Here is a 288,358-nt window from a genome sequence, read left to right on the forward strand (position 1 = left end):
GAAGAGAGAATGACTGGGATGTGTGGGGTCTCTGATTATATTAGCTGCTTTACTGATGCAGCAAGAAGTGTAGACAGAGTCCTTGGTTTCCATGATGTACTGAGCCCATTCACAACTCTCTACAGTCTCTTGCAGTCACGTACAGAGCTGTTGCCATAGCTGGGTTATCACAGACTTAAAATAAAAGGGACAAAGAATGAGAAAGAAATGGGAGCTTGGGAGTTGTGGATCTTTGGAAATGTCCACTCATGAAGGCTCAGTTACTGAACATACTCAAGACTGCAATCCATTCATCTTTATATTTTAAAACAATCATGAGATATGGGCTTACTCCATAGTGGTGTTGAGGTAAAAGGTTAGCTATTGATCTTTTAAGTGATGGGCCAGGCCCAAAAGCTTAATGGCCTATTGCTTTTATTTGTTGTGTTCTTGCGAAAGCAAGGTGGAACATAATCAATAGAACATTTCAAAAGGTAATTGAATACAAGCTCGGGAAAAACAACACATTTACAAGGGACGGAAGAAAAAGAACAGGAGAGAGGGATCAACTCTTTCAAAGTTTCCACCATTGATTCTGCCCTCCCCTGCATCTGCTCCATTTCCCCAACCCATCTTCCTACTGCCTTAATGATGATCGAGTTCCTCTTGTCCCTACCTAGCACTTTGTCAGCCCCCCCAAATGCAACACATCATTTTCTGCAACTTCAGCCATCTTCAGCAGGATCCTACCACTAAACACATCCTCTTTCCACAGGGATCGCTCACTCCATGATTCCTCCCCTCTAATCTCCCTCATAGCACATGCACCTGAAGGCTCCGAAATGCTACACCTACTTACCTCCATTCAGGGCCCCCAAACAGTGTTTCCAAGTGAGGCAGCACTTCACCTGCAAATCTGTTGGGGACATCTACCGTATTCGGTGCTCCCAATGCTCCCGATTGGTGAAACCTGAGATAATTTAGGGATCGCTTTGTCGGGCACAGATCAGCTCAGAGCAGAATTTCCTGGTGGCCAAACATTTTAATTCTGATCTCAGCTCCCACTCCATCATGTCAGTCCATGGCTGCTCTTATGCTACAATAAGGCCACTCTCAGGTTGGAGGAGCAACACCTTATATTCTGTCTGGGTAGTCTCCAATCTGATGGCATGAACATCGATTTCTCCTTTCAGTAAAAATGTCCCTGCCCCTTTCATCTTTTTCTATTCCCCACTCTGGCCACTTTCCTCTTCTCCTCACCTGCCTATCATCTCTCCCTGGTGTCTCTTCTTCCCTTTCTCCCATGGTCCACTCTCCTCTCCTATCAGACTCCTTCCTCTCCCACCCACCTAGCTTCATCTATCACCTTCTAGCTATTCTTCTTCCCCTCATCCCCCACCTTTTTATTCTGGCATCTTCAAATTCAAAGTAAAATTATTACCAAAGTTTGTGTGTATATATCTGAGATTCATTTTCTTGTGGGCATAGAATAATAATCATAACAGAATCAATGAAAGACTGCACCAACTAGGACATTTAACCAGAGTGCAAAAGACAACAAACTGTGCAAATACAAGAAGAAAATAATAATAAATAAGTAAGCAATAAATATTGAGATCATAAGATGAAGAGTCCTTGAGAAAGAGCCCATCAGTTATGGGAACATTTCACTGATGGAGTAAGCTAAGTTGGGTGAAGTTATCCCCTTTGGTTCATGAGCAATAATAATTGTGGCTGAACTTGATGTTGTGAGTCCTGAGGCTCCTGTGCCTTCTTCCTGTTGGCAGTAATGAGAAGAGAGCATGTCCTGGGTGGTGGGGGTCTTCAACGAGTAATACTGCTTTCCTGCAACAGCATTTCATGTGAGATGTGCTCAGTGGTGGGGCGGGCTTTAACAGTGATGGACTGGACCATATCCATTACATTTTGTTGGATTTTCTATTCAAGGGCACTGGTGCTTCCATACCAAGCCGTGATGCAGCCAGTCAATATACTTCCCAGTACATATCTATAGAAGTTTGTCAGAGTTTTTAGGTGTCTTGCCGAATCTCTGCAAACTTGAAGTCAATCTCCTGAAGTCAGTAATCAGCTCCTTGGTCTTGCTGATACTGAGTGAGAGGTTGTTGTTATGACACCACTCAGCCAGATTTTCCATCTCCCTTCTATTTGCTGATTTGCCACCACAACAGCAAAATTGAATATGGTATTGGAGATGTGCTTAGCCACACAATCATAAGTGTAAATGGAGTAGAGCTGAGGGCTAATCCTACCGCCTTGTGGTGGACCTGTGCTAATGGAGATCGTGGAGGAGATGTTGTTGCCAATCTGAACTGACTGGGGTCTACGAGTGAGGAAATCCAGGATCCAATTGCACAAGCGGGTATTGAGGCCACAAACAACTTATTGATTAGTTTTGAGGGGATGATGGTATTGAATGCTGAACTATAGTCAATAAAGAGCATCCTGATGTATGCATATTTGCTATCCAGATGTTCCAGGATTGAGTGAAGAGACACTGAGATGGCATCTGTTGTGGACCTGTTGCTCCAGGAGGCAAATCGGAGCAGATTTAAGTCCCTTCTCAAGCAGGAGTTTTGATATGTTCATCACAACCTCTGGAAATACTTCATCACTCTGATTATAAGTGCAACTGGATGATAGTCATTGAGACAGGTCACCACACTCTTCTTGGACACTGATACAACTGAAACCTGCTTGAAGCAGGTGGGTCCCTCAGACAGCTGAAGTGAGAAGTTGCAGATCTCAGCGAACACTCCAGCCAGTAGATCAGCACAGGTCCTTAGGACTTGGCCAGGCACCCTATCTGCACTGGATGCTTTTTGTCGGTTCACCCCCCGAAGGATGTTCATATGTCAGCCTCAGAGACTGAAATCATAGACCCGTTGGGGGATGTGGGAGTTTGTGATAGTTCCTCCATGTTTTGATGGTCAAGCATAGAAGTCTTATGCCAAAGAAGGGTCTCAGCACAAAACATTGACTGTTTATTCATTTCGATGGCCTGCTGAGTTCCTCCAGCATTTTGTGTAATCTTTCCAACTGTTAGGCCGAACAACTTGTTATGGTTTGCTGCTCTCAAAACGTTTGTTATTTATGGGATCTTCCTATGTAACCAACATTCCTCTGAGGACAGTGTAAAAGTAGTGGATTAGCTATGAAGTGATACAAGCCTTTAAATTACAGCAGCCTTTGAGATCGTAATGCCGAAGGGACACTTTCATTTACATGTAATAACCACTCCCACAAAAGAACAGACTGTGCAAACCGTTGAGACTGTGTGTGAGTGTGTGTGTGTGTGTGTGTGAGAGTGAGTGAGTGTGTGTATGAGTGAGTGTGTGTGTGTGTGAGAGTGAGTGTGTGTATGAGTGAGTGTGTGTGTGTATGAGTGAGTGTGAGAGAATGTGTGGGTATGAGTGTGTGTGTGTGAGTGTGTGTGTGTGTGTGAGTGTGTGTATGAGTGAGTGTGAGAGAATGTGTGGGTATGAGTGTATGTGTGAGAGAGAGAGTGTGCATATGTGAGTGTGTGTGTGTGAGAGAGTGAGTGTGTGCGTATGTGAGTGTGTGTGTGTGTGAGTGAGTGTGTGTGTGTGTGTGAGAGAGAGTGTGTGCATATGTGAGAGTGAGTGTGTGTATGAGTGAGTGTGTGTGTGTGAGAGTGTGTGTGTGAGAGAATGTGTGGGTATGAGTGTGTGTGTGTGAGTGTGTGTGTGTATGTATGTATGTATGTATGTGAGAGAGTGTGTGTGTGAGTGTGTGTGTGTGTGTGTGAGAGAGAGTGTGTGTATGAGTGTGTGTGTGAGAGAGTGTGTGTGTGTGAGAGAATGTGTGGGTATGAGTGTGTGTGTGTATGAGTGAGTGTGTGTGTGTGTGTGTGTGAGAGAGAGAATGTGTGGGTATGAGTGTGTGTGTGTGAGTGTGTGTGTGTATGTATGTATGTATGTATGTGAGAGAGTGTGTGTGTGTGTGTGTGTGAGAGAGAGTGAGTGAGTGAGTGAGTGAGTGAGTGAGTGAGTGAGTGAGTGAGTGAGTGAGTGTGTGTGTGTGTGTGTGTGTGTGTGTGTGGTATTCTCAATCCACGCTGTAAATTGTAATTGTAACATTGAAGGGAGGGGTGGATGATGGTAAGAGGGAGGGGGAAACCATAACTAAGAAAAAAAAGTGCCGGGTTACGATGCCGACCATTACTCGAACGTCACAGACTCTCTAAGCATTAATCGATCAGACTGGAGAGAGGGGAAGCTGCCGAAGGATAAGGAACAAAGCTGACATCACCGGCGACCGTCTTTACGGACAGGGTAAGGCAGCGAGTGTCGTAGCGAGAGAGCGGAGCTGGGGGAAACGGTGCCCTGTCATGTTCTCGCCGTCAGGCCCCCCCGGTGGGGGCAGATGTGGGTTTTCGCTCTTGCAATTTTAGTGAAGGTCGAAAGGGCAGGGGCATCATCCTGTTCTTCCGTGTTCTTCCCAGCGTGGGTCTGCTCTCTTTGCCTTTAATTTCTTTATTATGGGGCGTACGCTTTGTTAACTGTGGCGAGGATCCCGACTGCGTGATACAGAGTCCTTGAAAACACCTCGACAGGTTAATATTAATTATTCAGTCATCTGTGAGAACTGTGGACGTTGGGTTTCATAGATGCCAGTGTGTAGAATAACCCTTTGATATTAAAAACATGCTAAGGAGTGAGTGAGTGTGAGTGTGTGTGTGTGTGTGTGTGTGTGTGTGTGTGTGTGTGTGTGTGTGTGTGTGTGTGTGTGTGTGTGTGTGTGTGTGTGTGTGTGTGTGTGTGTGTGTGTGTGTGTGTATTCCTGTTAGAATGAATGGAAGGCGGAGTTTATAGTACTAACGTCCCATTTTTTTCTGCGATGACTTCCCGAAGCGTCAGAGTGGGCAGGTCTGAGGTTTGAGATTTGGTTTGTGGAACCTGGATAGGATCATGTGGTTCTATCCCACCCCCGCCCTCCTCTTCGGCACAGAAGCTAACTTGTTCAACAACTTGGCTGTTTTTCAGTCATTACAAATTATGGCCAGAACTATTTTTAAAACACATGCTTTGAATGGAGGAGTTTTGTTCCTGTATAATATGGAACTTCTCCTTTAGTGGCGGAAATCTTTCACCCTACCTTGGCAATGCAAGTCCAGACACATCCTTTCAGATAACCCAGTAGACAACTTAGTTAAGGAGACACAAGGTACTGCAGATATTGGAATGTCTGCTACACTTAGTAAAAGGGACAGTTAAAGAGGACCAATAAATACTGTACTTATGGTTCCTTAGGCTTGGTATAGCTGGGAGAGGCAGTGGGGATAAACTCCCATGACCTATTAAATATTACCAATGCTATGTGTCTCAAATACCTTCTGACAATCAAGTCTAGTTCCTGACCTTTAAGTGTGTGGTTTGGCTACTAAGCCCGGTGAAACCGTTACTACTGACAGGAGAAAGGGCAAAGGTGGGTTACTGGTGCCTTAAAACCAGTTGCTTTGGGCAGATGGAGCTTGTCAGCCGTAGTTGGCAGCTCCTCCAGGAGAAGGAAATCTCTGATCTCAAACCTCCACTGCCTTGCAGCTATGCCCACTCACGGGGAAGGCTTTGGGAGTAAATCCTGAGAGAAAATCTGGAACTGAAGTCCCCGAGGCAGTCTTACACTGACTGACAACTCCTGCGACGCTGCTGGTCCCAAACTGTATCAGTCTCTGCAGTTCCTTTGAACTTATCAGCTGCATGGAGAGGCGGAGCTTGCTACATGAGCAACAGCTTGCTCTCAATGTCATACTGCCCTGGCTATGGACAGCTGGGACACAAATACATAGCTATTTAAGTTACTGTTGCCTTCCTATCAGCTTGAACCAGTCTGGCCATTCTTCTCTGACCTCTCTCATTAACAGAAATGCCGCTCATTGGATATTTTTTTTCGCACCATTCTCTGTAAACTCTAGAGATTGTTGTGCATGAAAATCCCAGGAGATCAGCAGTTTCTGAAATACTCAAGCCATCCCATCTGACACCAACAATCATTCCATGGTCAGAGTCACTTAGATCACATTTCATCCCCAATCTGATGTTTGGTCTGAACCTCTTGACCATGTCTGCATGCTTTTATGCATTGAGTTGTTGACGCACAATTGGCTGATTAGATATTTGCATCAACGAGCAGGTGTTCAGGTGTACTGAGTGTATTTGGCAATAAATTAATCTGAATGTATGAAGAGATAAATTTCATTCATTTATAAATTTAATCCGTTTACTTCCATGCCGGTATTGTTTGTGAATTTCACCCTTCATTTGCAGTATTTTGTATTATTAACTGTCTTGACATTGCAGGGTGAATTTTGTTTCTTCAGCTTTGCTTATAATAAAACACATTAGTTAGCAACTAAAAACAGAAAATGCTGGAAAGGCACCTGTGACATCTTCTCTATTTTTAATTTCCAACATCTGAAAGTGGCCTCTTCACCAATCTAATTCAACAGCAAAGATGGGGCCAATTACCTTGCTGAATGCAGGAGTCATTATGAGTTTGAATTACTTTGGTAAATGTGAGTTGTTTTATCATGGAGTGTTTCTGTTCAGGTATCCTCACCTAAAATTCATTAAAAACATTAGACAGAAACTTGTGACAGTTCTCAGCATGTTACATAGGATCAGTGGAGAGAAGTTTCAAGTTGATGACTTTTCATTAGATCAGTAAGTTTTAATAATACTGGACTAGACATTACCTGATCCATGTAAAATATCTTTTAGCAAATCTCTGCAACGTATGATCGTCACTGAATAGCAAGTGGGAACTTTGTGCTTGAATTCTGAGTAATTTTTCATAGACGGGAACTTAACTGATGGAAGTGTTTTAGATGATTGGATGTTGCTTCATGCTATGGTTAATGTTCAGTAGCCTGCGGGTAGAAGTTGGGTTATGGGATACAAGGATGTAATGTTGAGTCTTGATATGGCATTGGTCAGGCCGTACTTGGAGTATTGTGAGGAGTTTTCAGCCCCTTATCTAAGAAAAGATGTACTGGCATTGGAGAGGATCCAGAATAGATTCACAAGAAAGATCCCAGGAATGACAGGGGTAATGCATGGGGAACATTTTGGTGTCTCTGGGCCTGCACTTGCTGAAGTTTAGAAGAGTGTGGGGGGATCTTATTGAATCCTATTGAATATTGAAAGATCTAGATAGAATGGATGTGAAGAGGATGTTTCCTATAGTTGTAGAGTCTAGGACCAGAGGGCACGGACTCAGAACAATATATCCTTTAGAACAAAATACCTTTTTCACTGAACCACAAGGCCAAGACAGTGGTCTAATTTGGCCCAGTACCTGTTCGAGTACTGAAGATCCATGTTAACCAATAACACAAAATGCTGGAGGAACTCAGGCCAGGAATGCAGGCCAGGCAGCATCCGTGGAAAGGAGTAAACAGATGGCATTTCGGGCCAGGACTCTTCATCAGGACTGGAAAAGGCTGTTCCGCCAGCGTTTTGTGTTGTTGCTTTGGATTTCCATTATCTGCAGATTTTCTTGTACCTGTCCTATCAATTGGCTGGAGTGTTTAGTCATATTTTACTTTTCACGTTGTCTACCTGAGGAACCCACTTACGTCAAAGAGGCTTCAATCATACCAGTGCCCTAGAAGAACATGGTAACCTGTCACAATGACCATCATCCACTGTGATGAAGAGCTTATCATCTCCTGCCTGAGGAGTAACTTAGATCTGCTCCAATTTACCTGTTGTCACAACAGGTAAACAGCACGTGCCATTTCATTTGCTCTTCACTCAGTCAGCTCTGAAACATCTGGACAGTGAAGATGCATACATCAGGATTTTCTTCATTGACTACAGCTTAACATTCACCATTATCATCCCTTCAAAACTAATCAAAAAGCTCCAAGACGCAGGCCTCAATACCTCATTTTGCAATTGGATCTTTGATTTTATCATAGCAGACTCCAGTCAGTTCGGATTGGCAACACCATCTCCATCAGCACTGGTGCACCAAAAGGCTGTGTGCTTAGCCCCTGCTCTACTCACTTCCTGCTTATGACTGTGAGGCTCTTGAACCAGTGTAGTAACTCAACTCTCCTCAATACTGATTCCACAGCCTATTTATTCATTTTCAAAGATTCAGCAACTCATGTTCTCAGTTTTATATTTAATTATTATTATTTGATATTTTGTATTTGCATGGTTTGGCTTTTGTGCATTGACTGTTTATGTCAGTCTCTGTTTATGAATAGTTTATCATTGATTCTATTATATTTAAATCAGTAAATCATTCTAAGTCTTCCCCAATCAGAATCCCTGGATGACCCATGAGATCTGAAATCTGCTGGGGGCCAGATCAGAGACATTCACGTCTGGAGACCAAGAAAGCTGCAAGAGGTACAGGGATGGTCTCTGGAAGGCCACCTCATGGGTAAAGTGGAGATTTCAGGCCAAACTTGAATCAATGAGGGATGCCCGACAGCTGCGGCAGGGCTTGACTGCTATGACCTCCTACAAAGTTGAATCAGCTGACACGGGAGACAGCAGAGCTTTGTTCTCAGATGAGCTCAATGACCACCAGAACATGGATAAACCATCTTGAACCCCACATCTCCCGATGATCCTTTCATCTAAGTATCCGAAGCTGAAAGCATTTCACTTAAATGTGCTCAATGGTTGGAAAGGCTTTACTTGTGACGTACTGGACCGAAACCACTACCTTTTGTTGTATTTTCCATTCAAGGACATTGGTGTTTTTTACCAATTAAAAGAAATGCAAGGCAGGTTGCCTCCAGGAGGGTGAATGCATGGAAAACACCTGGACCAGATAGGGTACCTGGCCACCTGCTAAAGACCTGTGCTGACTAACTGGCTGGTGTGGCCACTAAGATCTTTAACCTCTCACCTTGGTGGTATGTGGTACCCATCTGCTTCAAGCAGGCCTCAATTATACCTGTGCCTAAGAAGAACGTGGTGACCTGCCTCAGTGACTATCACCCAGTTACACTTCCCATCCACAATAATGAAGTGTTTTGAGAGGTTGGCGATGAAACTTATCAACTCCTGCCTGAGATATGACTTGGATCCACTCCAGTTTTCTATTGGAGCAACAGGTCCACAGCAGAGGCCATCTTGTTGGCTCTTCACTCAATCCTGGGACATCTGGACACCAAAGATGCATACATCACAATGCTCTTTATCAACTACAGCTCAGCATTCAATATCATCATCCTCTCAAAACTAATGAGTAAACTCCAAGACCTTGGCCTCAGTATTTTCTTGTGCAATTAGATGCTCAATTTCCTCACTTGCAGACCCCAGTCAGTTTGATTGGTAACAGCATCTCCTTCACAACTTCCATCAGCACAGGTGCACCGCAAGGCTGTGTGCCTAGCTCCTTGCTCTACTCAATTTACACTTTGTCATAGTCCGAATTGGGTTCCCTTTAAATTTACCTTGTTTGTGTTACGATACGGACTGTTAACTCCTTGTTTCCCATTAATTCCCTGTTTTCCCATGTCCCTCGGGCTTGGTGATTAAAGGCAATTTACTCTCAACTGAACCGACAATTTAAATCTCCGGCTTCAGCCGTTCGGGGCAAGAGCGTTATGGAGTGTTAACGAAGTCACCAAAGCTAGTGCGAGCCAAAGTCATCTAGCCAGAGCCAACTAAGTTTCTTACCGGAGCAAGCCAAGTCTCCTCCCGAAGCAAGTGCCAGCAAGCTGCCTTCCCTTGCCAGAGCAGGTTAACCCACCAGGATGAGTCAGGAGCTCACCGCTGCTTGAAGCAAACTTGTGCCCAGTTATAGTACCGTCTATTGTTGTGTGGTCTCCGTATTTGTGTCCTGTGTTTAAAAGGGGTCCTGGCCATGTACCCTAGAAGGGTCCTGACCCTGCTTCAAGAAGAGTCCCAACTCCGTCCTGTGTCTAAGGAGGATTCCCGGCTCAGTGTTTTATGTTCTGTGTCTGAGTCTGTCCCGTGAATAAGAAGAGTTCCGACTCTGTCCTGTGTCTAAGGAGGAGTCCCAGCTCAGTGTTCTATGTCCTGTGTTTGAATATCAAGTCCTGGCTCCGAGGTTCCAGTATCAAGTTCTGGCTCTGGTGTTCAAGTATCGAGTCCAGGCTCTGAGGTTCAAGTATCGAATCCTGGCTCCGAGGTCCGTGTTTCGAGCCCTGGCTCTGATCCTCGAGCTCTGAATCCTGGCTCCGATCCCTGAGCTCCAAGTCCTAGTCCAGACCCTGAGTCCTTGTCCATTACACCTATTCCCATTTCCTCTTTGCTCTCCTTGATTTCTCTCAGTTCTATCCTTGTGTCACAGCTCTCCTTGTAACTAGTAATAAACTATTTAGTTAACCCCACAAAAGTGTTTTGTGTCCTGCATTTGGGTCCTCCCCCAGCACCCTTGCCCCCACATTGTGACACACTTATGAATTGATCATGACATCATTTGATGATGACATCATTGCTGTGGGCCATCAAAATTGGTGATGAATCAGCAGACAGGAGAGATATTGAAAACTTGGCTGAGTGGTGTCATACCAACAAACTCTCACTCAGTGTCAGCAAGACCAAGGAACTGATTGTGGACTTCAGGAGAGGTAAACCAGAGGTCCATGAACAAAGGATTAGCGGTGAAGAGGGTTAAACAATCCCTGGGTGTTACTATTTTGGAAGATCTGTCCTGGACCCAATACATAAGTTCAATTGCAAAGAAAGCATGGTTGTGCCTCTACTTTCTTAGGAGTTTGCAGAGATTTGTTATGATACATAAAACTGACAATTTTCTATAGATGTGTAGTGGAGAGTGTATTTACTGGCTGCATCACAGCCTGGTATGGAAACAGTAATGTCCTTGAATGGAGAATCCTACAAAAGGAAGTGAATTTGGCCCGGTCCACCATGGGTAATACTCTCCTAACAATTGAGCATATCTACATGAAATGCTGTCATAGAAAACCAGTGTCCATCATCAGAGATTCCCACCACTCAGGACAGGCTCTTTTCTCAATGCTACCATCCGACAGAAGGTACAGATACCTTAGGATTCCTACCAGCAGGTTCAACAACAGTTACTACCTCTCAGCTATCAGGCGGTTGGACCAAAGGAGTCCAACAATAACTGCACTCACTTGCCCATCCATTCAGATGTTCTCACTTCCAATGAGCTTACTTTAAAGACTCTTTATCTCATTAGCTCATTATTTATTGCTATTTATTTATATTTGCATTTGCGCAGTTTGCTGTATTCAGCACTCTGGATGACCTTTCACTGATGTTATGGCTACTATTCTATAGATTTGCTGAGTATGCCCACAGGAAAATACACCTCGGGGTTGTGTATGGTGACATGTATATACTCTGATAATAACATTTACTTTACTTTGAAACAGACAGACAGACATACTTTATTGATCCCGAGGGAAATTGGGTTTCGTTACAGCCGCACCAACCAAGAATAGTGAAGAAATATAGCAAAATAAAACCATAAATGATTAAATAATGTTAATCATGCCAAGTGGAAATAAGTTCAGGACCAACCTATTGGCTCAGGGTGTCTGACACTCCAAGGGAGGAGTTGTAAAGTTTGATGACCACAGGCAGGAATGACTTCCTATGACGCTCAGTTTTATATCTCGGTGGAATGAGTCTCTGGCTGATTGTACTCCTGTGCCTAACCAGTACATTATGCAGTGGATGGGAGTCATTGTCCAAGATGGCATGTAACTTGGACAGCATCCTCTTTTCAGACACCACCGTCAGAGAGTCCAGTTCCACCCCCACAACATCACTGGCCTTTCAAATAAGTTTGTTGATTCTGTTGGTGTCTGCTACCCTCAGCCTGCTGCCCCAGAACACAACAGCAAACATGATAGCACTGGCCACCACAGACTCATAGAACATCCTCAGCATCGTCTGGCAGATGTTAAAGGACCTCAATCTCCTCAGGAAATAGAGACGGCTCTGACCCTTCTTGTAGACAGCCTCAGTGTTCTTTGACCACTGACACTGAAACGTTGACACTTACTTTGTTCTGCTGTGAATTCCCACAAGAAAATGAATCTCAGGGTAGAATATGGTGACATGTATATACTTTGATAATAAATTTGCTTGAAATTTGAAGTGTGAATGCACAGTAGAGCAGAGAAATGCACCCAGGAAGTCATAGGAGGAAATGCACCTGTATGTTCAAGACTTTTGGGTGTCCTGAAACCTCCAGTCAATAACGCTGAGGAATGCCAACGGCTTTGTGTCAAACCTTTGTCAAAACTAGGGCAGTTTGTTCGCTTGTTGCTGTATAGACACAGAAGTTAACTCCCTTTCACCTCTTTCATGTAACGCTGTGGGGTATGAGAGGACATACGGGACTCTTTTGACAGACTGAAGAGGTTGAATGTTCTAATTTTATCACTGATGCATTTTAACAAAGATATACTTTGTCAATAATATCCTAAACACGTGGCTTGCACTAAGTGGAACAAAATTGAATTAGAAATGGCTAAAATATTTACATTGCAATCAGTAAGTGATTTGGTGGTTATTTGAAAAAGCTTGCTATCAACTGTTGTGTGCATCAAACAACCAGATTGTTCACAGGTAAGTGGAACAGGAAGGTTGCAGAACAAAGCTCCTCTACCAATCTGCCCCTTTCATACACCACTATCCTCTACCAATGAAAATTCAGGTTCAGAAAAGCATTCTAACTGCCTGGTATGGGCTGGCTGCTGGTGTAGTGGCATCAGCACAGGATTTCAAGGCGGATGGTGGTGAGTTCAAACCCAGCCGGGTCCCAACCTGGGCAGCAGCAGTGTCTACGCGGAAGAAAGGCCTGGTAATCTACTTCCGTATCTTGTCATGAGGTCCACAGAGTCGGACTGAATTTAACGACTGAACATGAAGCATCCAATCCATATGATTGCTAGAGGCTGCAGAAGGTTGTAAATTTATAAAGGATGCATGGCTCTATTTCATTAAGAGTTTGCGGAGATTTGGCATGACATCTAAAAATCTGACAAACTTCTATGGATGTGTGGTGGAGAGTGTATTGACTGGCTGCATAGTAAACTGAAACACTAATGTCCTTGACCAGAAAATGCAAGTGGATACGGCCCAGTATATAATGGGTAAAGCCCTCCCCACCATTGAGCACTTAGGCTTGATGTGTTGCCGCAGGAAAGCAGCATCAGTCATCAGGAACTCACCCCACCCCAGGACATGCTCCCTTCTTGCTTTTGGCATCAGGAAGAGGGGACAGGAGCCTTAGGACTCGCACCACCAGGCCCAAGAGTAGTTATTACTCCAACCATCAAGCACTTGAACCAAGGGGGAGAACCTCGATCAACTTCACTTGCTCCACCACTGAAATGTTTCCACAACCAATGGACACACTTTCAAGGACTCTTCGTCCCATGTTCTTAATACTTATTGCTCATTTATTTATTTATTTATTTATTTGTTCGTTTATTTATTTATTTATTTATTTGTTTGTTTGTTTGTTTGTTTGTTTGTTTGTTTGTTTATTTATTTTCACAGTTTGTTGTCTTTTGCTCATTGGTTCAACACTCAAGTAGGTGCGGTCTTTCATTAATTCTGTAATGGTTATTATTCTAATATGTTTGTGCTGAGTATGCCCACCAGAAAATGAATCTCAGGTTGTATATGGTGACATATATGTACTCTGATAACAAACTTACATTGAACTTTAAGCTGAGCCAGCTCAATCATGGGCACAACCTTCCCCACCATTAGAGAGGACATCTTCAAGAGATAGTGACTTCCATCACTAAAGACCCACACCATCCAGAGTGTGCTCTCCTATCATGACCACCACTATGTTACACGCTGACCTTGGTTCTTTGCGGGAATGGGACCCGCTCTCAGTGCCTCACAACTGGCCATTTTTTGATATGCCAAGGACGTGGCCTGGAAGGTGAACAGAGTGCTGGATTTTCGTGGCTCTGGAAATGGGCTGATCCAAGGCCAGTGCCCCTGACGGAGGCATCATGGGAGAACACAGAACATCGGGAGCAGTTGTTCCAGAGACCCAAGCTGTCTGAGCACAGAGCTCAGAAAAAGCGACAAAACAGATTTTTAACATTATAAATTAGCGAGTTGTTTGTTATGTCTCCCCCTCACTGTGAAACGGGGACACCTCTTTTTCCCTTATTAGGGAGAGAGAGAGTCTGTGGCATGTTGAACTACCAGGTGAACGAGTAGTCTTTGGGATACTGCAAGTCTATGTCTTTATTGATGCTTTGCTGCACGCTTGCGTGCCCGGTGGAGGGTGCTGAAGCTTTTTTGCTGATGGGGGTGGGGGGGGGGGTGTTGCCTTGCTGTCGATTATGTATGGGAGGGGAGCTGGGGTTTGGGGAGCTGGAGCTTTGGGGTTCTAACATTTAACAGTCATTCATTCTTTGGGGCACTGCTCTGTTTTTGTGGATATTTGCGAAGAAAAAGAATTTCAGAATGTATATTATATACATTTCTCTGACATTAAATATACCTATTGATACCTATACACTACCACCAAGGGCAAAGGACAGGAGCCTGAAGACCCATACTCAACACTACAGGGACAGCTTCTTCCACTGCGCCATCAGATTTCTGTACAGTCCACAAACACATGAACACTATTGCATTATTCCTTTGTCTGCACTATTTATTTTTGTAGTTCATAATAGTTTTATGTTTTTTCACTGTATTCCTTCAAAGCAACAAAACTTACATCATATGTCAGTCATAATAAATCTGAATCTAATTCTGAGACCATGAAAAATATGGAACATTTCTTCTGCACGCAGTGGAACCCAGTGTGGTGTTCTGCTGCTGTAGCCCATCCACACTGAGGATTGACATATTGTGCTTTCTTCTGCATACCACTGTCGTAATCTGTGGTCATCTCAGTTACTGTCACCTTCCTGTCAGCTTGAACCAGTCTGGCCATTCTCCTCTGATCTCTTTCATTAACGAGGCATTTTCGCCCATGGAACTGCTGCTCATTGGATTTTTTTTTCTGTTTTTCACACTATTCTCTGTAAACACTAGAGACTGCTGTACATGAAAGCAGATTCTGAGATACTCTACCCACCCAGTCTGGCACCAATAATCATTCCATGGTCAAAGTCACTTAGCTCTCATTTCATCTGCAATCTGATGTTTGGTTTAAACAACAACTGAACCGCGACCATTGTCTGCATGCTTTTATGCATTGAGTTGCTGCCACATGATCGGCGAATTAGATATTTGCTTTAGTCAATATGAAGTGGCCATTGAGTATAGAATAGGCATTGGAGTTGTGTTTAGCCACACAGTCACATGTATATAGAGAGTAGAGCTTTGCATGCTGCCTTGTCTGATGATGAGTGAGGAGGGGGAGATGGTGTTACCTATCCTCACAGTCTGAGGTCTGGTCTGGTAATCAAGAAGTCAACCACGCAGTTTTAGAGGGAGGTATAGTGGTCCAGGTCTTCAAGCTTGTTGATGAGTTTGGATGAGATGGTGTTGTTGAATACCAAGTTGTATTTGACGAACAGCTTGACATATAAGTTTCTGTCGTCCGAGTGGTCCAGAACAAATGGACGAGCCATAAAAATCGCGTCTTGGTGTTTTATCTCAGAGTTGGAGATGCATAGAAATGTGTTCTGAAGTCAACACAGGAATCTGCAGGTAGTTGTGCGGTTGCCTTCTCTTTTTAACCTTCTTGCTGGGGCAGCTTTATGAAATACTGTTGAACTACCCTTGACCATTTACTGCAGGGTATCTTCCCAACCGTCCATACTGTAGTCAAGGTGTTCTCTGTAGGAAGAAGTGAATACATTGAGTGTTAGAGACTCTATACTGAATGAAGCTGAATTTCTTGACTGTTGGATGGGGTGGAGTCATTCAGTCAAACTGAGATTATTCCATAATATCCTTGCCATACCTTGCAGATTGAGGAAACAATATGGAGAGGAAGGAGGGAAGGAACTTGGCAAAATATGTCAACAGATTGAAACATATGACATGTACCTGGGCAAGGTGATTGTTACTGTAATGAGTTTGGTGAATAACAGATTTCACCCATCTCCCACACTGTGCTTAAAGGGAGTAGAGACGAGCTAGTCTGTGTTACAGTATTGTAGCTGTCTCTGATTTGCACATCTATGAAATCAACATAGTGCTCAGAATAGACAATAGGTGAGTGTACCCTTTATATTTACCATGATGGAAGATTTATAATCCAACTGCACAAGAAGATTAGGGGCAAACCAGCTAACATTGATGCAGAGTATTAAGCAGACTATGGCTATGTATATCTCATTGAACTGATTTTAACTTTCCTTTTAACATCAGTGCCATTGACTTGGAGAACTTTAAAGATTAAAAGATTATTTGTCACATGCACATCAAAATGTAAGTGAAATGTGTCATTTGCATCAAAGTAAATCAGCAAGGATCGTGCTGGGCAGCCCACAACTGTCACCACGCTCCAGCCCCAGCACAACATGCTCGTAACTCACTAACCCTGACTGTATGTCTCAGGAGGAAACCAGTGCACCCAGCGGAAATTCATGCAGTCGTGGGCAGAATCTACAGACTCCTCAGAGACAGTGGGAGGAATCAAATTCCGGTCTTATAGCTGGTACTAAAACATAGTGCTAACCCCTACACTATCGTGCCTCCACAATACCACCAGTCTATCTCAAATCCAATTTCATCAGTTCTGTTTTGTTAAGACATTCATGCATAAAAAATAACAAGACCAGTATACAGTAAATAGATAGAAATTTACAGCACATTATGTGCCCTTTGACCCACAATGTTGTGCCGACCATGTACTCTACAAACTGCCTAGAATTTTCCTACCACATAGCCTTCTATTTTCCTAATCTCCGTGTACCTACCTAAGAGTCTTTTAAAGGACCCTATTGTATCCACCTGTACCACCTTCATTGGCAGTGCATTCCATGCACCCACCACTGTCTGTGTGAAAAAATTACCTCTGACATCCCCCTTGTACCTACTTCCAAGCACTTTAAAACTATGACCCTTGTATTAGCCATTTCAGCCCTGGGAAAAAGCCTCTGGCTATCCACGTGATCATAGAAATATAGAAACATAGAAAACCTACAGCAAAATACAGGCCCTTCGGCCCACAATGCTGTGCCAAACATGTCCTTACTTTAGAAATTACCTAGGGTTACCCATAATCCTCTATTTTTCTGAACTCCATGTACCGATCCAGGAGCCTCTTAAAAGACCCTATCATATCTGTCTCCACCACCGTTGCTGGCAGCCTATTCCATGCACTCACTACTCTCTGCGTAAAAAACTTACCCCTGACATCTCCTCTGTACCTTCTTCCAAGCACCTTAAAACTGTGCCCTCTCATGCTAGCCATTTCAGCCCTGGGAAAATGCCTCTGACTATCCACATGGTCAATGCCTCTCATCATCTTATACACCTCTATCAGGTCACCCCTCATCCTCCATCGCTCCAAGGAGAAAAGGCCAAGTACACTCAATTTATTCTCATAAGGTACACCATCTGATCCAGGCAACAACCTTGTAAATCTCCTCTGCAGTTTCTCTATAGTCTTCATATCCTTCCTGTAGTGAGGTGACCAGACTGAACACTGTACTCCAAGCGGGGTCTGACCACTTAGTACTGTGCAAAAGCCTTTGTCATATATATAATTAGAGTGCCTAAGACTTTTACACAATACTGTATCTGTCAATGTGGAGTGGAGTGGAGAGCGAGTTTGTAAATCTGGTGGGAGCAAAGGATGTTGGGAATGGTTAGAGTGGAGCGCCACATGAGGGATGTGGGACGGGTGGCAGAGAAGGAGGACCATGGTTGTAGGGTAGTGGAGATGCAGACAGACCCAGCCCTGAGACGCCAGGCAAGGTCAAAGGTCCAATTTGTCAGAGCAATGTAGAGAATATGCATCCTGAAATGCTTTTTCTTTGCAAACGTCCACAAAAATAGAGAAGTGTCCCAAAGAATGAACAACAGTTAAATGTAAGAACCCCAAAGTCCCCCCCCCCCAGCTCCCCTCCCTTCCACGCATAAGCAGCAGCGAGCAACAATCCCCCCTCTCCCCCACTGGGAAAAAAACAAGCATCGGCACCCGCTACTGAGCACTCAAGCGTGAGCAAAGCAATAGCAAAGACACAGACTTGCAGTTACCCCAAAGACTTTGCGTTTGACCTGGCATTCGACATACCACAGGCTCTCTCTCTCCCAGCGAGCGGGAAGACATAACAAACAACTTGTTGGTTTATGATGTCTGAGCTCTGCGTCTGAAGATCGCAAAGATCCCAGGTCTTCAGACCCACAGCAGTAGATTTTCTGACTCCCCTGTTGACACACGTGTCTCCTGGCTTGACACTAACCCTCGATCCATCCGTCTACACAGCTCCAAGATCTTAAGCTTCCAAATCTGAGCTGGTTTCTCAGGACGGACCCTTGGCATGCCAAACAGCGAGCAGTCCTGAAATCCCCAGAATGGGTCCCATTCCCGCAAAGAGCCAAAGTTAGTATCTAACCCCAGGACAGGGTCTTCAAAAGAACCCTGAAAGGGAACAGTAGAGATATTAAAGATGGAAATACAGCTGTTTCCAAAGATGCAAATAAAGGAGTCGCTGTTTAGCGCCATCTTAACTTTGCTCCGCCTCCCCCAATGTCAGTTGAATCTAAGCAATGGGTGTATTGATCATTACAGAATGTCTCTCTGGTGCTTCTCGCTCGCTCCTCTCTCCCTTCCCCTTTTCCCAACCGTGATCCCCCTCTCCCTGTCCCCTTCCCACTCTCAGTCCACAATAGAGACCCATCTTAGGATCAGGTTTATTATCACTCACACATGTCAGGACTCTTGTTTTTTTGACGTAGCGGCAGCAGTGCAATACATAAAGTTTCTACAGTACTGTGCAACTGTCTTAGGCATCCTCGCTACAGATGTGCCTAAGCGATTTGCACAGTACTGTATATGTTGCAGGAACCACATGTTCTGATACTGAAGTTCCTATTCTTGTTTTAAACTTCTGGCCTTAATTAATTACTGTAGTCAGAACTCTCTGTTGCCTCCAGTATCACCCTCAAGCCCATAACAAATAATGAAAAACAGTCATCTTAGTTTACAGTGCAGATTGGCATGCTGGGAAAAGTTGTCAAAAAGGAATCATTGTTGCCTCTCCAAAGAAGTGCATCTCTTTGCAGGGATTTCAGGACCTTGAGAAAAGACTCCATGGCAACGAGAAAGAACAGACAAAGATGGTCCCAGTCAGACTTCCTCAGACATTGAATTTGCCTGGGACTGGCGTAGTGAGCAAGAGTGCGGACAGAAGAGCGGCTCTTAAAAAATGTTAATGTTGGTCTGCGACAAGGTGAGAAATATTGGGTTTAAATACTAACACACAGAAGGCTTGAGCAACTTGGCAGGATAAAGATGCAGAGAGGCTTCTTATACAGCCGAAGACTCACATGCAGCTTTCTGAATCATTCATAGCATATTGAGAGCATAGAACGGTCTTTCCTAAACAATGGCATGTTTTTAGGTGGAATACGCTGTCAACCATCCAAAGGCAATAATTCCTGCAGGCAGGATAACAATTTCATTCACAGAATTTGGCTCACATACAATTATGTAGTTGAAAATACATTTATTATCGAAGTATGTATACACTATACAACCTGAAGATTCATCTTCTTGCAGGCAGCCATGAAACAAAGAAACCCCATAGGACCTATTTAAAGAAAATTCCCTCACAACAAGACCATCAAACACTCAACATGAGGAAAAAAGAACAGATTGTGTGAACAACAAAAAGCAAATTAATAATACAGAGAACATTAAATATCAAATCACAGAGTCCCTGAGATGAGTGAGGCTGGTCCAGCAGCCATGGCTGTGACCACAGGCACTGAGTCAGTCAGTTCAGTGCTGTTTCAGTGGTTTCACACCAAAGCGCTTCGATCAGATTGCACAAATAGCAATGTGCATTCCGCTCTGAGGATGTTAAACGTCGAACTGCAGAATCCACAGTCACAACCCACCGAGGTGATTGACCCTTGCAGTGTAGGACCCAAGGCTTCTGCCGGCAGTGGTGTGATGGAGAATGGTCAAACGCAGACAGATGTGAGGGAGAACGGTGTGATGGAGAATGGTCAAACGCAGACAGATGTGAGGGAGAATGGTGTGATGGAGAATGGTCAAACGCAGACAGATGTGAGGGAGAATGGTGTGATGGAGAATGGTCAAACACAGACAGATGTGAGGGAGAATGGTGTGATGGAGAATGGTCAAACGCAGACAGATGTGAGGGAGAACGGTGTGATGGAGAATGGTCAAACGCAGACAGATGTGAGGGAGAACGGTGTGATGGAGAATGGTCAAACGCAGACAGATGTGAGGGAGAACAGTGTGGTGGAGAATGGTCAAACGCAGACAGATGTGATGGAGAATGGTGTGATGGAGAATGGTCAAACGCAGACAGATGTGAGGGAGAACGGTGTGATGGAGAATGGTCAAACGCAGACAGATGTGAGGGAGAACGGTGTGATGGAGAATGGTCAAACACAGACAGATGTGAGGGAGAACGGTGTGGTGGAGAATGGTCAAATGCAGACAGATGTGAGGGAGAACGGTGTGCTGGAGAATGGTCAAACGCAGACAGATGTGAGGGAGAACGGTGTGGTGGAGAATGGTCAAACGCAGACAGATGTGAGGGAGAACGGTGTGATGGAGAATGGTCAAACGCAGACAGATGTGAGGGAGAATGGTGTGATGGAGAATGGTCAAACGCAGACAGATGTGAGGGAGAACGGTGTGATGGAGAATGGTCAAACGCAGACAGATGTGAGGGAGAATGGTGTGATGGAGAATGGTCAAACGCAGACAGATGTGATGGAGAATGGTGTGATGGAGAATGGTCAAAAGCAGACAGATGTGAGGGAGAATGGTGTGATGGAGAATGGTCAAACGCAGACAGATGTGAGGGAGAACGGTGTGATGGAGAATGGTCAAACGCAGACAGATGTGATGGAGAATGGTGTGATGGAGAATGGTCAAACGCAGACAGATGTGATGGAGAATGGTGTGATGGAGAATGGTCAAACGCAGACAGATGTGAGGGAGAATGGTGTGATGGAGAATGGTCAAACGCAGACAGATGTGAGGGAGAACGGTGTGATGGAGAATGGTCAAACGCAGACAGATGTGAGGGAGAATGGTGTGATGGAGAATGGTCAAACGCAGACAGATGTGAGGGAGAACGGTGTGATGGAGAATGGTCAAACGCAGACAGATGTGAGGGAGAACGGTGTGATGGAGAATGGTCAAACGCAGACAGATGTGAGGGAGAATGGTGTGATGGAGAATGGTCAAACGCAGACAGATGTGAGGGAGAACGGTGTGATGGAGAATGGTCAAACGCAGACAGATGTGAGGGAGAACGGTGTGATGGAGAATGGTCAAACGCAGACAGATGTGAGGGAGAACGGTGTGATGGAGAATGGTCAAACGCAGACAGATGTGATGGAGAATGGTGTGATGGAGAATGGTCAAACGCAGACAGATGTGAGGGAGAACGGTGTGATGGAGAATGGTCAAACGCAGACAGATGTGAGGGAGAACGGTGTGATGGAGAATGGTCAAACACAGACAGATGTGAGGGAGAACGGTGTGGTGGAGAATGGTCAAATGCAGACAGATGTGAGGGAGAACGGTGTGCTGGAGAATGGTCAAACGCAGACAGATGTGAGGGAGAACGGTGTGGTGGAGAATGGTCAAACGCAGACAGATGTGAGGGAGAACGGTGTGATGGAGAATGGTCAAACGCAGACAGATGTGAGGGAGAATGGTGTGATGGAGAATGGTCAAACGCAGACAGATGTGAGGGAGAACGGTGTGATGGAGAATGGTCAAACGCAGACAGATGTGAGGGAGAATGGTGTGATGGAGAATGGTCAAACGCAGACAGATGTGATGGAGAATGGTGTGATGGAGAATGGTCAAAAGCAGACAGATGTGAGGGAGAATGGTGTGATGGAGAATGGTCAAACGCAGACAGATGTGAGGGAGAACGGTGTGATGGAGAATGGTCAAACGCAGACAGATGTGATGGAGAATGGTGTGATGGAGAATGGTCAAACGCAGACAGATGTGATGGAGAATGGTGTGATGGAGAATGGTCAAACGCAGACAGATGTGAGGGAGAATGGTGTGATGGAGAATGGTCAAACGCAGACAGATGTGAGGGAGAACGGTGTGATGGAGAATGGTCAAACGCAGACAGATGTGAGGGAGAATGGTGTGATGGAGAATGGTCAAACGCAGACAGATGTGAGGGAGAACGGTGTGATGGAGAATGGTCAAACGCAGACAGATGTGAGGGAGAACGGTGTGATGGAGAATGGTCAAACGCAGACAGATGTGAGGGAGAACGGTGTGATGGAGAATGGTCAAACGCAGACAGATGTGATGGAGAATGGTGTGATGGAGAATGGTCAAACGCAGACAGATGTGAGGGAGAACGGTGTGATGGAGAATGGTCAAACGCAGACAGATGTGAGGGAGAACGGTGTGATGGAGAATGGTCAAACACAGACAGATGTGAGGGAGAACGGTGTGGTGGAGAATGGTCAAATGCAGACAGATGTGAGGGAGAACGGTGTGCTGGAGAATGGTCAAACGCAGACAGATGTGAGGGAGAACGGTGTGGTGGAGAATGGTCAAACGCAGACAGATGTGAGGGAGAACGGTGTGATGGAGAATGGTCAAACGCAGACAGATGTGAGGGAGAATGGTGTGATGGAGAATGGTCAAACGCAGACAGATGTGAGGGAGAACGGTGTGATGGAGAATGGTCAAACGCAGACAGATGTGAGGGAGAATGGTGTGATGGAGAATGGTCAAACGCAGACAGATGTGATGGAGAATGGTGTGATGGAGAATGGTCAAAAGCAGACAGATGTGAGGGAGAATGGTGTGATGGAGAATGGTCAAACGCAGACAGATGTGAGGGAGAACGGTGTGATGGAGAATGGTCAAACGCAGACAGATGTGATGGAGAATGGTGTGATGGAGAATGGTCAAACGCAGACAGATGTGATGGAGAATGGTGTGATGGAGAATGGTCAAACGCAGACAGATGTGAGGGAGAATGGTGTGATGGAGAATGGTCAAACGCAGACAGATGTGAGGGAGAACGGTGTGATGGAGAATGGTCAAACGCAGACAGATGTGAGGGAGAATGGTGTGATGGAGAATGGTCAAACGCAGACAGATGTGAGGGAGAACGGTGTGATGGAGAATGGTCAAACGCAGACAGATGTGAGGGAGAACGGTGTGATGGAGAATGGTCAAACGCAGACAGATGTGAGGGAGAACGGTGTGATGGAGAATGGTCAAACGCAGACAGATGTGAGGGAGAATGGTGTGATGGAGAATGGTCAAACGCAGACAGATGTGAGGGAGAATGGTGTGATGGAGAATGGTCAAACGCAGACAGATGTGAGGGAGAATGGTGTGATGGAGAATGGTCAAACGCAGACAGATGTGAGGGAGAATGGTGTGATGGAGAATGGTCAAACGCAGACAGATGTGAGGGAGAACGGTGTGATGGAGAATGGTCAAACGCAGACAGATGTGAGGGAGAACGGTGTGATGGAGAATGGTCAAACGCAGACAGATGTGAGGGAGAACGGTGTGATGGAGAATGGTCAAACGCAGACAGATGTGAGGGAGAATGGTGTGATGGAGAATGGTCAAACGCAGACAGATGTGAGGGAGAATGGTGTGATGGAGAATGGTCAAACGCAGACAGATGTGAGGGAGAATGGTGTGATGGAGAATGGTCAAACGCAGACAGATGTGAGGGAGAATGGTGTGATGGAGAATGGTCAAACGCAGACAGATGTGAGGGAGAATGGTGTGATGGAGAATGGTCAAACGCAGACAGATGTGAGGGAGAACGGTGTGATGGAGAATGGTCAAACGCAGACAGATGTGAGGGAGAACAGTGTGGTGGAGAATGGTCAAACGCAGACAGATGTGATGGAGAATGGTGTGATGGAGAATGGTCAAACGCAGACAGATGTGAGGGAGAACGGTGTGATGGAGAATGGTCAAACGCAGACAGATGTGAGGGAGAACGGTATGATGGAGAATGGTCAAACGCAGACAGATGTGTGGGAGAACGGTGTGATGGAGAATGGTCAAACGCAGACAGATGTGAGGGAGAATGGTGTGATGGAGAATGGTCAAACGCAGACAGATGTGAGGGAGAACGGTGTGATGGAGAATGGTCAAACGCAGACAGATGTGAGGGAGAACAGTGTGGTGGAGAATGGTCAAACGCAGACAGATGTGATGGAGAATGGTGTGATGGAGAATGGTCAAACGCAGACAGATGTGAGGGAGAACGGTGTGATGGAGAATGGTCAAACGCAGACAGATGTGAGGGAGAACGGTATGATGGAGAATGGTCAAACGCAGACAGATGTGAGGGAGAACAGTGTGGTGGAGAATGGTCAAACGCAGACAGATGTGATGGAGAATGGTGTGATGGAGAATGGTCAAACGCAGACAGATGTGAGGGAGAACGGTGTGATGGAGAATGGTCAAACGCAGACAGATGTGAGGGAGAACGGTGTGATGGAGAATGGTCAAACGCAGACAGATGTGAGGGAGAATGGTGTGATGGAGAATGGTCAACCGCAGACAGATGTGAGGGAGAACGGTGTGATGGAGAATGGTCAAACGCAGACAGATGTGAGGGAGAATGGTGTGATGGAGAATGGTCAAACACAGACAGATGTGATGGAGAATGGTGTGATGGAGAATGGTCAAACGCAGACAGATGTGAGGGAGAACGGTGTGATGGAGAATGGTCAAACGCAGACAGATGTGAGGGAGAACGGTGTGATGGAGAATGGTCAAACGCAGACAGATGTGAGGGAGAACGGTGTGATGGAGAATGGTCAAACACAGACAGATGTGAGGGAGAACGGTGTGGTGGAGAATGGTCAAACGCAGACAGATGTGAGGGAGAATGGTGTGATGGAGAATGGTCAAACGCAGACAGATGTGAGGGAGAATGGTGTGATGGAGAATGGTCAAACGCAGACAGATGTGAGGGAGAACGGTGTGATGGAGAATGGTCAAACGCAGACAGATGTGATGGAGAATGGTGTGATGGAGAATGGTCAAACACAGACAGATGTGATGGAGAATGGTGTGATGGAGAATGGTCAAACGCAGACAGATGTGAGGGAGAATGGTGTGATGGAGAATGGTCAAACGCAGACAGATGTGAGGGAGAACGGTGTGATGGAGAATGGTCAAACGCAGACAGATGTGAGGGAGAACGGTGTGATGGAGAATGGTCAAACGCAGACAGATGTGAGGGAGAACGGTATGATGGAGAATGGTCAAACGCAGACAGATGTGAGGGAGAACAGTGTGGTGGAGAATGGTCAAACGCAGACAGATGTGATGGAGAACGGTGTGATGGAGAATGGTCAAACGCAGACAGATGTGAGGGAGAACGGTGTGATGGAGAATGGTCAAACGCAGACAGATGTGAGGGAGAACGGTGTGATGGAGAATGGTCAAACGCAGACAGATGTGAGGGAGAATGGTGTGATGGAGAATGGTCAAACGCAGACAGATGTGAGGGAGAACGGTGTGATGGAGAATGGTCAAACGCAGACAGATGTGAGGGAGAATGGTGTGATGGAGAATGGTCAAACACAGACAGATGTGATGGAGAATGGTGTGATGGAGAATGGTCAAACGCAGACAGATGTGAGGGAGAACGGTGTGATGGAGAATGGTCAAACGCAGACAGATGTGAGGGAGAATGGTGTGATGGAGAATGGTCAAACGCAGACAGATGTGAGGGAGAACGGTGTGATGGAGAATGGTCAAACGCAGACAGATGTGAGGGAGAACGGTGTGGTGGAGAATGGTCAAACGCAGACAGATGTGATGGAGAATGGTGTGATGGAGAATGGTCAAACGCAGACAGATGTGAGGGAGAACGGTGTGATGGAGAATGGTCAAACGCAGACAGATGTGAGGGAGAACGGTGTGATGGAGAATGGTCAAACGCAGACAGATGTGAGGGAGAATGGTGTGATGGAGAATGGTCAACCGCAGACAGATGTGAGGGAGAACGGTGTGATGGAGAATGGTCAAACGCAGACAGATGTGAGGGAGAATGGTGTGATGGAGAATGGTCAAACACAGACAGATGTGATGGAGAATGGTGTGATGGAGAATGGTCAAACGCAGACAGATGTGAGGGAGAACGGTGTGATGGAGAATGGTCAAACGCAGACAGATGTGAGGGAGAACGGTGTGATGGAGAATGGTCAAACGCAGACAGATGTGAGGGAGAACGGTGTGATGGAGAATGGTCAAACACAGACAGATGTGAGGGAGAACGGTGTGGTGGAGAATGGTCAAACGCAGACAGATGTGAGGGAGAATGGTGTGATGGAGAATGGTCAAACGCAGACAGATGTGAGGGAGAATGGTGTGATGGAGAATGGTCAAACGCAGACAGATGTGAGGGAGAACGGTGTGATGGAGAATGGTCAAACGCAGACAGATGTGATGGAGAATGGTGTGATGGAGAATGGTCAAACACAGACAGATGTGATGGAGAATGGTGTGATGGAGAATGGTCAAACGCAGACAGATGTGAGGGAGAATGGTGTGATGGAGAATGGTCAAACGCAGACAGATGTGAGGGAGAACGGTGTGATGGAGAATGGTCAAACGCAGACAGATGTGAGGGAGAACGGTGTGATGGAGAATGGTCAAACGCAGACAGATGTGAGGGAGAACGGTATGATGGAGAATGGTCAAACGCAGACAGATGTGAGGGAGAACAGTGTGGTGGAGAATGGTCAAACGCAGACAGATGTGATGGAGAACGGTGTGATGGAGAATGGTCAAACGCAGACAGATGTGAGGGAGAACGGTGTGATGGAGAATGGTCAAACGCAGACAGATGTGAGGGAGAACGGTGTGATGGAGAATGGTCAAACGCAGACAGATGTGAGGGAGAATGGTGTGATGGAGAATGGTCAAACGCAGACAGATGTGAGGGAGAACGGTGTGATGGAGAATGGTCAAACGCAGACAGATGTGAGGGAGAATGGTGTGATGGAGAATGGTCAAACACAGACAGATGTGATGGAGAATGGTGTGATGGAGAATGGTCAAACGCAGACAGATGTGAGGGAGAACGGTGTGATGGAGAATGGTCAAACGCAGACAGATGTGAGGGAGAATGGTGTGATGGAGAATGGTCAAACGCAGACAGATGTGAGGGAGAACGGTGTGATGGAGAATGGTCAAACGCAGACAGATGTGAGGGAGAACGGTGTGGTGGAGAATGGTCAAACGCAGACAGATGTGATGGAGAATGGTGTGATGGAGAATGGTCAAACGCAGACAGATGTGAGGGAGAATGGTGTGATGGAGAATGGTCAAACGCAGACAGATGTGAGGGAGAACGGTGTGATGGAGAATGGTCAAACGCAGACAGATGTGATGGAGAATGGTGTGATGGAGAATGGTCAAACGCAGACAGATGTGATGGAGAATGGTGTGATGGAGAATGGTCAAACGCAGACAGATGTGAGGGAGAATGGTGTGATGGAGAATGGTCAAACGCAGACAGATGTGAGGGAGAACGGTGTGATGGAGAATGGTCAAACGCAGACAGATGTGAGGGAGAACGGTGTGATGGAGAATGGTCAAACGCAGACAGATGTGAGGGAGAACGGTGTGATGGAGAATGGTCAAACGCAGACAGATGTGAGGGAGAACGGTGTGATGGAGAATGGTCAAACGCAGACAGATGTGAGGGAGAACGGTGTGATGGAGAATGGTCAAACGCAGACAGATGTGAGGGAGAATGGTGTGATGGAGAATGGTCAAACGCAGACAGATGTGAGGGAGAATGGTGTGATGGAGAATGGTCAAACGCAGACAGATGTGAGGGAGAATGGTGTGATGGAGAATGGTCAAACGCAGACAGATGTGAGGGAGAATGGTGTGATGGAGAATGGTCAAACGCAGACAGATGTGAGGGAGAAAGGTGTGATGGAGAATGGTCAAACGCAGACAGATGTGAGGGAGAACGGTGTGATGGAGAATGGTCAAACGCAGACAGATGTGAGGGAGAACGGTGTGATGGAGAATGGTCAAACGCAGACAGATGTGAGGGAGAACGGTGTGATGGAGAATGGTCAAACGCAGACAGATGTGAGGGAGAATGGTGTGATGGAGAATGGTCAAACGCAGACAGATGTGAGGGAGAACGGTGTGTTGGAGAATGGTCAAACGCAGACAGATGTGAGGGAGAATTGTGTGATGGAGAATGGTCAAACGCAGACAGATGTGAGGGAGAACGGTGTGATGGAGAATGGTCAAACGCAGACAGATGTGAGGGAGAACGGTGTGATGGAGAATGGTCAAACGCAGACAGATGTGATGGAGAATGGTGTGGTGGAGAATGGTCAAACGCAGACAGATGTGAGGGAGAACGGTGTGATGGAGAATGGTCAAACGCAGACAGATGTGAGGGAGAACGGTGTGATGGAGAATGGTCAAACGCAGACAGATGTGAGGGAGAACGGTGTGATGGAGAATGGTCAAACGCAGACAGATGTGATGGAGAATGGTGTGATGGAGAATGGTCAAACGCAGACAGATGTGAGGGAGAACGGTGTGATGGAGAATGGTCAAACGCAGACAGATGTGAGGGAGAATGGTGTGATGGAGAATGGTCAAACGCAGACAGATGTGAGGGAGAACGGTGTGATGGAGAATGGTCAAACGCAGACAGATGTGAGGGAGAACAGTGTGGTGGAGAATGGTCAAACGCAGACAGATGTGATGGAGAATGGTGTGATGGAGAATGGTCAAACGCAGACAGATGTGAGGGAGAACGGTGTGATGGAGAATGGTCAAACGCAGACAGATGTGAGGGAGAACGGTGTGATGGAGAATGGTCAAACGCAGACAGATGTGATGGAGAATGGTGTGATGGAGAATGGTCAAACGCAGACAGATGTGAGGGAGAACGGTGTGATGGAGAATGGTCAAACGCAGACAGATGTGAGGGAGAACGGTGTGATGGAGAATGGTCAAACGCAGACAGATGTGAGGGAGAACGGTGTGATGGAGAATGGTCAAATGCAGACAGATGTGAGGGAGAATGGTGTGATGGAGAATGGTCAAACACAGACAGATGTGATGGAGAATGGTGTGATGGAGAATGGTCAAACGCAGACAGATGTGAGGGAGAACGGTGTGATGGAGAATGGTCAAACGCAGACAGATGTGAGGGAGAACGGTGTGATGGAGAATGGTCAAACGCAGACAGATGTGAGGGAGAACGGTGTGATGGAGAATGGTCAAACGCAGACAGATGTGAGGGAGAACGGTGTGATGGAGAATGGTCAAACGCAGACAGATGTGAGGGAGAACAGTGTGATGGAGAATGGTCAAACGCAGACAGATGTGAGGGAGAACGGTGTGATGGAGAATGGTCAAACGCAGACAGATGTGAGGGAGAACGGTGTGGTGGAGAATGGTCAAACGCAGACAGATGTGAGGGAGAACAGTGTGGTGGAGAATGGTCAAACGCAGACAGATGTGAGGGAGAACGGTGTGATGGAGAATGGTCAAACGCAGACAGATGTGAGGGAGAACGGTGTGGTGGAGAATGGTCAAACGCAGACAGATGTGAGGGAGAACAGTGTGGTGGAGAATGGTCAAACGCAGACAGATAGCGCTGAACACCCATTTGTTTTCCGCTCTCGTCCTTGATGATTTTAACGTTGCTCAACACTTTAGTTGACACAGAGTAATGAAGCCGACCATGGGTTCGTGGCCACCATTAGGAATCAATGCAGCATACGCCACCAGCAATTGCTGTAGCAGCACCCCATGGTGAATCCCCCAGGAGATCACAGAAGTCTCAGATCATTCAGTCACCAAGAAATACACTATTAAATGAGAAATTACAGGCTGCAAAAAATCACACTTCTGCAGAAGATGTAGAAGTATATTTAAAGAAGAAGAGTTATCAGTAATTTTGTAAGATGTCACCATTGGTAACAATGCCATCTTGCTGAAGAAGATATATCATTTGAAGAGGTAATACAGAGGTTGGAAGTGTTCGCTTAACATTCAGTTCTCTGCTATCTTAAACCATTGAGCCATAGACTTGTACAACATGGAAATGGGGCCTTCAGCCAAACTGGTCTGCCCTGACCAAGATGGCAATTCACATGTCACGCTTATTATATTTTTTAATATATTGTGGCGAGCATTTGGTCCATAATGAAGCTCTTTAACTCAACAACCATTTTATTGTGATAAACACAAAACAGATCGGGCACCATGACCCAGAGAGTGAACCCAACCAGTTTCACACCGACAGGGTAGGTGACCATCACACACCCCAATTACGGCCCAGGTGACCCACAAATACACAAGCTGTATAACCCAAGCTAAAATGCACCAATAAACAAACTGAAACTTTCCACCATAACCCCATTTTAACACAAGTATAGTAAACAGTTCTGGTCATTAGAAATGCAGGGGCAGGCTGTAGACCACACCCCACCCAGAACGTCACACTGCTCCTACCCGAGGGGTCAGTGTCCCAGTAACTCCAGAGTCAATAGCAAGGGTCGAAATGTTCCGGTGGATACTGCCACCTGTTTGTGTGAGGCAAGAGACAGGGCACTTGAAGTGTCACTTCTTTCCTTCAGCCTCACTGGGTTAGTGTTGGTCAAGGGCTGATACGGTCGGTGTCAGTTGAGCATGGTGCCTTCCTCCGCTCAGGCAACTGCACCCAATATACCACATCAGAGATGCGGTCAAGCACCTCTCCCAGACCCTTCCTGTGACTTCCAAACCTGGGGGATAGTCCCTCCTTCTAGGCGGGGCAGTAGACTCATACTGGGCCCCCCCCCATGTACTGCTGCGTTGGCACCGTAGACTGGCAGCCCAGCCCTTTCTGGATTGTGCAAGCATTGCAGCAGTGCACAAACAGCTCCACGTCCTGCCTGTACCCAGGCCAGCAGAGTGTTCACGCAGCCTGCCCAAAGTCTTTGCAGCACCGAAATGGTCAGCCCCCACCAGCCACAGCATCATGGCGCGAAGCCCCCGGGAGGACCACCAGCTGCAAGAGACTGTCACCACAGGACAACGGCCACCGCCGGATCAGCAACCTGTCGCACATCTGGGTGTAGTTGGGCAGTGTGGGGCTGTTGGCCAAAAGGGCTTGTTACTGTGGTGTATCGCTAAATAAGATATTAGCTGGTCCCATTTGTCAAAGTTTGGCCCATATCTATTGAAATCTTTCCTATCCATGAACCTGTCCAGCTTTAAAAAAAATTGTTATTGTATCAGTTCAAACATTTCCTGTGTCAGCTCACTCTTCAGAAATCCCATTCTCTGTGTGTAAAATCAAATTTCTATTGAATTCTTGCCTTTTCACTGTAAACATGTGCCCTTGAGTTCTTCCTGAATTGTGCAATATGACTGATGTATTCGTTTTTATCTATGTCCCACATGACTTTATATGCCTTTAAAGGTTACCTCTTGCTTTCCTACACTGTAAAGTAAAAAGATCCTAGCCTGTCCAATCTCTTCCACTAATTCAGTGCCTCAAGTCCTAGCAAAATCTTCTGCACTCACTCCAGTTTAAAAGCATTTCTCCTGTAGCAATGAAAACTGAACACAATCCTCCAAGTGGTCTCTCCAGTGCCTTATACAACACACACCATCATCAACCAAGGCCAATACCTTGCCCAAAGCCTTCACTTGGTCAATCTGTGACTTCACTTCAAAAGTTCTAAGTAAACTTAGTATCAAAGTATATACAGATTACTATATACTATATACTGAGATTCATTTTCTTGTAGGCATTCTCAGTAAATTCATATAATAATAACAACCATAATACACAATGAAAGACTGCATCAACTTGGGCGTTCAACCAGTGTGCAAAAGATCTTTAAACTGTGAAATTACAAAAAGAAAGAAGTAATAATTTAAGTAAATAAACAATAAATACCAACAACATGAGATGAAGAGTCCTTGAAAGTGGGTCCATAGACTGTGGGTACATTTCAGTCAGGGAGCAAATGAAGTTACCCCTTTGGTTCAAGAGCCTGATAGTTGAGGGGTAATAATTGATCCTGAACTTGGTGGTGTGAGTCCTGAGGCTCCTGTACCTTCTTCCTGATAGCAGCAGAGAGAAGAGAGCATGTCCTGGGTGGTAGGGTCTCTGATGATGGATGCTGCTTTCCTGCGACAGCGTTTCATTTAGATGTGCTCAATGGTGGGGAGGGCTTTACCTGTGATGGATTGGGCCGAATCCACTACTTTTTGTTGGATTTTTCACTCAAAGGCATTGGTGTTTCCATACCAAGCTGTGATGCAGCCAGTCAATGGACTCTCCACAACACATCTATAGAGTAGGAGTTAGTCAAAGTTTTAGACATCATGCTAAATCTTTGCAAACTTCAAAGGAATTAGAGTTGTTGCTGTGCTTTCTTCGTAAATGCACTTACAGTATGTGCTGGGCCCAGGACAGGTCCTCTGAAATAGAAACATTAAGAAATTTAACACTGCAGGAACTATGTACCAGAATTCTGTTCCAGTAAATATGGCACCTGCAGTCAGAAATCACGAGAGATTATCAAGAGTATTTTTCATGAATACACTAGGAATTGCAGATACTGTATTATGGAGGAAGAAACAATCTACTGGAAATAGTCTGTGGATTGATTTGGGGGGAGGGAGGGGATGATGAATTGCCGAAAATTACCTGAAACATCAACAATTCCTTTCTTCCCACAAACAGCAATGACACTCAATCCATTTAATTCCTCCAACAGATTGTTGGTCAGTATCATTCAATTGATCATTTGTGGTGTATTCATCAAAATAACCATTTATCAATTCAGGCACAAGTGGCAAATGGAATTGCTTTGGATTGTAGGATGTAGGATTTCAGTGGAGACGTTGCCCTATAAATAAAGTGCCTACGAATTTCTTAAATCCATTTCATTTCGGCCAGCCATAGATGTAGTCGTGGATGACAGTCAAAAATCCCATGCTGCAACTCTCTCAATTCTGATGAAGAGTCTATAATCCAAAACATAGCTCATTGCTTTTTCCACCAGTACCGCTTGGCTGGCTGAGTTCTTACAGCATTTCTGATTTTGTTTTCACTTTTTATTTGTTTTCCACCTAAGAATCTATCTTAGGCTTTGTCTAAGCTGATTTGTCAACGCATTGCTGCCCTTACATGAAATAGAACCAAGTCCAACCAATTTCGCATAGAGATTACACAATTTCAGTAAACATATTCACATAGTAAAAGAGTCGCAAGTATAATCATCTGTGAGCAAAATCAAGGCACAGAACTGAGACATTGAAGGAATATTCCAAGTCCAAAATGATATTGTCAGAGGTGATTTGAGATGCATGCTGTTGGGAGCATTTAATAGGTGGTGGAAACTTACCTTCACTACCATCCCTGGCCATGACAACTTTAAGGAACCTATCAAGATATGGTTTGTAAATATGTCATGTGGGTTGAAAGTCATCAAGTGTATGTCTATTTGATTTAAGCATCATATATCCTGCAGTTGAGGGGAGATTTGATAGAGGTATACAAAATTATGAGGGTAAATGCAGGTAGGCTTTTTTCAGTGAAGTTGGGTTAGACTACAACTAGAGGCCATGGGTTAATGATGAAAGGTGAATTGTTTAAGGAGTACTTCTTCACTCAGAGGCTGGTGGGAATATGGAACGAGCTGCCAGCCCAAGTGGTGGGTGCAGGGTTGATTTTAATATTGGAAAGAAATTTGGATGGGAACATGGATGGGAGGGTATAGAGGACTATGATCCTTGTACACGTCAAGTGACTAGGCAGATTACTGGTTCGGCACGGACCAAATGTTTCTCTACTGTAGTACTCTATAGCTTGAGTTCTGTTTAGTTGATTTTAGTTAACAAAGCAAACATCCTTATTCTACGTTCATGGTGTCCTTAAGCTGTTGCAGTTGGAGCTTCCATGTATTTCTGGTATTGACTAAGGTCTACCCAGGAATTTGTCCTTCAAGGCTCCCGGGAGTCCTGTCATTGGGTCCTGAGTAAGTTTCATTTTGAACAGTTTCTGTTACTCTTCAAGCTGACAAGACCAGGGTACCAGGTTGAGAAGTGCATCTTGATATCAAGGTGAGTGCACTTACACCATGAAAAATTATGACACTCCTTATTGATCTCCTATTAATTTTGTTTCCTATTAATTAAAGGTGGATTGTCGAAGCACACTTGGCCTATAATTTCAAGCAAAATGTGTGGATTTAACTTTCACTGTTTATGGCAGCAGAAGTGGCGTTGAAGAGGTGTTTGCGCTGATCTGCAGCCTTGAATGAGCTAAGGCAAACCTGAAATCGTATAGAGCAAGGTGATTCTTGAGTAGCCTCCGACCTGAGCACCAATGTCTCTAACTTCCAGTACTTTCTCTCCTCTCCCCCTTCTCTCTCCCACTCCCTATTCCGGCACTTCTCTTAACTCTTGCCCTCACCTGCCCCTCTAGTGCCCCTCTCCGTTTTTTCCAGTGGCCCACTCTCCTCTCCTACTATATTAATTCTTTACAGCTTTTTACCTTTTCCAGCTATCAACTCCGAGCTACTCACTTCATCCCCACCCCCCACCCACCTCCCTTCCAACTCACCTAGCTCACCTATCACCTGCCAGAATGTACTTCTTCCTCTTGCTTCTTCCCCCTTCCTTTCCAGTCCTGACGAAGGTTCTCAGCCTGAAGCATCAATTGTTTTTCTTTCCATAGACGCTGCCTGACTCACTGAGTTCCATAAGATTTCTGAGCAAAAGTAGGCCATTCGGCCCATAGCTCTGCTCTGCCATTCAGTCATGGGCTGATTCAATTCTTCCAGTCATCCCCACTCCCCTGCTTTCACTCCATGCCCTGGCTAATCAAGAACCTGTCTATCTCTACCTTAAATACACCCAATGACTTGGCCTCCACAGCCTCTCATGGCAACAAATTCCACAGATTTACCACCCTCTGACTAAAGTAATTTCTCTGTATCACTGTTCTAAATGGACACCCTTCAATCCTGAAGTCATGCCCTCTTGTCCTAGACTCACCTACCATGGGAAATAACTGTCCCATATCTAATCTGTTCAGGCCTTTTAACATTTGGAATGTTTCTATAAGATCCCCCTTCATTCTCCTGAACTCCAGGGAATACAGCCCAAGCGCTGCCAGATGTTCCTCATACGGTAACCCTTTCATTCCTGATATCATTCTCGTTAATCTTCTCTGAACCCTCTCCAATGTCAGTATATCCTTTCTAAAACAAGGAGCCGAAAATTGCACAGAATTCTCCAAGTGTGGTCTCACAAGTGCCTAATAGAGCTTCAACATCACATCCCTGCTCTTATATTCTGTACCTCTAGGAATGAATTTCACTCTTTATGTGAAGAAACACATCTGAAATGATAGACAGCCATGCTCCAATTTAAGGTTGTGAATGCACTTTTTGGGCATAGTTCCAGAAGAATGTTGTGCTTACTGTTAATCAGAATCAAGTTTAACATCAGCGGCATATGTCATGCAACATCAGCAGTAGATTACAATACGTAATAATGAAAACTAAGTTACAAAAAGTTGTGTGTGTGTGTGTGTGTGTGTGTGTGTGTGTGTGTGTGTGTGTGTGTGTGTGTGTGTGTGTGTGTGTGTGTGTGTGTGTGTGTGTGTGTGTGTGTGTGTGTGTGTGTGTGTATTACACTTATTGTAACTAGGAGTTTACAATCAGCTTGCATCAGCAAGGGAGATGAGGCTGATTACAGGGCTATGGTGGGAAACTTTGTCACATGGTGTGAGCAGAATCATCTGCAGCTTAATGTGAAAAAGACTAAGGAGCTGGTGGTGGACCTGAGGAGGGCTAAGGCACCGGTGACCCCTGTTTCCATCCAAGGGGTCAGTGTGCACATGGTGGAGGATTACAAATACCTGGGGATATAAATGGACAATAAACTGGACTGGTCAAAGAACACTGAGGCTGTCTACAAGAAGGGTCAGAGCAGTCTCTATTTCCTGAGGAGACTGAAGTCCTTTAACATCTGCCAGACGATGCTGAGGATGTTCTACGAGGCTGTGGTGGCCAGTGTTATCATGTTTGCTGTTGTGTGCTGGGGCACCAGGCTGAGGGTAGCAGACACCAACAGAATCAACAAACTCATTCGTAAGGCCAGTGACATTGTGGGGGTGGAACTGGACTCTCTGACGGTGGTGTCTGAAAAGAGGATGCTGTCCAAGTTACATGCCATCTTGGACAATGTCTCCCATCCACTCCATAATGTACTGGTTAGGCACAGGAGTACATTCAGCCAGAGACTCATTCCACCGAGATGTAACACTGAGCGTCATAGGAAGTCATTCCTGCCTGTGGCCATCAAACTTTACAACTCCTCGCGGAGTGTCAGACACCCTGAGCCAATAGGCTGGTCCTGGACTTATTTCCACTTGGCATGATTAACTTATTATTATTTATGGTTTTATATTGCTATATTTTTTCACTATTCTTGGTGGTGCAGCTGTAACGAAACCCAATTTCCCTCGGGATCAATAAAGTATGTCTGTCTGTCAATATATAAAATTAAATTAAATTAAATAAGTAGTGCAAAAAGAGAGGGGAAAATACTGAGGAAGTGTTCATGGGTTCAATGTCCATTCAGAAACCTGATGGCTGTGGGGAAGAAGCTGTTCCTCTAAAGTTGAGTGTGTGTATTCGGTCTCCTGTACCTCCTTCCTGATGGTAGCAATGAAAAGAGAGCATGTCCTTGGGTGATGGGGTTATTAATGATGGATGCCACCTTTTGGAGGCATCACTCCTTGAAGGTATCCTGGCACTGGGGAGGCTGGTGTCTATGATGTTTACAACTCTCTGCAGCTTATTTTGATCCTCTGCAGTAGCCCCTTCAAACCACACGGTGATGCAACCAGTTAGCATGCTCTCGGTGGTAAACCTGTAGAAATTTGCAAGTGTCTTTGGTGAAGTCTCATCAAACTCCTAATGAAATACAGCTGCTGCTGTGCTTTCTTTCTAACTGCATCAATATGCTGGGCCAGGATAGATTCACAGAGATGTTGACACCCTCAGCAACTTGAAACTGCTCACCCTTCCCACTTCTGATCCCTTGATGAGGACTGATGTGTGTTCCTTCAATTTCACCTTCCTGAAGTCCACAATCAATTCCTCTGTCTTACTAATGGTATGTGTGAGTTTGTTGCTGTAACACCACTCACTCCTGTATGCTTCCTCATTATGATCTGAAATTCTTCCAACAATAGTTGTGTCATCACCAAATTCATAGATGGTGTTTGAGCTGTGTCCAGCTATATAATCCTGGGAATAGAGAGTAGAGCAGTGGGCTGAACACACATCCTTGTGATGTGCCAGTGTTGACCGTCAGTATTTCATTACAGAAACTGAGAGGCCCCATGTGCCACCTAGGCACTAGGGGTTCAGAGAAAGAGAGAGGTGAGTGGCCCTGGGCAATAGTCATTGAAGCAGCTCATCCTGCTCTTCATGGGCACTGGTATGACTGTCGACATTTTGAAGCAGATGCCTACCTTTCCAAATTCTTCAATCATAGAAATATAGAAACATAGAAAACCTACAGCAAAATACAGGTCCTTCAGCCCACAATGCTGAGCCGAATATGTCCTTACTTTAGAAATTACCTAGGGTTACCCATAGTTCTTTATTTTTTTGAGCTCCGTGTACCTGTCCAGGAGCCTCTTTAAAGACCCTATCATATCTGTCTCCACCACCATCACTGGCAGTCCATTCCATGCACTCACTACTCTCTGCGTAAAAAAAACTTACCCCTGACATCTCCTCTGTACCCATTTCCAAGCACCTTAAAATTGTCCCCTCTCATACTAGCCATTTCAGCTCTGGGAAAAAGCCTCTGACTATCCACACGATCAATGTCTCTCATCATCTTACACACCTTTATCAGGTCACCTCTCATCATCTGTCGTTTCAAGCAGAAAAGGCTGAGTTCGCTCAACGTATTCTCATAAGGCATGCTCCCCATTCCTGGCAACATCCTTGTAAATAATCTCTGCACCCTTCCTATGGTTTCCACATCCTTCCTGTAGTGAGGCGACCAGAACGGAGCACAGTACTCCAAGTGGGCTCTTGACTAAGGTCCTATATAGCTGCAACATTACATCTCGGCTCCTAAATTCAGTTCCGTGATTGATGAAGGCCAATACACCGTATGCTTTCTTACCACAGAGTCAACCTGTGCATCAGTTTTGAGTGTCCTATGGACTCAGGCCCCAAGATCCCTCTGATCCTCCACACTGTCAGGAATCTTACCATTAATACTATATTCTGCTATCATATTTGATCTATTAAAATGAACCACCTCACACTTATCTGGGTTGAACTCCATCTACCACTTCTCATCCCAGTTTTGCATCCTATCAATGTCCCAGTGTAATGTCTGACAGCGCTCTACACTATCCACAACACCTCCAACCTTTGTGTCATCAGCAAATTTACTAACCCATCCCCCCACTTCCTCAGCCAGGTCATTAATAAAAATCAATCATGTTGTCTCACACCAGGCATAGATAGCAAGTGGAATATATTTCAGCATTCTGTAGGATTACATATGAACAGAGGAGATAGACAACTTTACTGTAGTAAACTGAATTCATGGCAGAGTTTCCTGTTAATTATAAAACATAACGATTGGTCAGTTACAAATGATCGAAGTGAAATTATTTGCAATGTCTTACTACTAGCAAGGATCCATGCATGTGAATATCTGATGAAGGGCCTTTGACCTGAAACATTTCCTTTTCCACAGGTGCAGAGTGAGTGATAACTATTTCAAGCATTTTCTGTCTTTATTTTAGCCTCGTTGTTCAAGTCCGTTTAATTATCATTCAACCATCCATGATTACCTATGAATACAGGTAAACAAAACAGTGTTACTCTGGGGTAAAGGTGTATAACGCATTACCAACAGTCATACGCAGCACCTGGCACCTTTAGTACAGGTAGTCCCCGAGTTACGAACGTCCGACTTACGGACAACTCGTACTTACGAACTGAGAAAGGAAAATGCCGTCTGCCATTTTAAGTCAGATCCCGATGCCGTCCGCCATTTTAAGACGTTGCCGTTGACACTGTGTTGAGTTATTAACTTTGTATTTGACTTAATTTTCTTAGTAAGATTCACCCTGATCCAGCACCCCTGTTCCAGTCGGCTGGTGGCGCAGTGAGATCAGCGCCGGACTCGAGAACGGAGGTTTCTGAGTTCGATCCAGTGATAGACCGCTCCAGTGCCAGGTTGATGTCGATCCAGTGACTCCCGTACCATCCGTGCTGGGTTGACGTCGAGCTCGCAACTTGACCTCGTAAAAAAAACACTGCCACCTGCAGTTTAAATTCCCACGCGGAATATTGTGGAGGATCAAATACCCAAACCCAGCACAGCCCCCACTTGTCCTATTTAACCTGTCTCAGTGCGGTGGAGTTTAAGACCCGGGGAATTCGGGGGAATTACAGAGGTCCTTAGGGCCCAGTGGACCCGCCGCCCGCAGTGTTTCTGTTCCATTGACGGGAAGCGATTGCGATTGAAAATTAAGTGGAAATAATAAAGTGTTTGGAAAGAGGTGAAACGCCATCGGTCACTGGAAAAGCATTAGGCTACATTCCGTCAACGATCGGAACAATTTTAAAGGATGAAGTGAGAATAATGGAGCACGTGAAAGGCCCTGCCCCGATGAAAGCTACAATTATTACTAAGCAATGCAGTGGTTTAATTATTGAAATACATACATTTCTTAAGTGTTTTTTACACATAGAAAGGTTAAATATATACTATATGCTAAGTCAAATGGTTGACTGATGCTAAATAATACCGGATGTACTTGTTCCGACTTAAGTACAAATCCAACTTAAAGACAGACTCAGGAACGGAACTCGTACGTAACCCGGGGGCTGCCTGTTCATATAAGATAGCATAAAAGATGGCAGTAAAATAATCACACAATAAACAAAATATAGTCTATGTCCCCGAGTACATGACTGTTGTAGCAGTCTGCAATTGAACACAATGCAGCTTGTCTTCTGCCGAGCGAACACTGGGGGCCAGTACGGACGTGGAGCCACAACGCCTCCAGCACTCCAGTGGAGCGCCTGACTTCACCACTCCGATTGCATGATTGACAGCAGATGCATCCAGTCTGTCTGCATCCGCAATTACTTACACAGCTTTGAGGTTTAATAAAAACATTTTAGGGGAGGGAGAGACAGAACTCTGATTGTTTCTCATGTCAAACCAATGTGAAAAAGGTTTTTGAAGTGTGCGTGTTCACAGATGAAAGCAAAATGGAAGCTCGAACAGTTTATAACTTGCTGTTTTCTAATTTTGTGCATTTTAGTGATGAAAGTTATCGTTAATATAAATTCCAAAGTGTTAATCAATGGCTTAATGAATTGTTGGTAACATTGAAAGTGTGAGCCCAGCATAAGCTCCCTGTGGCCACCTGAGAAAGGACAATTAGAACATTGTTAGAGAGGTGTCGTTTGGTTTTGCTCAACAGGCTTGGAGAATGAGGCGGGGGTTCTGTATGTAAGTAAGAAAGTTTCTAGTTTGTTTTTCTCTGTTAGTTCATTGCCAGTGCACTGAGAATCAATATGGAAGTAGTGCTACGTGCTGTGTGTGAAATGTGGGAAATTTGGGAGCTCTCCAGTCCTCCAGATTACTACTTCTGCATGAAGTGCATTGAGCCGCAGCTCCTGAGAGACCGTGTTAAGAAACTGGAGCTGCAGGTCAGTGACCTTTGGCTCATAGGGGAGAACCAGGAGGTGATGGACAGGAGCTACGGGGAGGTAGTTTACCCAGGTGTAGGACACAGGTTATGGGTGACGGTCAGGAGAGGGAAAGGGAGAAGGCAGCCAGTGTAGAGTACCCCTGTGGCCTCTCTCCTCAGTAATAAGTATACCGCTTTGGATACTGTGCATGACGCAACCTACCAGAGGGAGCCCCAGCAAGCAGGCTGTGGCACTGAGTCTGGTGTTGTGGCTCAGGAAGGAAGGGAGAAGGTGAGGAGTGCAGTAGAGATAAGGATTCTGTAATTAGAGCAACAGAAAGCAGATTCTGTGGATGTGAGAGAGACATCTGGATGGGATGTTGCCTTCCAGTTGCCAGGGTCAGGGATGTCTCAGATTGGGTCCACAGCGTTCTAAAGGGTAGGGGTGAACAGCAAGAAGTTGTAGTACTTATCGGTTACCAACGACATAGGTAGGAAAGAGAGAGGAGGTCATGAAGTGAGGATATGGGAAGTAAGGCAGAAAGCTGAAAGGCAGGACCTTCAGGGTAGCAATCTCTGGATTGCTGCCTGTGTTGTGTGCCATTGAGGGTAAGAATGGGATGATTTGGTGGATGAATGTTTGGCTGAAGAATTGGGACAAGGTTTCAGATCATTGGGATGTCTTCTGGGGAAGGTATGACCTGTACCTGAACTTGAGGGGAACCAATATCCTTGGGGACATTTGCTACAGCTGTTGGGGAGAGCTTAAACTAATTTGGCAGGGGGATGGGAACTGGAGTGATAGGGCTGTGGTATACAAGTAGATGCAGTGTGTAGTGAGACTGTGAGGAAGGACAGGCAGATGACAGGGCAAAATTGCAGTCAGTGGGATGACTTAAAATGTAACAGGGGTCCAAAATCAAAAAGGGTGATGAGTACAGGACCAAAGGTGTTGTATTTGATGCATGCAAATATATGCAATAAGGTAGATGATCTAATAGCACAATTAGAGATCGGCAAGAACAACGCTGTGGGCATCACTCAGTTGTAGCTGAAAGAAGATCAGAGGTGGGAACTTGTATTGAAAGGACAGGCAGGTAGGCAGTGAGGTTGGGGTGGCTCTATTGGAAAAACTGTAATCAAATCCTTAGAAAGGGACGGCATAGGATCGGAAGATGTAGAATCCTTCTGTATAGAGTTAAGTAACTGAAAGGATAAAAAGATTCTTTAGGTAGTTATATAAAGGCCACTGAATGGGAGCCAGGATGTGGGCTACAAATTACAATGGGAGTCAGAAAATGTAGGCAAAAGGGGCTAAGTTATGATAAACATATGGGATTTAAATATACAGGTAGATTGGGAAATCAGGTTGGTGCCTGATCCCAAGACAGGGAATTTGTAGAATGCCTATGGGATGGCTTTTTTGAGCAACTCATAGTTGAGCCCACCAGGGTAATGACAATTCTGGATTGGGTGTTATGTAATAACCCAGACATGATTAGGAAGCTTAAGGTAAAGGAACCCTTAGGAGCCAGAGATTATAATATGATAGATTTCACCCTGCAGTTTGAGAGTGAGAAGCTAAAATCAGATATATCAGTATTACAGTGGAGTAAAGGCAATTATTAAGGCATGAGAAAGGAGCTGGCCAAAGCTGATTAGAGGGGGACATTAGTAGGGGTGATGGCAGAACAGCAATAGCTGGTGTTTCTAGGGGCAATTTGGAAGGTGCAGGAAAGATAGATCACAAAGATGAAGAAGTATTCTAAAGGGAGGATGAGGCAACCGTGGCTGACAAGGGAAGTCAAATGCAGCCTAAAAGCAAAAGAGAAGACATATATTAGTGAAAAGGTAGAGAATTGGGAAGCTGTTAAAAACCAACAGAAGGCAACTAAAAATGTTATGAGGCAGGATTAATGAAGGAGAATTGGTTGATGTTGTGTACTTGGTTTTTCAGAAGGTCTTTGTCAAGGTGCCACACATGAGGCTGCTTAACAAGATAAGGGCCCCTGGTATTTCAGGAAAGGTACTAGCATGGACAGAAGACGGGCTGACTGGCGGGAGGCAAAGAGAGGAAATAAAGAGAGCCTTTTCTGGTTGGCTGCTGGTGACTGGTGGTGCACTGTAGGGGTTGGTGTTGGGATTTCTTTTCAAGTTGTATGTCAATGATTTGGATAGAGGAAGTGATGGCTTTGTGTCAAGATTGTGGATGATACGAAGATAGGTGGAAGAGCAGGTAGTGTTGAAGAAGCAGGGTGTCTGCAGAAGGTCAGATTGGGGGAATGGTCAAAGATGGGGCAAATAGAATGTAGTGTGAGGAAGAGCATGGTCGTGCACTTTGGCAGAAGGAATACAGGCATGAACTATTTCATAAATAGGGAGAACATTCAATAATCTGAGGTACAAAGGGACTTGGGAATCCTCATGCAGGATTCCCTAATCTTTAACTTACAGGTTGAGTCGGTGGTGAGAAAGCCAAATGCAATGTTAGCATTCATTTTGCAAGGACTAGAATATAAAAGCAAGGTTTTAATGCTGAAGCTTTATAAGGCATTGGTCAGACTGCATTGGAGTATTGTGAGCAGTTTTGGACACTTACCTAAGAAAGGATGTGCTCGCATTGTAGAGAGTTCAGATGAAGTTCATGAGAATTATCTCAGAAGTGAAAGGGTTAAAGCTTGAGGTTTATTTATGGCTCTGGGCCTGTACTTGCTGGCGTTTAGAAGAATGGGGCCCCATTCCAATGAGGAATCTCATTGACATCGATCGAATATTGAAAGGCTTGGATAGAACGGATGTTTTCTATGGTAGGGGAGTCTAGAAGCAGAGGGCACAGCCTCAGAACTGAGGGATGTCCATTTAGAACAGAGATGAGAAAAAATTTAGCCGGTGGGTGTTGAATCTGTGGAATTCATTGCCACAAATGTCTATGCAGGCCAAGTCATTGAGTGTATTTAAGGTGGAGATTGATAGGTTCTTGATCAATCATGACATTAAAGGTTGTGGGGAGAAGGTGGGAAAATGGGGTTGAGAGAGATAATGATTTATTTATTATTATTTGTGATGGAATGGCTCAGAAGACTTGATGGGCCAAATGGCTTAACACTGCTCCTAGGCTTTACTGTCTTATTGAACAGAAGACTTCATCGTTCATTGCGATTTTCAAATAAGCTTTAGATTCATGGGCTACGAGGTCTGAATGCAAGGGGGTACATTCCATCAGCATACTCACTGTTACATGCTCAGGATCCACAGTGCAGTGACATAGAGCAGATGCTTCAGTCATAAGTTTGAGGGAGTGGTTGACAGTTCTTTAGTAAACAAGCTTTACTGACAGTAATATTTAATTCCATTGTAGCGATGTGCTACACACAGCGCTGAAATAACGACACGCAGTCGGTAAGTCGTTTCGAGGCTAGTTTATTAAATTTCGCGGCGCTGGCATTTAATCCCTAGCGCCCGCCCTCTCCGGGCGGAAATGACATCAGAGGTGCATTACCAAAGTCTCCCCCCGTGCGCTGGCTATTTGTGAGTCGGTTCACCTGCGCAGAAAGTGGGTTGCCACATAACCCCCCCCCCCCCGAGAACTGGCGATACACCCCCCAATGTCCACAGTCTGGATCAGCCTCTGTTTGGGAGGTCTGCCTCTGCGCCGCGGTGCCTGAACCTCAACCGGCTGCGCCAAGTCCACATGGGCTGGTTTGAGTCGGTCCACCGTGAAAACCTCCTCTCTCCCCCCAATGTCCAGACCATATGTCAACCCTTTGTTGTTGATCACCTTGAACGGCCCCTCGTACGGTCGCTGTAACGGTGCCCGGTGTCCGCCCCTTCGTACAAACACAAACTTACAGTTCTGCAGGTCTTTGGGTACATGGGTCGGGGTCCGTCCGTGCTGTGAAGAGGGTACGGGGGCCAGGTTGCCGAGCCTTTCGCGTAGCCTGTCCAGGACTGCTGCGGGTTCTTCCTCTTGCCCCCTTGGGGCTGGTATGAACTCTCCTGGGATGGCCAGGGGTGCACCATACACCAACGCAGCTGATAAGGCGTGCAGATCCTCTTTGGGCGCTGTGCGAATTCCAAGCAGGACCCAGGGAAGCTCGTCCACCCAGTTAGGTCCCCTCAGGCGGGCCATGAGAGCCGACTTCAAGTGATGGTGGAAGCGTTCCACTAGTCCGTTCGACTGTGGGTGGTAGGCAGTAGTGTGGTGTAGCTGCGTTCCGAACAGGCTGGCCTCAACCGACCACAGGCTGGAGATGAACTGGGCGCCTCTGTCAGAGGTAATGTGGGCCAGTACCCCAAAGCGTGCTACCCAGGTTGCAATCAGTGCTCGGGCGCAGGAATCGGCAGATGTGTCGGTGAGCGGGACCGCCTCTGGCCACCTCGTGAACCGGTCTACCATAGTTGGGAGGTACCGCACTCCTCGGGACACTGGTAGGGGGCCCACGATATCCACATGAATGTGGTCGAACCTCCAGTGGGTGGGTTCGAACTGCTGCGGTGGGGCTTTAGTGTGCCGCTGCACCTTGGCTGTTTGGCACTGCACGCACGTTCTGGCCCATTCACTGACCTGCTTGCGAAGTCCGTGCCACGCGAACTTGCTGGAGAACAGCCGGACGGTTGTCCTGATAGATGGGTGTGCCAAACCGTGTATGGAGTCGAAAACTCGCCGCCTCCAGGCTGCCGTGACGATGGTGCGAGGTTGGCCGGTAGCCACGTCGCACAGGAGGGTCCTCTCACCTGGGCCTACGAGAAAGTCCTGCAGCTGCAAACCCGAGACTGCGGTCCTGTAGCTGGGCATCTCGTCGTCTGCCTGCTGTGCCTCCGCCAGTGCTGCATAGTCCACCCCAGGGACAGGGCCTAGACAGCTGTTCTGGAGAGTGCGTCCGCCACGACGTTGTCCTTTCCCGAGACATGCTGGATGTCCGTCGTGTACTCAGAGATGTAGGACAGATGTCGCTGCTGGTGAGCCGACCAGGGATCGGACACCTTCGTGAACGCGAAGGTCAACGGTTTGTGGTCAGTGAACGCGGTGAACCTTCTAAGAAGTACCTGAAATGCCGGATTGCCAGATACAGTGCCAACAGCTCCCAGTCAAAAGCACTACTTGAGTTCGGGTGGTCGTAGGTGCTTGCTGAAGAACGCCAAGGGTTGCCAGCGCCCCTCGATGAGCTGCTCCAGCACCCCACCGACTGTTGTGTCAGATGCGTCCACCGTGAGTGCGGTCGGAACGTCCATTCTGGGGTGCACCAGCATCGCGGCATCTGCCAAGGCTTCCTTGGCTTTAAAGAAAGTGGCCGCGGCCTCCTCGTCCCACGTAATGTCCTTACCTTTACCCGACATCAGGGTGTACAAAGGGCGCATGATACGGGCTGCTGAGGGGAGGAAACGGTGGTCGAAGTTCACCATACCAACGAACTCCTGCAGGCCTTTGACCGTGTTGGGCCAGGCAAAGTGGCGGATCGCGTCCACCTTGGCGGGCAGAGGTGTTGCCCCGTCTTTGGTAATCCTGTGGCCCAGGAAGTCGATGGTATTGAGACCAAACTGGCATTTGGCCGGGTTGATCGTGAGGCCGAAATCACTCAGGCGGGAGTAGAGCTGGCGGAGGTGGGACAGATGCTCCTGGCAACTACTGCTGGCTATAAGGATGTCGTCCAAATAGATGAACGCAAAGTCCAGGTCGCGTCCCACCGCGTCCGTTAGCCACTGGAATGTCTGTGCGGCATTCTTCAGGCCGAACAGCATTCGGAGGAACTCGAACAGGCTGAACAGTGTGATGAGTGCTGTTTTGAGGATGTCTTCAGGGTGCACCGAGATTTGATGGTATCCCCAGACGAGGTCTACTTTGGAAAAGATTCTTGCCCCATGCAGGTTTGCTGCAAAGTCCTGTATGTGCGGCACGGGGTAGCGGTCTGGAGTTGTAGCCTCGTACAGTCTGCGGTAGTCGTTGCATGGTCTCCAGCCCTCAGCTGCTTTGGGCACCATGTGCAAGGGGGAGGCCCATGGGCTGTCAGACCTCCATACGATCCCCAATTCCTCCATCCTCTTGAACTCCTCCTTCGCCAGGCGGAGCTTTTCCAGGGGGAGCTTTAGTGCGCAGGTGTGGAGGGGTGGTCCCTTGGTCGGAATATGTCCGTGTCTGGGCATGGCTGCCGTGAACTGCGGTGCCAGAATCCATGGAAAGTCCACCAGGATTCTGGTGAATTTGTTGTCCGACAGTGTGATGGAGTCCAGGTGTGGGGCCGGCAACTTAGCTTCACCCAGGGAGAACGTCTGGAAAGTCTCGGCATGTACCAGTCTTTTCCCTTGCAAGTCGACCAGCAGGCTGTGAGCTCGCAAGAAGTCCTCCCCCAGGAGTGGTTGGGCCACGGCGGCCAGTGTGAAGTCCCACGTGAATCGGCTGGCGCCGAACTGCAGCTGCACTGTGCGGTTGCCGTAAGTCCGTATCGTGCTGCCGTTTGCGGCCCTCAGGGTGGGTCCTGGCTTCCTGTTGCAGGTGTCGTACCCCATCGGGGGCAAGACGCTGATTTCTGCTCTGGTGTCGACCAAGAAGCGACGTCCCGACTGTTTGTCCCAGACGTACAAGAGGCTGTCCTGGTGGCCAGCCGCCATAGTCATTAGCAGGGCGGGCGACAACGGCGGGCTTTTGTGCCCCACCGCTGGTGGTAGAAACACCACTGTTCACTGGCCTCCTCACTCCTGCCTCTGTGTTGTGTGCGCCCCCCCTGCCAGGCCTGGTCTGGTCCGCTGTTGGGCGCATGGCCTGGTAATCTGACCGACGGATGCCACGCTCTCCCTCTTGGCTTTCCACAGCACGTCTGCCCAGGCCGCCACCTTCCAGGGGTCGCTGAAATCTGCGTCGGCCAGCAGCAGATGTATGTCCTCGGGCAGTTGCTCTAGGAACGCCTGCTCAAACATGAGGCAGGGCTTGTGTCCGTCAGCCAGGGCCAGCATCTCATTCATCAATGCTGACAGCAGTCTGTCTCCCAAACCATCCAGGTGAAGCAGGCGGGCACCCCGCTCACGCCCCAATGAGCAGCGCTTTGAATACTTGATATTCGCCTTCTTCCGGGGTCGACTGTATGAAATCCGCAACCTGGGCGGCCGTCTCCTGGTCAAGGGCGCTCACCACGTGACAGTAACGCGTGGAATCAGAAGATATCTGCCGAATCTGGAACTGGGCTTCTGCTTGGCTAAACCACACGCATGGTCGCAGCGTCCAGAAAGTCAGCAGTTTTAGCGAAACTGCGTGAAGAGATGAAGAGTCAGTCATCTTTGGTTCAAATCCCATTTGGACCGTCGGGGTCACCAATGTAGTGATGTGCTACACACAGCGCTGAAATAACGACACGCAGTCGGTAAGTCGTTTCGAGACTAGTTTATTCAAACTTCACGGCGCTGGCCTTTAATCCCTAGCGCCCGCCCTCTCCGGGCGGAAATGATGTCAGAGGTGCATTACCAAAGTCTCCCCCTGCGCGCTGGCTATTTGTGAGCCGGTTCACCTGTGGAGAAAGTGGGTCGCCACACCATAACCACAAGTTATTTTGGGTAAAGTTGCGCCAATAAATTTGATGTTGTAGCAGAGTGCTACACGCAGTGCTGAAATAACGACACGGAGTCGGTAAACTGCAGTTAAAAAAGATTTTATTCGAACTTCACAGCCTCGCTTTAAAGCCTCCCTGATCCCGCCCTCCCCGGGCGCGGATGCTGTAGGGGGCACGTATTCACAGTCCTGTCCTGTCTGGGCTGGACTCTGTTTGGGAGGTCTGCCTCTGCGCCGGGTGCCAGAAACTCGACCGGTTGCGCCACGTCCACATGGGCCGGTTTGAGTCGGTCCACCGTGAAAATCTCCTCTCTCCCCCCAAAGTCCAGCACGAACGTGGACCCGTTGTTCCTGAGCACCGTCAACGGCCCCTCGTAGGGCCGTTGCAGCGGTGGCCGATGCCCACCCCTTCGTACAAACACAAACTTACAGTTCTGCAGGTCTTTGGGTACGCAGGTCGGGTGCTGCCCATGCTGCGAAGTGGGTATGGTGGCCAGGTCACCGAGCCTCTCGCGTAGTCTGCCCAGGACTGCTTCGGGTTCTTCCTCTTGCCCCCTTGGGGCTGGTATGAACTCCCCGGGGACGACCAGGGGTGTGCCGTACACCAACTCGGCCGATGAGGTGTGCAGATCGTCTTTGGGCGCCGTGCGGATGCCGAGTAGGACCCAGGGAAGCTCGTCCACCCAGTTAGCTCCTCGCAGGCGGGCCATGAGAGCCGACTTTAGGTGACGGTGGAAACGCTCCAGTAGTCCGTTCGACTGTGGGTGGTAGGCAGTTGTGTGGTGCAGCTGTGTTCCCAAAAGGCAGGCCACAGCCGACCACAGACTGGAGGTGAACTGGGCGCCTCTGTCGGAGGTAATGTGGGCCGGTACACCAAAGCGGGATACCCAGGTGGCGATCAGTGCCCGGGCGCAAGATTCGGAGGTGGTGTCGGTGAGCGGGATCGCCTCTGGCCATCTGGTGAACCGGTCTACGATAGTTAGGAGGGGCCGCGCTCCTCGTGACACTGACCGGGGGCCCACGATATCCACATGAATGTGGTCGAAACGCCGGTGGGTGGGGTGGAACTGCTGCGGCAGAGCTTTGGTGTGCCGCTGCACCTTGGCCGTCTGGCAGTGCATGCACGTTTTGGCCCATTCACTGACCTGCTTGCAGAGTCCGTGCCCAACGAACCTGCTGGAGACCATCCGGACGGTTGTCCTGATGGAGGGGTGTGCTAAGTTGTGAATGGAGTCGAAAACACGCCGCCGCCAGTTTGCCGGGACGACGGGACGGGGCTGGCCGGTGGTGACATCACAGAGTAGGGTCCTCTCACCTGGGCCTACGGGGAGGTCCTGGAGCTGCAAACCGGAGACTGCAGTTCTGTAACTAGGGATCTCCTCGTCTGCCTGCTGCGCCTCCGCCAGTGCTTCATAGTCTACCCCCGGGACAGGGCTTGAATGTTAGGGCGAGAGAGAGCGTCCGCCACGACATTGTCCTTTCCCGAGACATGCCGGACATCCGTCGTGTATTCAGAGATGTAGGACAGATGTCGCTGCTGGCAGGACAACCAGGGATCGGACGCCTTCGTGAACGCAAAGTTAAGCGGTTTGTGGTCCGTGAACGCGGTGAAGGGCCTACCTTCTAAGAAGTACCTGAAATGCCGGATTGCCAGGTATAGCGTCAACAGTTCCCGGTCGAATGCACTGTATTTGAGCTCGGGTGGTCGCAGGTGTTTGCTGAAAAACGCCAGGGGTTGCCAGCGACCCTCGATGAGTTGTTCCAGCACTCCACCAACTGCCGTGTTAGATGCGTCCACTGTGAGGGCGGTAGGGACGTCCATTCTGGGGTGCACTAGCATCGCGGCATTTGCCAAGGATTTAATGAAAGCGGCGGCGGACTCCTCGTCCCAGGTAATGTCCTTGCCCGGACCCGACATCAGGGCGAACAGGGGGTGCATGATTCGGGCAGCCGAAGGGAGGAAGCGGTGGTAGAAATTTACGATACCTGCGAATTCCTGAAGGCCTTTGATCGTGGTGGGTCGGGGGAAATGGCGGACTGCGTCTACCTTAGCGGGCAGAGGGGTTGCCCCGTCTGTAGTGATCCTGTGGCCCAGGAAGTCGATGGAGTCGAGCTTGAACTGGCATTTGGCCAGGTTGATTGTCAGGCCGTATTCACTCAGTCGGGCGTACAGTTGACGGAGGTGGGACAGATGCTCCTGACGACTGCTGCTGGCTATGAGGATGTCGTCTATATAGATGAAAGCGAAGTCCAGGTCACGTCCCACCACGTCCATTAACTGCTGAAACGTCTGTGCGGCATTCTTCAGGCCGAACGGCATGCGGAGGAACTCGAAAAGGCCGAACGGGGTGATGAGTGCCGTTTTGGGGACGTCGTCCGGATGCATCGGAATTTGATGGTATCCCCGGACGAGGTCTACCTTGGAGAAGATCCGTGCGCCATGCAGGTTTGCTGCAAAGTCCTAAATGTGCGGCACAGGGTAGTGGTCTGGTGTTGTAGCCTCGTTCAGCCTGCGGTAGTCGCCGCATGGTCTCCAGCCCCCTGTCGCTTTGGGCACCATGTGCAGGGGGTAGGCCCATGGGTTGTCGGACCACCGTATGATCCCCAATTCCTCCATCCTCTTGAACTCCTCCTGAGCCAGTCGGAGCTTGTCCGGGGGAAGCCTTCGAGCACGGGCGTGGAGGGGTGGTCCTTGTGTCAGGATGTGGTGCTATACACCGTGTCTGGGCGTGGCTGCCGTGAACTGCGGTGCCAGAACCGATGGGAGATCCGCCAGGACTCTGGTGAAGTCGTTGTCGGACAGGGTGATGGAGTCTAGGTGTGGGGCCGGCAACTAGGCTTCACCCAGGGAGAACGTCTGAAAGGTCTCGGCGTGGACCTGTCTCTGCCTCGGCAGGTCGACCAGTAGGCTGTGAGCTTGCAAAAAATCCGCACCCAGAAGCGGTTGGGCTACGGCGGCCAGTGTGAAGTCCCACGTGAACCGGCTGGAGCCGAACTGTAGCCGCACCATACGGGTGCCGTAGGTCCTTACTGTGCTGCTGTTCGCAGCCCTCAGGGTGGGACCCGGTGACCTGTTGCGGGTGTCGTAACTTGTCGGAGGTAAGACACTGATCTCGGCACCGGTGTCGACCAAAAAGCGGCGTCCCGACTGCTTGTCCCAGACATATAGGAGGCAATCCCGATGTCTAGCCGCCATAGCCATCAGCGGCGGCTGGCCCTGGCGTTTCCCGGAAACTTGCAGGGCGCGTGACAACGGCAGGTTTCTGCGCCCCACCGCTGGTGGTAGATGTGCCATTGTTCATTGGTCTCCTCACCCCTGCCTCTGGGGTTAGGGGGCTCTGCGGCCAGGCCTGGTCTGGTTTGCTGCTGGGAGCGTGGCCTGGTGATCTGTGCGACAGACGCCCCACTCTCCTTCTTAGCTTTCCATAGCACGTCTGCCTGGGCTGCCACCTTCCGGGGGTCACTGAAATTCTCGTCGGACAGCAGCAGGCGTATGTCCTCGGGCAGCTGCTCCAGGAATGCCTGCTCAAACATGAGGCAGGGTGTGTGTCCTCCGGCCAGAGACAACATCTCATTCATTAAAGCTGATGGGGGCCTGTCTCCCAAACCATCCATGTGCAGTAAGCGGGCAGCTCGCTCGCGCCGTGGGAGTCCGAAAGTCCTTATGAGCAGGGCTTTGAATTCTGTGTACTTGCCGTCCGCTGGGGGCGACTGTATGAACTCCTCGACCTGGGCCGCTGTGTCCTGGTCGAGGGAGCTCAGCACATAGTAGTAACGTGTGTCCTCCGAGGTTATCTGCCAAACGTGGAATTGGGCTTCTGCTTGCTGGAACCATAGGTGAGGTCGCAGCGTCCAGAAGCTTGGCAGTTTTAACGAAACTGCATGAACAGATGCGGCATCGTTCATCTTCGGCCCAAATATCGTTTGGGCCGTCGGGGTCACCAATTGTAGCAGTGTGCTACACGCAGCGCTGAAATAACGACACGGAGTCGGTAAACTGCAGTTAAAAAAGATTTTATTTGAACTTTGCGGCCTCGCTTTAAAGCCTTCCTGATCCCGCCCTCCCCGGGCGCAGATGCTGTAGGGGGCGCGTATTCACAGTCCTGTCCCGCGCGCGGATGCTGTAGGGGGCACATATTCACAGTCCCGTGCGGGCTTTTCCCCTTGTTGGTGAAGCAGACTTGGCGCCCTTTTGGGACTGGCCTTTGTGCCGGCGCGCTGGCTATTTGTGAGCCGGTTCGAGTGCGCTAGGAAGTGGGTCGCCACAATGTCATCCTTTTGCATGACCAGTTTATCCATTTTCTCTTTTTGCCATTTCTGATGGCATAACTCCAACATTAAAAAGAGCAATTGCAGGAACTGTTTATGCTAACTATATCAACAGACTGAAAACAAATTGTTTCAGAATAGTCCAATTACAAACAAGAGAAAATCTGCAGATGCTGGAAAGTCTTGATCGATGCAAAGTCTTGCATTATGGAAGTCCTGATGGGGGGTCTCTGCCTGAAACATCGAGTGTACTCTTTTCCATAGATGCTGCCTGGCCTGCTGAGTTCCTCCAGCATTTTGTGTGTGTTGCTTGGTAGAGTGAAGTAAGGTTGCTAACTAGGATTCACAATGGCAAGAGGACACATGCTGACTGTGATTCGTGTTTCTTGTAAAAGATGTGTCTTGTTTAAACTTGAGCTGTATTCCTGACACCATTAGCTAATACCCACCTACCCCTCAAAGGGCATTGGATCCCATCCTCCTTTCCTGCTGATTTGAGATTGTTGTCATGTGACTGAAAGGCATGACTACTGAGACATTTGGCATTTGAAGAAGTTTCCTTTGACACGATCATGTTTGAGTCAGTGAATATATTACAGCAGTGACCTTGAGCTTACCTCTAAAACTCTGAGTGATTTCCTTCTCCTCCCCCTCATTTGCTGGGGGTTTGAACTGAGTTCTATCTTCTTCAGAGGTTAAGGACCCATGTCATCTTCGCTGATCAAAGTCTCCATTGCTACATTGGAAAATGTCTGTTACCATTCTCAATTGCCTTCTCTTTCAGGAAGAGACAAGTTCTGGCCACATTGTATCTTCCCTCCAAGGGGTGGAGTAGGACTTCACTGAGTGTAATCTAACTTAACCCAATACTTGCCAATAGAGATGTTCGAGCACTGTGTTAATCCTCATGACAAACAGAGGACACCGCTGAGTCCAGTCAGGGAACAGCAAGGATGAATTCTCTGTGTGACAAGTACTGATGAGGGCCAGTTGGCCCATACACCCAGAGTTGGAACCTGGAGTTCGGGGTCCTGTCATTCGTCAAAAATACTGAGGATTGGAGTGCAAAGATCAATCGTAAGTCCGAAAGTGGAAGCCTGATGTTTGAAGACAGCCTGCGTGGAGTTGGAGGGCTGTCCATGCCAGTGTGGGGGAAGGAGGAGATAAAATGGTTTGTTTTCCTGTGTTTGTTTCATTGCTTGTCCTGCCAAGCATCGCGGGCATTCAGTGTTGAAGATGGAATGTGCGACAACACTTGCAGACTGCCCAAGCGTATCCCTAAATACGTTATTTAGGGATACCTAAATAACCTAAATGATGTTTGCGTTAACGCAAACATCATTTTGCACTGTAATTTTCAATGTACACAAGATAAACAAACATGAAACAGAAGTGCCCAGAACAATGGGTATGAGATAATCAAACATCCGAACTCCAGTGTATTTCCCAATTATGGCCCAATCCAGGATTTGTGACCTTGCTGACTGTGTAGGGTAGCTGTCAAATATAAATTGTTACATTGTTGTTTAATGCACTGTGTTTTTATTTTGCAAAGTGCAGCAGTTGGGGGTCAAATTACCTCATAACAGATTTATTGCCTCACACCTTCCTTTAAAAAGGATCATTGAAGGTGAGTCCAGCATTACAGTGCTGGTCAGCAGCAGGTTTTACAAGTGTTGTCCAGTGCCAGAGAAAAATGTCATTGAAAATGAAAGCCAATGTCAGCCAGGAGATTCACACCGACATCAGGTGGGAGGGTCACTCCGACGTCGGAGAGGAGGGTCACACCGACGTCGGCCGGGAGGGTCACACCGACGTCGGAGAGGAGGGTCACTCCGACATCAGGTGGGAGGGTCACTCCGACGTCGGAGAGGAGGGTCACACCGACGTCGGAGAGGAGGGTCACACTGACATCAGGTGGGAGGGTCACTCCGACGTCGAGGAGGAGGGACACTCCGACGTCGGAGAGGAGGGACACTCCGACGTCAGCCGGGAGGGTCACTCCGACGTCGGAGAGGAGGGTCACACCGACGTCGGAGAGGAGGGTCACACCGACGTCGGCCGGGAGGGTCACTCCGACGTCGGAGAGGAGGGACACTCCGACGTCAGCCGGGAGGGTCACTCCGACGTCGGAGAGGAGGGTCACACCGACGTCGGAGAGGAGGGTCACACCGACGTCGGCCGGGAGGGTCACTCCGACGTCGGAGAGGAGGGTCACTCCGACGTCGGAGAGGAGGGTCACACCGACGTCGGCCGGGAGGGTCACTCCGACGTCGGAGAGGAGGGTCACACCGACGTTGGCCGGGAGGGTCACTCCGACGTCGGAGAGGAGGGTCACACCGACGTCGGAGAGGAGGGTCACACCGACGTCGGCCGGGAGGGTCACTCCGACGTCGGAGAGGAGGGTCACACCGACGTTGGCCGGGAGGGTCACTCCGACGTCGGAGAGGAGGGTCACACAGACGTCGGAGAGGAGGGTCACTCCGACGTCGGAGAGGAGGGTCACGCCGACGTCGGAGAGGAGGGTCACTCCGACGTCGGCCGGGAGGGTCACTCCGACGTCGGAGAGGAGGGTCACTCCGACCTCGGCCGGGAGGGTCACTCCGACGTCGGCCGGGAGGGTCACTCCGACGTCGGAGAGGAGGGTCACACCGACGTCGGCCGGGAGGGTCACTCCGACGTCGGAGAGGAGGGTCACACCGACGTCGGCCGGGAGGGTCACTCCAATGTCGGAGAGGAGGGTCACACCGACGTTGGCCGGGAGGGTCACTCCGACGTCGGAGAGGAGGGTCACACCGACGTCGGAGAGGAGGGTCACACCGACGTCGGAGAGGAGGGTCACACCGACGTCGGCCGGGAGGGTCACTCCGACGTCGGAAAGGAGGGTCACTCCGACGTCGGAGAGGAGGGTCACACCGACGTCGGCCGGGAGGGTCACTCCGACGTCGGAGAGGAGGGTCACACCGACGTTGGCCGGGAGGGTCACTCCGACGTCAGAGAGGAGGGTCACACCGACGTCGGAGAGGAGGGTCACACCGACGTCGGCCGGGAGGGTCACTCCGACGTCGGAGAGGAGGGTCACACCAACGTTGGCCGGGAGGGTCACTCCGACGTCGGAGAGGAGGGTCACACAGACGTCGGAGAGGAGGGTCACTCCGACGTCGGAGAGGAGGGTCACGCCGACGTCGGAGAGGAGGGTCACTCCGACGTCGGCCGGGAGGGTCACTCCGACGTCGGAGAGGAGGGTCACTCCGACCTCGGCCGGGAGGGTCACTCCGACGTCGGCCGGGAGGGTCACTCCGACGTCGGAGAGGAGGGTCACACCGACGTCGGCCGGGAGGGTCACTCCGACGTCGGAGAGGAGGGTCACACCGACGTCGGCCGGGAGGGTCACTCCGACGTCGGAGAGGAGGGTCACTCCGACCTCGGCCGGGAGGGTCACTCCGACGTCGGCCGGGAGGGTCACTCCGACGTCGGAGAGGAGGGTCACACCGACGTCGGCCGGGAGGGTCACTCCGACGTCGGAGAGGAGGGTCACACCGACGTCGGCCGGGAGGGTCACTCCAATGTCGGAGAGGAGGGTCACACCGACGCCGGAGAGGAGGGTCACACCGACGTCGGAGAGGAGGGTCACTCCGACCTCGGCCGGGAGGGTCACAACGACGTCGGCCGGGAGGGTCACACTGACGTCGGCCGGGAGGGTCACTCCGACGTCGGAGAGGAGGGTCACTCCGACCTCGGCCGGGAGGGTCACTCCGACGTCGGCCGGGAGGGTCACTCCGACGTCGGAGAGGAGGGTCACACCGACGTCGGCCGGGAGGGTCACTCCGACGTCGGCCGGGAGGGTCACTCCGACGTCGGCCGGGAGGGTCACACCGATACCTGAGAGGAGGGTCACACCGACGCCGGAGAGGAGGGTCACACCGACGTCGGAGAGGAGGGTCACTCCGACCTCGGCCGGGAGGGTCACAACGACGTCGGCCGGGAGGGTCACACTGACGTCGGCCTGGAGGGTCACTCTGACGTCGGAGAGGAAGGTCACACAGACATCGGAGAGGAGGGTCACTCCAACCTCGGCCGGGAGGGTCACTCCGACGTCGGCCGGGAGGGTCACTCCGACGTCGGCCGGGAGGGTCACTCCGACGTCGGAGAGGAGGGTCACACCGACGTCGGAGAGGAGGGTCACTCCGACCTCGGCCGGGAGGGTCACTCCGACGTCGGCCGGGAGGGTCACTCCGACGTCGGCCGGGAGGGTCACACCGACGCCTGAGAGGAGGGTCACACCGACGCCGGAGAGGAGGGTCACACCGACGTCGGAGAGGAGGGTCACTCCGACCTCGGCCGGGAGGGTCACAACGACGTCGGCCGGGAGGGTCACACTGACGTCGGCCTGGAGGGTCACTCTGACGTCGGAGAGGAAGGTCACACAGACATCGGAGAGGAGGGTCACTCCAACCTCGGCCGGGAGGGTCACTCCAACCTCGGCCGGGAGGGTCACACCGACGTCGGCCGGGAGGGTCACACCGACGTCGGAGAGGAGGGTCACTCCGACGTCGGAGAGGAGGGTCACACCGACGTCGGAGAGGAGGGTCACACCGACGTCGGCCGGGAGGGTCACTCCGACGCCTGAGAGGAGGGTCACACCGACGCCGGAGAGGAGGGTCACACCGACGTCGGAGAGGAGGGTCACTCCGACCTCGGCCGGGAGGGTCACAACGACGTCGGCCGGGAGGGTCACACTGACGTCGGCCTGGAGGGTCACTCTGACGTCGGAGAGGAAGGTCACACAGACATCGGAGAGGAGGGTCACTCCAACCTCGGCCGGGAGGGTCACTCCAACCTCGGCCGGGAGGGTCACACCGACGTCGGCCGGGAGGGTCACACCGACGTCGGAGAGGAGGGTCACTCCGACGTCGGAGAGGAGGGTCACACCGACGTCGGAGAGGAGGGTCACACCGACGTCGGCCGGGAGGGTCACTCCGACGTCGGAGAGGAGGGTCACTCCCACGTCGGAGAGGAGAGTCACACCGACTTCGGCCGGGAGGGTCACACCGACGTCGGCCGGGAGGGTCACTCCGACGTCGGAGAGGAGGGTCACACCGACGCCGTAGAGGAGGGTCACTCCGACGCCGGAGAGGAGGGTCACACCGACGCCGTAGAGGAGGGTCACTCCGACGTCGGAGAGGAGGGTCACTCCGACGCCGGAGAGGAGGGTCACACCGACGCCGTAGAGGAGGGTCACACCGACGCCGGAGAGGAGGGTCACTCCGACGCCGGAGAGGAGGGTCACTCCGACGTCGGAGAGGAGGGTCACACCGACGTCGGCCGGGAGGGTCACTCCGACGTCGGAGAGGAGGGTCACACCGACGTCGGCCGGGAGGGTCACTCCGACGTCGGCCGGGAGGGTCACACCGACGTCGGAGAGGAGGGTCACACCGACGTCGGAGAGGAGGGTCACACCGACGTCGGAGAGGAGGGTCACACCGACGTCGGCCGGGAGGGACACTCCCACGTCGGAGAGGAGAGTCACACCGACTTCGGCCGGGAGGGTCACACCGACGTCGGCCGGGAGGGTCACTCCGACGTCGGAGAGGAGGGTCACACAGACGTCGGAGATGAGGGTCACACCAACGTCGGAGAGGAGGGTCACTCCGACGTCGGAGAGGAGGGTCACACCGACGTCGGCCGGGAGGGTCACACCGACGTCGGCCGGGATGGTCACTCCGACGTCGGAGAGGAGGGTCACACCGACGTCGGAGAGGAGGGTCACACCGACGTCGGCCGGGAGGGTCACACCGACGTCGGCCGGGAGGGTCACTCCGACGTCGGAGAGGAGGGTCACACCGACGTCGGCCGGGAGGGTCACACCGACGTCGGAGAGGAGGGTCACACCGACGTCGGCCGGGAGGGTCACTCCGACGTCGGAGAAGAGGGTCACTGCGAAGTCGGAGAGGAGGGTCACTGCGACGTCGGAGAGGAGGGTCACACCGACGTCGGAGAGGAGGGTCACACCGACTTCGGCCGGGAGGGTCACTCCGACTTCGGCCGGGAGGGTCACTCCGATGTCGGAGAGGAGGGTCACTCCGACGTCGGAGAGGTGGGTCACTCCGACCTCGGCCAGGAGGGTCACACCGACGTCGGAGAGGAGGGTCACACCGACGTCGGCCGGGAGGGTCACACCGACGTCGGAGAGGAGGGTCACACAGACGTCGGAGAGGAGGGTCACACCGACGTCGGCCCGGAGGGTCACTCCGATGTCGGAGAGGAGGGTCACACAGACGTCGGAGAGGAGGGTCACACCGATGTCAGCCAGGAGAGTCACTTCGACGTCGGAGAGGAGGGTCACACCGACGTCGGCCGGGAGGGTCACACCGACGTCGGCCGGGAGGGTCACTCCGACGTCGGAGAGGAGGGTCACACCGACGTCGGCCGGGAGGGTCACACCGACGTCGGAGAGGAGGGTCACACCGACGTCGGCCGGGAGGGTCACTCCGACGTCGGAGAAGAGAGTCACTGCGAAGTCGGAGAGGAGGGTCACTGCGACGTCGGAGAGGAGGGTCACACCGACGTCGGAGAGGAGGGTCACACCGACTTCGGCCGGGAGGGTCACTCCGACTTCGGCCGGGAGGGTCACTCCGATGTCGGAGAGGAGGGTCACTCCGACGTCGGAGAGGTGGGTCACTCCTACCTCGGCCAGGAGGGTCACACCGACGTCGGAGAGGAGGGTCACACCGACGTCGGCCGGGAGGGTCACACCGACGTCGGAGAGGAGGGTCACACAGACGTCGGAGAGGAGGGTCACACAGACGTCGGCCCGGAGGGTCACTCCGATGTCGGAGAGGAGGGTCACACCGACGTCGGAGAGGAGGGTCACACCGATGTCAGCCAGGAGAGTCACTCCGACGTCGGAGAGGAGGGTCACACCGACGTCGGCCGGGAGAGTCACTCCGACGTCAGAGAGGAGGGTCACACCGACGTCGGCCGGGAGAGTCACTCCGACGTCAGAGAGGAGGGTCACACCGACGTCGGCCGGGAGAGTCACTCCGACGTCAGAGAGGAGTGTCACACCAACGTCGGCCGGGAGGGTCACACCGACGTCGGAGAGGAGGGTCACACCGACGTCGGAGAGGAGGGTCACTCCGATGTCAGCCAGGAGAGTCACTCCGACGTCGGAGAGGAGGGTCACACAGACGTCGGCCGGGAGGGTCACACCGACGTCGGCCGGGAGGGTCACACCGACGTCGGAGAGGAGGGTCACACAGACGTCGGAGAGGAGGGTCACACCGACGTCGGCCCGGAGGGTCACTCCGATGTCGGAGAGGAGGGTCACACCGACGTCGGAGAGGAGGGTCACACCGACGTCGGAGAGGAGGGTCACACCGATGTCAGCCAGGAGAGTCACTCCGACGTCGGAGAGGAGGGTCACACCGACGTCGGCCGGGAGAGTCACTCCGACGTCAGAGAGGAGGGTCACACCGACGTCGGCCGGGAGGGTCACACCGACGTCGCAGAGGAGGGTCACACCGACGTCGGAGAGGAGGGTCACTCCGATGTCAGCCAGGAGAGTCACTCCGACGTCGGAGAGGAGGGTCACACCGACGTCGGCCGGGAGGGTCACTCCGACGTCGGAGAAGAGGGTCACTGCGAAGTCGGAGAGGAGGGTCACTGCGACGTCGGAGAGGAGGGTCACACCGACGTCGGAGAGGAGGGTCACACCGACTTCGGCCGGGAGGGTCACTCCGACTTCGGCCGGGAGGGTCACTCCGATGTCGGAGAGGAGGGTCACTCCGACGTCGGAGAGGTGGGTCACTCCTACCTCGGCCAGGAGGGTCACACCGACGTCGGAGAGGAGGGTCACACCGACGTCGGCCGGGAGGGTCACACCGACGTCGGAGAGGAGGGTCACACAGACGTCGGAGAGGAGGGTCACACCGACGTCGGCCGGGAGGGTCACACCGACGTCGGAGAGGAGGGTCACACAGACGTCGGAGAGGAGGGTCACACCGACGTCGGAGAGGAGGGTCACACCGATGTCAGCCAGGAGAGTCACTCCGACGTCGGAGAGGAGGGTCACACCGACGTCGGCCGGGAGAGTCACTCCGACGTCAGAGAGGAGGGTCACACCGACGTCGGCCGGGAGGGTCACACCGACGTCGCAGAGGAGGGTCACACCGACGTCGGAGAGGAGGGTCACTCCGATGTCAGCCAGGAGAGTCACTCCGACGTCGGAGAGGAGGGTCACACCGACGTCGGAGAGGAGGGTCACTCCGACATCGGAGAGGAGGGTCACTCCGACGTCGGAGAGGAGGGTCACACCGACGTCGGCCGGGAGGGTCACACCGACGTCGGAGAGGAGGGTCAGTCCGACGTCGGAGAGGAGGGTCACACCAACGTCGGCCGGGAGGGTCACACCGACGTCAGCCGGGAGGGTCACTCCGACGTCGGAGAGGAGGGTCACACCGATGTCAGCCTGGAGAGTCACTCCGACGTCGGAGAGGAGGGTCACACCGACGTCGGCCGGGAGAGTCACTCCGACGTCGGAGAGGAGGGTCACACCGACGTCGGAGAGGAGGGTCACTCCGATGTCAGCCAGGAGAGTCAATCCGACGTCGGAGAGGAGGGTCACTCCGATGTCAGCCAGGAGAGTCAATCCGACGTCGGAGAGGAGGGTCACTCCGACGTCGGGGAGGAGGGTCACACCGACGTCAGTCGGGAGGGTCACTCCGACGTCGGAGAGGAGGGTCACACCGATGTCAGCCAGGAGAGACACTCCGACGTCGTAGGGGAGGGTCCCTCCGACGTCGGAGAGGAGGGTCACACCGACGTCGGCCGGGAGGGTCACTCCGACGTCGGAGAGGAGGGTCACTGTGACGTCGGAGAGGAGGGTCACACCGACATCGGAGAGGAGGGTCACACCGACGTCGGAGAGGAGGGTCACTCCGACGTCGGAGAGGAGGGTCACATCGATGTCGGGCAGGAGAGAGAATTGATGTCAACCGGGAGAGTCATACTGTAGTGTTGAAGGGTTTTTGATGTAATGGTCATTGTGTAGAAGCAGTGTTTGGGTTACTGTTGGAGGTAAGGGATGCTCTGCAATGTGGACCATCCAATCATTAGGCTGTAATGAGGATGATTCTAGTGAAGTTTGAGGGAAGGTTTTTGTGACTGATACTGGTGTTGGGTCTTTGTCTTTGTTCGGTGGAAGAGGAGGAGAGCAGACACTGGGGAGAGGTGGTTGTCGGTTTCGATCCAGTGGGGATCGCGATTCGATGGAGCCAGGCATGGGGGTCTGCCGAGGATCGGGGAATATGGCTTTGGAAGATTTGAGCTCCAACCTGTACACATTTGACTGCTTAATTATAATGGCCCTTTTGTTTTTTTTCTCTCTTTATTAACTCTTTGGCTAAGTTAACATTCACAATTGTACTTTATAACTGTGTGCAGTGAGCGATCTGTTATTGTCTGTCGACAGGCAGTAAGTCACACACACTGGATCCTGGGTGGGTGAGACATTCCAACACTGCCATTTGGCGGAGTCTTAGACATACGAAGCTGGAAACAGGTGGGTTCATCGCTGCAGAATCTGGCGGCTGCTAGTGAGGGACTAACGAGCCACATTTCCAGAGATGCCCAGCAAAAGGAGGTTTCATCTGTAAACACTAGAGATTGTTGTGTGAAAATCCCAGGAGATCACATTTTCTGACTTAATTAAAACATCCCATTTGGAACCGGCAATAATTCCATGGTCGATCACACTTATTCCCCATTCGGATGCTTGGTCCGAACAACAAATGAACCTCTTGTCTATGTCCATCTGTTTTTATACATTGAGTTGCTGCTATACAATTGGCTGATTAGATATTTGCATTTGCATGTAGGTGTACAGGTCAAAGAATGGCCACAGAGTTTATTTCTGGGTGTTGCAACATTGTCTGTTGAAGCATCAAGTTGCTACAACATCAACAAATTTTTAAAAGGTTTTGCACATTACATGGATACTCCCCAATAGCATCTGAGGAACAAGAAGGAAGGTCCATGTTTTGGAGAGTTCATTCAACAACTGAAATGTTTTACAGGCTTTGTGCCCTCTTTCTGAATGCCACAAACTTGCTGTGCAATTTCAATCCATTCAGCATCGTATTTCCAAATCTGCGGTCATCTCATTTGATCTGGAATTTAAGCTGTTTTTATTGGAAGCTGGCCAGTTAAATCTGAATGTGTCTATCATGTTTGTTGCAACTGTTATCATTCCAATGACTAATATTTTAGAAATATACAGCAAAAATTTACCAAGTAGTAGTTACCACATTTGACATTCAGCTGAAGGATCTTTTAACTTTTGTTCAGTGCCTATAACAAGTATTCACTCCCCTGGAGGTTTTCATGTTGTATTGTTTTACAACATTGAATCATTGTGCATTTAATTTGGCTTTTTTGGCACTGATCAACAGAAAAAGACTTCCGTGTCAAAGTAAAAGTAGATCTCTACAAAGTGATCTAAATTAATTACAAATATAAAACACAAAATAATTGATTGCATAATTATTCACCCCCTTCACGTCAGTATTTAGTAGATGCACCTCTGGCAGCAATTCCAGCCTTGAGTCTGTGTGGATAGATCTCTATCAGCTTTGCACATCTGGCCACTGCAATTTTCCCCCATTCTTCTTTACAAAACAGCTCAAGCTCTGTCAGATTGCTTTGGAGATTGTGAGTGAACAATTCTTTTCAAGTCCAGCCACAAATTCTCAATTGGATTGAGGTCTAGACTCTGACTTGACCACTCCAGGACATCGACTTTATTGCTTTTAAGCCATTCCTGTGTAAATTTAGCTTTATGCTTGGGGTCATTATCTTGCTAGAAAACAAATCTCCCAAGTCACAGTTCTCTTGCAGACTGCATCAGGTTTTCCTCCAGGATTTCCCTGAATTTTGCTGCATTCATTTTATCCTCTACCTTCACAAGCCTTCCAGGGTCTGTTGCAGTGAAGCATCCCCACAACATGATGCAGCCACCACCATGCTTCACGTAGGTGTGTGTTTTTTATGAGGTGTGAAGTTTGGCTTACGCCAAACATAACGTTTAGTCTTATGGCCAAAAAGCTCAATTTTGGATTTATCAGACCATGAAACCTTCCAGCTGATGTCATAGTCTCCCACATGTTTTCTCACAAACTCTAGCCAAGATTTCATGTGATTTTTTTTTAACAGTGGCTTTCTCTTTGCCACTTTCTGATAAAGCTGCGTCTGTTGAAGCACCCGGGCAACAGTTGTTGTATATGCACAGTCTGTTCCATTTGAGCCACTGAAGCTTCTAACTCCTCCAGTTTTCATAGGTCTCTTGGTAGCCTCTCTCACTAGTCCCCTTCTTGCACAGTCATGCAGTTTTTGAGGACAGCCTGCTGTAAGCAGATTTACAGCTGTGCCATATTTTTGATTATGGTATTCCTGATTTCTTGATTGTACTTAATTGTACTCCAAGTGACTTGGAAATTTTCGTGTATCCGTCTCCCAACTTGTGCTTTTCAATAAGCTTTTCATGGAGTTGCTTGGAGTGGGTGTCTTCATGGTGTAGTTTTGCCAGGATACTGACTCACCAGCAGTTGGACCTTCCAGATACAGGTGTATTTTACTACAATCAGTTGAAACACCTTGACTGCACATGGTGATCCCCATTTAACTAATTATGTGACTTCTAAAACCAGTTGGCTGCATCAGTGATGATTTGGTGTGTCGCATTAAAGGAAGTGCATACTTATGAAAATCAATTATTTTGTGTTTTATATTTATAACTAATTTAGATTTGTAAAGAACTGTTTCCACTTTGACACAAAAGAGTCTTTTTCTGTTGATCAGTGTCAAAAAAGCCAAATTAAATCCACTGTGATTCAATGTTGTCAAACAATAAAACATGAAAACCTCCAAAGAAGGTGAATACTTTTTATAGCCATCTGTCAGCTTAATTACTGTGCTTACGATCTTTCAATTTCCACGTAAAGAGCTGCTCAGGTCTGACTCAGCATCACTCCCTTTCTGAGGTACAGCCCATTGGAGGCGCACCTCAGGCAGCAGGAGTTGAGAAATCTGAGAATTTAGCTTTATTCACTGGGTACGTGAATCTTCAAGAAAACTGCAGTGCAAGTAATCAGAAGTTTTCCTTTTCCTGAGTAAGTTATTCTTTGTGATTCTGACTTGGAATTAGAGATAAAACTGTTAATATGTTGTTTCTTTCAGCTTTCTGTTTTCAGGGCAGATTTGTGATTCATTATACCCCTAATTTATAATTAATGCCAATATTATGTCAAACTATTGCGGGATTGTACTTGGACTGGTGAGCTACACTGCACCTGCCCAGCAATTGGCAAATGAGCAAGATCCCTTGTCTGCCCTGAAAGGAGGTGAAGACAAACTGAGAGGCAGTCCACAACACTGGTGCACTCTCCCTCTCTTCCCCTCTCTGCATATTGTTGGATCCTAGAATGTTCCTGCACAGAAAGAGGCCAGCTGTGCCTGGTGTCTGTGCAATACAGAGTGAATAGTGAGGGAATTGAGGGACAAGAGGATAGTGAGAGGAAAAGGTGGACTCAGGCAGCCACTTGGCACTAGATACAGGTTCAAATGTGCCAGTCTGGCCAGACTGGAAACACCAGTGCTCAGCTCGATGCTGAAGTTAGAAAGTGCTGTGAAGGGAAGCCTTCCCTATACATACGCGCTTGTGGTGCTGGGCAAGTCTATTGTTTTGGATGTTTCTTTTGCGATCACAAGACCCTGTTGGACATTGATTATGTAGGCCAGTTTCCCTTGTTTGGTGGTGATACAGGAGGCAAGGCAGCAGCGTCACCTCTGTTGTAGTGAAGAATAGGCATCAAGCCACAGCCTTGCCTGTTGCTGCAGTCCAATCGAGGAGGAGATGCCGGAGACAGTATAGCGTGGCATCTGTGCTTGGTTGATAGGAGATTTCTCCTCTCTGTGCTGCCTTCCAGTGTTGGATAGATGGAATTACAGGTTGGATTGCCAGGAAACATCAATTTGAGGGACTTGTCTCTCAGGATCTTGGACTAAAAATGTGTTTTTGCATGACTAAGTTCTTTTTTTCTCTCTCATTATTTTGAAAGTGCATGTATGTTTTTGCACCTTGGTCCCAGAGGAATGCTGTCTCATTTGGCTGTGTCCATGTATGGTATGAATGATAATTAAATTTGATTTGATTTGATCTATGGAAGTGAATAAATAGTGAATGTTTTGGGCTGAGACCCTTCCTCAGTCCTGACTTGCTGAGTTCCTCCAGCATCTGTGTGTGTGACTGAGTGGTAGGGAGACGTTAGACAGGCTGGGAGTGTAGCAGACTGAAATGTCATTTCTACGAGGTTCAGTATATAAAATGATGAGCGAATAAATAGGATGAGCAGTCTCTTTTCCCCAAATTTGGCAAATCAGAAGCTGGAGGGCATAGTTTTTAAGGTTAGAGGTGAAAAACTTAATAAGGTCCTAAGGGCAAGTATTTTTAGTCAGCATGTTTAGATGAAATGGGGCCACCTACTAGAGCAAGTGGTTGAGGAAGGTACGTGAGATGCATTTAAAAGATGTGGACAGGCAGATGGATGAAAAAGAATTTAGAATGGGGTTCCCAACACTTTTTTATACCATGGACCCCTACGATTAATCGAGGGGTCTGTGGACCCCAGGTTGGGGACCCCTAGTTTAGAGAGATATGGGCCAAGTGCTAGGAAATGGATTAGCTTGAATATACAGGACATTTTGGTCAGCATGGGCATGTACAGTCTAAAAGGAAAGGCTTTTTTCTGTACAGTTCTCCCCGTTTCATTCACGTGGTAAATGGTCAAAGGTAATTCAAATAAAATTTAACATGAATTATGAGGTATTGGCACTGAAAACTGGAGGTTTGGTTACAGTTATAGTTTTCAAAGAGCACTTTAAGAGAAAAAGTAGAGTGACGATTCTGTTTAAGGAAGGAATTAGGGGCTGTTGGCATCCCAGCATTTGAAAGCAAAGTTACCAATGGTGGAGTGTTAAATTCCAGTCACAGGACAGCATTTCAGAGGTAGGCCATGGGAAGCAATGGAAGGATTTGAAAGTGACATTGACAGTGTATGCAATGTTGCATTTTGGTAAGTTAAACCAGAGCAGGACCAACATAGTGAATGACAGGGCCCTGCCAGAGCAGGACCAACATAGTGAATGACAGGGCCCTGCCAGAGCAGGACCAACATAGTGAATGACAGGGCCCTACCAGAGCAGGACCAACATAGTGAATGACAGGGCCCTGCCAGAGCAGGAGCAACATAGTGAATGACAGGGCCCTGCCAGAGCAGGACCAACATAGTGAATGACAGGGCCCTACCAGAGCAGGACCAACATAGTGAATGACAGGGCCCTGCCAGAGCAGGAGCAACATTGTGAATGACAGGGCCCTGCCAGAGCAGGAGCAACATTGTGAATGACAGGGCCCTGCCAGAGCAGGAGCAACATTGTGAATGACAGGGCCCTGCCAGAGCAGGAGCAACATTGTGAATGACAGGGCCCTACCAGAGCAGGACCAACATAGTGAATGACAGGGCCCTGCCAGAGCAGGACCAACATAGTGAATGACAGGGCCCTGCCAGAGCAGGAGCAACATAGTGAATGACAGGGCCCTGCCAGAGCAGGAGCAACATTGTGAATGACAGGGCCCTACCAGAGCAGGACCAACATAGTGAATGACAGGGCCCTGCCAGAGCAGGAGCAACATAGTGAATGACAGGGCCCTGGAGTGTGCTGTGAAACAGAAAGACCAAGGAGCGTAAGTATATTGTTTCCTGAAAACAGCAACACGGGCACACAGGGTGACAAATAAGCATTTGGCATGCTTGCCTTCATCAGTAAAAGCGTTTGTCATGAGATTTGGGAAGCCATGTTACAAGACGTTGATAAGACCACACTGTGTGTAGTTCTAGTCAGCAGGCGGTAGGAAGGATGTGATTACGGTAAAAAGGGGTGCAGAAATGAATCACGAGAACGATGCTTGAACTGAAAGGTTTAAATTATAACAAGAGGCTGTGTTTCTTTTTCTATATAAGGTATAAGGGTGTGGACAGCAGAATATTGCATGACTTTTAGATAGTACATGGAGCTTAGAAAAATAGAGGGCTATGGGTAACCCTAGTAATTTTTAAAGTAGGGACATGTTTGCCATAACTTTGTGGGCCGAAGGGCCTGTATTGTGCTGTAGGTTTTCTATGTTTCTATGTTCTATGACCTCAGGTTTGTGAAGAGTATAAAGAACAAGCAATTCTGTAAAGTTATTTTAACAGTTCCTGTGACTTTTGTCTGGAGGCAGGTGATCACCATATCTCAACTGAAAAGGAATTGTCGTTCATTCAATGTTATAAGTTTAACTCCATCTGACAGCACCATGGAAATGCCTCACATCAGTTCAAGTTCAACTTTATTGTCAACTGACTGTCCATACAGTATATGTAACCAAATGAAACACGTTCCTCTGGACCATGTGCAACTAGAAAACATACCTCACATTAAACAAAACATTACCACAATTACACTGATAAAAATAATACAAAATACTTGTAGTAGGCAGCAGAAGTAAACAAAAAACAGTAAACACTCAATAGTACAGTAAACATCTTACTGTTCTGGTGAGACCTCAGTGGTGGCAGGGTATTCATTAGTCTCATACCTTGATGGAAGAAGCTGTTACCCAGTCCAGCAGTCCTGGTCCTGATGCTCCTGTCCCTCCTTCTCGACGGTAGTGGGTCAAAAGGATTGTGGGATGGCTGGTGGGAGTCCTCAACAATGTTTCGGGCCCTTGGAATAGCCATGTGGTTCAGGACATTCTACGCACTGGGATTGAATTCTAATGAGATATTATTGTCCATTAATGACAGCATGGATTTGTAACAAGTAATACTTAACCCCAATTAATGAACCCATCAAGCTCCAGTTATTTATATGTCTCTGTGATATTTTTAAACCCGACTGCACTGTATTTGGGAGAACTCACATCTTGCAATAGTTTCACTACTGTCGTGTTGCTGTAGCTTTGTGTCGTTCTTTTGCCATGTTATAGGTGATACTTTCTGCCTCAGTTTTCAATTTTGCAAGAGTTTTCTTTTTGCGGATTGTGTTGAATTCCTGCCTCTGTCTGAAACAATCTTTCAATTAGGGTAGTCTTGCCATACATAAACATTTCTCTCTGGTGTTGTGCTGCGTTCATTGTAAACATGCAGGTATATTGCTAGTCCTAAGTAAGGTATGAGGGTTCTTTCCCACAGAACGCTGGCTGTCCTTGTTAGTCCTTCAGATAATAATCTGGCATTGATATCTTTTATATGATCAGCAAACATGACTCGTCGCTTTGCAACCTGGTTACAATATCCAATAAAATGTAGACATTGTAAAAGATTTACTACATAAAGCTATGAAAATCTAGTCTTAAAGAATACCATAACTTAGTTTCATGAAACAACCTCTTGGCCTGATTAATTTTTTGAACAGTGATGTGAACTGTATAATATTTGCCCCATTATACCTGCAGACCGGCTGAAAGCAGTTCAAAGGAGGCTGACCAGGAACAAGGGCTGCAGATGTATTACAGGAGATGGAACTGTCATGTCTGCTGTTCCAGTCCTGCATCTCGTTTGAGAAAAAGAGTTTAACATGGGATGAAAAGTCGACATTGCCAGAACTGTTCTTGGTCAGCCATTAAGCAACTGCCTGCCCCACTTTTAGGGCTTGCCATAAACGGTTTCACAAGTGAGTCAAATGGGGTGCCATGATAGAGCTGTGGTTTCACTGAGAGCAGTGAAATTCTGACAAATGTTACAGTTGTTTTCAAAACTTCTATTGAATCTCTGTAGAATTGAATAGGTAATTTGATTGCTGTTCGATTGCCCCGATAATTGTGAAAAAAGATTTACTATAAGATAAGATATTTTAGGATAAGATTTATTGAATTAATATAAAAGATGTACATCAGAGGTTATTTTATGACACCAGTCCGCTAATATTGCTTATCAAGAAACTGGAAATTTAATATTTTAAATGAGAAAAGATTAGCTTTATTTGTCACAGGTACATCGAAACACACAGTGACAGACAGACAGACATACTTTATTGATCCCGAGGGAAATTGGGTTTTGTTACAGTCGCACCAACCAAGAATAGTGTAGAAATATATCAATATAAAACTATAAATAATTAAATAATAATAAGTTAATTATGCCAAGTGGAAATAAGTCCAGGACCAGCCTATTGGCTCAGGGTGTCTGACACTCCGAGGGAGGAGTTGTAAAGTTTGATGGCCACAGGCAGGAATGACTTCCTATGACGCTCAGTGTTACATCTCAGTGGAATGAGTCTCTGGCTGAATGTACTCCTGTGCCTAACCAGTACATAATGGAGTGGATGGGAGACATTGTCCAAGATGGCATGCAACTTGGACAGCATCTCTTTTCAGACACCACCGTCAGAGAGTCCAGTTCCACCGCTACAACATCACTGGCCTTATGAATGAGTTTGTTGATTCTGTTGGTGTATGTGAAATACATTGTTTGCGTCAAATCAAATCAAATCAGCGAGGATTCTGCTGGGCAACCCGCAAATGTCTCCATGTTTCATATATGCCCAACATAACATGCCCACAATTTACCCTCACTTTATACTTAAGACCACACAACCATAAGATATAGGAGCAGAATTAGGTCATTTGGTCCATCAAATCTGCTCTGAAATTTCATTCTGGCTGAACCAATTTTCCTCTTAACCCCAATCTCCTACCTTCTCCCCGTATCCCTTCATACCCTGACAAATCAAGAATCTATCAACCTCTGCCTCCAAATATACATAAAGACTTGGCCTCCGCAGCTACCTATGGCAAAGAATTCCCCAGATTCACCACTCTCTGGCTAATGAATTTCCTCATCTATGTCCTAAGGAATGCCCCTCTATGAGGTTGTGTCCTCTGATCTTAGACTCTCCCGCCATAGGAAACATCCTCTTCACATTCACTCTATTGAGGCTTTTCACCATTCAATAGATTTCAATGATGTCACATGGCATTCTGAATTCTAGTGAATACAGGCCCAGAGCTATCAGATGCTCTTCATATGACAAACCATTCAATGCTGGAATGATTTTTGTGCACCTCCTTTGAACCCTGTCCAGTTTCAGCACATCCTTTCTAAGACAAGGAGCCTGAAACTACTCACAATAGTCCAAGTGAGATTCACCATTGCTTTATAAAGTCTCAACATTACATCCTTGCTTTTATATCTAGTCCTCTTGGAACGAATACTAACATTGCATTTGCCTTCTTCACTACAGACTCAACTGGCAAATTAACCTTTTGCGAATCCTGCACAAGGACACCCAAGATCCTTTGCACCTCAGTTTTTTTTGTATCTTTTCTCATTCAGAAAATAATCAACCTTCCATTTCTTCTACCAACATGCACATTATATTCCATCTGACAAATCAGCTGGAATTCTTTGAAGAAATAACAAGCAGGAGAGACAAAGGAGAATTGGATGAAGTTGTGTATTTGGATTTTCAGAAGGCCTTTAACAAGGTGCCACACATGAGGCTGCTTAACAAGCTCTAAGTCCATGGGAGTACAGGAGAAATTCTAGCATGGATAAAGCAGTGGCTGATTGGCAGGAGGCAAAGAGTGGGAATAAGGGGAGCCTTTTCTGGTTGACTACCAGTGACTACTGGTGTTTTACAGGGGTCTGTGTTGGGATCGATCCTTTAGGATGACAGAATAATTTGGATGACAGAATTGATGGCTTTGTTGTAAAGTTTGCAGACGATATGAAGATAGGTGGAGGGACAGGTAGTTTAGATGAAGTAACTTCTTTGCTCATTTTCCTAATCTGCCTAAGTCCTTCTAAAGCCTCTCTACTTCCTCAAAACTACCTGCTCCAAACCAATTGTTTGAAATCAAATGATCTTACCTGCTATCTCAAAGCTGGGTGTGTTTGCAGACATGCCAGCCCCCTGCCCTGGCACTCCTTCTCTGCCACCTGTCCCACACCACTCCAGCGACACTCTGCCCTTACCATTCCCAACATCCTTTGCTCCTGCCAGGATTACAAACTAAGCCTAAGACTTTTGTACAGTACTGTAGATGGACTCACAAATGTCATCAATTCAGTCATTTTGGAAAAATGCAATTTATGCAGTGACCCTACCATATATCTTTATCTCCTTCCCCTTGCCACTTTCTGTAGAGATCCTCTCCCATTCCCTCGTCCATTCATCAATCCCCACTAACCTCCTTCTGGCACTTATCCCTGCAAGTGGCCAAAGTGCTACACTTGCCTATTCATCTCCTCCTGCATGTCCATTCAGGGCCCCAAACAGTCCTTCCAGGTGAGGCAACACATCACCTACAAGCCTACTAAGGTCAACTGTTGTATCCGGTGCTCCAGATGTGGCCTCCTCTACACTGGTGAGGCCCACCGTAAATTGCGGAACCATATTGTTGGGCACCTCCACACCATCTGTCATAAGTGGGACGTTCCTCTGACCAAAAAGTTTTAATTCTGATTTCCATGTCTGGTGTGACATGTCGATCCATGGCCGCCTCTTGTGCCAGGAAGAGGCCACCCTGAGAGGTGAGGAACAACACCTTATATTTCATCTGGGTACACTCCAACGTGATGGCATGAACACTGATTTCTCCTTCCAGTGTACAAATCCCCCCCTCTTTTCCCCACTCTGATCTTTTACTTCTTCTCACCTGCCTATTACTTCCCCTGTATCCCTTTCTCCTTCCCCTTCTATGGTCCACTCTACTCTCCTCTCAGATTCCTACTCCAGTCCTTGACCTTTCCCACCCACTTGGCTTCACCTATCACCTTCTAGTTGGCCACTTTCCCCACCCCCCACCTTTTTTTTCTGGCATCTTCCCCGCTCCTTCTCAATCCTGAAGAAGGGTCTGAAACATTGACTACTCTTTTCCGTAGATGTTGCCAGACCTGCTGAGTTTCGCTAACATTTTGTGTGTGTTGCTTTGGATTTTCAGCATCTGCAGATGATCTTGTATTCATGCAGGTGGGTGTGGTACAGCAGCATGCGTAAGTTTGGGCACCCCCGGTCAAAATTTCTGTTAGTGTGAATAGCTAAGTGAGTAAAAGATGACCTGATTTCCAAAAGGCATAAAGTTAGTAACACTCCCTTTGGCAAGTATCACAGCTTGTAAACGCTTTCTGCAGCCAGCTAAGAGTCTTTCAGTTCCTGTTTGGGGGATTTTCACCTATTCTTCCTTGCCAAAGGCTTCGAGTTCTGTGAGATTCTTGGGCCGTCTTGCATGCACTGCTCTTTTGAGGACTATCCACAGATTTTCAATGATGTTTAGGTCGGGGGACTGTGAGGGCCATGGCAAAACCTTCAGCTTGAGGTAGTCCATTGTGGATTTTGAGGTGTGTTTAGGATTATTATCCTGTTGTAGAAGCCATCCTCTTTTTATCTTCAGCGTTTTTATAGACAGTGAGTTTGTTTCTAGAATTTGCTGGTATTTAATTGAATTCATTCTTCCCTCTACCAGTGAAATGTTCCCCATGCCACTGGCTGCAACACAAGCCCAAATCATGATCGATCCACCCCCGTGCTTAACAGTTGGAGAGGTGTTCTTTTCATGAAATTCTGCTCCCTTTTTTCTCCAAATATACCTTTGCTCATTGCGGCCAAACAGTTCTATTTTAACTTCATCAGTCCACAGGACTTGTATCCAAAGTGCATCAGGCTTGTTTAGATGTTCCTTTGCAAACTTCTGATGCTGAATTTTGTGGTCAGGACACAGGAAAGGTTTTCGTCTGATGACTCTTCCATGAAGATCATATTTGTGCAGGTGTTGCTGCACAGTAGAACAGTGCACCACCACTCCAGAGTCTGATAAATCTTCCTGAAGGTCTTTTACAGTCAAACACGGGTTTTGATTTGCCTTTCTAGCAATTCTATGAATTGCTCTCTCAGAAAGTTTTCTTGGTCTTCCAGACCTCAACTTGACCTCCACCGTTCCTGTTCACTGCCATTTCTTAATTGCATTATGAACTGAGGAAACGGCTACCTGAAAATGCTTTGCTATCTTCTTATAGCCTTCTCCTGCTTTGTGGACATCATTTATTTCAATTTTCAGAGTGCTAGGCAGCTGCTCAGAGGAGCCCATGGCTGCTGATTGTTGGGACAAGGTTTGAGGAGTCAGGGTATTTATGAAGCTTTGAAATTTGCATAACCTGCCCTTTCCTAATGATGACTGTGAACAAGCCATAGCCCTAATAAGCTAAGATCTGAGACCTTGGTAAAAGTTATCTGAGAGCTTAAATCTCTTGGGGTGCCCAAACTTTTACATGGTGCTCCTTTCATTTTTTTCACTCTAAAATTGTACGAAACAAAAATAATACACTAATCTTGCTTAAAATGTTGAAAAGAATGTTTGCACTGCTGAGGGGGATGATGGAGGCACCAGCTTAGAGATATTTAAGAGAATCTCAGTTAGGCACATGGGCAATAGAGAAACAGAGGGTTATGGGCTGTGTAGGAGGGAAGGATCAGGTGGATCTTGGAGTAGGTTTAAGGGACAGCATATCATGGGCCGAAGGGTCTGAATCTGATGTTTGTTCTGTTGTAAACCAGAGCACCCAGAGAAAACCCACGTTGTCACGGGAGAACGTGCAAACTGGCAGGTTTGAACCTTGATCGGAAATCGCTGGCTCTGTAAAGCATTGTGCTAACCGCTATGGTGTTCTAACTGAAATATCAGGCCAGATTGCAAATCCACCAGATGTAATGGTGAACAATCTTTCCCTGTAACTTGGGTGCTGAAACCCAGGTAACATTCTAGTAAATCTTCTCTGTACTCTCTCTATTTTGTTGACATCTTTCCTATAATTCGGTGACCGGAACTGTACACAATGCTCCAAATTCAGTCTTACCAATGCCTTGTACAATTTTAACAATACATCCCAACTCCTATACTCAATGCTCTGATTTATAAAGGCCAGCATACCAAAGCTTTCTTCACCACCCTATCCACATGCGATTACACCTTCAGGGAACTATGCGCCATTATTCCTAGATCACTCTGTTCTACTGTATTCTTCAATGCCCTACCATTTACCATGTATGTCCTATTTGGATTATTCCTACCAAAATGTAACACCTCACACTTATTAGCATTAAACTCCATCTGCCATCCCTCAGCCCACTCTTCTAACTGGCCTAAATCTCTCCGCAAACTTTGAAAACCTACTTCATTATCCACAACGCCACCTACCTTAGTATCATCTGCATACTTACTAATCCAATTTACCACCCCATCATCCAGATCATTAATGTATACGACAAACAACATTGGACCCAGTACAGATCCCTGAGGCACACCACTAGTCACCTGCCTCCAACCTGACAAACAGTTATCCACCACTACTCTCTGGCATCTCCCATCCAGCCACTGTTGAATCCATTTTACTACTTCAATATTAATACCTAATGATTGAACCTTCTTAACTAACCTTCCGTGCGGAACCTTGTCAAAGGCCTTACTGAAGTCTATATGGAAAACATCCACTGCTTTACCCTCGTCAACATTCCTCGTAACCTCTTCAAAAAATTAAATAAGTTTTGTCAAACATGACCTTCCACGCACAAATCCATGTTGACTGTTCCTAATCAGTCCCTACCTATCCAGATAATTATATATACCATCTCTAAGAATACTTTCCATTAATTTACCCACCACTGACGTCAAACTGACAGGCCTATAATTGCTAGGTTTATTGTTAGAACCCTTTTTAAACAACGGAACCACATGAGCAATATGCCAATCCTCCGGCACCATCCCCGTTTCTAATGACGTTTGAAATATTTCTGTCAGAGCCCCTGCTATTTCTACACTAACCTCCCCCAAGGTCCTAGGGATTATCCTGTCAGGACCCGGAGATTTATCCACTTTTATATTCCTTAAAAGTGCCAGTACTTCCTCCTCTTTAATCATCATAGTTTCCATAACTTCCCTACTTGTTTCCCTTACCTTACACAATTCAATATCCTTCTCCTTTGTGAACACCAAAGAAAAAGAATTGCTCAAAATCTCCCCCATCTCTTTTGGCTCCACACATAGCTGTCCACTCTGATTCTCTAAGGGACCAATTTTATCCCTCATTATCCTTTTGCTATTAATATAACTGTAGAAACCCTTCGGATTTACTTTCACCTTATTTGCCAAAGCAACCTCCTATCTTCTTTTAGCTTTTCTAACTTAATTCTTAGGATTCTTCTTACATTCTTTATATTCCTTAAAGTGTTATTACACCTTTCCCATTCCTCAATTCCACCCAAATAGCCTCCCCAGACAAGCTCTCTGATCTATCCTGCCAGAGCACCGCTGTAATATTTTCTCTGACAAGCAATGCAACACCTCCCCCTCTTGTCCCTCCGATTCTATCACACCTGAAGCAACGAAATCCAGGAATATTTAGTTGCCAATCACACCCCTCCTGCAACCATGTTTCACTAATAGCTACAACATCATATTTCCAGGTATCAATCCATGCTCTAAGCTCATCCACCTTTCTTACAATGCTCCTAGCATTAAAATAAATGCATTTAAGAAATTCTCCACCTCTTCCTCTCTGTTTATCTCTAACAGTACAAAGAACTTTACTGTCTTCTTTTTCTTCCTTCTCCCATACATCTGTTCCTACACTCTGGTTCCCCACCCCCCTCATATCTAGTTTAAATCCACTGGAGCCTCTCCAGCAAACCTACCTGCAAAAATACTTGTCCCCCTCCAGTTCAGATGTAAACAGTCCCACCGGAACAGGTCCCACCTTCCCTGGAAAACTGCCCAATTATCTATAAATCTGAAGCCCTCCCTCCTGCACCATATCTTCAGCCACGTGTTGATCTGCACTATCTTACTATTTCTAAACCCACCTGCATGTGGCACTGGTAGCAATCCTGAGATTGCTATCCTGGAGGTCCTGTCCTTTAACTTGGCACCTAACTCCCTAAACTCACCTTTCAGGACCTCCTCACTCTTCCTACCCACATCATTGATCCCTACATGGACCACAACATCTGGCTGCTCACTCTCTCTCTTGAGAATAGTGAGAACTCGATCTGAGATATCACGGACCCTGGCACCAGGGAGGCAACAGACCATCCAGGATTCTCGATCTCTTCCACAGAACCTTCTGTCTGTTTCCCTAACTATCAATCCCCTATCACTACTGCTCTCCTCTTTTCCCTCCTTCCCTTCTGAGCTGAGGGTCCAGTCTCGGTGCCAGAGATGCAAACACTACAACTTGTCCCTGGTAGGTCGTCCCCACCAACAGTATCCAAAATAGTATACTTATTGTTGATTGGAATGGCCACAGGGGTGCTCTGCTCTTCCTGTCTATTCCCCTTCCCTCTCCTGGCAGTCACTCAACTACCTGTCTCCTGACTCCTAGGGGTGACTATCTCCCTGAAACTCCTGTCTATTTCTGCCTCTGCCTCCTGAATGACCCGAAGTTCATCCAGCTCCAGCTCCAGTTCCCTAACACGGTTTGTCAGGAGCTGCAGCTGGATGCACCTTTCGCAGGTGTAGTCATCAGGGACAGCTGTGCTCGCCCTGACTTCCCACATACTGCAAACGGAGCACTCGACTGCCCTAACTGCTGCCTCCATTACCCACTCCTAAGCTAATTAGATTAATTAAAGGAGCTTACCCGGCCTTACCTCACCTGGAGTGAAGCTCATACTCAGCCTCTGCTGGCTATTTAAATTCTCCCGTTGCCTCACGGGCCGACTTTCACGCACTCGTGCAGTTGTGCCCCGTTCAAACCTCGCCTCTGCCTGTTCTCGCCGAAGCCTGATTGAGCCAAAGCCGACCCACTCTGCCTCAGTCCACTCCGATGATGGCTGCTGTATACGGCGGTCTTCCTTTTTAAACCTTTGGCGCGCTATGTCACCCCTGCGCAGTCTAGCCTCTTTGCCGCGATCAGTTAAAATAAGCTTCTCTCCGAGCTTCTTTTACCTCTTCACTCTCCGCCTGATGCACCATCAATAACTCTCGGAGACGTGAGGCGAGGTATAGGCTTTTATTCGCTGGAAGAGAGCAGTCAGCAGCAAGAGATCCCCACACAACATCCTGGAGACTGAGGGAGGAGCCGTGCCTCCAATCGCCTTTATACAGGGGTCTGTGGGAGGAGCCACAGGAGCAGTCAGCAGAGGGGGTCGTGTCCAGACAGGTGTACATAGTTTACCACATTCACCCCTCCTTTGTTTTAAAAGAGAGTCCCCATGGGGCGAAGTTTCTGATAAGTATATTTACAGGTCAAGTCTATCAGGTGGTCGAGTCTGTCGCTGCGATCTACGTAGCACCGGTGGTGATTGCACCGGAGACGGTGGTTGTGCTGGCTCCGGCCTGACTTGAGGTGTCAGCCCGTTAGGCGTCAGTGATCCCTCATGCATGTGCGAGGCGCCCGGTATGGGAGTGTCGTGAGGAGTCTGTGTAGGGCTTGGTGTGCGCGGTGTCAGGTGGGTATACACCTCGGTGGGTACGGGGTTCATAGTGTTCGGGATAGTGGTCTGCTGCTCCTGTGGGTGCCAGGTCGCGGACGGAGACCGTGTCCTCCCGCCCATCAGGTAAGACCACGTATGCATACTGTGGGTTCACATGAAGAAGGTGAACCCTCTCGACCAGCGGGGAGTATTTATTGCTCCATACATGTTTCCGGAGCAGCACTGGCCCTGGGGACATCAGCCAAGCCGGGAGGGTGGTCCCAGTGGCAGACTTCCTGGGAAAAGAAAAGAGGCGTTCATGAGGGGTGGCATTGGTGGACGTACATAACAGGGAGCGGATGGAGTGGAGTGCCTCGGGGAGGACCTCCTGCCATCGAGAGACCGACAACCCCTTTGACTTAAGGGCTAAAAGTGTGGCCTTCCACACTGTGGCACTCTCCCTCTCCACCTGTCCATTTCCCTGGGGATTATAGCTTGTGGTCCTACTAGTAGCAATGCCCCTAGCCAGCAGGTACTGGCACAGCTCGTCACTCATAAAGGAGGACCCTCTATCACTGTGGATATAGCAGGGATATCTGAACAGAGTGAAGAGCTGGCGCAGGGCTTTTATGACGGACGTGGCAGTGGTGTCGGGGCAGGGGATGGCAAAGGGGAACCGTGAGTACTCGTCGATAATGTTGAGAAAGTAGACATTGCGGTCGGTGGAGGGAAGGGGGCCCTTAAAGTCAACACTCAGTCGCTCAAAGGGGTGGGCGGCCTTGATAAGTTGTGCCTTGTCAGGACGGTAGAAATGCGGTTTGCACTCAGCGCAGACTTGGCAGTCCCTGGTCAAGAACCTCGTGGTTCAGACTTACAGACCTTGGAGAAATGGCCCTTCTTTCCGCAACTGGAGCAGGTAGCTTCTCGAGCCGGGCAGCGCTTTTGGGGGTGCTTTTCGAGTGCGCAGAAGTAACACTGTGTGGACTTGCGACTTGCAGCAGCTGAGGTCGATTCGCTCGCGGGTGGCGGGGTCTGCAGTGTCCATGGAACCGGCGGGGGATCGTGCGGGTGGACAGCGTCAGCGTTGTGCAGAGCAGCCTCCAGCGTGTCGGCCAGCTCGATCGCCGAGCGTAAGGTAAGGTCGGTGTTTTCCAGCAGCCGCTGGCGCACGTACACTGACCTGATCCCCGTAACGAAGGCGTCTCGTACCAGGAGCTCCGCATGCTGTTCCGCCATCAGTCCCCTGCAGTCGCAGGCCCGCACGAGTGTCAGTAGGGCCCGGACAAACTCCCCGCTTGACTCTGCGGTCCGCTGCTGCCGCGTTGCTAAGCAATGTCTTGCGTAGACGGTGTTCACCGGCCGCAGGTACTGTCTTTTGAGGGCGTCCAGTGCCCCTTGGTAGGTCGGCAGGTCCCTGATAAGGGAGAATACTTTCGGACTGACTCTGGAAAGGAGGATTTTGTGCATTGTGGCAGGCTCAGTCACGGGAATCACTTCAAAGTATGATTGGAAGCATGCAAGCCAGAGTTCAAAGGCAAGAGCTGCTTCTGGAGCTTGAGGGTCCAAGTCTAATTTTTCCGGACGTAAAATACTCTCCATGTTTTAAAACTTCCAGCGAATAAAATTGATGCACCATCAATAACTCTCGGAGACGTGAGGCGAGGTATAGGCTTTTATTCACTGGAAGAGAGCAGTCAGCAGCAAGAGATCCCCACACGACATCCTGGAGACTGAGGGAGGAGCCGTGCCTCCAATCGCCTTTATACAGGGGTCTGTGGGAGGAGCCACAGGAGCAGTCAGCGGGGGGGGGGGGGGGTCGTGTCCAGACAGGTATATGTAGTTCACCACACCGCCTCTTGCTGCGATTTAAATAACCGTTGAAAACTTCCTCTCCTTTTTAAACCTTTGGCGAGCTACGTCACGCGCCTGCACTGTCTAGCCTCTTTGCCGCGATCAGTTAAAAAAAACAGCTTCTCTCTGAGCTTCTTTTACCTCTTCGCTCTCCGCCTCTTGCTGCGATTGTATGATAAGATCTTGTATGATAAGATAGACTGTTGGCCTCACAATCTACTGTACCTTGATTAGACACTCAACAGATGTACCGTGGAGAGCATTCTAACTGGTTGCATCACCATCTGCTATATAGGGGCCACTGCAAAGGATCGGAAAAAGCTGCAGCAAGTTGCAAACTCAGTCAGCTCCATCATGGGCAATAGCTTCCCCAGCATCGAGGACATCTTCAAAAGATGATGCCTCAAAAAGGCGGCATCCATCACAATGGACCCTCATCACCCAGGAATGCCCTCTTCTCATTGCTACCATCAAGGAGGAGGTACAGGAGTCTGAAGACACACACTCAATGTTTCATGAGCAGCTCCTTCCCCTCTGCCATCAGATTTCTGAATGGACACTGAACCCATGGACACTTCCTCAATATTGTTTTGCTTTCTTTTTGCACTGTATACTTAATTTAAAAAATTCTTGTAATTTAGTGCTTTTATTATTATATATTGCGAAGTACTGTTGCTGAAAAACAGCAAATTTCATGACATATGCCAGTGATATTAAACCTGATTCTGATTCTGTGGACCCACATTCAAAGCTTTAATACAGCTTCTTTCCCTCCGCCATCAGATTTCTGAACAGTCCATGAACACTACCTCAACAGTTGTCTCTTCCACCATTTATTTATTTTGTAACTTACAGTAATGTTTTGTCTTCATTTGTACTGCTGGCACAAAGCAACAAACTTCACGACAAATACACACAAAATGCTGGAAGAACTCAGCAGGCCAGGCAGCAACTGTGGAAAAGAGTACAGTCGACGTTTTGGGCCGAAAACCTTGGGCAGGCCTGGAGAAAAAAAGCTAGGGAGTAGATTTAAAAGGTGGGGGGAAGGGAGAGAGAAACACCAGGCGATGGGTGAAACCTAGAGGGGGAGGGATGAAGTAAAGAGCTGGGAAGTTGATTGGTCCGATGAAGTGAGAGAGGGAAAAGGGATGGGAAGTGGCGGGGGTGGTGGGCATTACCGGACGTTTGAGAAATCAATGTTCATGCCATCAGGTTGGAGACTACCCAGACAGAATTTAATGTGTTGTTCCTCCAACCTAAGTGTGGCCTCATCACGACAGTGCAGGAGGCCATGGATGGACATATCGGAATGAGAGTGGGAAGTGGAATTAAAATGGGTGCTCACTGGGATATTCTGCTTTTTCTGGTGGATGGAGCATAGATGCTTAGTGAAGCAGTCTCCCAATCAACATCATGTCTCGCTGATATACAGGGGGCCACACCGGGAGCACCGGGCACAGTGTATGACTCCAAAAGACTCACAGGTGAAGTGTTGCCTCACCTGGACAGACAGTTTGGGTCTCTGAATGGTAGTGAGGGAGGAGGTGTAGGGGCAAGTTAGCACTTGTTCTGCTTGCAAGGATAAGTGCCAGGAGGGAGATCAGTGTGGGGGGGGGGGGGAAACGAATGGACAAGGGAGTCATGTAGGGAGCGATTCCTGCGGGAAACAGAAAGTGGCAGTAAGGGAAAGATGTGCTTGGTGGTGGGATCCAGTTGGAGGTGGCAGAGGTTTCGGAGAATTATATGCTGGATGCAGAGGCTGGTAAAAATTCACGACATATGTCAATGATAATGAGCCTCATCCTGGTCATTTAGGAGGATTTAATTCAGCAAGAGTCACTACCCCTCAGGAAAAGTAGAGAGAAATGAAAAGCACCTCCAAAGTGTACAATATTTTAAGATTTGAGTGAAGTGCTAACATGAGCCAAATAAATAATTTTGTCAACTCTGCCCAGTGGCACGTTTGACTCTAAGGTGAATTCTGACTGTTGTCAAATTACCAGCCAACGAATTACGTTGAGTCCTTGAATGTTACTGAGGAAGGTCACCTTGAGCAGGCTTGATTCATTTGGTGAGATGCAATTTTGTTAATAAGAATGTGCACAACAGCTGTTGACTGCAGAATATTCATAAGTGTGTGCGGGTAATGAGATGAGCCAGAATGGTATTGATTGGAATCTTGTGGAAATGAATATGCTGTTGAATTAAAAGTATGTGTTGGCCTTTTGTGCTTTGTGCTGCCTCATCGCTGACCTTCGGACAAAGTTACTGTTCTTCTGAGTCTTGAATGACCATTTATAGAGAAACTCCAGTCCTTGTGATCCAATCGTATTTTTTATTTAACTTCCAAGCAAAAGTCACATGCATCTAAGGGTCTTATTTCCAGGCTTGTCCTAATTTAGCAATTTAGTCCTAAATTAGAAAGAGAGTCTAACTAGTATGCTCAGACCACTGATAAGCTGTAAGGAGCTGGTTTAAATTGACCTGTAGTTTATCTTGCTTTTTCATCTCCTCAGGCTGTGGTCATTTGAATTTTATTTTTTTTTAGCAATAATTTTGTGAATGGGCTGATATGTTGAGAATGCAATAACTTAAATGAATTAAATAACAGTGTGTGCAGTGATACAATCTCTTGTGTGACGTGGTACAACTCCTCCTACAGTGTGTGTGTTTATATTGATCAATGCAGAGCAGAAAAGATCAGTCTACTTTTCCTGATGTTATGATACAGTCTCTCTATTAAAGAAACATTATATCAGGTATAGTCTTAACATCTAACATGCTTCTTTTTAACTTGTAGAATGCATTTGACCTAAAGACAACAGGTTATTGTCTTCTCTAACAAAAAAAGACTTTTGCTTCTTCCAGTTAAGAAAGAAGAAGTGGAAGTGGAAGATGGCATCCCAGGAAATTGTCCCTCCAGATGGTGGCTGGGGATGGGCTGTGGTCATTGGAGCTTTCATCGCTATTGGATTTTCATACGCATTTCCTAAAGCCATCACTGTGTACTTCAAAGAAATCCAGACGATCTTTAATGCCTCCTACAGTGAAATTGCGTGGATCTCTTCACTGACACTTGCAGTCATGTACGCTGGAGGTAGGATAACAAACTTTTATTTGATGGAATTTTGCAGCTGGCTCTCACCAACCCTTTCCAGTGCCAACTTGACACAAAAACATCTGTGCATATATGGAGATTATGTGAAGGATGTTTGGTATATCCATTGGTACTCTTGCAAAATATTTAGTAGAATATTCATTGAAAACTACACCAAGAAATCTGGAGTGTACTGAAAAAATTAGAATGATACAACACTCTTAGTTGCGAGTTACTGAGAGCATTTGTAGTTATGTCGAGTATAATTTTAGATTTTGAACATATTTGGAGTTAATGATTACTGAATTTTACTCCTGTGAGGTTAGTCCTTCCTGTATTATCGATATTGGTTTTAAGCTGCGCCCAGTGCTGTAAAGAATGAGGATAACTATAATAAATTTACAATGTCTTGCTTCAAGTCGATACTTAATGATTCACACATTTCTATGACTTCTCAAATTGCACAGCTCTTTTTTTTTGTTGGACAATTTTTGTTTTGGTGCTGTACTAGTAATGAATAATATTGTTTAATCTCAATCAGCTGATATAATTCTGGTTTCAATTTACTGTGTTGTCAGCAACCAGGCATTGGATGCTGAGTAATATTGGGTGAATAAGTGTGGAATACAATGCCAAGAGATGAAATATTATCTTAGCCAGTAACAGCTGTAAGGTGAGTGTGTAGTACCCTCACCCATAGCTCGTCACATTATGTTAACAATTGCTCAGGTGATAAATTCCTCCCTTTGAGTTCAGACATTGCGTGTTCAAATCCCACAGGTGAATTAAACACAAAAATGTCTTCTAACTTTTCAGTGAGAGGAAATGGTGCACCCTGGGAGGTTAAAATCCTGCCTGTACTGTCTAATAAATAAACCATAATCTCCTGGCATTGTTTCAAAGAAGAATAAAGAAGTTATGGATGGTGTCACATTATCAAAGCATACAGTACAATCCAGACATTATCATGTTGCTTTTTGTGGGAGCATATGTATGCCTTCATTTTAAGTTTCTGGTATCTGCAGATTTTTTTTTTGTAATTTTTGTTTACTGAGACATTCTGTCTGGTTGTCTCCAGTATTACATGAGTGACAATGTGTTAGAACATTTCTTAATTGCCTGTGAAGGTTATGATGTTTTTTGTTTTAAGGTGTAAGGTTCTAAGACTTTAATTTTAGAACCACTAAGTCTGTTCTACCATCCGATCATGGTTAATTTATAATTCCTTCTCATCCCCATTCTCCTGCCACTCCCTGTAACCTTTGATACCCTTACCAATCAGGAGCCTAATAACTTCTCCTTCAAGTATACCCAATGACTTGCCCTCGAGAGCCATATGAACAATGAGTGTCACCACCCTCTGGCTAAAGGAACTTCTTCTCATCTCTATTCTAAAGGGATGTCCTTTTATTCTGAGCTGTACCCTCTGGTCCCAGATTCACCAGCTACTGGAAACAGCCTCTCCACATCTACTCTGTCTGTGCCCATCAGTATTTTGGAGGTTTCAATGACATCCCCTGTCCTTCTAAACTCCTGCCAGTACAGGCCCAGAGCCATCCAATGCTTTCTCATACGTTAATCCTGTAGCGGTGTGCTACATGCAGCGCTAAAATAACGACACGGAGTCGGTAAACTGCAATCAAAGAATGTTTTATTTGAACTTCACAGCCTTGCTTTAAAGTCTCCCTCATCCCGCCCTCCCCAGGCGCGGATGGTCCAAGAGACACGTACTCACAAACCCCCGCAGGCTTTTTCCCTTTGTTGCGGACCTGGCCTTTGTGCCTGCACGCTGGCTAATTGTGAGCCGGTTCGAGTGTGCTAGTAAGTGGGTCGCCACTTAACTCCCCCCCAGAACCGGCGATACACCCCCCAATGTCCACAGTCTGGGCCGGACCCTGTTTGGGAGGTTGGCCTCTGCGCCGCGGTGCCGGAAACTCGACCAATTGCACCAGGTCCACGTGGGCCAGTTTGAGTCGGTCCACCGTGAAAACCTCCTCTCTCCCCCCAACGTCCAGCACGAACGTGGACCCGTTGTTCCTAATCACCGTAAACGGCCCCTCGTAGGGCCGTTGTAGTGGTGGCCGATGCCCGCCCCTTCGTACAAACACAAACTTACAGTTCTGCAGGTCTTTGGGTACGCAGGTTGGGTTCTGCCCATGCTGCGACGTGAGTATGGGGGCCAGGTCACCGAGCCTCTCGCGTAGTCTGCCCAGGACTGCTGCGGGTTCTTCCTCTTGCCCCCTTGGGGTTGGTATGAACTCCCCGGGGACGACCAGGGGTGCACCGTACACCAACTCGGCCGACGAGGCGTGCAGATCGTCTTTGGGTGCCGTGCGGATGCCAAGTAGGACCCAGGGAAGCTCGTCCGCCCAGTTAGCTCCTCGCAGGCGGGCCATGAGAGCCGACTTTAGGTGACGGTGGAAACACTCCACCAGGCCGTTCGACTGTGGGTGGTAGGCAGTGGTGTGGTGCAGCTGTGTCCCCAAAAGGCTGGCCATAGCTGACCACAGGCTGGACAGTCCGCTCGCGGCGTGAGAGTCCGAAAGTCCTTAGGAGCAGGGCTTTGAATTCCGTGTACTTGCCGTCCGCCGGGGGAGACTGTACGAACTCCACAACCTGGGCCGCTGTGTCCTGGTCGAGGGAGCTCACCACGTAGTAGTAACGGGTGTCCTCTGAGGTTATCTGCCGAACGTGGAATTGGGCTTCTGCTTGCTGGAACCAGAGGTGAGGTCGTAGCGTCCAGAAGCTTGGCAGTTTCAACGAAACCACATGAACAAATGCGGCGTCGGTCATCTCCGGTCCAAAAATCGTTTGGACTGTCGGGGTCACCAATTGTAGCGGTGTGCTACACGCAGCGCTAAAATAACGACACAGAGTCGGTAAACTGCAATCAAAGAATGTTTTATTCGAACTCCACAGCCTTGCTTTAAAGTCTCCCTCATCCCGCCCTCCCCGGGCGCGGATGGTCCAAGAGACACGTACTGACAAACCCCCGCAGGCTTTTTCCCTTTGTTGCGGACCTGGTCTTTGTGCCTGCACGCTGGCTATTTGTGAGCCGGTTCGAGTGTGCTAGTAAGTGGGTCGCCACAATCCTTTCATTTCCAGAATCATTCTCATAAGCATCTTTTGAACCCTCTCCAATGCTTCCTCAGATATGGGGCCCAACACTGTTCATGATGTTTATTTATTTATTGATTGATTGAGATACAATGTGGCCTTTCTGGCTCTTCAAGCTGCACTGTCCAGCAACTCCCAATTTAACCCCAGTCTAATCACAGGACGTTTTACAATCATCAATTAACCTACAAACCGTACATCTTTGGAACGTGGGAGAAAACTGGAGCACTTGAAGGAACCTATGTGGTTATGGGAAGAACATACAAATTACTTACAGGCGGCAGGAAGGAATTGAACCCTGGGTTGCTGGTTCTGTAAAGTTTTGTGCTTATCACTACACAACTATGTGATGGGAATTGAACCCGGGTCACAGGTACTGTAAAATGTTGTGCTAACCACTGCACATCTGTGTGATGGGAATTGAACCCGGGTCGCTGGTACTGTAAAATGTTGTGCTAACCACTGCACATCTGTGTGATGGGAATTGAACCCGGGTCGCTGGTACTGTAAAGCGTTGTACTAACCACTACACTACCATGCGATGGGAATTGAACCTGGGTCACAGTTACTGTAAAATGTTGTGCTAACCACTGCACGTCTGTGTGATGGGAATTGAACCCGGGTCGCTGGTACTGTAAAGCGTTGTACTAACCACTACACTACCGTGCGATGGGAATTGAACCTGGGTCACAGGTACTGTAAAATGTTGTGCTAACCACTGCACGTCTGTGTGATGGGAATTGAACCCGGGTTGCTGGTACTGTAAAGCGTTGTGCTAACCACATCACTATTATGCCGTCCAATATTCCACATGTTTTCTGACCAATACCTTAGCATTACAATCTTGGTTTTACATTTTTGGTCCTCAAAATGAATGTATTTACATTCCTTATTACCAACTCAACTGGCTAGTTAACCATTAGAGAATTCTAGCCTTGGAGCTGCAAGTCTCTTTGCATCTGCAGTTTCGGCATTCTCTCCCATTTAGAAAGTAGTCTTCACATTTATTCCTTCAGGCAAAGTGAATGACCATACATTTCCCACTGCTGGATTCCATCTGCCACTTTTTTGCCCATCCTCCTAATCTGTCCAAGACCATCTGCCGACTCTCTGATTCCTCATCTCTTCCTGCCCTTCCACCTATCTTTGTAGCTACCATGATCTTGGCCACAAAGTCATCAATTCTGTCATCCAGAGCATTTACATTTTACGTGAACAGAAGCAGTCCTGAACACGAATCCCTGGGGACACCACTAGTAACTAAAAGCCAACCGGAAAAGGACCTCTTCATTCCGAATTTTCAGGACAACCAATCTTCTATCTTTGCTCGTACCTTTCCTATGATACCAGGGTTCCTATATCATTCAGCAACTTTGTCTGTGGCGTCTTGTCAAAGGCCTTCTGAAAATCCAAGGAAACAACATCACTGACTCTCGTTGGCTTTTCCAGCTTGTTATTTCCTCTAGGAATTCCAACAAATTTCTCAGGCAACAGCTCCTTTTAAGGCATCTCCCAACTTTTTTAATGCTATGGACTCCTACCATTAGCTGAGGGAACTGTGGAGGCCAGGTTGGGAGCCCCTGCTGTAAGGAAACCATGCTGACTTTGGCCTATAGTATGATGTGCTTTCACATACCTTTAAGTCTCATAGAAACATAGAAAACCTACAGCACAATACAGGCCCTTCAGCCCACAAAGCTGTGGCGAACATGGCCTTACCTTAGAAATTACTGAGGGTGATCCATAGCCCTCTATTTTTCTGAGCTCCATGTGCCTATCCAGGAGTCTCTTAAAAGACCCTATTGCATCCTCCTCCACCACCATTGCTGGCAGCCCATTCCACACACCACTCTCTGCGTAAAAAACTTACCCCTGATATCTCCTCTGTACCTTCTTCCAAGCACCTTAAAACTGTGCCCTCTCATGCTAGCCATTTCAGCCCTGGGAAAAAGCTTCTGACTATCCACTCGACCAATGCCCCACGTCATCTTATATACCTCTATCAGGTCACCCCTCATCCTCCATTGCTCCAAGGAAAAAAGGCCAAATATGTTCAACCTATTCTCATAAGGTACACCCTCCAAGCCAGGCAACATCCTTGTAAATCTCCTCTGCAGTTTCTCTATAGTCTTCACATCCTTCCTGTAGTGAGGTGACCAGACTGAACACTGTACTCCAAGTGGGATCTGACCACTTAGTACTGTGCAAAAGCCTTTGTCATATATATAATTAGAGTGCCTAAGACTTTTACACAATACTGTATCTGTCAATGTGGAGTGGAGTGGAGAGCGAGTTTGTAAATCTGGTGGGAGCAAAGGATGTTGGGAATGGTGAGGATGGAGTGCCGCAGGAGGGATGTGGGACAGGTGGCAGAGAAGGAGGACCATGGGCCTACTTCCATGGTACTTCCTACTCTGTACTTACTTCCAAGCACCTTAAAGCTATGCCCTCTTGTGTTAGCCATTTCAGCCCTGGGAAAAAGACCTTGTCTATCCACACGATCAATGCCTCTCACCATCTTATACACCTATATCGAGTCATCTATCATCCTCCGTTGCTCCAAGGAGAAAAGGCCAAGTTCACTCAACCTGTTCTCATAAGGCATGCCCCCAATCCAGGCAACATCCTTGTAAATCTCCTCTGCACCTTTTCTAGCATTTCCACATCCTATCTATAGTGAGGTGACCAGAGCACAGTACTCTAAGTGGGGTCTGACCAGGGTCCTATATAGCTGCAACATTACATCTCGGCTCCTAAACTCAATCCCACAATTAATAAAGGCTATTGGTTAAGAAACCGTATGCTTTCTTAACCACAGAGTCAACCTGCACAGCAGCTTTGAGTGTCCTGTGGACTTGGACCCCAAGATCCCTCTGATCCTTCACACGACAAGAGTTTTACCATTAATACTATATTCTGTCATCATATTTCACCTACCAAAATGAACCACCTCACACCTATCCTGGTTGAACACCATCTGCCACTTCTCAGCCCAGTTTTGCATCCTATGAATGTCCCAGTGTAACCTCTGACAGCCCTCCACACTATCCACAACACCTCCAACCTTTGTGTCATCAGCAAATTTATCAATCCATCCAGGTCATTTATAAAAATCATGAAGAGTAGAGGTCCCAGAACAGATCCCTGAGGCACACTACTGGTGACTGACTTCCATGCAGAATATGACTCGTCTACAACCACTCTTTGCCTTCTGTGGGCAAGCCAGGTCTGGATCCACAAAGTGATTTCCCCTTGGATCCCATGCCTCCTTACTTTTTGAATAAGCCTTGGATTGGGTACCTTGTCAAATGCCTTGCCAAAATCCACATACACTACATCCACTGCTCTTCCTTCACCAATGTGTTTAGTCACATCCTGAAAAACTTCATTCAGGCTGGTAAGGCACAACCTGTCTTTGACAAAGCCATACTGAGTATTGCTAATCATATTATGCCTCTCCAAATGTACATAAATCCTGCCTCTCAAGATCTTATCCATCAATATACCAACCACTGAAGTAAGACTCACTGGTCTATAATTTCCTGGGCTATCTCTACTCCCTTTCTTGAATAAGGGAACAACATCCACAACCCTCCAATCCTCCAGAACCTTTCCCGTCACTATTGATGATGCAATGTTCATCACCAGAGGCTTAGCAATCTCCTCCCTCACCTCCCACAGTAGCCTGGGATACATCTCAATTGCTCCCGGTGACTTACCCAACTTGATGTTTTCCAAAAGCTCCAGCCCAGCCTCTCTCTTAATATCTACATGCTCAAGCTTTTCAGTCCGCTGCAAGTCAAACCTACAATTGCCAAGATCCTTTTCCATAGTGAATACTGAAGCAACGTACTCATTAATTACCTCTGCTATCTCCTCCGGTTCCATACACACTTTTAAACTGTCACACTTAATTGGTCCTATTCTCTTACATCTTATCCTCTTGCTCTTCACATACTTGTAGAATGCCTTGGTGTTTTCCTTATTCTTGTCCACCAAGGCCTTCTCATGGCTCCTCTGGCTCTATTAATTTCATTCTTAAGTTCCTTCCTGCTGGCCTTATCATCTTCTAGATCTCTATCATTACCTAGTTTTTTGATTCTTTCATAAGCTCTTCTTTCTTGATTAGATTTACAACAGCCTTTGTACACCACAGTTCCTGTACCCTACTACCCTTTTCCTGTCTCATTGGAACGTACCAATGCAGAACTCCACGCAAATATCTCCTGAACATTTGCCACATTTCTTCCGTACATTTCCCTGAGAACATCTGTTTCCAACTTATGCCTCCAAGTTCTGCCTGATAGCCTCATCTTTCCCCTTACTTCAATTAAGCGCTAAAAATGAACTCTGAAATCTTACCAAGTCAGGCTCACTGGCTGAAATTTCCTGTATTTTCCCTCCTTCCCTTCTTAAAGAGTAGAGTGACATTTGCAACTTCCCTGTCCTCTAGACTCCTGACTTGAATGAAAATTTAGACAGGATTCAGTTGGATATATGGCAAAGGAACATGCCATTCAGTCTGTTAAGTTTTGTAATTCCGAAACATTAAAACTGATTGAAAACAAAACAAGGAGCCATGAGACAAATGTGTGTACTTGATTTTTACTTTAAGCGAGATGCCCACCTATGATGAGGTATCACTGTGATGTATGGAATTCACGTATTTTTACATATAACCCATAAGGAAATATTTAAATGAACAAAAATGTTTAATCAACTAATATCTTTGTAATATTACTGAAATATTAAATACACAATGCTCCTCCCTGTGTAGCGATAAACTCCTACTCAATAGAGAATGCATCTCAACTATATACATATAATAAACAGGTCTGTGCAAAAGTCTTAGAGACACACAGACAAATATATATATATATATAGTTCCTAAGATTTTACTATTTTCTAAGTTGTGCATTTAATATTTCTGCAATAGTAATTTTATTTATTGCACTGCTAAAAAAGAAACACATTTCATGACATATATGAATGATGATAAACCTGATTCTGATATCGGTCTCTATTGTGGAGTGAGAGTGGGAAGGGGCAAGGAGAGGGGAATCACAGTTGGGAAAAGGATAAGGGAGAGGAGAGGGAGCAGGAAGCACCAGAGAGACATTTTGTAATAAACCAGTTGTCTGGAATCAAATGACTTTGCTTGATGTCTCAGGGCTGGGTGTGACTCTACCTGTGCCACCCAAACTCCTGGCTCTCCTCTCTGTCACCTGTCCTACACCCCTCCCGCGGCACTCCACTCTCACCATTCCCAACATCTTTTGCTCCCACCAGATTTACAAACTCATAGATCATAATCTGTGAATGTTATAGTGTCTGGTGTCACCATTTCCTTTACTTTTTAGAAAGCCACCTCACTCTGCTTTGTCCATTGCCATTTCTTTCTGATCTGTAGTAATGAGCTCAAGGGGTGGAGCACAGAAGCAGGTTTGACAGGAACCTGTTATAGTAATTGACAGATCCTAAAAAGGCCACAATGGTGACACATCCTTTGGCCTTGGGGCATCCATCACTGCTTTTCTCAGCACACTTGTGTAACGCTTGTCCATCAATAATGTTACAACATTCAGTAATGCTTGGTTTAAAGAATTCACAATTGGTGTATTTGTACTCTGAGCCCATAATCTTCTCTTTTTAACACAATCTTGAGATTTTGGAGATGTTCCTTGTTGTCCTTATCGGTAACAATGATGTCATCCAGGTATCACTGAGTGCCTGGGCAGCCTTGCAGCACCCGGTCCATAGCTTTCTGCCAGAGTGCAGGAGCAGATGCTACACAAAAATAAGCCTATTATAGTGATAAAGTGTTTATGGTGAGAAACACTTTGGACTCTTCTTCAATCTCCATCTGTAGGTAGGCCTAAGCTAAGTCCACTCTGCTGAAGTGTTTTCCTCCAGAAAGATTTGAAAAGATATCCTGTATCCTGGGCTGAGGGTATTGATCTACTTTCAGTACTGGGATGATGGTGACCTTAAAATTACCACCGATGCTGACACACCCATTCTTTTTGGCTACTGAGACAACTGGCATTAACCATGGCTTCCACTCAAACATGGAAGTAGCTTCTTCAGTTTCTATGTGACCTAGCTCACTGGCTACTTTATCGCTGATGGTCTAGGGAAGCAGATAGTCTTTGTTAAACTTGAGTGTGGTATTTTCATTTAACATTTTTTACCCTTAATATGTTTGAATTTTCCAATACCATCACTGAACGCCACAGTGGCATCATCCAGTTTGCTTTCAGATGATGTTATTACATGGCATGTGGCATGCAAACGGTGGATAGATCTCCAATCAAGTTGTAGTTGTCTCAGGCAATCATGTCCCCACAATTCTGGCCCTCCTATATTTGCCACGTACAAACCCAATCTGGCTAATTGATTGGTGTATTTCATTGTTAAAAATGTAATTCCCACAGCAGTTACGTTTTTTCTAGTACAATTTCTTTGCTAAATATCTGCAGACTCCAGAATAGCATCTTTGAAATGCCGTTCAGACTCATTTTGTGGAATGGCTAATGCAACTGAACCCGTGTCCAATTCAATTTTAATTAATTTTCCATTCACCTCAGATGCAAGCCATATTGCTTGTTTCTTGTTAGTTTTTACATTGTAATCTCGAAGTTACTCAGTCCTGTGTCACTCTCATCATTATCAGATATTTTATCAACAACATGCAAATTAGTGTTCTTTTTGAAACTACAACTTGACTTATCTTTTTCTCTTCCCTGTGCAATTCATTTATTTTTGTCTACCTGACATGTTCTTTGTATGTGTCCTACTTTATTGCATTTTCTGCAATGATGTTGCAATTTTGTTCACACTCACTTTTGTTCCTGACTGCAACTCATTTGTGTCTCTCTCCGCTGTTTGAATTGAAAGAGCTATTTCAAATACACTTTTAAATGTGAGCTGTGCTTCAGTTAGGAGTGAGTTTGAATGCTTTCTTGTAAGATTCCACAAACTAAGCAACCTCTCAGTGCATCAAGTCCATCACCAAACTGATAATGCTCAGACAACTTCTTAAATTCAGTCATGAAAGTTGAAATGGATTCTCCGTCTTTTTGATTTCACTTGTAAAACCTAAAGCATTCTACAATTAACAATGGTTTCAGTTTTAAATGTTCTTGCATTACTCTCAAGATAAAGTTATAAAGATATATGATAAAGATAAAGGTAAAGATAATTTTGGCTGGATTGGTTAGAACAGTCAAACCTCTTTAAGCAAACTGTATGCATTTCCACCCAATAACTCAGCAAAACTGGCACTCGCATCTTATTGACTATTCCACTTTCTTCAAAATACTGCTCAATTTGCTCAGTATACATGAGCCAGTTATCCATTGTGCAATGTAACATGTCTACCTTTCCGATGTAGCCAGCCATTTCTACTCTTTTTTTAAACTTGTGATGAAACTAGACAACAATTTTTTTCGGAAGTGTTGCTTCCTCAGAATTTTTTTTGTTTACGATAGACCACTTCAAGCTGAACACAAATATAATTTCAGACTCCTTGTATAGAGAGGAATTTGGAGAAACTAGAAAATTAATTCTTATTGAATGTCCAAAATGCTGGTGGAACACAGCAGGCCAGGCAGCATCTATAGGGAGAAGCGCTGTTGACGTTTTGGGCCGAGAATCTCAGCCCGAAACGTTGACAGTGCTTCTCCCTATAGATGCTGCCTGGCCTGCTGTGTTCCACCAGCATTTTGTGTGTATTGCTTGAATTTCCAGCATCTGCAGATTTCCTGGTGTTTGTCTTATTGAATGTAATGTGTTTAATCATATAATTGTGCTGACACCTTGCAATAGTTCGACCGAGCTAAAAACGTTTAGTTGATGATTTTCACTTGTATTCACTGCCTGAGGCTTCCTCGCTTAATCATCCAACAATAATCAGCCAGTATTGATGGGTTACAGATGCCCTGATATCATTTCTCCATGAGCAAAATGTCCTGGTGAACCCTTTCACCATGCTCGTCATTGACAGCGCCAAGATTTGCAGGGAAGAAGTCTAAATGGGAATGCAGAAAATGAATCTTTAGTGACACATTGTACTTGAAGCATGTTGTCAATCAGCTGCCTGTAGTTTGGTGCTCTGTAGTTGCCAAAGAAATTTTCAACAACATCCTTGAATATCTTCCATGTGATTTTCTCCAATTGCACTTGAAGTTCTTTGAATTGCCTGTCATTGGTGACCTATTTGATTTACAGACCAAAAAATGCCTTCCTTAATCTTGGCATCCCAGTTGTTCTGGGAAGCATTTATCTCAAATATTGAAATCATTCACCTTCTTTGTTCATCGCTTTCACAAAAGTTTTCATAAGCCCCAATTTTATATGAAGAGGAGGCAAAAATATCTCATCTGGGTCCGCAAGTGGCTTGTGTGCCACAGTTTTCTGCCCTGGAACCAAATCTTACGGAGTGACAAATCCCTTTTTAATGTACTGAGATTCTTTAGCACAGTTGTCCCATTTACAGATGAAACAACAGTGCTTGCTGCATTCCGAGTAGCAGCATAACTACTTTCAGATCACCACAGATGTTCCAGCTGTAGTTGCTCTACTGCATGTATTTCAACAGGTCATCCAAATTTCAGTAGTTTTCTTTCATGTGTACTGAATAACTGATCAGTATTGAAGAGTGGACATTGCTGATCAGTATTGAAGAGTGGACATTGCTGATCAGTATTGAAGAGTGGATATTGCTGATTGGTGTTGGAAATGAATATTGTTGTTCTGTAATAGCACAGTTTTCAGGTTTAACACTGAAGAATCAATAAAAAGACAGCATTGTTGTGGGTCATTCCGGCAACCCAAAGCAGTAAAAAAACCCATTAATGTTAGTGCACAAACAAAAATTATCAACCTGACCAAAGAATTGCATCAAATCTTCTTGATAGCTGTGAAAGACGGAAATTTTTGAGCCCAGTGTGTGATAGGGAATCTTCATGATCAGCAGCCCAAAATCCATAATATACATCTAAAAGTACTCAGGAAGCAGAATCTTTGTTTTCCAGTGTTATGACCCAGTACTCACTATATATGAACCCGTGAATCCTTCCATTTTCTACCGTTTTAAAAAATTCGATCATCTTTCCTTTTGTGAAAACACAAGCTGCTCTAAAGGTAAAAAATGTGCTGTGATTTTTTGTAACTTGACCGTTTCTCACTGCGCTCTTTAAAAAACTCGAACATCTTGCTGCACTGCAACGTGTAGCTAGTCATTTCAGGTTCATTTCAAACTTTGTTGCCACCACTGTTATGTTTTGTAACTCCAAAACATTAAAATTAATTGAAAACAAAACAAGGAGATGGGAGGTAAACGTGTGTACTTCGGATTTACTTTAGTGAGTTGCATACGAATGACTTGGTTGCATCATGACATATGAAACTCAAGTGTTTTTACAAATTAATTATCTAAACAAACAATGTTTATAAAATCACTAAAACTTTATTGAAAGTGCAATCCAGTCAGAAATTAATTCTTGATCCTTTTCCTCAGGCTCCCTCAAATTGGTGTTCCCTTACATCTTTGATAGCATCTTTGTAAATCTCTGCACTTTTTTAGTGTGTCTATTTTCTGGAGACACAAGAGACCAGGAATGTTGGAATCTGGAGCAACAAGCTGTCTGCTGCAGGAACTCAGCAAGTTGGAGCAAAATCCCCTGTGTGAGGAAAGGAATTATTTATGTTTCAAGTCAAAATCTTGCATCAGGATAGAGAATGGAGACATGAGGTGGCCAGTATATATTCCACTCTCAGTCTTGATGCAGGGTTTCAAACATCGGCAATTCAAAGTTCAAAATAAACTTATTATACGTAAACGTAATTCTATGTTAGCATATACTACCTCGAGCTTCCTTTTCTTGCGGGCGTTCACACTAGAACAAAAAATACAATAGAGTCAATGTAAAACTATGCACAAACAATAAACAATTCCTTTTTCCTCACCATGCCCCACCCCCACACCAACAGATGAATCTTGACCTGCTACGTTCCTCCAGCAGACCGTTGCTCCTGTTTACCTGTGGTAGGCTATGGTAACCTGAACTGTATGCTACGCCCCCAAGTTGTGACTAACCAAGCTTCCCTGAGAAGATCAATAAAACCTTCTCATTTTCATTTAGAATAAACATTTGTCCATTCTATCCCTTCAGAAAAAACACATAACTTGCCTTCCTAATGGTCTTGTCCATCTGTGGTGCAGCTTTATATGAAGAGTGACACTAAGTTGTACCTTTCTATGCAACACTTGCCTTATTGACCATTACCTCCCAAACTGACCTTCTGGCTGTGTAGACTTATGGATTGAGTTTCACATTTTGGCTCATGGGATTGGAAGTCCCTGGGCAATCTGCAGAAAATGGAAACACTGTGCCATGCATACTCCCCTTTTCAGAATATACCTGCTGATAAGAAGTATGTTTTAATATCTTTTTCTCAGACATAGTGTACTTCTTGGGCATTGGTTCCAATCTATATAAATATTGAACTATGTTGATTGAATTTGCTGGAAATGTAAAGCCCTTTCCCCATTACTATTAGCTATTTTGTACAAAGGAGCTCATTGCATTTTAATATCTTGTAAAATGAACACTGAGAAACAGTGGGGAAGCTTTCTGTCAGCTACTGGCCAGAACCAGAAAGGTTTAATTGGTTAGTGATAGGCCTGGCTTTATTGCTCATTTATGGGATGCGTGTTGGCAGTTTATGTGAGGAATGCATTAACTGTTAAATGTCTAATGTCCACTCCTACACTTCCAACTCTGTCCGTTTTTTCCCTGTCAGCTTTAAGTCTATGAAAAGTTCGAGTGCAATTGGTTACTTTCTGAGAATTAGGCTCTAAGGTAATCCATCAAGGTCAAATATTGGCCAGGTATATAAGTAAATTTTTTTTTAGTTGGAGCAGATATGGTTTGAGGGGATATATGAAGACCAGGCCATATTTAAATTCATTTGGGATCACTAGCTGGGACTGGAATTGACTTTAGAAAGTTAAAACATAAATTGGAAATGAGCTACTGTTAATGTCCATTTTGAGTAATGAATTTCCCAAAATAACCCATGGGCTAAATTCATTGCTATTTGTACTTTGCAGTCAGAGTGAAAATGGAGACAACTGGGGGACTGAAAACCAGAAAGACCATTGTATCTGCAGGTTTGATTCAATCTTGGAATCAAACATACTTTAGATAAGTGGTGAAATTCCCACCGTTTGGTGAAAACAGCCCTTTTTTTTGCCCTGAGATGCTGCATAGTGAATGTGCAGGTCAGGCAGCAACTATTGAGAGAGAAAGTTTCAGGAGAATGAAAGAATTTTTCAGTTGCAATATCTGTATTTTTTGCTCATCTGTCAACAAAATCTTTTGCCAGTTTTCTAACAGATTCAAGTCAAGGGCCAAGAAAAATGGCTTGTAGAACTTCAGAAACTAAATGCTTGATATTTAGTGATATAAATGTACAAACTGGTTGCCCGAGGGCTTTCCATACATAGTTTGGTCTTTGCGGAGTGTCACAGCATGTTGACTGCTTTGCAAAGCAGGCAATATATATCTTAGCATATCCCTTTGAGCCAAGTTTAGTGAAGGACCGAGGACGTGTTGGATGTCAGTTACAGACTGTCCTACTGTTCAGAGCCTGTTGTGACTTGTTGATGTGTGACAGGAATTGTGACGGTGGGAAAATTCATTCTCAGTGGCTTCACAGATGCAATAAAGTGGCAGCTGCACACTTCTCCCATGGTCCACTCTCCTCTCTAGCCCTTTACCTTTCCCACCCACCTGGCTTCACCAATCTTGTTCTCCTTCCCCTCCCCCCACTTTTTATTCTGGTATCTTCCCCCTTCCTTTCCAGTCCTGAAGGGGTCTTGGTCTGAAATGTTGACTATTTATTCATTTCCCTAGATGCTGCTTGACCTGCTGAGTACCTCCAGCATTTTGTGTGTGTTGTTCTGGATTTCCAGCATAGAAACATGGAAAAGCTGCAGCACAGTACAGGCCCTTCGGCCCACGATGCTATGCTGAACATGTACTTACTTTAGAAGTTACCTAGGATTACCCATAGCCCTCTATTTTTCTGATCTCCATTTACCTATTCTGAAGCCTCTTAAAAGACCCTATTGTATCCACATCTCCACCACCATGACTGGCAGCCCATTCCACGCTCTCACCACTCTCTGCGTAAAAAAACGTACCCCTGATCTCTCCTCTGTACCTACTTACAAGCACCTTCAAACTGTGCCCTCTCATGGCAGCCATTTCAGCCCTGGGGAAAAGCCTCTGACTATCCACACAATCAGTTCCTCTCATCATCTTATACACCTCTATCAGGTCACCTCTCATCCTTCATCACTTCAAGGAGAAAAGGCAGAGTTCACTCAACCTATTCTCATAGGGCATGCTCTCCAATCCAGGCAACATCCTTGTAAATCTCTGCACTCTTTTTATAGTTTCCACATCCTTCCTGTAGTGAGGCGACCAGAACTGAGCACAGTACTGCAAGTGGGGTCTGACCAGGGTCCTATATAGCTGCAACATTACCTCTCGGCTGCTAAACTAAATCCTACTGTTAATGAAGGCCAATGCACCGTATGTCTTCTTAACCACAGAGTCAACCTGCACAGCTTCTTTGAGCGCCCTATGGACTCGAACCCCAAGATCCCTCTGATCCTCCACACTGCCAAGAGTCTTACCATGAATACTATATTCTACCATCATATTTGACCTACCAAAATTAACCACTTCACACTTATCTGTGTTGAACTCCATCTTCCACTTCTCAGCCCAGTTTTGCATCCTATCAATGTCCCACTGTAACCTTGGACAGTCCTCCACATTATCCACAACACCTCCAACCTTTGTGTCATCAGCAGATTTACTAACCCATCCCTCCACTTCTCAGCCCAGTTTTGCAACCTGTCGATGTCCTATCAGTGAAGATGGGATTAGATTAGCTTCAACTTGCTTGGCCAGCATGGACTAAATGGGCTGAAGGTTCTCTTTCTATGCTGTATGCCTTTGTGGCTTTAATCTTGAAAACACAATCTCTGATGTATTCAATATAATGGTTGCCTGTACTAGAACAAGAAATCAACTAATAAGACATATTGTTTGTGAAATGGAAGTAAATGGTTTTATGATAATTGTGTTGTAGTCAAGCTTTTGTTCTATGCATGTATGATATATCTTAGCACCTTTTCTACACTTGTCGAAAACGGTGCGGCCACTGGAATGGATGGTGGCAGCTCCCAAAGCAAAATGGTAATCTGTTGTTCCTTTTACACTGAGAACGCCAATTGTTGCCCGAAGTATATTTCCCACAGTAGGTTTGAAAACTGTCGACAGAAAAGTATTGTGCAATGTAGATTGTAGTTTTCCAGCTTTATTTTTTTACCTCTTTTCACGAGTGCTATAACAAACAACATGTTTTCTTCCACAGAACAGTTTCATCTAAAGATATTACTTTGATTCTTTTTTAAATTGTACATGAATCACATCTGTGACACTTTAGAAGGGATTTCAGTGCAGATGTTTCTCATGCAATTTTCTCGTTACTTTCTCCTGGAATGATCAGATGGGAAGACCATTTCCTTCACTAAGCGTGACAGAATACAAACACTCTTTGATGTTTCCATCCAGCTCTGCAGGTTGCTTTTCCCTCAACATATATTTTCCAGTGAACCATTGGGAAGTAGAAGTTACCTAAAGTTCTGCAAGAATCAAACATTGGAGGGAACTGCAGAATTCAATCTATCAAGCACAGATGAGTCTCAAGACCTGTATAGTGGCTGGGTAGGGCTGCACAGTTCTCTGATTTTTTTACCAAGCATCGCTGCCGATGGGCAAAATAACATATTCACTAATATTTGAATGGTCCCCTCCAAAGCTCAGATTCTGCCAAAATCAAGTGTAATCCCAGATGTAAACCTTGTTTCCCAAATAACAATCTGATAATTACGATATAACCTGTTTAAATTATAATGTTGCCCTGGACTAGAGGATTATTTTTTCCCATAAACCCAGCTGGGGTAGGAGTTGGTTGATGATTGGTGTTAGCAGCTTCTCTGGAAGCTCTGTCACTGAAGCATCTATATGCACTCTGTGGCCACTTTATTAGGTACACCTGTACCTGCTCGTTAATGCAAATATCTAATCAGCCTATCACATGGCAGCAACTCGATGCATAAAAACATGCAGACATGGTCAATAGGTTCAGTTGTTGTTCAGACCGAACACCAGAATAGTGGAAAAATGTGATCCAAGCAATTTTAACCATGGATGAGTGTTGGTGCCAACAGGGTGGTTTGAGCATGTCAAAAAGTGCTGATCTCCTGGGATTTTCACGTATAACAGTCTCTAGAGTTTACAGAGAATGGTGTTGTTCTGTATGTGGCCGTTTACACAACAATATCATTAATAAAAACGCTAGAAACTGGAGCTAATTTAACAGGGCTTTTTACTTATGGAACCCAAACTGAGCACATATATACAGATCAATACACACCCAATAGCAGATGCTCAATAATGTGTTACTACGACATAAAATAGTCCCATATTATACAGTAGGCTATATGGTTCACTCCTCCCCTTTCATTTAAAAAATGTATGAGCTTTATTTTTTATGCTAAGTGCTGTATGTGTACCCTTAATATACAAACACCCATCCACTGTTTAATTAGTAACTTAATAATATGAAATTATAACAAAGTAATGCAATAATAATAATTATTATTATAATTCAAGTCTTTTGGGGGTTCTTCTCTGTCCCTCTGAGTAACATCTGTCAGTAAACTTGTTTGTTTTAATATAGATTTCCATATAAAAGTCATGAAAAGTTGACCTCTGAGCATAGGGAGTTTCCATGGTCTGTTTCAAAGATGACTTGCCACCAACAAAAGAAATGGTTGGTGATCTGCTGTCTCTACTAGTTATTCAAAATTTGGGGTAATCCAATGACTCACAGAAAGATCAGTACTTTACCAGTAATCTTTCACCATTTAGTGTAGCAGTTGATCGAAATCCTGTTGTTCGTTCCATTGTTCTTAAGCTGCTGTTGAAGTACAGTTTTGCTGATATTAAGGATTACCTGCAGTGCTATGTCTGGCTCAAGATGGAGAATTCATTCAGATGCACATTCAGCACAAGTGTGAAAATACAACAATAGAATCATTACAGTTTGCTGCCAGAATTCACCTCTGTTTTGATGCTGTTTCCCAACTTCTTTGTAAAAAAACAAGGCACATTGGTTGAGGATTCAAAATATGTACGTGCAAAAGAAACTTTCCCACAAAGGATTAAGTGTATGATCCTCATTGGAGGAAAAATTGGTTCAAGATTTACCTTGTGCGAAAGCTGTTCTGTTTGAATGGAATTGATTTTGTCCCCCTGTTAGGTTTACCTTCTTCCCCAGCAACCTGGTTTTCATTTATTTCACCACCCTCAGTAATTTCTCCCTGAGGCTGGTTGCTATATTGTGGGCGGCGACCATAGCGACGATGAACAAAGTAAGGTGGGTAACACTGTCTTCTGTAAGGAGGGCGATGATGCTGATTTTGATGATCTTGGTTTCCCCCATCTGATGCTGACTCTGCTCCATCTCCTTTCTCTCCACCTTCAATCTTCTGTTGGTAATTACGTGGTGGACCTCAGTGGTGAGGGTTGCAGTGATGATAACAATTTCTGTCCGCGGCATATCGATTCCTTGGACTGGATCTCCTCCAGGACCAGTTACGTTTGCTGTTTCTGCACCCTGTTCACCTTCCACTATGTCGAATTCCACTATACTTTCACCTTCCACTGTTGTGTGCTGGGGCAGCAAGCAGGCTGAGGGTAGCGGACACCAACAGAATCAACAAACTCATTTGTAAGGCCAGTGACGTTGTGGGGGTGGAACTGGACTCTCTGACGGTGGTGTCTGAAAAGAGGATGCTGTCCAAGTTGCATGCCATCTTGGACAATGTCTCCCATCCACTCCATAATGTACTGGTTAGGCACAGGAGTACATTCAGCCAGAGACTCATTCCACCGAGATGCAACACTGAGCGTCATAGAAGTCATTCTTGCCTGTGGCCATCAAACTTTACAGCTCCTCTCTTGAAGTGTCAGACACCCTGAGCCAATAGGCTGGTCCTGGACTTATTTCTACTTGGCATAATTTACTTATTATTATTTAATTATTTCTGGTTTTTATTTTTCTGTATTTCTCCTCTATTCTTGGTTGGTGTGACTGTAACAAAACTCAATTTTCCTCGGGATCAATAAAGTATGTCTGTCTGTCTGAACTCCACAGTTTCACCGTCTCCAACACTGCGGAGGTATTTCCGTGGGTTATTCGTTTTTATAGCAGTCTGATGTACAAACACATCTTCCTTTGTATCGTTCCTGTTGATTAATCCATATCCATTTCGTACGTTGAACCACTTTACTGTTCCAAGAACCTTTGTAGCGATGACTTTCTTCTCCCCGGGAGATTTGGGTTTGTCTGGCTGCTTCTGCTGCTGTTCAGATTGCTGCTCCGTCTCGGCCTCGTTCACAGTGTTGACAGGCTGCGTGAGGTGGTTGCTGCTCCGTCTCGGCCTCACTCACGGTGTTGACAGGCTGTGTGAGGTGGTTGCTGCTCCGTCTCGGCCTCACTCACGGTGTGGACAGGCTGTGTGAGGTGGTTGCTGCTCCGTCTCGGCCTCGTTCACAGTGTGGACAGGCTGCGTGAGGTGGTTGCTGCTCCGTCTCGGCCTCGTTCACAGTGTGGACAGGCTGCATGAGGTGGTTGCTGCTCCGTCTCGGCCTCACTCACGGTGTTGACAGGCTGTGTGAGGTGGTTGCTGCTCCGTCTTGGCCTCACTCACAGTGTTGACAGGCTGTGTGTGGTGGTTGCTGCTCCGTCTCGGCCTCGCTCACGGTGTGGACAGGCTGCATGAGGTGGTTGCTGCTCCATCTCGGCCTCGTTCACAGTGTGGACAGGCTGCGTGAGGTGGTTGCTGCTCCGTCTCGGCCTCGTTCACAGTGTGGACAGGCTGTGTGAGGTGGTTGCTGCTCCGTCTCGGCCTCGTTCACAGTGTTGACAGGCTGTGTGAGGTGTTTGCTGCTCCGTCTCGGCCTCACTCACAGTGTGGACAGGCTGCGTGAGGTGGTTACTGCTCCGTCTCGATCTCGTTCACGGTGTGGACAGGCTGCGTGAGGTGGTTACTGCTCCGTCTCGGCCTCGCTCACGGTGTGGACAGGCTGCGTGAGGTGGTTGCTGCTCCGTCTCGGCCTCGTTCACGGTGTGGACAGGTTGTGTGAGGTGGTTGCTGCTCCGTCTCGGCCTCGTTCACAGTGTGGACAGGCTGTGTGAGATGGTTGCTGCTCCGTCTCGGCCTCGTTCACGGTGTGGACAGGCTGTGTGAGATGGTTGCTGCTCCGTCTTGGCCTCACTCACGGTGTTGACAGGCTGTGTGAGGTGGTTGCTGCTCCGTCTCGGCCTCGCTCACGGTGTGGACAGGTTGTGTGGTGGTTGCGGCTCCGACTCGGCCTCACTCACGGTGTTGACAGGCTGCGTGAGGTGTTTACTGCTCCGTCTCGGCCTCGCTCACGGTGTGGACAGGTTGTGTGGTGGTTGCGGCTCCGACTCGGCCTCGCTCACAGTGTGGACAGGTTGTGTGAGGTGGTTGCGGCTCCGACTCGGCCTCACTCACGGTGTTGATAGGCTGTGTGAGGTGGTTACTGCTCCGCCTCGGCCTCGCTCACGGTGTTGACAGGTTGTGTGAGGTGGTTGCTGCTCCGTCTCGGCCTCGTTCATGGTGTGGACAGGCTGTGTGAGGTGGTTGCTGCTCCGTCTCGGCCTCGTTCACAGTGTGGACAGGCTGTGTGAGGTGGTTGCTGCTCCGTCTCGGCCTCGTTCACAGTGTTGACAGGCTGTGTGAGGTGTTTGCTGCTCCGTCTCGGCCTCACTCACAGTGTGGACAGGCTGCGTGAGGTGGTTGCTGCTCCATCTCAGCCTCACTCACGGTGTTGACAGGCTGTGTGAGGTGGTTGCTGCTCCGTCTCGGCCTCACTCACAGTGTTAACAGGCTGTGTGAGGTGGTTGCTGCTCCGTCTCGATCTCGTTCACGGTGTGGACAGGCTGCGTGAGGTGGTTACTGCTCCGTCTCGGCCTCGCTCACGGTGTGGACAGGCTGCGTGAGGTGGTTGCTGCTCCGTCTCGGCCTCGTTCACGGTGTGGACAGGTTGTGTGAGGTGGTTGCTGCTCCGTCTCGGCCTCGTTCAAGGTGTGGACAGGCTGTGTGAGGTGGTTGTGGCTCCGACTCGGCCTCGCTCACGGTGTGGACAGGCTGCGTGAGGTGGTTGTGGCTCGGGCCTGTCTGAGGTGGGGGCTCCTGTGCTCTCTCCGTTTCTTTCTTCTCTCTAATATAATTCCTTTCCACTTTTTCTGTCTCCAGTTGCAGGAAAAGCTCTGCATTTCGCATTCCTTCCCTGTATTGTTGATCTAGATTCTTCATCCTTTTCTGCTACTCCTGCAATGTGCCTTCCTGTAACTGCTGTAACTGGGTTTTCAGAGATGTCAATTTCTCCTGGTACATCTACTCTTTTACTTCCAGGTAGTCTTCACCATCCTGCTTGTTGGCAAATTCTGTCTCCCTGTTGACGCTGTCTAGCTCCTCCTCGTCATTGTAATAGTTGACAATGGGTGGGAGGAGAGCTGCAGACATCTTCCCCGCTGAGCTGCCCTCCTGTGCTTTGATGGTGTGTCAATCCAACTGGATTTTCCTGACCCATTCATGTCCCAGCAATGGTGGTCCTCCAGTTTTCAGTACATAGAGTTTCGGTTGCTGTGTTTTATCTCCATGGGTCACTGTCACTTTAATTTTGCCTTTGGGACGCACTTTCTGTCCTGTGTAAGTCTTTAGCAGTACTTTAGCTCATTTCAGAGCTATGTGCGAAAACAGTCATTCATAGTCGTATACAGAGATCACTGTTAAAGCTGAGCCTGTGTCCAATAACATTTTCAGTCTCACGCCAGCCACTTGTGGAGTGATCCATAGTACTCTTCGATCATCTGTTTCTTCCACGCTGTGAAGTGGCAGACAAGACAATTCACTTTTGTCTGAGTCATTTTCGTCAGAATTGCTTTTTTCATTTTGTACACATTGTTGTATTTTCCTTTCTGGGGTTTCTTGTTTCTCTGTATTTTGTCCTTTTCCTGCTTTTTACTAGCTTTGCATACTCTGCCAGTGTGGCCCTGTTTACCACAGTTTCAGCATTCCTTATCTTTAAACCAACAACCATCAGGATCATGTGGCTAGATGCGTGTGTCACTCCTTTTATTTCCTTCTGGGGCAGGCAGATCCTCAGCCCCTGGGGTCAGCGCCGGCTGTGGTCTCTTGATCTTCCGATGTGCTGCCGCTCCGACTGTCTCTGACTGTCTCTGATCCCTTTTGGACTGCTGCGGCCTCGCCTGCTTCTTGGCTCGTACCTTTCGCTCTTGTTCTGAGTGCCGTTATCAAATAAACGCGGCGTTCTGATACAATGTAGGTTCATTAACCTCGTCGCCAATTTGTTGTTTATGTGGCTGTTTACACAACAATATCATTAATAAAAATGCTAGAGACTGGAGCTAAGTTAACAGGGCTTTTTAACTTATGGAACCTGAACTGAACACACACATATGAATACACACCCAAAAACACATGCTGAATAACGTGTTACTACAACAGAAAATAGTCCCATATTATACAGTAGGCTGTATGGTTCAGGTGTGAAAAACAAACAAAAATCCAGCCAGTGGCATTTCCGTGGGTGAAAAAGCCTTGTTAATGAGAGAGGTCAGAGGGGAATGGTAAGTCTGGTTCAAGCTGACAGAAAGGTGACGGTAACTCTGATAACCACATGTCACAACAGTGGTGCGCAGAAGAGCATCTCTGAACTCACAACATGTTGACCCTTGAAGTGGACGGGCTACAGCAGCAGAAGACCATGAACATACACTCAGTGGCTACTTTATTAGGTAAAGTACCTCAAAAGAAGAACTGCCAAGTTAGATGAAGTGAGAATTATCTTCTCCAGTGCAGGTAAATCCAGACCACCCCTAGCAAAGAAAGGTCACCAGACTCGAATAGTATCAGTCTGCTTCATTGACTGGACATATTTAGCCACAGTTGCTCACCCTGTCGCATCTTTTCCATCAAAAAATCAGATTAGCTTTATTTCTTACATGTACTTTGCAACAAATTGAAATGGCCTCAAATCAGATCAGTGAGTATTGTGCTGGGCAGCCCAAAGAGACTCCACTCTTCCAGCAGCAACATCACATGATCACAACTCTCTAAACCTTTGGAATGTGGGAGGAAATGTAAGCAACTGGAGCAAACCACACCGTCATGGGGAGCACATGCCCTTTCAGACAGGAGCAATCTTACAGCCGGTACTCTGAAGTGTTATACTAACCACTGCACTACCGTGTCACCCAGATCGATAAAAACAGAAGATTCCTTCAATTCCACAGTCTATTTCTGAAGTCACATCCGTAATTCCTCAATGGCAATAAAGCACGTTCTAGGGATGTCAATTGTAGCTTTCCGATGCTACATCAAACATTATGCTAATAAGCCTAACCTCACATTCTTGAGTGTACAATCTACCAGCAGCCTCTTCACTGAGTACTTCCTGTACCTAATAAAGTGGCCACTCTGTGTATGTTTTCTTCTGCTGAGGTAGCTCATTCACTTCAACATTTCACGTGTTGTACGTTCAGAGATGCTCTTCTGCACACCAATGTTGAAACATGCGGTTATTTGAGTTACTGTCACCTTCCTGTCAGCTTGAACCAGACTGGTCATTCTCCTCTGACCTCCCTCAAGTCAAGTCAACTTTTATTGTCATTTCGACCATAACTGCTGGTACAGTGCATAGTAAAAATGAGACAACGTTTTTCAGGACCATGGTGTTACATGACAGTACAAAAAAACTGGACTGAACTATGTGATAAAAAAAAACAACACAGAGAAAGCTACACTAGACTACAGACCTACACTGGACTGCATAAAGTACACAAAAACAGTGCAGGCATTACAATAAATAATAAACAGGACAGTAGGGCAAGGTGTCAGTCCAGGTTCTGGGTATTGTCTCACTGCTACTTACTGGATTTTTTTTTCTGTTTTTCACATCATCTCTGTAGACTCTAGAGACTGTTGTGCTGAAATTCCCGGGAGATCAGCAGCTTCTGAAATACACAAATCACCCAGTCTGGCACCAATAATGATTCCATGGTCAAAGTCACTTAGATCACATTTCTTCCCCATTCTGATGTTTGGCCTGAAAAAGAGCTGAATCTCTTGACCATCTCTGCATTGAGTTGCTGCCACATAATTGGCTGATTAGGTATTTACATTAACAGGTGTACTGTTGTATCTAATAAAGTAGCCACTGTGTGTATATAAAATAAAGTCATTGTATGCATTTGTTGCTGACTTGTTTTTTTCAAAAAGGAATTGGTTAACATGCTTTGCTTATTATTAGTGTTTGCTCCTTATGAATGCCATTGATTCAGTCAATGCAGGCAAAGCAATTCCACTTGGGAAGAGCAGAGTACTGACTAAACTTTGAGCAGAATCCTTGCCCCTCTCTAATAGAGGGTCTGGCTTCAGCTCCAAGGGGGTGATCTCTATGTCAACTAGTTTATATCTTGTGAGGTTAATTTCACCTGCTAACCTTCAGCTCCTGTTCATTCGAATGTGGCCTGTATCTTAGGCAATTTATGTTTAATAAGATCCTGTTAATATTCTGAATATATTTTACTTTTAAAGATTTACGATATTATTGGATGATGTTTTTATTCGGACATATTGTATTGTAGATTAAGAGCCCCCCAACTCCGAGGTCCCCACATCAAATATTTTTATCTTGGTAAATGATATATTTAATTAATTAGATGGAGCACTATTGTTAAATGATTTATTGTTACATGTGCTGAGGTACAGAGAAAAGCTTTGCTTTGCATACCTTCCATCCACACCATTCCATTCCATCAGTGTGCTGGGGTAGTGTGAGCAAAGCACGAAGAAATGGTTGCATTTAGAAAGGGAAGAATAAAGGGTTGCATTTAGAGAGAAACTGCAGTGTTGGTAGACAATAAGGTGAAAGGTAAGGTGAACTGGGAAGTTTAGAGTCCATCTCATCATCCAAAAGATCCACTCACATCAATAGCTCATTGATACCTATTGAATATTGAAAGGTCTTGATAGAATGAATGTTGAGAGCATGTTTCCTGTAGCGAGGGAGTCTAGGACCAGAGGTCACAGCCTTAGAATATAAGGATATCCCTTGAGAATGAAGATGAGGAGGAATCTCTTTAGCCAGAGGGTGGTGAATCTGTGGAATTCATTGCCACAGACAGCTGTGGAAGCCTAGTTATTGGGTATATTTAAAGCAGTTAGAATGTGAATCAAAGGTTATGGAAAAAGGGCAGGAGAATGGGGTTGACGGATCGAATGGTGGAGTGGTCTCGATGGGCTGAATGGCTTAATTCTGCTCCTGTGTCATATGATCTTATATGTTCAGGAATATGAATGGTAATAATGGTCTTTTTATTTGTTCCTCGGATGTGGACACCATTGATTTATGTCCATCCCCATGGTATTTGAAGGAGGGTTAAAGGTAAGGCACATTGATAGGTGTGCAGTCGCATATAGGCCAGAATGGGTAACTGAATCAGATAATGTTCCCCAGAGGACATGAGCAAACTAGGTCAGCTTTTACAACAAACCAGTTGCTCCATGGTTACTGTGAATGGAATGTTATTTTTTAAATAAATGCTTTGCTTAATAAGTTGAATTTAAATTTACATTAAAATCCTCACAGCTCTATGTTCTTTGAAGTTAATGCTCAACTGTTGAGGAATGAGACTACTGATTAAAGAACGTGCCGTTCACTTTGAGAGTGGAAAAACAAACATTATTAACTTACACTGCTTGGGTTTTCAAGAGTGATAGTGACATGTGATCAAGTGTTTAACAAGAAAGCAGTGGCTTATCGATGGAGTTAGCTCCTTAGCCAACACAATCACACTGAATGGACAAATTACTCTATTGAATATTCCACTGTATGTTGTTTTCTTGCTGTACGATTGGGCAATTTGTTCATTTTGCCTGTACATTCCTTTATTTGCCACAGACCATGAGTCTGCTCCACTTTCTGAAAGAAAAAGTAATCTCTGTGATTGAAATTAAATCTATATTTTTGGAGTTTAGATGAATGAGGGACGATGATCCTATTGAAAAAGTTAAGATTATGAGGGACATAGTTGATTTTAAAAAATTACTTTTTATTTATTTACAACAGGCCCTTCAGCCAATGAGCCCCTGCTGCCCGAACACACCCATGTGACCAATTACCCTAGTAACCTGCATGTCTTTGAACTGGAGCGCCCGGAGGAAACCACTGGGAGGATGTACAGACAGCGGCGGGAATTGAACCCGGGTTGCTGATGTAACACATTGCACTCACCATACGCCATCGTGCTACCCCAATGTTTCTACTGGTAGGAGAATTCCAAATGGGGAGACATAATACAAGACTGGGGGCCAGTTATTTAAATTTGCAATGCATAACTTCTAGCAGAGGGTGCTGAATCCTTGGAATTGTTTAGCACCCCTCCCCCTGTGGAGGCAAGAATATTGGGGGTATTTAAAGGGGAGGTTGATGAAGAAATTAAAGGGAATGTGGCAGAAGGCGAAGCCTGGGACAGATCAGCCACAACCATTTTTAATGATGGGCTAGGCTTGAGGGGCCAAGTGGCCTACTTCCACTCATATTCTTTTACATTTTTATATTCCAAGTTGTGGGTTTGTGTGGCAAGACTTCTAAAGTGCTTTTAATAGGAATTCTCTTGTAAACTTAAGCATTTTCAATTTGTGCAAGAGAGACTGGTGACAAAAGGCCTGGTTCGGTAGCACAGTAGCATACTGGTTAGCGCAATAGTTGCAGCGCCTCAGCGAGTGGTATTGAGTTCTGCCACTGTCTATAGGGAGTTTGTGTATTCTCCCTGTGGACCATGTGAATTTCCTCTGGGAGCTCCAGTTTTCTCCCACATTCCAACAATGTGCTGATTGCACTTAGGGTTAGTAACATGCTAACATTGGACATGCTGCATTGACTTCAGAAACATGGTAAAACTTGTGGGTTGTCCCTAGAACAATCCTCAGACTGAACAATACAGCTAATTAGTCGTACTTCCCTGATCTTCAAATCTTTTCAATCATTCTCTTTCTCAAAGGTCATAGAAAAAAGAATTCTACTAACTTCCCCAAGTCTTACCTGGACTTTGGCAAATTTAGGACTGCTTTTCAGCTTTAAAACCAGAGGGCCTTCATCAATCAGGGCATTTATAATAAAAGTCATGTTGGTGCTGTATAAATTTTGAGTAAGCCATTTCTGGATTAGAAGTGGAGTATAATTCTTTGTGAAGAGCAGGAATTTTAGGTTGTATACTCTATATATTCTCTAATACTAAATTGATCCAATTGAACCATTTGAAAGGGTGAGGAGTTTCTAGTTTCTGGGTGTCAACATTTCTGAGGATATATCCTGGGCCCAATGTATTGATGCAGTTACAAGGACAGTGGTTATATTTCATTAGGAATTTGAGGAGATTTGGTATGTCCCCATGGAAGTATCATGGAGAGCATTCTAACTGGCTACATCGCCGTTTGGTATGGGGGAGGTGAGGTGCTACTGTACAGGATTGAAATAAGCTGCAAAAGTTTGTAAACTTAGTCAGCTCCATCCTGGGCACGAGCTTCCCCAGAATCCAGGACATCTTCAAAGAGCGATGACTCAAAAAGTCAGCATCCATCACTACCCAGGACATACCCTTTTCTGATTGCTACCATCAGAAAGGAGGTACAGAAACCTGAAGGCACACACTCAACGATCCAGGACAGCTTCTTCCCCTCTGCCAACCATTTTCTGCATGGACATTGAACCCATGAACTCTACATCAATACTTTATTTTCTATTTTTGCACTACTATTTAATTTTACTTTTTAAATATATATATGCACACACACTTCTTCCTGTAATTTACAGTTTTTATTACTATGAATTGCAATGTATTGCTGCTGCATAACAACAAATTTCACGACATGTGCTGGTGATATTAAACCTGATTCTGATTCTCATTCTGATACCTGGCATCACCTCCCTCTGGTGCTCCTCTCCTTTTTCTTTCTTCCATGGCCTTCTAACCTCTCCTGTCAGATTCTCCCTTCTCCAGCCTTGTATCTCTTTCACCAATCAACTTCCCAGCTCTTTACTTCACCCCTCCCCCTCTCCCAGTCTCACCTCTCACCTTGTGTTTCTCCCAACTTCTTACTCTTACTTCTCACGTTCTTATCCGGTCCGGATGAAGGGTCTTGGCCCAAAACGTCAACTGTACTCTTTTTCAGAGATGCTGCCTGGCCTGCTGAGTTCCTCCAGCATTTTGCATGTGTTGCTTGGATTTCCAGCATCTGCAGAATTTGTCTTGTTTCTGATTCTGATTTGGATCTGTTTGCAGTTCTGATTACCACATTAAAGGAAGGATGTGGAAGCTTTCAAGAGGGCACTGAAGAGTTTCACCAAGATCTTGTTTGCATTAGAGAGTGTTGGCTATAAGGATAGGTTATACAAACGTGGATTATTTTCTCTGGAGTGGTGGAGCCTGATACAAGTACATTAAATTATGTGAGGAATTCAGAGGGTAGAGGTCGAAATGTTAAACCTAGAGGACATTGCTTTAAGGCAAGAGATGGAAATTTTAAAGGCTATTTGTAAGGGCTTTTTAGGCAGAGTGGCAGTCGTCTGAAACAGGTTGCCAGGGAAGTTGGTGGATGCAGACACAATGGTAATATTTAAGAGGCATTTGGAGAGACACATGATCAGGCAAGGAATGGAAGGAAATAGAAAATGTGCAGACTAATGGAATTACTTTAAGAGGCAATTTCCATGGGCCAATAAAGCAACAAATCCACGTATAACTGGGATGCGGTTAATAAAGTAGAGGCCCTCAGTCGGTCAGGGTCAACCATGGGTGTTGTGACCCAGTTGTCTACATAATACACAAACCAGTGTGCAAGCCAGGGCAGTACAATATGGAGAGCAAGCTGTTGCTCATGTAGCAGGCCCCCCTCTCCATGGAGCTGATGAATCCAAAGGAATGGCAGAGACGAATACAGTTTGGTACCAGCAGGAGTTGTCAGTCAGCGTTAAACTCAATGTAGGACTGCCTTAGGGTCTCCAGCTCCAGATATTTCCTCAGCTTTACTCCCAAAGCCTTCTCCATGATTGGGTATGGCCAAAAGGCAGTGGAGGTTTAAGATCAGAGATTTCCTTCTTTTAGATGATCTACCAACCATGGCTGATGAACCCCAACTGCCCAAAATGACTGGCTTTCAGGCACCAGTAACCTACCTTTGCCCCTTCTCCTGTCAGAAATGGTTCAGGTGGGCTTCGTATCTAAACCTCATGTGAAGGCCAGAAGCTGAACTTGGTTTTCAGAGGCTATTTGAGACGCACATTATTGGGAGCATTTAATGGGTAGTGGGAGTTTATCCCCACTACCACCACTGGCAATGACAACTTTAAGAAACCTAGGAATCTAGGAATTCCAGGGAAACCTGTAAGTTAACAAGGAAAACATGGAAAATGCTTTCAGTGAACACCTGAGAGTGTGAACACCTGTTCACAGTGGGAAAGATAATCACAGTTTAAAAAAAATTCAGAGCATCTGGATAAGACACATCTAGGAGATATCGCACACTGACCAATGGGATTAAATGAAACCGCCAGGAGATATCTCACCACGACCAATGAAATGACATGAAACCTGTAGGAGATATCTCATCATGACCAATGAAATGAAACCTCCAGGAGATATCAGATCTTCACCAATGAAATGCAATGAAACAAAACCTCCAGGAGATATCAGATCTTGGCCGATGAAATGAAATGAAACAAAACATCTGGGAGATATCAGATCTTGACCAATGAAAAGAAATGAAACAAGACCTGCAGGATATATCTCACCGTGACCAATGAAATGAAACAGAACTGTTGATTAAAGGACATAAATTCAGAATGTTGTAGTTAATGCTGCTCCTGCATTGCACATTTTCTGTGACATGCAAACAATCCCAATCCTTTGCACTGTCTGTATCAAGTTTGCACATTGTTCTTGAGATTATGCTAATTTCTTATGGGAGCTTCATCTCCCTCCCACATCCAAAGGATGTGCTGATAGGTCACGGATACATGATCCCTAATGGCAGGAGATTCAGCAGGCTGTTGAGAAAGGATAAATTACAAAGAAATAAATGAAGGGATGGATGGGATTTCTTTCAGGTAGCTTCTTCTCCTCTGGCATCTGATTCCTGAACCACCTATGAACCCAGGGACACTACTTCAATATTTCTGTTTTGCATAATGTATTTTTGTAATTTGCAGTAATTTTTTTTACTGAACTGTTGCCACAAAGCAACAATTTCCATAACCTACATCAGTGACAATAAATATGATTCTGATTCTAAGATCAAACATACATAGATCAAATGCTCTGATAAAACCCATTCAAGTCCTACAAAAATATAATATAAAACTAGTCTCTGCAGGCAGGATGAATGGTCATGTCTTGGCCAGATTCTCAAATGGAAATCGTATTGATTTATCTAAAAGCAAACCTCAGAAGAATAGCTTTAAAAAATTGATTGAAGGGATTTGTAGTGAGAGCCATTCCTAATTACTCTTGAGATGGTATGCTGCCTTCTTGAACCCCTGCAAAATATAGTCAGTGGCCACTATATTAGGTACACTTGTACTGCTGCTCATTAATGCAAATATTTAACCAAACAATCATGTGGCAGAAACTCAATGAATGAAATCATGCAGACATGGTCAAGAAGCTGGTCATTCAGCACAACCTTTTGCACTGCTGGGACCTCACCCACATGGGGTATAGAGACGCTGAACAGAAATGTATCATCTATGGACAATGGACTAAATTTAAAAGTTGAGTCCTTTAGTTCATGCTCAAAACAACTAAAATCAGAATCAGAATCACTTTATTGCCAGTATGTGAAACATACCAGAACTGATTGTGGTTCAGTGTCAGGCATAGGACTATACCAGAACAGGCAACAGCACAGCAATTAGCAATTTACAAGACAATAATAAAAACAGCCATAAGCAATCAACAATTAATGCAAACATCAATAACCAAACTTAAATAAATGTGACAAATGAACAGACTTGATAATTATCAACAGACAAGGAGAGCAGGAGAGACCATTTAATAGATGCTGTGCAGGAGCCGTCAGGGTCTTACTCCTGAGTGAATTTTGTTGAGAAGCTGGATAGCTACAGGAAAGAAGCTTTGGAGATGACGTGTGATCCTGGTGGAGATGGACTGGTAGCGTCTCCCTGATGGCAATTTAGTGACTAGATGACTGCTGGGGTGGGTGGAGTCAGCAGTAATTTTTTCATCTCTGTTCTTCGCTCTGCTACTGATCTTCTCTGCTGAGTGGGCCACTCATTGCAGCCTGAGCTTGGAGAGGGAGGAGTACTTTTAAATTGTGCCATCCATGAGCAATATATTTCTCTGTCTTATGCTTCCCTAATGTTTTTATGTCTCAAAGCAATTTAATTCGTGCCGTGGGTGGATGCCAAAACTGCTCAAATGGCCACTCACTGTCACATTTCCATTTCATTGTCTCATGTAACCTGACCTCCTCCCACTACTGAAGGTTGTAACAGAGGTCACGGTAACTAATTGAGGTTACTAATGAAGTTTCATAATTGGTACATGTCTGTAACTACTGGGAGCTACAATAAAATCTCAATTTGTGAAGTACTTAAATGACTGGCCCACTTTTAGTTGGATCCTCTAGGTCATAAAATCTCTTGTGGAGTGGCAAAGATTTGAAATGTTACAAGCTCTGTTCATCGCTCTTAGTGCGAGTTGGGATCCTAGGATAGATTTTCTGTGCACAATTTAAATGCACCACATGCCTGTATGAGAAATTTGATTTTATCTGCCTCATGCCCACAGCCAAGATTATGCCTTCAGTAAATTTACACTTTGTATTCTTTTGTTTGGCTGAGTCTGCATCTTAAACTATTTGTTAAAGGGGCAATGTCTCCTTGAGCATAAAGAGTGAATTTTCATTGTTGGGTGAATGAAAGAAGGCAGACAAACAGAGAAACGTTTATGTTGCTGCAGCAGGTTTGCTTTTGTGGGTAGCATAGCACTCTTGCCTCTCAATGAGAGCCATGGGGTCAATTCCAACTCCAGAGATTGGAATATAATTTCAGATTGACACTCCAGTCAGTTAAAAAGTTAAAATAATATCACTTTGGCTTTCTCTAATTGATCTAAAAGAGCCCATAATACTTTTAAAAAGAAAAATAGAGTTATCCTCATTGTTTGGGACAAATTCCAACCCAGACTGAACATTCTTAAAACAAATCACTTTAGTGTTTGTCTGAGTGTGCTCTGTGCATATTCTTTTCCACATTAGGATATTTTCCAAACTTTAATTTGCTTCATTGGCTGTATTGACCTGTGTGTTGGAAACACAGTGCTTTTATATGTCAATGGATGGTATAGAGAATGACATGGTACTGGGAACATGCAAAAGCCCTGCGTGAGGGAGATGGGAGGAGCAGATCACCTACCATCAGCTGCCTCCTGGAAGAGTGGTTGCTTCTCACATTGACCTTAGAACGCACAAAGACTGATGGGAAGTCATCCTCGATTCCAAGGTGACAGTCTAAAACTAGAGGCGGTTTGTGGGGCTTGTCTTATTCCTGTTTTACAACAGTGACTTCACTGCAAATATAGGCCACAACATGGCATAAATGTCACTAAAAACTGCACATTGGGATGCCCTGAATTTATGATACATGCCTATATAAATACCTATATAATGATGCATGCCTATATAAATACCTATATAATGATACATGCCTATATAAATACCTATATAATGATGCATGCCTATATAAATACCTATATAATGATGCATGCTTATATAAATGCATGCACTTACTTCTTTAATTGGAGTAGGTGCAGTTTAAAAGGCAACTAGTAAATGTTTTCTTGTGTATGTATCATTTGGTCCGATAATCCAACATCTTTATGCTTCAGATGTAATTAAAGTCACATCTTTTCATAATAACCATGATATAGTTAACCTCCTCGTATTTAAATTCTAAATTGTAATAATCAAAACTACAGTGTCTTAAACAAATAAAATGTAACCTAATTGTCTCAAATAATGCACCATGTTTGGAAATGTTTGTAAAATTAGAGAAAACACTCATTTTTACAATTGTTCTGCATTACTCTTAAAATGAGATGTTCTATAATATTACTCTTTTATAATTACATAAACATGCATCAATATTTACTACTTTCAAATTTATAGTGCAGAGAGCAATAATTGCTTGCAATGTTCTCAAGGCAATTTATTTTTAATGGCCTAACATTTAAACCTATTCATTTGTTTTCAATATCACTTGACAGAAGTAGCTTCATAATCTGAGAGTGAAACCAGGGTAATCATGGAGATAAGATGTAAACAAGGCTGTCTGGTCCACTAGTAAATGGGAGCAGTTGAAGAGTGAGAACTGTAAGAATGTAGGAGTTGTGAAATACAGAGCAGGAACATATTCCTAACTTTCAGATTTCCAATATTTGTAACTTTTTTAGGGATTTCCACATAGGTAAACCTTTTTGTTTTCAGCTCATTTTAATTGGTCACTAGTTAAAAATAAATATCCTTATTTCTGACACTGTAATCTGGCAAGTACATGGAAATCCCACTATATGAGGAAATACAAAAACCCACTTAATTAGCATTCTTTTGTCAATTAAACTTTATTTAACAAACAGTGTGGATTGATGCTATCAATGTGAACTACAACCCATTCAAAAGATCACTTTTCTAAACTCTGGTGTACCAAGGCTTTGTTGTTCAATGTGCCCTTACAATTTACAGCTATTCCAAAGGTTTGGCTGGCAGGATGGAAAAACTATCAGACTTAAATATAGCTTGCCAGTACTTGTTCAGCTATATTCTATGTACTGACAAACACATCCAATGAAACTCCCATTATCATGCCAATTTAAAGTAATTTCACCAGGTACTGTTACATATATTTTGCAGGTTAAATCTATTTGTAAAAAAATGCCTAAATTCTATGGTGTTTTTACATAAGCAAAAAAAAACAGAAGCTGCAGATATTGGATGTCTGAAACAATAACAGGAAAAGCTGAAACTACTCAGGACAGTCAACATTTTAAGAGAAAGAAGCAATAATTAAATTAGATCTAAAGGTTCATTAACTCTTATTCTCCCTCCACAGATGCTGCCTGACCTGAAGAACATTTCTAACGTTGTCTGTTTTTAATGTGGGGGGAGAAAATCTTGTTTTGTCACCAGAAGGCTCTCCAAAATGTGCATATCACCAAGGCAACCCTTGTGAAAAACACCCAGAGCCATAGAATAATCATCAGGTTCTTCATAGCCCTTGAAGAACTCCTTGAGTAAATGCCTGAAGTCCCCAGTGATATACAAATGTACTTTCTGATTACTAGATACCTTTGACTGAAACTTAATCAGGTGATATTGATTCACAGCTGTGTCATGCAGTTCCAGGTAGAAGAATTTCAATGATCAGTAGGAAGTGCTCAAGGCAACTTGTCATAACCCAGCAAAAAATGTGGCAAGAAATGTTGACATGTTGTTCCTGGTGGTTTCTGATAGACATTTGCCTAAAGTCATCATCAGATTTTCATGGCTCTTTGAACATTGTTGGAAGAAATCTATCCTAATTGGGAACTTTGAAGAGTTGCTCTCGCAAATGCAGCTGAAACCTTAACAGTTTTCCAGCTTTTGCTTTGAGGCCTGAGACACTTAGAAGTTGAGTTTAATGTTAAATGCACAAGTGCACATATAGAACATAGAATAGTACAGCACAGTACAGGCCCTTCGGCCCACAATGTTGTGCTGACCCTTAAACCCTGCCTCCCATATAACTCCCCACCTTAAATTCCTCCATATACCTGTCTAGTAGTCTCTTAAATTTCACTAGTGTATCTGCCTCCACCACTGACTCAGGCAATGCATTCCACACACCAACCACTCTCTGAGTAAAAAACCTTCCTCTAATATCCCCCTTGAACTTTCCACCCCATAACTTAAAGCCATGTCCTCTTGAATTGAGCAGTGGTGCCCTGGGGAAGAGGCACTGGCTGTCCACTCTATCTATTCCTCTTACTATCTTGTATACCTCTATCATGTCTCCTCGCATCCTCCTTCTTTCCAAGGAGTAAAGCCCTAGCTCCCTTAATCTCTGATCATAATGCATACTCTCTAAACCAGGCAGCATCCTGGTAAATATCCTCAGTACCCTTTCCAATGTTTCCACATCCTTCCTATAGTAAGGAGACCAGAACTGGACACAGTACTCCAAGTGTGGCCTAAACAGAGTTTTATAGAGCTGCATCATTACCTTGTGACTCTTAAACTCTATCCCTCGACTTATGAAAGCTAACACCCCATAAGCTTTCTTAACTACCCTGTCTACCTGTGAGGCAACTTTCAGGGATCTGTGGACATGTACCCCCAGATCCCTCTGCTCCTCCACACTACCAAGTATCCTGCCATTTTCTTAGTATTCTGCCTTGGAGTTTGTCTTTCCAAAGTGTACCACCTCACACTTCTCCGGGTTGAACTCCATCTACCACTTCTCAGCTCACTTCTGCATCCTATCAATGCCTCTCTGCAATCTTTGATAATCCTCTACACAACACCACCAACCTTTGTGTCATCTGCAAACTTGCCAACCCACCCTTCTATCACCACATCCAGGTCGTTAATAAAAATCACGAAAAGTAGAAGTCTCAGAACCAATCCTTGTGGAACACCACTAGTCACAACCCTCCAATCTGAATGTACTCCCTCCACTACGACCCTCTGCTTTCTTCAGGCAAGCAAATTCTGAATCCACCTGGCCAAACTTCCTTGGATCCCATGCCTTCTGACTTTCTGAATAAGCCTACCATGTGGAATCTTGTCAAATGCCTTACTAAAATCTATGTAGATCACATCCACTGCACTACCCTCATCTATGTGCCTGGTCACCTCCTCAAAGAACTCTGTTTTCACAAAGCCATGCTGATTGTCCCTGATCAGACCATGATTCTCTAAATGCCCATAGATCCTATCTCTAAGAATCTTTTCTGACGGCTTTCCCACCACAGATGTAAGGCTCACTGGTCTATAATTACCCGAACTATCCCTACTACCTTTTTTGAACAAGGGGACAACATTCACCTCCCTCCATTCCTTGGGTATCATTCTCGTGGACAACGAGGACATAAAGATCCAAGCCAGAGGATCAGCAATCTTTTCCCTCGCCTCGTGGAGCAGCCTGGGGAATATTCTGTCAGGCTTTGGGGACTCATCCATCCTAATGTATTTTAACAACTCCAACACCTCCTCTCCCTTAATATCAACATGCTCCAGAACATCAACCTCACTCATATTGTCCTCATTGTCATCAAGTTCCCTCTCAGTGGTGAATACCGAAGAGAAGTATTCATTGAGGACCTCGCTCACTTCCACAGCCTCCAGGCACATCTTCCCACCTTTATCTCTAATCAGTCCTATCTTCACTCCTGTCATCCTTTTGTTCCTCACATAATTGAAGAATGTCTTGGGGTTTTCCTTTACCCTGCTCGCCAAGGCCTTCTCATGCCCTCTTCTTGCTCTCCTCAGCCTTTTCTTAAGATCCTTTCTTACTACCCTATATTCTTCAATAGACCCATCTGATCCTTGCTTCTTAAACCTCATGTATGCTGCCTTCTTCCACCTGACTAGATTTTCCACCTCACTTGTCACCCATGGTTCCTTCACCCTACCATTCTTTATCTTCCTCACCTGGACAAATTTATCCCTAACATCCTGCAAGAGATCCCTAAACATCGACCACATGTCCATAGTACATTTCCCTGCAAAAACATCATCCCAATTCACACCCGCAAGTTCTATCCTTATTGCCTCATAATTTACCCTTCCCGAATAAAAAATTTCCGTGTCCTCTCTGATTCTATCCTTTTCCATGATAATGTTAAAGGCCAGGGAGTGGTGGTCACTGTCCCCCAGATGCTCACCCACTGAGAGATCTGTGACCTGACCTGGTTCGTTACCTAATACTAGATCTAATATGGCATTCCCCCTAGTCGGCCTGTCAACATACTGTGACAGGAATCTGTCCTGGACACACTTAACAAACTCTACCCTGTCTGAACCATTGGAACTAATCAGGTGCCAATCAATATTAGGGAAGTTAAAGTCACTCACAATAACAACCCTTTTATTTTTGCACCTTTCCAAAATCTGCCTCCCAATCTGCTCCTCAGTATCTCTGCTGCTACCAGGGGGCCTATAGAATACTCCCAGTAGAGTAACTGCTCCATTCCTGTTCCTGACTTCCACCCATACTAACTCAAAAGAGGATCCTGCTACATTACCCACCCTTTCTGTAGCTGTAATAGTATCCCTGACCAGTAATGCCACCCCTTCTCCCCTCCCCCCCCCCCTCTTTATCCCTTTTAAAGTACTGAAATCCAGAAATATTGAGAATCCATTCCTGCCCTGGTGCCAGCCAAGTCTCTGTAATGGCCACTACATCATAATTCCAAGTATGTATCCAAACTCTCAGTTCATCACCTTTGTTCCTGATGCTTCTTGCATTGAAGTACACACATTTTAGCCCTTCTATCTTACTACCTTTACACCCTTTATTCTGCTTCTCTTTCCTCAAAGCCTCTATTTATGTTAGATCTGGCTTTACTCCATGCACTTCTTTCACTGCTCTATCGCTCTGGGTCCCATCCCCCTTGCAAATTATTTTAAACCCTCCTGAACCATGCTAGCAAACCTACCTGCAAGAATATTGCTCCCCCTGCTCCATCCAATCTGTATAGGTCCCACCTTCCCCAGAAGAGATCCCAGTGATCCAAAAATCTAAAACCCTGCCATCTGCACCAACCCCTCAGCCACGCATTCAACTGCCATCTCCTCCAATTCTTACCATCACTATCACGTAGTACTGGCAGCAATCCTGAGAACACCACCCTTGAGGTCCTGTTCTTCAGCCTTCTGCCTAGTTCCCGAAACTCACACTTCAGGACTTCATCCCTCTTCCTGCCTATGTTGTTGGTACCAACGTGTATCACGACTTCTGGTTGCTTTCCCTCTCGTACCAGGATGTCATGCACCCGGTCAGAGACATCCCTGACCCTGGCACCCGGGAGGCAACAAACCATGTGGGTGTCCTTCTCACATCCACAAACTCTCCTGTCTGCTCCCCTGACTATAGAGTCTCCAATGACGACAGCTCTCCTCTTCTCCGTCCCACCCGGAGGCCCTGCCACTGTGGCTCACACCTGGTCGGTCGTCCCCACCAACAGTATCCAGGATGGTATACTTAATATTCAGGGGAATGGCTACAGGGGTTCTCTGCACTACCTGTCTACTCACCTTCGCTTTCCCCCCTCTGACTGTCACCCAATGACCTGCTTCCAGCAGCCTAGGTGTGACTACCTCCCTGTAGCTCTCATCTATGACTGCCTCATTCTCCCTTATGAGTCGAAGGTCATCCAGCTGCTGCTCCAGATTCCTCACACGGTCTTCCAGATCGCCCAGCCGCATGCACCTCTGGCAGATGTGACTCTGTGGGAGAGGGGAGTTCCCCCAAGACTGCCACATCTCACATGAGGGGCACATCACCGTCTCAGGAGGCATTGTAAAGCCTAACTGGGAGCAAGCTCATCCTCAGCCTCTTCTCGTCAAAGCCTCAAAGCTCCACTCCTTCACTGGCCCACTCACTCACTGGCTGCTTTCCATATGCGTAGGTGCAATGGAAACTAATGCACGGGTGCAATGGAGACGAATCCATGGGTGCAATGGAGACGAATGCACGGGTGCAATGGAAACGAATCCACGGGTGCAATGGAAACGAATGCACGGGTGCAATGGAAACGAATGCACGGGTGCAATGGAGACGAATGCACGGGTGCAATGGAGACGAATCCACGGGTGCAATGGAGACAAATCCACGGGTGCAATGGAAGCTAAAGTGCATGGCATCATATAAGCAACTTTCACAAGAAAACATGAACATAAAATATGCAAAACATTACAAGAAATAATCAGACCAAAAAGACATTTTAGTGCAAAGACAATTTTTGCTGCAAGGTGATCAAACTCACAGTGTTGCTAATCTGTGGCAATTTCCAGTTGAACAAAGTTTTTAAGACCAATCTGTTCTTCCCTGAGCTTGAAGCTTCTGAAACTTCAGACTTTGAATGGGTTCTTCACTCAATCCCAAAACCTCTGTCTCTCTTAATAATACACTCAATGTACACCTGCTCATTTATGCAAATATCTAATCAGCCAGTCATGAGACAGCAACTCAATGCATAAAAGCATGCAGACGTGGTCACAAGGTTCAGTTGTTCAGACCAAACATCAGAATGGGGAGGAAATGTGATCTAAGTGACTTTGACTATGGAATGATTGTTGGTGCCAAACGGGGTGGTTTGAGTATCTCAGAAACTGCTGATCTCCTGGGATTTTCATGCACAACAGTCTGTAGAGTTTATAGAGAATGGAGCAGAAACAAAAGGAAAGCATATCCAGTGAACAGCAGTTCTGTGGGCAAAAACACCTTGTTGTTGAGAGAGGTCAGAGGCCAGACTGGTTGATAGGAAGGTGACAGTAACTCAAATAACCACACATTACAACCCTAGTGTGCAGAAGAGCATTTCTGAATGTGCAACATTAAACGTTGAAGTGGACAGACTGCAGAGAGCACCTAATAAAGTGATCACTGAGTGTACTGTGTATTGGGAGCAGCCTGATTGATCTATATGTGGGTTGAAACACTAGAGCCCATTTCATTGACCATTATCAAAATTGTAGGCTTGCAGTATTGATTTCAAAGTGTTAGTACTCCCTTTACAAAATGTATAGACCAATCTTTTTATTTTACAATACCCAGTAGTCATCAATAATTAGACTTACTAAAGGAGTGACATAATTCCCAGATGAAATACAATATGGAGTGCAACACATTTGTTGAATGCTCAGCTAACTTAATGGATATTTTTCAAGGGTGACTATTTTAATATAAATGGATCTGATTCAGAGCTGAAGACAATTAAATAGCACACTGCTTTCCCATGATGGCGCCTCAGGCTAATTGGTCATGGAAACAGACAGTGAGATGTGTCATTTGCATTAACAACCAGTACAGACTAAGGATGTTCTAAGGGCAGAACGCAAGGTGTCACCACACTTCCGGCAACAGCATAGCATGCCCACACAATGTTCAGAAGAACAATGTGCAACTAACATCCAGCCAGACAGGACAACAAACCCCTTTCATCCCCACCAGGTTGGAATGCCTCGACATCCAGGCCTTTCAATCTCGGGCCTCTGAAGCCACTGAACTCCAGGCTATGGGCTCGGACTTGTCAACCTGCTGCTCACCCTCTCAAGGCCTCATCCTCGGAGCCCTCTGACATGCAGTCCTTGACCTTGGAGATCACAAGTCTTTATCCTCAGCAACTGTCAACTTGTCCTCCAAGCTCAGGGGTCACTGGAGTCCATCCGACCTTGGCAGAGGCTGCACATACTAATTCACGTTGACTCTTTTCAGGGGTATTGCATGTCAGTTCATATTTTCACTACCACAAAGCATCTTTATAAGAAAAACATGTATTTCTATAATATCTTTCATCTTCCTCTCAAAATGCCCCCAAAGTTGAGAAGTGTTGCAATGTACCTGTCATTATCACGGACACAACCATCTCCTGAGATATCGGCTAGGCAGTCTTTTTATAATGAGAGCAGTAAAAGCATTAGTTTTTAGCCAATAATAATTCTACTAGTTTCAAAGTAATGCCAGGAGATCTTCCCTCAGCTAAAGAAATTGGCAGAACATGAGTTTGTAATGAAGAGCTTTGAAAATAATGGCAAGGTGATCTTTTGTAGTAATTCACACTTTTTTGAATTGTTATTTGAACATATCATGTTAACATGGCAAAAGTCATTTTAAGATATCAGTTTAAAAGACCAAGTGTCAGAGTCATGGGTGCTGAGCCCTGATGCAAGTTTTATTTATGGAAACTATGTCATGCTTGTACACAGTTAACCATGGCACCATGAAGAGTTTAACCTGTTTGCCAACTACGCAGAATAGAGCAGACTCCCATATCACCAACTGCTGATCACAAGACCAGTTTTTTTCTCACTTTATGTTTTAGCAAATGCTGACTTGTTAACCTAAAATAGAATGCCCTTGAAACAAAGTTCAGCTGAGACATTCTATAATATAAAAACAACAGTCGTTTGATCAGAACTGCTCTGATTTCCTGCTGCATTCCAGATGGCTAATTTCTTTTAAAAATGAAGATAACTGTATTTACTGTCTAGTTCAAATAGTTTTTAAATATTTTGGTCATCTGTAGGAATGATAAAGAGATAAAGATAAGGATTAGTTGTATTTGTCACATGTACATCAAAACATACAGTGAAAAGCTTTGTTTGGATCAGATCAAATCAGTGAGGATTGTGCTGGGCAGCACACAGGTTCACTAACTGCTATACCACCATACTGTATATGTTTTCTGGCTGGTTGGAGATGTGGCTAATGGGAGATGTTCTACATATACCTCAAGTGGCCATTTTATTAGGTACCTGCAGTACATAATAAAGTGGCCACTGAGTGTATGCTCATATGCTCAGAATTTTTAAGATACTCAAGCCACCCCATCTGGCACCAACAATCATTTCACAGTCAAAATCACTGAGATTACATTTCTTCTCCATTCTGATGTTTGTTCTGAACATCAGCTGAATCTCTTGATCATGTCTGCATGAGTCGCTGTCATGTGATTGGCTTATTAGATAATTGCATCAACAAGCAATATACTGGTGTACTGTGATGAATGGCGGGAACTGGGAAAGTTGTCCATAGTGTGTTAGGGAATTGTGGGAACCGGGGAATTGTTGATTGTGTGTGGGGGAATGGTGGAAATTGGGAATTGTCCATTGTGTGTTGGTGAACGGTGGGAATTGGGGGATGGTGGAAATGGGGAGATGGTGGAAATGGGGAATTGTTCATTATGTGTTGAGGTATGGTGGGAATTCGGAATTGTCCATTGTGAGTGCATGAATGGTGGGAAATAGAGAATTTTTCATTGTGTGTGGGGGAATGGTAGGAACTGGGGAATTGTCCATTGTGTGTTGGTGAACGATGGGAACTGGGGAATTGTCTATAGTATGTGGGTGATTGGGGGTACAGGTAAATTTGAAGGGAATGTTCAAAACTTTAAATGGCGAAACTGAGATTGCAGACTTGATGGTCAGCATTGTCTCGATGGGCCAAGTGGCACGTTGTTCTTGTCTATGATTCTTTCAGCAACATTAACAATATGCATATGTGTCCCTGTCAAGGCAGCACATTCTCCCCCATGTGGAATTATTTGCTCATGTCAAACCTGGACGTTGGTAGTTCACAGAGTGAATGGGCTTCATCATATGATAGTGAAATCAGGGGATACTGACGGCCCAGTGGAGATCCATATAAAAAATGGAGCAAGCACAAACAAGGCAACATGTCAAATCTACAACTTGGAGCATTATAATTTCTTATGGAGCCATTGACACACTGCAATTACAAGTAAGTCACCATGTCCGGGTCAAAACTGGGCAGGGCCTCAGTTTTTATCTTGTATTTACACAAGCTGTCTTGCAGCTTTGCACTTTGCAACTGTTCTGGTTTTTTTTTGTGTTCTCATTGTATAATAATCCTCATTCCACAGATTTTAAATCCCTTTGTTTGCATTCATTCCAACTTTGGCGGCACAGTAGCACGGCAGCTAGTGTAACGCAACGGCAGTGCCCGTGACCGAATTCAATTGTCTTGCTGTCTGTTAGGAGTTTGTACAGTCTGTCTCCCTGTGGTCACATGGGTGCTCCGGTTTCCTCCCACATTTCAAACACGTGCAGGTTAATCATTTTATTGATCACACGGAGGTAATTGGGTGGTGTTGGCTTGTTATTTCTTAAAATAAACACCGTCTTTTAACTGAGCAACTGGGTGACCTCTGCAGCTTATATCACTGACAACCCTGGTCTCACCTTATGCTCTATCTATGCTTCCCTCCTTTACCTCTTTAAAGCTACTTGTCCTCTCTCTTTCCCATTTCCAATCAAAAGTCTTTGGCCTGAAACATTACTGGTTTCTCTTTTCACAACACTGCCTGCCCCCTGAGTGTCCAATGCATTTTCTGTTTTAATGTGGGATTTCAAACATTGCCATTTTGATGTTGCTAACATATGAAATTGGCCAGCAAATGCACAGTGAGGCTGTGGAGCTAAGTTTTGTGAGTAAGGCTGAGTTAGACTGGGCATTTGTTAAGGTCATGTCTGATAATTTGTGATAAACTCAGAGTGCTGGAACAACATATCACAAACAGAAGAAATTCTGCAGATGTTGGAAATGCAAGGCAACAGACAAAAAAATGCTGGAGGAACTCTGCAGGTCAAGCAGCATTTATGGAAATGAATAAGGAGTTGACATTTTGGGCCAGGACCCTTCTTCAGGACAACTCCATGTCAATTGTAAAGTACCTTTCTTTGCGAGACCCATTTTTCCTCTCTGTTTCAATTCTCCTGTCACCTACCTACATGAGGGCCAATTTATAGTTGTCAATTAACCTAAATTTAAGCCATTGGCACATTGTACCTGCACTAATTCTTAAAACGCACATCCAAATATTCAAACAACAACACACACAAAATGCTGGTAGAACACAACAGGCCAGGCAGCATCTATAGGGAGAAGCGCTGTCGACGTTTCGGGCCGAGACCCTTCATCAGGACTAACCGAAAGGAAAGATAGTAAGAGATTTAAAAGTAGCGGGGGGAGGGGGAAATGCGAAATGATAGGGGTGGGATGAAGCTAAGAGCTGGAAAGGTGATTGGTGAAAGTGATACAGAGCTGGAGAAGGGAAAGGATCATGGGACGGGAGGCCTCAGCCATATTTTTAATTTTTTTAGATACACTTACCTGCTTTCCTTTTAAAATCCAGCAGAGACTTTACATATGTTTATTTATTTATTGAGATACAGTGTGGAATAGGCCCCTGTGGCCCTTCGAGTCACACCACCAAATAACTCCCAATTCAACCCTAGCCTAGTCATGTGATAATTTACAATGACCAATTAACCTACTTACTAGGAAGCCTTTGGCTGTAGGAGAAAACCAGAACACCCTGCGAAAACCCATACATTCCACAGGAAGAATGTAGAGATGAAATTTCAAATTGCCTTACGGATGAAATTGGAATTAAACTCTGAAATCTGACACCCTGCGCTGCTATGATGTCATGCTAACCGCTACACTACCATGGTGCCCATTTCAGGCACACTAACAAACCCCTCTGCAAAAACAGCAAATTCCCCTCATCTCTTTCATGATGGTGCCTAAAACATTTTTTTTACCCTCTACTTATCGTTTCACTGACTCTGCAAACCCTGTCTAATTTGACAATCCTAATGGAATACCCTCTTAAATCTTGGAGCATTTAATTGCAGTCGATACAAAGCAAAAATAGAATGATTGTTTTCTCAACAAATTGGTTTCTTACCTTCCTCTCTTCAGAACAGGAACGGGATCCATCATCGAGGTGAGGAATGCTTCTATTAAATTCAAACTCTGGATCGCCTATACATCTTTTTCTTTTTTTGTAGGGTGCTGGAGAGATTCAACCACATACACCAGGTAGAGCAGGTGTAATCAGAGTGGGGTGATGCGACTTGTAAGATCTAATAAAGGTAGTTATGTACTATGATGGTGGGGCAGTAGGGTGCACAGAGGAACAAAATGACCTTGGTGTAGAGGCCCAAAGACCCCCTATCAGCACAAGTAGATAAGGCAATAAAAGATGTGTGTAACATGTTTGGCTTCATTTAAAGGGGCATAATGCCTTCCTATCGGACTGCTTATTTCAAAACAAATCTCATGACAAATGTGAGTGATGATAAACCTGATTCTGGTATGGGTCTCTATTGTGGACTGAGAGTGGGAAAGGGGTAGGGAGAGGGGAATCATGTTTGGGAAAAGGGGAACAGAGAGGGGGGAGATCAGGAATCACCAGAGAGACATTCTGTAATGATCAATAAACCACTTGATTGGAATCAAATGACCTTGCCTGGTATCCTAGATATGGGTGTGTCAGCAGCCACACCCCACTGCCCTCACCCTGGCACTCTTCCGCTGCCACCTGTCTCACACCCCTCCCTCAGCACTCCACCCTCACTATTCGCAACATCCTTTGCTCCCACTGGATTTACAAACTCACTCCCTAAGCCACTTTAACAAGTAAGGTATGTGCCTAAGACTTTTGCACCCTACTGGAGGGTAAATTGAATGTACTGCACTGACCTGCTGCTGTAAAACACTCTCAGTTTGTCAGTGATAATAAACCTGATTGCGATTACAGTGAAGACGATGTACAAAACACTGGCCACAATGCTGCTTGAGATGGAACATTTCATGTACAATGAGAGATTGGGTTGGCTAGGGTTGTTAGCCTTGGACCAGATAAAGGTATGTAACAATTTGAGAGGCAAGGACAAGGGAGATAGTAAGAAACCTTTTTCCACGGCAGAGGTTCCAAAAGCAGAACACTTACATTTTTATGTTGAGGAGTAAGAGACTTAGAAATGATCTGAGGAAGATGTTTCTTTCCACTGTGAGGCTGGGTGCAACCTGGGAGCCACCACCTATTAAAGTGGTGAAGTGGAGTACACTGACAAGATTTAAGAATCATTTGGATGTGTATTTGATTCACCAAGAGACTGTTGGCCAGAGGTCAAGTACTAGTAAATGGGATGACTGCAGAAAGTTGTTTGATGTCCCACATAGATAGGATGGGCCAAAGGGCCTGTTTCTATGCTGGATGTTTCTTTGACTCTGTGACCAACTTTGGGCAGTTGTTTTATCTTTTCAGTGCATTCTCAAGAAGAGAATTGGAGAGAAGAATTGACTTTGTGGACTTAACAGTTACGCAGATGAATGGTTTCAAATAGGCCATAACAGGGGCTAAACGATATATCTCTGTTTAAATTGGACTGTTCGGTGAACGGCTTTAGCTGAAATTACAGTGTTGGTGTTTAATTAGTTGCTGCGCCACAGGACTGATGTATAGGACTTTATAAAGGGGGCTGTAATTGAATTGTATTTCAATAATAACAATCATTGATCTGTGAGCTGTTACATTACAACAGCCCAAGTGAGCTTGCATTTTCATGCAAACTGACCAAATGAAATGTGGCAGCTATCAATTGTTCTCTCATGACTTGATTCTGCAGAGCAACGATAGTTAACAGAACTAATTGAACAAGCTTGAACTCTGCTATTTTGTTGGTCTTTATTCTGTGAAGGTGTGTTTTATCATGGCAATTGTGAACTGTGAATCCCAATAGAAATGTTATTCCTGACTTCACTTTTGTACTTTGACTTGGCTGAGAAGGGGCTAAATCCTAAAACAGTTTATGTAGCACTCCTGCTGTTTTCAAAACACTGAACAGTACAGTTCAGGCCATTTGGCCCATGATGTTGTGCTGACCTTTTAACCTTCTGCAAGATCAATTAACCCTTTCCTCCCACATACCCTCCAGTTTTCTTTCATCCCTGTTCCTATCTAAGAGTTTCTTAAATGTTACTAATGTTACTAAGCTTCTACCGCCATCCCTGGCAGTGTGTTCCACATATCTACCACTCTGTGTAAACCAGAAAGTCCTACCTCTGACATTGGCCCTATACTTTCCTTCAATCACCTTAAAAGAATGCCATCTCATATTAGCCATTGCCACCCTGGGAAAAAAGGGGTTTAAACTATACATTACAATTCTGCTGAAGTAAAACAGACATGGTGTAGGTAGGCTGTTGATTTTCTGTGAACATTTGGCAAAGCTGCTGTCAGTCTTTTCCACTTCATTTGTTCTCATTTCTCATGACAAGAGCAAGAGGACTGTTAAATAATCAGAACTGCCAAGGTCAAGAATGCTGTGATAAGAATCACATTCCACTGCAAAATAAATAGGCACTCCTATAAAGCTTAAGAAATATTTGAATATCTTTTTTCTGTGAAATTCACAGTTGTTGGATCCTGATGCTATTGCGATCCAAAAGTTTGCTGGAAGTTAAGAATGAGGGCTAAAACATGGGGCTTGCAATCATTTTATGAGGTGTTACAAGAGCAAAGAACAGAAAAGAAGAAGCAAGGAGAGAACGAAGAAAGTGAAAGAACAGTTAATGGTGGAGTTGAACTTGGGTAATGTTACAGCTATGTAGGACCCTGGTCAGACCCCACTTGGAGTACTGTGCTCATTTCTGATCGCCTCACTGCAGGAAGGATGTGGAAGCCATAGAAAGGGTGCAGAGGAGATTTACAAGGATATTGCCTGGATTGGGGAGCATGCCTTATGAAAACAGGTTGAGTGAACTCGGCCTTTTCTCCTTGGAGTGATGGAGGATGAGAGGTGACCTGATAGAGGTGTATAAGATGATGAAAGGCATTGATCCTGTGGATAGTCAGAGGCTTTTTCCCAGGACTGAAATGGTTGCCATTAGAGGACACAGGTTTAAGGTGTTGGGGAGTAGGTACAGAGGAGATGTCAGGGGTAAGGTTTTTACTCAGAGAGTGGTGAGTGCGTGGAATGGGCTGCCAGCAACAGTGGTGGAGGTGGATACGTAAGGGTCTTTTAAGAGACTTTTGGATAGGTACATGGGGCTTAGTAAAACAGAGGGCTATGGGGAAGTCTAGTAATTTCTAAGGTAGGGACATGTTCGGCACAACTTTGTGGGCCGAAGGGCCTGTATTGCACTGCAGGTTTTCTATGTTTCTACATTCTGAATGGTAATAGTCAACCAATTACATAGCCAGATTCTGGATTTTCTAGGAAGATACAGTGGCAATGTAACCACTGATAAACTCACTGAACAATTCCATGTATATAGATTATTATATAAAAACACATACAAGCATTGGAAACAAGAGAAAATCTGCAGATGCAGGAAATCCAAAGCAACACATACAAAATGCTGGAGGAACTCAGCAGGCCAGGCAGCATCTATGGAAAAGAGTAAACAGCCAACCCTTCAACAGGACTGATGAAGGGTGTTGGCCTAAAATATCAACTGTTTATTCATTTACCATAGATGCTGCCTGACTTGTTAATTTCTTCCAGCATTTTGTGTGTGTTATTAAGCATACGGATGGTAAACTACAAGAAAAATAACAATTCTGTAGTCCAATCTTACATAATCCAGGCAACAACCTTCCAGTCAATGATCTTTAATTCTCTATGGCTTTGATTGAGGATCCTGTACACTTGGATTCAATTGTGGAGACAAACAGCACTGTATTCCATCAAGCCCTAAAGAGAGATGTAGAGGGGAACAGCATCATGCCTTACAAGCATGTCACACTCCCTGCTCTCATAAGTTCAGTCAGGGGCAATTGTGGGTTTAATTCCTGATGATTAAAAGAAAAACTGTGCCAGATGTTAGTACCCCTTAACATCAGGCTTCTGAACCAAAGGGATTCACTTCACTTGCCCTATCACTGAAATGATCCCACAGCCTATGAACTCAGCTTCAAGGACTCTTTATCTCATGCTCTCAATCTTTATTGCTTATTTTGTTTATTATTATTATTTCTTCCTTTTTACATTTGCACAATTTTTTGCACACCCACTTTGGTGCAGTCTTTCATTAATTCTATTATTGACTTATTAAATATGACCACAGGAAAATGAATCTCAGAGTTGTATATGGTGACATATATGTACTTTGATAATAAATTTACTTTGAACTTTGAAAACAAGTAGGAGAAAAGGATATGGATGCAAGGGAGATGATTGGAAAGAGATTTTCTGAAATGAAATCAGAACAGACTCCTACTTGCCCAGAACGAAAAAAGGGCCAGTATTCTTTACAAAGAATTTAATAAGGGTGAGGAGAGCTCTAATATAAATCTTTAAGATTATGGAAACTTTGAAACAGCAAATGTCAGGAAGAGTTTCTGTTATGGAACAAACTATAAATATAAGATGATCAGTCACAAATGCAAAAGTGAATTTGAGAGCAAAGCCTTTATCCAGAGAATACAATTTGAATTCATATTCAACTTAAATATTTAACATATTCAATTAGAATATGAAGTTGGTATGCAAGCAACAGCTGAGCTAATTGACAGAGGTGTACAAGTCATGTAAGGACATAAACCCAGTGGCCACTTTATTAGGTAAACTTGCTCGTTAATACAAATTTCTAATCAGCCAGTCACGTGGCAACAACTCAATGCATAAAGGCAGGCAGACATGGTCAAGAGGTTCAGTTGTTGTTCAGACCAAACATCAGAATAGGGAAGAAATGTGATTTAAATGATTTTGACCAGGAATGGTTGTTGGTGCCAGGTGGGGTGGTTTGAGTATCTCAGAAACTGTTGTCTCCTGGGATTTTCATGTGCAAGTCTCCACAGTTTGCAGAAAATGATGCGAGAAACAAACAAACAAAAAATATCCTGTGAGTGGCAGTTCTGGGAGGGGGGGGGGAGGCGGAAACTCCTTGTTAATGAAGGAGGTCGTAGGAGAATGGCCAGACTGGTTCAGGCTGACGGTCACGTGTTGTAACCTCTGAACTTACAACTTTTCAAAAACTTGAAGTGGATGGGCTACAGCAGCAGAACATGAGCATACAGAAGTACACACAATGTACACAAGCAGGCATGTCCTGACCCAATAAGCTGGCCACTGACTGAACATACATATAAACAGAAGGACATGTTGATGGATTTAGGTGAGGGATAGGAGAAGCCTCAACATGAAGACGTTAGGCCAGATCCTTTACTTCTATGTTATCACTACTAATAAGTGCATTTAAGGGCACTGCATTGGTTTTGACAATCTAAAGCAGTAGCCAGTAGACATACTAAGAAAGTTGTAAATATATCACAGCAAGGAGAAAGATATCAATATTATATTGTGGAAAAGGTTAAGTCATCAGATGTCAGCTCTTTGACACTGGCCAAAGAAACCATAAGGCACTTCACAGGATAATGTAAAGCAAGGCTTAGTGGTGGAGGGTGGGGAACTGGGGTTAGGAGGTATGGATGGCATCATTCAAGTTCCGCAAATAGTGGATCGCCTGTAATATGGTGAAATATTGCAATGGCATCAATGAATTATAGTATCACTTCACTTCACAGCATTGCCAACTTTCCCTCGATGGTTCCCTTCCAGAGTTGCTGAGCTTCCGACTGCCAACTCTGCAGTGTCCTGATAGCAGATTAATCATGATCGATCCATCCTGCCAATACACAAACTGGGCAGAGCGTTTTGAATTCCGTATCTCTGACAAAGAGGGAATTACGATGCACTCCGCTGGTTTTAAAAGAAATATTTGGCTTTGTATACCACCTTGGACAACCACAATATGTTAAGAAACTTGTTACAATTGGTGAAGTACTTCCGAAATGTGCTTTTGCTGTAATATAGGGAACATCAACTGAGTAAACTCATCAAAACAGCATTGAGATATTGACTAGATAATTGTTTCAGCAATGTTGATTGAGGGATAAATCTTCATCTGTGGTAACCTTGGTCCATTTCCAGTCAGTTATGTTTGATGAATTCTAGTTGCACCATATGTTCAGTCTGGATACTGGCCTCTCACTCAAAGAATCATGTCCAATGCAGTGACTACCTGTAAGTTAGCTGAGTGGAAAGTTCTTCGTAGTTGATTTAGGGTGCCTATCTCTACACATGAGAAGGTCCACCATAAGAATCAGTTCAGTGTGTCAGAAGCAGAATCTTTTACACAGAATGCAAAACCTGTGATAGACATGTATATGGAGGAATTTAAGGGGGGGTTATATGGGAGGCAGGGTTTAAGGGTCGGCATAACATTGTGGGCCAAAAGGCCTGTACTGTGCTGTACTATTCTATGTTCTATGTTCTCCTATCACATTTGAGGTAAATTGGTAGATAAACATTTAGGAGGCAAGTCTCATCAGACATATGACATAAAGAGTGAGTTTATCGAACATTTACTAAATCACACAGAATGGGACAGTTACACTTCTGATTCCAAAATGGAACAAATCAGTTGATTATTGGCATATACAGTACTCTGGAAAAGTCTTGAGTACTGTGGTGAACTACATATACCTGTCTGGACTGCTCCTGTGGCTCCTCCCACAGACCCCTGTATAAAGGCGATTGAGGCCTGAGCCCGGCCTCATTCTCCAGGATGTAGTGTTGTTCATTCTTCCAGTCAATAAAAGCCGATATCTCGCTTCTTACGTCTCAGAGTGAGTTATTGATGGTGCATCAATTTTATTGACTGGAAGTTAAAACATGGAAACCGTTTTACGTCTGGAAAGATTGGATTTGGACCCCCAAGACCCTGAAGCAGCTCTTGCCTTTGAACTCTGGCTTGCATGCTTCCAGTCATACTTGGAGGAGGTTCATGCAACTGACCCCGCTGTTATACACAGAATTCTCCTCTCGAGAGTCGCCCCAAAAGTTTATTCATTCATCAGGGACCTCTTGACCTACGAAGGGGCGCTTGACGCCCTCAAAAGACAATACCTGCGGCCAGTGAACGCCGTCTTCGCCAGACATCGCTTGGCCACACGCAGACAGCACCCTGCGGAGTCATCCGCCGAATTTCTCCGAGCTCTACAGGCACTCGTGCAGACTTGTGACTGCAAAATGCTCACGGCGGAACAGCATGCGGAACTCTTGGTACGAGACGCCTTTGTGTCCGGAATCAGGTCAGTGTATGTGCGCCAGCGGTTGCTGGAAAATGCTGATCTTACCTTACGCTCGGCGATCGAGATGGCCGACACGCTGGAGGCTGCTCTGCACAACGCTGCTGCTGTCCAGCCGCGCGATTCCCCGCCGGTTCCGTGGACACCTCCGACCCCGCCGCCACCGGTTCCCGCGAGCGAATTCACCAACGCCGCTGCCAGTCGCGGTTCCACACACTCCCCGAACTCGACCAAGCGAAAGCTGTGTTATTTCTGTGGGCTTGAGAAACATCCTCGAAACCGTTGCTCAGCTTGAGAAGCGACCTGCTCCAGCTGCGGAAAACTGGGCCATTTCGCCAGAGCCTGTAAGTCTAAACCGCGCGCGGGGTCGAGCAGCGCTGCGTTTGAGACGTGGGGGCCGCCATCTTCTATGCCCGGATGTGGGCGGCCATCTTTGCCGGCGCCACCATGCCCCGCCCCTACCTACCCATGTGAGATGTGGGGGCCGCCATCTTGCATGCCCGGATGTGGGCGGCCATCTTTGCCGGCGTCACCATGCCCCGCCCCTGACTCGCCGGTGTTTACCGGGCACCAAGACGGCATTTCAACTCTGGCCACCGTAACCCTCGACCAAAGCGCTCCGCACCAGCTCGCAAGGTCAATGATGGACATCCTGGTGGAGGGACGCAGGACTAGCTGCCTGTTTGACATGGGCAGCACTGAGAGTTTTATTGACCCGGACACAGTGCAACGCTGTGGACTCGTGACACGGCCGGTAAGTCATAGGATCACTTTGGCTTCTGGGTCACATTCCACAGACATCCGGGTGGGTTGTGTAGCGACATTGATGGTGCAGGGCACAGAATATCGGAACTTTGCGCTACTGGTTATGCCCGAGTACATAGATATGGCTAGTGTGCCTAAGGCCTTTGTACAGTCGTGTATTTGTCAATGTGGAGCAGATAGCATGCTCGTAAATCTGGTGAGAGCAGTGAATGTTGGGAATGGCAAGGGTGGAGTGGAGAAATGTGGGGGAATTGGCAGAGAAGGAGAGCTGGGGCGTGGTGGGGTGAGGCAGTGTGAAGGCAGACCAAGCCCTGAGATACCAGGCAAGGTCACTTGATTCCAAATAATTAGTTTATTGTGTCATGAAATCTGTTAACTTTACACCAACAGTACAAAAAAATGCATGATAAATAAATATAGAGGAAAAAAACTGAATTTCAAAGTGAAGTTCCAAAGGTGAATTTCAGGCCAAAACCCTTTGGCAGGACTGGAGAAAAAGAGCTCAGTAGTAGATTTAAAAGGTGTGGGGAAGGGGAGAGAGAACCACCAGGTGATAGGTGAAACCTGGAGGGGGAGGGATGAAGTAAAGAGCTAGGAATTGATTGGTGAAAGAGACAGAAGGCCATGGAAGGAAGAAAAGGAACACCAGAGGGAGGGAATGGGTGGGCAAGGAGAAGAGGTGAGAGAGGGAAAGGTGGATGGGAAATGGAGAAGGGGTGGGAGTTGGGGGCATTACCAGAAGTTAGAGAAATCGATGTTCATGCCATCAGGCTGAGGGCTCCCCAAACAGAGTATAAGGTGTTGTTCCTCCAACCTCAGTGTGGCCTGATCACGACAGTGTAGGAGGCCATGGATGGACATATGGGAATGGGAAGTGGAATCAAAATGGGTGGCCACTGGGAGCTCCCGCTTTTTCTGGTGGACAGAGCGTAGATGCTCGGTGAAGCGGTTTCCCAATCTATGTCGGGTCTCAACGATATACAGGAGGCCACACCGGGAGCACCGGGCACAGTAAATGACCCCAACAGACTCACCGGTGAAGTGTCACCTCACCTGGAAGGACTTTTTGGGTCTCTGAATGGTAGTTAGGGAGGAGGTGCAGGGGCAGGTGTAGCACTTGTTCCACCTGCAAGGGTAAGTGCCAGGACGGAGATCAGTGGGGAGGGACAAATGGACAAAGGAATCACATAGGGAGCAATCCCTGTGGAAAGCAGAAAGTGGGGGGAGGGAAATATGTTTGGTGGCGGGAGCCCATTCGAGGTAACGGAAGTTTCGGAGATTTATGTAACCTTATCCTTGGTAGGGTAGCGGGTGCATGGAGTTAGAGCATATGTCATGATTTTTTTTTTGCAGCAATACTGTGTAATAAAATAAAATTCCTACAGTTCTGTGCAACATTTTTAGGCCCCCTAGCTATATATTTGTGCCAAAGACTTTTGCACAGTACTGTATCTGGGTATGTCAGTAAAGATTCTTGCTTACTTTATAATTTTTAATTTGCTAACTGTAAGGAGTTTGCACTTCTTCCTCTGACGGTGTGGACTTCTTTTGGGTGCTACGGTTTTCTCCCATGTTCCAAGGGTGTACAGTTAGGGTTAGTGAGTCTGGTACACTTTCCAAAGGTGTACAGTTAGGGTTAGTGAGTCTGGTACACTTTCCAAAGGTGTACAGTTAGGGTTAGTGAGTGTGGGACACTTTCCAAAGGTGTACATTTAGGGTTAGTGAGTGTGGGATGTTCCAAAGGTGTACAGTTAAAGTTAGTGAGTGTGGGACACTTTCCAAAGGTGTACAGTTAGAGTTAGTGAGTGTGGTACACTTTCCAAAGGTGTACAGTTAGGGTTAGTGAGTGTGGTACACTTTCCAAAGGTGTACAATTATAGTTAGTGAGTGTGGGATATGTTCCAAAGGTGTACAGTTAGGGTTAGGGAGTGTGGGATGTTCCAAAGGTGTACAGTTAGGGTTAGTGAGTGTGGGACACTTTCCAAAGGTGTACAGTTAGGGTTAGTGAGTGTGGGATGTTCCAAAGGTGTACAGTTAGGGTTAGTGAGTGTGGGACATTTTCCAAAGGTGTACAGTTAGAGTTAGTGAGTGTGGGTTGTTCCAAAGGTGTACAGTTAGGGTTAGTGAGTGTGGGACACTTTCCAAAGGTGTACAGTTAGGGTTAGTGAGTGTGGGTTGTTCCAAAGGTGTACAGTTAGGGTTAGTGAGTGTGGGACACTTTCCAAAGGTGTACAGTTAGGGTTAGTGAGTGTGGGTTGTTCCAAAGGTGTACAGTTAGGGTTAGTGAGTCTGGTACACTTTCCAAAGGTGTACAGTGAGTTAGTGAGTGTGGGATACTTTCCAAAGGTGTACAGTTAGGGTTAGTGAGTCTGGTACACTTTCCAAAGGTGTACAGTTAGGGTTAGTGAGTGTGGGACACTTTCCAAAGGTGTACAGTTAGGGTTAGTGAGTGTGGGATGTTCCAAAGGTGTACAGTTAGAGTTAGTGAGTGTGGGACACTTTCCAAAGGTGTACAGTTAGGGTTAGTGAGTGTGGGATGTTCCAAAGGTGTACAGTTAGAGTTAGTGAGTGTGGGACACTTTCCAAAGGTGTACAGTTAGAGTTAGTGAGTGTGGTACACTTTCCAAAGGTGTACAGTTAGGGTTAGTGAGTGTGGTACACTTTCCAAAGGTGTACAATTATAGTTAGTGAGTGTGGGATATGTTCCAAAGGTGTACAGTTAGGGTTAGGGAGTGTGGGATGTTCCAAAGGTGTACAGTTAGGGTTAGTGAGTGTGGGACACTTTCCAAAGGTGTACAGTTAGTGTTAGTGAGTGTGGGACACTTTCCAAAGGTGTACAGTTAGGGTTAGGGAGTGTGGGACACTTTCCAAAGGTGTACAGTTAGGGTTAGTGAGTGTGGGATGTTCCAAAGGTGTACAGTTAGGGTTAGTGAGTGTGGGACACTTTCCAAAGGTGTACAGTTAGGGTTAGTGAGTGTGGGTTGTTCCAAAGGTGTACAGTTAGGGTTAGTGAGTGTGGGACACTTTCCAAAGGTGTACAGTTAGAGTTAGTGAGTGTGGGTTGTTCCAAAGGTGTACAGTTAGGGTTAGTGAGTGTGGGACACTTTCCAAAGGTGTACATTTAGGGTTAGTGAGTGTGGGACATTTTCCAAAGGTGTACAGTTAGAGTTAGTGAGTGTGGGTTGTTCCAAAGGTGTACAGTTAGGGTTAGTGAGTGTGGGACACTTTCCAAAGGTGTACAGTTAGGGTTAGGGAGTGTGGGATGTTCCAAAGGTGTACAGTTAAGGTTAGTGAGTGTGGGACACTTTCCAAAGGTGTACAGTTAGGGTTAGTGAGTGTGGGTTGTTCCAAAGGTGTACAGTTAGGGTTAGTGAGTCTGGTACACTTTCCAAAGGTGTACAGTTAGGGTTAGTGAGTGTGGGACACTTTCCAAAGGTGTACAGTTAGGGTTAGTGAGTGTGGGATGTTCCAAAGGTGTACAGTTAGAGTTAGTGAGTGTGGGACACTTTCCAAAGGTGTACAGTTAGGGTTAGTGAGTGTGGGATGTTCCAAAGGTGTACAGTTAGAGTTAGTGAGTGTGGGACACTTTCCAAAGGTGTACAGTTAGAGTTAGTGAGTGTGGTACACTTTCCAAAGGTGTACAGTTAGGGTTAGTGAGTGTGGTACACTTTCCAAAGGTGTACAATTATAGTTAGTGAGTGTGGGATATGTTCCAAAGGTGTACAGTTAGGGTTAGGGAGTGTGGGATGTTCCAAAGGTGTACAGTTAGGGTTAGTGAGTGTGGGACACTTTCCAAAGGTGTACAGTTAGTGTTAGTGAGTGTGGGACACTTTCCAAAGGTGTACAGTTAGGGTTAGGGAGTGTGGGACACTTTCCAAAGGTGTACAGTTAGGGTTAGTGAGTGTGGGATGTTCCAAAGGTGTACAGTTAGGGTTAGTGAGTGTGGGACACTTTCCAAAGGTGTACAGTTAGGGTTAGTGAGTGTGGGTTGTTCCAAAGGTGTACAGTTAGGGTTAGTGAGTGTGGGACACTTTCCAAAGGTGTACAGTTAGAGTTAGTGAGTGTGGGTTGTTCCAAAGGTGTACAGTTAGGGTTAGTGAGTGTGGGACACTTTCCAAAGGTGTACATTTAGGGTTAGTGAGTGTGGGACATTTTCCAAAGGTGTACAGTTAGAGTTAGTGAGTGTGGGTTGTTCCAAAGGTGTACAGTTAGAGTTAGTGAGTGTGGGACACTTTCCAAAGGTGTACAGTTAAGGTTAGTGAGTGTGGGTTGTTCCAAAGGTGTACAGTTAGGGTTAGTGAGTGTGGGACATTTTCCAAAGGTGTACAGTTAGGGTTAGTGAGTGTGGGTTGTTCCAAAGGTGTACAGTTAGGGTTAGTGAGTGTGGGACACTTTCCAAAGGTGTACAGTTAGAGTTAGTGAGTGTGGGTTGTTCCAAAGGTGTACAGTTAGGGTTAGTGAGTGTGGGATGTTCCAAAGGTGTACAGTTAGGGTTAGTGAGTGTGGGTTGTTCCAAAGGTGTACAGTTAGGGTTAGTGAGTGTGGGATGTTCCAAAGGTGTACAGTTAGGGTTAGTGAGTGTGGGTTGTTCCAAAGGTGTACAGTTAGGGTTAGTGAGTGTGGGACATTTTCCAAAGGTGTACAGTTAGGGTTAGTGAGTGTGGGATGTTCCAAAGGTGTACAGTTAAGGTTAGTGAGTGTGGGACATTTTCCAAAGGTGTACAGTTAGGGTTAGTGAGTGTGGGTTGTTCCAAAGGTGTACAGTTAGGGTTAGTGAGTGTGGGACACTTTCCAAAGGTGTACAGTTAGGGTTAGTGAGTGTGGGACATTTTCCAAAGGTGTACAGTTAGAGTTAGTGAGTGTGGGTTGTTCCAAAGGTGTACAGTTAGGGTTAGTGAGTGTGGGACACTTTCCAAAGGTGTACATTTAGGGTTAGGGAGTGTGGGATGTTCCAAAGGTGTACAGTTAAGGTTAGTGAGTGTGGGATGTTCCAAAGGTGTACAGTTAGGGTTAGTGAGTGTGGGACATTTTCCAAAGGTGTACAGTTAGAGTTAGTGAGTGTGGGTTGTTCCAAAGGTGTACAGTTAGGGTTAGTGAGTGTGGGATGTTCCAAAGGTGTACAGTTAAGGTTAGTGAGTGTGGGATGTTCCAAAGGTGTACAGTTAAGGTTAGTGAGTGTGGGACATTTTCCAAAGGTGTACAGTTAGAGTTAGTGAGTGTGGGACATTTTCCAAAGGTGTACAGTTAGGGTTAGTGAGTGTGGGTTGTTCCAAAGGTGTACAGTTAAGGTTAGTGAGTGTGGGATGTTCCAAAGGTGTAAAGTTAGGGTTAGTGAGTGTGGGACACTTTCCAAAGGTGTACAGTGAGTTAGTGAGTGTGGGATACTTTCCAAAGGTGTACAGTTAGGGTTAGTGAGTGTGGGATACTTTCCAAAGGTGTACAGTTAGGGTTAGTGAGTGTGGGACACTTTCCAAAGGTGTACATTTAGGGTTAGGGAGTGTGGGATGTTCCAAAGGTGTACAGTTAAGGTTAGTGAGTGTGGGATGTTCCAAAGGTGTACAGTTAGAGTTAGTGAGTGTGGGACACTTTCCAAAGGTGTACAGTTAGTGTTAGTGAGTGTGGGACACTTTCCAAAGGTGTACAGTGAGTTAGTGAGTGTGGGATACTTTCCAAAGGTGTACAGTTAGGGTTAGTGAGTGTGGGATACTTTCCAAAGGTGTACAGTTAGGGTTAGTGAGTGTGGGACACTTTCCAAAGGTGTACATTTAGGGTTAGTGAGTGTGGGATGTTCCAAAGGTGTACAGTTAGGGTTAGTGAGTGTGGGATGTTCCAAAGGTGTACAGTTAAGGTTAGTGAGTGTGGGATGTTCCAAAGGTGTACAGTTAAGGTTAGTGAGTGTGGGATGTTCCAAAGGTGTACAGTTAAGGTTAGTGAGTGTGGGATGTTCCAAAGGTGTACAGTTAAGGTTAGTGAGTGTGGGATGTTCCAAAGGTGTACAGTTAAGGTTAGTGAGTGTGGGATGTTCCAAAGGTGTACAGTTAAGGTTAGTGAGTGTGGGATGTTCCAAAGGTGTACAGTTAAGGTTAGTGAGTGTGGGTTGTTCCAAAGGTGTACAGTTAGGGTTAGTGAGTCTGGTACACTTTCCAAAGGTGTACAGTTAGGGTTAGTGAGTGTGGGACGTTTTCCAAAGGTGTACAGTTAGGGTTAGTGAGTGTGGGATGTTCCAAAGGTGTACAGTTAGAGTTAGTGAGTGTGGGACACTTTCCAAAGGTGTACAGTTAGGGTTAGTGAGTGTGGGATGTTCCAAAGGTGTACAGTTAAGGTTAGTGAGTGTGGGATGTTCCAAAGGTGTACAGTTAAGGTTAGTGAGTGTGGGATGTTCCAAAGGTGTACAGTTAAGGTTAGTGAGTGTGGGATGTTCCAAAGGTGTAAAGTTAGGGTTAGTGAGTGTGGGACACTTTCCAAAGGTGTACAGTTAGTGTTAGTGAGTGTGGGACACTTTCCAAAGGTGTACAGTGAGTTAGTGAGTGTGGGATACTTTCCAAAGGTGTACAGTTAGGGTTAGTGAGTGTGGGATACTTTCCAAAGGTGTACAGTTAGGGTTAGTGAGTGTGGGTTGTTCCAAAGGTGTACAGTTAGGGTTAGTGAGTGTGGGACACTTTCCAAAGGTGTACAGTTATAGTTAGTGAGTGTGGGACATTTTCCAAAGGTGTACAGTTAGGGTTAGTGAGTGTGGGTTGTTCCAAAGGTGTACAGTTAGGGTTAGTGAGTGTGGGACACTTTCCAAAGGTGTACAGTTATAGTTAGTGAGTGTGGGACATTTTCCAAAGGTGTACAGTTAGGGTTAGTGAGTGTGGGACGTTTTCCAAAGGTGTACAGTTAGGGTTAGTGAGTGTGGGACATTTTCCAAAGGTGTACAGTTAGTGTTAGTGAGTGTGGGACACTTTCCAAAGGTGTACAGTGAGTTAGTGAGTGTGGGATACTTTCCAAAGGTGTACAGTTAGGGTTAGTGAGTGTGGGATACTTTCCAAAGGTGTACAGTTAGGGTTAGTGAGTGTGGGACACTTTCCAAAGGTGTACATTTAGGGTTAGGGAGTGTGGGATGTTCCAAAGGTGTACAGTTAAGGTTAGTGAGTGTGGGATGTTCCAAAGGTGTACAGTTAGGGTTAGTGAGTGTGGGACATTTTCCAAAGGTGTACAGTTAGTGTTAGTGAGTGTGGGACACTTTCCAAAGGTGTACAGTTAGTGTTAGTGAGTGTGGGACACTTTCCAAAGGTGTACAGTGAGTTAGTGAGTGTGGGATACTTTCCAAAGGTGTACAGTTAGGGTTAGTGAGTGTGGGATACTTTCCAAAGGTGTACAGTTAGGGTTAGTGAGTGTGGGACACTTTCCAAAGGTGTACATTTAGGGTTAGTGAGTGTGGGATGTTCCAAAGGTGTACAGTTAAGGTTAGTGAGTGTGGGATACTTTCCAAAGGTGTACAGTTAGGGTTAGTGAGTGTGGGATACTTTCCAAAGGTGTACAGTTAGGGTTAGTGAGTGTGGGACACTTTCCAAAGGTGTACATTTAGGGTTAGTGAGTGTGGGATGTTCCAAAGGTGTACAGTTAAGGTTAGTGAGTGTGGGATGTTCCAAAGGTGTACAGTTAGGGTTAGTGAGTGTGGGACACTTTCCAAAGGTGTACAGTTAGGGTTAGGGAGTGTGGGATGTTCCAAAGGTGTAAAGTTAGGGTTAGTGAGTGTGGGACACTTTCCAAAGGTGTACAGTTAGTGTTAGTGAGTGTGGGACACTTTCCAAAGGTGTACAGTGAGTTAGTGAGTGTGGGATACTTTCCAAAGGTGTACAGTTAGGGTTAGTGAGTGTGGGATACTTTCCAAAGGTGTACAGTTAGGGTTAGTGAGTGTGGGACACTTTCCAAAGGTGTACAGTTATAGTTAGTGAGTGTGGGACATTTTCCAAAGGTGTACAGTTAGGGTTAGTGAGTGTGGGACGTTTTCCAAAGGTGTACAGTTAGGGTTAGTGAGTGTGGGACATTTTCCAAAGGTGTACAGTTAGTGTTAGTGAGTGTGGGACACTTTCCAAAGGTGTACAGTTAGGGTTAGTGAGTGTGGGACATTTTCCAAAGGTGTACAGTTAGTGTTAGTGAGTGTGGGACACTTTCCAAAGGTGTACATTTAGGGTTAGTGAGTGTGGGATATGTTCCAAAGGTGTACAGTTAGGGTTAGGGATTGTGGGATGTTCCAAAGGTGTAAAGTTAGGGTTAGTGAGTGTGGGATACTTTCCAAAGGTGTACAGTTAGGGTTAGTGAGTGTGGGACACTTTCCAAAGGTGTACAGTTATAGTTAGTGAGTGTGGGACATTTTCCAAAGGTGTACAGTTAGGGTTAGTGAGTGTGGGACGTTTTCCAAAGGTGTACAGTTAGGGTTAGTGAGTGTGGGACATTTTCCAAAGGTGTACAGTTAGTGTTAGTGAGTGTGGGACACTTTCCAAAGGTGTACAGTTAGGGTTAGTGAGTGTGGGACATTTTCCAAAGGTGTACAGTTAGTGTTGGTGAGTGTGGGACACTTTCCAAAGGTGTACATTTAGGGTTAGTGAGTGTGGGACATTTTCCAAAGGTGTACAGTTAGAGTTAGTGAGTGTGGGACATTTTCCAAAGGTGTGCAGTTAGAGTTAGTGAGTGTGGGTTGTTCCAAAGGTGTACAGTTAGGGTTAGTGAGTGTGGGACATTTTCCAAAGGTGTACAGTTAGAGTTAGTGAGTGTGGGACATTTTCCAAAGGTGTGCAGTTAGAGTTAGTGAGTGTTGACTTGTTCTGTATGAGCTGGGAGTGTAGCAACACTTGTCGGCTGCCCCCAGCACAGTCCTCAGATTGTGTTGGTCATTGATGCAAACAACATATTTCACAGTATAATTTAATGTTTCGCTGTGCATATGAAAAATGTAGCTAATCTTTATCTTAATAGGAAATGAGAAGGATCCAGAGCCAGGAGTTGTGGACCTCATTTGGGTAAAGATCAAAAAATCAATATTGCAAAGTACAGAGGCCTCTGGCTAAAGAAATTCCTCCTCATCTCTGTTGTTAAGGAACATCCTTCTATTCTGAGGGTGTTCTCTCTGGTCCTAGACTCCACCACCATGAGAAACAGCACTTCCATGTCCATCCCATATTCAATAAGTTTCAGTGAGAATCTCCCCTCATTCTTCTAAATGGCCCAGTGCCATCGTTCACTCCTCATATGTTAACCCTTTCATTCCCAGGATCGATTTCGTGAACTTCTTCTGGACACTTTCCAACATCAGCACATTTTTTGTTAAATGTGGGTTCCCAAAACTGCTCACAATACTCCCTGCAGTCTGACCAGTGCTTTATAAAGTCTTCACATTTCATCCTTGCTTTTGTATTGCCTTTAAATGGTTTGAGACTAAGTGTGATTGCACCTTTAATGGAAAGTCAGAGACGGACTGTTTGATCTGCTTCCGTCTGGTAGGCGCTTCAGATCCCTCCAGACTAAGACTAATAGGCACTGGAGAAGTTTTTTCCCTACTGCGGTCACTTTGCTGAACAGTTAACTGCCGGTTAACTGTCGGCTAACTATTACTTGGATTGCACTACCTGTATGTATAATCTATATTTTCATTTATATTTATCATTATTATTGTTATGAGCAGAGAGACAACATCTGCCAGAAGTAAATTCCTTGTATGTGCTCAGGTACTTGGCGATTAAAGTCTGATTCTGATTCTGATTTAGTAACCTGCTTTTTATGATGCAGCCTTAAGTTGTTTTCCACAGTCGGCTGAACTAGCTTATGAATACATAGTTTATGAATACTAGTTTATGAATACATAAACCCTGTTGCAGGAGAGCTGAGCAAGGGAGTTATTTGTGAAACCTGCTTACACCATCACAAAGTTACTGGTCCCATTTTTGCCGTATGTTGTAACATGGGTGAATGTGAACCGATTAAGTTGTGGACACACTCGTTCAGCCTAGTGGAAGCCAAAGATTAAATAATCAAATGTAGGAAATCTGAAATAAAACTGAATACTCAGCAGGTCAGGCTGCATCTGTGGAGAGAGAAAACAGGTTCATGCTTCAGGTTGATCACCTTTCATCAGAATTGGGAAGAGTTAGATCAAAAAAGATTCAAGTTGCAGAGAAGAGGCGGGGGGGTAGAAGGAATGGAAGGGGAAGTGTGTGGAGTTGGGAGGACAGAGCTGAGAGAAGAACAATGCAAGTGGTGGTGCTGCTGGCTGAAAAAGAGAGGTGAAGGCTAGTGTACATGTTGGATGTGAAAGCAGGAGATCGACACATCTGAAGTTACTAAAGGATTTTGAAAGTTCAAAGTAAATTTATCAATGTACATATAGTCACCATATATAACCCTGAAATTCATTTGCTTCAGGCTTACTCAATAATCTATAACAGAAATAGAATCAATGAAAGACCACAACAACTTGAGCATTCGACCAGTGTGTAAAAAACAACTGTGCAAATACAAAAATAAATAAATACATTAATAAACATACAATAAGTATCAACAACTTGAGATGAAAAGTCCTTGAAAGTGAGTCTACAGATTGGAACTTTTCAATAATGGGGCAAGTGAAATTAAGTAGTTCTAGATGACACTTAATTCTTCACAAACTTAAGAAGTAGAGTTGCTGCTGTGCTTTCTTTAAAACAGCACTAATGTGCCAGGCCCAGGACAGATCCTTTGAAATGATAACATTGAGGAATTTGAAGATGCTGACCCGCTCTACCTCTGTGCTAACAATGAGGACTGGCTCATGGTCCTCTAGTTTCCTCCTCTTGTAGTTAATAGTCAGCTCCCTATCCTTGCTGACTCTGAGTGAGAACTGGTTGTCCTGGTACCACTCAGCCAGATTTTCAATCTCCCTCCTCTATGCTGATATGTTTGATTCGAATAATGACAATGGTATCATCAGCAAACTTGAATATGGCACTGGAGCTGTGCTTAGCCACACAGTCATAAGTGTAAAGTGAGTAGAGCAGGGGGTGAAGCACACAGCCTTGTGGTGCACCTGTACTGCTGGAGATCGTGGAGGAGATGTTGTTGCCAATCCAAACTGACTAGGGTTTGCAAGTGAGGAAATCGAGGATCTGATTGTACAAGGATTGAAGCTCAAGTCTTAGAGTTTATTGATTAGTTTTGAGGGGATGATAGTTTTAAATACCAAATTGTAGTCAATGAAGAGTATCCTGATGTATGCAACTTTGCTGTCCAGATGTTCCAAGGTTGAGGGAAGAGCCAGTGAAATCTGCTGTTGACCTATAATACCGGTAGGCAAATTGGAGCAGATACAGGTCACTTCTCAGGCAAAAGTTGATATGTTTCATCACCATCCTCTCAAATCACTGCATCACAATGGATGTAAGTGCCTCTGGATGATGGCCATTGAGTTAGGTTACCACGTTCTTCTCTGTCACCAGTATAACTGAAACCTGCTTGAAGCAGGTGGGTACCTCATACTGTCGAAGTGAGAGGTTAAAAATATCGGTGAACACTCCAGCCAGTGGATCAGCACAGGTCTTTAGAACTCGGCCAAACATGCTCTGTGGGGCAAAAGGTAGGCATGATTTGTGTTTACTTAGTTCTGTTTCTCAGTTCATTGGTGGTTGGTCTTTATTTTTTTAATTGGGTTCTTTTGGGTTTCTTGCTTTGTGGTTGCCTGTAAGCAGACAAATCACAAAGTTGTACAATTTATACATTCTTTGATCGAACTACCCTGAATCTTTTGCTTTCCACTGATTCACCCTCCTGAAGGATGCTCACACATTGGCCTCAGAGACTGAAATCATAGGGTCATCGTGCAATGTGGGAGTTTGTGAAGGTGCCTCCATGTTTTGCCAGTTAAAGCAAGCATTAAAGGCTTTGAGCTCATCTGGGAGAAAAGCCCTGTCAGTGATTCAACTTTGGTCCAGAAATGCTACTTCACACATGATATGGCTTTCTGGAGAACATACCTGGACCTCTTGGTCAACAGACCTGAATGCCACTGATCTGGCCCTCAGCAGATTGCTGACATGTTTCATTCAAGGCTTCTCACTGGGAAGGGTTGATTAACTTTGTGGGGACATACTTGTCTCCTACTGTTTTTATAAAGTCTGTGACACGTGTGGTGTATCAGATCCTCCGATGACTCCTTGAACGTGGCCCAGTCCACTTAGGAAGCAACCCCATAGCTGTACCTCTGCTTCCTGAAACCACCGCGTTGTTGTCCTAACCTCCAGAGCCTTGCTCTTTAGCCTCTCCTTGTATGCTGGTTGGAGAAGGACTGCTAAGTGATCAAAATTCCTGAAATGCCATCTAGGCATGGAACAGTAGGGATTTCTGATCGTAGTGTAACAGTGGTCAAGTGTGCTGGGACCCCTGGTCTGTGGGTGATATGTTGATGATAATTTTGCAGAGGTTTCTTCGAACAACCCAACAATAATTAGAAAGGCATTGGGGTAGGCTGTTTCTTGTTTGTTGATGGTGACACAGTACCTTTGGTGATATATAAATTGTGGTCATGACCGTGGAGGAAAGATCTCTTGGTAAGCAGAATGGTCGGCATTTAATCAGTCGATATTCCAGGATGGGGGGGGAGCAAGAGTGCAACCAGACCACTACATCCGAGCATGATGAAGAGTTTATCACAAACCACAGCCATCTCCTTCGAGTCAGCAGCCTGGTCCATCTGAAGTATCAGGAAGTACTGAGAAGTACAACATATCTGGTATGTCAGGAGTGAGACATGTCTCTTTGAAACACAGAATGCAGCAATTCCTGATTTCCCTCCGATACAGCAATCTTGCCCTTAGTATTGTTCTCCAGTGGCTGTACATTTGCCAGCAGTCACAAACAAAAGAGAATCTGCAAATGCTGAAATCCAAGCAACACACACCAAATACTGGAGGAACTCAGCAGGCCAGGCAGCATCTATGGAAAAGAGTACAGTCAATGTTTCGAGCCGAGATCCTTCGGCAGGACTGGAGAAAAAAAGCTGAGGAGTAGATTTAAAAGATGGCGAAGGGGAGAGAGAAACATAAGGTGATAGGTGAAACCAGGAGAGGGAGGGATGAATTAAAGAGCTGGGAAGTTGTGTGGTGAAGGAGATACAGGGCTTGAGAAGGGGAATTTAATAGGAAAGGACAGAAGGCCATGGAAGAAAGAAGGGGGGGGGGGGAGGAGGGAGCACCAGAGGGAGGTGATGGGCAAGCAAGGAGATAAGGTGAGAGAAGGAAAAGGGAATGGAGAATGGTGAAGGGGGGGGGGGGGGGAAATGTTACCGGAAGTTCGAAAAGTCGATGTTCCAACCTGCTGGGATGATATTCTGTCTGGGTAGCCTCCAACTTGATGGCATGACCATCTCCAACGGGATCCCACCACCAAGCACATCATTCCCTCCCCCCATTTTCTGCTTTCTGCAGGGATCTATGTGACTGTCGTGTCCATTCGCCCCTCCCCACTGATCTCCCCCCGGCATTTATCCTTGCAAGCGGAACAAGTGATTCATCTGTCCCTACACTGTCTCCCTCTCTACCACTCAAGGCCCCAAACAGTCCTTCCAGGTGAGGCGACACATCACCTGTGGGTCTGTTGGGCTCATATGATGTGTCTGGTGCTCCCGGTGTGACCTCCTGTACATTGGAACCAATGTAGAATGTGAGACTGCTTTACCAAGCAGCTACACTCTGTCCGCCAGAAAAAAATAGGATCTCCCAGTGGCCACCCATTGTAATTCCACTTCCTATTCCTATTCTGACATGTCTGTCCATGGCCTGCTGAGTTCCTCCAGCATTTGTGTATTGTTTAGATTTCCAGCATCTGCAGATTTTCTCTTGTTTGTGACCTGAATAAAAAGCTCGGGGAAGGAGAAGGGGGATAGCTAGAAGGATATATGTGAAGCCATGTGAGTGGGAAAAGTAAAGGGCTGGAAGAGAAGAAACCTAATAGGAGAGGAGAGTGGACCATGGGAGAGAGGAATGAAGGAGGGGCACTAGGAGGAAGCGATAGGCAGGTGAGGAATAGAGGAAAGAGGCAAGTAGGGAATGAAAGAGGAGGTGGAGGGGAAAATAAATAAAAGTTATCAGAAGTAGAGATTGATGTTCATGCCATCAGGTTGGAGGCTACCTTGATGGAATTGTGGCGAAAGTAGAGACCATGGACTGACAGGTCAGTTAGGAATTAAAATAGTTGGCCATCAGGAAATTCTGCTTTTGGTGGATGGTGCAGAGGTGTTCAACAAAGTGTTCTTTCAATTTAATTCAGCAATGACAAGGAGGCCACATCAGGAGCACCAGCTACAAACCCTTAGCTAGTCCAACTAGCACAAGCAACAGTACTTTTGAGTACGATATACAGTTCTAGTGCTCTTATTTAAGGAAAGGTACATTGTCACTAAGGGCAGTTCAGAGTAGGCTTGCTGGACTGGTCTTGGGTTTAGAGGGATTCTGATGAACAGAGTAGGTCTGTATTCATTGGAATTTAGAGGCATGAAAAAGAATTCTGATCAAAAATTTAAGGTTTTAAGGGAATCAGAATCAGGTTTATTATCACTGAACAGGCCAACCCATGGACTTGTGCTTTATGTTTTCTTATGTTTTATCAGAACATTTAAAATAAATATTTTTAACATTATGCTAACATTATGTTTTTCTTAAACTGTAACCATATGTAATGTTGGTAATGTTTTATATCTTGGCCACAGAGGTTTTGTTTGGCTATATATTCCATAGTTCAATAGTTCCATTTAATACAATATACAACCTGAAATTCTTGATCCTCTCAGACATCCAAAAAAAACAGAAGAGTACCCCAAGGAATGAGAGACAGTAAAAACATTAGAACCCCAAAGCCCCCCACTCCCCCTCCCACACACAAGCAGCAGCAAAGCATCGACCGTCCGCCACTTAATTTCAGTAAATAAGCATCAGCACGCTCTACCCACCAAGTAAGCAATAAGAAAGCCCCCAAGAGAGACCATGATCTGCAGTACAATAAAAACTAATCAGCCACTCAATAATTTGACATGCCGCAGGCTCTCTCTCTCTAATAAAGGGGCAGAGAGGTGTCACTCAGCGAGAGGGGAGACAAAAACAAAGCAACTCACTGATTATGGTGTTAAAGTCTGGCACAACACTGTTTTTCAAGTTCTCTAACTTGAGAATTGTACTCAAACTCTTCCCCCACCATTTAGAGAGAGAGAGACAGAGACAGAGAGCGATCCATTGAGTATTGAGACCTCCGGCAGCTGATTCACTGTTCCTGATATTTCATTTTCTCCCACAATGCTCCAGTCAGTGACACTGGCCATGACCCCAAAGATGCTCTTGTCCTAGACCATGCCCTTGGATATCAAAACATGGTTGGTCGTTGAGCCCTGGGAGTGGGTCACATCACCGCAAAGAACCGCAGTTTGAGTGTAGCTGCAGGTCAAGGGCACTGACAGAACCCCATCCACGTTGAAAAAGAAAAGCAGAGACATTAAAGAGTAGAAGTTAGGCTGTTTCCACAGATGAGCTCGAAGAAGCTGCTCTCTAGTCATCATAGCTCCACCCCTTCACCCCTTTCACGTATGGTTGAATGGAATTAAGCTTCAAACTTAACCAAGGCACATATTAAAGTGACTATAAGTTAAAATAAAACAAATAAATAAATAGCACAAAAGAGGAATAGTGAGATGGTGTTCAGGGACTGTTCAGAAATCTGAGGGCTACAATAAGATTGAAGATTTCAGATTAGATGAGGAAACATTTTCTTATTGCAAATCTTTGGAATTTTTTGTTCCATTGAACCCAGAAGCGAATCGAGCATTATGACGATAGAGTGGAGAAGTGGACGGGAAAATTTGATCAGCCATGGGAGAGTTATTAAAGTGGAAAAGCCTTTGCACAGGGTAGCTCTACTCACTGGACCTCGGAAGTCTGTGTCCAGTGGGACAAGTAGACATCACAACTGAAGTTTTTCTGGTTGCAGTGGATAATCATGACTTCATCTGTGCCTTGTCATGCCATTTGCTCTCCACATAGAGTTGCATGAACCGCCTTCCTGGCAATTGGATCTCACTGTAGATGCCGTCCTCCAGAACTGATTTAACACACTAGGATGGGCTCACTGGGGCATGAAATCCACCAGCCACTCTCACCTGACTTAGCCCATCTGTCAAGGTGATGTACCAAGGTGTGTCTACTGTCTCATGCAATGGGCTACTTGGAGCTACAGCTGAGAGCTGAGTGTCCAGTGGGGATCAAAGGTAACATTCAAAATGATTGTCAATACCCTCAAGTTCTTTGTAGTTCCTAACTTATGGAAGTAGTGATAGTTTTATTTTCATTCCTGACTGTTTCTGGCATCTCCAAGCCAGAATGCTTGAAATCGCAGTGAGCAAAACAGTTCTGAATTGTCTGATTGTTTATTTCTGACCAGCTATCAGTGACAAAAATCACTGCTCTTTGAATGCAAATGCATGCAACTGACACTATTTATAAAACGTTTGCTCTAAGTGTGGTGTAGTGTCAAATGGCCACATGATGTGCATGCAACTGACACTAACTGGAAAATATTCAACACGATGTCCCCAATAAGAGGCTGTCCCAATTAACTAATGACTAAACTAAGTGAAATCCATTGTGTCTAAAAAAACAATCATGTGGTGGCAGCTCAAAGCATAAAAGCATGCAGGCACAGTCAAGAGGTTCGGTTGTTGTTCAGACCAAACATCAGAATGGGGAAGAACACGATCTAAGTGACTTTGTAGAATGAATGTTGGTGCCAAACGGGGTGGTTTGAGTATCTCATGAACTGCTGATCTTCTAGGATTTTCACACACAACAGTCTATTACAGAGAATGGTATGTCAGCAGCAGTTCCTTGGGCAAAAATGCCTTGTTAAGTGAGAGAGGTCAGAAGAGAATGGCCAGACTGGTTCAAGCCAACAGGAAGTCGACAATAACTCAGATAACCACATGTTACAACAGTGGTGTTCAGAAGGGCATCTCTGCATGCACAACACGTCCAACCTTGAAGATGATGGGCTACAGCAGCAGATGACCATTAACGTACACTCAGTGGACACTTTATTACGTATGGGAAGTACCTAATAAAATAGCCACTGAGTGTATGTAGACAATACGTAGACAAGTTGATATACACATATACATACACAACAAACACATACACCCATGAACAGACATATATACATGAACATAGACATGTTAGTTTGCATTTATATAAACTGCTTTGGAGCCCCTTTCATCAATTCTGAAGGAAGCAACATATTTTACAGCTAATAAAATACACTACGAAGCATACTCACTGTGCGTGATAATAACTTTAATTATTATTCAGGGCACTGGGAAAATTCACTTGCTGCTTATCGAGTGATGTGAATGGTTCTCAGGCACACGCCTGAGAAAGCAGTTGAAACTCAGTTGGCTCCCCAGACAATGCTACACACCCTCTCAGAGTGCCAGTCTGGATAAAGGCAGTAGGAGGACAGGTGACACTGCCTCTATCTCACCTCCCAGTCATCCATCAGTCTATCTAGGGTCCATAGACCGCTTGGTTAATACCATAAGATATAGGAACAGAATTAGGCCATTTGGCCCATCGAGTCTGCTCTGCCATTTTATCATGGCTGATCCATTTTCCTCTCAGCCCCAATCTCCTGCCTTCTCCAGAATGATAATGGTAGAAGTCCATGGCTTAAAAATAGTTGGGAACCCCAGGAAGAGGAGGTGCATTGTCACCAGGGGCTCCTCATTCACAGAAGGGTTCCATTGCTGCCGTTGTGGAAGCTCCTTCACTGTTCACTGCTCACTGCTCACTTTCAGTAGTGAAAGTGGTCTTACAGTTCACTCACTGCCAGCTCTCATGGATACATGAGAGGTGTAAAGTGAGTGATTGCCTGCAAATCGGGGGCACTGGAGTAATGCCAGCCATTTATCACTATACCAGCTTTGTTTGATTCTACCAATATTGTTTCAAGCTGGAGAAGTTGCAACCTCTGTCATACCTTTCATTTCCATGTCCCTGTCACAGCCCAGGATCTTCTATAGCCTCCCACCCACTCTTACTTGTCACCAGTTTCAATGGTAGCAAATTGTTTTAAGCCTGGATTGTTGCCAAGAGCCTCTGTCCTTTGGCATATACTCAGTGTTAATGAGGTCAGATTCTTTCCGCAGTCACACGCACATATTGTCAAAGAATCATGAGCTCATAACATGCAGAAACTAACTGTTGAAAGCACTATATCACGGCCTCACAATTTGTTTTCCCAGAAATGCTCCTACATTTAAATTGGATTTAAAATGCGTGCGGTCCTGACTGTAATTCATACAAGGATGCATAGCATGAAAACTCTGGCATTAAACTTTCATCACAATACTGAGTGCTTCCACCCCAGTTCTAAGAAGACACCAGAACACAGAATCAATATTGTTTAAAATCTTTGGTGCAACTTAAGTTTATAGAAATAATTGCTTGCTGATAGACAATAGACAATAGACAATAGACAATAGGTGCAGAAGTAGACCATTCGGCCCTTCGAGCCTGCACCGCCATTTTGAGATCATGGCTGATCAACTACTATCAATACCCGGTTCCTGCCTTGACCCCATATCCCTTGATTCCCCTATCCATAAGATACCTATCTAGCTCCTTCTTGAAAGCATCCAGAGAATTGGCCTGAAACGTGAAAGGTGCAGAAGGAAAGTGTGCAGAGTTACAGGAAACCTCAAGGTCACAGTCCACCAGTGCCTAAGAAATAAAAATGTGCATTAAATTGCTGCTCTGGTGGCAGAGTGCAGGAGCCTCCAGCAGATCCACACAGGCTAAGTCAATGCAAGAACTTAAATGAGGTCATACACATGAGAGGATTAACCTGTGCATAGGACCATAACTCAAGCCCATAGACACTTATATTGGAAGGTTTCTTTGGCTCCTGCTTGTCCCACCTGGGCTGCTCCAGGCAGTAGTACTTGACCTCTCTGGATAAAGAAGCTGTGTGTGGATGGAAGCATGCTTAGTTTCTGTACGTCTGTATACATTCTGGAGACAATACTGACCTACTCCCTGCAGTTCCCCAATGACTTAGAGAAAGGGGATCACGGGGAAGTTTGAAGCAGTAGGGTTCTCTTGGGTTCTATCATCTATCTAAACTGTTTGATGAGATTGTCAAATTCTAATTAGTGATCTATATATATATTACATCCACTCTGCCCCTTTGATCACATCCCTCATGATCCAGGACACCATAGTAATGTGGTGGACACTACCACAGCTCAGGGCATCAGAGTTCCGAGTTCAATTCCAATGTCATCTGTAAGGAGTCTGTACGTCTCCCCCACGGAAAGTGTGGATTTCCCAAGTCCGTCAGTTTCCTCCCACACCCCAAAGATGCGCTGATTAGTAGGTTAATTGGTCATTGTGAATTGTTTCGTGATTAGGCTGTGATTAAATCAGGGTTGCTGGGTCGCTTGGCTCAAAGGGCCAGAAGGGCCTGCTCTGCTCTATATCTCTAAATAAATACTCATATAAATAAATGTTAAAAAATTTCACGTGCAAACTTATCAGGGCAGGAGCAAGCCAACTGGCTCTTCAACCCTCTCCAGCATTTACTGTATGAGGTCCTAGCTGATCTAATTATAACATCAACATTGCATTCCTCTTGAGGCCCTCCATTGGTTTTATCGACAATGGATATTGCATCCTAGCTGTCCATGTGTTATGCAAGACAGGAGTGGACAATGTGGAGAGCAAGCTGTTACCCATGTAGCAGGCTCCCCATCTCCACACAGCTGATGAACCCAAAGGAACGGCAGAGATGGATACAGTTTGGTATCAGCAGCATTGCAGGAGTTGCCAGTCAGCGTTGAACTCTACGTTGGACTGCCTAAGGAACTCCAGCTCCAGATTTTTCTTTGGAGTTTACTTCCAAAGACTTCCCCATGAGTGGGTACAACTGCAAGGCAACGGAGATTTGAGATCAGAGTTTTCCTTCCCCTAGATGAGCTCCCAACCACGACTGACGAGCCCCAATTGCCTGAAGTGACAGGTTTTAAGGTACCAGTAACCCTCCTTTGTCCCTTCTCCTGTCAGTAGAAACGGTTCCGGTGGGCTTAGTAGCTGAGCCACTTGTGGCCAGGTGTTGGACTTGGTTGTTGGAGGTTATTTGAAATGCATGCCACTGGGAGCATTTAACCAGTAGTGGTACCTTGTCCTCATTATCCCCCCTCTCCTGGCTTAACAACCTCAAGGAACCTCCATACCTCTAGTAACCAGTCATTCCCCTGTTTCCTATGTATCATTCTGCATTTAAAATATTTACTGACTCTATTTCCATTGCCCTTGGAAGAGATCCAAAGTTCAGCGACCCTCTGGGAGAAAAAAGAAACTAATTTCTGCTCAATTGGGAGACCTCTGCTTTAAATAATACAGGCTATGCCCTCTTCTTACCACTACTATCAGCAGGTTCAGAAACAGTTATTACCCTACAACCACTAGACTCCTGAACCAGCAGGAGTAACTCCATTCACAATAATTCTGAACTGAATTTATCACCTACTCCCATGGACTCACCCTCCTTCCCTTTCTCTCAAGGTTAATTCTGCTCTCCTATCAGATTTCTTCTTTGTTAGCCCTTTATCTTTTCCACCTATCACCTCCCAGCTTCTCACTTCATCCCCCTTTCCCACTCACCCACCTACCCACCTTCCCCCTTCACTGAACACCTTCTAGCAAGTACTTCTTCACCTCTCCCAACCTTCGTATACCATCTTTGTCCTCTTCCTTTCTAGTCCTGAAGAAAGGTCTTGGGCTGAAACATATATTCCTCTCTGTAGATGCTGCCTGACTTGCTGAGTTCCTCCAACATTTTGTGTGTGTTACTCTGGGTTCCAGCATTTGTAGAATCTCCTGTGCTTTCTTCAGTACTTTTTACAACTTAACTTCCTACTTTTGTATTCAGCTTCCCAGAATTTTAGTGGTTTTCCTAATTTCTTGCTCTACCTGCATATATGTCTCTTGTGAATCATCACTGGGATGGCTGACTCCTTCCCATCTCAGAGCTTTCCAATCTCTCACCATTCAGACAATATTTATTTTTGCTGTGAAAAGGAAAATTAGTATTTTTCCATGCCATTTTTCAAATCTTTACCCACACATTAATTCCTTTTGCAATCTCCTTAAAACTGCTCCCCTATTTATCTTTTCCACCTAACATTGTAATTCCATTGACAAGTTGGTTGATACCACCATAGTGGGCTGTATCTCAAGTACCAATGAGTCAAAGTGTCAGAACAAGATAGGGAACTTAAAGGCATAGTGTCATGACCATCACCTTTCCCTCATTGTCCACCAAACAAAAGTGCTGTTCATTGACTTCAGGAAGGGAGGGTGTGGGGCACGCTCCTGTTTTCATCAACGGTGCTGAGAAGGTACTGAGCTTCAAGTTCTGAGGAGTGAACGTTACTAGTAGCCTGTCCAGGTGCAGGACTGTAGAGCCATGTTCAAGAATCTGCATCCTCAGGAGGTCAAAGAAATCTAGCATGTCCCGTCAACCCTAATTATTTTTTATCATCTCTCCATGGAAAGGATCCTATGTAGAAGTATCATAGCTTGTTGTGGTAGCAGCTCTGCCTGTGACCAGAGGAAATTGTGGAGTTGTGGACACAGTTCAGCATTTCAGGGAAACCAACTTCCCCTCTATGGGCTTTGTCTATACTTCTCACTGCCTCAGTAAAGCAGCCAAGATAATCAAAGACCCCACATACCTTGCCCATTCTTTCTTCTCCCTTGCTTCATTAGGTAGAAGATACAAAAGCCTGAAAGTACACACCACCAGGACAGCTTCTATCCCACTGTCATAGACTATTGAATGGTTCCCTAGGTGGACTCCTGACCTCACAATCTACATAACTTTAATCCTTCACCTTGATGTCTACATGTACAGCACTTTCTCTGCAGCTTTTACACTTTATTCTGCCTTCTGTATTTGCTCTGTCTTTTACTACCACAGTGCACTGTGTAATGTTATGATTTGTATGAACAGTATGCAAGACAAACTTTTCACTGTACCTCAGTGTACATAACAACAATAAACCAGTTCCAATTCTAATATCAAGAACAAACTCAGCAAGTTATCTTTGCTTCTCCCATCTCAGTCACTTATATCAGTTGGAAGAGGTTGAGACGCACATGAAACATCCTACCAATCTCCCGGTTTTCTGTCAGCCAGCTGATATTCTATCCTACACTGTCTGTTACACTATCAATACACCTTCTCGGGTTCCTTTTGGGAAAGGAATTCTAACACGACCAGTGCTTTGCCATTATCTACAGCACAAATTCCTTCTACAAAGAAGCCTGATAAAATGATCAAACATGACTTCACTTTCACAAGACAATGTTGACTTTGTCTAATAAGCTTGATTTTTTAAGTGCCTTGCTATCATCATCATCATGTGCTGTGTCTTATGACATGAGCAATCATGGTCACATGGCCAATATTGTGCTTGACAAATTTTTCTACAGAAGTGGTTTGCCTTTGTCTTCTTCAGGGCGATGTCTATCCAAGACGGGTGACTTCAGCCATTATCAATACTCTTCAGAGACTGCCTGGCAGCAGTGGTCACATAACCAGGAATTGTGATATGGACCGACTGCTCATACAACCATCCACCACCTGCTCCCATGGCCTCATGTAACCCTGATCGGGGGGCTAAGCAGGGGCTATACCCTGCCCGAGGGTGACCTGCAGGCCAGCAGAGAGAAGGAATGCATTAATCTCCTTTGGTAGAGCCGTATCTCCACTCCACCACCCCATCCTGCTATAACATCTATTATAACATAACATAATCCTGATGATAGATGTTAATCTAACTAGCTTGCAATTTCCTGATTTCATAGCACCAAAGCAACCCTTCCGCCCATCAAGTGCCCACCAGCCGGTGTAGACAGATCTTACACTAATCCCATTTTATTTTTCACATTTTCCCTTCCACTCCCCTAGATTTTAACCTTTTAACTACAAGCTAGGGGTAATTTACTGAAGCCAGTTCACCAACCAGCCCATAGAGCTTTGGGATGTGGATGGAAAACTGAGCTTCTGAAAGAATTTCATATGTACACAAGAAAAAAACATGCAGACTCCACAGAGAGAGCATCGAACAACAGACTGAACCTGGTCACTGAACATTTGAGGCAGCAGCTCAACTAGTTTATCACTGCACCATCTCCAATTGGACACTTCACCCATGAGTCTGTCAGTGTTACTGACTGCATCTGGTGCCCTGGCACAGGCTCCTGTACGACAGTGAGACCTGGCATAGATTGGGAATCACTTCATCGAGCACTTTTGCTCCATCCACTACAAAAGGCAACATCTCCTGGTGGCCCCCCATTTCCAATCAACTTCCCATTCCCATTCCAACATATCTAATACCATCAAGGTAAAAGGTAACCTTTGAGAAGATTTATGATTAGGTTTTGAAATTTAAGGGTTCTCTCTTCACTTCCATATTATAAACTTGGTTAGTCTGTTCACAGAAAACTTTTGCACAAGTCAGGGAACTTTTAATGTGCAGTCAGTGGCCACTTTATTAGGTACACCTCTACACCTACTTGTCAATGCAACTATCTAATCAGCCAATCATGTGACTGCAACGCAATGCATAAAAGCATGCAGGCATAGTCAGAGAAAACTACAGCACTGAAACAGTCCCTTGAGCCCATCTAGTTCATACCAAACCATTTAAACTGCCTAATTCTATTGACCTGCACCCAGATCATAGCCTCTCCCATCCATGTACCTACTCAAACTGATTCTGCGGCACTCCACATGCCTCCAATCAAAGAGGCAACCCTCTACTACCACTCTCTGGCTTCTCATACAAAGCCAGTGTCTAATCCAATTTAATACCTCATCTTGAATGCCAAGCAACCAAACCTTTTTGACCAACTTCCCATGTGGGAGCTTGTCAAGTGCCTTGCTAAAGTCCAAGTAGACAACATCCACTGCCTCGCCTTCATCAAGCTTCCTTGTAATTTCATTGAAAAACTCTATAAGATTGGTTAGGCATGACCTACCATGCACATACTCTTACTATCTATCCCTAATCAATCCCTGTCTATTCAAATACTCATATATCCAGTCTCTTAGAATGCTTCCAAATATTGATGAAAGGCTCACTGGCCTATGATTTTCTGGATTGTTCTTAGAGTCTTTCTTAAATAGCGGAACAACATTAGCTATCCTCCAATCCTCTGGTACCTCAGCTGTCTCTAAGGATGATTTAAATATCTCTGCCAGGGATTTATCCACGCTGATTTGCTTTAAGAAAGCAAGCATCTCCTCTTTTGTATGAAGTGCATTAAGTCGATGCTCCTTTATCTCGCTTCTATAGACTCTGTGTCCCTCTCCCAAGTAAATACAGGTGCAAAAAATCCACTTGAGATCTCCCCCATCTCTTCTGGCTGTGTGCATAGATTACCATTCTGATCTTCCAGAGGACCAATTTTCTCTCTTGCAGTCCCTTTGCTCATAACACATTTGTCGAAGCCCTTAGGATTCTCCTTCAACTTGTCTGCTAGGACAACCTCATGTCTTCTTTTAGCCTTCCTGATTTCTTCCTTAAATGTTCTCTTACATTTCTTAAAATCCATAAGCACCTCATTTGCCTCAGAGCCCTTATACCTCATGCTAATCCACAGCACGGTTGCAGAGTGGCAGTAATGATGTTGTCGGCATCACTGAATTATGGCTGAAAGATCATAGCTGCAAACTTAATGACCAACCATACACATTGTATCGAAAGTATGGACAAAAAGGCAGAGGGGGTGGTGTTGCTCTGTTGGTAAAAAATGAAATCAAATCATTAGAAAGAGGTGACATAGGGTTGGAATTATTGTGGATAGAGCTAAGGAACTGTAAAGGCGAAAAGATCCTGATGTGAGTTGTAGATAGACCCCAAAATGGTAATAAAGATGTGGCCTACAAATTACACCAGGAGAAAGAAAATGCATGCCAAAAGGGCAATATTACAATAGTTATGAGGGACTTCAATATGCAGGTGGATTGAAAAAACCAGGTTGGTGCAAGATTACAGGAGGGGCAATTTCTAGAGTGCCTATGCGATGGCTTTTTAGAGCAACTCGTGGTTGAGTCCACTAAAGAATCTGCAATTCTGGACTGGGTATTGTGCAATGACCAGAACTGATTTGAGAGCTTAAGATAAAAGAACCCTTAGGAGAAAGTGATTTATTCATCATGAAGTTTGAGAATGAAAAGCTAAAGTCAGATGTAACAGTATTACAAAGGCTTGAAAGACAGGTTGGCCAGAATTGATTGGAAAAGAACACTGGCAGGGATGATGGCAGAGCAGCAATGGCTGGAATTTGTGGAAACAATTTTGAAGGCACAGGATTTACATTCCCACAAGGTATTGTAAAAGAAAGATGACTCAACTGTAGCCAAAGAAATGGCATATAATAGAGCAAAAATTAGTAGGAAGTTAGAGGATTGGGAAGCTTTTACAAACAAACAGAACACAACTAAAAAAAGTCATTAAGAAAGTAAAGAGGGAATATGAAAGTAAGGTAACCAATAATATTAAAGAGTAGACCAAAAGTTTCTTCAGTTACATAAAGTATAAAACAGAGGTGAGAGCAGATATTGGACCACTGGAAAGTGATGCTGGAGAGGTGATAATGGGGGAACAAGGAAGTGGCGGATGAACTGAATAAGTGATTTGCATCAGCATTCACAGTGGAAGACATTAGCAGTATGGTGTAAGTGCCAGATGTCAGGGGGTATGTAGTGTGTGAAGTTACCATAACTAGAGTGAAGGTTCTTGGGAAACTGAAAGGTCTGAAGGTAGGTAAGTCACTTGGGCCAGATGGTGTACACGCCAGAGTTCTGAAAGAGGTGGCTGAAGAGTTTGCGGAGGCATTAATAAATATCTTTCACAAGTCACCAGATTCTGGAATGGTTTCGGAAGACTAGAAAATCACAAATGTCACTCCACTCTTAAAGAAGGAAGAAAGGTAGAAGAAAGGAAACTGTAGGCCATTTTGTCTGATCTCAGTGGTTGAGAAGATATTGATGTCAATTATTAAGGATGAGGTCTCAGGGTACTTGGAGGCACTTGGCTGTAGTCAGCATGGTTTCCTCAAGGGAAAATCTTGCCTGACAAATAAGTTGGAATTCTTTAAAGAGTAGCAGGCAGGATAGACAAAGGAGAATCGGTTGATGTAACACACACAAAATGCTTGTGGAACGCAGCAGGCCAGGCAGCATCTATAGGAAGAAGTACAGTCAACATTTCAGGCTGAGACCCTTTGTCAGGACTAACTGAAAGAAAAGGTAGCAAGAGATTTGAAAGTAGGAGGGGGTGGGAAATCCAAAATGATAGGAGAAGACAGGAGGGGGAGGTGTGAAGCTAAGAGCTGGAAAGGTGATTGGCAAAAGGGATACTCAGCTGGAGAAGGGAACGGATCATGGGATGGGAAGCCTAGGGAGAAAAAAGGGGGAGGGGAGCACCAGAGGGAAATGGAGAACAGGCAAGGAGTGATTGTGAGAGGGGCAGAGAGAGAAAAAAAGGGAAAAAACTAACTAAATAAATAAATAAGGGATGGGGTAAGAAGTGGAGGAGGCGCATTAACGGAAGTTAGAGAAATCAGTGTTCATGCCACCAGGTTGGAGGCTACCCAGACAGAATATAAGGTGTTGTTCCACACTCAGGTTGGAGGAACATCACCTTATATTCCGTTTGGGTAGCCTCATCATTTAACAAGGAAGATTCTAGCATGGATAAAGCAGTGGCTGATTATCAGGAGGCAAAGAGTGGGAATAAAGGGAGCCTTTTCTGACTGGCTGCCGGTGGCTAGTGGACTTCCACAGGGGTCTGTGTTGGTTCCAGTTCTTTTTACCTTATATGTCAATGATTTGGATTATGGAATTGATGGTTTTGTTGCAATTTTTGCAGACAATATGAAGATAGGTAGAAGGCCAGGTAGTTTTGAGGGAAGTAGAGAGGCTACTGAAGGACTTAAACAGATTAGGAGAATGGGCAAAGAAATAGCAGATGGAATACAATGTCAGAAAGTGTACGGACATGCACCCTGGTAGAAGAAATGAAAGGGTAAACTATTTTCTAAATAGAGAGAAAATACAAAAAACTGAGGTGCAAAGGGACTTGGGAGTCCTTGGGCAGGATTTCCTGAAGGTTCATTTGCAGGTTGAGTCTATGGTGGGGAAGGCAAATGGAATGTTAGCATTCATTTCAAGAGGACAGGAATATAAAAGCAAGGACGTAATGTTGAGACTTTATAAAGCACTGGTGAGGCCTCGCTTGGAGTATTGCAAGCAGTTTTGGGCCCCTTATCTTTGAAGAGATGTGCTGAAAATGGAGAGGGTTCAAAGGATGCTCACAAAATGATTCCAGAATCCAATGGCTTATTATAGTTAGATATTTGAGTTAGATATGGCCCTTGTGGCTAAAGGGATCAGAGGGTATGGAGAGAAGGCAGGTACAGGGTTCTGAGTTGGATGATCAGCCATGGGCTCGAAGGGCTGAATGGCCTACTCCTGCACCTATTTTCTATGTTTCTATATGAAGAGCATTTGATGGCTCTGGGCCTGTATTTACTAGAACGGGGGGAAGGTGACCTCATTGAAGCCTATCGAATGGTGAAATGCCTTGATAGAGTGGATGTGGAGAGGACGTTTCCAATGATGCTTCCCTAACATCAGAGAACACAGCCTCAGAATAGAGAAGTGTCCTTTTAGTATGGAGATGAAGAGGAATTTCTTTGCCAGAGAGTGGTGAATCAGTGGAATTCTTTGCCACAGGCAGCTCTGGAGGCCATGTCTTTATGTATATTTAAGGCAGAGGTTGATCAATTTGTGATTGGTCAGGGTATGAAGGGATATGAGGAGAAGGCAGGAGATTGGGGCTGAATGAAAAATTGGATCAGCCATAATAAAATGGCAGAGCAGACTTAATGGGCCAAATGGCCTTATTCTGCTCTCTCTTATGAGCTAATGGTCTTATTTGTTCCTAATTGTCATAGCTGTTTCACTTCCTCTTTTTTCACCAGGGCCTCAAACATATGGTCTTATGGCGAAAAGGCAGGTGTATGGGGTTGAATGGGATCCAGGATCAGCTATGATGGAATGACAGAGCAGACACAATAGGCTGAATGGCCTACTTCTGCTTCTATATCTTATGGTCTAATATCTCTCGAAAAACAGGGTTCCCTGAACATGTTATCCTTGCCTTTCATTCTGACAATCACATACAAGCTTTGTACTCTACAATACTTCTTGCATCTCAAAACATTTGTCCCACCATGCTCAAATCTTTTGCTTCCTGACTTTGTTGGATGTCTTAGTAACATCTATCTCCACAGTCACTCCATTATCTATTCTGACACTCTGGCTCCCATTCCCCTGCAACTCTAGTTTAACCACCCCACCACCCCTGTGCAATACTAGCAAACCTTTCCGCTAGGATATTAGTCTCCCTCTAGTTCAGGTGCAAACCATCTGTTCTGTACAGGTCCCATCTTCCTTGAAAGAGAGTCCAATAAACATGGTCAAGACATTCAGTTGCTGTTCTTAGCAAACATCAGAATGGAGAAGAATCGTGAGCAAAATGACTTTTACTGTGGAATGAGTGTTGGTGCCTTATGGGGTAGTTTAAGTATCTTAAAAACTACTGGTCTCCTAGGATTTTCATGCATAACAGTCTCTAAAGTTGACAGAGAATGTGTGGCAAAAACCAAAACTCATCCAATGAACGGCAATTCTGTGAACTAAAATGATTTATTAATGAGAGAGGTCAGAGGAAAATGGCCAGGCTGGTTCAAGCTGACAGGAAGGTGTCAATAACTCAGTAACCATTCGTTACAACAGTGATGTACAGAAGAGCATCTCTGAATGCACAACACATCAAACCTCGAAGTGGATAGGCTACAGCAGCAGAAGACCATGAACATATACTCAGTGGCAACTTTATTAAGTGCAGAAGGTACCAAATAAAGAGGCCAATGAGTGTAGATGTGGTATCATGAGATACTATTCGTAAGCCAAGGCTACAGGGATCACTGCGAATCAGACCTTGTACTGGCCTGTGACTGCCAGCCTTGCAGGACTTTCACTCATGAACCATGATAATTTATGAATTTGATTTTGCAGCCAACACAAAACCTGTCACTGAGCTTGCTAAATTTGATGGAAGTTGTCTTCTGTTTAGAACTGATAAATTAAACCACTTAATTCCAAGCGGGAAGCCTATTGGCATTATAAATTGGATACAAATTTAAAAGATGCTAGAACTCTGGGCTGATAGCTCACATGCCTGGCTAGTGACTGTGCCAAATACAGGACCAGGATCAGAATAGGGTTTATTATTACTGACTTATTTGATGTGAAATCTATGGCAGCAGTACTATGCAAGACTTAAAAATTACTGTGCTATAAATTAAAATGTGCAAACGAGGAATAAGAGGTAATATTCATGGACCATTCAGGCATATGGTAGTGGAGGGAAGAAGCAGTTCCTAAAGCATTAAATGTGGTTCCTGGACTTCCTCTTTGATGCTGGTTCCGAGAAGAGGGTTTGTCCAGGATGGTGAGAGTCCTTGGTAATGGATGCAACCACCCTGAGACACCAGCTCTTGAAGATGTCTTCAGTGGTGGGGAGGAATGTATCCGTGATGGAGCTGGCTGAGTCTAGAACCTTCTGCAGCCTCTTAGGATCCTGTGATTGCAGCCTCCATACCAGGCAGATATACAACCAGTCAGAATGCACTCTGTGGAAATTGGCAAGTCTTTGGTGACAGGCCAAATCTCCTCAGTCTCCTAAAGGCACTGGATTGATTATATCAGGATTTCCAAACAATCACATATCAAATTATTGAAGATTACTGTCATAAAGTGGATAACATCAGGACATCCCAAAATATTTTTATAGCAAAATACTGTAACTACACTTGAAGACCCTTTCCCACCTTCCCTTCAGCTTAACAAGATTCATATAGAACATAGAACAATACAGCACAGTACAGGCCCTTTGGCCCACAATGTTGTGCTGACCCTTAAACCCTGCCTCCCATATAACCCACCACCTTAAATTCCTCCATATACCTGTCTAGTAGTCTCTTAAATTTCACTAGTGTATCTGCCTCCACCACTGACTCAGGCAGTGCATTCCATGCACCAACCACTCTCTGAGTAAAAAACCTTCCTCTAATATCCCTCTTGAACTTTCCACCCTTTACCTTAAAGCTATGTCCTCTTGTATTGAGCAGTGATGCCCTGAGGCAGAGGCGCTGGCTGTCCACTCTGTCTATTCCTCTTATTATCTTGTACACCTCTATCATGTCTCCCCTCATCCTCCTTCTCCCCAGAGAGTAAAGCCTTAATCTTAATCTCCCTTAATCTCTGATCATAATGCATACTCTCTAAATCAGGCAGCATCCTGTTAAATCTCCTCTGTACCCTTTCCTATAGTGAGGCGACCAGAACTGGACACAGTACTCCAAATGTGGCCTAACCAGAGTTTTATAGAGCTGCATCATTACCCCACAACTCTTATACTCTATCCCTCGACTTATGAAAGCTAACACTCCATAAGCTTTCTTAATTACCCTATCTATTTTAGCTACCTTATCTTAACTACCCTATCTATCTAGAAATCGCAGGAAGAGGCAGAGAGGGAAGAGAGGGTACTAATATCCTGGCGGGATTGTTTAATATAGCTGTAGGGAGGGATTAAACTGAGTTGGCAAGGGGAAGGAAACCAGGGTATTAGGGTCGAGGAAGAGAAAAATAGAAATAAGTCAAGCAAGTCCTGCTGTTCAGGAGGATTTAAACTAATGTGGCAGGGGGATGGGAACAAGTGCAGAGAGACAGAGGGGTGTAAAATGAGGGTAGAAGCAAAAAGTAGTAAGGTGAAAAGTAAAAGTGGCAGGCAGGCAAATCCAGGGCAAAAATCAAAAAGGGCCACTTTTCAACATAATTGTTTAAGGGCTAAGAGTGTTGTAAAAACAAGCCTGAAGGCTTTGTGTGTCAATGCGAGGAGCATTCGTAACAAGGTGGATGAATTGAATGTGCAGATAGTTATTACTGAATATGATATAGTTGGGATCACAGAGGCATGGCTCCAGGGTGACCAAGGATGGGAGCTCAACATCCAGGGATATTCAATATTCAGGAGGGATAGACAGGAAAGAAAAGGAGGTGGGGTAGCCTTGCTGGTTAGAGAGGAGATTAACGCAATAGAAAGGAAGGACATTAGCCTGGAGGATGTGGAATCGATATGGGTAGAGCTGCATAACACTGAGGGGCAGAAAATGCTAGTGTGAGTTGTGTACAGGCCACCTAACAGTAGTAGTGAGGTTGGGGATGGCATTAAACAGGAAATTAGAAATGCGAGCAATAAAGGAACAGCAGTTATAATGGGTGACTTCAATCTACATATAGATTGGGTGAACGAAATTGGTAAGGGTGCTGAGGAAGAGGATTTCTTGGAATGTATGCGGGATGGTTTTCTGAACCAACATGTTGAGGAACCAACTAGAGAGCAGGCCATTCTAGACTGGGTATTGAGCAATGAGGAAGGGATAGTTAGCAATCTTGTCGTGCAAGGCCCCTTGGGTAAGAGTGACCATAATGTGGTGGAATTCTTCATTAAGATGGAGAGTGACATAGTTAATTCAGAAACAAAGGTTCTGAACTTAAAGAAGGGTAACTTTGAAGATATGAGACGTGAATTAGCTAAGATAGACTGGCAAATGATACTTAAAGGGTTGATGGTGGATATGCAATGGCAAGCATTTAAAGATCGCATGGATGAACTACAATTGTTCATCCCAGTTTGGCAAAAGAATAAACCAGGGAATGTAGTGCACCCGTGGCTGACAAGGGAAATTAGGGATAGTATCAAGTCCAAAGAAGAAACATACAAATTAGCCAGAAAAAGCGGCACATCTGAGGACTGGGAGAAACTCAGAGTCCAGCAGAGGAGGACAAAGGGCTTTATTAGGAAAGGGAAAAAAGATTATGAAAGAAAGCTGGCAGACAGGGACCATAAAAACTGACTGTAAAAGCTTTTATAGATATGTGAAAAGAAAAAGATTGGTTAAGCCAAATGTAGGTCCCTTACAGTCAGAAACAGGTGAATTGATCATGGAGAACAAGGACATGGCAGACCAATTGAATAACTACTTTGGTTCTGTCTTCACTAGGGAGGACATAAATAATCTTCCGGAAATATGAGGGGACCGAAGGTCTAGTGAGATGGAGGAACTGAGGGAAATACATGTTAGTAGGGAAGTGGTGTTAGGTAAATTGAAGGGATTAAAGGCAGATAATCCCCAGGGCCAGATGGTCTGCATCCCAGAGTGCTTAAGGAAATAGCCCAAGAAATAGTGGATGCATTAGTGATAATTTTTCAAAACTCTTTAGATTCTGGATTAGTTCCTGAGGATTGGAGGGTGGCTAATGTAACCCCACTTTTTAAAAAAGGAGGGAGAGAGAAACCGGGGAATTATAGACCAGTTAGCCTGACATCGATGGTGGGGAAAATGCTAGAGTCAGTTATCAAAGATGTGATAACAGCACATTTGGAAAGTGGTGAAATCATCGGACAAAGTCAGCCTGGATTTGTAAAAGGAAAATCATGTCTGACGAATCTTAAAGAATTTTTTGAGGATGTAACTAGTAGAGTGGATAGGGGAGAGCCAGTGGATGTGGTATATTTGGATTTTCAAAATGCTTTTGACAAGGTCCCACACAGGAGATTAGTGCGCAAACTTAAAGCACACAGTATTGGGGATATGGTATTGATGTGGATAGAGAATTGGTTGGCAGACAGGAAACAAAGAATGGGAATAAACGGGACCTTTTCAGATTGGCAGGCAGTGACTAGTGGGGTACCACAAGGCTCAGTGCTGGGACCCCAGATGTTTACAAGATATATATTAATGATTTAGACGAGGGAATTAAATGCAGCATCTCCAAGTTTGCGGATGACACGAAGCTGGGTGGCAGTGTTAGCTGTGAGGAGGTTGCTAAGAGGATGCAGGGTGACTTGGATAGGTTAGGTGACTGGGCAAATTCATGGCAGATGCAATTTAATGTGGATAAATGTGAGGTTATCCACTTTGGTGGCAAGAACAGGAAAACAGATTATTATCTGAATGGTAGCCGATTAGGAAAAGAGGAGGTGCAAGGAGAACTGGGTGTCATTGTACACCAGTTATTGAAAGTGGGCATGCAGGTACAGCAGGCGGTGAAAAAGGCGAATGGTATGTTGGCATTCATAGCAAGAGGATTCGAGCACAGGAGCAGGGAGGTTCTACTGCAGTTGTACAAGGCCTTGGTGAGACCACACCTGGAGTATTGTGTGCAGTTTTGGTCCCCTAATCTGAGGAAATACATTCTTGCCATAGAGGGAGTACAGAGAAGGTTCATCAGATTGATTCCTGGGATGGCAGGACTTTCATATGAAGAAAGACTGGATCGACTGGGCTTATACTCGCCAGCATTTTGAAGATTGAAGGGGAATCTTCTTGAAACGTTTAAAATTCTAAAGGGATTCAACAGGCTAGATGCAGGAAGATTGTTCCCGATGTTGGGGAAGTCCAGAATGAGGGGTCATAGTTTAAGGATAAAAGGGAAGCCTTTTAGGACCGAGATGAGGAAAAACTTCTTCACACAGAGAGTGGTGAATATGTGGAATTCTCTGCCACAGGAAACAGTCGAGGCCAGTTCATTGGCTATATTTCAGAGGGAGTTAGATATGGCCCTTGTGGCTAAAGTGATCAGGGGTATGGAGAGAAGGCAGGTACAGGGTTCTGAGTTGGATGATCAACCATGATCATACTGAATGGCGGTGCAGGCTCGAAGGGCCGAATGGCCTACTCCTGCACCTATTTTCTATGTTTCTAAGTAAAAGAAGCTTGGAGAGAAGCTTTTTTTTAACTGATCGTGGCAAAGAGGTTAGACTGCACAGGCGCGTGACGTAGCGCGCCAAAGGTTTAAAAAGAAAGACCGCCATATACAGCGGCCATTGTCAGAGTGGACTGAGGCAGAGTGGGTTGGCTTTGGCTCAATCAGGCTTCGGCGAGAACAGGCAGAGGCCAGGTTTGAACGGGGCACAACTGCACGAGTGCGTGAAAGTCGGCCTCTGAGATCAGCGGAGGATTTTAAAAAGTAAGCAGAGACTGAGGACAGCTTCACTCCAGGTGAGGTAAGGCTGGGTAAGCTCTTTTAATTAATCTGATTAGCTTAGTAGTAGGTAATGGAGGCAGCAGTTAGGGCAGTTGAGTGCTCCGTTTGCAGTATGTGGGAAGTCAGGGCGAGCACTGTTGTCCCTGATGACTACACCTGCAAAAGGTGCATCCAGCTGCAGCTCCTGACAAACCGTTAGGGAACTGGAGCTGGAGCTGGATGAACTTCGGATCATTCGGGAGGCAGAGGCAGGAATAGACAGGAGTTTCAGGGAGATAGTCACCCCTAGGAGTCAGGAGACAGGTAGTTGGGTGACTGTCAGGAGAGGGAAGGGGAATAGACAGGAAGAGCAGAGCACCCCGGTGGCCGTTCTCATCAACAATAAGTATACCGTTTTGGATACTGTTGGTGGGGATGACCTACCAGGGACAAGTTGCAGTAGTTGCGTCTCTGGCACCGAGACTGGACCCTCAGCTCAGAAGGGAAGGAGGGAAAAGAGGAGAGCAGTAGTGATAGGGGATTCGATAGTTAGGGGGACAGATAGGAGGTTCTGTGGAAGAGATCAAGAGTCCTGGCTGGTCTGTTGCCTCGCTGTTGCCAGGGTCCGTGATATCTCGGATTGAGTTTTCAGTATTCACAAGAGGGAGGGTCAGCAGCCAGATGTCGTGGCCCATGTAGGGACCAATGACGTGGGTAGGAAGAGCGAGGAAAGGTGAGTTTAGGGAGTTAGGTGCCAAGTTAAAGGACAGGACCTCCAGGATAACAATCTCAGGATTGCTACCAGTGCCACATGCAGGTGGGTTTAGAAATAGTAAGATAGTGCAGATCAACACTTGGCTGAAGACATGGTGCAGGAGGGAGGGCTTCAGGTTTATAGATAATTGGGCAGTTTTCCAGGGAAGGTGGGACCTGTTCCGGTGGGACGGTTTACATCTGAACTGGAGGGGACAAATATTCTTGCAGGTAGGTTTGCTAGAGAGGCTCCAGTGGATTTAAACTAGATACAAGGGGGGAGGGGAACCAGAGTGTAGGAACAGATGTATGGGAGAAGGAAGAAAAAGAAGACAGTAAAGTTCTTTGTACTGTTAGAGATAAACAGAGAGGAAGAGGTGGAGAATTTCATAAATGCATTTATTTTAATGTTAGGAGCATTGTAAGAAAGGTGGAAGAGCTTAGAGCATGGATTGATACCTGGAAATATGATGTTGTAGCTATTAGTGAAACATGGTTGCAGGAGGGGTGTGATTGGCAACTAAATATTCCTGGATTTCGTTGCTTCAGGTGTGATAGAATCGGAGGGACAAGAGGGGGAGGTGTTGCATTGCTTGTCAGAGAAAATATTACAGCGGAGCTCTGGCAGGATAGATTAGAGGGCTCGTCTAGGGAGACTATTTGGGTCGGATTAAGGAATGGGACAGGAGTAGTAACACTTACAGGGGTGTATTATAGACCACATAAATGGGAGCGAGAATTGGAGGAGCAAATTTGCAAGGAGATAGCAGATATTTGTAGTAAGCACAGTGTTGTGATTCTGGGAGACTTTAATTTTCCACACATAGACTGGGAAGCCCATACTGTAAAAGGGATGGATGGTTTGGAGTTTGTAAAATATGTGCAGGATAATTTTTTGCAGCAATACATAGAGGAACCGATTAGAGAAGGGGCAGTGTTGGATCTTCTGTTAGGGAATGAAATAGGTCAAGTGAAGGAGGTATGTGTTGGGGAGCACTTCGGGTCCAGTGATCACAATGCCATTAGTTTCAATATAATTATGGAGAAGGATAGGACTGGACCCAGGGTTGAGATTTTTGATTGGAGAAAGGCTAACTTTGAGGAGATGCAAAAGGATTTAGAAGGAGTTGATTGGGACAATTTGTTTTATGGGAAGGATGTAATAGAGAAATGGTGAAATCTAAAGGTGAAATTTTGAGGGTCCAGAATCTTTATGTTCCTGTTAGGTTGAAAGGAAAGGTTAAAAGTTTGAGAGAGCCATGGTTTTCAAGGGATATTGGAAACTTGGTTCGGAAAATGAGAGAGATCTACAATAAATATAGGCAGCATGGAGTAAATTAGGTGCTCGAGGAATATAAAGAATGTAAGAAGAATCTTAAGAAAGAAATTAGAAAAGCTAAAAAAAGATACGAGGCTGCTTTGGCAAGTAAGGTGAAAATAAATCCGAAGGATTCCTACAGTTATATTAATAGCAAAAGAATAGTGGGGGATAAAATTGGTCCCTTAGAGAATCAGAGTGGACAGCTATGTGTGGAGCCGAAAGAGACGGGGGAGATTTTGAACTATTTCTTCAGTACTCACTAAGGAGAATGATATTGGATTGTGTAAGGTAAGGGAAACAAGTAGGGAAGTTATGGAAACTATGACAATTAAAGAGGAGGAAGTACTGGCGCTTTTAAGGAATATAAAAGTGGATAAATCTCCGGGTCCTGACAGGATATTCGCTAGGACCTTGAGGGAGGTTAGTGTAGAAATAGCAGGGGCTTTGACAGAAATAATTCAAACGTCATTAGAAGTGGGGATAGTGCCGGAGGAATGGCGTATTGCTCATGTGGTTCCACTGTTTAAAAGGGGTTCTAAGAGTAAACCTAGCAATTATAGGCCTGTCAGTTTGATGTCACTGGTGGGTAAATTAATCAAAAGTATTCTTAGAGATGGTATATATAATTATCTGGATAGACAGGGTCTGATTAGGAATTGTCAACATGGATTTGTGCGTGGAAGGTCATGTTTGACAAACCTTATTGAATTTTTTGAAGAGGTTACAAGGGAAGTTGACAAGGGTAAAGCAGTGGATGTTGTCTATATGGACTTCAGTAAGGCCTTTGACAAGGTTCCGCACGGAAGGTTAGTTAAGAAGGTTCAATCGTTAGGTATTAATATTGAAGTAGTAAAATGGATTCAACTGTGGCTGGATGGGAGATGCCAGAGTGTAGTGGTGGATAACTGATTGTCAGGTTGGAGGCCGGTGACTAGTGGTGTGCCTCAGGGATCTGTACTGGGTCCAATGTTGTTTGTCATATACATTAATGATCTGGATGATGGGGTGGTAAATTGGATTAGTAAGTATGCAGATGATACTAAGATAGGTGGCATTATGGATAATGAAGTAGGTTTTCAAAGTTTGCAGAGAGATTTAGGCCAGTTAGAAGAATGGGCTGAATGATGGCAGATGGAGTTTAATGCTGATAAGTGTGAAGTACTACATTTTGGTAGGAATAATCCAAATAGGACATACATGGTAAATGGTAGGGCATTGAAGAATGCAGTAGAACAGAGTGATCTAGGAATAATGGTGCATAGTTCCCTGAAGGTGGAATCTCATGTGGATAGGGTGGTGAAGAAAGCTTTTGGTATGTTGGCCTTTATAAATCAGAGCATTGAGTATAGGAGTTGGGATGTAATGTTAAAATTGTACAAGGCATTGGTAAGGTCAAATTTGGAGCATTATGTACAGTTCTGGTCACCGAATTATAGGAAAGATGTCAACAAAATAGAGAGAGTACAGAGAAGATTTACTAGAATGTTACCTGGGTTTCAGCACCTAAGTTACAGGGAAAGATTGAACAGGTTAAGTCTTTATTCTTTGGAGCATAGAAGGTTGGGGGGGACTTGATAGCGGTATTTAAAATTATGAGGGGGATAGATAGAGTTGACGTAGATAGGCTTTTTCCATTGAGAGTAGGGGAGATTAAAACAAGCGGACATGAGTTGAGAGTTAGGGGGCAAAAGTTTAAGGGTAACACGAGGGGGAATTTCTTTACTCAGAGAGTGGTAGCTGTGTGGAACGAGCTTCCAGTAGAAGTGGTAGAGGCAGGTTCGGTATAGTCATTTAAAGTAAAATTGGATAGGTATATGGACAGGAAAGGAATGGAGGGTTGTGGGCTGAGTGCGGGTCAGTGGGATTAGGTGAGAGTAGGTGTTCAGCATGGACTAGAAGGGCTGAGATGGCCTTTTTCCGTGCTGTAATTGTTATATGGTTATATGTTTAAATGGTTACCTGTGAGGCAACCTTCAGGGATCTGTGGACATGTACCCCCAGATCCCTCTGCTCCTCCACTCTACCAAGTATCCTGCCATTTACTTTATACTTTATACTTCTCCGGGTTGAACTCCATCTGCCACTTCTCAGCCCACTTCTGCATCCTATCAATGTCTCTCTGCAATCTTTGACAATCCTCTACACTATCTACAACACCACCAAACTTTGTGTCTTCTGCAAACTTGCCAACCCACCCTTCTGCCCCCACATCCAGGTCGTTAATAAAATACATTTCTCTTCTTCCCAGTTGAAGCCTTTGACTTGAAATATTAACTTCTTTCCTCTTGCCACAGACACAGGCTGACCTACCAAGTATTTCTAGCATTTTTTGTTTTCATTTTAGATCTGCAGCACTTTGATTTTCAGCCATATCTAATATTTGACTAGTTTTCCTTCAGCGAGTGCAATGGTATCAAATTGGTAGAGAATTTTATGCTCCAGAAATCAACCTATAAATCTGCTTTCTGAGAACATGGGGAAGTCTGCAGTTGCTGGAAATCCAAAGCAACACACACAAAATGCTGGAGGAACTCAGCAGGACAGACAGCATCTGTGGAAAAAAATAAACTCTTGACGTTTTGGGCTGAGACCCTTCCTTCTGAGATGGTGCTTTACTTTAGTGGGAAAGAGCTAAGCCTTGAGCTGTTAATCAGTATGTACTGGAATGGGGGGAAGGCACTGCCTTCAGTTGCATGTTTGAAACTGTTATGATGGAAGTGACCTGCACTTGGGTCTACAAATTGCCAACAAGTATGTGTGTTTACTGACTAACTTCAATGGTCCACCCAATTAAAATTAGAAGCTCATGATTACCAATTCAGTTATCTCTATCTGAAGTTCTTAACATGCTTTATAATGTGCATTAATGCAAGGCAATGGGCCTCCTGATAAAGGACAATGACGTGGGATATCACCATCTGCTGTGGATTAATAATTGGTGCCAGATGGGGTGATTTTAGTACCTCAGAAAATGCTGATCTAAGGATTTTCACACAGAACATTCTCTAGAGTTTACAGAGAATGGTGCAAAAGCAATATAGCATCCAGGGAGTGACAGGTCTGTAGCTGAAAATGGCTTGTTGATGAGAGAGGTCAGAGGAGAATCGCCAGACCTTTCAAGCTGAAAGGAAGGCAACAGTAACTGCACGTTACAACAGTGGTGTGGTCTTGGGGGTGTCATCGAGGTAGAAAAACTTATACTTGTGCAGCATATCTCAGAGGATCTTGTGAATAAAGGCTTGGAAAATGGCTAGACTGTTGGAAAGTCTGAAAGGCATCACCAGGTAATCAAATTGACCAGTGGGTGCCATCTTCCACTCATCCCTCTGGGGGATGCAGATCAGGTTGTACCCGCTCCGTAGATCTGGGCCCCGCAAAGCATTTCAATGTGCTGTTCATCAAGGGGAGAGTGTAGTGGTTCCTAATAGTGAGTTTGTTGAGCCCACAGGAGTCATTGTAGTGACACAGAGCTCCATTTTTCTTCCTGATGAAGAAGAATCCTGCACCAGCTGGGGCATGGAATGTTGAATGAAGCCGTGTTGTAGAACATCAGCAACATAGTAATTTATGGCTTGAGTGTCAGGAGGGGAGAGGGAGAAGAGATGACCTTGGAGATGGGTGTTCCCAGGAGGGTATGAATCATGCAGTCATGTGGTCTGTGAGGTTGAAGGGTGCTGACATCCCTCTTACTGAAGGTGATGGCTCCTGTGGCAGTTTGGTGAGGTCATCACAGATTCACGGGGTGAGATCCACAGAGGCTACAGGCTGGTGGATCTCCATGCAGCAATGAACTGGATGACCAGGTGAAGTGAGGGTTGTGAGTGGATAATGCAAGATGAGAGGAATATTGGTTGAGGAATTGGATGGACTTGCAGTGCTCTCTGATGCTCAAGTACACAGGCCATCTCCATGCTCTGACCACCCCAGACCCCGAGGGATGTCCATCAATAGCCATGGGGCAAATGTAATGAGAGATGAGCTCAGTAGGGAGTCCAAGCTGCACACACACAGTCTGGTCCTGAAAGTTGTCCACTGCCCCAGAATCCACCAGAGCCTCCCTTGCACATGGAGCTGTTGGAGTGTAAAGGACACAGAGAGTGAGTCAGACTACCATGCTGGAATGAGGGGCTGGGGGGAGCTTTGCAGATAGAAGGCCCCTCATCTCTACCTGGATGCTATTTCCCCGATGCAGTGGGCATTTGATGTGTGGATGATCACACAATAAACACTCAATTTGCTTATCTGTTGATGCTCATGATCTTGGGAGATTGAGGAAGCTCTCCTTAACTGCGTAGATTCTAGAGGTGTTGCTGATGACGGTCTTGCAGCCTGAAATGTTTCTGGGAATGGAACTAGGGTTCTGGTATGTGATCTGGAAGGTCTTTCCATAAGATGCTTGACAACACGGAGGGCCAGAGTGATGTGGTTTTCAATGTTGGTGGGCATCTCCCAGCACACAGCTCATCTTTCAAGTGCTCAGAGAGGTCATGATGGTAATGAGCCTTTGCATTCCAGCTGTACTCTACCGCGAGGTTCCAGTGTGATCCAGCACCAAGCGCGAGCCTTGATGTAGCAAATCGGCTGCCTCTCTTCCACTTCCCAGTTGGTCGAAAACCTGGCATATCTCAGCGGTGAACTCCTCAGATGGTGGTTTTATTGTCCCAGTTAGCAGCAGCCCAGGTCAGAACCCTTCCAGTTAGGAGAGGTGATGAAGGCAATCTTGGCTCAGTCCATAGATTACAGAGATGGCTGCTGCCTGAATAGTAAGATGCACTGGGACAGGAAGTTAGAGATCATTTGATGTGTTTGGTTATTGGAATCTGAGGCTCTGAGGGAGGAGGTTAACGGGTGTGGGTTGCTGTTACGAGATGGAGAGCTGGTTGAGAGTGGTGAGCAGATGGTCAGTGGTTTCCTGCTGCCTATGGATTGTGTACTCGCTAAGATGGCGACTTCCTTTAGGCGAGGAAACTCTGCTGGGTTTCTCACTCTGTCAGGAAATGTGGAGGAGGCTTGACCCAGACATAAAGCAGTGGAGACAATTTAGCAGTCAGCCTTAACTTTAATAATAAACTGCTTAATAACAAACCACAAGGGGTCACAAAACAAGAGAGAACAGATACTTAACATGACAAGGTAACAAAGTAGCTGAGGGCTGGGAGCAACTGGTTGAGATTGGCTGGTTCGAATGAGTGAACAAGGACTGTGGATAAGAGTTGGGTTTAAATGGGCTGTAGGTGACGGGATGGAAATGAGTGGTAGGTAACTTCTGTTAGCTGAGTGGAGACTGGGAAGAGGCTGCGTGTACAGGCCTGACGTATACTCTATAAATATATCACAATTTACATTGTAGACATACAGTATATAATGCAATGCTAGTTAGCAAGATTCCAATTCTATTCGCTCCATGGATTAAGTAAGGTTGAGTAATATGGTTGATGATACTGAGTGGAAGAATATCTAGAAGATTTTCAACGCAGAGTTGTTTCCAAGAAGTCACAATTTGCTGACTCCTAGACTGGAGTGCCAGGAGCAGGATGTGCAACTTTTTTTTTAGGATACTCTATGGTCCTGGGCTTCCATTTGCCTGTCACTTTGATTTTCCAACCAGCTCTCCAGACTGACTTCTCTGTCTTTGTGCTGATATTATGAGGTTAAAAATAGATTAAAGAAGCATTTAAAGGAAATATTACAGCTATCCAGCATTGACGGCAGAGAGCAAAATGCCCAATTTAATGGACAGATCAATGCTTTAGTCTAGCGTTGTGCATTTCCAGCATTCATTTTCTCCCCTCCTCTTCTTGCTTCTTGTTGCTGCCTTCAGGAAGAAGGTACAGCAGTATCATGACTCACACCACCAGGTTCAGGAATAGTCATTACCCCTCAAACATCAAGCTCTTGAACCAAAGGGGATAACTTCACTCAATATCATTTGCCCCATCATTGAAAAGTTCCAACAACCTGTAGATTCACTTTCAAGATTCTTCATCTCATGTTCTTGATATTCATTGCTTATTTACTGATTATTTATTTTTGTATTTGCACAGTTGTTTTTTACACACTGGTCAAGTTGTTGTGGTCTTTCATTGATTCTATTTCTGTTATAGATTATTGAGTAAGCCTGAAGCAAATGAATTTCACGGTTGTATATGGTGACTATATGTACATTGATAACAAATTTATTTTGAACTTTGAAAATCCTTTAGTAACTTCAGATGTGTCGATCTCCTGCTTTCACATCCAACATGTACACTAGCCTTCACCTCTCTTTTTCAGCCAGCAGCACCACCACTTGCATTGTTCTGCTCTCAGCTCTGTCCTCCCAACTCCACACACCTCCCCTTCCATTCCTTCTACCCCCCCCGCCTCTTCTCTGCAACTTGAATCTTTTTTGATCTAACTCTTCCCAATTCTGATGAAAGGTGATCAACCTGAAGCGTGAACCTGTTTTCTCTCTCTACAGATGCAGCCTGACCTGCTGAGTATTCAGTTTTATTTCAGATTTCCCCTACATTTGATTATTTAATCTTTGGCTTCCAGTCAGCTGAACGAGTGTGTCCACAACTTAACCGGTTCATATTCACCCATGTTACAACATACGGCAAAAATGGGACCAGTAACTTTGTGATGGTGTAAGCAGGTTTAACAACTAACTCCCTTGCTCAGCTCTCCTGCAACAGGGTTTATGTATTCATAAACTAGTATTCATAAACTATGTATTCATAAGCTAGTTCAGCCGACTGTGGAAAACAACTTAAGGCTGCATCATAAAAAGCAGGTTACTGAATTCTCTGTCTTTCCATTAAAAGTGCAATCACACTTAGTCTCAAACCATTTAAAGGCAATACAAAAGTAAAAATTTGAAGGCTTTATAAGGCACTGGACAGACTGCACGGCGTATTGTGAGCAGTTTTGGGAACTCACATTTAACAAAGAATGTGCTGATGTTGGAGAGTGTCCAGAAGAAGATCCTGGGAATGAAAGGGTTAAGATTTGAGGAGCGAAGGATGACACTGGGCCATTTGGAAGAATGAGGGGAGATTCTCACTGAAACCTATTGAACATGGGGTGGACTTGGAAATGACGTTTCCCACGGTGGTGGAGTCTAGGACCAGAGGGAACACCCTCAGAATAGAAGGATGTTCCTTAATGACAGAGATGAGGAGGAATTTCTTTAGCCAGAGGGTGGTGAACCTGTGAAATTCATTACCACAGATGGCTGTGGAGGTTGATAGACTCTTGATTACTAAGGGCGTCAAAGATTAGGGGACAAGGCAGGAGAATGGGGTTAAGTGGGATAATAAATCAGCCAAAATGGAATGGAGCAGCAGACTCAATGGGCTGAATGGTTTAATTCTGCTCATATGTCATATGGCCTTATGGTCATTTATTCCAATAATTTGGAATGAATCTTAACTATTTGCATCTAGGCTTTGGTAATGTAAATAATTGCTTCATTAGACTACTAACTATGAATACCAGAGGTGTGCAAAGCTGAGTAAGCAGGTGGATGGGAGTATGCCCCAGTGTTGCTCTTTCACTCTTTAAATAAAAAAAAGTTTAAGGCTATGGATTCACATATAACTCACATGGTATTGTTAAGCATTCGCCTGATCTGTCCACCCAAAAGCAGTCAAAATTCCTGGCATGACCTGCTCCTGGTCCATAGTGCTCCAAACTCCCCTCCATGTATTTATTCAGACCTCTGTTATGTTGAGGTGAGTGGAACATTGGGAATCTGATGCAGGGAATAGGTAAGAGTCTCATTCATCACTGACAATTGGGCAGTCAGTGAGAATCTATGCATAATTGAACTGTGCGGTGAAGGGAATGCCTGCTGCTACAGGATTTCAAACATGTTCCACTGGATCACTGCTCTAGGCCTTTGGATATTAATCCAGTTGGTTTGATTTCAGTGGGATAATTCTTCAAATAATATGATTGAAATGGTTTCCACGTAGAACATTACTTTAAATATATCCCCTGTTGGTGCTTCAAAAGCTGCTCAATCAGCTCAATTTCACACTGAACATGGTGCAAAATAATTGGAGACATTTGGTTTGATGTATAATTTTGCATTTTCTTGAATATTCATCAAGACTATGAATAATTTGAATAGCAATCTTTCTGTCCTGTAAAGGAGTTTGACATTTATTCCTATCTCATTGTTTCCCTGCAGGGCCCTTAAGCAGTATCCTGGTAAACAAGTATGGATGCCGTCCAGTGATGATGGGGGGAGGAATATTGTGCTCCATTGGAATGATAGCTGCGTCGTTTTGCAATAATGTTCTTGGGCTTTTTATGTGTGTGGGCTGTATTACAGGTGAGTATAGTATCTGGCCACATTAGTTAAAAGGGATGTTCTTCTCACTGCTGCCAGCCAGAAGAAGGTACAGGAGGCCTTTGGTCCCACCAGGTTCAGGAATGGTAATTACCTTTCAACCATCAGGCTCCTAACCAGCTTAGATAACTTCACTTAACTCAACACCGAACTGATTCCTATGGACTCACTTTCAAGGACTGTACAACTAATGTCCTCAGTATGATTTGTTACTTTCTACTATGTTATGTTTTTTATTTGTACAGTTTGTCTTGTTTTACACATTGGTTGTTGTCAATGTTCCCTCTAAATTGGGTGGGTGTGCAGCCACACTGTAACTGAAATGCTCCCACACAGTTATTCACTGATTCTATTGCATTTCTTTGTATCTACTGTGAATGCCTGCAGGAAAGGGAATCTACTGGCATAAATATATTTTGATAATAAATTTACTATGACTTTGATTGAATGATGGCTGATAAATTTCTCCACATGATTGCTAGGGCTTTTAACAAATAATTAGCAATATCTGTTTTAATATTCAAAAGTTCCAAGTACATCCATTATCAAAGTATGACCACCATTTACGACCTTGAGAAGCGTCTCCTTACAGGCAGCTGGTGGACATCCCTCTATTCTGAGGCTGTCCCCACTGGTCCTAGACTCCTCCACTATACGAAACCTCCTCTCCACATTCACTCAAGTGAGGCCTTTCAATATTCGATGGATTTCAATCAGATCCTCCCTCATTCATCTAAACTCTAGCAAGTATAGATCTACAGCACTAATCTTTTCATTTTTGGATTAATTCTTGTGAACCTCCTATGGATTTTCTCCAATGCCAACACATCTTTTCTTAGATAAGGGGCCCAAAACAGCTTGCAATACTCCAAGTGTGCTCTGACCAATGTCTTTTAAAGCCTCAGCATTACATCCTTACTTTTGTATTCTAGTCCTCATTTGTCTTCCTCACCACTGACTCAACCTGCAACTTAGCCTTTAGGGTATCCTGCACGAGGACTCCCAAGACCCTTTGCACCTCTGATTTTTGAATTTTCTCCCCATTTAGATAATAGTCCTCAGCTTTATTCCTTCTACCAAAGTGCATGACCATGCACTTCCCTGCATTATATTCCATCACCCACTTCTTTGCCCATTCTCCCAATCTGTCCATGTCCTTCTGAAGACTCCCTGCTTCCTCAACACTACCTGCCCCTCCACCTATCGTTGTATCATCTACAAACCTGGCTACAAAGCCATCAATTCCGTCATCCAAATCAATGACATATAAAGTGAAAAGAATCAGTCCCTACACCAAACCCTGCAGAACACCACCTGTAACTGGCAAGCAACCAGAAAAGGCTGTCTTTATTCCCAATTTTTGCCACCTGCCAGTCAGTCAATGTTCTATCCATGGCTAGTAACCATGGGTTTTAACTTGTTAAGCAGCCTCATAAGCAACATTTTGTCAAAGGCCTCCTGAAAATCCAAATGAACAACATCCACCAATTCTCCTCTGTCTAACCTCCCTGTTATTTTCTCAAAGAATTTCAACAGATTTTCCCGGCAAGATTTCCTATTTAGGAAACCATGTTTATTTTGGCTTGTTTTATCATGTGCTTCCAAGTATTCTGAAACCCCAAACTTCATAATGGTCTCCAACATCTTCCTAACCATTGAAGTCAGGCTAACTGGCTTATAATTTCCTTTCTTCTGCCTCCCTCCCTTCTTAAAGAATGGATTGTCATCTGCAATTCCAGAATCTAGTAGTTCTTGAAAGATCATTACTAATGTCTCCATAATCTCTTCGGCTACCTTTTCCAGAACCCTCATCTGGTCTAGTTGACTTCTCTACCTTCAAACCTTTCAGCTTCCAAACGCCTCCTCATTAGTAGCATCTACACTCAATTCTGCCTGCTGACATTCAAACATCTGGTATACTGCTTATGTCTAACACAGTGAAGACTGACACAAAAAACTTAGTATGTTCATCTGCAATTTATTTGTCTACCATTACTACCACTCCAGTGTTATTTTCAAGTAGTCCAACATCCACTCTCTCCTCTCCTTTACTCTCTATTCAGGTTAAAATAGGTTGAGTGAATTTGGCCTTTTCTCCTTGGAGCGACGGAGGACTAAAGGTGACCTGATAGAGGTGTGTAAGGTGATGAGAGGCATTGATCATGTGGGTAGTCAGAGGCTTTTTCCCAGGGCTGAAATAGTTGCCACAAGAGGACACAGGTTTAAGGTGCTGGGGAGTAGGTACAGAGGAGATGTCAGGGGTAAGTTTTTTTACACAGAGTGTGGTGAGTGCATGGAATGGGCTGCCAACAACGGTGGTGGAAGCAGATATGATAGGGTCTTTTAAGAGACTTTTGGATAGGTACATGGATCTTAGAAAAATAGAGGGCTATGTGTAAGCCTAGTAATTTCTAAGGTAGGGACATGTTTGGCACAACATTGTGGGCTGAAGGGCCTGTATTGTGCTGTGGGTTTTCTATGTTTCTATGTCTTATATATCTTAAAAAATTGTTATCCTTCTTTATATTATTGGCTAGTTTACCTGCATATTTCATTTTTTCTTTCTTTATAGCCTTTTTTAGTTGCCTTCTGTTGGTTTTTAAAAGCTTCCCAATCCTCTAAATTCCCACCAATTTTTGCTACATTATATTGCTTCTGTGCTGTCTTTGACTTCCCTTGTCAGTCACAGTTATGTCATCCTACCTTTAAAATACCTTTTCATCCCTGGGATGTATCTATCCTGCACCTTCTGAATTGCTCCCAGAAACTCCAGCTATTGTTGTTCTACCATCATCCCTGCTAGCACCCCCTTCCAATCAACTTTGGCCATCTCCTCTGTATGCCTCTGTAATTCCCTTTACTTCACGGTAATACTGATGCATTTGACTTTAGCCTATCCCTTTCAAACTACAGGATGAATTCTATCACTGGCTCCTAAGGATTCCTTAACCTTAAACTCACCAATCAAATCTAGTCATTATGCAACACCTAATTCAGAATTGCCCTTTTCTAGTGTGCTCAACCACATGCCACTCTAAAAAGCCATCTCATAGGCATTCTACGCACCTACCAACCCAATCTAACTATTTATTGAAATCCCCCATGACTATTGCAACATTGCCATTTTAACATTCTTCTTCTAACTCCCTTTGTAATTTGTACTCCTCTTCTCCCCCCTTCCTTTTGAGCCACAGTGCCAGAGGCCTGATCACTGTGGCTTTCCTCTGTTAAGTCAGCCCCCTAACAGTATCCAAAGTATACCTGATGTTGAGGAAATGGCCACAAGAGTACTCTGCACTGGCAATCTACCCCTTTCCCCCTCCTGACAGTCACCCAATTATTTGTGTCTTGCACTTCGGGTGTAACTTCCTCCCTATATGTCCTGTATCTTTATCCCTCGGCTTCTGAAATGTTCCAGAGTTCATCCAATTCTAACTCCAATTCTTGAACGTGGTCTGAAGGAAGCTACAGCTGGATGCTCTTCGGAAAGTGTAGTCATTAGGGACACTGGAGGTCTCCATGCCCTTCCACAACCTGCAAGAAGAGCATTCTACTATCCTGCCTGGTATCTCTGCTGTCTCCAACTGTGTAATAAGATGAAAAGAAAAAATATACCAAAAAAAAGCTAACTACAATCTTTGCCTCTCCTTACTGAAGCTGCAATGAGCTCCCCACTCTAACACCAGCCCACCCACAATATGGCTGCTCCACCTCAACCTAACTTCTTTTTGTTGGCCCTTGCCAAGTGCTTCATTAAGCACAATCCATTGTCTCCTCAGGAACTGTGCTGTGCAGAAAGTCCCAACTGCCCCCACTTGCTTCCTTTTTTTAAATATTGTTTCTATTGGAGTAGGGAAAAGGAGGAAAGCCCCCATTGGACTGCTCCTTCACTGAATCAAAACAGAATTAGAAGTTAGTTAATAGAGGAGTTATTTAGTTAGTATAATTTCTCATCACCCACAAGAATGCAATGAAATTCCTTGTTTCATTGAAGTTCACATGGAAAAAGTACCTATGGTATAAAAATACAGGTGTAATTATAGCACAAAACACAAAGTTCAAAGTAACTTTATTATCAAAATACATATTATGTCATGATATACATCACTCAGTTTCTGCAGGCATACTCCAGTAAGTCCAAGAAACACAATAGAATCAACAAAAGACCACACCCAACAGGATGGACAAACAACCAACCTGCAAAAGACGACAGATTGTGCAAATACAAAAGGAGAAAAATAAATAAATAACCAATAAACGGTGCGAACATGAGATGAAGGGTCCTTGAAAATGGGTTTATAGGTTGTGGGTGAAGTTATCCGCACTGATTCAGGAGCCTGATGATCGAGAGGTAATAACAGTTTCTGACGCAAACAGGAGGAAATCTGCAGATGCTGGAAATTCAAGCAGCACACACAAAATGCTGGTGACTGTGTATCACTTTTGCCAATCAACTTTCGAGCTCTTAGCTTCATCCCTCCCCCTCCTGTCTTCTCCTATCATTTCAGATCTCCCCCTCCCACTTTCAAATCTCTTACTATCTTTTCTTTCAGTTAGTCCTGACGAAGGGTCTTGGCCCAAAACGTCGACTGTTCTTCTTCCTACAGATGCTGCCTGGTCTGCTGCATTCCACCAGCATTTTGTGTGTGTTGCAACAGTTTCTGAACCTGGTGATATGGGTCCTGAGACTCCTCTACTTTCTACCTGATGGCAGTAACGAGAAGAGAGCGTGGTGGTGGTGGATTCTGATGATGGATGCTTCTTTCCTGTGACAGCACTCCGTATAGATGTGCTCAATGGTGGGGAGGGCTTTCCAGTGATGGACTGGGCTGTATCCATTACTTTTTGTAAGCTTTTCTGTTCAAGGGTAATTGGTGTTTCCATACCAAGCCATGATACAACCAGTCAGTATACTCTCCACCACACATCAATAGAAGTTTGTCAAAGTTTTGGATGACATGCAAAATCTTAACAAACTTCTAAGTAGAGGTGGTGCTGTGCTTTCTTCATAATGGCACTTATTTGCAGGATCCAGCGCAGATCCTCTGACATGATAACAGTCAGGAATTTAAAGTTGACCTTCTCCACATCTGACCCACCAACCAACAGCTCCTTGGTCTTGCTGACTTAGAGTAAGAGGTTGGTGTTGTGGCACCAGTCAGCCAGATTTTCAATCTTTCTATATGCTGATTTGTCACCAGCTTTGACTTGGTCAATGACAGTGGTGTCCTCAACAAACTTAAATATGGCATTGGAAGTGTGCTTAGCCACACAGTCATAAGTTTAATCCAGTGAAACACAAAGCCTTGTAGTGCATCTGTGCTAATGGAGATTGTGGAGGAGATGGTGTTGCTAATCTGAACTGAAAGGAGTTTGCAAGTGAAGAAATCAACAATCCAGTTGCACAAGGAAGTTTTGAAGCCAAGGTCTTGAAGCCTATTGATTAGCTTTTAGGGGGATGATAATTTTAAATGCTAAACTGTAGTCGATGAAGAACATCTTCATTGTCCAGATGTTCCAGGTGAAGAGCCAATAAGATGACATCTGTTCTTGATCTCTTATAATGGTTGGTAAATTGGAGAGGATGAATTCATTTCTGAGGCAGCAGCTGATATGTTTTACTACCAATCTCTCAAAGCACTTCATCACAAAACAAGCAGAGTAATACAAACTGAAACAGTGCAAAAGAAACATTGAAGTGATGATAATGGAAGTGCTTGAATTAGTGGTTCAGTGGTAGCAGCACCGGGAAGGGGATGTAGAAGAGGTGGTTGGTTCAGAACTCAGGCGTCAGTGGGAAAGAAACTGTTCGAGTCTGATCATCTGAGTTTTCATGCTCCTGTGTTTTCTGCCAGGCAGTAAATGAGAGAGAGAAGGAAGAATGATATTTGAGAGAGAATAATTTGTAGGGCCATGGAAAAAGGTTATGGAATAGGGTTGACTGGTGACAACAGTTCAACGATTATATGATCCTATAACTTTTACCTCTTACTTTTCTTACTGATACTGCTTCTTACATCATTTTCATCGGTCAGTGCCATTCAGACTTTGTTGAAGGAGGTTACAATCTGTTTTTAGTTTGTCATGGAATTGTGGCATGCGAGCCACTGATTAATGAGGAAAAGGCACATGATGAAAAGAGCAAGTCATTACGGGGTAGAATGTTGAAATGTTTGCTAATGTTGAAACAAAGGACATATTGACATATTGAAGCAATAGTATTCCTGACTTAACATTTAAATAGAACAATTAATTGTGCCGAACCTTTATCTGGCAAATGGAACATTTCACCAAAAGCCAGTCAGAAAGTATACAGGGCAGCCTGATGCTGCCTGCACATAGATCCAGAAATATAACTTAACCTCCCACCTCAGTCTTACTCAGCACAAGCCACTGAGAATCAACTTCCACATCTCAATCTCACACCATTGCAACTACTTCGTAAATGCACCCTTTTATCCATTCTAATCCCACATCACACAAAACATTACAGCACTCTACAGGACTTTCGGCCCACAATATTGTGCTGAAATTTAAAACTACTATAAGGTCAATCTAATCCTTCCTTATACTTTCCTCCAATTACCTTAAAATTTGCCCTCGTGTCTAAATCATTTCCACCCTGGGAAAAAGTCTCTGACTGTGCACTCGATCTATGCCTTTTATTATCTTGTGCACTTCTATCAAGCTATCTCTCATCCTCTTTTGCTCCAATGATACTGTAAAATCCCTATCTATTAAAGAGCAAAACCTATACTCAATGCCCACTTTATTAGGTACCTCCTGCACCTAAGAGTTTGGCCACTGAGTGTATGTTCATGGTCTTCTGCTGCTGTAGCCCATCCACTTCAAAGTTCAACATGTTGTGCATTCAGAGATGCACTCCTCACACCACTGTTGTAACATGTGGTTATCAGAGTTACTGTTGCCTTCCTGTCAGATTGAACCAGTTTGGCCATTCTCCTCTGAACTCTTTCACTTAACAAGGCATTTTTGCCCAAGGAACTGCTGCAGAGTGGATTTTTAAAAAGAGGTTTTTCATACCATTCTCTGTAAACTCTATAGTCTGTTGTGTGTGAAAATCCTAGAAGATCAGCAGTTCATGAGATACTCAAACCACCCCATTTGGCACCAACATTCATTCTACAAAGTCACTTAGATCGCGTTCTTCCCCATTCTGATCTTTGGTCTGAACAACAACCGAACCTCTCGACCATGTCTGCATGCTTTGATGCACTGAGTTTCTGCCACATGATTGGCTGATTAGATATTTGCATTAATAAGTAGCTGTACAGATGCATCTAATAAAATGACCACTGAATATATATTCCTTATTTTTCCTAGGTCTTGGATTGGCTTTCAACCTTCAGCCAGCCTTAACAATGATTGGGAAGTATTTTTACAAGAAACGCCCCATTGCTAATGGAATCGCCATGGCTGGTAGCCCAGTGTTCCTGAGCACATTAGCACCTCTAAATCAGTACTTGGTCGATATCTTCAGCTGGAGAGGCAGTTTTCTTATCCTTGGTGGAATTCTGCTGAACTGCTGTGTAGCCGGATCCTTAATGAGACCCCTACAGCCTACAAAGTCCGTTGCTGTGAAAGATGCTCTAAAGAAGGATGAGAACAAAGGTGTGGCTGATGGAGTATTGCAGGGAAAGAAGGAAAAGCAAAGTGTCTTTGACATAATTAATAAGCAGCTAGATCTCAGCCTCTTCAAACATCGGGGATTTCTAATCTATCTCTTCGGCAACGTCATAATGTTTTTTGGCTTTTTTGCCCCCATTGTATTTTTGGCTCCTTATGCCAAACACATGGGAATAGATGAGTATTCTGCAGCATTCCTGCTCTCTATACTAGCTTTTGTAGACATGTTTGCAAGGCCCAGCATGGGGCTGCTTGCAAACTCTAAATGGGTTAGACCAAAGATACAGTATTTTTTTAGTTTTGCTGTCTTCTACAATGGCTTTTGTCACATCATGTGCCCGTTGGCAAGTGACTATACAGGCCTTGTGGTCTATGCAGTATTCTTTGGTTTTGCCTTTGGAATGGTGAGTGCTGTTCTTTTCGAAACACTGATGGACCTGGTTGGTGCCAAGAGGTTTTCCAGTGCAGTGGGACTGGTCACCATCGTCGAGTGCTGTCCTGTTCTTCTGGGACCACCACTTGGAGGTAGGAATCTTATACTGTGAAGTTTCCTGAAAAGTAACTGTAGTCCATTGAGTATGCCAGGTTTGTACAGTAATTTCAACAGTTATTTATTCCTAGTATTTTTAGGAAAAAAGAAACCAAAGGAAGCAATGGTGTGAAGAATCAGAATACAGGGCATAAATCATAGAAATCGAGGTTCAGAGAACAGACAAAAGGAAAATGGGAACAAATGGATATCATAATTCTTTCTTATTCTGTAAATTCAACTTAGTGGGTAAATAATCAAAGGCTGTTGTGCAGTTTTATCCACAAAGGTGTGGAGATAGTCTCTTAACACCACAGTTTCTGCAGATGCTGGAAATCCAGAGCAACACACAAAATACTTGAGGAACTGTTCGTACTCCTTGCCCTCATCCCCCACCCGCATCTTCTTTTTCTGGTTTCTTCCTCCTTCCTTTCCAGTCCTGATGAATGATCTCAACCTAAAATGTTAATTGTTTATTCTGTTATTCCAATATTATTAACTACAAGGTATTGTCTAATTATCTAATTCCAAATGAAAAATAAAAACCTGAAGATTCTGAAAACCAGAAATCTGAAAGAAATACTGTAAAATGATGTAAAATGTATGATGAATTTAGGATTTTCTTGTGAATGCTGCTTCTCTAATGCTATGACCCTCTGATGCAGATGCAAGTAAGATTTTCATTGTACCTATGCACACTGTGCATGTACTAGTACAGATGACAATAAACTTAACTTGAATTTAACTTTAACTTTGGAAATAATCAGTGGGCAGCATTTAGCAAAAGATTTTTTTTTACCTTTTAGTCTGTGGTTTTTATCAAGATTGTAAAGGAAATCTTGGAGTATAGCACAATATTGAATGCTTGTGAATTTAATAAGGCTTTCAGAGGGCATTTCAATTCAGACCTCATGGAAATATAACACCAGTAAAGTACAGTACTGTGCAAAAGTCATGGGCACCATAGATTTTTATATGCTTTCGGATGGTAACGTCTCCACAGAGGCTGTCAGAATCAGGTTTATTATCACCGGCATGTGACGTGAAATTTGTTAACTTAGCAGCAGCAGTTCAATATAGCAGAGAAAAAATAATAATAAATAAACAAGTAAATCAATTACATATATTGAATAGATTTTTAAAAATGTGCAAAAACAGAAATACTGTATATTTTTTAAAAAAGTGAGGTAGTATCCAAAGATTCAATGTTCATTTAGGGATCATATGGCAGAGGAGAAGAAGCTGTTCCTGAATTGCTGAGTGTGTACCTTCAGGCATCTGTACCTCCTACCTGATGGTAACAGTGAGAAAAGGGCATGCCCTGGGTGCTGGGGGTCCTTAATAATGGACGCTGCCTTTCTGAAACACTGCTCCCTGAAGATGTCCTGAGTACTTTGTAAGCTAGTTCCCAAGATGGAGCTAACTGTATTTACAACCTTCTTCAGCTTCTTTCGGTCCTGTGCTGTAGCCCCTCTATACCAGACAGTGATGCAGCCTGTCAGAATGCTCTCCACGGTACAACTATAGAAGTTACTGAGTGTATTTGTTGACATGCAAAATCTCTTCAAACTCCTAATGAAGTATAGCCACTGTCGTGCCTTCTTTATGACTGCATCAATATGTTGGGACCAGGTTAGATCCTCAGAGACCTTGACACCCAGGAACTTGAAGCTGCTCACTCTCTCCACTTCTGATCTCTGAGGATTGACATGAGCTCCTTTGTCTTACCCTTCCTGAAATCCACAGTCCGCTCTTTCGTCTTCCTGATGTTGAGTGCCAGGTTGTTGCTGTGGCACCATTCCACTAGTTGGCATATCTCACTCCTGTACACCCTCTCATCACCACCTCAGATTCTACCAACAATGGTTGTATCGTCAGCAAATTTATAGTTGGTATTTGAGCTATGCCTAGCCACACAGTCATGGGTATAGAGAGAGTAGAGCAGTTGGCTAAGTACACACCCGAGGTGCGTCAGTGTTGATTGTCAGCGAGGAAGATACGTTATCACCAATCCGCACAGATTGTGGTCTTCCGGTTAGGAAGTCGAGGATCCAATTGCAGAGGGAGGTACAGAGGCCCACATTCTACAACTTCTCAATCGGGATTGTGGGAATGATGGTATTAAATATGTGCAATAGTCGATGAACAGCATCCTGACATAGGTGTGTGTGTTGTCCAGGTGGTCTAAAGCCATGTGGAGAGCCATTGAGATTGCATCTGCCGTTGACCTGTTGTGGTGACAGGCAAATTGCAATGGGTTCAGGTCCTTGCTGAACCAGGAGTTCAGACTAGTCATAACCAACATCTCAAAGCGTTTCATCACTGTCAATGTGAATGCTACCGGGCGATAGTCATTAAGGCAACTCGTATTATTCTTCTTAGGCACTGGTATAATTGTTGCCTCTTTGAAGCAAGTGGGAACTTCCACCTGTAGCAGTGAGAGGTTGAAAATGTCCTTGAATACTCCTGCTAGTTGGTTGGCACAGGTTTTCAAAGCCTTACCAGGTACTTCATCGGGACCTTCCGCCTTGTAGGGTTCACTTTCTTTAAAGACAATCTAACATCGGCCTCTGAGACAGAGATCACAGGGTTATCAGGTGCAGCAGGGATCTTCACAGCTGTAGTTATATTCTCCCTTTCAACACAGGCATAGTAGGTATTGAGTTCATCTGATAGTGAAGCATGACTGCCATTCATGCTATTGGGTTTCACTTTGTAGGAAGTAATGTCTTGAGATCCTGCCAGAGTTGCCATGCATCCAATGTTGCCTCCAACCTGGTTTGAAATTGTCTCTTCGTCCTTGAAGTAGCCCTCCGCAAATCATAACTGGTTTTCTGGTACAGGCCTGGGTCGCCAGACTTGAATGCCACGGATCTCGCCCTCAACAGATGACGCACCTCCTAGTTCATCCACGGCTTTTGGTTTGGGAATGTACAGTGAGTCTTTGTAGGCGCACACTCATCCACACAGGTTTTAATGAAGTTGGTAACAACTGCATTATACCCATCCAGGTTCAAAGATGAATCCCTGAATACAGTCCAGTCTACAAATTCAAAGCAGTCCTGTAGGCACTCCTGTGCTTCCCTTGTCCATACCTCCTTGGTCTTCACTACTGGTGCTGCAGTTTTCCATCTCTGCTGATACTCAGGGAGTAGAAGTACAGCCAGGTGATCAGACTTCCCGAAGTGAGGGCGTGGAATAGCACGGTAGGCATACTTGATGGTGGTGTAACAACAGTCTGGTGTTTTGTTTCCTCTGGTATTGCAAGTGATCTGTTGATGGTAGTTTTCTCAGTGATTTTTTTTCCAGACTGTCCTGGTTAAAATCTTCCAAAACAATGGTGAAGGCGTTAGGGTGCGCTGTTTTGTGCATGTTGATCCCATTGCTCAGATCATCCAAAGCCTGATTGCCACTGGCCTGAGGTGGAATGTAAACTGCTACGAAAATGACCCCAGAGAACTTCCGTGGGTAGGTATTCCAGGTCTGGTGAGCAGAATTGTGACAGCACTGATATATTTGTGCACCAAGAAGAGTTGATCATGAGGCATACTCCTCCACCTCCGAGTTTGAGAGGCTCTATAGATCAATCCTGACGGTGTATAGTAAATCTGTTGAAATCAAGACAGCCAAAGTCTGCAGAAGAACTGTGGCAAATTCTCCAAGATGCTTGGAAAAACCTACCAATTTTCTTATAAAACGGCATGATGGTGTAACCCAAGAGAATTGATGCAGTTTTGATTCAAAGGATAGTCACACCAATTATTGATTTAATTTAGTTTTTTACTGTTTACTACTCCTTATAGTATCTTTTTGATATTTAGAAACTTTTCATTATTTTGAAAGCATCTTCACTTTACATATTTTTTATATGTGCCTAAGACTTTTGCACAGTACAGTATGTTCTCAGAAATGCATCCAGAGCAGGTACCTCTTATTAAAATACATGGAATGGAATGTAGCTCAGATAATCTACTGACATGAAATTAATGTGTGTTCACATGATTTACTATCTTCTCTCTGTGATATGGATCTTCAGCTCTGACCCAAGATAACATTTTTCTAAAACAGAGGTCCCCAACCTTGGGTTCATAGACCCCTTGGTTAATGGTGGGGGTCCAATTTGTAAAAAAGGTTGGGAACCCCTGTTCTAAAAGATGAAGCTTCTCTGGTATCATTTTACCCCCAAGTCTTAAAATGTTGTTCTACCTGGGAAGGTTTATAGTTTAATCTATAGTTTCACAAATTATTTTTTCCAAAAAAGAAATGCACACTTGGGACAGTGGCACAATTAGTGTGAAAATAGGCATTGCTTTGCTGATACGTACTGTTGACTCCCATACTACCACCACAAATGAAATATTCAGTACATCCTGTCCATCAGAATAATTTTACCAGTCACTTTTTCTTCCTCATTTCCCCCATAACCCTGCAACCTGCTCTTTTTCACTTGTCAACTACATAAACAAGTAGTAATTTTCAGTGGCTAGTTAACTGAGTTTGGGAAATGGGAGAAGATTGAAGCACCTTGGGAAAAACAAAGCGGTAACAGGGAGAATGTACATACTCCACACACAACAGAGGCCTGAGCTGGTGAGGCAGCAACACTAAGTAGGTTTGTCATTGAGTCTGTATATACATATGACAATAGTATTGCGATCACTTGAGTTGTGTTTGAAGTTCTCCAAAGGGGTTGGTACTCAGATGGCTGTAGAGGCCAATCCGGGATCCATACCGATGATGTTAGGGTGGATTCCCTCATGGGGAGAATGACTGGGTGTGACTTTGGTTAATATGGGGAGGCTGATGCGTGGGCGGTCAACACATGGTCCTTGACAGATCGGGTCAGGGTCCAATGGAATGGAATGCAAATTACTGGGGACCCTTTCCTGCCCTGCTGCAGCTTTCCTCCACCTTTGTTGCCATTGTGATGCGTCATCATCTTCAGCTAGCTCCGCGGGAGAGAGAACATCTAGGATGGGTTTGGAATATCCAGCGTGATAGTTTTGTTTAAATGGCTTCCAGCTACCAGTGCTTTCAAGAGCAAAATTATAACAAGGTTCATGTAACACAAGAATCTTCTTTGTGTTACTCATACCATAATTTTTATCTTCTTGTAATAGTGACATTTTATCATTAATGTTACTTTTCATAGTTTTAGCTGATGAGATAGATAGAAACCCAAATTAGAAAATGAATCTTTTTCTCAAGCTTGATGCATACTTCTGCACTTTGAAAGATAATGCAGTCATTTGGAAATCAAATCTGTAACTGGCCCTGCAGAGTGAGCTGATGCTTCAACTGGGATTTTAGCTTAAAGCAGCTTTGAAAAGCGAATCTTCAAAATGAAAGAAAAACTTGCACTTACATGGCACCTTCCATGGCATCAATACACCCCAAACAGGTCTTCCATTTAAGAAACCACAGTGCAGGTCTGCCTTGGTTTTTAAATGCCAGCTGATGGACAGTCTGTACTTATAAACCAGCATTTAGAAGACCCGCAGGATGGACAGGGATGGATTTTCCAACTGCTGTGTGCCTGCAAACATTTTCTGTGAGTGGGAATGGGGTAATTTTGCATACCTTCCCTCCTCAAAACCTCTGGGACCTGGATAGTGATAAGCAGAGCAGGGAGCTTTGAGCAGGCTCACTCACACACTGTGATGGGCTGGCTGCAATTCTTCCAGTGCCTGCTTGTTCTCCCATCGCAGCTGTTTGTCTATTTCCCATTTTTAACAGTTCAGCTGATGAACAGTCCTCAGGAATAGAATCCTGTTATAACCTAAGGATTTTCTGTGTAGCCACTGTTGAAGGAAACAGTGCAAACTTTCACCATTAACCCAAGACCTCTAGTTCTAATCTCACCCAAACTCAGTGGGGAAAAAACATACTTGCATTTACCCTATCTATACCCCTCGTTATTTGGTCATATAAACCAGCATGCAAGTATTCTCCAACAGCTCAGCATTCCCCATGCACCTTATCTCCAACAGTTCAGCAATCCCCACGTCATCAACAGTCATCTGCATCATCTTCTTAAGCTGGAATGAGATTATATTATGTTAACTGGTGGCAAGTACAAGTTTACATTCAAGTTGATGTGCAAATGACATTGAACCATGCACGCGGTTATAGCTAAACAGAAATGTCTCCCTCCCGGCCAAGGTGCAAAACACAGTCAAGCACAGCACCCAGTATAAATACCGTAGCTACACAGGTACATAGTCACAAAAATAATGGCAGCAGAATATTAGCAGTATAAACTTATCTTCCCCTTGCTTTCCAGTGTTTTGGTACTTCCAAGTCTTAATGATGCCTTCTGAAAGCTAAGAATGCAAAATGGAATGGTGCATTAAAACTATAACATACTACATTATTACCAGCTGGTGGTAAAACTGTACCATAACACAATAACATCAGTCGGCAGTAAAACTGTACCCTACTACATCACCACCAGCCGGAGGTAAAACTGTACCATAGAAACATAGAAAACCTACAGCACAATACATGCCCTTCGCTCACAAAGTTATGCCGAACATGTTCCTACCTTAGAAATTACTAGGGTTACCCATAGCCGTCTATTTTTCTAAGCTCCATGTACCTATTCAAAAGTCTTTTTAAAAACCCTATCGTATCTGCCTCCACCACTGTTGCCGGCAGCCCATTCCACGCACTCACCACTCTCTGTGTAAAAACTTATCCCTGACATCTCCTCTGTATCTGCTCCCCAGCACCTTAAACCTGTGCCTCTTGTGGCAACCATTTCAGCCTTGGGAAAAAGCCTCTGACTATCCACACGATCAATGCCTCTCATCATCTTGTCACATCTTGTCTCTATCAGGTCCCACTCCGTCGCACCAAGGAGAAAAAGCCAAGTTCACTCAAGCTTTTCTCATAAGGCATGCTCCCCAGTCCAGGCAACATCCTTGTAAACCTCTACACCCTTTCTATGGCTTCCACATCCTTCCTGTAGTGAAGCAACCAGAACTGAGCACAGTACTCCAGGTAGGGTCTGACTAGGGTCCTATATAGCTGCAACATTACCTCTCAGCTCCTAAATTCAATTCCATGATTGATGCAAGCCAATACACCATATACCTTCTTAACCAGCGTTACACGGGCATGGCAGTGGATGAACCCAAGTGCAGAACATGGGCACGGAGGCAGAATCAGGAGGCGTTATTGGCGTAGCGAGCATGGAATCGGTATCCAGGAGTGATGCTAGACTTAGAACTGGCAGTCCTAAGAGCCATGAAATGAGGTTACTCACACCAGAGTCGACCAATGAACTGGCATTCCTTGTTGTATTTCCAGGGTTTTATCCTGCAGTTATCCTGGGAAGCAGGTGTGTGTAATTTGCTGAATTGGGAACGATTGGAAAACAGGCAAGGGGGTTAGGGCCCCCTCGGAACTCACGTTTCTCCACCTTCACAAATAACTGGTTTTCCCACAGTCTCTGGAGGACTTGACAGACATGGTGAACGTGGTTTTGGGGGGTGCTAGAAAATATCAGGATATCATCGAGGTAAACGAATACGAAGCATTTAATAAAGTCCCTCAGTACGTCATTAATGAGGGCTTGATAAATGGCGGGAGCACTGGTGAGGCCAAACGACATGACCAAATATTTGAAGTGGCCTGGGGTGTATTAAAGGCTGTCTTCCACTCCTTCCCCTCCCTCACCCTGACTAGATGGTAGGCATTACGAAGGTCCAGCTTTGAGAAAATGGTGGCTCCATGCAGTGGTTCAAAAGCCGAACTAATGAGGGGTAGAGCGTACTTACTCTTAACTGTCATACTGTTTAGGCCTCTGTAATCAATACAAGGATGAAGCAACTCATCCTTCCTTTCTACAAAGAAACAACCAGCACCTACTGGGGAAGATGAAGGTTTGATAATGCCCACTGTGAGGGAATGGCTGATGTACTTCTCCATGGCCCCTCTCTCCGGTCAGGATAGGTTAAAAAGGCGACTGGTGGGTAGCGAGGCCCCGGGGAGAAGGTCGATGGCCCAATCATATGGTCAGTGCGGAGGCAGGGAAAGAGCCCGTTGTTTACTGAATACTGGTCCCAGGTCATGGCATTCTGTGGGGACTCGGGACAAATCGAGGGGTTCCGGGACAGGTGGGGTCGCGGTAGCTTCCCTGGTAGATGGGGCTGATGGCAGACAGTTGGCGTGGCAAGACTGGCTCCATTTGGCTATGCTCCCGGTTGACCAGTCAATGTGGGGATTGTGTTGGGTCAGCCATGGATAGCCTACAACTACCGGGGCTTGAGGTGAACGAATGTGACTGAATCATACCTCCTCCCAACTGTTGTCGGATAGGATTAAGATCAGGGTTGGCGTACAGTGGGTCACCCGAGCCAGCAATTTTCCATCCAGAGCCTGGGCCTCCAGTGGTGTAATTAGCGGCACACGAGGTATTCCAGCCTGGGAGGCTATGTCCTCGTCCAGCAGATTGCCCTTGGCTCCGGAATCCACCAAAGCGGATCGGGACAGAGACTGTCGTTGGTAATTCACGGTAGCCGGGATCTGCATCCGAGTCTGGGGGGTGAAGGGAGTGTCGTCCGGCTCACCAGGGCCCCCTTTTTCACTGGTGCCCTCTATTTTGACCGCTGAGGGAAGGTCTCCCAGAAATGTCCTGGCTGGCCACAATAGAAACAATCGCCAGCTCCCCACCTCCAAAGCCATTCGGCCAGAGAGAGCTGGTTCTGTCCCAGCTGCTTCGGTTCCTCCCCCAGGGTGGTGGGGACGGTCAGAGCAGGAGCTACACTTGGAGTGGCTGGGGAAGGGAGGCTGGCTGGGACTGATAAAGTGGACCGTGGGCTTCCCCAAGGAGTGGGGTGACTGGTTCTTTCTCTCAGCTGCTCTTGAAGTTGATTATCCAATCTAGTGGCTAGCGAGATCAGACAGTCCGTGTCATCCCTCGCTGCCAGTTCATCTTTTATCGTGTCTGAGAGGCCCTGTTAAAACAACTCCTATAGGACCTTGTCATTCCATCCTTAGTCTTTGACTAAGGTTGGAAACTCAATGGAATACCTTGCTATGGTTCGCGAACCCTGACAAAGAGTCAGCAAGCGTTTAGCGGCATCCTTACCGCAAATGGGTTGTTCGAAGACCTTCCTCATTTCAGCAACAAAGGAGGGGGGAGGAACAAACCTCTGGTCAGCTATCCCATATCACAGTTGCCCAAGCCAAGGCATCCCCTTGTAACAGCCCCATAATTTATGCAATCCTGAATTTATCTGAAGTGCAGGTACATGGCTGTTGCTCAAAGACCAGACAGCATTATAACAGGAAGGTCCAGCACCTCCCTAGGTCCCCAACTAGGGATCAGGGTTGGGGATGTATGGCTCTCAAGGGGACTGTGTTGTTGATCCCAGGGGTGACACCATCCCAAGCCGTACAGTTTGGGTAATCGGGATTCTTGGAGGGGACGGAGAAAGGGAAGCAGAAACTCGGTCCACCTGCTCACTGACCTTCCGTACATTCGTGGGCAGCATCCAAAGGTTTTCCATGACCCCCGTAAGTAGTTGTTCGTGGGCACACAGTAGGTAGCCCAGACTGGCGAGGGCCTGTTGTACAGGATCCATGTCCGCTGGGTTCATTATGGCCAGTTCATTCTGTTACACAGGCGTGGCAGTGAACAGACCCAAGTGCAGAACACAGGCATGGAGGCGGAGGCAGAGGCAGAGTCAGGAGGTATTCCTGACATAGCAAGCATGGAATCAGTATCCAGCAGCAATGCTAGACTTAGAATTGGCAGTCCTAAGAAGCATGCAACATGGGTACTCACACCAGAATCAACCAACAAAATGGCAGTTACTTGTTGTGTTTCCAGGGTTTTATCCTGCAGTTACTGATGGGAAGCAGTTGTGTGTAATTTGTGAACTGGGAACGATTGGAAATCAGGCAAGGGGGTTAGGGCCCAATTAAACTGGGAACTGGGAACGATTGGAAATCAAGCAAGGGGGTTAGGGCCCAATTAAAGAGGTAATGGGGAATTGCCAGATGGGACCATGACACACAGAGTCAATCTGTGCAGCAGCTTTGAGTGTCCTATGTACTCGGACCCCAAGATCCCTTTGATCCTCCACACTGCCAAGAATCTTACCATTGATACTATATTCTGCCATCATATTTGACCTACCAAAATGAACCACCTCACACTTATCTGGGCTGAACACCATCTGCCACTTCTCAGCCCAGTTTTGCATCCTATCAATGTGTCGCTGTAACCTCTGACAGCCCTCCACACTATCCACAACACCTCCAACCTTTGTGTCATCAGCAAATTTACTATCCATCCCTCCACTTCCTCATCCAGGTCATTTATTAAAATCATGAAGAGTAAGGGTCCCAGAACAGATCTCTGAGGCACTCCACTGGTCACTAAACTTCATGCAGAATATGACCCGTCTACAACCACTCTTTGCCTTCTGTGAGCAAGCCAGTTCTAGATCCACAAAGCAATGTCCCCTTGAATCCCATGCCTCCTGACTTTCTCAATAAGCCTTGCATGGGGTACCTTCTCAAATGCCTTGCTGAACTCCATATACACTACATCTACTGCTCTTCCTTCATCAATGTGTTCAGTCACATCTTCAAAAAATTCAGTCGGGCTCGTAAGGCACGACCTGCCCTTTACAAAACGATGCTGTCTACTCCTAATTATCCTAGTCACACTTGATAGGTCCTATTCTTTCACGTCTTATACTCTTGCTCTTCACATACTTGTAGAATGCCTTGGTGTTTTCCTTAATCCTGCCCGCCAAGGCCTTCTCATTGCCCTTTCTGGCTCTCCCAATTTCCTTCTTAAGCTCCTTTCTGTTAACCTTATAATCTTCTAGATCTCTCACATTACCCAGCTCTCTGAACCTTTTGTAAGCTTTTCTTTTCTTCTTGACTAGACTTTCTACAACCTTTGTACACCACAGTTCCTGTACCATACCATAACTTCCCTGTCTCATTGGAACGTACCTATACAGAACTCCACACAAATATCCCCTGAACATTTGCCACATTTCTTCCGTACCTTTCCCTGAGAACATCTGTTCCCAATTTAAGCTTCCAAGTTTCTGCCTGATAGCCTCATAATTCCCCTTACTCCAATTAAACGCTTTTCTAACTTGTCTGTTCCTATCTCTCTCCAATGCTATTGTAAAGAAGATAGAATTATGATCACTATCTCCAAAATGCTCTCCCACTGAGAGATCTGACACCTGACCAGGTTCATTTCCCAATACCAAATCAAGTACAACCTCTCCTCTTGTTGGCTTATCTACATATTGTGTCAAGGAACCTTCCTGGACACACCTTAAAAACTCCACCCATCTAAACCCCTTGTTCTAGGGAGATGCCAATTGATATTTGGAAAATTAAAATCTCCCACCGCAACAACTCTATTATTATTACACCTTTCCAGTATCTGTTTCCCTATCTGCTCCTCGATATCCCTGTTACTATTGGGCAGCCTATTAAAAACACCCAGTAGAGTTATTAACCCCTTCCTGTTCCTAACCTCCACCCACAGAGACTCCATAGACAATCCTTCCGTGACGTCCACCTTTTCTGCAGCCGTGACACTATCTCTGATCAACAGTGCCACGCCCCCACCTCTTTTGCCTCCCTCCCTGGCCTTTCTGAAACATCTACAACCCGGCACTTAAAGTAACCATTCCTGTCCCTGAGCCACCCAAGTCTCTGTAATGGCCACAACATCGTAGCTCCAAGTACTGATCCACGCTCTAAGCTCATCCACTTTGTTCACAACACTCCTTGTGTTAAAATAGACACATCTCAAACTTTCAGTCTGAGTGCTTTATTACCTGCCTATCCTCCCTCACAAACTGTCTCCACGTTTTCTCTATTTGTGAGCCAACTGCCCCAGTAGCCTTAGCAAACTCCCCGCCAGGATATTGGTCCCCCTGGGATTCAAGTGCAACCCGTCCTTTTTGTACAGGTCACACCTGCCCCAAAAGAGTTCCCAATGATCCAGAAATCTGAATCCCGGACCCCTGCTCCAATCCCTCAGCCACGCATTTATCCTGCACCTCATTCTATTCCTATTCTCACTGTTGCGTGGCACAGGAGGTAATCCCGAGATTACTACCTTTGCGGTCCTGCTTCTCAACTTCCTTCCCAACTCCCTGTAGTCTGCTTTCAGGACCTCATCCCTTTTCCTACCTATGTCATTGGTACCAATATGTACCACGACCTCTGGCTGTTCTCCCTCCCACTGCAGGATATCGTGGACACGATCTGAAACATCCCGGACCCTAGCACCTGGGAGGCAAACTATCATCCGAGTTTCTTTCCTGCGTCCACAAAATCGCCTGTCTGACCCCTAACTATACAGTCCCCTATCACTACTGCTTTCCTCTTCCTTTCCCTACCCTTCTGAGCCACCGGGCCAGACTCTGTGCCAGAGGCATGGCCACTGTCGCTTCCCCCAGGTAGGCTGTCCCCCACCAAAAGTACCAAACAGGAGTACTTATTGTTAAGGGGTACAGCCACAGGGGTACTCTCTAGTGCCCGACTCTTCCCCTTCTCTCTCCTGACTGATACCCACTTGTCTGTCTCCCGTGACCCTGGTGTGACCACCTGCCTGTAACTCCTCCCTATCACCTCCTTGCTCTCCCTGACTAGATGAAGGTCATCGATCTGCAACTCCAGTTCCCTAACGTGGTCCCTTAGGAGCTGCAGCTCGACACACCGGGTGCAGATATGGCCATCCGGGAGGCTGGGAGACTCCAGAACTTCTCACATCTGACACTGAGCACAGAACACGGCCTCATACACATTCCTCCTTTCTGCAATTAACACAGGTAAACCTACCTCGCCTCATCCCGTTATCGCCTAAGCCTGTTGAGCCAAAGCCCTGTCACTCTGCAGCCTCTCACTCCACTGCCCACTCCGAAGCTGCCCACTGGACATGGCGGTCTTCTTCTTAAACTTTTGCGCTCTACTGGCTGACGTCATGCCTCTGCACATTCTTGCCTTGCTTTACCCCATGTAGTAAAGTGCATTCTCTCCAAAAGTCCTTAGCTGTTCCACTCGCAGCCTTCTTGCTTCGAATCTGTATCTGCTTAGGAGATGTCATAGGATCTATAGAAGTGAGGCAAATCAACTTACTGGGCCATGTTCAGATTACAGAGGATGAGGTGTTTGCTATCCTGAGGCAAATTAGGGTGAATAAATCCCCAGGGCATGATAAGGTGTTACCTTGGGCGGCAAGTGCAGAAATTGCTGGGGCCCATACAGAGATATCCTTAGTGACAGGAGAGGTACCAGAGGATTGGAGGAAAGCCAATGTTGTTCCTCTGTTGAAAAAAGACTCTAAAAATAAACTGTGAAATTAAAGGCCATTGAGTCTGACATGAGTCTGTGGGAAAGTTTTTGGAAGGTATTCTAAGGGACTGGATATATGAGTATTTGGATAGACGTGGACTGATTAGGGATAGTCAGCATGGCTTTGTGTGTGGTAGATCATGACTAACCAGTCTTATAGAGTTACCAGGAAAATGGATGAAGGCAAGACAATTGATGTTATCCACTTGGACTTTAGCAAGGTATTTGACAAGGTCCCACATGGGAGTTTGGTCAAGGAGGTTCAATCGCTCAGCATTCAAGATGAGATAGAAAATTGGATTAGACATTGGCTTTGTGTGAGAAGCCAGAGAGTGGTAGTAGAAGGTTGCCTCTCTGACTGGAGGCCTGAGACAAGTTGCCAGGTTTGGTGCTGGGTCCATTGTTGTTCGTCATCTACAGTGCCTCTAAAAAATATTCATCCCCCCGGAAGTTTTCATATTTTATTGTTTTACAACATTAAATCACAGATTTAATTTGGCTTTTTTGACACTGATCAACTGAAAAAGACTCTATCATGTTGAAGTGGAAACAGGTCTCTACAAAATGATCTAAATTAATTACAAGTATAAATCACAAAATAATTGATTGTGTAAATATTCACCTTCTTTAATACAACACACCAAATTATTACCAGTGCTGCCAATTGACTTTAGAAGTCACATTATCAGCTAAATGGAGTTCACCTGAGTGCAGTCAAGGTGTTTCAATTGATTGTGGTAAAAATACACCTGTGTCTGGAAGGTCCAACTACTGGCATCCTGGCAACTACCCCATGAATACAAAAGAACACTCCAAGCAACTCTGTAAAAAAGTTATTGAAAAGCACAAGTCAGGAGATGAATAAAAGAAAATTTCCAAGTCACTGAATATCTCTTGGAATGCAGTTAAGTTAATCATCAAGAAATGGAAAGCATATGCCAGAACTGTAAATCTGCCTAGAGCAGGCAATCCTCAAAAACTGAATGATTGTGCAAGAAGGGGCTAGTGAGAGAGTCCACTAAGAGACCTGTGATAACTCTGGGGGAGTTACAAGCTTCTGTGGCTGTGATGGGAGAGACTGTGCATACAACTGTTGTCTGGGTTGCAGTTTTATAGGAGAGCAGCAAAGAGAAGACCACTGCTGAAAAAACTCACATGAAATCTCGGCTTGAATTCGCCAGAAGGCATATAGGAGACTCTGGAGTCAGCTGGAAGAATGCTGTATTGTCTGATAAATCCAAAATTGAGCTGTTTGGCTATCAGACTAACACTATGTTTAATGCTGCACATCATTAAAAACTCGCCATCCCTACCATGAAGCATGCAGCACTGCATCAGGCCCTGGAAGGCTTGTGAAGGTCGTGGGTAAAATGAATGTAGCAACGTGCAGGGAAATCCTGGAGGAAAACTGATGCAGTCTGCAAGAGAACTTGCACTTTGGAGAGGATTTGTTTTCCAGCAAGACAATGACCCCAAGCATAAAGCCAAAGCTACACAGGAGTGGCTTAAAAACAACAAAGATAATGTCCTGGAGTGGCCAAGTCACAGTCCAGACCTCAATCCAACTGGGAATTTGTGGCTGGACTTGAAAAGGGCTGTTCACTCATTATCCCCGTGCAATCTGACAGAGCTTGAGTAGTTTTGTAAAGCGGAAAGGGGAAGAATTATAGTGTCCAGATGTGCAAAGCTGACAGAGACCGATCCACACAGCCTCAAGGTTTGAATTGCTGCCAAAGGTACATCTAACTAAATACTGACTAGAAGGAATTGAATACTTATGCAATCAATTATTTTGTGTTTTATATTTTTAATTAATTTAGATCACTTTGAGATCTGTTTTCACTTTGACATAGAAGAGTCCTTTACTGTTGATCAGTGTCAAAAAGCCAAATTAAATCCACACTGATTCAATGTTGTAAAACAATAAAACATGGAAACTTCCAAGGGGTATATCAATGATCTGGATGATGATGTGGTTAACCAGCTTAACAAAATAGTTCATGACGCCAAGATTGGGGGTGTAGTGCACAGTGAGGAAGCCCATCATGGCTTGCAGGAGGACCTGCATCAGCTGGTAAAATGGCAGCTGGATTTTAATGCAGTCAACTGTGGGGTATTGCACTTTGGTATGACCAACCAAGGTAGGTCTTACACAATGAATGGTAGGGCACTGAGAAGTGTGGTAGAACAAAGGGATCTGGGAATACAGGTACATAATTAATTGAAAATGGTGTCACAGGTAGATAGGGTCATAAAGAAAGCTTTTGGCATATTGACCTTCATAAATCAAAGTATTGAGTGCAGGAGATGGGGTGTTATGGTTGAATCATATAAGAAGTTGGTGAGGCCTAATTTGGAGTGTTTTGTGCAGTTTTGGTCACCTAACTACAGGAAAGATGTAAGCAAGGTGGAAAGAGTGCAGAGAATATTTACAAGGATGTTGCTGGGTCTGGAGGACCTGAAGTATAAGGAAAGACTGAATAAAGTAGGACATTATTCCATAGAATATAGAAGATTGAAAGGAAATTTGTCAGAGGTATACAAAATAATGAATGGTATAGATAGGGCAATAACAAGGCTTTTTCCAGTGAGGTCATGGTTTAAGGGTGAAACAAGAAAAATTTAAGGGAACATGAGGGGAAGCTTCTTCACACAGAGGGTCATGAGAGTGTGGAATGAGATGCCAGCATTAATGGAGCATGTGAGCTCAATTTCAACTTATAGGAGAAATTTAGATAGGCACATGGACAGTATGGTCCCAGTGTAGGTTGATGGGACTAGGCAGTTTAAATAGTTTCAGCATGGACTAGATGGGCTGAAGGGCCTGTTTCTGTGCTGTACTTCTCTGATCCTGCGACACCTCCACTTTACTAGAGGGTTGCATAGATATGGCATTTCACCAAAAACGTTGACAAATTTCTATACACGTACAGTGAAGATTATCCTGACTGGTTGTATCATGTTAAAACCAATGCTTGGCATAGAAAAGTCTGCAGAAAGAGATGGCACAGCCCAGTCCATCCCAGTCAAAGCCCTCCCACCCATTGAGCACATTCACACGGAGCACTGTCACAAAAAAGCAGAATCCATCATCGAGGACCCCTACCACCCAGCTCTTCCTGCAACTGCAATCAAATAGGTTACACAGAGGCCTCAGGCTCCACACCACCAGCTTTGGGAACAGTTATTACTCTGCAATCATCAGTCTCCTGAACCAGTGTGGATAACCACTCTGCACCGATTCTACAACCTGCAGACTCACTTTCAACAACACTTACAACATGTTCTCAGTATTATTTTTATTTGCAGTTTGTCTTCTTTTACACAGTGGCTGTTTGTTAGTCTTCATTTTTGTAAATTTCTGTTATATTTATTTTGTTCTTTTAACTGCAAGGAAAATGAATCACAAGGTAATGCATGGTAACATATACTTTAATAGATTTACTTTAAATCTTAAAGAAGCAATGTCAGGGCTGTGTTCTGGAATGACATATAGTCAGTGGCCACTTTATTAGGTAATGAAGAGCCCATTGAATGCATGTGCATGATCTGCTGCTGCTGTAGCCCATCCACTTTAAGGTTCGATGTATTCTGCTTTCAGAGATATTCTTCTCCACACCACTGTTGTAACTTGTGGTTATTTGAGTTACTATCACCTTCCTGTCAGCTTGAATCAGTCTGGCCTTTCTCCTCGGATTGGCATTAACCCACAGAACTGCTGCTTACTAGATTTTTTTTTTTTGTCTTTCCCACCATTATTTGCAAACTAGAGACTGTTGTGTGCAAAAGAAAATCCCAGGAGATTAGCAGTTTCTGAAATATTCAAACCACCCTATCTGGCATCAACACAGTCTAAGTCATTTAGATCACATTTCTGCCCCTGTTTGATGTGAACAACAACTGAACCTCTTGACCATGTCTGCATGCTTTTATCCATTGAGTTGTTGCCACATGATTAGCTGATTATTTGCATTAAGTAGGTGTACAGGTGTACCTAATAAAGTGGTCATGGACTGTAGGCCAGACTATGTAGGAATGGCTGATTTATTTGTTAGCGAGACATTTGTGAACTAGGTAAAGTAAGTGAAGTACAGGTACAATGAAAACCTGCTTGCAGTGGCATCAATCGGAATTGATAACGGTTTGGTTTGGCAGCTGCTGTATGAGACTGCTGAGGGTTCTGGACACATCTCAACATCATGGAAACCAGCTTCCCCTCCATGGAGACTGTCCATATGTCTCAGTACAGCAGCCCAGCATAATCAAAGTCCCCTTCTAGCCCACACTCTCTCTTCTCGCCCCTCCCATCAGACAGAAGATACAAAATTCTGAAAACAGCCAGGCTCAGTGACAGTTTTTATCTTGAATGGCCCTCATACAATATGGAGGACTCTTGGCCCCATAATCTACTTTGTTATGACCTTGTAGTTTATTACTGCACTGTACTTTCTTGGTAGATTTTATATTTCGTTCTGCATTGTTATTAGTTTATCTTTTTCTAGCTCAATACATTGTGCAATGGTTTGATCTGGATAAACAGTACACAAGACAAGCTTTTTATTTAACTTGGTCTATGCGACAATAATAAAACATTTCCAATACCAATCACAGACATATAGGAGCAGACAACACACAGAATATATGTACCTTCTACAATACAGTGAAGAGAGGGAGCACTGTGTAAAAATAAGACCTTAGTGCAAAAAAAAGTCATAATCAGAGACAAATCCATGGTAATGTAAGAGCTGGTCCAACTTACTCCATTGCTGAGGAAGGGTTAGGGTGGGGCAGGTCATCTCAGGAACCCAATGGTTGTAGAAAAGTAGCTGTTTGAACAGGTAGTGTGGGTGTTCAGATTTGGGCACATCCTACCTGATGCTAGCAGAGGCACAATTGAAATTCTAGTCACGTCACGATTGTGAAAAACTCTGGCACTTTTATTGTCATTTACTTGCAGGGACTTTGTTCCTGATGTGAGTTATAATCACCAGACAATCAAATTTCCACCTTTATGTGGAAGATTTGAGCTTAGGAATTCATTTGCTTGCGTGCAAGAAGGGTTGGTTCCATTCATATTCTGTAGTTTCAAAGATTATATTGTGTGGCAGAGTTTTGATGTGTCATTCCAAAGTGAATTTTATGAACTTGTAAGGCACCTTAAGACTTGGGCAAGTTATTACAGTGGGAGGCAAAGAGAAATATCATGTATATTCTATTGCTACATCAGAGTTTTATATCTTGATGATTACTTCTTTAAAAAGAAATCATATTTTTTAATTAATTCCTGCTGGAACTTGCTGAAAAAGAACAACCCCAAACATAAAAAGGCATATTTTAAATCTTACCCTGAACTCCCTATCTCAATATTTACTTCAAGTCTAACAACATTTTGTACACTTCAAATTTGGTTTCTTGGACATAACTTGAAATTAATTTCTTCATTATTGGCCACCAGGCTTCCAGTTGCTCCCCAGAGCTCAGGAATTCCCTCCTGAAACCCTTCCACCTTTCTGTCTTCATTTGACATACACCTGAAAGCCCACCTTTTCACTGCAGCCTTTGGTCAGTTGTCCATAAGATCACAAGAAATAGTTGCAGAATTAGGCTGTTCAGTCTATCGAGTCTACTCCATCATCAATCATGGCTGGTTGATTATCCCTACCTGCCTTGTTCTCTTGCCTGCTCCCCATAACCTTCAGCACCCTGACTAATCAAGAACCCATCAACCTTCACAGCTACATGTGGCAATGCATTCTACAGATTTGCCACCCTATGGCTAAATAAATTCCACCTCATCTCTGTTCTGAGAGATGTCCCTCTATTCTGAGGCCTTGCCCTCTGGACCTAGACTTTCATTCTGGGCCTTTCAATATTTGCTAGATTTCAATGAGATTCTCTCCCCATCCCCATTCTTTTTTAAAATTTTTTATTTAATTGCGTTTTTAAGTAATTACAAGTGTGGAAAAAAAAGTATATATCCCTTCCCCCCCATTCTTCTGAAGTCTAATGAGTACAGGCCCAGAACCATCAGATGCGCCTCATACATTAACTCTTTCATTCCCAGAATTATTCTTGTAAAACTCTTCTGGAGCCTCTCCAAAGCCAGCACATCCTTTCTTAGATATAGGGCCTAAAACTGCTCACAATACTCCAAATGTGGTCTGACCAATTCCATATAAAGTATCCTTGTCCTCTGGAAATGAATGCTAACATTGCATTTGCCTTCCTTACCACCAAATGAACCAGCAAGTTAACCATTAGGGAATCTGGCACCAAGATGCCCAAGTCCATTTGCACCTCTGATTTCTGAATTTATTTCCTGCTTAGAAAATAGTCCCTGACTTTATTTGTTCTACCAAGGTGCATGATCATACACTGCCCTACACTATATTCTATCTGCCATTCCATTTGTCCTTGCCTGTTCTTGAAACTGTGCCAGATTGTGTTGGTTTGTTTTTCTCTAACTTCCCTTGGGTTGTTTTGCTATGTTAAGGGTCCTAAATGAATACTGACTGTTGCTGCTGTTGCAATGACAGAATAGCATTTTAGATTCTTCCTTCCTGTACATTGTGACCCAGATGAAAGATGACTAAACTGGGTCAAAGTTTGTCACTTTGAGACAGTCGTTTAGTAGAGTGCCGCTTTATTCAAACTCTGCACCAGCTGGGATACACATAACTTGATGGAACTGGGCAACAAATATCTTATCCAGTGCTTGAAAGAGTTAAAAAAAATAATAATACCTTAAAATCTCTAACAATTCCAGAAATGTATTGTAAATGCAAAAGTCTGGCACATATACAATATATGGCTCTGGTGCTTAAGATTTTTGCACAGTACTGTATTGGGAGAACTAGCTTGTAAATCTGGCAGGAGCAAAAGATGTTGGGAATGGTGAGGGTGGAGTGCTGTGGGATATTTGGGAAAGGTGGCAGAGCAGGAGTGCCAGGGGTGGGGGTACTGCGGGTGCAGACACACGAAGCCCTGAGACACCAAATAAGGTCATTTGATTCCAAACAATTGATCTTTACAGAATGTCTCTCTGGTATTTTCCTCTCCCTCCCCCCTCTATTTCCCTTTTCCGAACCATGATTCCCCTCTCCCTGCTCCTGTCCCACTCTCAGTCCACAATAGAGACCCATATCAGAATCAGAATTAACATCACCAGCATATGTCAAGAAATTTGTTAACTTTACAGCAGCAGTACAAGAAGGTTGCTAGCGAACGGCTGATTTTTCAAAGCGAAAAGGGAGTTTTTTTACTAATCGGGGTAACAGAGAGGCGAGACTGCGCAGGCATGTGACATCAGCCAGTAGAGTGTGAAAAGTTTAAAAAGAAGACCACCCTAACCAGTGGGCAGCGTTGGCGCGGGCAGTGAAGTGATAGGGCTTTGGCTCAAAGGGCTTAGGTGGTAACGGGACGAAGCGAGGTGGGTTTAACTGTGTTATTTGTGGAAAGGAGGAAGTATGTGTGTGAGGCCAGTTTTCTGTGCTCAGTGTCAATTGTGAGAGGTCCTGGAGTCTCCCAGCCTCCCGGACAGCCATATCTGCACCCGGTGCTCTGAGCTGCAGCTCCTGAGGGACCGAGTTAGGGAACTGGAGATGCAGCTCAATGACCTTCACCTAGTCAGGGAGAGTGAGGAGGGGATAGCAAGGAGTTATAGGCAAGTGGTCACACCGGGGCCACAGGAGACAGACAGGTGGGTCACAGTCAGGAGGAGGAAGGGTAAGAGTCAGGTACTAGCGAGTACCCCTGTGGCTGTACCCCTTGACAATAAGTACTCCTGTTTGAGTACTGTTGGGGGGGGACAGCTTACCAGGGGGAAGCGACAGTGGCTGTGTCTCTGGCACAGAGTCTGGCCCGGTGGCTTAGAAGGGTAGGGAAGGGAAGAGGAAGGCAGTGGTGATAGGGGACTCTATAGTTAGGGGGTCAGACAGGCGATTCTGTGGACACAGTAAAGAAACTCGGATGGTAGTTTGCCTCCCAGGTGCTAGGGTCCGGGATGTTTTGGATCGCGTCCAAAATCTCCTGCAGTGGGAGGGAGAACAGCCAGAGGTCGTGGTACATATTGGTACCAATGACAGAGGCAGGAAAAGGGAAGAGGTCCTGAAAGCAGACTACAGGGAGTTAGGAAGGAAGTTGAGAAGCAGGACCTCAAAGGTAGTAATCTCGGGATTACTGCCTGTGCCACGCGACAGTGAGATTAGGAATAGAATGAGGTGGAGGATAAATATGTGGCTGAGGGATTGGAGCAGGGGGCAGGGATTCAGATTTCTGGATCATTCAAACCTCTTTTGGGGCAGGTGTGGGGGTATCCTGGTGGGGGGGGTTTGCTAAGGCTACTGGGGAGAGTTTACACTGGGTTGGAGGTTGGCTCACAAACAGAAAAAGCTTGTAGACAGTGCAGAGGGAGGGCAGGCAGGTGATAGAGAAGAGATGCGCTCAGACCGAAGGATTGAGATGTGTCTATTTTAACACAAGGGGTGTTGTGAACAAAGCGGATGAGCTTAGAGCATGGAACATTACTTGAAGATATGATGTGGTGGCTATTACAGAGCCTTGTATGGCTCAGGGTCAGAAATGGTTACTTTAAGTGCCGGGTTTTAGATGTTTCAGAAAGGCCAGGGAGGGAGGCAAAAGAGGTGGGGATGTGGCACTGTTGATCAGAGATAGTGTCACGGCTGCAGAAAAGGTGGATGCCATGGAGGGATTGTCTACGGAGTCTCTGTGGGTAGAGGTTAGGAACAGGAAGGGGTCAATAACTTTACTGGGTGCTTTTTATAGGCTGCCCAATAGCAACAGGGATATCGAGGAGCAGATAGGGAAACAGATCCTGGAAAGGTTAATAATAACAGAGTTGTTGTGATGGGAGATGTTAATTTCTCAAATATCGATTGGCATCTTGCTAGAGAAAGGGGTTTAGATGGGGTGGAGTTTGTTAGGTGTGTTCAGGAAGGTTTCTTGACACAATATGTAGATAAGCCTACAAGAGGAGAGGTTGTACTTGATTTGGTATTGGGAAATGAACCTGGTCAGGTATCAGATCTCTCAGTGGGAGAGCATTTTGGAGATAGTGATTATAATCTCCTTTACAATAGCATTGGAGAGAGATAGGAACAGACAAGTTAGGAATGCGTTTAATTGGAGTAAGGGGAATTATGAGGCTATCAGGCAGGAAATTGCAGGCTTACATTGGAAACAGATGTTCTCAGGGAAAAGTACAGAAGAAATGTGGCAAATGTTCGGGGGATATTTGTGTGGAGTTCTGAACAGGTACGTTCCAATGAGACAGGGAAGTTATGGTAGAGTACAGGAACTGTGGTGTACAAAGGCTGTAATAAATCTGGTCAAGAAGAAAAGAAAAACTTACAAAAGGTTCAGAGAGCTAGATAATGTTAGAGATCTAGATGATTATAAGGCTAATTGGAAGGAGCTTTAGAAGGAAATTAGAAGAGCCAGAAAGGGCCATGAGAAGGCCTTGGCAGGCAGGATTAAGGAAAACCCCAAGGCATTCTACAAGTACGTGAAGAGCAAGAGGATAAGACGTGAAAGAATAGGACCTTTCAAGTGTGACAGTGGGAAAGTATATATGGAACCGGAGGAAATAGCAGGGGTACTTCATGAATACTTTTCTTCAGTATTCACTATGGAAAAGAATCTTGGTGGTTTTAGTGATGACTTGCAGTGGACTGAAAAGCTTGTGCATGTAGATATTAAGAAAGTGGATGTGCTGGAGCTTTTGGAAAGCATCAAGTTGGATAAGTCACCGAGAGCAGATGAGATGTACTACAGGCTACTGTGGGAGGCGAGGGAGGAGATTGCTGAGCCTCTGGTGATGATCTTTGCATCATCAATGGGGACAGGAGAGGTTCTGGAGTATTGGAGGGTTGCAGATATTGTTCCTTTATTCAAGAAAGGGAGTAGAGATAGCCCAGGAAATTACAGACCATGAATCTTACCTCAGTGGTTCATAAGTTGATGGAGAAGATCCTGAAAGCCAGAATTTATGAACATTTGGAGATGTATAATATGATTAGGAGTAGTCCGCATAGCTTTGTCAAGGGCAAGGCATGCCTTAAGAGCCTGATTGATGCTTTTGAGGATGTGACTAAACACAGAAATGGAATAAAAATTCTATATCTGAATGCACGGTGTCAGAAATAAGGCGGATGAGCTTGAAGCCCAGGTGCGAATGGGTAACTATGATGTTGTTGGGATAACAGAGACATGGCTGCAGGGAGATCAGACCTGGGAAATGAATGTACAAGGGTATACATGCTATCGTAGGGACAGAAATGTGGGCAGAGTGGGTGGGGTGGCCCCGTTGGTGAGGAATGAGATTCAGTTCTTTGCAAGGGGGGACATAGGGTCAGGAGAAGTAGAATCTGTGTGGATAGAACTGAGGAACAGTAAGGGCAAAAGGACCCAAATGGGTGTTATCTACAGGCCACCAAACAGTAGCATGAATATTGGGTGCAAGTTGAATAGGGAGTTAACATTGGCATGTGACAAAGGTAATGTCGCAGTGGTTATGGGGGATTTCAACATGCAGGTGAACTGGGAGAATCAGGTTGGTGCTGGACCACAGAATAGGGAGTTTGTAGAGTGCCTACGGGATGCATTCTTGGAACAGCTTGTATGAGAGCCAACCAGGGACAAGACTGTTCTGGATTTAGTGTTATGTAATGAACAGGATTTGATAAGCGATCTTGCAGTAAAGGAGCCATTAGGAGGTAGTGATCATAGTATGATAAGTTTTTAACTGCAATTTGAGAAGGATAAGGGCAGCTCAGAGGTGTCAGTGTTGCAGTTGAACAGGGGAAACTATGGAGCCATGAGGGAGGAGCTGGCCAAAGTTGACTGGACGGATAGCCTAGCAGAAAAGACAGTGGAACAGCAATGGCAGGTAATCTTGGGAATAATCCACAAGGTGCAAAATCAGTTCATCCCCCAGAGAAGGATGGATTCAAAGGGGGGAAAAGGGCCATAGTGGTTGACAAAGGAAGTCAGAGATTGCATAGCATTAAAAAAAAGGAAGTATGACAGAGCTAAGGTGAGTGGGAGGACGGATGATTGGGAAGTTTTTAAGGAACAACAGAACTTAACTAAAAAGACAATACAGGGAGAAAAATTTAGGTACAAACGCAAGCTAGCCAGGAATATAAAGGAAGATAGCAAAAGCTTTTTTTAGGTATGTGAAGAGAAAGAAGATAGTTAAGAACAATGTTGGGCCCTTGAAGAATGAATTGGGTGAAATTGTTATGGGAAACAGAGAAATGGCAGAAGAATTTAATGAGTACTTTAGATCTGTTTTCACTAAGGAAGACACAAGCAATCTCCCAGATGTATGGATGGGCCAAGGACATAGGGTAACAGAGGAAATGAAACAGATTGACATTAGGAAGGAAACGGTGATGAGAAGACTGATGGGACTGAAGGCTGACAAATCCCCAGGTCCGGATGGTCTGCATCCTAGGGTAGTAAAGGAGGTGGCCCTGGAAATTGCAGATGCACTGGTAATCATTTTCCAATGTTCCTTAGGTTCAGGATCAGTTCCTGAGGTTTGGAGAATGGCTAATGTTATCCCACTTTTTAAGAAAGGAGGGAGTGAGAAAACAGAACTAGCGACCTGTCAGCCTGACATCGGTGGTGGGGAAGATGCTAGAGTCCATTATTAAGGATGAAATAGTGGCATATCCAGATAGCAGTGATAGGATTGGGCCGGGCCAGCATGGATTTACCAAGGGCAAACCATGCTTGACTAATCTGTTGGAGTTTTTCGAGGATGTAACCAGGAAGTTAGATGGGGGAGATCCAGTGGATGTAGTGTACCTCGATTTTCAGAAGGCATTTGATCAGGTCCCACATAGGAGATTGGTGGGTAAAATCAAAGCTCAGGGCATCGGGGGGAAGACATTGACATGGTTAGAAAACTGGTTGGCAGATAGAAAGCAAAGGGTAGCGGTGAATGGGTGTTTCTCAGAATGGCAGGTGGTGACTAGTGGGGTGCCACAGGGCTCGGTATCGGGGCCACAGCTGTTTACCATTTACATTAACGATTTGGATGAAGGCATAGAAAATAACATCAGCAAATTTGCTGATGATACTAAGCTGGGTGGCAGTGTGACATGTGATGAGGATGTTAGGAGAATTCAGGGTGACTTGGATAGGTTGGGTGTGCGGGCAGATACTTGGCAGATGGTGTTTAATGTGAATAAGTGTGAGGTTATCCACTTTGGGAGTAAGAACAGGAAGGCAGATTATTATCTGAACGGTGTAGAGTTAGGTAAGGGAGAAATACAAAGAGATCTCGGAGTCCTTGTTCATCAGTCACTGAAGGTGAATGAGCAAGTGCAGCAGGCAGTGAAGAAGGCTAATGGAATGTTGGCCTTTATTACAAAGGGAATTGAGTACAAGAGCAAGGAAATCCTCTTGCATTTGTACAGAGCCCTGGTGAGACCACACCTGGAGTATTGTGTCCAGTTTTGGTCTCCAGGGTTAAGGAAGGACATCCTGGCTGTAGAGGAAGTGCAGTGTAGATTCACGAGGTTAATTCCTGGGATGTCTGGACTGTCTTACGCAGAGAGTTTAGAGAGACTGGGCTTGTACACGCTGGAATTAAGGAGATTGAGAGGGGATCTGATTGAAACATATAAGATTATTAAGGGATTGGACAAGATAGAGGCAGGAAATATGTTCCAGATGCTGGGAGAGTCCAGTACCAGAGGGCATGGTTTGAGAATAAGGGGTAGGTCATTTAGGACAGAGTTAATGAAAAACTTCTTCTCCCAGAGAGTTGTGGGGGTCTGGAATGCACTGCCTCGGAAGGTAGTGGAGGCCAATTCTCTGGATGCTTTCAAGAAGGAGCTAGACAGGTATCTTATGGATAGGGGAATCAAGGGATATGGGGACAAGGCAGGAACCGGGTATTGATAGTAGATGATCAACCATGATCTCAAAATGGCGGTGCAGGCTTAAAGGGCCGAATGGTCTACTTCTGCATCTACTGTCTATTGAAAAGCAGTACATGTAGAGTATATGAATTTCAGCAAGGCATTTGATAAGGTACCCCATGCAAGGCTTATTGGGAAAGTAAGGAGGCATGGGATCCAAGGAAACATTGCTTTGTGGATCCAGAACTGGCTTGCCCACAGAAGGCGAAGAGTAGTTGTAGACGGGTCATATTTTGCATAGAGGTTGGTCACCAGTGGAGTGCCTCAGGGATCTGTTCTAGGACCCTTAGTCTTCGTGATTTTTATAAATGACCTTGATGAGGAAGTGGAGGGATGGCTTAGTAAGTTTGTTGATGACACTTAGGTTGGAGGTGTTGTGGATAGTGTAGAGGGCTGTCAGAGGTTACGGCGGGACATTGATAGAATGTAAAACTGGGCTGAGAAGTGGCAGATGGAGTTCAACACAGTATGAGGTGGTTTATTTTGGTAGGCCAAATATGATGGCAGAATGTAGTATTAATAGTAAGACTCTTGGCAGTGTGGAAGATCAGAGGGATCTTGGGGTCCAAGTCCATAGGATACTCAAAGCAGTTGCGCAGGTTGACCCTGTGGTTAAGAAGCTGTACTGTGTATTGGCCTTCATCAATCGTGGAATTGAATTTAGGAGCCAAGATGTAATGTTACAGCTATATAGGACCCTGGTCAGACCCCACTTGGTGTACTGTGCTCATTTCTGGTTGCCTCACTACAGGGAGGATGTGGAAACCATAGACAGACAGACATATTTTATTGATCCCGAGGGAAATTGGGTTTTGTTACAGCCGCACCAACCAAGAATAGTGAAGAAATATAGCAATATAAAATCATAAATGATTAAATAATAATAAGTTAATGATGCCAAGTGGAAATAAGTCCAGGACCAGCCTATTGGCTCAGGGTGTTTGACCCTCCAAGGGAGGAGTTGTAAAGTTTGATGGCCACAGGCAGGAATGACTTCCTGTGACTCTCAGTGTTGCATCTCGGTGGAATGAGTCTCTGGCTGAACGTACTCCTGTGCCTAACCAGTACATTATGGAGTGGATGGGAGTCATTGTCCAAGATGGCATGCAACTTGGACAGCATCCTCTTTTCAGACACCACCGTCAGAGAGTCCAGTTCCATCCCCACAACATCACTGGCCTTATGAATGAGTTTGTTGATTCTGTTGGCGTCTGCTACCCTCAGCCAATTGCCCCAGCACACAACAGCAAACATGATAGCACTGGCCACCACAGCCTCGTAGAACATCCTCAGCATCGTCCGGCAGATGTTAAAGGACCTCAGTCTCCTCAGGAAATAGAGACGGCTCTGACCTTCCTTGTAGACAGCCTCAGTGTTCTTTGACCAGTCCAGTTTATTGTCAGTTTGTATCCCCAGGTCCACCATGTCCACACTGACCCCTTGGATGGAAACAGGGGTCACTGGTGCCTTACCCCTCCTCAGGTCCACCACCAGCTCCTTAGTCTTTTTCACATCAAGCTGCAGATGATTCTGCTCACACCATGTGACAAAGTTTCCCACCGTAGCCCTGTATTCAGCCTCATCTCCCTTGCTGATGCATCCAACTATGGCAGAGTCATCAGAAAACTTCTGAAGATGGCAAGACTCGGTGCAGTAGTTGAAGTCCGAGGTGTAGATGGTGAAGAGAAAGGGAGACAGGACAGTCCCCTGTGGAGCCCCAGTGCTGCTGACCACTCTGTCTGACACACAGTGTTGCAAGCGCATGTACTGTGGTCTGCCAGTCAGGTAATCAATAATCCATGACACCAGGGAGGCATCCACCTACATCACTGTCAGCTTCTCACCCAGCAGAGCAAGGTGGATGGTGTTGAACGCACTGGAGAAGTCAAAAAACATGACCCTCACAGTGCTCACTGGCTTGTCCAGGTGGGCATAGACACGGTTCAGCAGGTAGATGATGGCATCCTCAACTCCTAGTCGGGGCTGATAGGCGAACTGGAGGGGGTCTAAGTGTGGCCTAACCATAGGCCGGAGCTGCTCTAGAACAAGTCTCTCCAGGGTCTTCATGATGTGGGAGGTCAATGCCACCGGTCTGTAGTCATTGGAGCCACTGGGGCTCGGCGTCTTCGGTACAGGAACGAGGCAGGACGTTTTCCACATCACAGGAGCCCTCTGGAGACTCAGGCTCAGGTTGAAGACATGGTGAAGTACTCCACATAACTGGGGGGCTCAGGCTTTGAGCACCCTGGGGCTGACACCATCCGGGCCTGCAGCCTTACTTGGGTGGAGACATTTCAGCGTTTCATCCAGAAAGGGTGCAGAGGAGATTTACAAGGATATTGCCTGGATTGGGGAGCATGCCTTATGAGAAGAGGTTGAGTGACCTTGGCATTTTCTCCTTGGAGTGATGGTGGATCAGAAGTGACCTGATAGAGGTGTATAAGATGATGAGAGGCATTGATCATATGGATAGTCAGAGGCTTTTTCCCAGGGCTGGAATGGTTGCCACAAGAGGACACAGGTTTAAGGTGCTGGGGATTAGGTACAGAGGAGATGTCAGGGGTAAGTTTTTTTTACTCAGAGAGTGGTGAGTGTGTGGAATGAGCTGCCGGCAATGGTGGTGGAGGTGGATACGATAGGGTCTTTTAAGAAACTTTTAGATAGGTACATGGAGCTTAGTAAAATAGAGGGCTATGTGTAAACCTAGTAATTTCAAAGGTAGGGACATATTCGGTACAACTTTGTGGGCTGAAGGGCCTGTATTGTGCTGTAGGTTTTCTATGTTTCTATGAAATACAAGATAAATAAATATAGACAAAAAACTGAATTACAAGTATAAATGTCTATTAAAAAAAGACAATATTGAGGTAGTGTTCATGAATTCAATATCCATTCATAAATCAGATGGCAGAGGGGAAGAAGCTGTTCGTGAATCACTGAGTGTGTGCCTTCAGGCTCCTGTACCTCCTTCCCGATGGTAACAGTGTGAAGTGGGCATCACTTTCTGATCGCGTCCAAGATATCCTGAAGTGGGAGGGTGAGGAGCCAGAGGTCGTGGTACATGTAGGTACCAATGACATAGGTAGGAAAGGGGAAGAGGTCCTGAAACGAGAGTATAGGGAGTTAGGAAGGCAGTTAAGAAGAAGGACCGCAAAGGTAGTAATCTCGGGATTACTGCCTGTACCACGCGACAGTGAGAGTAGGAATGGAATTAGGTGGAGGATGAATGCGTGGTTGAGGGATTGGAGCAGGGGGCAGGGATTCAAGTTTCTGGATCATTGGGACCTCTTCTGGGGCAGGCGTGACCTGTTCAAGAAGGACGGGTTACACTTGAATCCTGGGGGGACCAATATCCTAGCGGGGAGGTTTGCTAGGGCTACGGGGCAGACTTTAAACTAGTAAGATGGGGGGGCGGAAATCAATTTGAGGAAACTATGGGAGAGGAGGTTAGTTCACCAGTAGAGCAAGTAAGTAGACCGTGTGTGAGGGAGGACAGGCAGGTGATGGAGGAGGGATGCGCTCAGCCCGAAGTTGTAGGGGAGAAGAAAGAAAAGGATAATAAATTTGAATGCATTGCTAGGGATGAAAAGAGAGGAGGAGGTGGAGAGTATCTTAAATGTATCTATTTTAATGCTAGGAGCATTGTAAGAAAGGTGGATGAGCTTAAAGTGTGGATTGATACATGGAATTATGATGTTGTAGCTATTAGTGAAACATGGTTGCAGGAAGGGTGTGATTGGCAACTAAATATTCCTGGATTTAGTTGCTTCAGGTGTGATAGAGTAGGAGGGGCCAGAGGAGGAGGTGTTGCATTGCTTGTCCGAGAAAATCTTATGGCGGTGCTTTGGAAGGATAGATTACAGAGCTCCTCTAGGGAGGCTATTTGGGTGGAATTGAGGAATGGGAAAGGTGTAGTAACACTGATAGGAGTGTATTATAGGCCACCTAATGGGGAGCGTGAGTTGGAAGAGCAAATGTGTAAGGAGATAGCAGATATTTGTAGTAAACACAAGGTGGTGATTGTGGGAGATTTTAATTTTCCACACATAGATTGGGAAGCTCATTCTGTAAAAGGGCTGGATGGTTTAGAGTTTGTGAAATGTGTGCAGGATAGCTTTTTGCAACAATACATAGAAGTACCGACTAGAGATGGGGCAGTGTTGGATCTCCTGTTAGGGAATGCGATAGGTCAGCTGACAGATGTATGTGTTGGGGAGCACTTCGGGTCCAGTGATCACAATAGCATTAGCTTCAATATAATTATGGAGAAGGACAGGACTGGACCTAGAGTTGAGATTTTTGATTGGAGAAAGGCTAACTTTGAGGAGATGCGCAGGGATTTAGAGAGAGTGGAATGGGTCAAGTTGTTTTATGGGAAGGATGTAATAGAGAAATGGAGGTCATTTAAGGGTGAAATTATGAGGGTACAGAATCTTTATGTTCCTGTTCGGTTGAAAGGAAAGATTAAAGGTTTGAAAGCGCCATGGTTTTCAAGGGATATTAGAAACTTGGTTCGAAAAAAGAGGGATGTCTACAATAGATATAGGCAGCATGGAGTAAAGGAATTGCTCGAGGAATATAAAGAATGTAAAAGGAAACTTAAGAAAGAGATTAGAAAAGCTAAAAGAAGTTACGAGTTTGGTTTGGCAAATAAGGTGGAAGTAAATCCGAAAGGCTTCTACAGTTATATTAAAAGCAAGAGGATAGTGAGGGATAAAATTGGTCCCTTAGAGAATCAGGGTGGTCAGCTATGTGTGGAGCCGAGGGAGATGGGAGAGATTTTGAACGATTTCTTCTCTTCGGTATTCACTAAGGAGAAGGATATCGAATGGTGTAAGGTGTGGGAAACAAGTAAGGAAGTTATGGAACCTATGACAATTAAAGAGGTGGAAGTACTGGCGCTTTTAAGAAATTTAAAAGTGGATAAATCTCCGGGTCCTGACCGGATATTCCCCAGGACCTTGAGGGAAGTTTGTGTAGAGATAGCAGGAGCTCTGACGGAGATCTTTCAGATGTCATTAGAAACAGGGATTGTGCCGGAGGATTGGCGTATTGCTCATGTGGTTCCATTGTTTAAAAAGGGTTCTAGAAGTAAGCCTGGCAATTATAGACCTGTCAGTTTGACATCAGTGGTGGGTAAATTAATGGAAAGTATTCTTAGAGATAGTATTTATAATTATCTGGATAGACAGGATCTGATTAGGAGTAGCCAGCATGGATTTGTGCGTGGAAGGTCATGTTTGACAAACCTTATTGAATTTTTTGAAGTAGTTACGAGGAATGTTGACGAGGGTAAGGCAGTGGATGTAGTCTATATGGACTTCAGCAAGGCCTTTGACAAAGTTCCACATGGAAGGTTAGTTAAGAAGGTTCAGTCGTTAGGTATTAGTGCTGGAGTAATAAAATGGATTCAACAGTGGCTAGATGGGAGATGCCAGAGAGTAGTGGTGGATAATTGTTTATCGGGATGGAGGCCGGTGACTAGCGGGGTGCCTCAGGGATCTGTTTTGGGCCCAATGTTGTTTGTAATATACATAAATGATCTGGATGATGGGGTGGTAAATTGGATTAGTAAGTATGCTGATGATACTAAGGTAGGAGGTGTTGTGGATAATGAGGTGGGTTTTCAAAGCTTGCAGGGAGATTTATGCCGGTTAGAAGAATGGGCTGAACGTTGGCAGATGGAGTTTAATGCTGAGAAGTGTGAGGTTCTACATTTTGGCAGGAATAATCCAAATAGAACATACAGGGTAAATGGTAGGGCATTGAGGAATGCAGTGGAACAGAGAGATCTAGGAATAACAGTGCATAGTTCCCTGAAGGTGGAGTCTCATGTAGATAGGGTGGTGAAGAAGGCTTTTGGAACGCTGGCCTTTATAAATCAGAGCATTGAGTACAGAAGTTGGGATGTAATGTTAAAATTGTACAAGGCATTGGTAAGGCCAAATTTGGAATATTGTGTACAGTTCTGGTCACCGAATTATAGGAAAGATATCAATAAATTAGAGAGAGTGCAGAGACGATTTACTAGGATGTTACCAGGGTTTCAGCACTTAAGTTACAGAGAAAGGTTGAACAAGTTAGGTCTCTATTCATTGGAGCGTAGAAGGTTGAGGGGGGATTTGATCGAGGTATTTAAAATGTTGAGAGGGATAGATAGAGTTGACGTGAATAGGCTGTTTCCATTGAGAGTAGGGGAGATTCAAACGAGAGGACATGATTTGAGAGTTAGGGGGCAAAAGTTTAAGGGAAACACGAGGGGGTATTTCTTTACTCAGAGAGTGATAGCTGTGTGGAATGAGCTTCCTGTAGAAGTAGTAGAGGCCAGATCAGTTGTGTCATTTAAGGTAAAATTGGATAGGTATATGGATAGGAAAGGAGTGGAGGGTTATGGGCTGAGTGCGGGTAGGTGGGACTAGGTGAGATTAAGAGTTCGGCACGGACTAGGAGGGCCGGAATGGCCTGTTTTCCGTGCTGTGATTGTTATATGGTTATATGTCCTGGGAGGTGGGTTTCCTTAATGATGGATGCTGCCTTCCTAAGGCATAGCTCCTTGAAGATGTCCTGGATACTACAAAACTTGTACTCATGTTGGAGCTGACTTATTTTATAAGTTTCTGCAACTTCCTTCAATCTTGTGCAGTAGCAACCACCTCCACCCCCCGCCCCATACCCGACTGTGATGAAGCCAGTCAGAATGCTCTCCATGGTACATTTGAAAAAGTTTGAGAGTTTTAATTGACAAACCAAATCTCCTCAGACTCCTAATGAAGTATAGTCGCTGCCTTGCCTTCTTTATAGCTGTATCAATATGTTGCTTTCAGGTTAGGTCCTCAGAAATATTGACACCCAGGAACTTGAAATTGCTCACTCTCCACTTTTGATTGTTCTATGAGGATTGGTTTATGCTTCCACATCTTACCCTTCCCGAAGTTCACAATCAGCCCTCTGGGCTTGCTGACATTGAGTGCAAGGTTATTGCTGCAATAATCAGGTTAATCACCACTCACATATGTCATAAAATTTGTTTTTTTCCAGCAGCAGTACATAAAATGACTAGAGTACTCTGCAAAAGTCTTAAGCTTCCTTGCTATATATATCTGGCTAAGATTTTTACATCGTACTATTCTCTCTGTCTCTCCCTGTCTGTGTGTATCCTTATCAAGACAAGCTAACTACTAAGTTAACACTTAACAAGCCTCATTTCATTTCACTGGAAGTAATTGTTTAATTTAAATAATATTCACTTCCATTGAGTATCTTCACCTTTATAAATCTCTGCAAAAGTTTACAATGACACAGCTAAAGAGGAATTCATTTGAGTGTCATCTACAGCAAAAGTGTTAGAGCAGAGATTGGCTAAAGAACGTGCATAATACTGCACTAGCAGTTAATTGAGTGAATGTTTCATGGGCTTGAAGAATGCCATCTTGTGGTTATATTGTATTAATGTTTATTTTGCTATGATGATTTCTTTTACATTTAATTAATTTTCTCTTAGTTTCCAATTATAAACCTGTATAGAAATGGAAGATATAATATACCTGGAATTGCATATTTGTGTACACTGAAAACTGAAACTGTGTGCCTGTTCAGTCAAAATTGCAACCAATGTTGTGTATCTTGTGCTCAAATTACCTCAGCGTCTTAGCAACAGTGTCATCTGATATTTGAAGTCTACATGTATTTCAATAAAATTTTTGATAAATTCCTACATGAGAGATTGTTCCATAAGATTAGTGCCCAAGAGTTCTGTGGTAGGTTGGGAAAATGGATCCAAGATTGGCTTGGTTAGAGAAGACAGAGGATAATGGTGAAAGGTAGCTTGAGTGATTAGAACTGCATTACCAATAGTTTACTGGTGTGGAGAGCCTCATCATTCTAGTTATACATCAATGAATATAGGAGGTTTGATTTATAAATTCACAGTTGACACAAGCAGTGGTGGTGAGGCTTTTGGGATTCAGAAAGATAATGTTCAGTTGGTAAAATGGGCAGGGCCATGGCAAATGGAATTTAATCCTGATAAACATGAGATGTTTCACTTTGGGAGCACCAAGAAGAATTAGCAATACACACAGAATGGTAGAGCCCTGGTCCAACAACGCCTGAAACATGTAGTGCAGGTGGATTAGGTGGTAAGGAAGTTATATGGAATATTTAAATTCATTGGCCAAGTCATAAAATGTAAGAGCAGAGAGGCTGTAGTACAACTATATAAAGATCACAATCCGGTGATGTCACAGTTAGTGTTCCTTATGCAGTTCTGACGGCCACATTACAGAAAGATGAGATCGCATTGGAGAGGGGACAAAGGTCAGTTATGACATTGCTGCCTGGAGTGGAAAGCTTTGTTTCTAAGGAGTGACTGGAATAGACAATGTTTGTTTCCCTTGGTGAGAAGGGTGCTGAGGGGGAAGTTGATTTAAATTTAAAAATTACAATATTTTTACAGATATAAATAGGGTAGCTAGCAGGGATGTTAAGACTAGAGGGCATACTTTAAGGGTGAGAGGTTTAGAGGGGATCTGAGGAAGAACAGAAAAAGGTACTCACACAACATTTAAGACATATCTAGACCAGCACTTGAACCACCAAGGCATAAAGGGACATGGATGAAATGCTGGATACTTAGTGGTCAGAATTGGTCGCCTTCTCTGCTGTTTGACTCTATGACAATGTTGTTGTTGAGATCTACACTCTCTACCAGATATTATTAAACTGTACAGTAAATAATATGCAGGTCATTGCAAAATTGCAGTTCAGTTCAAATCTGGACAGAATGTAAGAAGGCAGAAACATAAATTAGACTAGCACCAACTTGGCAGGGCCCAACTAATGTGACAACTAAATTTAACATCCCATGTCATTGATAATGATTCTCATTCCTATTCTGATGCATTTTGTACAAAACATGTGAACATCCCTTTCATGTTGAGGGGGCATCCTGGAAAACAGATGTGGTGAGCTACAGGGACCCCACTTCTTTACTGAAAGCTTCACCCTTTCAGTTTGCACAATTGTTCCAAGCTGACAAAGATTAACACTGTTAATTCAGTCTCTGTCTCCAGTCAATGATCCCACCCCCCCCCCCCAAGGATAATGCACACATATGTATTGAATAACTCCGATCTAGATCTTCAACAGATTTGCCAACATATTTTGTTTATGTGATCTTGGTACGTGGTTCAGGATCTTTAGTGTACATTGTTGTCACGGTCAGAATGGCAACGTACACTCACTGGCCACTTTAATAGATATCTTCTATACCTAATAAAGTGGCCACTAAGTGTATGTTCACGATCTTCTGCTGCTGTAGCCCATCCACTTCAAGGTTTGACATGTTGTGCATTCGGAGATGCTCTTCTGCACACCGCTGTTTCTTTGAGTTACTGTTGCCTTCCTGAACAGTCTGACCGTTCTCCTCTGATGAGTGTAAGATGGTGCTGGTGAACCTCAGCAACTTCTGGTTGGTGACTAGCAAAGCAAGGATATTACAACTAAATACTTTCTTAACCACACTTTTTCTAGCAAATGATCATCGCAAGTCTGCCAGTGGAAGCACCAGATGTGGGTTTAGATAATGTTCAATTGTAACATTTAGTAGAAGTTTGGTTTGGTAAATAGATGAGAAAGATATGGACGGTTCTGGTCCAGTGCAGGTAGATGGGACTAGACAAAAGACCAAGCTAGCATAGGCAAGATGGGCCAAATGGCTAGTTTCTGTGCTGCAGTGTTCTATGATCCCATAACCGTAAAACTTTAGGCCAATTAAACGTATAATAGACTATTTAGGCTTTCTGAACAGGCTGAAGGGAAATCAGGGAAGGCTAGGAATGCTCTTTATCTCCATACACACCCTGCAGACATATTTTTCTTAAAATGTCCAATGTTGTGATAGAATTTCAACTTGTGTCTGATTGTAACACACTAATAATTACATTATGATCAATATATCTTACAGAAGGATGGATTTAGATCTTTATATCACCAATCTTTTTATTTCTCATGCTGAAATTCAATCTCCTATCACTTGCAAAGAGGTCACACTGTTGCAGGGATCAGTGCTTGGACTGCTCTTGCTAACGACATGTGAATGAATTTGATGCAGGGACTAAATGGACTGCAGACAAATTTACTGTTGATCTGAAAGTAGGTGGGAGCGAGTAAGTGAAGAAGGCACAGTTTACAGAGAGATGTAGATAGGTAGAGTGGGTGGATACAAGCTGTCAAATGGAGTATAATGTGAGGAAATATGAAATTCTTCATATTGCAGCGATGAATGAGAAAGTGAATTCATACTTAAATGGGAATAACTACAGAAAGCTGCAGGATAAAGGAATTGGAGTCTCCTACCTGAAAAGTAAAGCCAGCTTATTCTCTGGCGCACATACTGTCAGGATGCAAAAGAGCTTTAACATAAGGACAGTAAAGGTGGCATCGTGACAAGGTCCCGCTGTCCCTTGCTGACACACTGGAGCAGGAGAGGTGTAATTAGAGACTGGCTGGCAGAGTGGCAAACAGGACAAATATTTTCATCAAGGAGAGGGCCATGCCAGTCATATCAAAGAGGCCTAAATCCAATCTGCTGCAAACTACCAAAGCATAGGAGATGAGAGTTGATGTGGGAGGGGGAGGGGGAAGTTGCAGTTCCAGGAGTTTGTGCAAACAACACTTTGTCCAGACATCATACTGTGGTCCAACGAAGACAAGAAAATCATCCTGATGGAGTTCACAGTACCATGGGAGGAAGGATGCAGGGTGGCTCACTAGAGAAAGGCCCTGAAGTACCAGTCCTTAGTCCAGGAGTGCAGGGACAAAGGATGACAGACGTGGCTATTCCCCATGGAGATTGACTGTAGAGTGGTCCCAGCAATGTCAGCATGGAGGTTGCCGTCTGCGCTGGGCCTTGATGAAAAGAGCACGAACCAAGCAGCTCACGGGATGGGGGAGGAAGCAGAAAGAGCCTCTTGCTGGATATGGAGCAGGCGAGAGGAGTTGAGCTGGAAATCAGGAGCAGATGGGCAGTGACTTGACCACCACTGCTGACCCGCCAAATGGAAGGTGTAGTGGTAAAGGGTTGAAACACTCTATGAAGGCTGGGCACCAGCTGGTGACATCTGCTCCTGACGAAAGGCTACGGTTACCTCATCAGGTAGGTGAAGAAAACTTCATCAGGTAAGAAAACATCAGGTAACTGATAGAAGCAAAATGCATCAAGCAATCAGGAAGGCTAAGGACTTTTATTTCACGGTGGTAGAATATATTGATTTAGGAAAGGCTTGCTATGCTGGGCTGCTGTACTGAGACAGTGAGACATATGGACAGTTTCCATGGAGGGGAAGTTGGTTTCCATGATGTGTTGAGATGTGTCCAGAACTCTCTGCAGTCTCTTACAGCAGCTGCCAAACCAAACAGTTATCAATTCAGATTGATGCAGCTGCAAGCAGGTTTTCATTGTACCTGTACTTCACTTACTTTACCTAGTTCACAAATGTCTCGCTAACAAATAAATCAGCCATTCCTACATAGTCTGGCCTACAGTCCGTGGCCACTTTATTAGGTACACCTGTACACCTACTTAATGCAAATAATCAGCCAATCGTGTGGCAACAACTCAATGCAGAAAAGCATGCAGACATGGTCAAGAGATTCAGATGTTGTTCAGATCAAACATTAGAATGGGGAAGAGATGTAACTCTGTAACTCTGACTGTGGAATGATTGTTGGTGCCAGATAGGGTGGATTGAGTATTTCAGAAAACTGCTGGTCTCCTGTGATTTTCACACACAACAGTCTCTGGAATTTATGGAGAATAATGTGAAGAACAACAAAACATCCACTGAGCAGCTGCTCTGTGGCTGACAATCCCTCATTAATGAGAGATGTCAGAGGAGACTGGCCTGACAAGAAGGCAACGGTCACTCAAATAACGACGTGTTATAACAGTGGTGAGCAGCAGAGCATCTCTGATTAAACGTTGAACTGGGAGGGCCATGGCAGCAGAAGATGACTAACTTACACTCAGTTATTACGTGCAAGAGGTTCACAAGTGTGTATGAGAGTATAAAGCTGAATGAGACTATATTCTCTTCCGTAAATGCTACCTACCTGACCTGTTGAGTTTCTCCAGCATTCTCTGTGTTACTGTAGGTTCTATATTGGTTTACACACAGCTTGCTGCTGTTAAACACACCTCCTTTATATTCCAGTGTAGATTCAACAGCAAAACTACACTTAAGCTGCAAATGGATTCTGTGGCCCAGAATTACAGTCAATAGTTTTGCATTAAAAATTACAGTATTAAAATGTTTAAAAGCTTTAGGAGACAAAATTAACTGGAAAAAAAATTACTTGCCTCTTACCTGCCTTCCTTTGCAAATGAATAAATGGAGGTTCTGAGTGTGCCCTGAATTTAATTAGCTGCCTGTCAGTTGGTACATTTCCCACAGTCAAAGTCCAAATAAAATTATTATCAAAGTACCTATATGTTACCTTGTACTACCTTCACATTCATTTTCTTGAAGGCATTTAGAGGAAAATAAAGAAATACAAGATAATTTATTTAAAAACTGTATATAAAGAAAGACCGACAAACTACTAATGTGCAAAACAGGACAAATTGTGGAATTAAACAAAAATACTGAAAACAAGAGTTGTAGAGTCCTTGAAAGTGTGTCAGTAGCTTGTGGAATCAGTTCAGTGTTGTGGTGAGTAAAGTTATCCATGCCAGTTCAGGAGTCACTTCTCACTGCACAAATGAGTACCTACATGTAGAGATTCAGGTGCACCGAGTTTCTGGGAGTGCATACCAGAATTAGGTTTAATATCACATGAAATTTGTTGTTTTTGTGGCAGCAGTACATTGCAATACATAATAATGGGAAAAAAACTGTGAATTACAATAAATGTATATTTATTAAATAGTTAAGTTAAATAAGTCGTGTAAAATAGAAATAAAAACAGTGAGGTAGTGCTCATGGGTTCAATGTCTCTTCAGAAATTGCTTTAGCAGAGGGGGAAGAACTGTTTCTGAATCGTTAAGTGTGTGTCTTTAGGCTTTTGTACAACAAACTAAGCAAACACAAAAAAAACAAACAAGCAAGCAAGCAAGCAAAAAATATTGATAACATGAGATGAAGAGTCCTTGAAAGTGAGTCCATTGGTTGTGGGAACATTTCAATGATGGGGCAAGTGAAGTTTGTTCAAGATTCTGATTGTTGAGGGGTAATAACTGTTCCTGAATCTGGTACTGTGAGTCCTGAGGCTCCTGTACCTTCCTGATGGTAGCAATGAGAAGAGAGCATTTCCTGGGTGGTGCTTTCTCAAGACAACACTTTGTGCTCAATGGCGGGGAGGGCTTTACCTGTGATGGACTGGGCTGTATCCCTACTTTTTGTGGGATTTTCCATTCAAGGGCATTGTTGTATCCATACCAGACTGTCGCAGCCAGTCAATATACTCTCTACCACACATCTATAGAAGTTTGTCAAAGATTTTAGATGTCATGCTGAACCTTCACAAACTCTTCAGGCAGCAGAGGTGCTGCTATGCTTTATTTATAATTACACATACGTGCTAAGCTCAGGACAGGTCCTCGGAAATGATAACACTGAGGAATTTAAAGGTGTTGGCCATCTCCATCTCTGAACCTCCAATGAGGATTGGCTCATAGACATCTGGTTTCCTCCTGCAGAAGTCAATATTCAGCTTCTTGGACTTGCTGACACAGGAGGTTGTTGTTGGGGTGTGGTGGTAGAGATACGTCTAGACAGGCACATGGATGAAAGGAAAATGGGGGCTCTGTGGAAAGGAAGGGTTAGATTGATCTTGGAGTAGGTTAAAAAGGTCAGCACAACATGGAGGGAGGAAGAGCCTGTACTATGCTGCACTGTTTTATCTACTATAAAGAGAGAGGTTTTCTGAACAAGAACATTTGGGAGAGTGAACCTTCTAATTCTTAAACATGCCAAGGAAATGAAGTTGCTTACACCTTAGTCACTTACTTCAATTTCTTTTTCCATCTGACTGATACAAAACTCACAATACAATATGAAAAAGGTCTAGGAAATCCCCTCCATTTCCTTAAGTGTGGCACTTACGACGCAGTCACCACACTACATTACACGTTTGAGTGACTCTTGCACCTGCAGAATGAAGCACGTCAGACATTTGAGTGGATGTGAGGATTTGGGAACCTCTTTACACTCATATGAAATGACATGAATTTAGGTGATATCCAATGACCTTGGAATAACAAAGTAAGTGGTGTCATTGGACAGCTGGTTATAACTTTACAGCCTGTCAGCAGCTTTCAATTTTCCAGGATGCTGGCCTTCCATTCTGAAGGTAGCCACGTTGCCTGTTTACTCTGTATGAGTCCCATAAGAAAGCTGAATTTTTACAATAATAGTCTTATGAGGTATGTGCTGTTAACACTTAGAAAGCAGTACTTAACGTTTCAAACACATGGTGTCAATGTCAAATACTCCCAGGTCACGAAGAGCAGAGCTAACGTAGAGCAACATTCCATCTCATCTCAATACAGTAAATCAGTTTATTAGAAGTTTAATACAAGAAACAAAACCAGGAGCAGGTCATCTAGCCTTCAAGCCCACACTGCCATTCATCGAGATTTTTTCTCCAGTGTTATTTTTCTGCACTATCACTATATCCCTTAATTCCCTCATGTCAAGAAATCTCTGTTTTAAATGGACGACCTTCAGTTCTAAGGCCATGCCCTCTGTCCTAGACTCCCCCCCCCCCCAAAACATTCTCTCCACATCAATGCCCACTTTTTATTCTTTCCAAATTTCTATTAAACATCCCCCACCTAAACACTAGAGGTAATTTACATCCAGCAATTAAATTACCGACCTACGTATTTTAGCGATGTGGGAGGAAGTTGGAACACCAGGAAGAAACCATAACAACTAGCAGGAGAATTAGGCCATTCGATTCCATCATGGCTGACCTATTGTCCTTCTCAACCCCATTCTCCTTCTTTCTCCTTTGAAGCCCTGATTAATCAAGAACCTATCAAGCTCCACCTTAAATGTACCCAATGACATAACCTCCACAGCCATCTGTGGCATAGAATCACTACTCTCTGGTAAAATAAATTCATCATCTCTGTTTTATAGGGACATCTCTCTATTCTGAAAATCTGTGGAGTTTATGGCATATTCCTTCCTTTATTTGTTCTATATAATGGTTTGGATGGACCACACTTGAGAGTATTGTGTGCATTTCTGGTTTCCCCATTACTAGGAGAATGTGGAGGCTTTGGGAAGAGGGCAGAAAGAGCTTTAGCAGGTTGCTGTGTGGATTAGAAGTTGAGCTCTTAGGAGATGTTGGACAATCTTGGCTTGTCTTCTGTGGAGTGGCAGAAGCTAAGGCCAGATAAGAGAGAGAGATTTATAAGATTATAAGAGAGATTTATAAGATTATAAGAGGCGTAGTGAGGTTAAATGTTCAGAATCATTTTCCCCAGGGTGAATATGTCAACCACTGGAGAACATGCATTTAAGATGGGGGTTGGTGGTGGTGGAGAACTTTAAAGGATAAAATTTGGGCAAATCTTTTGTACAGAGTGTGAAAGGTGTCTGGAGCAGATTGCTGGGGGGGGGGACGGACAGTGGAACAAATATGACAGTGCCATTTAAGAGCAACACAAAATGCTGGGGGATCTCAGCAGGTCTACGCAGCATCTATGGAGGGAAATGAACAGTCAATGTCTTAGGCTGAGACGCTTTGACAGGACAGGAAGGATGGAGCACAAAGGCGAGAATGCAAGTATGGGGGCAGAGAAGGGGAGGGAGCACGAGCAAGCAGGTGATTGGTGAATGCAGGTGAGGGGGGAAGGTAGGAAGGCGGGGGGAATGATAGGTAGAAGTGAAGGACTGAAGAAGGAGGAATCTGATAGGAGAGGACAGTAGATCATCGAACAAAGAGCAAGAGGAAAGTATAAATGATAGACAGATCATGAGAGTGAGAAGACGAAAAGACAATAGTCAAAAGGACCAGAGGGATTAGGGAAATAAAGTGGGGGGAACAGAGGGGAGTGGTCACTGGAAGTTAGAGAAATTGTTTATGGTGTTAGATAGACAGATGAATGTACAGGGAATGGAGGATATGCATCATGCACATTGGTATAATTCAGCATTGTGCTTAGGACAGACACTGTGGGGTGAATGGACTGCTCCTGTTCGTTCTAATGCCATCTACCTTGGTTGGCTATATTATCGCTGATGTTAACCATAAGCCAATCAGAAAATGGGGCTCTAGGTTGATAAAAACATTCTGTGGGAACTTTATCCATGGAAACCAACACCAGTCTATCTGACTAATGCATACATGAAAGTATTTGTTTCTGTTTTGCAGGATGGTTGGTGGATGTCACGCAAGATTACAGGTACATGTACTTTGTATGTGGAACCATTGTGATCGTGGCCAGCATCTTTCTGTTTGTCGCAAATGCCATCAACTATCGTCTGCTGGCAAAAGAGAAGAAGATGGAGGAAGATAAAGCAAAAGCATCTCTGAATGATGCAGAACTGAAAGATGTCCCGGAGAACATGGCTGGTGATGATGACGATGACGATATTCACATCAATCCCCAGACACTCTTGGCTAATTCTGCTGAGAAAGAAACTAATATTTAACGGAACAAACTCATCTGTTGTTACCTTTTTCTGAGTGTTCACTTGAAATTGAGTGTTAGAGTATATGTCAGTCTCTAGGTAGATATCCAGGGCTCTAATAGGAGTCAGTATGTTCAGCTGCAAATTGCTTACTAAACCTTGGGATATACAGAATGACCCTTCCTAGTCCCGGGTGTTACTCTATACTTGTATTCATAGATGTTTCTGCAGTTTTCGATGAACTGTTTCTGTGATATGCCATGGTACAGCAGGGAATTGAAATGTTTAAGAAGATTAATATGCAAGAGGAGAAATTCTCCAATATTTTCTCATCCAGGTAGTCACCAACTTTCACTGCAGATACTTTAGATCCACACCAATATTGCCGTGTTCGTCGCCAAGGTAGCATAGCGGTTAGTGTGACACTATTACAGCTTGGGGTGTCGGAGTTGAGAGTTCAATTCCAGCGCTACTCCTAAGGAGTCTTGGAACGTCCTCCTCATGGAATTGGGGGGTTTTCCCCACGTGCTCTGGTTTCCTCCCTTACTCCAAAGACGTACCAGGTAATTTAATTGGTCTTTGTAAACTGTCCCGTGGTTAGGTTAGGGTTAAATTGGTGTTGTAGGGAGTTGCTGGGGCAATGCTGCTCAAAAGGCCAGAATGGCCTACTCCATGCTGTATCTATAAATAAAAATAAGTTATTGTTGCAGACGGGAAATATGAATAATATGTCAGCAAAAAACAATTTGCAGCCAGTAGTTCATTCCTGACCAAGCACAACTTGATGTTACTATGCACTAATAACTTCTTTGTATAAACAATCCAAGGTATCTGTGCTAGGAACTGCATAAATTAACATAAGAGCAGACTGCAAGCTGCATGTAAAAATGGCAGCAGTATATGCTAAACACAGAACTGACATTCTTCCTCACAAAGACATAACCCTTCCTAATCAAGTCTCTACAGACTCAGCTACAGCCTTTCATTAAGTTTGACTTTCAGAAAAATAAACGTAATGAAAAGCGAAAGGCCTCACCAGCACTAGTCTCTTGTTCTTAGATTAAATACATTAAACTCTGGTAAACAATCCAAATTGAGCTTTGCCACTCAAAAAAGATTTTAACTAGATGGAAGAGAGAGCTTGTGGGACATTGACTCTTAAGCCTAGATTTTCTAATCAATGCTGATTTAGCAATGACAGTGACCTATTTATTTTTAAGATAATGTCAATGGGAAAATCTAAGCTTGAGTATTCATCTGCAAATGAAATCAACATTGAATTAGCCTTAGGTTTTGAAGTTCCTTGATGAAGTGAATTGGGCAAGGACCACCTGTGTTGGTCAGCCATAGGACTATATCACCTCATGGTTTAACAGCAACAGACTGGAACATTTTGATAATCACCTGTGGGACAGTTTATTATGTTAAAGAATGCCACATATTTGGCAAATACACTCAAAAGCTACCACAGGATTTGTACTAAATACAGATAAGCACGTTGACACTCTCTTTAGATTGGTACTGAGATATATTTTAAACTATAGTTACTTTTGCCAATTCTGATCGGAGGCTGCTAACCAGAGACACTGGGTGCCTATTAGTTAAATAATTCCATTACCTTTTACCAAATTCTCTTGCCTTCACCAAATACATCTCACAGGTAAACTGATTCTTTTTATCAAAGTTGTTTATATTGTAATTCAATTAAATTAATATCAAGTACATTAGTTTTGGAACTAACCAAGGGTTATAGATTGTATTTAAATTTTATACTCTGGTATTTTCAAGATGCAGGACAAAATGTAGCAATTCTTTTAACCAATAGCAATTTTTTTGTGGTATAACATTTGCACTCCAAGCAAATAAATTGTGAGTGAGTTAACTGGAAAACTTTGTTGCAGAGTAATTGCAATTCATTGGGAGTGAGGAGTTGCAACAGGACAACTTGGTGGAGTTGTCTCTTCAACTTCCATGTGGGGAAGTATTTGCACTTTCTTAACAGCAATAAAATTGGGAGTGACCTCCCAAGGCTTGAAGACCATGGTTGCAGTACTGTTATTAATCTTATGCACTGGTAAACAATCACAGTACGATAATGGCCGCCATTAACCTGGGGCACTAACCAAATTTAATTTCCTTTCTTCACCTAGAGGGTGCTAGAAATACTTGCAGAATTTGAAATTGCGTCTGACTAAGATCAAACAATTTTGGTTTCTGCTACCGTATAGGACACACTATGAGTAACAGTTGAGAGTCTAGGCTGATACTGAAAGGGGTTAAATGGAAGATTAGTCACCCTCTTCCTCTTGCCCCACCAATATTACTTCCAATTAGGGAGGAGGCACATAAAAGTATTGCATCTGATCCTAGCATTTAGGCTAACAAATGTGTCTAAAACCATGCAAAATAGAGATATACTGTTCCAAACAAGTATCAAAGTAAAAGAAGTATCAGTTTAAGCTGTGAGGAAGGAATTTTAAAGGGGGTTTGAGGGGTAAGTTTTAGTTTTACAGAGGGTGACTAATATCAGGAACACGCTGCCAGAGGAGGTCGCGGAAATACATAATTACTACATTTAAGATACTGGGACAGACAACATATAGAGCGATCTGCTCCTACAAGCAACATATAGAATGTTGTCGTCCTAGAGTGAGCAAATAGAATTAGTAAAGAGGTCAGCATGAATGAAGTGGCATGAAGGGCCATCAGTGTACTGAAATCCATGAATTAATAACTCTAATCACAAAAAGTTTTTCAAATTCAAGAACTTTGTACATATTTGAAGGTAATATCAAAATAGGGAAAAATAATATACTGATCATTATCTAACAAGTATTATTTAAATTCTTGGAGATTTGATATTGTACTCTTACATAGTAATCAAAAGGTTTGGAGATGTGCATTCAAATCCTTTCATAGCTGCTGGGGAATTTAAATTGTTAATTATGTCACCTGTCATAAAAAGCCAATATCAATAATGGTGAAACTATTGAATTATCATAAAAATCTAATTAGGTTGCTAATATCAAATCTGATATGCATATCCATCCTGGTTGATATGTGACTCCAACTCCAGCTTGGTCGTTAACCTCGATCTGAAGTGGTCAATAAAGGTCACTGAAGAATCAATTGCAAGCCATTCATTTGGACTGGGAGGTGACAAAATTCACTCCAGAAGTTCAAAAAGGTTAATACAACCTTGTTAAGAGCACACTGAAACAAGCAATAAATGTTAACCTTGCCAACAATATTCATATCCTATAGTAACTGGGGATAAATACCTTGAAACTCATTCCTTGTTGATCACGCTAAACCCCTCATGTAGTTTTGCTTGCAAATTGTGGTCTGCCTTAAAATTCATTCCATTAACATTGGTGTAATAGTACAAAGCCCTGATTTGATACATTTAGAGCTAGGAATGAAGTTCTACATTAGTGGTCCTTATAGAAATATGTGGCCTCTTACGCTTATATTGTACTCACTTAGTACCCTTTGGTTAGAGAAAGAAGTTCATAATGATTGGAAAGTCTTTCACTTAAAAACATGCTAGCACATGGGAAGAACAGAGTATGGTCTGTATTTTTCAGTAAATACAAGTACCTGTTGTGTACATGTAAACTTTGTGGAGAATAGCTATTCCCATTGTTTGGTGTTAGTAGGAAACTAGGGGAAATGTTTTAATCTTTGGTGGAGTTTCCCTGCAATCTAGGGAAATCATGTTGTGAACAGAGTAATGGAATAGATTGGACAAAATCTATGGACCATTTTGGCAATATTTATAATTTGCAAAAGCTTCACTACTCGGTATCCTGCAAACTGGAATTTCTTTCCAGCATGAGGTTACAACATATCAAATGGTTCATTTCTTATCTTTCATTGCATTTGTTTTTGAATTCACTGCTGTTCACACAAAAATCAACAACTGGTTAAATCTTCCTGTAATGAGTAGTCATTGAAGAATGAGTGCAAGAAAAGTTAATCTTTTGACTGCTACTACTAAACAGATGAGGGAGAATTGAGCTTCAGTAGTACTTGCCCCAGTATGTGTATTCTTACCAAATACTGGGAAGCAAGTACATTAGCAATTGATACTCCAGCATACAGCAGAAACTGAGACAGTTTTTTTGCGTGTTTTGGGATTATTTGCTTTAAATTTGTGTATTTTTCTGACAGACTTCAGAAACTGTTTGAAAATATGATTTCATTCTTAAAAATTCCATTTTGGTGAGTTAATTATGTGGCAGCTCTGTATGCCTAAGTAAATCTTCCCAGTTTCAGTAGATGTAAATATTATTGGCTTAAGAAACGTTCAGCATCAATGGACCAATGTGTTACCTTTCAATTACAGAGTCACACATAGACTTACAGTTCAATGAACCACACCAATGGTACAAACCTCTGTTACTATTGGGTAGTTAGTACTTGCTTTGAAGAAACACCATTTCCTGGTGAGGCTTCATTTTAGAATTAAAGAGAATGAACAATGAGTTTACTGTAAGCAAAGCCAAAGCTGAGCAGCTGACTGATGAGTGACATTTCATCCACCAGTTGAAACTGAGAGGAGGCAGGTACAATGTTGTGATGTAAGTTACAAGGGGTGATTGATAAGTTCATTGCCAAAGTTAAAAGGAATCAATTTTAGAAAACCTAGCACATTTATTTTTCCTACACACTTAGTCCAGTGGTTGTGGAGCATACAGATTACTTCTTTGTAAAAGTTGGTGTCTTGGACCTCCAGAAGTGGTCCACAGCATGGGACGATTGATAAGTTTGTGGCCTAAGGTAGAAGGAGATGAGTTATTAACTTCAAACTTTCTGCATTTTCACTCAAAGAATTGAACTGCACATGCATGTAACGAGAGCTGTATAACTCATCTCCTTCTACCTTAAGCCGCGAACTGATCAATCACCCCTGCTGTGGACCACCTAGAGGTCCAAGATGCTCTCATTACATGCATGTGCAATTCAACTCAGTGATAATGCAGAAAATTTAAAGTTAATAACTCATCACTTCTACAAAGAAGGGATCCGTATGCTCCACAACCACTGGACTAAGTGTGTAAATGTAGGAGGGGACTATGTAGAAAAATAAATGTGTTAGGTTTTCTAAAATTGACTCCTTCTACCTTAAGCCACAAACTTATCAATCACCCCTTGTTGTGTGAATTCTTTAAGACTTGCACAGTGATGATGCTAAATACTGAGATGACTATGTAATGTGTGCAATAGCTGCTCCAAAACTTTCAATTAAAAACAAATACTCTTTTAACACAAGCATAAATTGTTTTCCATGTTTTTTAATTATCGAATTATGCAAAATGTTTAATTGTTCTGCATATGTATTGGTGTTATATTAACGGGCAATGGGTTTTGAACTTACAATGGTTTTAGATTTAGTTCATTAATGTGCAATTTGTCAACTCCATCATAAGGTGCAGAGGCTGCATACTCCAGTTGTTATGAATTAATTAAGATCAGGCAACAACATTGGCTGTGAAAAGGCTTCCCTTCATTCATAGGGCTTGGCTGAATGCCAACAAAATGGGCTTATTCTCAGCAAAAGATGCTCCGGGGCACCCACTGCAGACTACCTTTAATAAAATGAAACCTCTGGTGCAAATGTACTTCCTGCTTTCTATCAGGAAAAGTATCAAAGTTTTACGATCAAATCAAACTAAAGGCAACCAATTCAATATATTGGTAAAGGCCTCTTCCACAATCATGCACCAAGGTTTTCCTCCCCCATGTGTGCATTTCAGCTTCAGAATAGGTCAAATCCCTTTCCAGTTATATTAATGATGAGGTTCCAAATCCACAACCTCAATCAGACTGAACTATCTGCACTGCTCACCCGTCTGGATGGAAGCCAAGCACCACTGAGTGACCAAAATGATTATATTTCTGCCTCCTTGCTTTTTCAGCTGCAATTTATCTCCCTGGGATCAACGTGCAGCTGAGGGGATGACACAGCAGGTTACAATATATTGGATTACTGGACATATCTGCAGCTGGAGCAGATAAAATCTATGGGGTGAAGGATGAGGATGCATCACTTTCATGGAAAACTTCCCATCTCTTGAGCAGAGACAGAATTGACCTGGATTGATTGCAAGTTATGCTTAATCATACCTCCATTCAAATATCACCATTTTGCCAGAGTTCTTCCAGGCTCATGAACGTTGCTGTAACTTCAGCGCAGCTCTCTTCACTCCGGATGCTTTGCCAACTGTAAACTATACCATATCATTTTTGCTAAATGGCAATACACAGAATCAAAGGCTGACAGCAGCTGCTGCTCCATTTTACATTCTAGTCTGAGGGAATTCTATGAGAATTTGCACTTGATACCTCCAAGGAAGCTTTTAAACAACAGCAAAACTAAATCACATAGCAATGGAAAAGCAGAATACTATGAATATTGAATATCTCAAACTAAACGCACTGAAGAAACCAAATACAGACCGGGTAACTACTTTGCAAAGCATCTCGTGCTGGTCCATAATGGTGACCCTGAGTTTTCAGTTGTCCAGCACATTGATTGTTCATCTGTATCACTTCCACTTTGATCTTCAGGGAGTTCAGGGAGTTAGGTGCGAAGCTGAAGAGCAGGACCTCCAGGGTAACAATCTCAGGATTGCTACCTGTGCCACGTGCGAGTGAGGCAAGGAACAGAAAGATTATAAAGATGAATGCGTGGCTGAGAGGATGGTGCAGGAGGGAGGGCTTCAGGTTTGTAGATAATTGGGCTTTGTTCCAGGGAAGGTGGGATCTGTTCCGAAGGGATGGTTTACACCTGAACTGGAGAGGTACTAACATTCTTGCAGGGAAGTTTGCTAGTGCTTCTTGGGAGGGGTTTAAACTAAATTTGCAGGGGGCAGGGATCCAGAATGTGAGAGAGGATAGCGAGAGGAAGAATAAAGGACAGGTGGGGACTACACGGTTCTGGAATATTAAGTGTGTAGTAGAGAAAGGTGAGGTGGAACAAGTGATAAGGAGGACACGTACAGAGGGATGGTCTGATGGAACATGGAGTTAAATGTGTTGAAAGAATAAGTAAATTTAAGAAGGACAACAAAATTCTAGGGGCGTATAGCCCGATGGGAGTTTGGGGAGCTGGGTTAAGCACAATAGGCAGCGATTCAAACAAAGAGAGGAGAAATGGGCTAAAAATTCTATATCTGAATGCACGGTGTCAGAAATAAGGTGGATGAGCTTGAAGCTCAGGTGCGAATGGGTAACTATGATGTTGTTGGGATAACGGAGACATGGCTGCAGGGAGATCAGACCTGGGAAATGAATGTACAAGGGTATACATGCTATCATAGGGACAGAAATGTGGGCAGAGTGGGTGGGGTGGCCCCGTTGGTGAGGAATGAGATTCAGTCCTTTGCAAGGGGGGACATAGGGTCAGGAGAAGTAGAGTCTGTGTGGATAGAACTGAGGAACAGTAAGGGCAAAAGGACCCAAATGGGTGTTGTCTACAGGCCACCAAACAGTAGCATGGATATTGGGTGCAAGTTGAATAGGGAGTTAACATTGGCATGTGGCAAAGGTAATGTCGCAGTAGTTATGGGGGATTTCAACATGCAGGTGAACTGGGAGAATCAGGTTGGTGCTGGACCACAGGATAGGGAGTTTGTAGAGTGCCTATGGGATGCATTCTTGGAACAGCTTGTATGAGAGCCGACCAGGGACAAGACTGTTCTGGATTTAGTGTTATGTAATGAACAGGATTTGATAAGCAATCTTGCAGTAAAGGAGCCATTAGGAGGTAGTGATCATAATATAAGTTTTTATCTGCAATTTGAGAAGGATAAGGGCAGCTCGGAGGTGTCAGTGTTGCAGTTGAACAGGGGAAACTATGGAGCCATGAGGGAGGAGCTGGCCAAAGTTGACTGGACGGATAGCCTAGAAGAAAAGACAGTGGAACAGCAATGGCAGGTATTCTTGGGAATATTCAAAGGGGGGAAAGGGGCCACAGTGGTTGACAAAGGAAGTCAGAGATTGCATAGCATTAAAAAAAAGGAAGTATGACAGAGCTAAGGTGAGTGGGAGGACTGATGATTGGGAAGTTTTTAAGGAACAACAGAACTTAACTAAAAAGACAATACAGGGAGAAAAGATTAGGTACAAACGCAAGCTAGCCAGGAATATAAAGGAAGATAGCAAAAGCTTTTTTTAGGTATGTGAAGAGAAAGAAGATAGTTAAGAACAATGTTGGGCCCTTGAAGAATGAATTGGGTGAAATTGTTATGGGAAACAGAGAAATGGCAGAAGAATTTAATGAGTACTTTAGATCTGTTTTCACTAAGGAAGACACAAGCAATCTCCCAGATGTATGGATGGGCCAAGGACATAGGGTAACAGAGGAAATGAAACAGATTGACATTAGGAAGGAAACGGTGATGAGAAGACGGATGGGACTGAAGGCTGACAAATCCCCAGGTCCGGATGGTCTGCATCCTAGGGTACTAAAGGAGGTGGCCCTGGAAATTGCGGATGCATTGGTAGTAATTTTCCAATGTTCCTTAGATTCAGGATCAGTTCCAGAGGATTGGAGAATGGCTAATGTTATCCCACTTTTTAAGAAAGGAGTGAGTGAGAAAACAGAGAACTAGCGACCTGTCAGCCTGACATCGATGGTGGGGAAGATGCTAGAGTCCATTATTAAGGATGAAATAGTGGCATATCTAGATAGCAGTGATAGGATTGGGCCGAGCCAGCATGGATTTACCAAGGGTAAACCATGCTTGACTAATCTGTTGGAGTTTTTCTAGGATGTAACCAGGAAGTTAGACGGGGGAGATCCAGTGGAGGTAGTGTACCTCGATTTTCAGAAGGCATTTGATCAGGTCCCACATAGGAGATTGGTGGGTAAAATCAAAATTCAGGGCATCGGGGGGGGGGGGGGGGGAAGACATTGACATGGATAGAAAACTGGTTGGCAGATAGAAAGCAAAGGGTAGCGGTGGATGGGTGTTTCTCAGAATGGCAGGTGGTGACTAGTGGGGTGCCACAGGGCTCGGTATTGGGACCACAGCTGTTTACAATTTACGTCAACGATTTGGATGAAGGCATTGAAAATAACATCAGCAAATTTGCTGATGATACTAAGCTGGGTGGCAGGGTGACATGTGATGAGGATGTTAGGAGAATTCAGAGTGACTTGGATAGGTTGGGTGAGTGGGCAGATACTTGGCAGATGGCGTTTAATGTGAATAAGTGTGAGGTTATCCACTTTGGGAGTAAGAACAGGAAGGCAGATTATCTGAACGGTGTAGAGTTAGGTAAGGGAGAAATACAAAGAGATCTAGGAGTCCTTGTTCATTAGTCACTGAAGGTGAATGAGCAAGTGCAGCAGGCAGTGAAGAAGGCTAATGGAATGTTGGCCTTTATTACAAAGGGAATTGAGTGCAAGAGCAAGGAAATCCTCTTGCATTTGTCCAGAGCCCTGGTGAGACCACACCTGGAGTATTGTGTACAGTTTTGGTCTCCAGGGTTAAGGAAGGACATCCTGGCCGTAGAGGAAGTGCAGTGTAGATTCACGAGGTTAATTCCTGGGATGTCTGGACTGTCTTATGCAGAGAGGTTAGAGAGACTGGGCTTGTACACGCTGGAATTAAGGAGATTGAGAGGGGATCTGATTGAAACATATAAGATTATTAAGGGATTGAACAAGATAGAGGCAGGAAATATGTTCCAGATGTTGAGAGAGTCCAGTACCAGAGGGCATGGTTTGAGAATAAGGGGTAGGTCATTTAGGACAGAGTTAATGAAAAACTTCTTCTCCCAGAGAGTTGTGGGGGTCTGGAATGCACTGCCTCGGAAGGTAGTGGAGGCCAATTCTCTGGATGCTTTCAAGAAGGAGCTAGATAGGTATCTTATGGATAGGGGAATCAAGGGATATGGGGACAAGGCAGGAACCAGGTATTGATAGTAGTTGATCAGCCATGATCTCAAAATGGCGGTGCAGGCTCAAAGGGCCGAATGGTCTACTTCTGCACCTATTGTCTATCTTCCTGTTTTTGACCTCTTACACTGTTCCAATGAAACCCACAAGGAGTTTGTAGCCCCCAGGACTCAATGATTTTAACAAAGTCTTTCCAATTTGCATCAGAAGTGGCATCTCTGTTGAATGTTCAACAGTAACCTGTTTGTCTCTTTATTTCCAGATGGAATCTGCACCTACGAAGTATTTCCAATAGTGTCTTAGATTTCAGACCTACAACTGCAGTGTTTTATCCCTTATAATTTAATTGCTTTCCCCTCTCCTTCAATCTCATTCTATTTTCACCTCCAGAGATATCAACAGTGATGCACCTGCCTTATCAATTCTCCCTCAGTGAACACCACCACCATCACAGTCATTCAGTTTCTAGTTAGTCACAGGCAGTTTTTGTGTGGGAGGGGCTTGGTGTTTTATCTGCTGTGACCAAGTGGGAGATCCATTAGTTTCTGTGCAAGGGAGAGGTTGGGGTTAGGGTTTAGTTTCTTTCCCTTTCTCATGCAACGGGGGAGGGCGCAAATCAATGACTTCTATGTTTTTTGCATTTCAGGGCTATCTGGAGAAGACAAATTTCGGAGTTGTATTCTGCATACGTACTTTGATAACAAAATGAACCAGTTATCTTTTTCCCTCTCTAAAATGCAAATCATGTTCAATTTTTAACTGATAAATAGCTGTCAATATGAAATATTAACACTATTTCTTTCTCCACTGATGCCAACTGACCATCTGAGTATGGATTTACAATTACTAAATGCCTATTGCAAAATACTTTCAGTATAGTCCAAGAAGCTATTGTTAACATTGCTGGATGGACCCTAAGCCTTCCAGCTGGGATAAGGATTGAACTAGTCAGATGGTGAATTCATACATATTTGAATTAAGCCATTTGGTCCATCAAGCCCGCTAATCCATTTGATCATAACCAATTTATTTTCCTCTCAACTCTATTCTCCTGCTTCCACCCTGTAACTTTAATTCTTACTAATTCAGAACCTATCAACCTCTCTAGAACCATCTGTGTCAATGAATTCCACAGAGTCAACACCCTCTGACTAAAGAAATTCTTCTTCATCTCTGTTCTAAATGGACATTCTTCTAATTAGAGGCTGTGCCCTCTGGTCCTAGATTTACTCGCCATTGGAAGCTTCCTCTCTACGTGCTTTCTATTTAGGTCTTTCAAGATTTTGTAGGTTTCAATGAGAATGCTCTCCCCCTCATTCTTCTAAATGACAGTGAGTACAGGCCCAGAGACATCAAACACTTATTATAGGTAACTGCTTCATACCTGGAATCATTCTCATAATCCTCCTCTTCATCTTCTCTGATGCCAGCACATCATAGATATGTGATGATAGTGCCTCTTTTAACGTTATATTAGTGACTTTCCAAGTCATAGCATGTGTTCATTTTATCATAAAGCAGAAATGGGATAATAAGGCAGTGAAAGATGGAGGTCAATTACTGTAGAGACTGTGAAGCACATTGCACAAAAAATGCTCTGTTTGAATTCCAATCCCTTTTTCTGTGTTTTACCAGCAATAATAGATTTACACTTTATTAGGAACAGGAGTGTACTAAACAAAGTGGCCACAGGAGGGGAACCCGCTGTGGTCTTCTGCTACTGTATTATTGTGCATTGAAAGATGCCCTTCTGCGCACCACTGTTGTAATGTGTGGTTATTTGAGTTAATGTCACCTTCCTATCAGCTTGAACCAGTCTGGCCATTCTCCTCCAACCTCTCTCATTAACAAAGTGTTTTTACCAACAGAGCTGCCTCTCACTGGATTTTTTTTTCATGCCATTCTCTGTAAACTCTAGAGAATGTTGTAATGAAAATCCCAGGAGATCAGCAGCTTCTGGGATACTCCAGCACCAAAAATTATTCCACAGACAAATTCACTGAGATCGCATTTCTTCCCCATTCTGATGTTTGGTCTGAACAATAACTGAAACTCTTGACCATGTCTGAATGCTTTTATGGATTGAGTTGCTGCCATGTGATTGACTGATTACATATTTGGATTAACGAGCAGATGTACCTATTAAAGTGGCCACTGAGTGTACAATAGCTACTAAAATCTTCACTACCACAAACATTGAAATAAGATGCATTATTATTTCTTTTTTATTATTTCATAGTAAAGAAGCTTCTATCTTGGACATAGGACCATAAGACATAGGAGCAGAAATAGGCTATCCAGCCCATCAAGTCGCCTCTGTCATTATATCATGGCTGATTTATTATTCCTTACCCCATTCTCCTGCCTTCTTCCCAAAATGTTTGACCCCCTATACGTATATTATAACCTAATGTGAATGTACGTGTCTGTGAAATCTACCCAATTTTCTATGAATATTAATATCTAAATACAAGATTACATTTGGTTTGGGTTTTGTTGGCTTTTATTTCCCATAGTGATGGATATGGAGTCTTTCTAAGCTTCTTAAATGTGCTGCTGCATTAGTTTTTATTTGTGATATGTATAACTCAATTGGCTGTGGATGAAATTCAATGCATTCCACATGCCCTTAAGATCAAAACCCTCACCGTTTGTTTTGGGAGTAATCTATCTTTAAAGTGCTAGACAACATGGAAATTACTTCTGCCATTTAGGAATAGCTCTCTTCAATATTCTCTCTAATTTTGTTTTGCAGGTGGTCTGAGCAGGAAGTTTTTAAAAACAGCCTGTGTGCCACTTTCATAAAACACTATATAATAGAACATTCCAGCTCCGCAGTAACAAAGGGAGCATTTCAGTTACCGTACTCACACAGTTCAGAGGGAACAGTGGCCCCTTCTCCTTTTGATCTCTCAGGGACAGCCCAGGTGGTTAGACTTAGAAAGGACACCATGGATTAATCTATAGGAATACTCATCTAGAAAAATTAGGAAATCCCACTGAGGTAAATTCAGTGCAATTCCCATCAGAGCAAACTGTGCAATTATATCTATTTAGGATAAATTATACAGGTGACGGTAATGCAAGTCTTAAGGAAAGTACCGTAGATTCCGGACTACAGACCGCACCTGATTAAAAGCTGCTGGCTCTAATTTTAGAAATAAAATCAATTTTTTTACTTGTAAAGGCCGCACTGGATTTTCGGCCGCACCGGATTTTCGGCCGCAGGTGTCCCACGTTGTAATATGAGATATTTACACAGAAAGATATTACACGTGAGGATTTTTTAACTTTTAATTAAATCCATATGGTAACAAAAACAAATACATATTGCAAATGCTTTTTTTCGAACCGTGCCCGTAACGCGGCTACTTTTAAATATACGTTGCGTATACTTCTTTACTGAATAACATTCCAATATCTCCTAACGACTGGTAAAAAAATATATATACTGCAGCCTACCAGGAAAAGTTATTGATCGCCTTTAACTTAAAAGCAGCGTTTTGGCTCCGCCGCTCCCCCCCTCCTTTCCGTTTATCGCAAACTGGTATCCCACAAGACGCGGCGAAACCGGGTGTGACGTCATAGCATCCCGCGATGTAGTACAGAAAACAAATATAGTTAAAACTCTTCTAACTTTAACTAGAAAATGAATTACTAAGCGAAAATATTATAAACTAAATAACTGCCATAAAGGCAGCACAATGCTTTTCTTCGAGTGTTTTCCATGTTGATGAGGGTGAGTACAAATGACTGATTTACAATAATTTAATTGTGAAAGTGCGCTTGATTTATCGTACAATTTCATTGGACCTCTGTGAACTACTCATCAATTTTATTGGTTTACTGTTACGAGGCAAAATGTTTACGAGGCGGCATGAAAAAAAAATAATGCATTAGCCGCTTCGTATTAAAGGCCGCAAAGTTCAAAGCAGTTCAAAATGTGGGAAAAAAAGTAGCGGCTTAAAATCCGGAATCTACGGTATATGGATAAGGGCTTAATTCATTCATGTAGCCCTGAGGTTGCTTAAGGCTGGGGAAGGGAGTTGCTTTTCTTAGCAATATTTTCCCTTGTATTGTCAAATTTAGGGAAAATAACAGATTTACGTTTTGTGTATCTCTCATTTGTATGTTGTGAAATTTGTTGAATAAAGAGTTAAAGATCTACCCCTCAAGTGCTGATATACCAACATTATAGACTCTCAGATTATTGCCAGTAAAATATTCAGACATACTTTTGGTGGAGTTATAACATACACAGTATCTTTAATAAATTATTAATAAATTATTGGGGAAAATGCACATTACCAAATTGTATACATTCTGTAAACAAAAGGTGTTAAAACTTGTTGCCTATTGCAGTTTCCCAATGACCCAGGGGAACATAAAAAAGTTTATGTTGTCAGAAAAACCAACTCTCAGTCTGACAGCAGACATAGCAAAGTCCTTGAATCAACATCAGAAGCTAATGGGCTTGTGGGTGAATGATTGCCAATATTACCGACATTTTCCCATTCAATCTCATCAACCCACAGGAACCCACTTACAGCTGTCAACTCCTGGCCTTTGAGACAGGATATCTCAGTCTGAGAGGTTTTAATCCATTCCCTGTGAGACCATTCACGTCAGGGTAGAAGTAGAGGGGGATGGGGCAAATGTACTGTCTGAGTGTTGGACCATAAACCTTCAGAGCAGAATCACCACCTGTAGTAATGATCAGGGAGGCAAAGAGAGAATCGGTAATTACCAACAAGTACCATTATTGTCTCAGTGGAAGAACATGAGAACTTACATGATCAAGTACCTGTGCTCACACCTATTATGTTTTCCTGACCTTCCATGAAAAGCCAGAGAAAAGATAGATTGGTTATAAAGGAGATTTTCCTGGTCCCATTTTGTATCCCCATATTCATGGAGCATCTCCATTCCTTGAAGGCGGGTCCCCAGAGACCCATCGCTGTTTTATCTGTGAAAATCTCTTGCTTTTATACTCATTTCTTACCAAGTCAAATATTACATTTCACTGTCATTGGCTCCAGGTTGATGTGTCTGACCTTTAACACCTTGTTATTGGCTCTGATCCAGGCCAGCATCCATTTATTGCCCTCTTCCCAGCAAGTGACAATTAGTAATTTATGACTCTTTGTTCTCGATCAGCAACTAGCTCAAATCTCTCAGAGCAGGCACAGACCCCAACATTCACAAGCCTGCATGTTATATGCAACCAAAGGAGTCTTCATAAATAACTTCTTATCTGGAAATGATCCCGAGACCAGCAGTTTACCTGAGGCATCATTGTGTCTACTTTAAAACACTGACCAAGCCAAGTGACTTCAGCTCACAAAATGAGTCTCTTCATAAAATGGCAGCCTCCATTGTTGTGTTCTTGATACGTACCATGGGTTATTAAGAACAAACCATATTCTGTAAGAATATAACTAGAACTTTTATTTAACAGCAAACAGCAACCACGTCTTAACCATACAATCTTCTCAATCATTCTGTCATTTCTGCGCATGCTCCGAATTCTGTCCCACCACATCTATCTCCTCCCTCATGGCAAGAACAAAGAAAACTGGTCTGTCTACTTCCACTTTCCTTGATTTATTTGAATTCACTAATTTGTAGACGGTATTACTTTCTGGCTAATGGGCCATTTAGCCCATTGACCCTGCTCTTCCAATTCATCATTGCAGATTCATTTTTCCTCTCAACCCCATTCTCCTACCTTCCCACCCATAACCTTTCACATCCTCAATAATCAAGAACCTATCAACTTCCATCTTAAGTACATCCAATGACTTGGCCTCCACTGCTGCCTGTGGCAATGAATTCCACAGATTCACCACTCTCTGGCTAAAGAAGTGCCTCCTCATCTCTGTTTTAAATGAACATCTCTCTATCCCGAGGCTGTGTCCTCTGGTGCTAGACTCCCCCACTACAGGAAACATCCTCTACACTTCCACTCTGCCTAGACCTTTAAATCTGATAGGTTTCAATGAGATCCCTCTCATTCTTCTAAATTCCAGCGAGTACAGACCCAGAGCTCTCAAACATTCCTCATACGATAACCTTTTCATTCCAGGCGTCATTCTTGTGAACCTTGTCTGCACAATATCAACACTTCAGTTCGGAGATAGGGAGCCCAAAACTGTTCAGATTACTCCAAGTGAGGTCTCACCAGTGCCTTATAAATCCTCTGTGTTACATCCTTCCTTTTATATTCTTGTCCTTTTGAAATGAATGCTGACATTGCATTTGTCTTCCTCACCACCAACTCAATTTTCAAGTTAACCTTTAGGGAATCCTGCATCAATGCTGCCAAGTCCCTTTGCAACACTGATTATTGAATTTTCTCCTCATTTAGACAGTACTGTACACTTTTATTCCTTCTACCAAAGTGCATAACCATACACTTCCCAACACTGTATTCCATTTGCCAATTCTTTACCCATTCTCCCAAATGGTCCAAATCCTTCTGCAGCCTCCCAGCTTTCTCAGAACTACCCGCCCCTTCAACTATCTTTGCATCATCTGCATACTTGTCCACAAAGCCATCTTCAAGAGCCATTGAAGATAATCAGAGGGAAAGACACAACCAGTCTGTGTGCATTGTAGCGAAACTCCCTGCAAAATGTGACAAAGAAACTACTTCAAACAAGATTCTTCTTGTTAATTTGACCCCACACACTGTACTTGGTCTGTTTTGTGACACAGTCATGTGGCCATCTCTGGCTTTGCTTTTTTTTAAAAAAAAATCTGAATTTACCTCTCATCTTGTCCTGTGCATTGCATTTCACTTTACATAGGAACGTGCAGAGCTTCGCCCTTTAACAGCACCCCTATTTACAGATTGCAGACCAGCTCCTGTGGTAAAAATAGAGTTAAAACAATGCAGCCATGTAAAAATCTGCTCTCTCTTGCTTAAAATTTTTCTTTGTTTTATATTTCATGTTTCTCAATATTACCTTTTATTATTAAATGTCTTGTGATTTTTTGATATTAAAATAACTATCATTTTTTCAGGTATGTTTTTTGTTCACTCAGCGGTCTCTTGGAATCCATGTAAGATTGATTATTCTTGTCATTGGCAAGATCAAATATTTGAATAAATATTTTGATTTTCTCCTCTGCCTCAGTGCTGCAAATTCATATCCAATAAGAAGAATCTCTTGTATTCCAATCATTTCTTTCATCTTGTAGGATCATGAAAGTTGGGCAAAAAGACAAACAGAACTATGCACTAGAAAGGGGCACAAGCACTTCCTGCATGAGGAACATGCAACATTGCTGCACAGAGCAGTAGGATGTGAGTCGCAGATTAGAAATCTCTCCACAAAAATGCCACCAAACAGTGGTAAAAAAGGCTGCCGCATGCAAAGGGACCCAACAGATGCCGTAAATCTCAAAATGCTGGAAGGTCTCAGCAGATCAGGCAGCATCTATGGAGGGAAGTAAACGGTTGATGTTTTGGGCTGAGGCCCACTATCAGGACTGGAAAGAAGGGGAACAGAAACTAGAATAAAAAGGTTGGGGATGCTGTGGGGGGGGGGGGGGGTGGAAGTACAAGTTGGCAGGTGATAGGTGAGACCTGGTGAGGAGGAGGAAGGTGGATGGGGGAGGATGATGTGAGAAGCTGGGAGGTAATCACTGAAAGAGGTAAATAGCTGAAGAAAGAAGCTGATATGAGAGGAGAATGGGCCATGCAAAACAAGGGAAGGAGGTAGGGGCGAAGCAGAATAACAATATGCCATTGGCTGTCTTTTTCTGTGCTGTAGTGCTCTCTGATTCTAAGATTCTAAATGTTGGAGGAACTCATCAGGGCAGGTAGAATCCATGGAGAGGAGTAAACAGTTGATGTTTTGGCATCAGGCCTGAAAATTGAAAGTGGGAGGAGGGAACAGAGTACAAACTGCAGGTGTTGGGTGAAGGAAGGAAGATGGGTGGGGTGATGAATCTGATAGGAGAGGAGAGTGGACCATGGGAGAAAGGGAAGGAGGTAGCAAAACAGCCAGAGGTGATGGGCAGGTCATGAGGGCAGGGCAGAAGAGATGGGTTAAGAGTGTCAGCAGAATGGTGGAAAACAAAAAGGTAGGGTGGGGGAAGCAGAGAGGAGTGGTTATCACAACAGAAATTGATGTTTCTGACATCAGGTAGGAGACCACCTAGATGGAATACGAGATGTTTCTCCTCCAACCCAGGAGGAGTGACGCAAAGATTGTCCATATGCCTGGGCTCTCCATAGGAGGTTACCAGTGAAGACTGACTCAAAGGCTAATTGGAAGAATAATCAGAGATTAGATTGAAGGGAGTGTAATGCTCAGAGTATGCAGCTCATGCCCAATTGGTGGTGAAAGCTATACAAAGTGTTCAATGGCCACTGAAAATGCATGCTTTATATCCTTGAACTTTGGAAACTGAGGCTGGCAGAGTCCCCGTGCGAGACAGTGCAGTACCTGTAATAGATGTCTCATCAAATACATGTGCAGAGAATGGAGGGATACAGACATTGTGTAGGCAGAGGGATTCATTTAGTTAGGCATTTAATTACTACTAGATTCCAGCACATCCTGGTGGGTGCGAGTGCTGTAATGTTCTATGTTCTACATTCTAATTGCTGAGATGTGCTCCCCATTTTCTTTAAGTGTCATAGAGTCATGCTACAAGGATTTTTTTTCAAAATATCACATGTAGTAAGAAACAATGAAAAGCTTCTCTTGCCTACTGTTCACCCAGATCAAGTCATTACACAGTGATGAACGGAGGGAGACAAGGAGGAATTTCTCTAGCCAGAGAGTGGTGCGACTGTGGAATTCATTGACACAGGCAGCTGTAGAGGCCAAGTTATTGAATATATTTTGGGCAGAAGTTGATAGATTCTTGATTAATCAAGGCATGAAGGGTTAGAGGGAGAAGGCAAGAAATTGGGGCTGAGAGGGAAATGGATCAGCAATGATGAAATGGAGGAGCAGACTCGATGGGCCAAATAGCCTAATTCTGCTTCTGTATCTTATTGTCACTGCACTGAGGTAGGACAAGGTAAAACAATAACAATGCAGAATAGTGTGAAGGCTAAAGAGAAAGCACAGTGCAGGTGAACGATAAAGTGAAAAATCATAACGAGGTAGTTTGTGAGATTGAATCCAATTTGTCATCTATGCTTCAGCCAGTGAGTCCACACTGACCACCAAGCACCCTAATCCCAATTCCAATACTAATCCCGTAGCACAGAAACAGGCCTTTTGGTCCATGATGTTGTGTCAAACTCATTAAGCTAATAACACCCAATACAAATCACTGCTTCTGCCTGTAAACGGAGCCCCGGGGTAACACGCATGTTCACAGGGAGAAAATGCAACCTCGAAGGCAGTCAGTGGCAGAGGTCAGGATTGAACTGAGACAGCACCCCTCCCAGCTGTGCCCATGATCAGCATTGGAGAGAAGCATGGGGGGGGAGGATGTCAGAGAGTTGGGGGGGTTGTGGATCACCCTGCCAAGGGTAATTGTAGAGCCTGATACATTAAAGAAACTTGTAGATAGGCACAGGGATGACAGAAATCAAAGGGCTATATGGAAAAGAAGGTTTAGACCGATCTTAGAGTCAGTCAAAAGGTCGGCACAACACCATGGGCCAAAGGGCCTGTACTGTGCTGTAATGTTTGTGTTCAATGTTACCCCAGGTGCTCTAACTTGCACTGACGGTGATGGAACTGTGTACTACTTTCAATGTTCACAAAGTTCAAAATAAATTTATTACTTAAGTACATATATGTTACAATATACTACCCTGAGATTCATTTACTTGTTGGAATTCACTGTAGAACGAAGAAATATAATAGAATTAATGAAAAGCTACACAAAGACTGGCAAACAACCAATGTGCAAAAGACAAACTGTGGTAATGCAAAATAAAACAATAATATTAATAATAAATAACAAACAAATAATTCTGAAAACTTGAGTTGTAGAGTTCTTGAAAGTGATCTATAGGTATTGCAATCAGTTAAATGTTAATATGTGCAAAATTATCCACGTTAGTTCAGGAGACTGATGGTTAAAGGTATTGACTGTGGTAACTTCTACTTTATAAAAAGACCACTCGACAACTTGATGGCCAAAAGAACATCTTTATCTGGGACGGCAAATGATATTTACAATACAGAGGCTTGCAGGTACCTCATGCGGCATGGGTGGAGGAACTACATAAACAATGCATACCAGGAGTAAAAACCCCGCCAACCCCGGAACCAGCCTCCCGTTACGAGCAGCTTCCTGATTGGTATTAACTCACTTTTAATAATACTCACATTACAACACCTCTCCCCCTTTAAAATCCAACATTCCCCAAATATAGAAGAACTGGGAAATAAAAACAGTGGTCTCATTAGCGACAGGTTACCAATACAGAAATAGCGGTGAATGGGTGTTTCTCGGAATGGCGGGTGGTGACTAGTGGGGTGCCACAGGGCTCGGTATTGGGACCATAGCTGTTTACCATTTACGTCAACGATTTGGATGAAGGCATTGAAAATAACATCAGCAAATTTGCTGATACTAAGCTGGGTGGCAGGGTGACATGTGATGAGGATGTTAGGAGAATTCAGGGTGACTTGGATAGGCTGGGTGAGTGGGCAGATACTTGGCAGATGACGTTTAATGTGAATAAGTGTGAGGTTATCCACTTTGGGAGTAAGAACAGGAAGGCAGATTATTATCTGAATGGTGTAAAGTTAGGTAAGGGAGAAATACAAAGAGATCTAGGAGTCCTTGTTCATCAGTCACTGAAGGTGAATGAGCAAGTGCAGCAGGCAGTGAAGAAGGCTAATGGAATGTTGGCCTTTATTACAAAGGGAATTGAGTACAAGAGCAAGGAAATCCTCTTGCATTTGTACAGAGCCCTGGTGAGACCACACCTGGAGTATTGTGTACAGTTTTGGTCTCCAGGGTTAAGGAAGGACATCCTGGCTGTAGAGGAAGTGCAGCGTAGATTCACAAGGTTAATTCATGGGATGTCCGGACTGTCTTATGCAGAGAGATTAGAGAGACTGGGCTTGTACACGCTGGAATTAAGGAGATTGAGAGGGGATCTGATTGAAACATATAAGATTATTAGGGGATTGGACAAGTTAGAGGCAGGAAATATGTTCCAGATGCTGGGAGAGTCCAGTACCAGAGGGCATGGTTTGAGAATAAGGGGTAGGTCATTTAGGACAGAGTTAATGAAAAACTTCTTCTCCCAGAGAGTTGTGGGAGTGTGGAATGCACTGCCTCAGAAGGCAGTGGAGGCCAATTCTCTGGATGCTTTCAAGAAGGAGCTAGATAGGTATCTTAAGGCTAGGGGAATCAAGGGATATGGGGACAAGGCAGGAACTGGGTATTGATAGTAGATGATCAGCCATGATCTCAGAATGGCGGTGCAGGCTCGAAGGGCCAAATGGTCTACTTCTGCACCTATTGTCTATTGTCAAAGCACCTAAAAAAAAAAGTGGCAAATTCAACATTTAATCTAACAACAAAAAAAACTATCCGATTCAGTCTGTCAGGAGGTTTGCGAGGGCGCTGTGATCTACGCACTACCCCCAGTGACCCAGCAGGCACCGCTGGTGAGGATGTTTTGGGTGGATCTGGTGTTGGGGACATGAGAGGGGTCTGTGTGAGAACGTCCATCCTCCTCAGGAGACTCGGACACCTCTGCCAGTCTCTCTCTCTCTCTCTCTCTGGCAAAGTCACTGGTGGACGTGCTTCCCCAGTAGGCTGTCTCCCCATTGGAAACTCCATGGAACTGTCTACCCCTGAGCCGGAATCATGACGCAGGCGCACATGGTCCTGATGTCTGCGGAAAATACGCCCATCAGTCAGCTTAACAACATAGGGGACTGGACCTCTCTGCTCATGAATAACCCCAGGTAGCCATTGCTGATTGTTTCTCACATAGACATTGTCATCCGGTTCTAACTGTCTCTCTCCCGTATGTTGATCATGTCCCTCCTTTTGGTTTTCCTGCTTTTTCTTTTGCCTTTATGTCCGGGCACAGTAGGTCCAATCTTGACTTAAGCCTACGCCCCATCAGCATCTCTGCTGGAGTACGTGCAGTCATAGTCTGTGGTGTGAGGCGGTATTTAAACAGGAAACGTGAAAGCCAGGTACTAAGAGAGTCCCCTGTCATCCACTTCAGGCCTTCCTTCACTGTCTGAACAGCCCGCTCAGCCAAACCATTTGAGACTGGGTGGTAAGGGGCCGTCCGAATGTGACAAATGCCATTCCGCTGCATGAACTCACCGAACAGCTCACTGGTGAACGTCGGGCCATTATCAGTGACCAGAGTGTCAGGCAACCCGTGGACTGCAAACACTTGCCTGAGTTTGTCTATGGTTGAGGGGGCTGTGATGTTGCTCATGATGTGAGTTCCTATCTATTTGGAGTGCTCATCTACCATTACAAGAAACATCTGCCCCATAAAGGGGCCAGCGAAGTCCAAATGTAGCCTAGACCAAGGGTAGACTGGCCATTCCCACGGGTGCAAAGGAGCTGGTGGTGGCATGTTCTGATTGGTCTGACATTGCGTGCATGATTTTACCTTGTTCTCCAGATCGTGATCCATTCTTGGCCACCAGACATAACATCTTGCAAGGCTTTTCTTTCGAGACACCCCTGGATGAGTCTCCTGAATTTCCTCCACAATCTGTGAACGGCCAGGGGGAGGCATGATGACCCTCGCCCCTCAGAAAATGCAGCCATCCTGCAGATTCAGTTCCATCTTGCGTTTGGCATAAGGTCTCAGTTCCTCTCCTTCCATGACTCTGTGCCAACCTTGTAAAAGGAAAGTCTTGACTTGAGACAGGACTGGGTCCCTCTCTGTCCATTGCTTGATCTGGGATGTCTTTACAGTTGTCTCTGACAGCCTTTCCAATGAAAACACAGTCTCTGGAGGCACACATGTTGTACCAGGTGTCTCAGGTAAAGATAGTCGACTCAGCGCATCGGCATTTACATGATCCCCGCTCTGTACACTATAGTATACTGGTAGGCTGACAATGTGAGAGCCCAACACTGTATCCTGGCCTAGGCTAGCGGTGGGATGCATCTGGTCTCACTAAAAAGGCTCATCAGTGGTTTATAGTCGGCATAAATTGTGAATACATGTCCATAGAGGTACTGAAGGAAGTGTTGGACCTCAAAAACAATGGCCAGACCTCCTTTGTCTAGCTGTGAAGATCCCTTCTCAGCAGCCATCAGGGTACATGAAGCAAAACCAATAGGCTTCTCTGAACGGTCCTCCATTACGTGTGAGAGATCTGCCCCGACTCCATAGGGTGAAGCATTGCATGAGAGGGTGATCTCCTTGTCTGGGTCATAGTGAACGAGCAGCTTTGCTGAGTGGAGGAGTTCTTTCACTTCCTTGAAAGCTTCCTCCTGCCCTTCACCCCACCGCCACTTAGTGTCATTGTGAAGCAGCTTATACAGTGGGGCCAAAACCTTTGAGGTCAGGAAGAAACTTGCCATAATAATTCACCATGCCCAAAAATGATCTGAGTTCAGTGATGCTCTTGGGGCTTGGGGCCTCCTTGATAGCTCTCACTTTTCCTTCCACTGGGCAAAGCCCCTCAGCTGTAATCTTGTGTCCCAGGTAGGTCACACTGAGAGCCGGGAACACACATTTTCCATGTTTCAACCACAACCCTGCATCTGAGAGCCTCTTCAGCACCTGTTCTAAGTTAGCCAGATGCTCCCCCTCCATGATCAAAATATCATCAAGATACACTGCTATGTGCGGAATTCCCTGCAGTAAAGAGTCCATTGTCCTTTGGAAAGTGGCGGGGCTAGACGCCACTCCAAACACCAGGCGATTGTATTTGAATAATCCTTTGTGCGTATTATTGTGACATACTCCTTTGAATCCTCATTGAGCAGCAGCTGTTGGTAGATATGGCTCATGTCCAGCTTTGTGAACAGCTTACCCCCTGACAGGGTCACAAACAGGTCATCCACCCGTGCCAATGGGTACTCCTCCCGCTTAGAGACCTGATTCACTGTAAGCTTGTAGTCCTCATATATCCTCACCGTTTTATCTGCCTTCAAAACTGGAACAATGGGAGCCGCCCACCTTGAAAACTGGACGGGCTCAATGATGCCCAGCCCCTGTAAAAGTTTCAGCTCCTCCTTGACTTTGCCTTTCATGACAAAGGGCACCGACCTGGGCTTAAATAAAATGTGGTGTGGCCTCAGGGTCGACATAGAGTTTCACGGTCACGCCCTTCAGTGTGCACAGCTTGTCCCTAAAAACATCACTATACTGCTGCAGAATGTCCTCCGTCGAGTGTCCATACTTGATTTCATGCCAGTTGAGCCGGATTTTGCAAAGCCAATCACGGCCCAAAAGACTGGGCCCACTGCCCTTAGCTATCACCAGCCTGGCTTCAGCCTTCTGACCCTTGGCTGAAATATCCACATATAACACCCTTAAATGAGGTATGGGCTGCACCATATAGGTTCTGAGTTTGAGCTTAGATGATCTGATGGGAGGCAGGTTGGACCCCCATGTCCTCCTGTAGGTTTCTTCACTAATAACCGATGCAGTAGTCCCTGAATCAAACTCGAACTTAATGTCCTTTCCCCCGACAGTGACTGTGGCATAATATGGTTCAGGTGGTCCTTCACCCATTTCCACCCCAAACATGTCGTAGGCATACACTTCCTCCTCGTCTGCTTCTCCTAGGCGGTGTGTGGCTGCCTGGGCCTGTTGAGCTTTCCCCTGCCCAGGCTTAACCTTACCCTTTAAACTCCTGCACCTTTTTAGCTGAATGTCCCTTTTTGCTACAAGCATGGTAGACAGTGTATTTGAATTTGCAAACATTTGCATAGTGCGTCCCTGCACACAGAAAACATTCCACCGGCTTTGCCTGTTTACCAGACTCCCTCCTGACTTGGTGCACTGCCGCCGACTGTGACCCCCTCTGTCCTTTCTGGATATCCTTGGCTTTATTAGCAGCCACCTCCATGCCTTGGGCAATCTCTAGGGCTTTCTTGAAAGTCATCGGAGGGGTGACCCCAACAAGCGGCGTTGTGTGGAGTCATTACTAATGCTGCATACTAATCTGTCACACATACCTCATGTGGCATGGGTGGTGGAACTACATACAACGCATACTAGGAGTAAATACCCAGTCAACCCCGGAATCAGCTCCTTGTTACCAACAGCTTCCCGATTAGTATTAACTTACTTTTAATAATACTCACATTACAACATTGACTGTTCGTGAAGCTTGTGGTGTGGGACTTGAATCTCCCATATCTCCATCCCAATGGCAGCAGGGAGACAAGAGCGTGGCCTGAATGGTGGGCATTCTTGTGACAGCACTCCTTGTAGGTGTTCTGAATGGTGGTGAGGACTTTTCCCTTGATAGACTGGGCTGTATCTATCACTATTTGCTGGCTTTGCTGTGATCTCAATTGGTGTCTGACTATTGGTTGGAAAGGACAATTTACCCAGGCAATACCACTTTAATCAGTGATTTGCAGCTGAAAAAAGTTAATAAAATCATCTGATTTTGAGACTCCATTTGTTTCCTACATACAACATTAGCCTCCATGATGTGGGATAGGAATAATGTTCAAACAACAAACATTTGGGAGAAATTCGACAGGTTGTGCAACTGCCTCAGGCAATCTGCATGGAGGTTCTATATTCTCTGTATGGAGGTTCTATATCCATCTATCTGCGTGTTTTGTTCCACATCCGGTTTGGGAGATTAATTGCTCTTCATGTGAAGGTGAGTGTTAGAATCTGTTAGGGAGATAAAAATGGATTGGTATAAACAGATGGATGATAATCAGTGGGCTGAGGGACCTTGTTTCCTTCCTTTCTATCAGCACTCTGAAACCAATAACAATTTTTAAGCATCTTTCATGTGCCTATATAAGGAGAAAACATCAATAATTCATAACTCTGTCATCAGTTATGTTACTTCAGTTACAAAAATTAAAGGAATTCACTTGGAGTGCTGCATTTTTAAACTTTTTATGAAGTAGACTTGCTATAAAATACCCTGAAAAGTTATACTTCAGTGTACGTGGCATAGTTAACCACATAGCAATGGTCTAGGTTTAAAAAGTAATTTTATGCTTCTGAATTGTAATTCTTTAATATAATATTAAAAATAATACCATTTAAAATAGAAATATTTTTGAAAGTTAATTTCAAACACTTAAACTTGAATACGTCTTAAGACAAAGACATCACAGGTGGCATTTATTTTCATAGAGTCTTGAGTCATAGAACAATACAGCACTGAAACAGGCCCTTCAGCCCTTCTAGTTCATGATGAACTGTTATTCTACATTGTCCAATCAACCCTGTACCTGGACCATAGCCCTGCAAATTTCTCTTAAATGTTGCAATTGAACCCACATCCTTACCTGCACTGGCAGCCCAGTCCACACTCTCACCACCCCCGAGTGAAGAAGTTCTCCCTCAGGTTCCCCTTGGATACCTCACCTTTCACACTTAACCTGACCTCTAGTTCTAGTCTCACACATCGTCAATGGCAAAAGCCTGCTATCAATACCCTTATAATTTTCCTCTATAACTATCTCTCATTATCGTCCTCACTTAACTGAGAATTTGCATTAAAAGCCAGAAATGGTAAGATTAAAGATTAACTTCGTTTGTCACATGTACATCAAAACATATAGTGAGGTATGTTGTTTGTTTCAACAACCAACAGTGTGCGAGGACAGCTTCTGGCACTGACATAGCTTGCCTACATCATACTAACTTGTAAGTCTTTGGAAATTGGAGCTCTCAAAGGAAACCCATGTGGTCACGGAGCAAAGGTACAGACTTCTTACTGGCAGCGGTGGGAATTGAACCCGTGTCGCTGGCCCTGTAATGTGTTATGCTACCTACACTGTGGGTAAGGTTGGAAGATTTCCCTCCTTGAGAAACATGGGTAAGCTACATAGGTATTTATAACAAATTATAATCTCATTGTGGTTATCATTAATATTGATACATAGAAACATAGAAATCTAGAAAACCTACACCACAATATAGCCCTGTTGGCCCACAATGCTGTGCCGAACATGTCCCTACCTTAGAAATTACCTAGTGTTACCAATGGCCCTTTATTTTTCTAAGCTCCATGTACCTACCCTAAAGTCTCTTAAAAGACCCTATCGTATCTGCGATGGTGTGAGTCTTTTTATTCTACATTTAATTATTTGAAATTAAATTACTACTTTAATCATAGGTGCATGTTACAATCATAATTTATGTCCTGTAAAATATTTGATAGAAATTAGCTTACTAATTTGCAAGAATTCTTTAATGCTGCTGAGTCAATGTGCCAATGCAAATAGATAACGGAGATCCTTTAGAATGACATGTGGTCTGGCACTGACACTGGAGATCGGGAATCACAAGGTTTGGACAAGATGGCGGTAATTAAGGCAGGGCCTCTCCCAATAGTCATCATTAAGCACATTACGGATGTTCTTACAAGAGGTCAAATTTCAATATATTTGCATATATATTTAAATATATATGGGCAATCTTCTTCCAAATCGGTAGCAAGCACTGTCACTGACTACAAAGTTCAGCTTTGAGACTCCTGAGAGAATTGTCAGTACTTTGCAACATGTGGAAAAAATTCTGTAAAGTGAAGATGCTTTCAAAAATAATGAAATTGCTCAATATCAAAAAATGACTATAAAGAGCAGTAGACAATAAAAAATCTAAATCAAATCAATATTTGGTGTGACCACCCTTTGCCTTTAAAACTTCCATTCTCTCAGGTACACTGTTGTTCAGTTTTATAAGAAAATCAGCTGGTAGGTTGTTCCAAGTATCTTGGAGTATTTGCCACCGTTCTTCTGCAGACTTTGACTGTCTCACAGGTAATCCCAGACAGCCTCAGTGATGTTGAGATCAGGGCTCTATAGAGACATGTCATTTCTTACAGAACTTCTTGTTCTTCTTTGCACTAAAGATAGTTCTGTTTGACCTTGGCCGTCTGTTTGGGGTCATTGTCCTGCTGCAGAATGAAGTTGGGACCAGTCAGACACCTCCCTGATGGTATTGTGTGATGGATAAGGATCTGCTTGTACTTCTCAGCATTAATGTGACCAGATCGCCATCTCCATTTGCAGAAATGCAGCCCTAAACATGCAGGGATCCTCCACCACGATTAACAGTTGGCAGCAGATGCTCAAACATGGACAACCTACCTCCTGTTTGAGCCAAAAATGTCAAATGGTATGTCGTCTGTCCAGAGCCCTTGCTGTTGTTGTTCAGCACCCCAGTCCTTGTGATTTTGTGCGTAGGTGAGTAACTCTTCCATGAAGACCACTCCTGACAAGACTTCTCCGGACTGTAGACGGGTGTACTGGGGTTCCAGTGGTTTCTGTGAGTTCAGAGCTGGTAACAGTGCTGGATTTCTTCTGATATAAAAGGGACATTAGTTTGTGTACTTCGCCTCTGCTGCACTCATTTTCTATGGCTGACCATTGTGTTCCTGGCCCTCAATCTTTCCTGTTTCTTTGCGCTTCTTCGGAAAAGCTTGGGCAGCTCATTTTGAAACTCCTGTGTGCCATGAAATTTCTACTTGGAAAAAGACCTTGCTGATGCAGGATGACTGACCACTTTGACTAATTATGTCATTCATCATTAGCACCCTGCTTGTTACCTTAGTGTAATCATACTCTGGGCTTTTATACCTACAAAGTCATTGTTTTTATTTGAAAAGTGGTCTATTACTTAATATGTAACTTTCTTTAACAGAAAACTAAAATTTCTCTGTAAAATTTAATTTTTGGAAAATTAATCCTTGGAAATCCAAAGTTTGTTCTTTTCTACTGACACACTAATGCAGAAGGCAAAATATAAACATCTAAAACAAACTTAACATATAGAATATCCTAAGTACTTAAAATTTTTGCACAGAATGTATTACCTAAAATATCCAAAATATTGTGACGCTCTGGGGTGGTTGACAGCCTGCCCCGGTATTTCTAATGATCGGCACTGTTTATTGTTCTTGTGTTAAAATGCTTCTGTGGGATTGTGGTGGGAAGTTCTCGTTCATTGATTGTTGCGTTTTAGCTTGGGCTACACAGTTATTCACTTGTGTATTTGTGGGTAACCGGGGTGTGTGATGGTCACCTCCCCCATCGGTGTGAGACTGGTTGGGCTCACTCTCTGGGTCATAGTGCCTGGTCTGTTTGTGTCTATCACAATAAAACTGTTGTTGAGTTAAAGAGCTTCTTCGTCTGTCATTATGGACAAAATGCTTGCCACAATACTATTTTGGAGTTCTCTCGCATATTTATTTCTATTTCTACAGTAAAATTTACAATGAAGAGGAACAAATTCCACGTGTTCACATTTGCAACAAAACATATAAGCAAGATATTCTGCGGATGTTGTATTCAAGTTTGCTGATGACACCACCGTAGTAGGCCGAATCAAAGGTGGTGGCGAATCAGCATATAGGAGGGAGATTGAAAATCTGGCTGAGTAGAGCCACAACAACAACCTCTTACTCAATGCCAGCAAGACCAAGGAGCTGATTATTGTCTCCAGGAGGAGAAAACCAGAGGTTCATGAGCCAGTCTTCGTCGGAAGATCAGAGTTGGAACGAGTCAGCAAATTTAAATTCCTCTGTGTTATTGACCTGTCCTGGCCCCAGCACGTAAGTACAATTGCAACAAAAGCATGGCAGCACTTCTACTTCCTTCAGAATTTGCAGAGAGACGGCAAAACATCTAAAACTTTGACAAACTTCCATAGTTGTATACTGGAGAGTATATTGACAGGCTGCATCACAGCCTGATATGGAAACACCAATGCACTTGAATGGAAAATCTGACCAAATGTAGTGGATATGACCCAGTCCATCGTGGGTAAAGCCCTCCTCACCACTGAGCACATGAAATGCTGTCACAGGAGAGCAATATCCATCATCAAGTACCCCCAGCACCCAGGACAGGCTCTGTTCTCCCTGCTGCCATCAGGAAGGAGGTACAGGAGCCTCAGGACTCACACCATCAGGTTCAGGAACAGTTATTACTCCTCAACCATCAGGATCGTGAACCAATAGGGATAACTTCACTTGTCCCATCATTGAAATGTTCCCACAATCTATAGAATCACTTTCAAGGACTCTTCATCTCACATTCTCAATATTTATTGTTTATTTATTTATTATCATTATTTATTTTTTCTTTTGTATTTGCACAGTTTGTTGTCTTCTGCACTTTGGTTCAACACCCTAGTTAGGAGGTCTTTCATTGATTATGTTATGGTTATTATTCTATAGATTTATTGAGTATGCCCACAAGAAAATAAATCTCAAGGTTGTATATGGTGACATGTATGTACTTTGATAATAAGTTTAGTTTGAACTTCGAAATGCTGAAAATCTTGAGAAATGCATGTAAAGTGCAAGAAGAACTCAACAGTTTAGGCAGCGTCTATCACGTGTTCTTCCTGCAATCATGTGGGTTTCCTCTAAGTGCACCAGTTTCCTCCCACATACATTCCAAAGGCATGTGGGTGGTAAGTTGTGAGCACGCTGTGTTGGCAGCTGAAACATAGTGACACTTGTGGGCTTCCCCCAGTACCTCCTCGGACTGTGTTAGTTGCTGACGCAATTATGCGTACTATGAAGATATGGAGGATTTACCTTCACCTGTAACCCCTGGTGAAGGATCTTGGCCCAAAATATTGGCTGTTCATTTCCCTCTACTTGTTGGATTCCTCCAGCCCTTTGTGTGTATTAGTAAAAAAAAAAGCCTTGGTATATATTCAAGGACGTCTAAATCTTTGATTTCACAGTTTCTAATACTCCCTAAACAGTTTCTTTTATTCAAGAGACATTTTATCCAAAGTTTCCTGGGTTCTCGTTGGTCATTGCCTTAAAAATAATTGCAATTCAGTGCTCACATCAGAAAGAGGTAAATGGTATCAGGTGGAAATAATTTCAGAGGGGGCAGGAGTGAGCTGAACATTGTGTCTGTCTGGACAACTTTGCTTCTAAATCATTGGCAGGAGTCAGAGATGGGCTATAAAGTATTGGGAGAGTACAGGGATGGACTTTGTGGAAGAAACATCTCCCAAGGAAATTGACCGAATGTGCAGTGGTGATGTTCCAGAAGCCATACAAGGAAACATCTACAGGTTGAGTTTGCCCCAGTGAGATTAAGTTCAATTTGACATACCAGAACAGTATCACCCCGTTTACAAGTTTAATGACTGTATCAGAATTCGTTCTCAGAGCAGTAAGTTCAGAAGGGGTAGGTTAGAGTAAGAGGAGTGGAAAAATTAAGGATGTTAATGTCACTTCAGCAGTTAGCATTGAATAGATCCAGAGAAGGTGACAGGCCTTCAGGAGAGGTCCCAGACTAGAATATATAATCAGAAGTTCAGGGAAGGGAGGAGTTGTACAGTTTATTTTTTGAGATGCGGGGTCAATATTTACCACCCAAGATTGAGTGCTGAAGGGAATTTGCTTGAAACAAAAAGCCAAAGTTGAAGTTGAGTTGAGTATTGTCAGGTACACAAGTACATCTATGCAAAGGTGCAAAGAAAAGTTTACTTGCAGCAACACATGGTATCATATAAGCAGCATTCACAATAAAAATATAAGTCAGACATAAAATATACACTTATGAAAAAGAAAGAACACAATAAGAACAAAAAGACCATGTTAGTGCAAAATGATCAATGTGATTGATCGTAATGTGTTAAATTGTAGTGATTAGGGCTTTGCCAGTCTTGATAACTTGGGTCTTGGTGGTACTTTGGCAGGACGTGTGAGAAGAGAGTTTCAGAATTTGGATTCAGCAACAGTGCGTGAAAGTTCCAATTTTTGATGGTGTGAGAATTTGGTTATCTTGGCCTTCTTGGTGGGTAAAGGATGTTTTTAACCTGCTGTTGGATTAGCCGACTGAGTAGAAGGTACAACCAGCAGCCACAGTGGAGGGAGTGAATAGTCAGGGGGTGCATCGAGTGCCATACAAACCTATTGCCCTGAGTTGTGGTATGACAATGGAACTGTATTCATCCAGACATCTGGTGAATATTCCATCATGTTCCTGTCTTGTGCCTTGATAATGGTTTAAGGTCATTTAGAAGAGTATACCTAGTCCTTCACCTTTATATAGCTATGGTATCTATGATTTTATTTTCTTTTACTTTTATTTAGTGTTACAGTGTGGATTAGAGCATTCTGGCCAGTCGAGCCACGCAATTCCTGACAAACCTGATTGACCCTAACCTAATCATGGGAAAATTTACCATGAAAAGTTAACCTACTGCGTTTGTCTTTGGACTGTGAGAGGAAACCAAAGGACTTGGAGAAACCCCACACATTGCACAGGGAGAACTACAGAGACTCCTCTCAGAATAGTGCCGGAATTGAACTCCGAACTCCGGAACATTCCAAGTTGTAATAGTGTCATGATAACCGCTAGGGTACCCTGACAACCGACAGTGAGTCAGTGTGGATGAGGATGTCTCAGGATAGTAATGCCTTTGAATTCCATGTACAATTCAGCTACTTCGATTTTCTCTTCCTGGGGATGCAATTGGCACTTGAGACATGCCTGAAACTTCTTTATAGAGATTAGGAGTGGCAAGGAAACTGGTTTTCACACGGAGAGAATACTTGCCCATTGATGCATGTTATGTATGCAGAAAAATGGAATTAAAATTATATCATATACAGTCATAAAGTCAAAGAAAAGTACAGCACAGAAACAGGCCCTTTGGCCCATCCAGACCATGCTCAATCATTTACACTGCTTAGTCCCATCGCTTTGCACCTGGACCAGAGCCCTCCGTACTCCGAGGTTCTCCCATGTACCTATCCAAACTTCCCTTAAACATTGAAATCCAACTCTCATGTACCACTTGCTCATTTCACACTCTCAAAAACCTCTGAGTGAAGAAGTTTTCCTCATGTTCCCCTTAAACATTTCACCTTTCACCCTCAAACCATGAGCTCAAGTTGTCCCACCCAACCTTAGTGAAAAAAGCCTACCTGGACTTATCCAATACATTCACTTTTGCAAGATTTTATGCATGAGCATGGGCATGGTGCACAGAAACAGGCTTAGCTCTCGGTTTCTATACCAATCATTATGCACTTTCCTGTCACATTTGAACTCAGTCTGACTCTACTGCCACCCATCAAAGGTAGTTTACACTGGACATTTAAACTACCAAACTTACATTTGGAGTATTGTGTTCACTTCTGGTCACCTCATTATAAGAAGGATGTGGAAGCTTTAGAAAGTGCACAGAGGAGATTTACCAGGAAGCTACCTGGATTAGAAGGCACATTTTATAAGAAAAGGTTGAGCAAGCAAGGTCTTTTCATTTTGGAGTGAAGGAAGATGAAAGTTGGCTTGATAGATGTTTAAGATGATAAGGCTCATTGATAGAAGGACAAACAGCACCTTTCTCCCAGGGGGAAAATGGGTAAAACAAGGGCATGTAATTTTAAGATGATTGGAGGACAGTATGGGGGCAGGGGGAATGTCAGAGATGGGTATTTTACACAGAGTGCGGTTGGTACATGGAAGCTGCTGCCAGGGGTGGTGGTAGAGGCAGATACATTAGGGACATTTAAGAGACTCGGGTAGATACATGGATGAAAGAAAAATGGAGGGCAATGTGGAAGTGTTAGATTGATCTTGGAGTAGCGGTTGGGACAACATCACGGGCAGTAGCGTCTGTACTGTGTTGTACTCTTCTATGTTCTTCTAGGATTCAGATTCAGATTTAATTCTCACAGGTACATTAAAAAAGACAGTGTTAACAGACAACAAATCCGAGGATGTGCTGAAGGCAGCCTTTAAGTATTGCCATACAGTCCAGCCCAACACAGCATATCCACAATGTTGTGTTCAAACAGTATGCCTTCGACATGTGAGTGGAAACCCAATGTACAAACTGCACACAGACAGCATGGGAGATGCGGATCAAAGTTCAAAGTAAGTTTATTATCAAAGTACATATACGTCACCATATACATCCTCGTGATTCATTTTCTTGTGGGCATACTCAATAAATCCATCGACTAACCATAACAGAATCAATGAAAGTCTACACCAACTTGAGCGTTCAACCTGTGTGCAAAAGTCAACAAATTGCGCAAATAAAAAATTAAATAAGCAATAAATATCAAGAATATGAGATGAAAAGTCCTCAAAAGTGAGACCATATATTGTGGGAACATTTCAATGATGCTGAGTGAAGTTATCCCCTTTGTTCAAGAGCTTGATGGTTGAGGGGTAATAACTGCTCCTGAACCTGGTGGTGTGAGTCCTGATACTCCTGTACCTTCTTCCCGATGGCAGCAGTGAGAAGAGAGCATGGTTTGTGTGGTGGGGGTTCTGCTACTTTCCTGTGACAATCTGAGTCACTGCAGAGGTATGACATCAGCACTAACTGCTGTGTAAACGGTTGCACAAATTTGTGAATGCTTAAAGACATAAGAGGGAGACATTTGGCTGTAACTGTAGGGAAAATGTGAGAACTTAGAAACAATTCAGAGGTGAAACTGTCAAATAATTAAGTATTCTTATGAAATTGAGCTATATATTTACATTCATTATCCTCATTAAATTGTAGCAGTCGATGACTGTTAGCCTTAGCATATGTGGACACCTACCTGGTGTTTGTCTTTGACCCCTAAATTCACCTTGTCTAGTGATTAATTTCTACTGTTTTTTTAGTATGTATCATGCTGTTCATTTTTTTAATTTACTGTTGCTAGCTATTTATCATTTTGTGATGCATTATTAGGATTCCCAGGACCTTTTCAGATCTGTTTAGGTTTGCTATTGATAAAATGCTTTCAGCTAATATGTTGCCTTGTTCCTTCTTGCCACTATCATTTTTTGTCCTTGTATTTACTGCAAGCTAATTATTCCAGCTCAACCAACATGGGTCATTGGATGTGGTTCACACTATGGCTAATTGAATTTTACGATTTTTTTTGTCTTATTGTTAGGCTGAATTGTTCTCTCAAGTTAACAGTTATCCCTTCGCCTGCACTACTGAACTAACTGCCTGATAATGATCAGAATGCAGTCTGTGGAGCCTTGCTGTGCATAAATTGAAATTTAAAACAGAGTCATCACTGGATTGTGATGTACAGTAAAACTCGGATAACCTGATGCCCTTAGGGCTTTGGTAGTCTTGAGCTAGCACAGTTTCTAGATGTTTGGATGTTCTGCCTACTACTCAAACACACTTTTATCTCACTAATTTTGCACATTATTCTGCAGCATAATAAATTTTCCATGAAAACATTTGAGTTTACAATAGAGCACAGAGAAATATTAACCCTGGCACTGGCCGCAAATCTCATCATGTTCCTCACCTCTGGTATTCTCCCAGGCCCTCTGATCCTATCTTTGGCCACACATTTGGCTTGGCTACAGCTTTAACTTTCACTCTGGACTCCTGGGCCATACTCTAAAACATGAGCCAAGATCCAGATGAAATAATTTGATACCAGTTACTTTTTTTTTACTGCATTTAATATTCAATTTAGAAATAAATTTGCTAAGGTTTCTTGTGTCACAAGTCCATTGTTCAAAACTATCATACTTCGGGTTTTACAGAAGGAGCAATGTGTAAGTTTCTACAGGTTTGGGGATCCAGATAACAGTGCAGAACTTGCATATTGACTAATACAAGTACCTTGAACTTACACTTGTTGAACTCACATTACTTGAATTATGAAGCAGCAAGCCTGCAAGATACATCAGAGTATTCATTCCCAGTACTGTTAATTTTGACACTCCTACTATGATGCCGAACCAATAACTAACCAACACATAACCCCTCATCAACCAGCATTATGTCCTTTCCAATGAACTTTGGCCAATTCCTCTCTCATACTTCTATAACTCCTCTTACTCCACTATAATACTGATACATCTGATTTTAGCTTCTTCTCAAATGGCAGCGTGAGGTCTATCACATTATGATCTCTGGCCCCCAAGAGTTCTTTACTTTAAGCTCTCTAATCACATCAGGTTCATTACATAATACCCAATCCCCTAGTGGACTCAACCAAAAGCTGCTCTGAAAAGCCATCTTGTGGGCATTCTACAATTTCCCTCTCTTGGGAACTTGGGACGTGCATTTTCTGTTTTCTGTTGTAATCTGTAGCCATCATCCTGGCTACTGCTCAGAGTAATGTAACTCCTATCAGGGTTTTTTAACCTTAGTTCCTGAGCCCTACCCACAAGTATTCTACATATTCTAATCCTATGTTACCTCTTTCTAATGATTTGATTTCATTTTTTTCCAACAGTCACACCACCCCCTCTGTCTGCCTGCCTGTCCTTTCAATACAGTGTGTATCCTTGGATATTAAGCTCCCAACTCTGACCACCTTTCAGCCATGACTCAGTGATGTCTACAATATCATACTAACCTCTAACAAGATCATCTTCTTTATCCTGTTCACACTGCAACTCATACCACTGACTACAATTTTGGCCATTCCCTGCCTGTCCTTCCTGAGTCTCACTGCACACAGCATATAGTTGTACACCAGCTACCCCATCCTCAGCCCCATCACTCTAGTTCCCATCCCTGCCAAATTAATTTCAACTCTCACCAACAGCTCTAGCAAATCTGCCCACAAGGATATTGATTCTCCTCGCGTTCAGGTGTAATCTATCCTTTTTGTAAAGGTCATACGTTCTCCAGAAGAAATCCCAATGATTCATAATTCTGAAACCCTGCCCCCTGCACCGGTTAGTCAGTCACACATTCACCTGCCAAATCATCCAATTCTTGCCCTCGCTAGTGTGTGCCACAGGCAGCAATTCAGAGATTGCTACTTTGGAGGTCCTGCTTTTCATCTTCAGGACTTCCTCCCTTTTCCTACCTATGTCATTGGTGCCAATATTTACCAAGGTATCTGCTGCCCTTTCAAATTCCAAGGACCCAATCTGAGACATTCCTGAAACCAGCACCTGGGAGGCAACATGCCATCTGAGTGTGTCTATCACATCCACCGAACCTTGGGTCTTCTCCTCTATGGAATCCCCTATCACTACTGCACTCCTCTTCTCCCCTTCTTATTCTAGCTTCTTCAGTCTTTCTTTCCATTTCTGATGAAGGGTGTCAGCCTGAAATGTTGACTGTTTATACCCCTCCATAGATGCTGCCTGACTTGCTGAGTTCCTCCAGTATTTTATGCATGTTGTATAAATTTTCTTCAGGTTCTGTTTATTTTGAGGACTACAGAGTTAGTTTACAGAGAAAGAAATAGTGTCTGCTTAACTCATTGATAAATCCTTGAACTTATCTTATTTGTCTATCAGGGGTTCCCATTATTTTTATGTCATGGACCAACACCATTAAGCAAGGGGTCCAGGTTGGGAACACTTGGTCTCAGGGTAATGTGTGGTAACATGAAATTCCATGGCTATCTTTATCTATATCAATTATTTTTAGTATTCCTTTGCACGCACCTGTTATCTACCACTTCTACTCACTTCTGTTCTGTTTCAAGGACAATGCTTGTAGAAATATGGAAAATGGAAAAGATCCCTTGGCTTAAGTTGTGGGCACTTTCAGAACCATTTTCCAGAACAGCTGAGGAACCATTCCTTGTGATGAAATTAATCTGAGTTCATAGTCTTGAGAAACTAGATATTTTGGACAGAAACAAGAAAAAGCTTTCTCTTCCATATGGTGATGGACTTTTGGAATTCTCTATCATGGATTCAGTGAATTAAAGAAAGTTCAAGAATGAAGACAAGGGGTAGATTTTTAGATATTAATGGAATTAAGGGAAATGGCAATGAAGTAAAAGATTAGACTTGTTCTTGTTGAATGGTTGACATGAAACCAAGAGCTGAATGGCTTTGTTTATTTTTCTTTTCCCCTCCCTGCCTGATGTGCAAGGCATTTTTACAGAAGCCCTCAGATAGATTAAAGGGTCTAACACCAATATAAAATGCGAACTAAATTTGTTTTCTTTTTATTCTATTTCAAGCCAATAAGAGGATCCAAATGCTAAAACTAGCAATCTTCATGGCAGGTTGATATTTCGTGTTAAATCATCTCGAACCGGTAATGTACAAACATAAAAGGTACAAAATTCAAAGACAATCTTTCATGCACCTCAGAATTTGTACAGTGGCAATCTACGCAGAGATTAATTTCTATACCTTGCAGGATAATACTTGTGGCTTATGATGAGATTTCACCTCAGATTTGTGGCCACTTAGATTACTTATTGATCTACAGCTGACTTGTGTGTTTGACCAATAGAGATACCAATTCTTAATCATGGTTTCAATAGAACAATGCATGTTTATTACTTCTGTTATACTGATAAGTGGAAAATAAATTCAAGTAACATTTTGCTTGTTTCAAGAGCCAACCATACAGGTTCCAGTTGTTCAGTTTAAATCTGTATTGCTGATTGCTGGAGCAGTCATCTTTAATCTTGCAATTTCACTGCTGTGCTTCAGTTCAGCTCAACAGGGTTCTTAATTATTGAACTGTGGGCAGGAATAAATTTGCTGAGAACGTAGTATTAAATTCAGCCAGGTAGAGAGTAAATCACCTCGATTTTATCAGGGAACATCTGGTGAGAGATTTGTTCTGAAAGTGCCCCTTGTCTACAGTGCTGTATCCCCTCCTAATGGTCCCTGAAATTCCAGCAAAGTTAAATGTAGTTCAATAATTCCAGTGCAATACCATATATTGAAGTGAAGCTCTCTCAGGTAGATCTAAAGAACACAAAAAGCTGGAGGTGATTTGCATAGGTTAAAAAAAAATTAATGCAGACAGAACAAATAAATATATTGCAGTGACAAGGTAACGTAAAGCAAAACATTGCAATAAGTGTGAGTGGTCAGATGATTTTGAAATTGAGAAAAGTGTCAGGGCTTGTTTGACACCTGTTATAGACCTGTCAAATAGTAGAATGGCTTCCATGCCATCGCCAAGCAGGTACAGGTGAGAAGCCTATTTCCATAGACCGGAGGTGTAGAGGTCCCTTGTGACCAATCAAGACAAGTGCCTTAGTGAGGTCAAACAGGAAATATCAAGTGGCTAGTGCTATTCTCTGCTGTTGTTTTCTTGGAATTATCACACAGGGAAGGTCATAAGACATAGGAACAGAATTAGGCCATTCAGCCCATCGAGTCCGCTCCCCCATTTCATCATGGCTGATCCCAGATCACATTCAACCCACCTGCCTTCTCACCATATCCCTTGATGCCCTGACCAATCAGGAAACTATCAACTTCTGCCTTAAGTATACCCACAGACTTAGCTTCCACCGCAGTCTGTGCCAGAACATTCCACAGATTCACTACTCTTTGGCTAAAATAATTCTTCCTTACTTCTCTTCTAAAAGGTTGCCCTTCAGTTTTGAGGCTGTGCCCGCTAGTTCTAGATACCTCCACCATAGGAAACATTCACCTGATCTTGTCCTTTCAACATTCAGTAAGTTTCAACAAGATTCTCATGCATCCTTCTAAATTCTAGTGAGTACACACCCAAAGCTGCTAAATTCTCCTCACATGTTAACCCCTTCATTTCCAGAATTATCCTTGTGAATCTCCTCTGGACTGTCTCCAATGACAACACATCCTTTCTGAGATAAGGTGCTGACAATACTCCAAATGTGGCCTGACTGGTGTCTTACAAAGCTTCAGCATTATCTCCTTGTTTTTATGTTCTATTCTCCTTGAAATAAATGCCAACGTTGCACGAGGACTCCTAAGTCCTTTTGCACCTCTAATGTTTGAACCTTCTCCCCACTTAGATAATTGTCTGCATTATTGTTCCTTTTACCAAAATGCATTATCATACATTTCCCAATTTTGTATTCCATTTGGCACTCTTTTGCCCATTCTTCCAATTTGTCTAAGTATTGCTTCCTCAGCACTATCTACTCCCCCAGCTATCTTCGTATCATCCACAAACTTTGCCACAAAGCCATTAATTCCAGTATTTAAATTATTGTCAAACATTGTGAAAAGTAACGGTCCCAATACTGACCCCTGAGGAACACCACTAGTCACTGGCAACCAACCAGAAAAGGCCCCCTTTATTCCCACTTGCTGCCTCCTGCCTGTCAGCCATTCCTTTATCCATGCCAGTATCCTTCCTGTAACACCATAGATGTTATCTTGTTGAGCAGCCTCATTTGAGGCACCTTATCAAATGCCTTCTGAAAAATCTAAGTGAAAAACATCCACTGCCTCTCCTTTGTCCACCTTGCTTGTTACTCTTCGAAGAATTTTAACAGATTTGTCAGGCAAGATTTTCTATTACAGAAACCGTGCTGACTTTGATTTATTTTATCATTAGTTTCCAAGTTGCCCAAAACCTTGTCCTTAACAATGGACTCCAACACTTCCCCAACCACTGAGGTTAGGCTAACTGGCCTATAATTTCCTCTCTTTTGTCTTTCTGCCTTCTTAAAGAGTGGAGTGACATTTGCAATTTTCCAGTCCTCAATGCCAGAATCAAGTGATTCTTGAAAGATCATGACCAATGCATCCATTATCTCTTCAGCAACCTCTCTCAGGACTCTGGGATGTAGCTCATCTAGTCTAGGTGACATTCACCTTCAGACCTTTGAGTTTGCCCAGCACTTTGTAATAGCAATGGCACTCTCTCCTGCTCCCTGACACACTCAGACCTCTGGCACACTGCTAGTGTCTTCCACAGTAAAGACTGAAGCTAAGTACTTATTAAGTTCACCTGCCAGTTCTTTGTTCCCCTATTACTACCTCACCAGCATCAATTTCCAGCGGTCTGAAATCAACTCTCACCTCTCTTTTATTCTTTAAATAACTCAAAAAACTTTCTGTATCTTGCTTAATATTATCAGCTTGGCTGCCTTCATATATCATTTTTTCCCTTATGGCTTTTTTGGTTGCCTTTTATTGGATTTTAAAAGCTTCCCAATCATCCAAATTCCCACTCATTTTTGCTACCTTATATGGCCTTTCCTTGGCTTTTTTATTTATCCTGCGTCTTGTGAACTATTCCCAGAAACTTCAGCCACCAACATCATGTCCATTGGAATCCAACTCAGGGATTTATCCATCTCTCCAGTGGCCTGATGAGCCATTTAAGAACCACAAAACCAGAGTGGAAGCCTGTCATCCTCAATCAAATTAGTATGGTGCAACACAGAGAACAATTTCTACCAATTCTACATGTGTTTATGCTTGGCAGCATACCTCTCTTCATAAAGCTGCAGGTCACAATGATTGGCATTCTGAGTGACCGAGGATATCTCCATAAGAGTCTAAGCAAGGTCCGGATGAAGGGTCTCTGTTTATTTCCCTTCATAGATGCTGCCTGACCTGCTGAGTTCTTCCAGCATTTAGTACTTGTAGCTCAAGATTTCCAGCATCTGCAGAAACTTTTGTGTCTCTAAGGAACAATCTTTACCTGGAACATAGAGCAGTACAACACAGGAACAGGCCCTTCAGCCCACAATGTTGTGCCAAACTAGCTAAAAAGTAAATTATAAAAACCCCAGAAATTATTCCCCCTAACTTCACCATGTTGATTTTCTCCATCTTCCTCACATCCATGTGCCTATCTAGAAGTCTCTTAAAAGCCTCTGATGTATTCTTCTCTACCAGCACACCAGGTAGCACATTCCAGACATCCACTACTCTCTGAGTAAATAATTTACTCCTCACATCCCCCTTGAACCTATCCCCCTCACCTTCGATGCATGCCCTCTGGTATTAGATATTTCTACCCTGAGAAAAAAGATGCTCCATCTCTACACTAGCCATGCCTCTCATAATCTTTTAAAAATCTTTCAGATCTCTGCTCAACCTCTGTCACTCCAAAGAAAACAATCCAGGTTTGTCCAGCCTCTTGTGAGGTGAGTGGCTGCCCTACCTTCATCAATCTCTTCTTGTCACCATGCTGGCTCTTCTTTATGGGCCATGGATGACTAAATGCTCATAAGTCCCTATCCCTACAACTGACACAGGACTCAACAGTCCATTGTGCCCAGGATTTTCCCTTGTTCCCTTCTTAAATAGAGGTACATAAAGCATTCACCTGTCCTCCAGGACCTCACCTTTGTCTAGAGAGGACACAAGGATATTGGTCAAGGCCCCAGGTATCTTGTCTCTTGCCTCCTTCAATAACCAGGATAAATCCCATCAGGCCCTGAGGACTTATCCACCTTAATACTCATTAGGAGGCCCAACACTTCCTCCTCTCTGACCTCCAAGCACCCTAACAAATTTTTACACTCAGCACTTATCTCCTGGTCCTCCATATCAGAATCAGAGTCAGGTTTATTATCACTGGCATGTGACGTGAAATTTGTTAACTTAGCAGCAGTTCAATGCAATACATAATCTAGCAGAGACATAAAAAATAGTAATACTGTAATGAATACAATAAAACATAATAAATAAACAAGTAAATTACACATTTGAATGGATTATTTTAAAATGTGCAAAACCAGAAAGTGAGGTAGTGGCCAAAGTCTATTCGGGAATCGGATGGCAGAGGGGAAGAAGCTGTTCCTGAATCGCTGAGTGTGTGCCTTCAGGCTTCTGTACCTCCTCCCTGATGGCAGAGGGGAAGAAGCTGTTCCTGAATCGCTGAGTGTGTGCCTTCAGGCTTCTGTACCTCCTACCTGATGGTAACAGAGAGAAAAGGGCATGCCCTGGTTGCTGGAGGTCCCTAATAATGGATGCTGCCTTTCTGAGACATCACTCCCTAAAGATGTCCTGGGTACTTTGTAGGCTAGTGCCCAAGATAGAGCTTACTAGATTTACAACCTTCTGCAGCTTCTTTCAGTCCTGTGCAGTAGCCCCTCCATACCAGACAGTGATGCAGCCTGTCAGAATGCTCTCCACGGTACAACTATAGAATTTTTTGAGCGTATTTGTTGACATGCCAAATCTCTTCAAACTCCTAATAAAGTATAGCCACTGTCTTGCCTTCTTTATGACTACATCAATGTGTTGGAACCAGGTTAGATCCTCAGAGATCTTGACACCCAGGAACTTGAAACTACTCACTCTCTCCACTTCTGATCCCTCTGAGGATTGGCATGTATTCCTTCATCTTACCCTTCCTGAAGTCCACAATCAGCTCTTTCGTCTTACTGACGACTGCTAGGTTGTACCATTCCACTAGTTGGCATATCTCACTCCTGTGCACTCTCTCATCACCACCTGAGATTCTACCAGCAATGGTTGTATCGTCAGCAAATTTATAGATGGTGTTTGAGCTATGCCTAGTCACACAGTCATGTATATATAGAGAGTAGAGCAGTGGGCTAAGCACACACCCCTGAGGTGCCACCAGTGTTGATTGTCAGCAAAAAGGATATGTTATCACCAATCCGCACAGATTGTGGTCTTCCGGTTAGGAAGTCAAGAATCCAATTACAGCGGGAGATACAGAGGCCCAGGTTTTACAATTTCGCAATCAGGATTGTGGGAATGATGCTATTAAATGCTGAGCTATAGTCGATGAACAGCATCCTGACATAAGTGTTTGTGTTGTCCAGGTGGTCTAAAGCTGTGTGAAGCGCCATTGAAATTGCATCTGCCGTTGACCTATTGTGCCAATAGGCAAATTGCAATGTATCCAGGCCCTTGCTGAGGCAGGAGTTCAGTCTAGTCATGACCAACCTCTCAAAGCATTTCATCACTGTCGATGTGAATGCTACTGGGTGATAGTCGTTAAGGCAGCTCACATTAATCTTCTTGGGCACTGGTATAATTGTTGCCTTTTTGCAGCAAGTGGGAACTTCTGCCCGTAGCAGTGAGAGGTTGAAAATGTTCTTGAATACTCCCGCTAGTTGGTTGGCACAGGTTTTCATAGCCTTACCAGATACTCCATCCGGATGTTCCTCGTGAAAGTTCACTCCCTTTAAAGACAGCCTAACAGCGGCCTCTGAGACAGAGATCACAGGGTCATCAGGTGCAGCAGGGATCTTCACAGCTCTAGTTGCGTTCTCCTTTCCAAAGTGTGCTTTGAATGCGTTGAGTTGATCTGGTAGTTTGTAGGAAGTAATGTCTTGCAGACACTGCTAGAGTTGTCATATATCTGATGTCGCCTCCAACCTCGTTCAAAATTGTCCCTTTGCCCTTGAAATAGCCCTCCGCAAACCATACTTGGTTTTCTGGTACAGACCTGGGTTGCCAGACTTGAATGCCACAGATCTAGCCTTCAGCAGATCTTTTCCGAGGTAAATGTTGAAGCAAAGTACTCATTAATACCTCACTCACATTCTCTGCATCCAGGCAAATGTTCCTCCCCTTTATCCTCGATTGGTCCCATCTTCTCCCTAATTATCCTCTTGCTCTTGATGTATCTTAAAAATGCCTTAGGATTCACCTTAATCCTACTTGCCAAGGATTTTTCATGGCCCCTCATAGCTTTCCTAATTCCCTTCTTTAGTTCTTTTCTGGCTTCTTTATAGTCCTCATCTACTCTGTTCTTAACCCTAACTTCCAAAACTTTACATTCTTTCCTTTCTCTTGACTAAATTCATCACCTTTCTGGACATCCAAGGGTCTCTCTTTATTTCATGATGGCTGGGGTTCTGATGGAGACTGTTATGTGCAGCTCAGTCTATGGTTCTTTGCAAGTGGTGGGTTTCCCCCACTGTACAGCCTGGTGCTTCGCAATCTCCAGGAACGGCCTGAGTTCTTTGAAGAAATAACAACCATGATCGAGAAGGAAAATTGATTGATAGTGACTTGGACAAGGTGCCACACATGAGGCTGCTTTACAAGTTAAAAGCCCATGTATTGCAGGAAAGATACACGCGTGTTTAGAAGATTGGCTGAATGGGAATACAGGGAGCCTTTTCTGGTTGGCTGCAGATGAGTAGTGGCATTACACAGATGAAGCAGAGAGGCTATGTAAGGACTTAGTTCAGGAGAATGGACAAAGAAGTGGCAGATGCAATACAGTGTTGGCAAGTGCACGGTCATGCACTTTGGTTGAAGAAATGAAAGCATAGACTATTTTCTAGATGGAGAAAATAATCAAAAATCCTAGTGAAAAGGAACTTGGAAATCTTTGTGTAGGATTCCCTGAAAGTTTATTTGCAGGTTGAGTCTGTAATGAGGAAGGCAACTGCAATGTTAGCATTCATTTCATTTTATTAAAATATAAAAGCAAGGGTGTAATGTTGAGACTTTATAAAGCACTGGTGAGGCCTCACTTGGAGTATTGCAAGCAGTTTTGGGCCCCTTATCTAAGAAAGGAGAGATTTCAAAAGAGGTTTGTGAAAATAATTCTGGGATCAAAAGGCTTTTCACATGAGGACTGTTTGATGGCTCTGGGCCTGTACTCACTGGAATTCAGAGGAATAAGGGGGGATTTCAATGAAACCTATCACATGTTGAAAGGCCTAGGTAGAGGCCTAGGATATGGAGAGGATATTTCTTATGATGGGGGAGCCTGAGACCAGAGAGCACAACCTCAGAATAGAGGAATGTCCATTTAGAATGAAGAGGTGGAATTTCCTCAGTCAGTAAGTGGTGATTATGTGGAATTCATTGCCATGGGTGACTGCAGGGACTAAGTCATCGAACATATTTAAGGAAGAGGCTGCTAGATCCATGATTAATCAGGGCATGAAGGGATATGTGGAGAAAGCAGGAGATTGGGGCTGAGAGGAAAATGGATCAGCCATGATGACAGAGTGGAGCAGGGTTGATAGGCCAAATGGCCTAATTCTGCTCCTTATCGTCATATGGAAAACATTGTTGTGGTGACGGAATAGGTGCCTGGGAATTTGCATGTACAATAAGTGGTTCAAAACAATTGATCAACTGGTTGCTTTTGAACTCCTAAAATAAACCTAATATGACAAAAATCCATCTCACAGGTGAGAGTGTTACCACTGAATGACTGATGGCCCTCAGTTGGTCAGGGTTGCCTATTGATATTTTGTCCTAGTTGTCCACGTGATACATAATCCAGTACACAAGCCAGGGCAGTATGATATGGAGAGAAAGCTGTTGCTCATGTAGCAGGCTCCCTCTCTCCACGAAGCTGATAAATCCAAAGGAGCAGCAGAGATCAATATAGTTTGGCACGAGTGGCATCGCAGGAGTTGCCAGACAGCATTGAACTCAATGTAGGACTGCCTTAAGGAGTCCAACTCTGGACTTTTCCTCAGGGTTTACTCCTGAAACCTTCCCCATGAGTGGGTATAGCCACAAGGCAGCAGAGGTTTGAAATCAGTTCTCCTTCTCCCAGACAAGCTGCCTACCATGGCCGATAGCCCCATCTGCTTGAAGCAATTGGTTTTAAGACACCAGCATCTGGCATGTGCCCCCTCTCCTCTCAGTGGAAATGATTCTGCCGGGCTTAGGAGCTAAGCCACATGTGAAGGCCAGGAGTTAGTTGTCTGAGGCTATTTGAGATGCTCACCTTCGGGAGCATTTAATAGGTAATGGGATCATATCCCTATTACCACCCCAGGGAACCTGATAACACTAAGAGACAAGCAACAGTAATTGATGCTACCACACTAAATGATCAGAATCATATTAAATATCTCTGTCAGTGTCATGAACTTTGTAGTTTTGAGGCAGCATTACAGTGCAAAACACACAATAAACAACAAACAAGTACATGGTGTAAAAGAGGACGAGTGACATAGTGGTCATGAGTTCTGATGATGGAGGGGAAGAAACTATTTCCAACATGTGTGTGAGCCTTCAGGCTCCTGCATTTCCTCTCTGATGGTAGTGATGAGAAAAGGGATGTTCTGGTTGGAGAGGGTCATTAATTATGGACACTGCCTTTTTGAGACAGCACACTTTGAGGATGTCCTTGATGGTACTGCTTCCCTCTTTCTTGTCCTGTGTATTGGAATCTCCTTACTTGGTGGTGATGCAACCAGTCAGAATGTTCTCTATCATACATCTGTAGAAATTTGCCAGATTCTTTAGTGATATACCAAATCTCCCCAAACTCCTAATGAAGTATAGCTGCTGGTCGGCATTTCTTGGTGAAATATTTCCAAAACATCCTTGACCATAAAGTATTTGGGAAGGACCTGAGGTTATGGAATGCATTAAAATGCACCTGCTTTTTGCTTAATCCAAAAGCAAGGGGTACTTGTAGACACGTGTGTGGCAAGGTGGAGATACATCATTACCAAAGGGGGTGTAAGGCGCTCCTTCCATCCACTAGCTTGCAGGTCACCCTTGGGTAAGCTGTAGCACTTGCTTAGCCCCTGATCAGGGTCACGGGAAGCCAGAAGAGCAGGTGGTGCCTGGCAGACAATCTCTGAAGAGTATAGATAATGGCTGGGGTCACTTGTCTTGTAAAGACATTACCTAGAAGAAGGCAATGGCAAATTACTTCTGTTGAACATTTGCCAAGAACACTCATGGTCATGGAAAGACAATGATAGCCCATATTATATGACACAACATGTAATTAATGAACAAACTTGTAGACACAAGTAGCTTCAAATGCTAGAAAATTCTGCATGTAACCTCTTTGAGCTCATCTGCAAAATAGCTTAAATTCTTCTCTTTAATGTCTCTTTCCCCTTTTCAAGGTATCAAGGCTGCTGTTGTTGATATCTCCAGAAGCGGCTGGAAGACATGTGCCTTTGGGGCCTTTTGAGGTGCTGCCTCAGTTACCCTGTGGATAACTCAATTCCTCACCAGTGTTGCCCCCTGGAACATTACAGAGATCGGAACATTGGTACATTTGGGGCAGCTGTCAGAGGCCTCTGAACTCAAGTGATCACGCTCTCTCTCTTTCAATGTGGGTGGTGGGGGGGAGAGTCTGCTAGTTCTTGAGTCAGGTAAGCTCAAATAAGCATCTCAATAGATTTCAATAGGTACATATATACAATATACATCCTGAAATTCTTTTTCTTCACAAACATCCATGAAAACAGAGGAGTGCCCCAAAGAATGAATGACAGTTAAACGTTAGAACACCAAACCCCACTCAACTCCTCCCTCCCACACACAAGCAGTAGCAAGGCAACGACCCCTCCCCACCCCACCAGAAAAAGAAGCATCAGTACCCTTCACTGAACACTCAAGCGTGCTGCCAAGCATCAGTAAAGACACAGACCTGCAGTACCCCAAAGACTACTTGTTCACCTGGTAGTTCAACATACTACCGACTCTCTCTCTCTCTCCCCCTAATAAGGGAAAAAGAGGTATCCCCGTTTCACAGCAAGAGGGGAGACGTAACAAACAGCTCACTGGTTTATGATGTTAAAGGTCACTTTTTCTGAGCTCTGCACCCAGAGCTGGCACCAGAAAGGCGCAGGTCTCCGGGCACGCAACCCCGGGCAGCTAGACCAGTGCTTCCGATGTTCCATGTTTTCCCATGATAGCTCAGTCAGGGGCACCGGCCTAGAATCAGTATGTCTCCAGAGCCACAGAAATCCAGAACCCTGAAGGTACGCTCATCTTCTGACTGCGTCCTTGGGATTTCAAAAAGCGGCTGATCTCCAGGCCCTGACAGCGGGTCCCATTCCCACAAAGAACCAAAGCCAGAGTGTAACTCCAGGTTAGGGTCTTCAGAAGAAACCCCCACATCCTGAAAGGGGGAAAAAAAGAGATACCAAAGGGAGAAATAGAGCTATTTCTGAATATGCAAGCAAAGGAGTCGCCGTTTAGCACCATCTTGACTTTGCCCCGCCTGCAGTCATGATTGTAACAGTCTTCAGATTATAACATCAAAACAGTGACCTGTTGGACTGCCTCTCCCTGTGGAAAGGGTGATAACTCTCTGTCCCTTGTTAATGAGGGAGTAAGCCTGTGGTATGTCGAAGTGATGGGTTATGGACTGTCACTTTTTGTTGGACTGCAGATCATGGTCTCTCTAGGGGCTTTGCTACTGCTTGCTTGGTGGGTGATGGGTTCTAATGCTTCCTGCTGGAACAGTGGGGTGCTGTTTGTGTATAGGCAGGGGTGAGGGGACTTTGGGGTCTAATGTTTTTCTGGCATTCATTCTATGGGGTTTTCTTCTGTTTCATGGATGTCTGTGAGGCGAAAGAGTTTCAGGTTGTATACTGTTTACATTCTCTGACAGTACATGGAACCAGTGAACATCAGGCAGCTCCTGTACAGAACAACTCAGAGCTGACATTTTGGGTTGACATCCTTCATCTGCACTGGAAAGAGTAAACCATAAGATCATAAGACAAAGGAGCAGAAATCAGCCATTCGGCCCATTGAGTCTGCTCCACCATTTCATCATGAGCTGATCTAATCTCCCCTTTAGTCCCATTCCCCCACCTTCTCAACATAACCTTTGATGCCCTGACTACTCAGATACCTATCAATCTCTGCCTTAAATACACCCAATGACTTTGCCCCCCACTGTCGCCCATGGCAACAAATTCCATAGATTCACCACCCTCTGACTAAAAAAAAAAATTTCACTTCTCTGTTCTGAACGGGCGCCCTGCAATCCTCAAGTCACGTCCTCTCGTACTAGACTCCCCCACCAAGGGAAACAACTTTGCCACATCCACTCTGTCCATGCCTTTCAACATTCAAAATGTTTCTATGAGGTCCCCCCTCATTCTTCTAAACTCCAAGGAGTACAGTCCAAGAGCGGGCAAACGTTCCTCATATGTTAACCCTCTCACTCCCAGAATCATTCTAGTGAATCTTCTCTGAACCCTCTCCAATGTCAGCACATCCTTTCTTAAATAAGGAGCCCAAAACTGTACACAGTATTCCAAGTGAGGTCTTACCAGTGCCTTATAGAGCCTCAACATCACATCCCTGCTCCTATACTCTATTCCTCTAGAAATGAATGCCAACATTGCATTTGCCTTCTTCACCACCGACTCAACCTGAAGGTTAACCTTAAGGGTATCCTGCAAGAGGACTCCCAAGTCCCGTTGCATCTCAGAACTTTGAATTCTCTCCCCATTTAAATAATAGTCTGCCCGTTTATTTCTTCTACAAAAGTGTATGACCGTACACTTTCTGACATTATAATTCATTTGCCACTTCTTTACCCATTCCCCCAATCTATCCAAGTCTCTCTGCAGACTCTCTATTTCCTCAGCACTACCAGCCCCTCCACCTATTTTTGTATCTTCAGCAAACTTAGCCACAAAGCCATCTATTCCATAATCCAAATCGTTGATATACAACGTAACAAGAAGCAGCCCCAACACAGACCCCGGTGGAACATCACTGGTAACCCACAGCCAAACAGAATGAGATCCCTTTATTCCCACTCTCTGTTTCCTGCTAATCAGCCAATGCTCTGTCCATGTTTGTAACTTTCCCATAATTCCATGGGCTCTTATCTTGTTTAGCAGCCTCATGTGTGGCACCTTGTCAAAGGCCTTCTGAAAATCCAAATACACAGCATCCACTGCATCTCCCTTGTCTAGCCTACTTGTAATTTCCTCAAAAAATTGCACTAGGTTTGTCAGTCAGGATTTTCCTTTAAGGAAACCATGATGAGTTCTGCCTATCTTGTCATATGCCTCCAGGTACTCCGTAACCTCATCCTTGACAATCGATATTTTTTTGCTTCCTTGCCCCCTTCTTAAATAGCCAAGTGACATTTGCAATCTTCCAGTCCTCCGGAACCAGGCCAGAATCTATCGACTTTTGAAAGATCATTGCTAATGCCTCTGCAATCTCCACTGCTACTTCCTTCAGAACACAAAGGTGCTTTCCATCTGGTCTGGGAGATTTATCTACCCTTAGAATATTCAGCTTCCTGAGTACTTTCTCTGTCATAATTGTGACTGCGCATATTTCTCTTCCCTGACACTATTGGATGTCTGGTATATTGCTGATGTCTTACTCAGTGAAGACCGATGCAAAATACTCGTTCGGTTCCTCCGCCATCTCCTTATCTCCCATTACAATTTCTCTAGCATCATTTTCTATCGGTCCTATATCTACTCTCACCTGTCTTTTACTCTTTATATACTTGAAAAAGCTTTTAGTATCCTCTTTGATATTATTTGCTAGCTTCCTTTCATAGTTCATCTTTTCCCTCTTAATGACCTTCTTATTTTTCTTTTGTAAGCTTAAAAACTTCCCAATCCTCTGTCTTCCCACTAATTTTTGCTTCCTTGTATGCCCTCTGCTTTGCTTTTACTTTGGCTTTGACTTCTCTTGTCAGCCACGGTTGTATCCCTTTTCCATTCGAAAATTTCTTCTTCTTTGGAATATATCTGTCTTGCACCTTCCTCACTTCACGCATAAACTCCAGCCACTGCTGCTCTGCCGTCCTTCCCGCTACTGTACTTTTCCAGTCAACCTTGGCCAGTTCCTCTCTCATGCCACTGTAATCTCCTTTACTCCACTGAAATACCGACACATCGGATTTCGGCTTCTCTTTCTCAAATTTCACAGTGAACTCAATCATGTTATGATCACTGCCTCCTAAGGGTTCCTTCACTTCCATCTCTCTAATCACCTCTGGTTCATTACACAATACCCAATTCAGTACAGCCGATCCCCTAGTGGGCTCAACAACAAGCTGTTCTAAAAAGCCATCTTGTGGACATTCTTCAAATTCTCTCTCTTGAGATCCAATGCCGACCTGATTTTCCCAATCCACTCACATGTTAAAATCCCCCACAATCATCATAACACTGCCCTTCTGGCAAGCCTTTTCAATTCCTGTTGTAATTTGTAGTCCACATCACTGCAGCTGTTTGGTAACTGACATCAGGGTCCTTTTACCCCTGCAATTTCTTAGCTCAACCCATAAAGATGCTGTACCTTCCGATCCTATGTCAACTCTTTCTAATGATTTAATATCATTAAAGCCACGCCACCCCCTCTACCTGCTTATCCTTCCGATACACTGTGTATCCTTGGACGTTCAGCTCCCAGAGACATGCATCCTTTAGCCACGTCTCAGTGATGGCCACAATATCATACCTACCAACCTGTAACTGTACAACAAAATCATCCACCTTATTCCTTATGCTGCGTGCATTTAAGTATAACACCTTAAGTCCAGTATTTGGCACTTTTTGCATTGATTGCACTGCAACTCATCCCAATGGCTGCAAATTTGCCCCATCACCTGCCTGTCCTTCTTGACATCCTTACTGCTCACTACCTTAGATTTATTTCTGTTTTCCCTCTCCTCCGCTCCATCATTCCAGTTCCCATCCTCTGCCAAATTAGTTTAAACCCTCCCTAACAGCTCTATTGAACCTTCCCGCCAGGATATTGGTCCCCCTAGGATTCAAGTGTAACCCGTCCTTTTTGTACAGGTCACACCTGCTCCAAAAGAGGTCCCAATGATCCAGAAACTTGAGTCTCTGCCCCCTGCTCCAATCCCTCAGCCATACATTTACCCTCCACCTCATACCATTCCCACTCTCACTGTTGCGTGGCAAAGGCAGTAATCCCGAGATTACTACCTTTGCGGTCCTTCTTCTCAACTGCCTTCCTAACTCCCTATATTCTCCTTTCAGGACCTCTTTTCCTACCTATGTCAATGGTACCTATATGTACCACGACCTCTGGCTCCTCACCCTCCCACTTCAGGATATCTTGGGCGTGATCAGAAACATCCCAGACCCTGGCACCAGGGAGACAAACTACCATCCGGGTCTCCTGATTGCGTCCACAGAATCGCCTATCTGACCCCCTAAATACCGAGTCCCCTATTACTACTGCCTTCCTCTTCCTTTCCCTACCCTTCTGAGCTACAGGGCCGGACTCTGTGCCAGAGGCACGGCTACTGTCACTTCCCCCTGGTAGGCTGTTCCCCCAACCGGAGTACTTATTGTCAAGGGGTACAGCCACTGAGGTACTCTCTAGTACCTGACTCTTCCCCTTCCCTCTCCTAACCGTGACTCACCTGTTTGCCTCCTGTGGCCCCGGTGTGACCACCTGCCTGTAACTTCTCTCTATCAACTCCTCACTCTCCCTGGCCAGATGAAAGTCATCGAGCTGCAGCTGTAGTTCCTTAACACGGTCCCTCAGGAGCTGCAGCTCGGTGCATCTGGCACAGATGTGGACGTCCGGGAGGCTAGGAGACTCCAGGACCTCCCACATCCGACATCGAGAACAACAAGCTGCCCTCACACTCATACTTCCCCTTTCCTCAATATAACAGGAAAAACAGAAACCTAAACCTACCTTGCCTCGCCTGTTTCCACCTAAGCCCGTTGAGCCAAAGCCCTTAAGCCTACACTTGATCTTTGGCATGGATACAGTGAATCATAAAGCCTGCTTTGATGCAATATGGTTCTATAACAAATGCAAATGCTGGAGATCTATCATAAAAGAGAAAAGGCTGAAAACACTCAACAGGTCACGCAGCATCTGTGGAAATAAAAATAAGATTAAAGTCAAAGTAACTTTAATATCGAAGTGCACTTGTGTTGCTTTGTAATGCCCTGCTATTCATATTCTTGCAGGCACTTATAGAAAAATGAAAAATCACAGAGTTTTATCAACAACTGTACATTAGCAAAGACTGTCAAACAACCATTGTGCACAGGAATATAGATTGAGCTAACATTGTTCCCTCTACACTGCACGGGTGTGCGGCCGCACAGTAACTGAAATGCTCCCATGCACATAGCCTTTGTTGCCGCACGGCTGCAAGTTGCTTTTATATAATGTTAATAGAAGTGCTACATGGTTTTCAGGCCCTATAATAATTTCCTGCTCAGAGCAATAGTCCGTGCAGCTATAAAAAAATAAATAGAGGGAACATTGTGTGCAATTAAAAATAAATATAAAAATATTACTGAGAACATGAATTGTAGGTTCTTGAAGCCCATCTGTAGGTTGTGGGATCAGTTCAGAGGTGAGTGACATTATCCATACTGGTTCAGGAGTTTGATGGCTGTAGGAAAATAACTGTTCCTGAACCTGGTGGTGTGGTAACCAAGGCTTCAGTAACTCCTTCCCAGTGGTAGTACTGAGAATAGAGCATGGCTTGGATGGTGGGGTCCTTAATGAATGCTATTGCTTTCTTCTGGCAGTACTCTGTATTCAGTAGTGGGGGTAGTTATGAACAATCGCCCCTGATCAACCTCCTTCTCTGTTAAGTTTAAGTCACAGGGATATGAAAAGCTTAATGAATTGAGAATATTGTCTTGCCTTGTGCGATGCTGCCCTCCTGCTGCTTTCAGTGATCTAACCAGAAGGAAATTACGGGCAGATCTTAGCAAGAAATGCAAACATGACTATTAGGACATCATAGTGAATTGCAACATGGAGTTAGATCAGAGTTGCTGTAAACCAAGATATTTGTATAGAACAATGTAGAGTTAGGTCACAGTTGTTGAAAGTGAACATCGACAGAGTTAGATAGAACAATGTACAGCTAAGCCACAGTTGATGTAAATGGAGATCTACCTTCAGAGTAATCATTTTATAAGGGTGATGTCTGAAAAAATATTTAGAGCAAGAAGTCCCGTGATTTGTCGTATAAGTCTGGAATAGAACAGCTTATAAATGAATAGTTAATTTAAGTGAATTCTTCAGCAGATATGCCATTGAGAAAACAAAATTGTCCTGCAATCCCCTCAGCTGCTGGATAGGTCACTGCAGTGTTGTTTCTCTGCACTTCCATTCTTTGTCATGATGGAGGAACCTGTTTATAATGACTACCCTTGGGAATGCATTAGGGATCTTTATGGAGGCCAGTCTGAATGACTGTGGTGTGTTGAATATTTATAATGCAATTATGCAATTTGCTTCAATAATTGAAGTAAGTTACCAACAGTAACAAACAATTTATGAGGCACTTTTAGCATCAGGCTTGGTCCCCAGGCACTGCATGAATCAGCCTGTGATGTCCAGTCAGAAAGGGAAATGGATCGCAAATTTATTAAATAGAAAACATGGAAGTGCAGAGCGTTCCATAGGGAAGGGCGAGCTGAAAGTCTGTCAGGGTAGAACTGTAGGGCCTCTGTTGATCAGAGTGGACCATAGATGTTGTGTCTTAACTGTCTATGCAAGTCAGGGCAGTTCGATATGGAGAGCAAACCATTGCCCATGCAGCAGGCTTCCCCTGCCCACACAGCTGATGGATCCAAAGGAATGGCAGAGACCAATACAGTTTCAGAACCAGAATCAGGTTTAATATCACCAGCATATGTTGTGAAATTTGTTGACTTTGCGGCAGCACTACAATGCAATACATAATAATAAAAACTGTAAGTGTATATATGTGTGTGTATATATATATAAAATCACTGAATTAAATATAAAAATAGAAATAAAAAAGCAGTGAGGTAGTGCTCATTGGTTCAATGCCCATTCAGAAAATGGATGGCAGAGGACAGGAAGTTGTTTCTGATTTATTGAGTGTGTGCCTTCAGTCTTCTGTGACTCCTTCCTGATGGTAACAATGAGAAAAAGACATGACTTGGATGATGGGTGTCCTTAGTAACAGACACCACCTTTTTGAGACGTCACTCCTTTAAGATATCCATACTACAGAGGCTAGTGCCCATGGTGGAGATGACAAAGTTTACAACTCTCTGCAGCTTATTTCGATCTTGTGCACGGCCTGTCAGAATGCTTTCCACAGTACATCTGTAGAAATATGAGTGTTTTGGCGACATAACAAATCTCCTCATACTTCTAATGAAAATATAGCCTCTGTTGTGCCTTCTTTTGTATCTGGATCAATCTGTTGTGTCTAGGGTAGTTCCTCAGAGATATTGACTCCCAGGAACTATACCAGGAGTTGCTAGTCAGTGTTGAACTCATGTAGAACTGCTTTAGTGACTCCAGCTCTAGATTTTTCTTTGGGGTTATTCCTCTCTATAAATAATTATAGACACAGGCTGCGGAGGTTTGAGATCAGAGTTTTCCTTCTCCTAGATAAGCTGCCAGCCATGGCTGACGAGTCCCATCTGCCTGAAGCATCTGGTTTTGAGAAGCCAATAACCCACCTTTTCCCCTTCTCCTGTCAGTAGAAGCAGTTCTGCTGGGTTTAGTAGCTAAGCCATATGTGAAGGCCAGGAGCTGGATTTGGTTGTCAAAGGCTATTTGAGATGCACGCCATTGGGAGCACTGAATAGCTAGTGGGAGCTTATCCCCCCTTTTGTGACAACCTTGAGGAACTAGGGTAGAAGTAGGGGTTTGGGAATTCAGTACAGTATTCTGATACAGAGATCAATATATTGCATTTTAATTTGGAAACTAACAAATGGGGAGCATTATTTTTGTTGGAGTAGTTCACAGTGTGCATCAGCAGATGTATCCCTACCCATCTGTTTCAGTCTTTGAATGGCGATCTTGATCTACAGAGAATGTTTGGCAAAAGTTAAATGAAAGAAATTCTGTCCAGTGCTCTTGGGTTCTGTATGGGGGAGGAAGGTTTCTCTCCATCCATTCTCTCAAGTCCTTTACTTTCTACAATTTACCAATTTGTTCACTGGTTATTAAAATAATGTAAGTGTTCCCCACGTTGCTGGGTTTTGAACTTTAACACTTTCAGCTCAAGCATCATGTTGGTTGATCTGTAGTGCGCCCAATCAAAGGGCTGTTGATAATTGAATGTTTAATCCTAGCTAAAGTCTCCCCAGAGATCTCTGTAGCTTACCAATCCAACTCCCTTGAAGTGATAGCTTGCACACGGATTTTATTGTGTTGTTTCATTTGCTTATCATGCTCCTCTCTGATGGACCATTGAAATGTTCCTTTCATTATGTAATGTTTCATTTGACAAATCCATGTGGTAATTTGTAGTTCCACCCACCCCATCCTACAAT

General features: G+C 44.4%; 1 protein-coding gene and 1 pseudogene across 3 annotated transcripts; one reads left to right on the forward strand and one right to left on the reverse strand.

The window, feature by feature from the left end:
• Nucleotides 1–4,105: 4,105 nt before the first annotated feature.
• Nucleotides 4,106–236,989, forward strand: LOC140734571 (monocarboxylate transporter 2-like). Of its 3 annotated transcripts, XM_073058725.1 has the most exons (6): nucleotides 4,106–4,292; nucleotides 19,176–19,342; nucleotides 82,905–83,133; nucleotides 180,435–180,578; nucleotides 187,941–188,768; nucleotides 231,456–236,989. In XM_073058725.1, exons 2-6 carry the CDS (start codon nucleotides 19,319–19,321, stop codon nucleotides 231,734–231,736), a joined length of 1,506 nt encoding a protein of 501 aa, XP_072914826.1. In that variant the 5' UTR covers nucleotides 4,106–4,292; nucleotides 19,176–19,318; the 3' UTR covers nucleotides 231,737–236,989. The 3 variants fall into 3 exon arrangements, with proteins under 3 accessions (XP_072914826.1, XP_072914828.1, XP_072914827.1); XM_073058727.1 differs by lacking the exon at nucleotides 19,176–19,342 and having other exon boundaries at nucleotides 4,107–4,292; XM_073058726.1 differs by lacking the exons at nucleotides 4,106–4,292; nucleotides 19,176–19,342 and adding an exon at nucleotides 82,694–82,795.
• LOC140735023 (Y-box-binding protein 1-like) lies at nucleotides 101,603–104,953 on the reverse strand (annotated as a pseudogene).
• Nucleotides 236,990–288,358: the final 51,369 nt, after the last annotated feature.

The sequence above is a fragment of the Hemitrygon akajei genome, chromosome 10 (genome assembly GCF_048418815.1).
Source record: "Hemitrygon akajei chromosome 10, sHemAka1.3, whole genome shotgun sequence".
Classification (NCBI taxonomy): Eukaryota; Metazoa; Chordata; class Chondrichthyes; order Myliobatiformes; family Dasyatidae; genus Hemitrygon; species Hemitrygon akajei.

What these genes read in the sequence shown, in the direction of transcription:
- LOC140734571 (XM_073058725.1), top strand. Translation starts at nt 19,319, where the DNA reads ATGTTAATGTTGGTCTGCGACAAG. An exon ending in TGCAGTCATGTACGCTGGAG is followed by an intron (nt 83,134 to 180,434) that starts GTAGGATAACAA and finishes GTTTCCCTGCAG; the next exon opens with GGCCCTTAAGCAGTATCCTG. An exon ending in GTGTGTGGGCTGTATTACAG is followed by an intron (nt 180,579 to 187,940) that starts GTGAGTATAGTA and finishes TATTTTTCCTAG; the next exon opens with GTCTTGGATTGGCTTTCAAC.